Consider the following 258,266-nt stretch of genomic DNA (forward strand, 5'->3'; position numbering starts at 1 on the left):
ATTGGACATATATATACTACCAAACGTAAAATAGATAGCTAGTGGGAAGCAGCTACATAGCACAGGGAGATCAGCTCGGTGCTTTGTGACCACCTAGAGGGGTGGGATAGGGAGGGTGGGAGGGAGGGAGATGCAAAAGGGAAGAGATATGGGGATATATGTATATGTATAGCTGATTCACTTTGTTACAAAGCAGAAACTAACATACCATTGTAAAGCAATTATACTCCAATAAAGATGTTAAACAAATAAAAAATAATATATAGACTAGATACAAAATATATATATATATATATATTCTAAAGGTTTTAATGGGAAAAGTAGTCAACATGTAAGAACAAAGAATAATGTAAGCAGAGGGCTGGAAATTCTAAGAAAGAATCAAAAAAGGAATACTAGAGATCAAAACACTGTAACAGAAATAAAGAACGCCTTTGATGGACTCATTAATAGACTGGACATGGCTGAGGAAAGAATCTCTGAGCTTCAGGATATCTCAACAGAAACCTTAAAAACTAAGAAGCAAAGAGAAAAAAAAGAATGAAAAAGCAGAATAGAATAGCCAAGAACTGAGACAATTTCAAAAGGCATAACATATGAATAATGGAAATACCAGAAGGAGAAGAAAGAGAGAAAGAAGAATAAATATTTGAAGGAATAATGACTGAGAATTTCCCCAAATTTATGTCAGACTCCAAACCATAGATCCAGGAAGCTGAGAGAACATCGATCCGGATAAATGACAAAAAACAAAGAAAATCCTGCACCTAGGCATATTATATTCAAACATCAGAAAATCAAAGATAAAAGAACAAAATCCTGAAAGAAACCAGAGGAAAAAATCAGCTTACCTATAGAGAGACAAAGCCAAGAATTATATCTGACTTCTCAGAAACCATGCAAGCAAGAGTAAAGTATTTGAAGTGTCAAGAGAAAAAAACCCACCAACTTCGAATCATGTACCCTGAAAAATTATGTTTCAAAGGTGAAGGAGAAATAAAGACTTTCTCAGACAAAAATTGAGGGAATTTGTTGTGATTAGACCTGCCCTGCAACCATATGCCATTAGAAAATTGCAAATTGGGACTTCCCTGGTGGTGCAGTGGTTAAGAATCTGCCTGCCAACACAGGGGACACAGGTGCGATCCCTGGTCCGGGAAGAACCCACATGCTGCGGAGCAACTAAGCCCACGTGCCACAACTACTGAGCCTGTGCTCTAGAGCCCACAAGCCACAGCTACTGAACCCATGTGCCACAACTACTGAAGCCTGCACGCCTAGAGCCCGTGCTCCACAACAAGAGAAGCCACTGCAATGAGAAGCACGTGCACTGCAATGGAAAGTAGACCCTGCTCGCAGCAACTAGAAAAAGCCCGCATGCAGCAATGAAAACCCAACGCAGCCAAAAAAAAAAAAAAAATTGCAAATTAAAACAACAATGACACACCACTACACATCTCAGGATGGTAAAAATCTTGACCACTGACAACCCCAAATGCTGGCAAAGATGTGGAGCAGCAAGAACTCTCATTTATTGCTGGTGGGAATGTAAAGTGGTACAGGCACTTTGGAAGACAGTCTGGCAGTTTCTTATAAAACTAAACATATTCTTACCATGTGATCCAGCAGTCACACTCCTTGGTATTTACCCAATGGAGTTGAAAACTTACATCTGCACAAAAATGTGCACACAGATGTTTATAGCAGCTTTATTCATAACTGCCAAAACCTGGAAGCAACCAAGATGTCCTTCAGTAGGTGAATGGATAAATAAACTGTGGTCGATCCAGACAATGGAATACTACTCAGCACTAAAAAGAAATGAGCTATTAAGCCATGAAAAGACATGGAGGAAACTTAAATGCATATTACTAAGTGAAAGAAGCCAATCTGAAAAGGCTACGGTATGATGTGATTGCAACTATATGACATTCTGGAAGAGGCAGAGACGGTAAAAAGATCAGTGGTTTCCAGGGGTTAGGGAAGAGAGAGGGATGATTAGACTGAACACAAAAGAATGTTAGGGCAGTGAAGTCATTCCATATGATGCTACAATGGTGGATACATGTCCTTACAGATACATAAAACCCAGCAGGATATACGATTGTCCATTAGTACAAAAGTTTCCCGCAGCCCGTTTTCACTCAATCTTCACCCCCCTTCGCACCACAAGTCTGACATCTTCTGGAGCACTCAAGCTTTCTGGGTCCCTACTTGCCAGTGGCTCTGAGGAAGGCATTTAATCATCATACCACCAGGCACCTGGGAAATGGCAATCACTGTCTCCTACCCTGGAACTAGCTTTCTGAAGGCAGTAGTAACCATGCCATCCATGTTGCTGGTTGTCACCAAGAGGCCAGCCAAGTCAACCAGCGAATGGAATTTTCCACTTCCTCTAAAACCTTCCACAGAGCTGATTTTCACTTCTCGCTCGTGGCACCCAAGGTCGCAAGCTCATTTTATCCCATGGCTAATATCTGTGACAAAGCACGCCCTGATAAAGAGGGTGAAGATGCCCATAATTACCTTAGCAACGGAACATGCTGTGCATTTGAGTCATATAATCCCATCCCCATAGCAACACAGAATCACAGAATCATGATCCTTTGGAGCCCGGTGGCAATAGCGCTCACTAATCTAACCCCTTAGATTAAAACAGAAATGAAAACAAAAGCTTAAAAAAATGTCATTTACTGCTCAGATAGCCTTCATATCCTTGTACCCATCATTTGTTTATATCGTTTATAATGGAGTGTTGATACAAGTAGGATAAGCCTGGGAGTGTCCATTGTGGCTGCTGATTCTGAAGCTGATTTCAAATCTGAAGCTTTGTTCTACACGATTAGGAACAAAGGGGGGTTGTTTGATTGATGGAAGCAGAGTTGGCCAGAGACGAGTGTAGACATGTTGATACAAGCACCCTTCATTCATTTATCACTTATGTGTCTCCATAAGTGAGATTGTATCATCCGTCTACTCCTGAGGTTGGCACACAAGGAATGAACTTCTCTTTTATCACCTGGAGCTGCAGATTCTAACAGGAAAGTATTTTCTCTTCAGTCAAAACGCCTTCAGCTCCTGGCCTCACAGCAGCTCTCCTGGTCAGAGGGTAATTTAATATGACATGCAAAGATGGGAGTGACACCTCTTTCTGGTATATGCTCTACTTTTTTAAAAAAATTTATTTATTTACTTATTTATTATTTTTGGCTGCATTGGGTTTTGTCACTGCGCGCGGGCTTTTCTCTAGTTGCAGCAAGCAGGGGCTACTCTTTGTTGTGGTGCGCGGGCTTCACATCGCAGTGGCTTCTTTTGTTGTGGAGCACCGGCTCTAGAGCGCAGGCTCAGTAGTTGTGGCTCACGGGCTCTAGAGCACAGACTCAGTAGTTGTGGTGCACAGGCTTAGTTGCTCTGCGGTATGTGGAATCTTCCTGGACCAGGGCTTGAACCCATGTCTTCTGCATTGGCAGGCGGATTCTTAACCACTGTGCCACCAGGGAAGTCCTGCTCTACCTTCTGGATGCACCTTGGTATAATTCAGAACCAAGAACTCTTCAGCAGGGTGGTGTCTCCCCATCAAAGCATATGATCAGCTGAGATTTACAGAGCAAGCAAGGAACATTTGAGGTTGGCACTTAAAGAATTAATGGATTCCCTCCAGGTGGGCAGGCTAGTGCCAGGAGGGAGGGATAGGGTCTTTATCTGCTGCTGCATCACCAGTGGCTAGCCCAATTCCTGGCATACGTTAGACGTTGAAATATATATATATTTTAAAGTGGTGGGAGCAAGGTGATGGGTAGGTTTTCAATCTTCCCACTTCTAAAGAACCAAACAAAGCCAACAAGGATAATGAGGAAACAATCCACCAACTATACTCCATCAGATCCCCACAAACTTCCAGATTCACATAAAGGCGGACAAACTGCCTAAAACAACAGATGGACAGGACTTCCGGTTTCAGTCCAACATGTAAGGATCCTGGGAGTTGCCACTCCGTCCTAACAAGCAAAAAACTGAACAAACTGAAAAATCAGCAACTCTTCTTAGATCTGTCAAAGAAGTGAGGTCACAGGGCAAGCCACTGCCCCCTAAATTAGAAAGACAGTCGGGTGAATACAGAGAATCACAACTTACCAGAGCAGAAACCCACAAGCAGAAACCTCCAAGGGAGCCAGTTCCGGGACAGGAAAACTTGGACTGTAATTGATGAATTGCTGGAGGCTCCAGTGTGGATGAGTCTGAGAGTCAAAAACTCCAGGGACACCCCATCATGGGAGGGGGGGTCCCCACGCTTTTGTGAGTTTACCTCCAGGAGCCTGACCAGGTTCTCACAGTGAATATAGAAGAGCATGCTTCCTGCAGGGGGAGAGGAAAAGTAACCCTTTTAAAAGACACCAGACAGTTCCTTTCTTCTTAACAAGACCTGCTCTCAGGAGAAACTGCTTAACCAGAGCCTAACCGGCTGGGGTTTTATCAGGGTCTAAGTGACCTGGGGAAGGAGAAATACCAGCTCCAGCTGGCTCTAGCCTTCTACATGGAGGAAGGGAGATACCCAATTCCCTCTGTGTTCTAATCTCCTCTTCAGTCATATTGGACTGTGGCCCACCTGAATGACCTCATTTTAATTTAATTACTTCTTTAAAGACCCTATCTCCAAATACTGTCACATTCTGAGGTACTGAGGATTAAGATTTCAACATATGGATATTTGGGGAACACAGCTCTGCCTATAACATCACCCTACTAAGAATCTGACACTAAGTTTATTATTGGAGATGATGTACATTGTTCCTCCTTTTTAAAGGCTAATCAAGAACATTAGACACCTGTGTTAAATTCAAGCAAAAGCATGAAGGAAATCATGTCAGCACCTCTGAGGTGACTTGTTGGCTCTAAAGGTGAATAAGGTGATGGCAACTGTTCTTCAGAGTTTCCCATGGGCAGGTAGATCATTGGGAATCAAAGGAGTACAATTGTTCTCTTGAAAAGGGAGTTTGCTGTCCTGGTGGGCAAGCCCATCATGTGGGCTTCTTCCTGTCAAGGTACTTTGAGTACCAGCAAGAAGGCTTTTGTCCTTCAAGGTCCTTTATCCACTACATCTTCTACAATACCAACAGCAGATGAGCAGAAAAATTCCCAGGATTGCTATCAGGATGCCAAGCCCTGTGGCCCTTCTTTGATGAGACTGCGCCTCCATCTGCTGGTTAGCAGTATGTGTAAAGATTGCTTCTTTTGTTCTTAATCTTTTTTCCCCCTCATCTTGAGTCCCATGATACTCACAAGTTTAGATTTCTGATGGGTCATCTGTGATGGTTGGATCTCAAGTATGTGTGTGTGTGTGTGTGTATATATATATATATATATATATATATATATATATATATATATATATATATATTTGGCCTTGCCATGCAGCAGCATGTGGGATCTTAGTTCCCCGACCAGGGATCAAACCCGCGCCCACAGCTTTGGAAGCACAGAGTCTTAACCACTGGACCACCAGGGAAGTCCTCAGGTCAATATTGAAGCTCAGGTACCCTGGTGATGTTGGCTAATTAGGGGTCCTTGAGGATGCCCTGGCATTCTTCCAAGGTGGAGACTGAAAGGCAGCTGGCAACATCTCCACCGGAGGGGCCTACAGGACAAAACCCCACATAGTGGGGCCACTTCAACCAATCTGGGGACATGCTCTCCTGCTCTTTTGCTTTCTGGAGCCCAACCAGGAAGTCCGGATCAGATCTTATACAGGCACTTCTTTGAGTCTTTGAGTGGTTTACAGCTTCTTTATTGATGTTCTTTTTTACTATATTTGTTCAACAAGTATTTATGGAGTGCCTTCTACAGTCTAGGCATTGAGCGCTAGAGGAGGAGTGGTGAGCAAAAAAAAAAAAGAAAGAAAAGAAAGGACTTCCCTGGTGGTCCAGTGGTTAAGAATCCACCTTCCAATGCAGGGGACGTGGGTTCGATCCCTGGTGGGGGAACTAAGATCCCATATGCTGCGGGGCAGCTAAGCCCGTGCCGCAACTACTGAGCCTGCAACTACTGAGCTCATGCGCCTCAGCTAGAGAGCCCACATGCTGCAACTAAGACCCAAGCAGCCAAAAATAAATAAATAAATAAAATATTTTAAAAATAATAATAAAAGTTTAAAAAGAGAAAAAAAAAAAACAGACCCGGCCCCCCTGTCCTTATACAGTGACCACAGTAGAGAAGAAAACATTAATCAAATAATCACACTAATACATACATAACTACAAATTGTAAATGGGCTATGAAGGAATGTTTCAAAGGGGAAACTGATTTAGCCTTAATTGTCAGAAAAAGTTTTCATGAGAAAAATAACATTTGATATGATGACTGAATGATGACTAAGCAAAGAGTAGGTACTCAGTACATGTTTGTAGAATCTGATTCTTCCCCTAGAAGCTTCCTTTTCAAATCTGGATGTGGAAAGAGCTAGAGAAAGCAGAAAAAACGCAATGGGGGTGGGGTGTACAGTAGAAATTATCTAGAAATTGAAAAACCTCCTGAGTTTTTTGGATTTTTAAAAAAAATTATTTATTTATTATTATTTTTTTGGCTGCTTTGGGTCTTCGTTGCTGCATGCGGGCTTTCTCTAGTTGCTGCGAGCGGGGGCTACTCTTCGTTGCGGTAAGCGGGCTTCTCATTGTGGTGGCTTCTCTTGTTGCAGAGCATGGGCTCTAGGCGCACGGGCTCAGTAGTTGTGGTTCACAAACTCTACAGCGCAGGCTCAGTAGTCATGGCACACGGGCTTAGTTACTCCATGGCATGTGGGATCTTCCAGGACCAGGGCTCGAACCCGTGTCCCCTGCATTGGCAGGCGGATTCTTAACCACTGTGCCACCAGGGAAGTCTCCCTCCTGAGTTTTAGATCAGAATCTGAAATTAACAGTCTGTGTGACATTGGGCATGACACTCACCCTCTGTTTTCCACCTATTATAACACTTTGAGATTAGACTGGCTCAGGGTTTTCCAAAGCAGGTACATATACCACTGGTGCTAAGCAAAATTATTTTAATTGACACATGTTTGCATGTTAATAGTTACTTATTTTTAAATGAATATAAATAATATAAGGACCATAAAAAATCCATAATTTCAAAAACATTATCAATCAGGAGAAGATTCAAGTAAGTAGTGCTGAGCCTTCCACCTCCTATGTTGGTGAGTAACAAGAACCAGAGTCATCCTCCCACAGTAAAAAACTAGAAAACTGAACACATATATATATGAAACAGCAGTTTCCAGACATTGGACAGCATGAAGCACAGGACTGGATGCCTGAGAGATGGATAACAAAGGAAATGAACCCTATAACTACCCCAGCTTCTGCCCAGAAGCAATTTCCGGACCATAGGCACAAGGAGGGGAGACCTAATCAGAGCCCAGGACCCTTATTGAGTGCAGGAGATAAAGATCAGAACTCAAGGAAACTCAGTCAGCCAGAAATTGTAGGGCATGATTTTGGAAAGAGTAGAATTGACGTTCAAATTATATGTGGAAGTAAAAGCATAAAAGATGGGGGTGGGGGATGGAAGTATATGATTGTAAGGGTACAACATTATTAGAAGATGGGCTGTGATAAGGTAAGTATACATGTTATAAACCTTAATGAGATAATTAAAATATTAATACAGAGAGGAATAGCTGATAAGCCAACAGTAGAGATAAAATGGAAATCTCAAAATTACTCAGTTACATCCAAAAGAAGGCAGAAAAAGAGGGAAAGGGAACAAAGAATAAGAGGGTCTATTAGCAAGAATACAAGACAGTAGATTTAGAACCAATCATATAAATAATTATATTAAATCAAAATGGTTTAAACACTTGAATTAAAAGACAGAGATTGTGAGGTTGGATAAAAAGGCAAGACCCAACATATGCTGTCAACAAACCCAAAGTTTTAGTTGGAGATTTCAAGACTTCCCCTCTCCCTAACTGCAAGAACAAAGAGACAGAAACTCAGTAAGGATGCAGATTTTAATGCTGACCCTGTTGACATGACCAGAACACTCCACTGAAGAACAAAAGAATACACATTCTTTCCAAATGTACATGGATTCACTAAAATAGACCCTATCATTGGCCATATAACAAGTCTTGATAAATTTTCTCAAGTTGACAGCATACAGAATATGCTCTCTAGCCACAAAAAATTAAATTAGAAATCAATTAGAGAAAGATATCTAGAAAACTCCCCCAAATAGTAAATTTAAAACACAATTCTAAATAATCCATGAGTCAACAAAGAGATCACAAGAGAAGTAACAAAATATTTAAGTTGAATGGAAATTTTAAGAAATATATCAAAACTAAAAATTTCTGCTCTTCAAAAGAGCATCAAGAGAACAAAAAGTTAAGAGAGAACAAAGAGGTAAGAGATTTGAAAGAAAATATGCACAGTACTAAGGACTTACATCAAAAATGTAAAAAGAGGGCTTCCCTGGTGGCACAGTGGTTAAGAATCCATCTGCCAATGCAGGGGACACGGGTTCGAGCCCTGGTCCGGGATGATCCCACATGCCGCAGAGCAACTAAGCCCACGTGCCACAACTACTGAGCCTGCACTCTAGAGCCCATGAGCCACAACTACTGAGCCCGCGTGCTGCAACTGCTGAAGCCCGTGTTCCTAGAGCTCGTTCTCCACAACAAGAGAAGCCACCGCAATGAGAAGCCCACGCACCGCAACAAAGAGTAGCCCCCGCTCACTGCAACTAGAGAAAGCCCGCACACAGCAAAGAAGACCCAATGCAGCCAAAAATAAATAACTAAATAATAAATAAATAAAAATTTTTTTAAAATGTAAAAAGAACTCTTACAACTCAATTGTAAGAAGATGAACCACTCAACTTAAATAATGGGCAAAAAAATTGAACAAAAATTGAACAAAAGAAGATATAAAAAGGCTACCAGGCACAAGAGTAGATGCTGAACATAATTTGCCATCAGGGAAATGAAAATTAAAACCACACCAATATACCACTATACATCCATTACAATGGCTAAAATTCAAAAGGTTGTTGATGAGAAGGGGGAGCACCTGGTGAGACTCCCATTCATTGCCAGTGGGAAAGTAAAATGGTACAATTCCTTTGAAAAATAGTTTGACATTTAATACGTGACATAGCAATTCCACCCCTAGAGAAATGAAAACACATATCCACCCAAAAACGTGTACTTTAATGTTCATAGCAGCTTTATTCATCATAGCCCCAAACTGGAAACAACTCAGTGTCCATCAACTGGTGAGTGAATAAACAAATTATGATATATCCATGCAATGGAATACCATGTAGCAATAAGAAGGAATAAACCTTTAACACACATAAACAACATAGAGGAAACTGAAAAGCATATGCTGAGAAAGACTTGTACAATGAAAACTACAAAATGCTTCTGAAAGAAGATATAAATCAGTGGAAACATATTCCACGTTCATGGATTGGAAAAGGGTATTGTTAAGCTGTCAATACTACCCAAAGCAATCTACAAATTCAATGCAATCCCTATCAAAACCCCAATGATTTTTTATATATATTTATTATTTATTTTGGCTGTGCTGGGTCTTAGTTGTGGCACACGGGATCTTCGTTGCGGCATGTGGGCTCTTAGTTGCAGTGTGCGAACTCTTAGTTGTGGCAAGCATGTGGGATGGAGTTCCCTGACCAGGGATTGAACCCAGGTCGTGCATTGGGAGCGCAGGGTCTTACCCACTGGGCCACCAGGGAAGTCCCCCAATGATGTTTTTTACAGACAGAAAAAAGCCATCCTAAAATTCATATGGAATCTCAAAGGACCCCGAATAGCCAAAGTAATCTTGAGAAACAAAAACAAAGCTAGAAGGGTCATACTTCCTAATTTCAAAACTTACTACAAAGTTACAGGACTCAAAATAGTATGGTACTGGCATAAAGACAGACATGGAATAGAAAAAAAGAGTCCAGAAATAAACCCTCAAATACTTGGTCCAATGAATTTTGACAAGGACACCGAAACCATTTAATGAGGGAAAGGACAGTCTTTTTGACAAATGGTGCTGGGAAAAGTGGATATCCACATGCAAAAAATGAAGTTGGACCCTTATCTAACTCCATATACAAAAATGAACCTAAATGTAAGATCTAAAACTATAAAACTCTTAGAAGAAAACACAGCAAAATCTTTATGACACTGGAGTTTCCCTGGTGGCCCAGTGGTTAAGAATCTGCCTGCCAATGCAGGGGACATGGGTTTGAGCCCTGGTCCGGGAAGCTTCCATATGCTGAGGAGCATGGAGAGCCTGCTCTAGGAGATGTGCTCTAGAGCCCGCGAGCCACAACTACTGAGCCCGTGTGCCACAACTACTGAAGCCCACGCGCCTAGAGCCCGTGCTCCACAACAAGAGAAGCCACCGAAATGAGAAGCCTGCGCACCGCAGCGAAGAGTAGCCCCCACTCGCCACAACCAGAGAAAAGCCCACACGTGGCAATGAAGACCCAACACAGCCAAAAATAAAGTAAATACATTTATTAAAAAAAAAAACTACGATGAGATACCACCTCACTCCCATTAGGATGGGTAATGTTAAAAAAAAAAACAGTAAATAACAAGTATTGGCAAAGATGTAGAAAAACTGGAACACTTGTGCACAGTTGATGGGAATGTCAGATGGTGGAAAACAGTATGATGGTTCCTCAAAAATGAAAAATAGAATTACCGTATGATCCAGCAATTCCACTTCTGAGTAGTATGTACCCAAAAGAATTGAAAGCAGCATCTTGAAGAAATATTATATCTGTACACCCATGTTCGTAGCAGCATTATTCACAATAGCTAAAACATGGAAGTAACCTGTGTCCATTGACAGATGAATGGATAAACAAAACGTGATAATAGGGCTTCCCTGGTGGCGCAGAGGTTCAGAGTCTGCCTGCCAATGCAGGGGACATGGGTTCGAGCCCTGGTGTGGGAGGATCCCACATGCCGTGGAGCAGCTGGGCCCGTGTGCCACGGCTGCTGGGCCTGCGCTCTGGAACCTGTGAGCCATAAGTGCTGAAGCCCACGCGCCTAGAGCCCGCTCGCTGCAACTGGAGAGAGCCCGCGTGCAGCAACAAAGACCCAACGCAGCCAAAAATAAATAAAAATAAAATAAATTTATTAAAAAGAAAAAGTGATAATACACACAATGGAATATTATTCAGCCTTTAAAAGGAAGAAGATTCTGACACATGCTACAACATGGATAAAACTTGAGGACACCATGCTAAGTGAAATAAGTCAGTCACAAACAGACAAATACTGCATGATCACACATACATGAGGTACTTAGAGTAGTGAAAATCCTAGAGACAGAAGGTAGAATGGTGGTTGCCAGGGGCTGGGGGGAATGGGGAATTGGGAGTTATTGTTTAATGGGTATAGAATTTTGGTTTTACAAAATGAAGAGCTATAGAGATGGATGGTGATGGTGGTTGCACAACATTATGAATGTATTTAATACCACTGCAGTGTATACTTAAAAATGGTTAAGATGGTAAATTTTATTTTATATGTATTTTACCATAATAAAAATAACCAAGAAAATGAACATATGTTGAACTAAAGGAACCAGACACAAGAGTACATGCTTTATGATCTCATTTATCTGAAACTACAGAAAAAGCAATTCTAATCTAAAGTGACAGAAAGCAGATAAGTGGCTGCCTAGCTCCAGGGATGGGGGTGGTGGATTGACGGGGAAGGAGCACGGGGAATATTTTGGAGTGACGGAAATAATCTCTATCTTGATTATGGTGGTAGTTACATGGGCATATAAATCTGTCAAAACTCATGGAAATATACCCCTATACTGGGTGCATTGTGTTGAATACAAATTATACTGCAACAACATTGATTTTTTTTTTTAAGCAATGGGCCAGAATGGCAGGAAATTACTACTTCTGAAAGCAGACAGAGTTCAAGAATAATTTCCTCCATGGCCAGACTAGTACAGCCTCATCTCGATAAAGCTGATGGCAATACTTACAGCTCTCGGGAACAAAGTGATGACGCACAAATTATGAAAACACAGTCCTCTGCTATTATAAATGATTTTATAGGTCGCAGGCACATTAAACTAATTGTAACCAGAAAATGAAATCAAGGGAACAGTGCTGTGATGACTCACAGAGGTGTATGAATTATACAGCTCTCTGGAAGGTTCAGAGTAAGCTGGTGCGTGTTTCACACCTTCTGCCCTATTGCGTGGAAGTACAGCCAGTACGGTTGATAGGAATTTCCGTAGAAGGAATTTCCATGCTTCTTCCCAGGAAAAGAGCAAACCATCACTTGAAAATAATTTTGTCTGTAGTAGGTATCTTTTTCCCTTTCTGATTCTTGGTACTGGTTAACATTAAAAGCAAAAAAAAAGTTTTATTTTTAGTTTTTTAAGTTTTTTACTGTTCTCCATAGTGGCTGTATCAATTTACATTCCCACCAACAGTGCAAGAGGGTTCCTTTTACTCCACACCCTCTCCAGCATTTATTGTTTGTAGATTTTTGGATGATGGCCATTCTGACTGGCGTGAGGTGTTACCTCATTGTAGTTCTGATTTGCATTTCTGTAATAATTAGCAATGTTGAGCATCTTTTCATGTGCCTACTGGCCATCTGTATGAATGCATGTGTTTCTTTGAGTTACTCATAATGTCCTTAGTTTGGCTGCAATGCCATGCAGATTTACATGGCTGCTGTTTTTGTTGACTTTACATTACTTGGATTAACACCTTGAATTCAGAGTCAAACATTCCCTCTTCACTGACCAGCAACGGACCTTTAACTGCAGTAGGAAAAATAAAAGTAAGAAACAAAAACCATTTTGTGTGAAAGTTGGTGATAACTGGCCCTTAAGTTCAAAAAAATAGTTCTTTATACTTGCTGCCTTAAGATGCTGTCTGCCCAAAGCTCAAATTTTTCACTCCACAAAAATATAGGGCACAGGCCCACTGTCCAATCATGTTTGCTGAAAATACTGCAGCCCGAGTATAGACAAACTTTCCCTGAAGTTGCTAGAAATTGTCTTATTTCTGACGGTTTCAGGATCACCAGACATCTTTCAAACAGTGGGATAGTAAGCTGTGTAGTTCACAAAGACCTGAATGCCCACTGGGTAGTATGCCGGGGATGGCTGCGGTGCTCGTGGGTTCACAAGCACAGAGGGCTGATAAATGGCAGCTTCAGTAGGAGTAACTGCTGCAGGAACTGGAAATGTGTAGGAGGTAACTTACATGGTGATGGGGATAAGTCACTTCGATTTAAAGTGCCCCGCATTAACACAAAGCTCATCTCCTCAGCTGAACACTGAAAGACTTCATATCTGTTCTTTATGGGTTTTTATGACACTTTTAAAAAAAATTTTATTGAAGTATAGTTGATTTACAATGTTGTGCTAGTTTCTGTTCTACAGCAAAGTGATTCAGTTATATATATACATATGTTAATTCTTTTTTAGATTCTTTTCTCATATAGGTTATCACAGGATATTGGGTAGAGTTCCCTGTGCTTTACAGTAGGTCCTTGTTGGTTATCTATCTTATATATAGTAGTGTGGGTATGTTCAGCCCAAGCTCCTGATTTATCTCTTCCCCCCATGTTTCCCCTTTGGTAACCATAAGTTTGTTTTTGATATCAATAAGTCTGCTTTTGTGTTGTAAATAAGCTCATTTGTATTTTTTAAATTAGATTCCACATATGAGTGATACATGATATTTGTCTTTCTCTGTCTGACTTACTTCACTTAGTATGATAATCTCTAGGAACATGGCATCTATTTTATGGTTACTTTCTGCTTATGGAAAGTGAGACATTTTTAATTTATATAGTGAAATCAAGTTTCCTTTTTATTTATTTTTTATTGAAGTGTAGTTGACTTATAATGTTGTGTTAGTTTCTGGTGTACAGCAAAGTGATTCAGTTTTATCCGTCAGATTCTTTTCCATTATAGTTTATTATAAGATACTGAATATAGATCCCTGAGCTGCACAGTAGTTTGTATCTGCTAATCCCAAACTCCTAATTTACCCCTCCCCCTCCCCCTTTCCCCTTTGGTAACCATAAATTTGTTTTCTATATCTGTGAGTCTGTTTGCTTTTTAAATAAATGTATATTTAAAAAATTTATTATATTAAAGAATAGTTGATTTACAATGTTGTGTTGGGACTTCCCTGGCGGTCCAGTGGTTAAGACTCCACCCTTCCAATGCAGGGGGTGCTGGTTCGATCCCTGGCCAGGGAACTAAGATCCCACATACAGCGTGGCATCGCCAAAAAATAAAAATAAATTTAAAAAATACAATGTGTTAATTTCTACTGTACAGAAAAGTGATTCAGTTATATATATATGTATATTATTTTTCATACTCTTTTCCATTATGATTTATCACAGGATATTGAATATAGTTCCCTGTGCTATACAGTAGGACCTTGTTGTTTATCCATTCTATATATAATAGTTTGCATCACCTAATCCCAAACTCCCAATCCATCTTAAATATATTTTAACAAAAATGAATCAGTCTAAAGAACAATATTACTAATGAGCAAGTAGATTAGGCAAATATTGTGGTAGTACTGCTCAGATGTCTGAGATTTGGGAAAGGCTGTTCTCTTTTCAGCTCTGCTGCTTTGTGGTTCAATGAGAGGGCTGGTATGGGCTCATCTGTGGCATCTCAATAAGATGGAGCAGTATCATTAAATTAAAAAAAACAACAATGACAATTAACTGAATCTTTGGAAGCATGTGCCATCAAATGATACCACCCTCTTTCCTGCTATCTGCTGGCCAGCTGGTCATACCTTCTTATTCATTGACGATTTTAGGACCTGGCTTATTCCGTGATGATTTTAGGACCTGTCTTATTCTATGCTCTTCCCCTGCTATTTCTGACATCCTTTTAAATAATCTATCCACTCGCAGGCCTCTTAGATTCCTGATTCTTCCCCTTCAATGATCGAGACTTTCTCTCTACCTCAGTCACCCACTCTCATAGTCACACCCTAGGTTTCATCATTACCAACAACTGCACCATTTCCAAGACCTCACCTTCAAGCATCCCTCTCTTCGATACCCTCCTATGTCTCTAGCTTCTTTCTTTCCCCTGCATCTAAGCAAGTGGCTGGAGAAAGACCCACATCCTTGCTACATGGCCTCATTTTTTTTTAATGAATTTTGTTTATTCTTTATTTAAAAAAAATAAATTTATTTTTATTTTTGGCTGCGTTGGGTCTTTGTTGCTGCACGTGGGCTTTTCTCTAGTTGCAGTGAGCGGGGGCTACTCTTCGCTGTGGTGCGCGGGCTTCTCATTGGGTGGCTTCTCCTGTTGCGGAGCACGGGCTCTAGGTGCATGGGCTTCAGTAGTTGTGGCACTCGGGCTCAGTAGTTGTGGTTTGCAGGCTCTAGAGCGCAGGCTCAGTAGTTGTGGTGCACAGGCTTAGTTGCTCCGAGGCATGTGGGATCTTCCCGGACCAGGGCTCGAACCTGTGTCCCCTGCATTGGCAAGTGGATTCTTAACCACTGCACCACCAGGGAAGCCCTACATGGCCTCATTTTAAATTTATGATCCCAGAACTCCAGACCAGCAAGCCTCTGCATTCTGCTCGTCATTTCACTCTCCACTCTTTTTCCTTCACAAACCTCCAAGATCCTATCCGTGACCTCACTCTCAGCTAACGGTCTTCCTTCTGATTTCACTGAGGCTGAGTTCCATTGTATTGAGTCTCTGAGCAGCATTTGGCACTACCGATAACTCCCTTCTCCTCAGGACATTTTATTTCCTTGACCTTGGGATACCACACTCTTCTGGGTTTCCTCCTCCTTCACTGCCCTTTCCTTCTCAGCATCCTCCTCTAGATCCTAAATGCTCAAGTGACCCTGGCCTCCTTCAGCTGTCCTCTCTTCTCTATCTACAATCATTCCCTAGGTATAAGTATGGCCAGTCCTGAGGCTTTATATATTATATATGTCTTAGTGAATCCCAGTTTAAATCCCCAGCCTCAGGACTTCTCTGGTGGCCCAGGGTTAAGAATCCACCTGCCAATGCAGGGGACACAGGTTCGAGCCCTGGTCCGGGAAGATCCCACATGCCACAGAGCATCTAAGCCCGTGCGCCACAACTACTGAGCCTGTGCTCTAGAGCCTGTGAACCACAACTACTGAGCTTGCATGCTGCATCTACTGAAGTCCGCATGCCTAGAGCCCATGCTCCACAATAAGAGAAGCCACCCCAATGAGAAGCCTGCGCACTACAACAAAGAGTAGCCCCCACTCGCTGCAAATATAGAAAGCCCGCATGCAGCAATGAAGACCCAACAGAGCCAAAAATAAATAAATAAATAAATAAATTTATTAAAAAAAAAAACCCCCAGCCTCTGAGTTCTGTCTTTCTGAAGCTACACTCATAAATCTAAATTGCCTATTTTTTCCACATATTAATTTTTATTGAATTTGTTAATGTTACACAGTTTTTGTACTGCCAAACCATGCCTGAGAATTCAAAAAAAGAAATGGTACAACAGACAGCCTCGACTACAATCCTGCAGCCTGTGGAACAAAAACCACATTCACAGAAAGATAGACAAGATGAAAAGGCAGAGGGCTATGTACCAGATGAAGGAACAAGATAAAATCTCAGAAAAACAACTAAATGAAGTGGAGATAGGCAACCTTCCAGAAAAAGAATTCCGAATAATCATAGTGAAGATGATCCAGGACCTTGGAAAAAGAATGGAGGCAAAGATCGAGAAGATGCAAGAAATGTTTAACAAAGACCTAGAAGAATTAAAGAACAAACAAACAGAGATGAACAATACAAAAACTGAAATGAAAACTACACTAGAAGGAATCAATGGCAGAATAACTGAGGCAGAAGAACAGATAAGTGACCTGGAAGACAGAATGGTGGAATTCACTGCTGCGGAATAGAATAAAGAAAAAAGAATGAAAAGAAATGAAGACAGCCTAAGAGACCTCTGGGACAACATTAAACACAACAACATTCGCATTATAGGGGTCCCAGAAGGAGAAGAGAGAGAGAAAGGACCAGAGAAAATATTTGAAGAGATTATAGTCGAAAACTTCCCTAACATGGGAAAGGAAATAGCCACCCAAGTCCAGGAAGTGCAGCGAGTCCCACACAGGATAAACCTAAGGCGAAACACGCCGAGACACATAGTCATCAAATTGGCAAAAATTAAAGACAAAGAAAAATTATTGAAAGCAGCAAGGGAAAAACGACAAATAACATACAAGGGAACTCCCATAAGGTTAACAGCTGATTTCTCAGCAGAAACTCTACAAGCCAGAAGGGAGTGGCATGATATACTTAAAGGGATGAAAGGGAAGAACCTACAACCAAGATTACTCTACCTGGCAAGGATCTCATTCAGATTTGATGGAGAAATCAAAAGCTTTACAGACAAGCAAAAGCTAAGAGAATTCAGCACCACCAAACCAGCTCTACAACAAATGCTAAAGGAACTTCTCTAAGTGGGAAACACAAGAGAAGAAAAGGACCTACAAAAACAAACCCAAAACAGTTAAGAAAATGGTCATAGGAACATACATATCGATAATTACCTTAAACGTGAATGGATTAAATGCTCCAACCAAAAGACACAGGCTTGCTGAATGGATACAAAAACAAGACCCATATATATGCTGTCTACAAGAGACCCACTTCAGACCTAGGGACACATACAGACTGAAAGTGAGGGGATGGAAAAAGATATTCCATGCAAATGGAAATCAAAAGAAAGCTGGAGTAGCAATACTCATATCAGATAAAATAGACTTTAAAATAAAGAATGTTACAAGAGACAAGGAAGGACACTACATAACGATGAAGGGATCAAACCAAGAAGAAGATATAGCAATTATAAATATATATGTACCCAACATAGGAGCACCTCAATACATAAGGCAACTGCTAACAGCTATAAAAGAGGAAATCGACAGTAACACAATAATAGTGGGGGATTTTAACACCTCACTTACACCAATGGACAGATCATCCAAAACGAAAATAAATAAGGAAACAGAAGCTTTAAATGACACAATAGACCAGATAGATTTAATTGATATTTATAGGACATTCCATTCAAAAACAGCAGATTACACTTTCTTCTCAAGTGCGCATGGAATATTCTCCAGGATAGATCACATGTTGGGTCACAAATCAAGCCTTAGTAAATTTAAGAAAATTGAAATCATATCAAGTATCTTTTCTGACCACAACGCTATGAGATTAGAAATGAATTACAGGGAAAAGAACGTAAAAAACACAAACACATGGAGGCTAAACAATACGTTACTAAATAACCAAGAGTTCACTGAAGAAATCAAAGAGGAAATCAAAAAATACCTAGAGACAATGACAATGAAAACATGACGGTCCAAAACCTATGGGATGCAGCAAAAGCAGTTCTAAGAGGGAAGTTTATAGCTATACAAGCCTACCTCAAGAAACAAGAAAAATCTCAAATAAACAATCTAACCTTACACCTAAAGGAACTAGAGAAAGAAGAATAAACAAAACCCAAAGTTAGCAGAAGGAAAGAAATCAAAAAGATCAGAGCAGAAATAAATGAAATAGAAACAAAGAAAACAATAGCAAAGATCAATAAAACTAAAAGCTGGTTCTTTGAGAAAATAAACAAAATTGATACACCATTAGCCAGACTCATCAAGAAAAAGAGGGAGAGGACTCAAATCAATAAAATTAAAAATGAAAAAGGAGAAGTTACAACAGACACCGCAGAAATACAAAGCACCCTAAGAGACTACTACAAGCAACTCTATGCCAACAAAATGGACAACCTGGAAGAAATGGACAACTTCTTAGAAAGGTATAATCTTCCAAGACAGAACCAGGAAGAAATAGAAAATATGAACAGACCAATCACAAGTAATGAAATTGACACTGTGATTAAAAATCTTCCAACAAACAAAAGTCCAGGACCAGATGGCTTCACAGGTGAATTCTATCGAACACTTAGAGAAGAGCTAACACCCATCCTTCTCAAACTCTTCCAAAAAATTGCAGAGGAAGGAACACTCCCAAACTCATTCTATGAGGCCACCATCGCCCTGATACCAAAACCAGACAAAGATACTACAAAAAAAGAAAATTACAGACCAATATCACTGATGAATATAGATGCAAAAATCCTCAACAAAATACTAGCAAACAGAATCCAACAACACATTAAAAGGATCATGCACCATGATCAAGTGGGATTTATCCCAGGGATGCAAGGATTCTTCAATATACGCAAATCAATCAATGTGATACACCACATTAACAAACTGAAGAATAAAAACCATATGATCATCTCAATAGACGCAGAAAAAGCTTTTGACAAAATTCAACACCCATTCATGATAAAAACTCTCCAGAAAGTGGGCACAGAGGGAACCTACCTCAACATAATAAAGGCCATATACGACAAACCCACAGCAAACATCATTCTCAATGGTGAAAAACTGAAAGCATTTCCTGTAAGATCAGGAACAAGACAAGGATGTCCACTCTCACCACTATTATTCAACATAGTTTTGGAAGTCCTAGCCATGGCAATCAGAGAAGAAAAAGAAATTAAAGGAATACAAACTGGAAAAGAAGTAAAACTGTCACTGTTTGCAGATGACATGATACTATACATAGAGAATCCTAAAAATGCCACCAGAAAACTACTAGAGCTAATCAATGAATTTGGTAAAGTTGCAGGATACAAAATTAATGCACAGAAATCTCTTGCATTCCTATACGCTAATGATGAAAAATCTGAAAGAGAAATTAAGGAAACATTCCCATTTACCACTGCAAGAAAAAGGATAAAATACCTAGGAATAAACCTACCTAGGGAGACAAAAGACCTGTATGCAGAAAACTATAAGACACTGATGAAAGAAATTAAAGATGATACCAACAGATGGAGGGATATACCATGTTCTTGGATTGGAAGAATCAATGTTGTGAAAATGACTATACTACCGAAAGCAATCTACAGGTTCAATGCAATCCCTATCAAACTACCAATGGCATTTTTTACGGAACTAGAACGAAAAATCTTAAAATTTGTATGGAGACACAAAAGACCCCGAATAGCCAAAGCAGTCTTGAGAGAAAAAAATGGAGCAGGAGGAATCAGACTCCCTGACTTCAGACTATACTACAAAGCTACAGTAATCCAGACAATATGGTACTGGCACAAAAACAGAAACATAGATCAATGGAACAGGATAGAAAGCCCAGAGATAAACCCACACACCTATGGTCAACTAATCTATGACAAAGGAGGCAAGGATATACAATAGAGAAAAGACAGTCTCTTCAATAAGTGGTGCTGGGAAAACTGGACAGCTACATGTAAAAGAATGAAATTAGAACACTCCCTAACACCATACACAAAAATAAACTCAAAATGGATTCGAGACCTAAATGTAAGACTGGACACTATAAAACTCTTTGAGGAAAACATAGGAAGAACACTCTTTGACATAAACCACAGCAAGATCTTTTTTGACCCACCTCCTAGAGTAATGAAAATAAAAACAAAAATAAACAAATGGGACCTAATGAAACTTAAAAGCTTTTGCACAGCAAAGGAAACCATAAACAAGAGGAAAAGACAACCCTCAGAATGGGAGAAAATATTTGCAAACAAATCAACGGACAAAGGATTAATCTCCAAAATATATAAACAGCTCATGCGGCTCAATATTAAAGAAACAAACAACCCAATCCAAAAATGGGCAGAAGACCTAAATAGACATTTCTCCAAAGAAGACATACAGATGGCCAAGAAGCACATGAAAACCTGCTCAACATCACTAATTATTAGAGAAATGCAAATCAAAACTACCATGAGGTATCACCTCACACCAGTTAGAATGGGCATCATCAGAAAATCTACAAACAACAAATGCTGGAGAGGGTGTGGAGAAAAGGGAACCCTCTTGCACTGTTGGTGGGAATGTAAATTGATACAGCCACTATGGAGAACAGTATGGAGGTTCCTTAAAAAACTAAAAATAGAATTACCATATGATCCAGCAATCCCACCACCGGGCATATACCCAGAGAAATCCATAATTCAAAAAGACACATGCACCCCAGTGTTCCTTGCAGCACTATTTACAATAGCCCGCTCATGGAAGCAACCTAAATGCCCACCGACAGATGAATGGATAAAGAAGAAGTGGTACATATATACAATGGAATATTACTCAGCCATAAAAAGAAATGAAATTGAGTCATTTGTTGAGACGTGGATGGATCTAGAGACTGTCATACAGAGTGAAGTAAGTCAGAAAGAGAAAAACAAATATCGTATATTAACACATGTATGTGGAACCTAGAAAAATGGTGCAGATGAACAGGTTTGCAGGGCAGAAGTTGAAACACAGATGTAGAGAACAAACGTATGTACACCAAGGGGGGAAAGCCGCGGGGGGGTGGGGATGATGGTGTGCTGAATTGGGCGATTGAGATTGACATGTATACACTGATGTGTATAAAATTGATGACTAATTAGAACCTGCTGTATAAAAAAATAAATAAAATAAAATTCAAAAATTCAAAAAAAAAAGAAAAACTAATACTAAACTTTCTTTGGGTTATTTGTATGGAAATATGTTAATATAAATGTTTCAGACATTACATGAAATTCCTAAAAATCTTAAAATGTTCTGGTATAATGTTATAAGTCATAATTCTAGTTATTACTTTAAAATGTATATCTCAGAAATAACTAAATTTCCTTGTCAATTGCATTATTATGAACTTTCATCAAATCTTTAACTGTGGTCATTTTTAAGTCTTTTGTCACTTACAGACAGTTCTGGGTGTACTCTGATGCTTTTGCAAAAATGTTCCTATAAAAGGGTTTCATCTTCAAGGAATTCATGGAAAAGACTCTGACAAGTACAGGTTTCTGGTAACTGACTATACTGCTGAGCTGAATGAATAAGCATTTTCAGAACTCTAATGGAAAACTGATGAATTCACAAAAGTGCTAACAAAAGATCAAGATGAAAAAAAAATTAATTACATGGGACTGAGTGAACTGATGAGGATGATTATAATTTTTGTGACTTTCTGCTTGAATTAAAAAAAAACTGTGATGTAAATTTATGTAAAAAGAACTTAATGTAAAACAATGTCACTCTTCTCATATTTTCTCTTGTTTTGGAAAATATAGATATTTTCTGTTAAAAACGTGATTTATGCTGACATGTGATAGGTTGATTATTGTTATTATAAATGAATTAATAAATATTTTTAAGTTTCCAAAAAAAAAAAGCCTCATCCACCTATCATATAGCATATTAAAACTTGATTCAGGGCTTCCCTGGTGGCGCAGTGGTTGAGAATCTGCCTGCCAATGCAGGGGACACAGGTTCGAGCCCTGGTCTGGGAAGATCCCACATGCCACGGAGCAACTAGGCCCGTGAGCCGCAACTACTGAGCCTGCGCGTCTGGAGCCTGTGCTCCGCCAACAAGAGAGGCCGCGATAGTGAGAGGCCCGCGCACCATGATGAAGAGTGGCCCCCCCTTGCCGCAACTAGAGAAAGCCCTCGCACAGAAACGAAGACCCAACACAGCCATAAATAAATAAATAACTCCCATTTAAAAAAAAAAAAAAGAAAACTTGATTCAGAGACTTACCTGGTGGTGCGGTGGTTGAGACTCCGTGCTCCCAATGCAGGGGGCCTGGATTCATTCCCTGGTCAGGGAACTAGATCCCACATGCATGCAGCAAGTGAGAGTTCGCATGTCACAACTAAGACCCAGCGCAGCCAAATTAATTAATTAATTAAAAAAAACTTGATTCGTGTGTTTTGATAATTTCATAGTCTTTTAAAAAGTTATAACAAGGGTTGGAATTTTTAAATCTCCTGCAGGTCTTCAGATTTCTATGCCATTAAATTACAGTTCCACATATTCATCTTAGTTCATTCCTCAATAATATAACTCCCAACAAAATTACGCTGGGAAAAATGCATACTTTTCGGGGAAATGTGTGGCTCACGGTCCGAGAGATTATTTGTTAAAAGATTTTTGGTTCCCAAATGAAGTCTTCAGATTAACCAAGAATCCTTTGTTTCTCAGTCATCGAGAAACAAAGGATCTAACTGCATATTGATATGTCTACTTGAAGGTCTAGTTTGCAATGTAACATGTGCAAAACATGTTCACTTCTCCTCACTCTAACCAAAATCTATTCCTCCTGATTTTACCCATATTTGTGAATGGCACCACCATTCACCCAACTGCACAAGCCAAAAATCTTGTAGTTAGTTATCCTCAACTCCTTTCATTCTCTCTCACCCCACATCAATCCATCTGCAAATCTCTCTGTTTTACCTTTTAAAAAAATCCCTACTCCGACCATTTCTCATCACCTCCTCCCTGACTGTACTGGTCCAAGCCACGATCTCTTATCATTTAGAATCCTGCAATAACTTCCTAACTGGCTTTCCTGATTCTGGTCTCGGAAAACACAAGCAAATCAACTCACGTCCCTGTTCCCAGTTCTCCAGTAGCTTCCCATCACACTTAGAATAAAATCCAAATTCAATTTAAGACCTACGATTTGGCTCCCAACCAGCTTGCCAAGCCCATTCCCTACCACTCTCCGTCTCACTCACTGCACTGTCATGCAGCCACACAGCATAACGCTGTTTTTCTAACCATCTCAGGGCTTTTGGCCTTTCTATACCGTCTGCTTGAAGTGCTCTTCCGCCGGGTGGTAACCACGGCTCACTCCCTCACTTCATTTAGACCACACTATTATCCCCATCACTCTATCCCTTTCTCTGTTTTATTTTTCATCTCTGTGTGTGTGTGTGTGTGTGTGTTTGCAGAACACTTCCTGTCTAGGCCAGTATTTTAGTTGGTTAATTAGTTCACCAGTCATTGACTTCCCAATAAAACATAAGCTTCATGAGAACAGGGACAGTCTATACCGTTTTGGCTCCAATTCCTAGAACAGTGCCTAGCATACAGGAAGCCCTCCGAAAATGTGTTGCATGAATGACTTGCCAAAGGCAACGGATGCAAATAAATGCATATCCAGGAGATTTCCACGGCTGCCCGCTTCACGCTTCACGCCCTGGAGTTGAAAACTCCAGGGAGACAGCGACACCTCCTCACGGGGTTGAGAGGCTCTCTGTTTCTTTCCTCCTCCCGCCTAGTGGGGGAGTCAAGACTCAGCGGGCCGTGAGGCGGGATGGAGGAGCGGACAGGCGTCCCTCTCTATGGTGTTACTCCCCAGACCCCTCCTCCCTATCACCCGGCGTGCCTCTATGGTTCTTCCTGTCATTAGTCGGGAGGGGGCGCTGTGCGCAGGCGCGAGGTGACGCCGCGGAAGGGCCGGAAGGAGCGCAGCGGCGGCCTCGGCTGCGGCCACGAAGCTGTGGCGGCCGCTCCTGCTGATTAGAAGCTGCGGCGACAGAAGTCGCCAAGCCCGTCTCGAGAGCCGGCGAGTTGAGTGGCGAGTAAGTGTCGGCCGCGGGGCGCGCCAGCTACTCGGCAGGCTCTGTGAGGCTAGTGGCGTCTCCGCCCGGCGCCTCCATTGAGCCCGCGGGTGGGGGTGGGGATGGGGGCGGGGGCTCGTTTGTGAGGGGCGGCGGGGGGCGCTGGCCGGGCTCAGCCGCGGCCCCGACACGAGCGAGCCCGGGACCGCGCGGGGCGCCGCCTAGCGCCGAGCGGCCGGAGCAGCGGGGCTAGTGGCCGAGAGGGAGCGATAGAGGCGCGGGCGGTCGGCGGACCCTCAGCCGCTCCCGCCACTTCGGGAAGTTTCGCGGGCCGGTAGCGCCGAAAGACCGAGTTTCCTCGGCGGCGCCTCACGGGAGGCGGTGGCCGTGGAGCAGAGCGCGGCCGGGGGCGCGCGGGGGGCGACACGCCGTGAGTTTGCACTCCGACGCCCTGGTCAGGGCAGGGGGTGGCGGGGGGCTGACGGGCCGCGGTCCCAAACCCTCCCGACTCGGCTCTGGAGGGGCGTCTTCCCGAAAAGGCGGCCACTGCTGCCCGGCCCTCGTGAGGCCTCCCCGAGTGTGTCAGAACCCTGGGCAGCGCGGGGAACGCGAACCCGACAAATGTGCCCGGAGCGGCGAACGAGGCCGATCTTCCCGCGTGAGATGTGGCCCGAATACCGTGTGGGACGGTTGTCGAAAACTTCAGGCCGCTTCAGTCCCGTGACCAAGCTCACTGAGTGCCTGCAGGGTCCCGGTGATGTCCGCTGGGCAGGGTTCCGACATCAGCGAGCCGAGGGCTCTGTAAAGAACTCGGATGCGTCGTGATAAGCGCCTGGGTAGGGTTGTCCCAGGCTTTTTTATTTTTTTATTTTTATTTATTTACTTATTTTTGGCTGCGCAGGGGCTTTCTCTAGTCGCGGCGAGCGGGGGCTACTCTTTGTTGCGGTGCGCGGGCTTCTCATTGCGGTGGCTTCTCGTGTTGCGGAGCACGGGCTCCAGGTGCGCGGGCTCAGTAGTTGTGGCTCACAGGCTCTAGAGCACAGGCTCAGTAGTTGTGGCGCGCGGGCTTAGTTGCTCCGCGGCATGTGGGATCTTCCCGGACCAGGGCTCAAACCCGTGTCCCCTTGCATTGGCAGGTGGATTCTTAACCCCTGCGCCACCAGGGAAGTCCCTGTCCTAGGCTTTTTGATGCAAAGAGAAGATGACTTACCCTGCTGAGAGAGGGCTGGGCAGACTTTAGTATGCTGGCCTGCTGGAAGACGGCTAAGAAATGGCCTTGCTTCGTTGGTGTTTTGTAGAAGTAATTTATTGCGGCTGGGGGGTAGGGAGTGGTTGAATTTAAGGAAATATTTGGAGAGCCTGGGGCCAGATTTTGGACCTCCCTGTAAACTTAAATAAAGGCTTTAGATTTTTCTCCTGAAGGCAGGCCGCAGCTAATAAAAGAGAAGCCTTGCAGCCCCTTTGGAGAAGTCTAATAAAGGAAGTTGAGATGTGAGTCTGGGAGACAAAGTTTATGGAACAGGATAGATGAGAGAGCCTGTGTTTGCTAATTCTGATAGCTCCTGTTTAATGAAGGTTCACTATATTCTAGGCTATGGTTAAGATCTTTACAGACATCTGTCTTTAGCCAGGTACTGTTCTAAGGATTTTCCATATATTAACTCTTTGACTCCTCAGTGCTGTGGATTTTGTCATTATTCTTATTTTAAAGAGGAAGGAAGGGAGGTGCTGAAAAATAACTTACCTAGTTGCAAAGCTTGTAAGGGTCAGAGCTGGGACTTGAACCCAGTTTGGCTCCAGAGTTCATGCTCCTAATTATCCTGCTATATCTGTGAACTTCTTGTTTGTTCAAGAAGTTCTTCTGGAGTATTTACTTTTGCCAGGCTGTGTGCTATGTCCTGAGGCTATGGGAATGAACGTTTTTTAGCAGAGGAGATAGATATTAATCATAGCTTCCTAAATTGTAGATTATCATTGTGGTGAGTGATTTGAAGGAGTGAGAGGTGTGTGAACAAACACTGGGGTTAGTCCAGAAAGGTTTTTCTCTGAGGAGGTGACATTTAAGATGAGGAACTGAAGGATGAATACAGTTAATTTGGTCAAAGAGAGGCAGTGAAGAAGAGTAACCCAGCCAGAGAGAAGAGCCTGAAGTGGAAGGCAGAAGCATGGAATGTTGAAGGATCTAAACCATGGTCTCTGCAGATTAGTGAATAGGGGGAAGAGGTATGAGGTGGGGCTAGCTATGTCAGCAAGAGCCATATGAGGCAGTGTTTCACAGGCCATGGTAAGGATTTTGGTTCTAACATGATGAGATCTGTGGTTTTTAAAAAAAAAAAAAAACTCAATGCTATATGAAAATTTATCATAGAGTGTAAGCTGTAGACAGTATTGGGATAGAAGGGACAGGATATCACGAGTTCACAGGATATCACGAGTTCACAGTATCAACTGTAAAAATATCATTGAAAACATTGATTTCTCCCCTTTGTGGATGAGGATATGCTGGCTCATTCATCCCAGTTTCTTTTTCTTTATTTTTTTTTAACATCTTTATTGGAGTGTAGTTGCTTTACAGTGTTGTGTTAGTTTCTGCTGTATAACAAAGTGAATCAGCTGTATGTATACATATATCCCCATATCTCCTCCCTCTTTCGTCTCCCTCCCACCCTCCCTATCCCACCCCCCCTATCCCACCCCCTAGGTGGTCACAAAGCCCTGAGCTGATCTCCCCGTGCGATGCAGCTGCTTCCCACTAGCTATCTATTTTATGTTTGGTAGTGTATATATGTTCATGCCACTCTCTCACTTGGTCTCAGCTTACCCTTCCCCCTCCCCATGTCCTCAAGTCCATTCTCTATGTCTGTGTCTTTATTCCTGTCCTGCCCCTAGGTTCATCAGAACCTTTTTTTTTTTTTAGATTCCATATATATGTGTTAGCATATGGTATTTGTTTTTCTTTTTCTGACTTACTTCACTCTGTATGACAGACTCTAGATCCATCCACGTCATTACAAATAACTCAATTTCGTTTCGTTTTATGGCTAAGTAATATTCCATTGTATATATGTGCCATATCTCCTTTATCCGTTTATGTGTTGATGGACACTTAGGTTGCTTCCACATCCCAGTTTCTGAACCAATTTTCAGTTGACAGTTGAGGAAAAATCTCAATGTTATATATTAAACTCTGTAGCTTCCCCACTGAAAATTTTGAATAATTTTTGGTTTAAAACCTTTTGTATTGTAGAAAGATACTGATAGCAGGATTTTTAGAGCTCTTTTAAACTGCTTAAACTCCAGACTAATTGTTTGCATATTATCTGTAATTATGGATGCTATTTTGCCTTAGTTTTTTCATTTTGTTTATGTATTGAAATTAATATGCATTGCATTTTCTTATTCTGAACTCATCAGCTTCCTTGTTCTTTCTTAATAATATCACCATTCTCCAGTCACCTGATCTCAACATCGAGGTCAACTTTGACTACTTGTTTCCTCATGCCCTTCATGGCCAATTACATACAAAAATCCCATTGAATCTAACCTCTGTGGTCAGTATCTTGTATCTTTTTCTCCCTCTGCTTACTGTTACCTGTAGTTCAGACTTCACTGGCTCTTGCTTCCTGGGTTTCCTGCCACTAGATTACACATTGCAGCTAGGTTGATTTTCCTAAAGCACAACTCTTTGCATTGCTTCCCATTGGTCAGAAAATAAACTTAGAGCTCTGCTTCACTTACCTGTTAGCAAACCACCTCCAAGCCTGGTGAGTTAGTATAACGGTTTTATTTGTTGGCAGTTTTTTGAGTCAAGAAATTGGGAAGGGCTCACCTGGGCCTTTCCCCCCACCCCCCACATGCTGTCAGCCAAGGTGGCTGGGACTGGAGGATATACTTCCAAAATGGCTTCTTTATTCATACGCCTTGTCTGAGACTGCTGGAAGACTGGGTTCAGCTGCCCTTTCCCTCTTCATGTAGTGTCAGGGCTTTCCATGTGGCCTCTCTGTCAGGGTAGTCAGACTTCTTACATGGTGACTATGGGTTTCAAGAGCCCTAGATGGAAGTGCTGTTCTCTTAAAACTAAGCCTGGAACTGGCAGAGCATTAAGTTTAGCTTAAATATTGCTGTCTCCACTAAGCCTACCCTGACTACTTGCCCTCTCTCAACTGGAATAGTCTCTGTATTGCACTAATGGGTTTATACTTTGTAGTATACTTAATTGTGTGCATATTTTCTCTCACTGATGGAAGTTCTTTGAGGCAAGATCCATGTTGGATTTTCTTTGTGTTCCCCATGATGCATAACACAAGTTCTTTTATACCATGTGGTGAGCCTGCAATAAACATTTGCCAAACTCTTTTAATGTTATTTTAATTTTAAATGTTAATGTAAATAATACCAATTTAGTATATAAAAATATAAGGAAGCAAAAAATGTATACCTATTACTTAGAAATAACCATTATTAACTTTTCTGTGTTAATTTAATATTGATTACATATTAGTACAGGATTACAAAGAATGGCTAGCCAAATGTTAAGACGAGAAACGAGTATTTGAATTAAAAACAATAATCATTTATAGACACTTTAAAAAATATGCTAGGAAGAGGTTTTGTGGGTGCTGATATGACATGGGCATGTCAGCTTCTCTCAGCCTGTCCTGGCTCTTCTTTGCCCACCTTTCCCTAGAACATTCAAAGAGTTAACCCACTAAATTTGAAACATCCTTTATTACCCCCAAATCAGTGTTGCATAAGTGATGGGCATATTTTTGAAGATTACTCTGGAAAACAGGAACACCACAAAACCCCAGGATCATACAGTATTATATTAGGAGCATCTGGAAGGAAAAGTGGAGAAGTGACATGAATAGAAGAATTGAGAAGAGAAGAAAATGATTTGTTAGAGACAGAGCCAAGGACCCTGGTCACAAGGAAGCAAAGATGCAATTTCGGAAATAATAAAATTGTGTGAGAGAACCATGGGTGATTCCCATCTTTTCCCGACTTTGTTCTCCAAATTTTGTTCCTTTGTTCTCCAAATTTTCTATAATGGTGTAATACTTTATAACTGAAGAAAATCATGATAAACTTATTGTTGTCATATAAGCCATGTTCCTTGACTCTGGTTGTATATGGCTATGATGAAGAGCTCCAGTCTCTGGCAGAAGAGTATGTTTTTGGAGCCACTCATTCATTCAACAACTGTGAGACTCTGGAAGTACAGTTATGAGTAAGACATAGTCAAGGGCATATGGAGAAAACAAAATGCGAACTCCTTCTCATCATGTGTTGATTCATTCATACAAGGAAGTGAAGGGGATAAAAAAAAAAGATCATTAGGACAGTTGTGGGAGGTGGAAGAGAACATAGAAGAATGGTCATCCAATTTTCTTAAATTCTTATAGTATTACTACATAAGATTCTCCACTAGTAATGAAGTGATGAAATATCTCCTAATTTTAGGTTCTAATTTGGAAGCATTAATTGGTATATTTGACTATAGAGTATAATCATAAATGTGTAAATGATTATTTGTATAATTAAAAGCAAGAGGTAAGAACTGAAATATTCTTTTTTGGGTGGCATTTCCTATTTCTGAACTCCACTTTGGTGTCTGATCAATAAGCTAAAAGACATACATAGCTTCTGGCCACTTCCAAAGGGAAAACGAAGTTTCTTATAGAAGGAAGTAGAAGTTTTACTGTGAATAGTTGTAATACTAATGAAAAGTACCTTGGAAGAGGAGAATAAAGTTCTCTCTCCACCCCCCCCCCCGTTTGGTTGTATTATCAACATATTATTAATAAACACTGTGCATCTGCTGTTTCCATTTCACAGGTAATAATAATAGTCATAATGTGACACTTGCTATTTGTCAGTCATTATGCTAAACACTTTATATATGTTTAACTCAATTAATTTTAAAACAACTGTTTTAAACTGTCATTTTAAAACAAATGACAAAACAACTGTATTGTCATTTTACAAATAAAGGAATTAGGCTCAAGAGATTAAGCAGTTTATGCATAGTCACTGATTCACTAATTGGTGAAACCATGGTTCATACTTAGGCAGTCTGCTCTGAGCCCAGATGAGAGGACTGAATGTCAGGGAGTTAAATGACCTTTACAGAGAAGCTAGTCAGGAGTAGAAATTTCATCATCAGACTTCTTTTTTCACTGCAGCTTGGGGCCACTGTACTTGCCATTCATGAGGAATCTTGCTTTTAAAGCATCACTAGTAATCTGCTTAACTACAAGCTTGACAGTCTAACTAAATTAGATATAAAATAAATCACATTTTCCTTTGATTTCCAGTGTAAAATTGAAGGAACCTAGTTATGGTAAAAGAAGAAATAAGCTTGGTTATTGGAATTAAGTGTTCAAAATGCTTTTTTTTTTTAATTAATTAATTTTTGGCTGCGTTCGTTGGGTCTTCATTGCTGCGCGGGGGCTTTCTCTAGTTGCAGCGATCAGGGGCTTCTCTTGTTGCAGAGCATAGGCTCTAGGCGCCCAGGCTTCAGTAGTTGCGGCACGTGGGCTCAGTAGTTGTGGCTCACGGGTCCTAGAGCACAGGCTCAGTAGTTGTGGCGCACGGGCTTGGTTGCTCCGTGGCATGTGGGATCCTCCCGGACCAGGGCTCGAACCCATGTCCCCTGCATTGGCAGGCGGGTTCCTAACCACTGCGCCACCAGGGAAGTCCCAAAATGCTTTTTAAAAATTGTATTTGATGGGACTTCCCTGGTGGTCCAGTGGCTAAGTCTCCGTGCTCCCATTGCAGGGGGCCCAGGTTTGATCCCTGGTCAGGGAACTAGATCCTGCGTGCCGCAACTAAGACCCGGCACAGCCAATTAAATAAATAAACATTTTTTAAAAAAATTGTATTTGAAAGAAAAGTACTTGAATAGGTGCAGTTGAAATTTGATACCAGAGCTCTTTCCATTATACCGTGCTATTTATAAATATCAATAACATCATTATTGTTATTTCAAGTAAGATACTTAAACTTATGCTTGGATTTTTAATTTTTAAACATTGAGATACTTTTGTTCAGTTATACATACCAGAAAGTTATGTTGTAATACTTAAACATAGTTTTGATATAAAATTTTATAGTATCTTAATTTGGAAAAATGATGACATCATTTGATTATCTCTTTATAGACATCATATAATAAGCCAGGGTCTGGGGCCCACCTCCTCTGAAGTACATGATTTCTCACAGGAAGGCAAAGAAAATTGAGATTTTCTTAGGAAGAAAAACCTTGAGTGGGTAGGTTACAGATAGGATCTTGGAACTGAAAAGCCACTGTAGCAGTTATAATTGTCCCCCATTGGTTCTTACTTATTGATTTTCATTCTTGTGATGTCCGTCAGAGTAAAGCAAGAAAATGATTCCAAAATCAAACTACAGAAAGAAATAAAAGCAATAATCCTCTCCTCTTGACCCCCAAATACTGTTTCACAGAGGCAACCACTCTTTTTTCCCCTTAGGGTGACTTTTTTCCCTCTAAGTTTTCCATTGTTAAATACAACACACACACAAAGAAATTTCACCCCAAACAGCTAAGTTTAGGCCTATGCCTAAACTTTATCTAAATGGAGGCATTCAGTATATATTCTTTTATGTCTGAATTCCTTCACCCATCCATTATGGGTTTGTTTTGTTTTGTTTTGTTTTGTTTTGTTTTTAATTTTATTTATTTATTTATGGCTGTGTTGGGTCTTCGTTTCTGTGCGAGGGCTTTCTCCAGTTGCGGCGAGCGGGGGCCACTCTTCATCGCGGTGCGCGCAGGCCTCTCACTATCGCGGCCTCTCTTGTTGCGGAGCACAGGCTCCAGACGCGCAGGCTCAGCAATTGTGGCTCACGGGCCCAGCCGCTCCGCGGCACGTGGGATCCTCCCAGGCCAGGGCTCGAACCCGTGTCCCCTGCATTGGCAGGCAGATTCTCAACCACTGCGCCACCAGGGAAGCCCCTTGTTTTGTTTTTTAAAGGAACCATTTTGAGATATGTCAGAGCACACGGTTCTTTTTTTTTTTTTTTTTTTTTTTTTTTTAATTTTATTTATTTTTGGCTGTGTTGGGTCTTCGTTTCTGTGCGAGGGCTTTCTCTAGTTGCGGCAAGTGGGGGCCACTCTTCATCGCGGTGCGCGGGCCTCTCACTATCGTGGCCTCTCTTGTTGCGGAGCACAGGCTCCAGACGCGCAGGCTCAGTAGTTGTGGCTCACGGGCCTAGTTGCTCCGTGGCATGTGGGATCTTCCCAGACCAGGGCTCGAACCCGTCTCCCCTGCATTGGCAGGCGGATTCTCAACCACTGCGCCACCAGGGAAGCCCCCATTATGTTTTAAGATCCATTCATATTGTGTGTGACTGTAATGGCTTGATTCTTGATGCTGTGTATGTTTCAATTGTATGAGCATACTTCAGTGTATTTGTGCATTCCATCATTGATATGAGTCCTTTTCAGTTTTTGGCTGTTAGGAATAGTGCTGCTGTAAACATTCTTGTGCATAGACCTGGTGCGTATAAGCGTACATTTCTGTAGTACAGATTTTACAGTGAATTGTTGAGTCTTCCAGGATTTATATTTTCCACTATAAATGATAAAGTATCAAGGATTCTTTTTTGCACAGTTGTGGTACCAATTTCCTCTCCTACCAATAGTACTTGAAAGTCCCCATTGCTCCAAATCCTCAGCAACACTTGGTCATCAATTTTCAGGCTTCTAGCAATCCTTATGGGTATGCAGTATCTCATGGGAGTTTTTTGCCTTTTACAAAAAAAACAATATATAAAACATGTATGGCTTAATGAATTATTATAAGGTGATTATATGTACTACTTAGGTCAAGAAGTAGATCATCCCCAAGCCTCCTCTATGCATGCTGTCCTGAGCATAATTCATTCCTTCCCCCTGAAATTAACCATTAGTCTGATCATTTTCTTGTATTTCTTTATGGTGTTTTCACCTGAGTGCATCCCTATTAGGGTTCCTCTTCCATTCCTTTTCTTTTTCCTTATAATTTATCTGTTGTTGAACCTGAATCATTTGACCTGTTAGTTTCCCAGAGCCTAGATAGGTGTTTGTCAGGCTTAAAAAAAAAATCATTCCTCCCTGGAGAGCCTTTTGAGACATTTTTTTCTGATTCTCCCCCATTAAATACTAAAGAATAAGATTTTGTTGGGTGGAATTGAATTTGGGAGGATGACAAACCATTGTAATATATAAGATCTTTTTACCCCCTTGCAGAATTGCCCCCATTGAGAATACCTGATCTAGATGGCATAATTAACGGTGTAATTCAAAAATTTCGTTTTTCAGGTAGCCTCTATTCTAAAAATTAGGCTGTGTCCAGATCTGATTGTCTCTGTCAAGACAGTAGATAGTGTTCTTTCCTCAGCAGGCAGTTATGTCTTACTGTCTCTATGATGTTAGCAGTCAATGATATTCAATGTCTAGGTCCAGTAATTTTTTTTTTTTTTTCACTTGTGGGATCTTAGTTCCCCGACCAGGGATTGAACCTGGGCCACCGGAATGAAAGTGCCAAGTCCTAACCACTGGAATGCCAGGGAATTCCAAGGCCCAGTAAATTACTGAGGATTGTAAAATGGTGATATTTTAATTGAATTTTTAAATTAATACTAGAATAATTTTATAAAGAAATGATTTCCGCATCTACTATTTGGTTATCCAGTGATATAGTTTATATAGAAAAGGCAGGAAAATGCCTGATTCTTTGCCTTTGTTTTACCAGTTTTAAAGATAATGTATTGGTTGACTATCATCTTTTGAAAATGACCTTTTAAAAAAATTATGAACACTTTCATTTATACATTTTCCTAAGATGTTTGTACCATATCAATTATTATCTTTACTGAAGTTCAAAATGTTCCATCTTTTGCCAGTGGAAGCCTCTTCAGGAATTTATTCTGACAGGATTCAGTCTTTGATAAGTAGTCTTTGATAGCTTCCTTGATATGTGATATGACAAGATGTTCCATGTTCATTTTGTATGATTCCTGCCCCAGACTTGGAATTAGTAATTTGTCCCAAAAGCCTTCATCTCTTTCAATGAGAAATAGTATTTCAAATAATCTGGGCACTATGGATGTTCATTGCTACAAGCAGGTCTTGTTTGAAAACTTTTTTTTTTTTTTGGATGGAAGTAATATATTTTACAAGTTTATACTAATATTTATAATTCAAATTTAGGACTATAGTGGTTTTACTTAACTTACTTTATTGCTTCTATATTATAATTCCTTTTTTCCACACTAAGAATCTTGATTCTTAAGGACACAGGGATTGATAGAATTAGAATATGCTATAACTTTGTTTTAACACACCCAAAAGTGTCAAAATGAAAGTCTCAGAATGTCAGCACCCACATGATTAAACAACTTTAAAATCTTTCATATGCTTCTGTCTTCCATAATTTTTATAATTGTACTGTATCATTCAATCTTAGTTATAATTTAATCTTAGTACTGCAAGTAATTATGTATTTCATGTTTACCACTAGTCTTTGTGTCAGTGTCTCTCTAGTCATTTTGGTTGCCTGAAGCTTGCTTTTCTGTTGATTCCTCAGGAAAATCTTGTAGGAAGTTCTTGTACATTGTTAAGTTTGTGCACTTTTTCCTTAAAATACGTTTTGCTGGATATAAAATCTGTGGCTCACGTTTTTTTTTAAAGTATCTTAATCTGTTTTCAGGTGTCTTAAAGCATCACTGTAAAAATCTGTTAATAATCTTAATTTTTTCTGTTATAATTCTCAAGCCCAGATGCTAAAGGATTTTTTTCTTTCTTTCTTTAAAGTCCAGTAATTTTACTAGAATGTGTCTTGATGGTTGTCATTCTGGGTTGCTTTCCTTAGGTATGTACTGTGCTCTTTTGAAATGTAGCTTTAACATTTTTACTTTAGGAAAGTTTTTTTTTTTTCAGTCACAATTTTTTGTGTTTTCTTCCCTTTCAGTTTATTCAAGAGCTCCTTTATCTCTTCATTTTTCTATTTAAAATTTTCCTTTCACCTTTCAGTTCTCCTAAAGCAGTATGTGTTGTGTTTATTAACACTTGTGTTTCTTCTAATTTAGTCTGCATTCCTAAAACACTTTATTTAATTTCTTTTTCTTTCCTGAGATATCACTTCATTTCTGAGTTTTTCTAGTTCTGATTTATGTTGTTATTTTATGTCTTATATTATTTTCTTAGTGTCCCTTAGGTTGTTACATCTTTCTGGCATGTTGTTATTGTTTATAGGGATGTTTTGCTTCTTGTTTTTCTTACACCTTTGTATGAGATTTGACATCAGTTCTTTTCTTTGTTAATTTTTACTGAAATTAGCTTTTTTGGACTTTTTAAAAATTTTTTATTAGAGTATAGTTGATTTACAATGTTGTGTTAGTTTCAGGTGTACAGCATAGTGATTCAGTTATACATATACATGTATCCACTCTTTTAGATTCTTTTCCCGTATAGGCCATTACAGAGTGCTGAGTAGAGTTCCCTGTGCTATACAGTAGGTCTTTATTAGTTACCTATTTTATATATAGTAGTGTGTGTATGTCAATCCCTGTCTTCCAATTTATTCCTCCCCATGCCCCTTACACCCTGGTAACCATAGGTCTGTTTTCTACATCTGCAGCTCTGTTTCTGCTTTGTAGATAAGTTCATTTGTACCCTTTTTTAGATTCCACATATAAGCAATATCATATGATATTTGTTTTTCTCTGACTTCCCTCAAAAGACAGTCTCTGGGTCCATCCATGTTGCTGCAAATGGCATTATTTTGTTCTTTTTTATGGCTGAGTAATAGTCCTTTGTATATATGTACTACGTCTTCTTTATCCATTCCTCTGTTGACGGATGCTTTCTTGGACTTTCAGGAGATGTAGTTTAGGATAACTTCTTCTAACTTCACAGAGCTCCCTCTTCATACAGTGTTCAAAATATGGCAGCTTGCTTTTTAAGACTTCTTGATTCTGTTCTCTATGTTTATTTAGACCTAATTTCTCTTTCCTTTGTTTCTATCTTACTCAGTTTAACTGTTCCCAGCATTTTCTTCTCACAGGGCTGTGTCCTGCCAGGGAGCCCTGGTTGATGAGTTTCAAAACTTCATGGGTCCTAGACTGCTATATCTTTTTCAGATCTTACAGGGTCAGGGCCTCCTTGCACTTACCCACTATTGAATTGAGCAAAACTGCTTCGTAGTATTAGCTCCTTTCTCAGATTGGCCTGCGTGCTTTGCATTGAATTCCTGTCGGTTATTTGGGGTTATATATTGATACTCTTCTCAGGTTTGAATGGTACCCTGTGCTTTCTGAGGCACCAGTGATGCTTCAGAAATTGTGTGGCTCTTGGTGGTTTGTCCTCATGTGCTTGCACTTTGGAGTTTGTGGAGACTCCTTTGTTTTGTCTTGTTTTTTTTGTAAACTGGAATTCTTGTAACCATGGAATTTTTTTCTGTTTTTATTTGAAAATTTGGGGAGATTTAAAAGCTATGGTGCCACCATTACTGCCATCTTCCCAGAATTTATTTATTTATTTATTTATTTATTTAATTTATATTTGGCTGCTTTGGGTCTTTACTGCTGCGCACGGGCTTTCTCTAGTTGCAGCGAGTGGGGGCTACTCTTCATTGTGGTGCGCAGGCTTCTCATTGCGGTGGCTTCTCTTGTTGCGGAGCACGGGCTCTAGGCGCACGGGCTTCAATAGTTGTGGCTCACAGGCTCTAGAGTGCAGGCTTAGTAGTTGTGGTGCACGAGACTAGTTGCTCCGCGGCATGTGGGATCCTCCCGGACCAGGGCTTGAACCCGTGTCTCTCGCACTGGCAGGCGGATTCCTAACCACTGCACCACCAAGGAAGCCCCCATTTTTCTTTTAAGTTGTCTGATTCTTCTTTTTTTTTTTTTCTCTATTTTCAGTTAACATGTAGGAGTTCTTTATATTTTCTGGATAGGAGTCTTTGTTATATGTATTGCAAATTTCTTTTCCCAGTGGCTTGCCTTTTCACTCTTAATAATTTCTTTGGTGAACAAAAGTTTTTTGTCTTAATGTACAATACTTCAGTCTTTTCTTTGGTGGACAGCCCTTTTTATTTCCTGTTTAAGATATCTTTTCCAGCTCCGATTTGTGAAGGTATTTTCTTATGTTATCTTCCAGAAACTTTATTATTTCACCTTACCATTTAAATCAAGAGTTACCTAAAATTGTTTTCATCTGAGGCATGAAGAAGAGGTCTAGTTCTTTGATCTTTCCTATCTTCCCAAAATATCGTTTTCCAGTACAGTGTCATATAGTTTAAAAATCATGTTTTTCCACTGCTCTGCAGTGCTGCTTTTGTCATAAATCAGTCGTCCATATGTGAATGAATCTGTGGACTCTGTTCCATAGGTCTATTTTTCTCTTCTTTTGCCAATACCACATTGTCTTAATTACTGTAGCTTTATAATAATAAGACTTAATATCCAGTAGTATAAATTCTCCATGTTTTGTTTTTGTTTATGAATGCTTTACTTATTCTTGGCTCTTTACATTTTTCTGTAAGTTTTAGAATCATCTAGTACATATCCATTTTTAAAATCTGACTAAGGCTGTCTTAAACTTGTAGACCAATTTGGGGAGAATTGACATCTTTACAAACTGGAGTTTTCCAACCCACAAATGTGGTATGTCTCTCCATTTATTTACTCTTCTTTAATTTCTCTCAGTGGTGTTTCACAGTTTTCTGTGTAGAGGTCTTACACATTTTTCATGTGTTTATCCCTTGTTATTTGATTGTTTTTGATGCTACTCTTCTAAAATGTCTTTTTTTCTAATTGTTTCATACTAGTTCATTTTTTGTATATTGGCCTTGTATCTAGAGATTTTGTTATTCATTCATTCACTTATTCCAGTGGTATCTCTGTGTACAGTTACACATACAGATATACATAATTTTGTTCTCTTGTAATCTTCTAGTATCTTTATTGTTTTCTCTTTCATGTAATCTATCTGGAATTGATGTTGATGGGTGGTATAAGGAATGTATCAAGGCTCATTTTCTTCCCATATAGATATCCACTTGGCCCAGCAATGTTTATTGAAAAGGCCATTCTTCCCACTGCATTTCAGTAACACCTTTGTTTTTATGTGGGTGACCAGGTGTATGTGGCTCTGTTTCTGAACCCTCTGTTCTATTTTTGTGTCTTTGCATCAGTACCACAATCTTATCTGCAAATAATGCCACTTTTATTTCTTCCTTTCAACCTGATATTTTATTTCTTTTTATTGCCTGACTGCTTGCTACAGCCTCCAATACAGTGCTGACAAAAAAATGGTGAAAACTCTCCTCAGTTTCAGAGAGAAAGCTTTTCAGTGTTTCACTCTTCGGTGTGAGGATTGCTCTAGTGTTTTTGATATGGCTTTAATTAGATGAAGGAAATTCACTTCCAGTACCAATTTGCTGAGAGATTTTAGTCATGAATAGGTGTTAATTTTGAACACTTTTTTTTTTCAATTGCAGTGACTATGTAGTTTTCCTTTATTCTAGTAATGAACGTTGCATTGCTTTGGTTAGGATTTTTCATTTGTGTTCATGAGAGATTCTAGTCTTTCTAGTAATGTTCTCATCATCATTCAGTATAAAAATTGTGGTAGCCTCGTAAAATGATTTCAGAAATAATGTTTGCTCTTTTTCTGTTCTCTGAGTTTTTGTAATACTAGTTACATTTCTTCCTCAAATGTTTAGGAAACTTTACTGGGCTTGCTGTATTCTTTGTGGGAAGGTTATTAATTACTTATTCCATTTCTTTATTTGATAGAGATCTATTGAAATTTAATTTTTTTTTGTTCAGTTGTGGTAAATTGTGTCTCAAGGAGTTTATTTCAATTAAAATTTCAAATTAAGTGGTATAAAGTTATTCATGGTATTTTTTATATTGTGGAGTCAGTAGTGATGTCTTCTTTAATACTCCAGATGGTGGTAATTTGTGTTCTCTCCCTTTTTTCCTTAATCATTCTTGATAAAGGTTTATCAATCTTATTAATCTTTTTAGTTTTTTTGTATGTTATTAATGTTTTTAGAGAAACCTTTTTGCTTTGATTTTTCTCAGTTTTATGTTTATAATCTGTTTGAATTTCTGCTCTTATAAGTTTCTTCTGTCTACTTTTTCTGGGTTTAATTTACTGCTCTTTTTCTAACTTCTTGAGATCAAAGCTTAAATCAATGATTTTTGGGTTGTTTTTTCTTCTCTAAAGTATGCATTTGGACCTGTAAATTATCCTCTCAGCACTGCTTTAATTCCATCCCACAAATTTTAATGTGTTTTGTTTTTATTACCTTTCAGTTCAGTTAAAATAGTTTCTAATTTTCAATGTAATTTCTTTTTTAACCCATGGGTTGTTTAGGTTGCTTTATTTCTAATACTTAGTAATTTCCAATTTATTTTTCTTTTACTGATTGTTGTCATACAACACGTGCTGTATGATTTCAAGCCCAGCAAATTTGTTGAGGCTAGCTTTATGGCTCAGCATGTAGTCTGTTCAGTAAATGTTCCTGGTGCATTTGAAAATGTGTATTCTGCAGTAGTTAGGTGGAGTGATCTATAAATGTCAGTTAAGTCAGCTGTTTGATAGTGCTGTTCAAGTCTTCTGTCCAGCTGTAGGTGTGGATTTGTCTTGTTTCTTTAAGATCTGTCCATTTAAGCCATATATATTTTGAAACTGTGTTATTAAGTTCATACAGGTTTAATGTTGTTATATCTTCTGTGAGTTGACCTTCTTATCTGGATGAAATCTCCCTACTTGTCTGTAATAATACTTGTAATATCCATTTTGTCTGATATTAGTACACTCATGCAGTTTTTTGTGGGTTTTGTGAAGAGCAGGGGGATAAAATAGTTAAAAAGAGAATTTCAACAGAGAACTAGAATTTATTTTTAAAATTCAAATAGACTTTTTTATTGACATATAGTTGCTGTACAATATTATATGTTATAGGTGTACAATACAGTGATTTGCAATTTTAAAAGGTTATATTCCATTTATAGTTATTATGAAACATTGGCTATATTCCCCGTGTTGTACAATTGGTATATCCTTGTAGCTTATTTTATTTTTTATTTATTTATTTTTTTAATTTTATTTATTTATCCATTTATGGCTCTGTTGGGTCTTCGTTTCCGTGTGAGGGCTTTTTCTAGTTGCGGCAAGTGGGGACCACTCTTCATCGCGGTGCGCGGGCCTCTCACTATCGCAGCCTCTCTTGTTGCGGAGCACAGACTCCAGACGCGCAGGCTCAGCAATTGTGGCTCACGGGCCTAGTCGCTCCGCGGCATGTGGGATCTTCCCAGACCAGGGCTCGAACCTATGTCCCCTGCATTGGCAGGCAGATTCTCAACCACTGCGCCACCAGGGAAGCCCTGTAGCTTATTTTATACCTAATATTTTGTACCTTTATTTCTCCCTACCCCTATATTATTGCCCCTCCCCCCTTTCCTGTTACACTGCTTTGTTCTCTATATGTGTGAGACTCCTACTTTTTTGTTACATTCAATAGCTTGATGTATTTTTTAGATTCCACATATAAGTAATACTTTACAGTATTTGTTTTTCTCTGTCTTATTTCACTTAGCATAATGTCTTCCAAGTCCATTCGTGTTGCTGCAAATGGCAAAACTGTGTTCTTTTTTTTTTTTTTTTTAATTATTATTTATTTATTTATTTATTTATTTGGCTGTGTTGGGTCTTCGTTTCTGTGCGAGGGCTTTCTCTAGCTGCGGCAAGCGGGGGCCGCTCTTCATCGCGGTGCGCGGGCCTCTCACTATCGTGGCCTCTCTTGTTGCGGAGCACAGGCTCCAGACGTGCAGGCTCAGCAGTTGTGGCTCACGGGCCTAGTTGCTCTGCGGCATGTGGGATCCTCCCAGACCAGGGCTTGAACCCGTGTCCCCTGCATTAGCAGGCCGATTCTCAACCACTGCGCCACCAGGGAAGCCCTGTGTTCTTTTTTTTTTATGGCTGAGTAGTATTTCACTGTATAAATATACCACATCTTCTTTATCCATTCATCTTTTGATGGACACTTAAGTTGCTTCAATATTTTGGCAATTGTAAATAATGCTGCGATGAACATTGGGGTGCATGTATCTTTTCGAATCAGTGTTTTTGTTTTTTTCAGATAAATACCCAAGAGTGGAATTGCTAGGTCATATGGTAGTTCTATTTTTAGTTTTTTGAGAAACCTCCATGCTGTTTTCCATAGTGGCTGCTCCAGTTTATATTCCCACCAACAGTGTACAAGGGTTCCCTTTTCTCCCCATCCTCTCCAACATTTGTTGTGTTCTTTTTAATGATGACCATTCTGACAGATGTGAGTTGATATCTCTTTGTGGTTTTGATTTGTATTTCCCTGATGATTAGCGATGTTGAACATCTTTTCATGTGCTTGTTGGCCATCTGCATTTCCTCAGATGGACATTTTATAACTAAAAACTACAGTGTCTGAAATTAAGAACTTATTAGATGAGTTGTTTATGTTTGATGTTTGTTTTCTATTCTTTTACTTTAAATATTTCAGTTTTCTTGTACTTACAGTGTTTATCTTGTAAAACACTCTTAGTTGGGTTTTATTTATCCATTCTGATAATCTTTGCCTTTTAATTGCAGTAGTCTGTTTATGTAATATAATTTCTGATACAGTTGAATTATTTAAAGTTGTACAGCATAAAGACTTGACTGACATACACTGTGAAATGATTACCGCAATAAGTTTAGTTAATATCCATCCATATAGATACCAAAAGAAAAAAGAAAAAAATTTTTTCTTCCTATGATGAGAACTTTTAGGGTTTACCTTTTTAGCAACTTTCAAATGTACCAGACAGCAGTGTTAGCCTTAGTTCCCATGCTGTACATTACATCCCCAGTACTTGTTTATCTTATACCTGGAAGTTTTACCTTTTGACCACCTTCATCCAATTCCCCCACCTCTTGTAAACACAAATCTGATCTCTTTTTCTGAGGTTTTTTTTAATAGTTTTGGGTTTTTTGTTTGTTTTTAGATTCCACATGTAAGTGAGATCATACAGAATTTGTCTTTCTCTATCAGACTTATTTCACCTAGTATGATGCTCTCAGGGTCAATCCATGTTGTCTCAGATGTCAGGATTTCCTTCTTTTTTGTAGTTGAATAGTATTCCATTTTCTTTACCCATTCATCTGTCAGTGGACACTTAGGTTGCTTTCATGTTTTGGCTATTATAAATAGTGATGCAGTGAACATGGCAGTGCAGATATCTTCAAAGTATCGAGATATTTCGTTTCCTTCAGATATATACCCAGAAGTGGAATTGCTGGATCATGTCGTAGTTCTATTTTAAAATTTTTGAGGCACCTCCATATTGTTTTCCTTAGTGGCTGTTCCAACTTATAATCCCACCAACAGTGTACAAAGGTTCCCTTTTTCCACATCCTGCTAGCATTGTTATCGCTCATAACAATGAATTTTTGAATGAATGATAGCCATTCTGACAGGCAGAGGTGATTTTGATTTGCATTTCCCCCATGTTTAGTGCTGTTAAGCACCTTTTAATATACCTGTTGGCCATTTGAATATCTTATTTGGGAAAATGTCTATTTAGGTCCTTTGCCCATTTTTTAAAATTGGATTATTTGGGTTTTTTGCCATTGATCTCTGTGAGTTCTTTATATATTCTGGGTTTTAGCACCGTATTAGGGGTTATGATTTGCAGATATTTTCACCTATTCCATAGGTTGCTGTAATTGAGTTTTTAATTTTCCTTTTTTTTATATATATATAAATTTATTTATTTATTTATGGCTGCTTTGGGTCTTCATTGCTGTATGAGGGCTTTCTCTAGTTGTGGTGAGTGGGGCTACTCTTCATTGCAGTGCACAGGCCTCTCGCTGCGGTGGCCTCTCTCGTTGTGGAGCACAGGCTATAGGCACACGGTCTTCAGTAGTTGCGCACGTGGGCTTAGTTGCTGCCCGGCATGTGGGATGTTCCCGGACCAGGGCTCGAACCTGAGTCCCCTGCATTGGCAGGCAGGTTCTTAACCACTGCGCCACCAGGGAAGCCCTGATTTTACTTCTTGAAAAATGTTTTTTAGTTCCTTATTTTGTTTAATTTTTCCGGTTTAATTTTACTTTTTTAAAATATACGTCCCATCTGTTCTTTGATCCTTTGCTGATGTTTTGTATGTTCTTTTGCAGTAATAGTTTTTTTTATTTCCATTTTTTCTCTTCTGTTAGGTTTTTATTTATTTGTTTATTTATTTTATATAAGCTGCTATAGATACACGTCTTTATTTTACTTTATTTTATTTTTTTGACTGCACGAGGTCTTCATTGTTGTGTGTGGGCTTTCTCTAGTTGTGGCAAGCAGGGGCTACTCTTCATTGCAGTGCGCGTGCTTCTCATTGTGGTGGCTTCTCTTGTTGCGAAGCACAGGCTCTAGGTGCGTGGGCTTCAGTGGTTGCAGCACGCAGCCTCAATAGCTGTGGCTCGCGGGCTCTAGAGCACAGGCTCAGTAGTTGTGGTGCACAGGCTTAGTTGCGCCATGGCATGTGGGATCTTCCCAGACCAGGGCTCGAACCAATGCTCCCCTGCATTGGCAGGCAGATTCTTAATAACCACTGTGCCACCAGGGAAGTCCCATCCTGTTAGCTTTTTAGTTATTCTTTTTTCTTTTTATTTATTTATTTTTTATTATTTTGTTGTTGTTGTGCTGGGTCTTGGTTGCAGCAGGTGGGCTCCTTAGTTGCAGCTCGCCGGCTCCTTAGTTGCCGCTTGCCTGCTCTTTAGTTGCGGCACACGAGCTCCTTAGTTGTGGCACACAAACTCTTAGTCGCCGCATGCATGTGGGATCTAGTTCCCTGGCCAGGGATCGAACCTGGGCCCCCTGCATTGGGAGTGCGGAGTCTTAACCAGTGTGCCACCGGGGAAGTCCCCTTATTTTTCTTTTTCTTCCTTTTTAATTTATTTTATTTATTTATTTTTTGGCTCATTGGGTCTTCATTGCTGCGCACGGGTTTTCTCTTGTTGTGGCAAGCAGGGAGCTTCTCTTGTTGCGGAGCGTGGTCTCTAGGCACGCAGGCTTCAGTAATTGTGGCACGCGGGCCCTAGAGCACAGGCTCAGTTGTTGTGGCACACGGGCTTAGTTGCTCCACAGCATGTGAGATCTTCCCAGACCAGGACTTGAAGCCACGTCCCCTGCATTGGCAGGCAGATTCTTAACCACTGTGCCACCAGGGAAGCCCCTATTTTTCTTTTTAGTGGTGTTTTCACGATAAGCTTAGAATGCTACCTTGACCAGGTATGTGGGAAGAGTTTTGATATTCCCTTATTCTTAATTTTCTTTTTTTTTCTTTTTCAGACTCTTTGGAACAGGTAGTCACCATGTTTAGATATTAGCAAGCACATAGGTGTATGTCTGCATTGGAAAATGGCAGAGGGAAACAACAATGAAGAGGTAATTCACTTGAACAACTTCCACTGCCACCGGGGACGAGGTAAGTGTTCTCACTTTCTCTCTTTCATCATTGCTTTTTCCCTTAGTGTTACAGTTATATTGTCTTTGAAATGAATCTGTTCTGCACCATGCAAAACCCAGAGACGTTTCGTTTTTAGATCTCAGGACATCAGGTTTAAACGGACTCGTCAGACTAGAATTTTGTGTCAAATGGTGATTCCTGCTGGCATGAATGAAGTTTAAGAATCTTCTATCACAAGTAGATTAGATCTTAAGGGGTAGGAGTATGGGAACTGTGGTAGTTCCTCAGTTTTTGAAGGAATGGTGACTGCAGAGGAGTGCTCCTCCAGACCTATACATTCTGAAAGTACTGAATCTGCTGCTAAGCACTTCTGGTCCCTCATACAATACTTAATTTCGTTTTTGCCAGAAGATTCTGGTTTAGCCTTACAAGGAATTTTAGGACGTGTATTCTTTGACTTTACAGTTTAAAATTGGGGGAAATTCATTGATTCATAAAGGGAAGGGAGCCTACATTTCTCTAAGATTCTTAAATGCACATGAAATTTCTTATCAGATCGTAATTCACAGTTATATCTAGACTAAAAGGAAAAACGTTATGCTGATGAGTAGGAAAAGATCATAAGTATAAATTCCATGGAAAAAGTTATACCATTTCTTGTGTGTTTTCCCGTTGATAATATTTTGTGCTTATGAAGAAGTTTTTTTTTTTTTTCCAGCAGAAGGTAAATTATATATATATGGCTTTCAGATCATTTAAAATTGAGCAAATTTTATTAAGGAAATAAATTGAGAAAAACAAATTTGTTTAAGCTACGCAAATTATGAAAACAAAAGAAATACTGAATTTTTTAGGATTTTATTAATGTGTATTCTAACTTGGTAGTGACTGTAGCCATAATTTATTGTGATTTAGGAAGTTTTAAATCCTACCTGTAATTTGTACGTATGATCATTTCCAAATTTTCTGAACATGTATATCAAATTAATATTGTGATTGTTTTTTTAACTGGGTCTTAAATATACTTCAACAAAGTTTCTTAAAGAGCAACTAATTTCTTCTGGGAAATCATCGGCTTTAGAGGTATATTTTTCTGTTGGACACGTTTTGTGTATTTTGCACCCATCGTGAGGAATTTTGTCGTGAGGAATGTGTGAGGAACTATACACATTTTAAGTGTATAGTTAAGTGAGTTTTGAAAAATGAATATACCCATATAACCACCACCTCAATCATGATGTAGAACATATCCAGAAAGATTCCTATATGCCCCTTTGCAGGTAGTCCTCACCCCACTCCTGAACTAAGGAAACCACTGATTTGCTTTTTGTCACTATACAGTTTCATATAAATGGAATCATACAGTATTTACTGTTTGTCCTGAATTTTTCTGCACAGCATAATTTTTTGATTCATCCATGTTGTTGCATGTATCAGTAATTCAATCCCTTTTAATTACTGAATAGTATTCACCTAGAATTCTATACCCAGTGAAGATAGCCTTAAAAATAAAGGTAAAATAGGGCTTCCCTGGTGGCGCAGTGGTTGAGAATCTGCCTGCCAATGCAGGGGACACGGGTTCGAGCCCTGGTCTGGGAAGATCCCACATGCCGCGGAGCGACTAGGCCCGTGAGCCACAATTGCTGAGCCTGTGCATCTGGAGCCTGTGCTCCACAACAAGAGAGACCGCGATAGTGAGAGGCCTCCGCACCGCGATGAAGAGTGGCCCCCACTTGCCGCAACTAGAGAAAGCCCTTGCACAGAAACGAAGACCCAACACAGCCATAAATAAATAAATAAATAAATAAATAAATAAAATTTTAAAAGTAAATAAATAAAGGTAAAATTAAAAAAGATTAAAAGTGCAACAATAAAAAAAGGATACATTATACAAGTAGTAGTCCTCAAAACAGAGCTGTTAAGTCTGTATATTATCAGATAAAGTAGACAATCCAGCCAGAAGTGTTAATAAAGATAAAGAATTCTGGGAAAGATAGAGTCTGGGAAGATAGAACAATTCTAATCTCTATAGAGTAGTAATATGGTATCAAAATATACAAAGAAAAAATTGACAGAACTAAAAGGGGAGTTGGACAAATCTACAATCAAAATGGGAGATTTTAACATGTTTCTTTCTATAACTGAGAGAGACCAAGCACACAGAAACATTTGTATGAATATGGAACACTGGAAGAACACGATCAACAAACTTGACATAATAAACATATATGATGGGATTGCCACTGTACTCGGGACAGATCCCGGCGGCTGAAACCCTGTCTGCCCTCCAGGCCGCACACCAGGTGTTGCTGTCTCTAAGCTGAATCTGGTCCCCTTTTTTGAGCAAAGAGCCCTGGGATGTGAAGAAAAGGAGACAACAGTCATACACCCAGAGTGTGAGTACAGAGAGACCTTCAAGATGGCAGAGGAGTGAGACGTGGAGATCGTCTTCCTCCCCACAAATACATCAAAACTACATCTACATGTGCAACAACTTCTACAGAACACCTACTGAACGCTGGCAGAACACCTCAGACTTCCCAAGAGGCAAGAAACTCCCCACGTACCTGGGTAGGACAAAAGAAAAAAGGAAAAACAGACAAAAGAATAGGGACGGGACCTGCACCACTGGGAGGGAGCTGTGAAGGAGGAAAAGTTTTCTCACACTAGGAAGCCCCTTCACTGGTGGAGACGGGGCGTTGTGGGGGGGGGGGTGGAAGCTTCAGAGCCACAGAGGAGAGCACAGCAACAGGGGTGCAGAGGGCAAAGTGGAGAGATTCCGCACAGAGGATGGGTGCCGACCAGCACTCACCAGCCTGAGAGGCTTGTCTGCACACCCGCTGGGGTGGGCGGGGGCTGGGAGCTGAGGCTCAGGCTCCGGACGTCAGATCCCAGGGAGAGGACTGGGGTCAACTGCATGAACACAGCCTGAAGGGGGCTAGTGTGCCACAGCTAGCTGGGAGGGAGTCCGGGAAAAAGTCTGGACCTGCCTAAGAGGCGAGAGACCATTGTTTCGGGGTGCGCAAGGAGAGGGGATTCAGATCACCGCCTAAATGAGCTCCAGAGACAGGCGCGCGCTGTGGCTATCAGCGCAGACCCCAGAGACGGGCATGAGACACTAAGGCTGCTGTTACAGACACCAAGAAGCCTGTGTACAAGCACAGGTCACAGTCCACACCTCCCCTCCCGGGAGACTGTGCAGCCCGCCACTACCAGGGTCCCGTGATCCAGGGACAACTTGCCCGGGAGAACACACGGCACACCTCAGGCTGTTGAAACGTCACACCAGCCTCTGCCACCGCAGGCTCACCCCACATTCTGTACCCCTCCCTCCCCCCGGCCTGAGTGAGCCAGAGCCCCCGAAGCAGCTGCTACTTTAACCCTGTCCCGTCTGAGCGAAGAACAGACACCCTCAGGTGACCTACACGCAGAGGCAGGCCCAAATCCAAAGCTGAACCCCAGGAGCTGTGCGAACAAAGAAAAGAAAGGGAAATCTCTCCCAGCAGCCTCAGGAGCAGCGGATTATATTGCCACACTCAACTTGATGTACCCTGCATCTGTGGAATGCCTGAATAGACACCCTTATCCCAAAATTGAGGCGGTGGACTTTGGGAGTAACAATACATATATTTTACTCCTTTTTCTCTTTTTGTAAGTTTGTATGTGTATGCTTCTTTGTGTGATTTTGTCTGTATAGCTTTGCTTTTACCAACTGTCTTAGGGTTCTATCTTTTTTTTTTTTTTTAACTTTTAATTTTTTAATTTTTAATAATTATTTTTTATTTTAATAGTTATTTTATTTTATTTATTTTTTCTTTCTTTCTTTTTTTCTCCCTTTTCTTCTGAGCCATGTGGCTCACAGGGTCTTGGTGCTCTGGCTGGGTGTCAGGCCTGTGTCTCTGAGGTGGGAGAGCCAAGTTCAGGACGTTGGTCCACCAGAGACCTCCTGGCTCCATGTAATACTAAACAGCAAAAGCTCTCCCAGAAATCTCCATCTCAATGCCAAGACCCAGCTCCACTCAACGACCAGCAAGCTACAGTGCTGGACGCCCTATGCCAAACAACTAGCAAGACAGGAACACAACCCCACCCATTAACAGAGAGGCTGCCTAAAATCATAATAAGGTCACAGACACCCCAAAACACACCATCGGATGCGGTCCTGCCCACCAGAAAGACAAGATCTAGCCTCTTTCTCCAGAACACAGGCACCAGTCCCCTCCACCAGGAAGCCTACACAACCCACCGAACCAACCTTAGCCACTGGGAGCAGACACCAAAAACAGCGAGAACTACAAACCTGCAGCCTGCGAAAAGGAGACCCCAAACACAGTAAGTTAAGCAAAATGAGAAGAGAGAGAAACACACAGCAGATGAAAGAGCAAGGTAAAAACCCACCAGACCAAACAAATGAAGAGGAAATAGGCAGTCTACCTGAAAAAGAATTCAGAATAATGAGAGTGAAGATGATCCAAAATCTTGGAAAAAGAATGGAGAAAATACAAGAAACATTTAACAAGGACCTAGAAGAACTAAAGAGCAAACAAACAATGATGAACAACACAATAAATGAAATTAAAAATTCTCTAGAAGGAGTCAGTAGCAAAATAACTGAGGCAGAAGGACGAATAAGTGACCTGGAAGATAAAATAGTGGAAATAACTACTGCAGAGCAGAATAAAGAAAAAAGAATGAAAAGAACTGAGGACAGTCTCAGAGACCTCTGGGACAACATTAAACACACCAGCATTTGAATTATAGGGGTCCCAGAAAAGAGAAAAAGAAAGGGACTGAGAAAATATTTGTAGAGATTATAGTTGAAAACTTCCCTAATATGGGAAAGGAAAGAGTTAATCACATTCAGGAAGTGCAGAGAGTCCCATACAAGATAAATCCAAGGAGAAACACTCCAAGACACATATTAATCAAACTATAAAAAATTAAGTACAAAGAAAAAGTATTAAAAGCAGCAACGGAAAAACAACAAATAATATACAAGGGAATCCCTTGTATGTTAACAGCTGATCCCCTTGTCAGGTTAACAGCTGATCTTTCAGCAGAAACTCTGCAAGCCAGAAGGGAGTGGCAGGACATATTTAAAGTGATGAAAGGGAAAAACCTACAACCAAGATTACCCAGCAAGGATCTCATTCAGATTCGATGGAGAAATTAAAACCTTTACGGACAAGCAAAAGCTAAGAGAATTCAGCACCACCAAACCAGCTGTACAATAAATGTTAAAGGAACTTCTCTAGGCAGGAAACACAAGAGAAGGAAAAGACCTACAATAACAAACCCAGAACAATCAAGGAAATGGTAATAAGAACATACATATCGATAATTACCTTAAATGTAAATGGATTAAATGCTCCAACCAAAAGACATAGACTGGCTGAATGGATACAAAAACAAGACCCGTATATATGCTGTCTACAAGAGACCCACTTCAGACCTAGGGACACATACAGACTGAAAGTGAGGGGATGGAAAAAGATATTCCATGCAAATGGAAATCAAAAGAAAGCTGGAGTAGCAGTTCTCATATCAGACAAAATAGACTTTAAAGACTATTACAAGAGACAGAGAAGGACACTACATAATGATCAAGGGATCAAACCAAGAAGGAAGATATAACAATTGTAGATATCTATGCACCCAACATAGGAGCACCTCAATACATAAGGCAAATGCTAACAGCCATAAAAGGGGAAATAGACAGTAACACAATCATAGTAGGGGACTTGAACACCCCACTTTCACTAATGGACAGATTATCCAAAATGAAAATAAATAAGGAACAAGCTTTAAATGACACATTAAACAAGATGGACTTAATTGATATTAATAGGACATTCCATCCAAAAACAACAGAATACACTTTCTTCTCAAGTGTTTATGGAACATTCTCCAGGATAGATCATATCTTGGGTCACAAATCAAGCCTTGGTAAATTTAAGAAAATTGATTTCATATCAAGTATCTTTTCCGATCACAATGCTATGAGACTAGATATCAATTACAGGAAAAAATCTGCAAAAAATACAAATACATGGAGGCTAAACAGTACACTACTTAATAACCAAGAGATCACTGAAGAAATCAAAGAAGAAATCAGAAAATACCTAGAAAGAAATGGCAATGAGAACACGATGACCCAAAACCTATGGGATGCAGCAAAAGCAGTTCTAAGAGGGAAGCTTATAGCAATACAGTCCTACCTCAAGAAACAAGAAACATCTCAAATAAACAACCTAACCTTACACCTAAAGCAATTAGAGAAAGAAGAAGAAAAAAACCCCAAAGTTAGCAGAAGGAAAGAAATCATAAAGATCAGATCAGAAATAAATGAAAAAGAAATGAAGGAAACGATAGCAAAGATCAATAAAACTAAAATCTGGTTCTTTGAGAAGATAAACAAAATTGATAAACCATTAGCCAGACTCATCAAGCAAAAAAGGGAGAAGACTCAAAATCAATAGCGTTAGAAATGAAAAAGGAGAAGTAACAACTGACACTGCAGAAATACAAAGGATCATGAGAGATTACTACAAGCAGCTATATGCCAATAAAATGGACAAACTGGAAGAACTGGACAAATTCTTAGAAGAGCACAACCTTCTGAGACTGAACCAGGAAGAGATAGAAAATATAAACAGACTAATCACAATCACTGAAATTGAGACTGTGATTAAAAATCTTCCAAAAAACAAAAGCCCAGGACCAGATGGCTTCACAGGCGAATTCTATCAAACATTTAGAGAAGAGCTAACACCTATCCTTCTCAAACTCTTCCAAAATATAGCAGAGGGAGGAACACTCCCAAACTCATTCTAAGAGGCCACCATCACCCTGATACCAAAACCAGACAAAGGTGTCACAAAGAAAGAAAACTACAGGCCAATATCACTGATGAACATAGATGCAAAAATCCTCAACAAAATACTAGCAAACAATCCAACAACACATTAAAAGGATCATACACCATGGTCAAGTGGGGTTTATCCCAGGAATGCAAGGATTGTTCAATATATGTAAATCAATCAATGTGATACACCATATTAACAAATTGAAGGATAAAAACCATACGATCATCTCAATAGATGCAGAAAAAGCTTTCGACAAAATTCAACACCCATTTATGATAAAAACCCTCCAGAAAGTAAGCATAGAGGGAACTTACCTCAACATAATAAAGGCCATATATGACAGTCCCACAGCCAACCTTGTTCTCAGTGGTGAAAAACTGAAACCATTTCCACTAAGATCAGGAACAAAACAAGGTTACCCACTCTCACCACTGTTATTCAACATAGTTTTGGAAGTTTTAGCCACAGCAATCAAAGAAGAAAAAGAAATAAAAGGAATCCAAATCGGAAAAGAAGAAGTAAAGCTGTCACTGTTTGCAGATGACATGATACTATACATAGAGAATCCTAAAGATGCTACCAGAAAACTACTAGAGCTAATCAATGAATTTGGTAAAGTAGCAGGATACAAAATTAATGCACAGAAATTTCTTGCATTCCTATACACTAATGATGAAAAATCTGAAAGAGAAATTAAGGAAACACTCCCATTTACCATTGCAACCAAAAGAATAAAATACCTAGGAATAAACCTACCTAAGGAGACAAAAGACCTGTATGCAGAAAACTATAAGACACTGATGAAAGAAATTAAAGATGCTACAAACACATGGAGAGATATACCATGTTCTTGGATTGGAAGAAACAACATTGTGAAAATGACTATACTACCCAAAGCAATATACAGATTCAATGCAATCTCTATCAAACTACCAGTGGCATTTTTCACAGAACTAGAACAAAAAATCTTAAAATTTGTATAGAAACACAAAAGACCCCAAATAGCCAAAGCAATCTTGAGAAAGAAAAACAGAGCTGGAGGTATCAGGCTCCCTGACTTCAGACTATACTACAAAGCTGCAGTAATCAAGACAGTATGGTACTGGCACAAAAACAGAAATACAGATCAATGGAACAGGATAGAAAGCCCAGAGATAAACCCACACACATATGGTCACCTTATTTTTGATAAAGGAGGCAAGAATATACAGTGGAACAAAGACAGCCTCTTCAATAAGTGGTGCTGGGAAAACTGGACAGCTACATGTAAAAGAATGAAATTAGAACACTCCCTAACACCATGCACAAAAATAAACTCAAAATGGATTAAAGACCTAAATGTAAGGCCAGACACTATAAAGCTCTTAGAGGAAAACATAGGCAGAACACTCTATGACATAAATCACAGCAAGATCCTTTTTGACCCACCTCTTAGAGAAATGGAAATAAAAACACAAATAAACAAATGGGACCTAATGAAACTTAAAAGCTTTTGCACAGCAAAGGAAACCATAAACAAGACGAAAAGACAACCCTCAGAATGGGAGAAAATATTTGCAAATGAAGCAACTAACAAAGGATTAATCTCCAAAATTTACAAGCGGCTCACGCAGCTCAATATCAAAAAAACAAACAACCCAATCCAAAAATAGGCAGAAGACCTAAATAGACATTTCTCCAAAGAAGATATACAGATAGCCAACAAACACATGAGAGAATGCTCAACATCACTAATCATCAGAGAAATGCAAATCAAAACTACAATGAGGTGTCACTTCACACCAGTCAGAATGGCCATCCTCAAAAAATCCACAAACAATAAATGCTGGAGAGGGTGTGGAGAAGAGGGAACCCTCTTGCACTGTTGGTGGGAATGTAAAATGATACAGCCACTATGGAGAACAGTATGGAGGTTCCTTAAAAAACTAAAAAGAGAGCTACCATACGACCCAGCAATCCCACTACTGGGCATATACCCTGAGAAAACCATAATTCAAAAAGAGTCATGTACCACAATATTCATTGCAGCTCTATTTACAATAGCCAGGACATGGAAGCAACTTAAGTGTCCATTGACAGATGAATGGATAAAGATGTGGCAAATATATACAATGTAATATTACTCAGCCATAAAAAGAAATGAAATTGAGTTATTTGTAGTGAGGTGGATGGACCTAGAGTCTGTCATACAGAGTGAAGTAAGTCAGAAAGAGAAAAACAAATACCGTATGCTAACACATATATATGCAATCTAAAAAAAAAAAATGGTTATGAAGAACCTAGGGGCAGGACAGGAATAAAGATGCAGATGTAGAGAATGGACTTGAGGACATGGGGAGGGGGAAGGGTAAGCTGGGACGAAGTGAGAGAGTGGCATGGACTAATATATACTACCAAATGTAAAATAGATAGCTAGTGGGAAGCAGCCGCATAGCACAGGGAGATCAGCTTGGTGCTTTGTGACCACCTAGAAGGGTGGGATGGGGAGGGTGGGAGGGAGGAGAGATGGGGATATATGTATATGTATAGCTGATTCACTTTGTTATAGGGCAGAAACTAACACACCATTGTAAAGCAATTATACTCCAATAAAGATGTTTTAAATAAATAAATAAGCAAACAAGCATATATTGAATGTTGCACCCAATGTGTTTACCAAAATTGACATTTTGAGCCACAAAACAAGTTTCAAGTTCCTGCACTGCTGGTGGGAGTGTAAATCGGCACAGACAATTTGGAAAGTTAGTTGGCATTGTCCACTAAAATTGAACATACGTTTTCCCTGTGGCTCAGCACTTCTCTTAGAATGTACCCAACTGAAATGAGTCTATCAAGATACATATTCAAGAAGGTTCATAACAGCATTATCGAAAACAGGCAAGACTGGAACCAACCCAAATGTCTGTCAACAGAAGAATAAGTAACTTATGATATATTCATATAGTAAATTACATACAGCAAAGAAAACTACATACTGTAACATGCAACAACACGGATATATCTCAGACATGTTATTTGCAAGGAAGCCAGAATCGAAAGAATGTATTTTCAGGAACTAATGTGAGTAGTTTAGGCTACTAATGTGCAAGAAATGTATTTACGAACCTTTGTGATGGTCATACGGGTATGGGCCTTTTGTGTTAATTCATAGCCTTTGCTCTGTTATACTTTAAAATTTTAAAGTATATTTTTAAAAGCTAATGTGTTTATATGTGGTATATTGGGGAGTATCTTGTCAACCGTTGGGCTTCACTGTAAGGTGATATGTTTAAAACCAGCTTTTTCGCTGGGTGCCCCACGGTTGTTGTCTGTGTCTTTTTCTTGGGCCAGTTCTTCCAGAGAGGAATCTACAGTGTCTTGAATGTGGAATCTAAGACTGTTTGCCAGCATTCAGGGAGCCAAGCGGCAGAAGGCAGCCAGGGTCTTACTCATTATGGCTGTTCCAGTGACACCCCTTTCCTCTCTTGGCCTGGTGTCTAGTGACTCTCTGCCTCAGTGGCTCTTCAGAATGGACCTCCACAGTGTGGGTCTTCTGGAATGGCTGAGTGAGAAGCTTGGCAAATCTTCTCCCCAAAATCAATGGTAAAATTAGACAGAATTGTCTAAAATAACCATTTAAAGACTGGAAATGACCAAAGGCATACAGTAATTGAGAACAGTTATTCAGGGAAATCTACGATTCTGCAACATGAATTATGCCACCTCTGATTGGCCGCCCCTGCTGCAGGCTGTGGGTTTGAGCCTTATCCACTCTTCTAGAGCTCTTGCCATGTGTAAATCTGCTGTTTTCCAGAATTTTGTTTAAATCTCTTGCTGGCTATTATCTCCTTTTCTCTTCTTTGTGTACTTACGAGGTTATACTTTTTAAAAGTTCCTTTACTATCATTTTAGTAGGGTTTCAGCAGGTGATGGTGATAATCACTTGGATTCATTATGCAAGTTTAAGAGAAATCCTCTATAATGTACTTCCGCAGGCCCTCAGTTCAGTTGGTTGTTTCTGTGTAGGTAGCATTGGACTTAAAATCAGGCAACTTCACTGTGTGTCAAGTACTATAATAAACAAGCATTTTAGGTAATACAGCTATTTGAAGTAGGCAGTGTTGTTAGCCTTTCTTTAATGTTGAGGAAGTGGATGCCTAAAGAAGTAAATAATGGCATCGTATAGCTAGTATGTGGTAGAGCTGAGACTGGAATCCAGGCAGTCTGACCTTAGATCCCATGGATGTACCTGTTTTAAACTACTATCTTGGCATTACCACAGCCCTGTTACAGGAATGAAATGAGATAATTGGTTTTATATTGATTTTCAAATTGTTAGGTAACATAAAAATACATGAGGCATTAACCTTGAGAAAAATATTAGAGTTTTAATGGAGGAATTATTAATTTGTGTTATCCAGTAATTCATATCAAACGTGCTTTGTCTTCAAATGAATAAAAGGACTTGGAGACCTTTAACAGAATTATTACATCTATCAATAGATGGTTAGTTTAACTGTAGTTATATTTAAAAGGAAACAGGAAAGTTAAAGTGCTTATTGTCATAGATGATAAATGGGTGTTTGACTAAAACACTGAAATATGTTTGCGTAAGTGATACTTAAGGTTTGTGTCTAAGGTGAGCAAATTTTAATATTTTAAATATTAAGTGAAAATTTTACTGTTTCTGAGTGAAAGTTTTTTCAGACCTATCAGTTTGAATAAAGCAGTGTTTTGTATTCCTTTGGAAGAATAGAGGTGAGATGGGAGGCCATGATTTCACTTTTAAGAAATGAGCAGTCAAGATTTTATCAACAGATTCCTCCAGTCTATTATAAGAAAAAGTTGATAATCTTGAGCACAATAATTGTCAGGTTTTCTCTGGTGATTCCCAAAATGAATTATTGGCAAAGATCAGCATGGAAAAATGGCTCATTTTAATGCTTGGGTGCATGTGCTGCTTGAGGAGATAAGTTAACACTCCAATAGCTGTAAACTTGGCTTTAGGCTTGACCCTTTTCATGCTAAAGTTGAATTAAAGAACAATGTGATTATGCCCACCTCCTCCTAACAGTGTTCTCTGCCTACTTTTAGACTGGATCAGTCTCAGAGATGGACCCATCACCATATCTGACTCCTCTGATGAGGAAGGGGTTCCAATGCTGGTCACCCCAGCTCCTCAGCAGCATGATGAAGAGGACCTGGATGATGATGTCATCCTGGCGGAAGTGAGTTTTCTAAAATTTACCGTGATGAGGCATATTGCAAGTTAATAATCTGATTCTTCAGCCACTCAGTAGTGGGTAGGGGCCTTGTAGAACAGCTGAGAGCACCTCTTGTGCTACACTTGTAGCACTACTTGTTTGCACTTGTTCTACATTTCTGAGAACAGCCTCTTTTATACCCTGCCTGATGTCCCCTTAGCTTAGACGTCAGAAACCATATGTTTTGGTCTATTTCTGAACTTAACTTCTGCACTATTGCTTTGACTCTTTATGTACTAGTCCACAGTGTTGTAATTACTATGTCCTTATAATGTATCTTAATATCAGGTAGTGCCCATCTCCCCTTATTACTCTACATTTTTCAGACTCATCCAGGATATTTTGTGCTTATATTTTAATGCAAATTTTAAGATCAGCTTTTCTAATTTCAAAAGATAGGTAGATAGTTTGTTTAATTTAAAACATATTTTATTGTTATAGAACAATTTTTATAATATTGACCCTTTCTAACTAAGAACAAGTTTTGTCTTTCAGTCTAACCTTCTTTTATATTCCTCAGCCAGAGCATTTTGAATTTTTCTTACTATAGATCTTAAACTTTTTTTTTTAAACATCTTTATTGAAGTATAATTGCTTCACAATGGTGTGTTAGTTTCTGCTTTATAACAAAGTGAATCAGCTACACATATACACACGTTCCCATATCTCCTCCCTCCCGCATCTCCCTCCCTCCCACCCTCCCCATCCCACCCCCCCAGGCGGTCACAAAGCACCGAGCTGATCTCCCTGTGCTATGTGGCTGCTTCCCACTAGCTATCTATTTTACATTTGGTAGTGTATATATGTCCATGACACTCTCTTACCCTGTCACATCTCACCCCACCCCCTCCCCATATCCTCAAGTCCATTCTCTAGTAGGTCTGTGTCTTTATTCCCGTCTTGCCACTAGGTTCTTCATGGCTTTTTTTTTTTTTTTCCCTTAGATTCCGTATATATGTGTTAGCATACTGTATTTGTTTTTCTCTTTCTGACTTACTTCACTCTATATGACAGACTCTAACTCCATCCACCTCATTACAAATACCTCCATTTCATTTCTTTTTATGGCTGAGTAATATTCCATTGTATATATGTGCCACATCTTCTTTATCCATTCATCCGATGATGGACAGTTAGGTTGCTTCCATGTCCTGGCTATTGTAAATAGAGCTGCAATGAACATTTTGGTACATGACTCTTTTTGAATTATGGTTTTCTCAGGGTATATGCCCAGTAGTGGGATTGCTGGGTCGTATGGTAGTTCTATTTTTAGTTTTTTAAGGAACCTCCATACTGTTCTCCATAGTGGCTGTATCAATGTACGTTCCCAGCAACAGTGCAGGAGGAGGGTTCCCTTTTCTCCACACCCTCTCCAGCATTTATTGTTTGTAGATTTTTTGATGATGGCCATTCTGACCGGTGTGAGATGATACCTCATTGTAGTTTTGATTTGCATTTCTCTAATGATTAATGATGTTGAGCATTCTTTCATGTGTCTGTTGGCCATCTGTATATCTTCTTTGGAGAAATGTCTATTTAGGTCTTCTGCCCATTTTTGGATTGGGTTGTTTGTTTTTTTGTTATTGAGCTGCATGAGCTGCTTGTAAATCTTGAAGATTAATCCTTTGTCGGTTGCTTCATTTGCAAATATTTTCTCCCATTCTGAGGGTTGTCTTTTCGTCTTGTTTATGGTTTCCTTTGCTGTGCAAAAGCTTTTAAGTTTCATTAGGTCCCATTTGTTTATTTGTGTTTTTATTTCCATTTCTCTAGGAGGTGGGTCAAAAAGAATCTTGCTGTGATGTATGTCATAGAGTGTTCTGCCTATGTTTTCCTCTAAGAGTTTGATAGTGTCTGGCTTTACACTTAGGTCTTTAATCCATTTTGAGTTTATTTTTGTGTATGGTGTCAGGGAGTGTTCTAATTTCATACTTTTACACGTAGCTGTCCAATTTTCCCAGCACCACTCATTGAAGAGGCTGTCTTTTCTCCACTGTATATGCTTGCCTCCTTTATCAAAGATAAGGTGACCATATGTACGTGGGTTTACCTCTGGGCTTTCTATCCTGTTCCATTGATCTATATTTCTGTTTTTGTGCCAGTACCAAACTGTCTTGATTACTGTAGCTTTGTAATATAGTCTGAAGTCAGGGAGGCTGATTCCTCCAGCTCCATTTTTCGTTCTCAAGATTGCTTTGGCTATTCGGGGTCTTTTGTGTCTCCATACAAATTGTGAAATTTTTTGTTCTAGTTCTGTGAAAAATGCCAGTGGTAGTTTGATAGGGATTGCATTGAATCTGTAGATTGCTTTGGATAGTAGAGTCATTTTCACAATGTTGATTCTTCCAATCCAAGAACATGGTATATCTTTCCATCTATTTGTATCATCTTTAATTTCTTTCATCAGTGTCCTATAATTTTTCTGCATACAGGTCTTTTGTCTCCTTAGGTAGGTTTATTCCTAGGTATTTTGTTCTTTTTGTTGCAATGGTAAATGGGAGTGTTTTCTTAATTTCACTTTCAGATTTTTCATCATTAGTATATAGGAATGCAGGAGATTTCTGTGCATTAATTTTGTATCCTGCAACTTTACCAAATTCATTGATTAGCTCTAGTAGTTTTCTGGTAGCAGTTTTAGGATTCTCTATGTATAGTATCATGTCATCTGCAAACAGTGACAGCTTTACTTCTTCTTTTCTGATTTGGATTCCTTTTATTTCTTTTTCTTCTCTGATTGCTGTGGCTAAAACTTCCAAAACTATGTTGAATAATAGTGGTGACAGTGGGCAACCTTGTCTTGTTCCTGATCTTAGTGGAAATGGTTTCAGTTTTTCACCATTGAGGACAATGTTGGCTGTGGGTTTGTCATACATGGCCTTTATTATGTTGAGGAAAGTTCCCTCTATGCCTACTTTCTGCAGGGCTTTTATCATAAATGGGTGTTGAATTTTGTCGAAAGCTTTCTCTGCATCTATTGATATGATCATATGGTTTTTCTCCTTCAATTTGTTAATATGATGTATCACGTTGATTGATTTGCATATATTGAAGAATCCTTGCATTCCTGGAATAAACCCCACTTGATCATGGTGTATGATCCTTTTAATGTGCTGTTGGATTCTGTTTGCTAGTATTTTGTTGAGGATTTTTGCATCTATGTTCATCAGTGATATTGGCCTGTAGTTTTCTTTCTTTGTGACATCTTTGTCTGGTTTTGGTATCAGGATGATGGTGGCCTCGTAGAATGAGTTGGGGAGTGTTCCTCCCTCTGCAATATTTTGGAAGAGTTTGAGAAGGATAGGTGTTAGCTCTTCTCTAAATGTTTGATAGAATTCGCCTGTGAAGCCATCTGGTCCTGGGCTTTTGTTTGTTGGAAGATTTTTAATCACAGTTTCAATTTCAGTGCTTGTGATTGGTCTGTTTATATTTTCTATTTCTTCCTGGTTCAGTCTCGGCAGGTTGTGCATTTCTAAGAATCTGTCCATTTCTTCCAGGTTGTCCATTTTATTGGCATAGAGTTGCTTGTAGTAATCTCTCATGATCGTTTGTATTTCTGCAGTGTCAGTGGTTACTTCTCCTTTTTCATTTCTAATTCTATTGATTTGAGTCTTCTCCCTTTTTCTCTTGATGAGTCTGGCTAATGGTTTATCAATTTTGTTTATCTTCTCGAAGAACCAGCTTTTAGTTTCATTGAGTTTTGCTATTGTTTCCTTCATTTCTTTTTCATTTATTTCTGATCTGATCTTTGATTTCTTTCCTTCTGCTAGCTTTGGGGTTTTTTTGCTCTTCTTTCTCTAATTGCTTTAGGTGCAAGGTTAGGTTGTTTATTCGAGATGTTTCCTGTTTCTTGATGTAGGCTTGTATTGCTATAAACTTCCCTCTTAGCACTGCTTTTGCTGCATCCCATAGGTTTTGGGTCGTCGTGTCTCCATTGTCATTTGTTTCTAGGTATTTTTTGATTTCCCCTTTGATTTCTTCAGTGATCACTTCGTTATTAAGTAGTGTATTGTGTAGCCTCCATGTGTTTGTATTTTTTACAGATCTTTTCCTGTAATTGATATCTAGTCTCATAGCGTTGTGGTCGGAAAAGATACTTGATACGATTTCAATTTTCTTAAATTTACCAAGGCTTGATTTGTGACCCAAGATATGATCTATCCTGGAGAATGTTCCATGAGCACTTGAGAAAAATGTGTATTCTGTTGTTTTTGGGTGGAATGTCCTATAAATATCAATTAAGTCCATCTTGTTTAATGTATCATTTAAAGCTTGTGTTTCTTTATTTATTTTCATTTTGGATGATCTGTCCATTGGTGAAAGTGGGGTGTTAAGGTCCCCTACTGTGATTGTGTTGCTGTCGATTTCCCCTCTTATGGCTGTTAGTATTTGCCTTATGTATTGAGGTGCTCCTATGTTGGGTGCATAAATATTTACAATTGTTATATCTTCCTCTTGGATGGATCCCTTGATCATTATATAGTGTCCTTCTTTGTCTCTTGTAATAGTCTTTATTTTAAAGTCTATTTTGTCTGATATGAGAATTGCTACTCCAGCTTTCTTCTGATTTCCATTTGCATGGAATATCTTTTTCCATCCCCTCACTTTCAGTCTGTAAGTGTCTCTAGGTCTGAAGTGGGTCTCTTGTAGACAGCATATATATGGGTCTTGTTTTTGTATCCATTCAGCCAGTCTGTGTCTTTTGGTGGGAGCATTTAATCCATTTACATTTAAGGTAATTATCGATATGTATGTTCCTATTCCCATTTTCTTAAATATTTTGGGTTTGTTATTGTAGGTGTTTTCCTTCTCTTGTGTTTCTTGCCTAGAGAAGTTTCTTTAGCATTTGTTGTAAAGCTGGTTTGGTGGTGCTGAACTCTCTCAGCTTTTGCTTGTCTCTAAAGGTTTTAATTTCTCCATCAAATCTGAATGAGATCCTTGCTGGGTAGAGTAATCTTGGTTGTAGGTTTTTCTCCTTCATCACTTTAAGTATATCCTGCCACTCCCTTCTGGCTTGCAGAGTTTCTGCTGAAAGATCAGCTGTTAACCTTATGGGGATTCCCTTGTGTGTTATTTGTTGTTTTTCCCTTGCTGCTTTTAATATGTTTTCTTTATATTTAATTTTTGATAGTTTGATTAATATGTGTCTTGGCGTGTTTCTCCTTGGATTTCTCCTGTATGGGACTCTCTGTGCTTCCAGGACTTGACTATTTCCTTTCCCATATTAGGGAAGTTTTCAACTATAATCTCTTCAAATATTTTCTCAGTCCCTTTCTTTTTCGCTTCTTCTTCTGGGACCCCTATAATTCGAATGTTGGTGCGTTTAATGTTGTCCCAGAGGTCTCTGAGACTGTCCTCAGTTCTTTTCAGTCTTTTTTCTTTATTCTGTTCCGCAGCAGTGAATTCCACCATTCTGTCTTCCAGGTCACTTATCCGTTCTTCTGCCTCAGTTATTCTGCTATTGATCCCGTCTAGAGTATTTTTAATTTCATTTATTGTGTTTTTCATCATTGCTTGGTTCCTCTTTAGTTCTTCTACATCCTTGTTAAATGTTTCTTGCATTTTGTCTATTCTATTTCCAAGATTTTGGATCATCTTTACTATCATTATTCTGAATTCTTTTTCAGGTAGACTGCCTAGTTCCTCTTCATTTGTTAGGTCTGGTGTGTTTTGACCCTGCTCCTTCACCTGCTGTGTGGTTTTTTGTCTTCTCATTTTGCTTATCTTACTGTGTTTGGGGTCTCCTTTTCACAGGCTGCAGGTTCGTAGTTCCCGTTGTTTTTGGTATCTGTCCCCAGTGGCTAAGGTTCGTTCAGTGGGTTGTGTAGGCTTCCCGGTGGAGGGGACTAGTGCCTGTGTTCTGGTGGATGAGGTTGGATCTTGTCTTTCTGGTGGGCACGTCCACGTCTGGTGGTGTGTTTTGGGGTGTCTGTGGCCTTATTATGTTTTTAGGCAGCCTCTCTGCTAATGGATGGGGCTGTGTTCCTGTCTTGCTAGTTGTTTGGCATAGGGTGTCCAGCACTGTAGCTTGCTGGTCGTTGAGTGAAGCTGGGTCTTGATGTTGAGATGGAGATCTCTGAGAGATTTTCGCCATTTGGTATTACGTGGAGCTGGGAGGTCTCTTGTGGACCAGTGTCCTGAAGTTGGCTCTCCCACCTCAGAGGCACAGCCCTGATGCCTGGCTGGAGCACCAAGAGCCTTTCATCCACACGGCTCAGACAGCACTTTGTTGTCAACTTTGTCTCCCTTCACTTCCAACTTTACTGTCTTCTTCAATGCAATCTTTATCTTTCTGCCAATAACGTCCTTTATGCTATCAACTCCCTGGGCACCTCAGAGCTCTCCTCAGTCATGGTGGCCTTCTAGGTGCGGGGGTGCTGCAGGTCCAAGTCTGATTTACAGCTCCCCACCCTACCCTGAACCCCTCAATTTCTTAGAGGCAGATGCAGCTTGCAAATGGGAATAGGCAAGAAAGCGTGGGCGGAGATAGAATTTTGCTGCGCCCCCCACCCCACCCAAAAAAAAAAAAAAAAGAGTTGCAAATCCGAGGTGGGTTTGCGGCTGCTGCTACTTGATGCCTCCTTGCAGTTGCTGGCGGCGGAACGGAGACCCGGCAAGATTTGGAGCGGGCGCGGGGCAGCTGGGGCTCGCGGCTAGCGGCTCCCGGCGGCGCTGCTTCGGCTGCTGGCAGCTCCTGCCCGGTTCGATCTTAAACATTTTTAAGTTTGTTCCTGGTTACTTTATCTTTTCTCTTGCTTTTGTAAATGGCATCTTTTCTTCTGTGTACCTTTTTAACCTTTGTTTTTTTTAATTTAAAAGTCTGTTGGTTTTTATATTAATTTCATAATCAGTCAGCTTGTTTTTATTGTCTGTAGTCATTTTTCAGTTGACCCAAGGAATGGTATCTGGTCCATCTGTAAATAATGATACTTACAGTTTCTTCCTTTCCAGTTTTTATACTTGTCTAATTATATTGTGATAATTCCTCAAAATTTTTAAGTAATAGCGGTAATAGAAATAAGAAAAATAGCCACTAACATAAATGGGAATACTTTTAATATTTCTTCTTAAGTGTGATGGTGACTTTTTGCTTGAGATACCATTTTTTAATTATGTTAAGGAAGTAGCTATCTACTTTATTTCAAGTTTTTATTAATGAGTAAATGTAGAATTCTATCAAATTCAATCTCAGCATCTGTGGAGATTATGTGATTTTTAAAAAATCTGTTAATGTGGTAAATTATTTTGTCTCTGGACAGACTTTGCTTGGTAATGGTATTACAATATGATGGTAATGTGCTGTTAGATTCTATTTGCTAAGATTTTATTTAGGGTTTTCTCCATAGATCTCACGAGTGAGATTGGCCCGTAGGGGTGTGTGTGTGCCTGGGCTGTCCTTGACAAATTTTTTATAAACATTATTCTGACTTCATGAAGAGTCTAGAAGTTTTCTTTCTTTTTCTGTGCTCTGATAAAATATTTTAAATAATGTTGGAGTTACCTGTTCTTTAAAGATTTGGTAGAACTTACTCTAAAGGCATCTGGGCTATTTCTTTTCATGGAGGACGGTTCTTTGAAACTGTTTCAACTTCTTTGGTGATCGACATGTCTAGATTTCTGTTGCTTTCAGTATCTGTTTTGGTCCCTGATATTTTTCTAGAAAGTCATTTATTTCTTCAGCGTTTTTTAATGTATTTAATAGAGTTAAACAAAATAGCCTGTTCTTTCTACTTACTCTGAACCTATGGTTCCTCCATTTTCCTTTTCTATTTTAGTGTAGTTGTGTTTTTTTAGCCTTTTTTCTTGATTTGATGAGCTAACCATTATCTTCCCTCCTCCCTTCTTCTCTTCCACCCAGTCCTAAGAACTACTAACCACTTCTGACTATAGATTTGCCTATTCTAGACATTTTATATGAACAGAATCATATACTATTTGGTCCTTTGTGACCAACTTCTTTCATTTATCATAACGTTTTCAAGGTCATCTGTGATGTAGGATGAATCGGTACTTCACTCCTTTCTATTGCTGAATAATATTCCATTGTGTGGATATACCACATCTTGTTTAGCCTTTCATCAATTGATGGACATTTGAGTTGCTTCCACTTTTTTGTGATTATGAATAATGAATAATGCTGCTATGAACATTCATGTAGAAGTTTTTCTGTGGACGTATGTTTTCGTTTCTCTTGAGTATTGTCTTAGTCCATTTGGGCTGCTATAACAAAATACCACAGACTGGGTAGCTTACAACAGAAATTTATTGCTCACACTTCTGCAGGCTGGGAAGTTCAAGATCAAGACTCCAGCATGATCGTGTAAAGGTCCTCTTCCTGGTTCATAGCTGACACTTTCTCACTGTGTCCTCACATGGTGGAAGGAGCTAGGAATCTCCCTGGAGCCTCTTCTATAAAGGCACTAATCCCATTCATGAGGGTTCTACCCTCATGACTTAGCACCTCCCAAAGACTCCCCCTACTGCTGCCATTACCTTTGGTGATTAGGATTTCAACATATGAATTTGGAGGCAGAGGGAGTATAGACCATAGCAGGTATATACCTAGGAATGGAATTGCTGGATCACAAGGTAACTCTGTATTTTACTCTCCCAGACTGTTTTCCATAGTAGTAGCACCATTTTACATTCTTACCAGCAGTGTGAGTGTTCCAACTTCTCCATATTCTCACCAATAATTGCTGTCTATCTTTTTTATTATAGCCAACTTCATGGTTGTGAAGCAGTATCTCATTATGATTTTGATTTGCATTTCCCGATGGCTAATGATGTTGGCCTCTTTTCATGTGCTTACTGGCCATTTGTATATCTTTGGAGAAATGTCTATGCAGATCCTTTGCTGGTTTGTTTTTTTTGTTTTGTTTTTCTTTTTTAATTTTATTTTTTGTTGCATTGGGTCTTCGTTGCTGTGCTCTGGCTTTCTCTACTTGCATCGTGCGGGGGCTACTCTTCGTTGCCGTGCGCGGGATTCTCATTGTGGTGGCTTCTCTTGTTGCGGAGCATGGGCTCTAGGCGTGCGGGCTTCAGTAGTTGTGGCACGTGGGCTCAGTAGTTGTGGCTCGCAGGCTTTAGAACGCAGGTTCAGTAGTTGTGACACATGGGCTTAGTTATTCTGTGGCATATGGGATTTTCCTGGACCAGAGCTCGAACCCCTGTCCCCTGCATTGGCTGGCGGATTCTTAAACACTGTGCCACCAGGGAAGTCCCCCTTTGCTCATTTTTAAAGTGTGTTGTCTTATTATTGAATCTTTATATATTCTGAATACTGTACCTTATCAGATGTCTTGATTTGTGGATACTTTTTCTAGTTTTGTGAATTGTCTTTTTACTTTTTTGATAGTATCCTTTAAGCCCAAAAGTTTTAAACTTTGAAGTTCAGTTTATCTTTTTCCTTTGTCACTTGTTTTGGTATCATGTCTAATACTACATATGACCTATTTTAACCTTTTTTTTTTTTGGCCACACCGTGTGGCCTGCGGGATCTTAGTTCCCCGACTAGGGATCGAACCCGCGACTCCTACAGTGGAAGTGCGAAGTCCTAACCACTAGACCGCCAGGGAAGTCCCCCCATATGGTCTATTTTAAAGGCTAGTTCAGGCTTCCTCACATCATAGAGGCCTCAGCACTAATGTTTATTAGTGTTTTAAACTTTTTCTGAGGATTGTAAGGACTTTAAAACACTTTAACTCTATTTGTTCACCTCCCAACTTAAATACTGGGTTTTTTAATATATTTTAATTCTGTATACATTTTTTTTAATTTATTTTATTTATTTATTTTTGGCTGCATTGGGTCTTCATTGCTGTGCGCTGGCTTTCTCTAATTGCGGAGAGCGGGAGCTCCTTTTCGTTGCGGTGCGCGGGCTTCTCATTGCAGTGGCTTCTCTTGTTGCGGAGCACGGGCTCTAGAGTGCAGGCTCAGTAGTTGTGGCACACAGGCTCAGTAGTTGTGGCTCACGGGCTCTAGAGCGCAGGCTCAGAAGTTGTGGCGCACGGGCTTAGTTGCTCTGTGGCATGTGGGATCTTCCCGGACCAGGGCTCGAACCCGTGTCCCCTGCATTGGCAGGTGGATTCTTAACCACTGTGCCACCAGGGAAGCCCCTGTATACATTGTTTTAAACAATCAGTAATCACTTTACCTTCTCTAGATACTTATCTTTTTATGTTGGTCTTCATTCCTTTCTGCATCTCTGGCCTTAAAACAGAGATTATTTTTACTCTACCTAAAGAACACTCTTTAGGATTTTCTTTATAGTAAGTCTGATATTTTCATTGAGTATAGAATTCAATGTGGCAGTTATTTTCTTTTAACACAAGGAAGATACTATTCCAGTATTTTTTGCTTCCATTTTTCTTTTTCTTTGATTTATTTATTTAATTGAAATATAGTTGATTTACAATGTTGTGTTAATTACTGCTATACAGCAAAGTGATTCAGTTATACATATATATATTTTTTATATTCTTTTCCATTATGGTTTATCATAGGATATTGATATAGTTCTCTGTGCTATTCAGTGGGACCTTGTTGTTTATCCATCTGGCTTCCATTTTTCTGTTGAAAAGTCAGTCAGTCTTATTTTTTCCTTTTGAAAGCAGTGTGTGCTGCTGCTTTAAATTTTTATCTTTGTATTTGATTTCTGCAGTCTTCCTATTGCTGTATCTAGGTCTCTGTTTGGATTTTTTTTAAATTATCCAGCTTAGATCTTCAGAAATGAAATCAAGCTGCTGTTCTGCTTGAATTTTGTATTTTATCTTCAGATATTGCTTCTTATCTCTCTCTTTTTCTAGAACTTTAGTTACATAGTTGGGTAAAACCTTTTCACTGTATTATATGTCTCCTATTCTCTTATCTAATTTTCAATCATTTTGTGTCTCTATGCATTATTCTGGCTATTTTCTTCTGACCTGTCTTTCCGTTCACTAATTTTTCTTTTCAACTGTGTTTATTTAAAATGCTGTGCACTGATCCATTGATTCCTGATCTCAGTTACTGTATTTTTACATTCTGGAATTTCCATTTGATACTTTATTTTTTTTCTTTCTTTGTAACAGTTTCTAGTTCTCTGGTGAAACTTTCAATCTAGTCTTTTATTTCCTTAAACATGCTAAGCATGTTATTTTAGAATCCATGTCTGATAGCTTCACTATTTGAAATCACTGTAGATTTGTTTCTGTTGTCTATTACTTCTCTTGGTTTTGGTTTTCTATTATGTTGCATCAACTTCTTATATGCCTGGTTATTTTTTGTTGAGTAGTAGTATCACTATATATGAAAATTTTGAGGTTCTAGGTGATGTTATCTTTCTTCAAAGAAGGCCTATATTTGTTTCTCAAAGAAGGTTTGGGAGACCAGGAAACTCAGATCCAGAGATTTAAACTACTGAAACTAGGATTCAGCTTCTGGGAGGTCGAGCATATTTCCAGTTTACCCTAACTTCAGTGGTGTACCCTTCAAGGAATGACCCTAGAGCTTGAGATTTACCAGAACTCCTCCCCATGGTGAGTTCTGAATTCCGATTTTGTGCACTTAGCTCCTCAAAAAAGATACCAAAGGTTTTGTTCAATCTTCTCATTCTTCATCCAGGTCTGGGATTGGCAAATGCATCTGTAGAAGAAAAGTAGCTTATTTTGTTGGATTTCTTCCTCCTGGGTCCTGAGGCCTTCAAGTAGATGTTTTGGTTTTGCTTTGATATTTTGACCAGGGTTTCTGCTTTTACTCAGTAGAAGGGTTGATCTGAATGATCTAGCATGCCATTACTAGAATCAGAAATCCACTTTGGTGTCTTTGTCCATGTGCTTTATGAATCACAGTGGTCTAGTAACTCTTGATTGTATACAGGCATGTCTCTTTTTACTGTGCTTTGCAGATATTGCTGTTTTTTTTTTTTTTTTTAACAAATTGCAGGTTTGTAGCAACCTTGCATTGAGCAAGTCTTTTGGCACCATTTTTCCAATAGCATTTTAAAAAATTAAATATGTACATTTTTTTTTAACCATAATGCCATTGCACACTTAATAGACTATGGTATAGTGTAAACATAACTTTTCTATGCACTGGGAGACCAAAAACTTCATGAGACTTGCTTTATTGGGATACTCGCTTTATTGCAGTGGTCTGGAACCAAACCTGCAGTATCTCTGAGGTATGCCTGTAGTTGATTATATAGTTGGGTTTTGCCTAGTGGTTCTATTTAAAGAGACTTTTAAATTAAATAGGTGAATTGATCTAATTTATATTTATTAATGTGACCATTATACTTTGTTTTTATTAGTTCTCTCATAGTGTTTAATATGCTTTATATTTTTATTGCTTTTAAAAATGATCTTTCACTATATTCCCTGCATTTTTGAGGTTTTATTTTATTTATATTGGGGGCATGTGTCCTTGCTGATAATTTGAAAGGTTTTTATCCTTAGGTTTTTTTGTTTGTTTTTAGTTCTTCTAGTACTTTTATACTTTCAACTGCTGTCCTTATATATGTCCTTATATGTTGATTTATTAGCTTTAAGTGTATCTTTTGACCCTCAGCTTCTCCATTTCCCCTCCCAACATTTGATGGTTACCTTATTTCTACAAAACCATGATTTAGAACATTTATATTGAATAGCTAATTGTTTCATTACTTCTTTGTGTTCTTGCTTCTCTCTTTTCTCATTTCATTCACTGTGTAGTACTGATTTTATCATATGTGTTGCTCATCTACCACTTCTTTTTTCAATAGTTAGGTATCTTAATATAGTTTCTGTACTGGTTGTTTTTTATCACTACTCAACTTTGAATGCATTTGAAGTTTTCCTGGACCAGCTCTTTGCAGGCATTTATGTTGGGGAAAGGTGCAGGCACTATTCTTGGCTAGCAGGAATTCTTCCTATGACAGAGGACATTGGGGTGGCGGTGGGTGGGGGAGGTGTGCTTACATGCACGTATGCTTCTTTCTTTCTTACTGCCTGGCAGATACTGCCAGTTTCAGAGCAGCCCAGTTCAAAGTTCTCTCCCTCCTGCCTCACTGACAGCCTACCTCCAGCAGAGACGTGTGTCTTCATTCAGTCTAACCTCCTCAGAACATCCTTGCTGCCAAATGGAGTGGAGGTTCCCATTCTTCCAAGCAAGGAGTTGATTTTGCCCGCCAGGCCACACCACCTACTTTGGAAAACTCAGCCTTTCTGAAGCTTTCTCTGCCTTTCCTAAAATCTGGTTAGACTTTCCTCACTACATTTACCAGCTCCTTCTCATATATATTGTGATTTGCGATCACAGATGTCTGCTGGTTTTATCAAAGATTTTCAGTTCTGTGTCTCATTCTCCTCTCTGGATTGGGGTGATTTCAGAGAAGAGAAGGATCAGAGACATCTTTATTCTGCTACCTTAAAATTGGGCATTCCACTTTTTAAATTTATAAATAACATATGATTGTGTTCTCTATAGAAATTGAAACAATACAGATAAAACTGAAGTCTGTCTTCACCAGCCCCTTCTGCCCCAGAGGTTTCCCAGAGGAACTGTTGTCACTAGTTTGGCATGTGTCCTTCCAGATCTTTTTCTTTGAATTCATATGTATTCGCGTGTGCGTGTGTGTGTGTGTGTATGCTTTTAGAAATGGTATGTCTATGTCTGTGTTTTGATTTTTTTAAAGAATAGAATCAGTCTGTGTATGAATTGTTTTGTAACTTTTCTTCATGTAATAACGTTTATTGGTGACGTTTCCATTTCATTACATATAGAGCTACCTCTTGGAGGGGTGGAGAGTTGGAGAGTATTTTGTAGAGCAGATAAATAATAGTTTACTTAACTATTCACTTAGGAACAAACTTCACAGTGTCTCCAGTGTTTTTCTTTTTATGTTGCAAGCAGTGTGGCAGTGAATATGCCTCCTTTGGATACGTAAGGGTTTATAGAATAGATATTGAAAAACAATATTGGCAAATCATAAGAATATACATTTTAAAAAAAATAAGTAATACCAAATTGCTTTCCTAAATTCACAAGCAACGAATGATAGTATGAGAGTTTTCCCACATGTGTACCAATGCTAACTAAAAAGTTATCTAACTAAAAATTGTTTGCCAGTCTTGGGAGGGGGTACCTTGTTTTAATTTGCATTTTGCTGAATTACTAATGAGATTTAGCTGCTTTTCGTGTGTCTGTTGAACATTTCTCATTCCTCTACTGTGTTGTCATTCTTTCATTATTTTCTCTACTATGCAGTTATTTTTGTTTTACTGGTCTCATGTGAAATTATAATTCAAACTATAAGTCATGCGTCAATCAATGAATGGCTGCTCTGATTCTTACAGTTACTATAGTGTGACCAAATTTCAGTGTTAAGATAAATGTGAAGAATAGGTCTCATGGGGGAGGGTGCTTTTGTTTTTGTTTCTTTCCTGTCCTACCTCAGAAGCTCAATATAAGTACATAGGGAGGTATAGACACAGGAAAAAAATTGAATTATTATTAAAATTTCATTTTTTCTTAGACAAATAAACCTCAGACATCACGACCCAATCTCATCAAACCAGCTGCCCAGTGGCAAGATCTCAAAAGATGGGGAGAAGAAAGGCCTAAAAAGTCTAGAGCAGCCTTTGAATCAGATAAGAACGGCTTTTTTTCTGTGTGTAACAGCTCATTGTTTGGTTCTGGGGCACAGGATAATTCTGAGGATAACTACGGTGAATTTCTAGATCTTGGGCCTCCTGGAGTTTCTGAATTCATTAAGCCAAGTGGACAAACAGAAAGAGAACCCAAGCCTGGACCAAGTCATAACCAAGCAACAAATGACATTGTCAACCACAGAGCAGAGCAGAAAATCATTATCCTGAAAGAAGGTAGCCTTCTTTTTCCAGAAAGTGATCCTTTGGACACTCAGAACCAGTCATCTGAAGACTCAGAGACAGAGCTTTTATCAAACCTCGGAGAATCAGCTGATATCCTAGATGACCAGGCCATCGAAGAAGACTGCTGGTTAGACCATCCTTACTTCCAGTCTCTGAACCAACAGCCCCGTGAGATAACAAACCAGGTTGTGCCTCAGGAGCGGCAGCCTGAAGTAGAACTGGGCCCACTGTTGTATCAACATGAACCCTCAGGGTCAGCTTTTCCAAGACCGGCTTTTCCAAGAGCAGAACCCCAGCAGGATGGGATTCCAGGCCCTTCTTCTCCTCAGCCTGCCCATCCTCTGGGAGAGCTTGAAGACCAACAGTTAGCAATAGATGATGAAGAGCCAGGTCCGGCCTTTCCACTGCAAGGATCTCAGGAGCCCAATTTGGAAAACCTTTGGGGGCAAGAAGCTCCTGACGTAGACCAAGAACTCATTGCACTATTAGTGAAAGAAACAGTAAGTTTTATTTTGATATGTAAATAATTATACACACTAAGTATACTGAATTTCCTTTTATTGCAAAAGTATTATTTGTGTGTGTGGACTTCATTTTCTGAATTTCCTAGATTTGTAGACTAGAAGGAGAGAAACTGAAGATTTGAAAATTGAATCAGGATTCCTGAATGTATGCTTAAACCCTCAGCAAGCCCTCTGGGATTCTAGCTGCAGATCATGGTTGCCCTTATGCTGTCATATGAGCAGTCCCCGCAGTTTTTAAAAAGGAATTGAGTTAACTCCAACTTCAAACCCTTAAAGCAGGTTTATAAGATTACCTAGAGCTACACTGTCCAATACAGTAGCTTCATTTGGCTGTTTAAATTTAAATGTCTTACAATTAAATAAAATTTAAATTTCATTTCTGGTGGCACCAGTCATATTTTAAGTGCTCAATAGCCACATGGGGCTGAACAGCTACCGTGTTGGAAAGCACAGAATAGAACATTTCCATCTTTGTACCAAGTTCTGTTAGATAGCACTGACCTAGAAAGTCATGCAGGGCTCTGTGGGCTGCTGTTTGCCTTGGAACAGTCTTTTAACCCTTCTTCCCCCAGGTTTTTTCATCTGGTCTACTAGATTGTGTGCTTCTTGAGGGTATACACTAGAAAGTGTTTTATTCGTCTTTAGACTTCCTTTGCTTGGGCGGAGATGTTCAATATTTATTGAAAGACTATAGAATAGATATGCAGAATGGGGGCAGAGGACCAGGTGATCTCTACGTACCTTTCTAAATTCCATATTCTATGTAGACAGATAAATCTGGGCACCTTGTGTGAAGGTTTAAGCCAGACACAAAACTGCTTTACAGTCCTTTTCTAGTCTTTAGTCATTTTATGTACTTTTTGCCATCTGGTTTTTATTGCAATTTGAAACCATTCCAGGGAATGAAATATAAATAATGTTTTTTATTCCCTTCTAGGAAGTAAGATTTCCAGATGTAGCACATGGGTATATTGAGGAAATAATTCATTTGAAAAATTACTTTGATTTGAATGTGTAAGTATACCACCATGCGTTTTTTCTTTCTTTTTTTTTTATTGTGGTAAAATATACATAAAACATTTTAACCATTTGTAAGTGTACAGTTCAGTGGCATTAAGTATATTTACATCTTTGCACAACCATCACCACCATCCATCTCCAGAACTTTTTCATCTTCTCGAACTGAACCTGTCCCCACTCCCTCTCCCGAGCGTGTGCCAACCACTGTTTTACTTTCTGTCTCTATGAATTTGGCTCCTCTAGAGACCTCATGTAAGTGGAATCACACGATATTTGTCCTTTTGTGGCTGGCTTACTTCAGTTAGCATTATGTCTTTTTGAATCATCCTATTAGAAGAGTTCTAATTTTAGTCGTATACAGACTGTTTTCTGGATCTTGTGTAGAATCATGCATGGTTACAGAATTAAAATGTTTAGTTAATTCTTAGCATTGATACTACCCATGTTTTGGTCAGGATGTTAAAGACATATTCTTCCCTATATTTGTAACGAAGTATTCTGTAGCCCCTCTGCCCATTTGGAGAAAGGTATGGAAGTGTTTTTTTTAGTTTTCATTATAAAGATGATAAATATGTTTTTTAAAAAATAAAAGTGTCCCAAAGAATACAAAATGAAAAATAAGTCTCTTTCCTCTTATACTCTTTCACCTCCTTCTAGTATGCAGAGGTGGAACAGTTGTAAATTTGTAAAGAGCAATAGGTATTGAACTTGATCAGATTTTTTGCTAATTAATACAGATTATTGTAATTAAAGGTGGATACTAAACCTCTGTCCTCAAAGATTATATTCTGTACTGCAGAACTCAGCAAGGGTGCGAGTGGGAGCTGGCTGCCTTGACCAAGAGGGAAGGGCCCTCTTTCTGAGGTCAGCAGCCCAGAGGAGGTACTTTTTTCTAATTCATACGAAGGCACTGTTGGTGCCATTGGCAGCCCTATCTCTCCCCCTCCGTCCAGAGGCAGGCACTGTTACCAGTTTTTTAAACCAAGATGGAATCAAGGTTTCAAATGTATTTGTTTATCTTTTTAGCTTTTTAATTTAGAACAGTCTGCCACTTACTTTTTTTTTTAATGTTACTGATTTTTTCCCCCTGTAATTTTTTTTTTAAGTTTTTTATTTATTATTTATTTATTATTTTTATTTTTGGCTGTGTTGGGTCTTCGTTTCTGTGTGAGGGCTTTCTCCAGTTGCGGCGAGTGGGGGCCACTCTTCATCGCGGTGTGCGGGCCTCTCACCATCGCGGCCTCTCTTGTTGCAGAGCAGAGGCTCCAGACGCTCAGGCTCAGCAGTTGTGGCTCATGGGCCCAGTCGCTCCGCGGCATGCAGGATCCTCCCAGACCAGGGCTCGAACCCTTGTCCCCTGCACTGGCAGGCAGATTCTCAACCACTGCGCCACCAGGGAAGCCCTCCCCCTGTAATTTTTGAACATAAAAAGTTGAAAGACTATAAAGTGAACACCCTGTATCCACCACCTAGATTATTATCTGACATTCTGCTGTAAGGAAGATTTTGCCTTTTTTTTCTTGTGTTCTTTTTTTTTTTTTTTTTTTTTTTTGGCTGAGTTGGGTCTTCGTTGCTGCGCGCGGGCTTTCTCTGGTTGATGTGAGCAAGGGCTACTCTTCGTTGCGGTGCGCGGGCTTCTCATTGCGGTGGCTTCTCTTATTACAGAGCACAAGTTCTAGGTGTGTGGGCTTCAGTAGTTGAGGCTCGTGGGCTCTAGAGAGCAGCCTCAGTAGTTGTGGCGCACGGGTTTAGTTGCTCCGCAGCATGTGGGATCTTCCCGGACCAGGGCTCAAACCCGTGTCCCCTGCATTGGCAGGCGGATTCTTAACCATTGAGCCACCAGGGAAGCCCTGTGCTCTTTTTTAAATCTCTGTAGACATAAAGGTTTTGTATAAGTGGTGCTTTATAATCAGTTATAATTTTTTTCTTTTTGAAACTGAATTATCCTAAATTTGACCAGTAGGAGCCTCTTAAGATGCACCTGTGTCTTTTTAGCATGACTCCATTAGTCTTTGAGCACATCCTGGCTTTCTAATAGGCCAAGTTACCCCAGGCTTACCTTCAACTTCTCTGCCCAAAACCTGGAATCTGTCATTTCCCCCAAGAAACCCAGGTTTCTTAGAATGAGGATTTTTTTTGTTATTTATAAACTAACATCTTGGGGCTAAACTTGCTCATCATACCTACTAGCCTGTCATTACTTCTAGGACCTTTTCAAGGGACAAACCAAGAAAATAAGTTTTTTTTAAATCATGAATTTATATTCAAAATTTCCCATTCAAATTTAACATTAAAATTTTTTTCTCCATCTTTCTGAATTTTACATTTATGTGTTGTTTTTTCTTCCACTAAAAACTTAATTTCTAATAACATTAATATATTTATCTTCTTTATCCTAAAATATACATAAAATAATGTTAACATTATAGTACCGATGTTACTAGTACTAATACCTCTACTGAGTGAAGTAAACAATGTTTTGTAGTTATTTTTGCACTTATGTATATTTCACTAAGGCAATACAGTTAGAATATAGACTGTACTGGGCTGTAGATTGATGATGTTGGTCAGGTCTGGAAATTTTGTAGCCACAATCTCATTAAATAATTCTTTTGCCCTGTTCTCTTTTTCCCCTCTTCTGTAACACTTTTCTTCTAACCCCTGTCCATGATGGCTCTTAACACCATCTCTTTGTTTCTGAGATGCACGCCACATGATTTTTCAGATCTAACCTCCAGCTCACCAATTGTCTTTTCAGTGGGGTATAATCTGCTAGTAAGTCCATCCGTTATGTTTTTAATTTCAGTTTCTATATGTTTTTCATTTCTAGTATTTTTATTCTTTCATTCTTCAGGCCATTCTTCTAGTGTTTTATTTTTTGTTTGTATTTTTAATCATTTTAGGTCTTTAAACACAATAAACATAACTTCTTTGTGTTCTGGGTGTGATCATTCTGACACATGAAGTTCTTGTGAATCTCATTCTGTTGTTTCTCCTGGCCTCATGGTGTCCTGTTTCCTTGCGTTATTTTGTAGATTTTGACTGTGAGCGCATTACTTGAGGTCTTGATAGAAACGGTTCCTTCAGGGAGGATTTGCTTTAACTTGTCATGTGCCTCAGGGCAATGTCAGTCTAATACTACTTTAGGTTGTTGTCTGGAAGTTTTATCTTACCTGGGTAGTAAGACTTTAGTCCTGGATGAGGACTGGGTAATCTTCACAGATTCTCAGGGGGAGTTTTGTTTTCCCATCCATCCACTCAGCATCCAGTGTTAAGGCATGCTTTTCCATGTGGTCTCTGAGCTTTGTCTCTTATCCTGTATGCCCTGTGAAAACTAAGGGCTCATGTTTATTAGGATCAACAAATGCCCTCAGAAAAACTAGCTTCTGTGTTTAGCTTATTTCTTAGGGGTGTCAGTTTCACTTAGGTTTGGACTCCTGAAAACTCCTTACTAACTTAAACATATTGGTGTACTTTAAAAGTTTTATTTTAATATTTCATTCAGCAGTTTTCAATTGGAGACTGCCTGTGTACTTAATTGGTAACTTAATCTTCCATACTCCTGGAAGGGGAAGCCATTTTGTTATTTTACACGCCATTCATTCTTCTCAAGCCTTTCCTCCATATTCTGGATTGTGTATAACTTAATTTTTTTAATTTTTGGACTATAATACACATACAGAAAAATGCACAAAATAAAGATGCACAGCTTAATAATTTATCACAAATCAAACATTCATGTAACCACCACCCAGAAATCTTCAAAAAATAGAGCATTGCTGCCATCTTTGAATGCTGTATGAAGATTTCATGTAGTCTGTATTCTCTCATGACTGGCTTCTTTCAACATTATGTTTGTGAGATTCTTTCGTGCTGTGTATAACTATAGTTCATGCATTTTTGTTGCTAAGTAGTATTCCACTTGTATGAAAATGCTGTAATTAAATTTTTCCCTCTACTTTTGATGGACATTTGGGTTGTTGTCACTTTTTGGCTGTCGCAAATAATGCAGCTGTGAGCATACTTGTACATGCCTCCCAAGCCCCTAGTCTTAACCAGACTTGGCCTTCTTTACCACCCTGTTGGCTAGTGATACCTTCAAGTAGAAATTTTTTAATTTTATTTTTAAATTTTGGTCTTGTTTCTCATCTTTGGGAGTATTGGTCTGCCATTACTAGAAGTGAAGGTGCTGTTTTATTCTAAGCTTTTAAAATATTTTCTTTTTGAGTTTGTAAACAACATGATGACAACTGCATTATTTTTAATTAATAAACTTTAATTTTAGAACAATTTTAAATTCATAGCAAAATTGAGCAGAAATAACTACATTTTTACAATGAAAAAGATTTCCTAGACTTCCACTCAACTAAAAAACAACTGATTGATTGATTGATTGATTTTTGGCTGTGTTGGGTCTTCGTTGCTGCGCGCGGGCTTTCTCTAGTTGTGGTGAGTCGGGGCTGCTCTTCCTTGCGGTGTGCGGGCTTCTCATTGTGGTGGCTTCTCTGGTTGTGGAGCACGGGCTCTAGGTGCGCGGGCTTCAGTAGTTGTGGCACACAGGCTCAGTAGTTGTAGCTCGAGGGCTCTAGAGCGCAGGCTCAGTAGTTGTGGCACACGAGCTTAGTTGCTCTGCAGCATGTGGGATCTTCCCAGACCAGGTCTCAAACTCGTGTCCCTGCATTGGCAGGCGGCTTCTTAACCACTGCGCCACCAGGGAAGTCCAAACTGATTTTTTTTTAACGTACCTTTTTAGTTCTTGGAATGAAAACATAATTTTTTTTGGAGGGTAAATACAATTTTGGATATCTTTTTTATGAAATAATGTTAAGTAAAAAAATATTTTCCATTTTTTATGGTGTTATTAGTTATTACTTTTAATAAAAATTATTCTATTGAATTTTCCCCTTTGTTAAATATTTTTGCTGTTCGTAGTTTCACTAGTGTTCCGATAAACATTATTCTGCGTTATTCCATGTAGTACTTTTCCTTTTTTTTGTTATACACTGTATGCTGAAACCCTAAAAGTTAAGATTTGGGATCAGGGATTATAAACAGATTCATGATCCTTGAAACATATTTCCAAATAGCTTTCCAGGGAATTCCCTGGCAGTCCAGTGGTTAGGCCTCTGCACTTTCACTGCGGAGGGCCTGGGTTCAATCCCTGGTTGGGGAACTAAGATCTCACAAGCCAAGTAGCGCAGCAAAAACAAACAAACTAACAAATAGCTTTACTGTGGAGTTGTGCCAGTTTATGTTGCTGTTAGAGATGTATATGAATTGGTTTAATCATTCCTCAACAATATTAAGTAGTGGTCTTATTTTAACTAGGCATAAAGTAATTAGTATTTTAGTTGCATTTCTTTGATAATTAGCTGTGTACCATTTTTCATATATTTGTTTACTAATTGTATTTCCCTCCTATGTGAATTGTTTACTCCTTCTCTTGTCTCATTGAATTCCTTTTTTTGTTAATATTTTCCTGATTATGAAGCATAATGTTTGTTCATCTTAGAAACTATAAATGATAAAGTATATACCTAGCACATTTAGTAACAGAATACTGATTTGAATAGGAAATACCAAGTAGTATTTTGAATAACTTATAGTAAATATTAAAGTAATCCTTTAGAAATTTAGTATACTATAATGCTTCCCTCTCATTCTACGGATGAATATATTATTTTTTAAATATCTGCAAAATTAGTCTTCTATGTAATATCGGTAAAGTGTGATCAAATTGACAGATTCTGTGACAGTTCTGTTCTCCTACCTCCTGAGTCTCATACATGTCCTTTTTTCTAGGGGCTTACTGACTGTGCTTTTCGCATCACTTAAAAGCAAATATTCATCCTTAAACATAAATTCTTGTGAATTCCAAAGGAAAGGGAATGTTCAGTAACTGTATTGAATCTTTTGAAACTTACAGTATGATTTTCCTGACACTGCTTTCCTTTCGTCCCTGGGCTGTTGAGACTAAGTTGTTAATTCTCACAACTAAGTTGAATGTTGTTAATGTAGGGCCGAAAGGAGGCCCAAAGCAGAGTTGAGCAAGCTGGTATTTTGTGGGGCTGACTCTCAGTCACTTTGTGTGCAGTCTTTAAGTCACCTTTAGATGTAACCAGCTGGTCATTTTAGCAGGAGGGGCCTGTTCACCAGAGAACCTGCTGTGATGGTAACCTACTCTTTGACGCTTTAACTAAGACTTTTCACTCACATGTGATGCAACTTAAATTGGATCGAGGCAGCAACAACTATTAAAGAATAAAAGCTTGGAATATTAGCCTGGCCTGTTTAGTGGGAGTGCTTTCTCGAAACCCTTTAGCTTGTCAGGTCAGATCAAGCATGAAATAATACCAATAGGTGGGCAGATTTGAGTTCTGACAGGCGTCCCCCTGCGTTTGCCCCAGGCTGTAAATATTAATTTATTTGGTTGTAGCTTATATCTGTAGAAGGGAAACTTTGTTCTTAATTATCTGTGCCACTGAATGTCATTTAATTCCAGGAAAGTTGTGTTGGTGAGGGTAGAGAAGATATTAAAATGGAAATGAATTTTGACAGTTCAAAGTGAGAGCCTCTGATATCTGCCATGTGGAATTCCACATCTTGCAGCATTTCAATATGTGAAGTTTTTAATAGTGTTGAAAATATAAAATGAATTGCTAAGAGAAGAACCTCTAAAATGCGGGGGTGGGGGGTGATTCAGAAATTATACCTACTATTCTATAGCATGCACTTTAGAAAGTGCATAAAAATGGAACATTTTAAAGGATGAGATTTTAAAAACTAGAAACAGAAGTTTTACTACTTTCTTCCAACACCCTAGCAGGTCATCTTCCATGCATCCCACTTAGGAGACCTCTGGCTTCACTCATGCATGGCTCTTCTATTAAAGAAGATTCTTTATATTTGACCTTTTTATCTTTCCCCAAATTCCTGGTTTTGGGGCAGTCTGTTGGCCTGTGGTAGCCACACTTATCAGAATGTTACAAACAGGTAAGATTGGAATGGAGGAGCTGTTCCACATCTGGTTTGTAGTACGTCCAGTTGTGCATGTTAAAGGGGTTGTTTGGAACTTCATGCCTTTCTCCACGAATACTGGGTTCTTAACAGTGACTAATTCTCAGGTTAGCCTTCAGATATCTGTATAACCTGTGGTGCTCATCAGTTTGTACTGGAACAGAGTCACCATCAATGACAATGCTTTTAATGGGAAATGTGCTCAGAATTCTTGACTAGGGGTGTCTCCCCTTGCTACTACTGTAATATGGGAAAGGGGTTTTTCCCTCTCTGGGCCTCTGGCATTGTGTTCCAGAGACTGGGCGTGGTGATAGGAAGAGGAGAGCTTAACGATAAGAAGCATGGGACTCCTGGAAGTGATGATGAAGAAAAAGGTGTTGAGGTGTGCTGACCGGTCCTGGAGTAGGAGGAAGAGGGGGCTTTGCAGTCGGGCTTTGTATTCCGGCCAGTGCTGAGGGTCCTGAGGGGGACTGCAAAAGAAGCATGCCTCCCTAGTTTTTAGTCCCCAAACACTGGCCCTTGGTGAGAAGAGGAGCTGGAGGTGAGCACTTTTTCTCTGTCTTCTTCCTGCTAGACCTGTCTTAATTAGAGGCTGCCCTCCTCACACTGGACAGGAGAGACCTGGGGAGAAGGGAGTTGAGTGAGAATCATGGTGGGGCACCTTCGAGGCAGTGGAGTCATCTTCAGAATCTGCAGGAGCAAGGGAAGGAAGGTAGAGGAGAGGGGAAGCCCCGGTTGCCCTGTGACTGGGAAGCTTTCTTGCTACTGAAGTGGCTCGTGCTGCATACCGCCAGGCTGTACTTGTTTCTGTGGAATCATCCCAGGAGTACAGTTCGTTGCCTTCTTTGGTTGTTATAGGGTGAAGGGCCTTGTTAGTTAACATTTGTAAATCTGGGTGGTGATACATCTCTCATGTTATCTTATTCTCTATATCCTTACTTTTGAAGGATTTCATAGTAGTGATAAAAAGACAAAGTTGTGAGTTTGGTATGAAGAGAGTCTGTTCTTAAGCAAACATGGTCTGTTCCTCCAGCCTTACAGTAAACTGAGCATCCCTCAGATTGTCATGGGGATTTATTACCGTAGGGTTAAAAAAAGTATTAATGAATTAGTAGAAGGTCTTTTATGTTCCATTTATATTTATTAACTCTTAGAAAACTATTTTTAATTTTGAATGTAAATACAAACTTTTCCCTATACAGTTCAACCAGTAAGAATGTCAGTGACTTCATTATATTGATACCCAACTAATAGAAAAACTTCAGAGTTTATATTTATCAGTATGTATATTACTTTTTAAATTAGCAAGTAAAAATAGAGATTCAGTGTAACTGTCTTTTGTCTATTTATTTGTTTTGTTTTTCTGATCTGCAAACATTTTAATTCCCTGATAGGTCAATTATAATGTGTGTCTAGAAACTTTATTTTCACACATTACGTTTGAATCAATGGGCAGGTGTGGGATTTGGAAGCAGTATGAAAATAACATCATTTATTTTTGCAGACTTTGTAATTTTCTTCTGGAAAATCCAGATTATCCAAAGAGAGAAGATAGAGTCCTTATCAATCCCAATAGCAGCCTGCTTGCCAGCCAAGATGAGATAAAGGCAAGTTGTGCTCTTGTTTTGCAGTGTCTACTTGGAAATGCTCTGCCCTTTTCATCATTTTTAAGGGAATAAACTGCTTTGTCAAGACATATTTTTTTAAGACTCTCCAGGAAAAGAGGATTTCAGAATATACATTTTAGTGGGGTTTCTCCATCTGAGTCACTTTGAATTCTGTATTTGACTTCTTTCATTGTAACTCTGTCTTTCCTTCTCCACAAAGAATTAAACAAATCTTCCATATCTTTAATCCTACAAAGGAAGTTCCTAAGATAAACAAGAATTGGACCGGACTATTTGTATCATTTTAGGGTTTTTTTTAACATTTTATTATGAAATTTTCAAACATACAGTAAAGTCAAAAGACTTTTCCATTGATTTCCTATATACCCACCAGCAGGACTATTAAAAGTTAACATTTTACTATGTCCATTTTGTCATATGTCCATCCCCGTGTCCATCAGCTCATTCCTGTCATATTTGATTTCATTATAATGCACTTCAAAGTAAATTGCAAAAACATCAATAAACTGCCCCGTAAATACTTTAGCATGCAGATTATTGCCTAAAGTTTAATGTCTGTTTACAGTTTTTCTTTTTGTATAAGATTTATATACAGTACATACACCTGTGTAACCAAATCCTATATCAAGATATAAACAGTTTGGTTTTTAAAAATCTTAATCATTGTCTTCATTTGTGATCCAGACTAGCACTTAGTGTGTTAAGCGGTTGAAGGAAAGTCTAGTTCAGAACTGCTTCACTGGGATCTGTTGTACCATCCTTCTACTTACCACAAATTCTTTTTGACTCTTTCTTTTATGTATGGGTATTACTCATTTTATTGCTCTTTACTTTATTGTGCTTTTCAGATGTTACAATTTTTTTTACAAATTGAAGGTTTGTGGCAATCCTGCCTTGAGCAAATCTGTCGGTGCCATTTTTTCAACAGCATTTGTTCACCTCGTGTCTCTATGTCACATTTTGGTAATTCTCACAATATTTCTGACTTTATTATTATATTTGTCATGGTGATCTGTGATCAGTGACCTTTGATGTTACTGTTGCAAAAAGATTGACTTGCTGAAAGCTCAGATGATGGTTAACATTTTTTAGCAATAAATTATTAATGCAGCATGTACCTTTTTTTTGTACATATGCTGTTGCACACTTACTAGACTACAGTGTGGTGTAAACATAACTTTAACTTTTTTTGCATTGGGAAACCAAAAAATTTGTGTGACTCGTTTTATTGTGATACTAACTTTATTGCAGTGGTCTGGAACCAAACCCACAGTTTCCCTGAAGTATGCCTGTATTTTGTAGCTGGAAAAAAATTCATTTTTCTAAACATTTTGTGAAAAGAAAATGGCTAAAAAATTGGGTTCAAATCCCCAGCTATACTTTTTCATAGTTCCAACTAGTAAAACTAGTCTTCAGACTCCAGGCAGCCTGTTTAACCTCTGTGAACTATCATTTCTTCATCTCTATTCAGGGTTGGTATCCTCCTTTAGAGTAATTATGAGTACAAGTCAGATTATTCTATTCTGTAGTAAATAATTCTTCAAATGATTTCCCCCTCATAGGAAGTGCACCGTCTGGCCTCTAATGTTGTGCCTCTCTCTCGTTCCAGTTGCCTAAAATAGACTTTTTTGACTATTCTAAATTGGCTCCTCTTGACCAGCGCTGCTTCATCCAAGCTGCTGACCTCCTGATGGCCGACTTCAAAATGCTCAGCAGTCAGGACATCAAGTGGGCCCTGCATGAGCTCAAAGGACACTATGCAATCACCCGAAAGGTGCTCTACTTAGTCTTCCTGGTGGGGTCACACCTCTTGACTGCTACTTCCCGTGATAACAGAATGAAGAGTTCAGCTTGTGGAAATTGGGATGGTTTATGATGGTAAAGAGCTAAGGAGTTTGTCAGGGTGAAGATAAACAGACAAAGGTATTTGCTGATCAGGAAGAACTGAATGAAAAGAAATACATGTTAGAAGCAGGGAAGTTCTGGTTTGACCATAAAGACATGGAGGGTAATGAATTTTCTCATGGAATGCGGATGACTAGAGTGTAAAAGATGCACTTCAGTGCTACTCCTCCCTCATTTGCTTTCTGACTTGGAGCTGGCCACCACAGTCCTCCCCCAGATGGCTCAGTTAGCAGTTACATGTAGAGTCTGTAAAAGGCCCAGGAACCCAGCTCTGCCCAGGAAGTGGTGGTTTGCCTCAGAAGAGAGTGGGCAGCTACTGAAAGCTCTCAAGGTTTTGTTTTTTGACTCTGGGCCCTAAATAAGATTCCATGTGAGGGCCTCTGTTGCAGGGCTTGGAAGGGTGCTGGTCACCAGTGGGTAGCAGACATGCTTCATTTAGTGAAGTCCATTGTACAGTGCCCATTTCATGGCAGTCAGCCAGGATGGAAGAGTGAGCACCAACAGGTCCTTGACTCGTTCCTCTTCTTTCTCCTGCCTTTAAATCCATTTCTCCTGCTGAAGTTCTGGTGATTCTCAGCAGACAGTGTGCTTTTCTTTCCAGAAGACAAGCAAATGTGGAGTTAACTTTAATGGTTAAAACACCCACTGGGTCTTAACCTGAAAGAAGGTGAACATCGGTGAATTTGCTGAGTGTAGGCCCCTTCCACCTTTAGATTGATAACATCTAGGCAGCTGTCAACAAACTCCTAATTGTAGGTTCATTTTAGGTAAAATTACTCTGAAGGCAACACAGGGATAGTGCCTTCTGTTTCTGAGTCTCATTCCCCATGCTAAAGAGGGAATGTCTGTACTGTCATTGAAAAATGAATGAGCTTACCCCCCCAAAATAATGACTTTGAGAAAGAATGGGCTCTTTCATCTTTAGGCCCTGCCTGGCGTCTTTACTGACGCTTTGGTGCCTCACACCTTTTCCGAGCTCCCAGGGAGCCTAGATGAGAAGGAAGAGGGCAGCAGCAGGAGACAGCCCCTGTGGTCTGGGTGTGGGCTGGTCCTCATCGGTAACGTCCCTGCCGCCATCCTGAGATCAGTAAGAGTAACTGTACTCGCACATGCTTCTCCCCACTGAAGGCCTACTAGTTATGTGGGTGGGAGGTTGTAGGGCTTTGTGGCTCAGTTCTTGTTCATACCTTCCTTATCCTTTTCCTCGTTTTTCTGGCCCTTTATATTTTTATGGTGTCTGCTTGTTTTGGTGGGTAATTTAAAAATTTGCAGGATTTTGAAAAGAAGTGGGTTGGACTGTTTGAATGAATGTAAGGTGTTTAAGGAGAAATAATGTTTGACAGAAGCTAAAATCTGATGTGCTCAATCAGAAAGTCTCCCTGCTGTGTGGACATGGTGCACAAGACTTCTGCCTTGTAGGAAGTTACACTCAACGTGGACAGGGATGTAGAAAACACACCCGGAGATGCCTCCTAGTTTCAGCAATAGCATGTCTTCCCTGCGCCACTCCCCAAACATGGTGATAGCTTTGGGAAGGTATGCTGACTGAAGACAGAGTCAATTCTCCATGGATTTCTCTTTTTTTTCACTTTTTACTATAAACATCAAACACATATAGAAGTAAAGATGGTGTTGTAACAAGCCCCTGCTTACTGTCACTCAGCTTCAGCAATTATCAGCTTCAGCAATTACCAGCTCCTGGCCAGTCTTGTTGTATTGTATTTCCACCCCTACCCACTTCTCCCTCCCAGACTGTTGTGAAGTAAATTCCAAGCTTCATTTCATTTTTTTCATCCATAGGTATTTCAGTATTTATCTTTAAAAGATAGATACAAAGACAAAATAATTTTTAAAACACAACCAAAATACCATTATCGCAGCTTAAAAATTAACGTCATCAGATACCCAGTCAGCATTCAGATTTCTCTGAATATGTCAGAAATCTTTAGCTTGTTTGGTCATAGAGTTCCAAGTAAAATCTGTTTATTGCAGTTGATTGATAAGTTCTTAAATCTCTTTTTAAAAATCTGTAAGCTCTCTCTCTCTCTTCCCCCTTTATTTTTCCTTACTGCCTATTTGTTGGGAAAAACTGGGTTGTTTTATCTTACAGGTTTTCACAGTCTAGATTTTGCTGACTGCACCCCTGCATTGTAATTAAATGATTCCTCTGTCCCCTCAGTTTTGTATAAATTGATGGTTACATCTAGAATCTTGATCAAACTTAGGTTTGGTTTTTTTTCTCTCTCTCTTGAATTTTAATTCTACTTCTGCCACTTGTTGGTGTGTGACTTTGAGCAAGTGTCTTAAACTTGCAGAACTTCAGTTTTCTGTTAGTGAATAGTGGATGTCTTAGATGGGTAATGTGAGAATTAGATGAGATAATATATAGCAGGCCTATAACACAGTGCCTCACATATATCAAGTTTCAGTAACAGGTTCCCATCCCTTCACACTTCTCTCTGTGTGCTACAGAATAATTTTCAAACCTTTTTACTTAACAGTTACTCAGTGCTATCTTCAGAGTTGGTCCTTAGTGTAGTACAAGAGCACAAGAGCCTTGTGTGGTTCGGCCTCCTTAGGTTTGCAGCGCTGAATTCATGCTGGAGAGGCCTGTGACCAGCAGGGCCCACTCTGGTTTGTTCCCAGCCTGTGGTATGGAGGCCCAGAGTGCAGGAAGACTCTACCCGCATGTGTATGCACTTGTGGATATTTTAGCTCCACTCTTTTTATGGGTGTATCCTGTGGGTAAGCTTCTTGGAGACCCCAGTGCAGCTGCAGTAATGTTTCTTCTGGTTGTAAAGTTCTGTAGGGACAGAAATGCTATCAGCACTAAGTGTTTTCAATGAATAACTTCTTAACTGGAGAGAACTGGTCATCCTTAAAATTCACAACGGGAACTACTTCTTAAAATGAATGTTTATTTTTATCAAACTAATTAATTTCCATAGTTTAAAAAATCAGGGACTTCCCTGGCTGTCCAGGTTTTTGACTCTGGGTAAATCTTTCCACACCCAACAACTTGAAAGTTGTTCTTACTCTAGTTTTGCTTTTTGTCAAACCTGTCAATTCTCTTTTTTTTTTTTTTTTTTTTTTTAACCAGAGCCCTCCCCTCCTTCCTCTTCCAGTCTGTTCTTTTTTTTTCTTTTTTTCAATTAAAGTGTACTTGCTGTACAATATTACATAAGTTACAGGTGTACAGTATAGTGATTCACAATTTTTAAAGGTTATACTCCATTTATATTTATTATAAAATACTGGCTATATTCCCTGTGTTGTACAATATATCCTTTTTAGTTTATTTTATACCTAATAGTTTGTACTTCTTAATTCCCCATCCCTATATTTCTCTTCTCCCCTTCCCTCTCCCCACTGGTAACCACTAGCTCTCTGTATATGTGAGTCTGTTTCTTTTTTGTTATATTCACTAGTTGTATTTTTTAGATTCTACGTGTAAGTGATATCATGCACTATTTGTCTTTCTCTGTCTGACTTATCTCACTTAGCATAATGCCCTCTAAGCCCATCCATGTTGTTGCATATGGCAACATTTCATTCTTTTTTATGGCTGAGTAGTATTCCATTGTATATATATTCCACACCTTCTTTATCCATTCATCTGCTGGTAGACTCCAGTCTGTTCGGATTGTTCTTCACGCCTGCTGCATAGCTTTTATCTTGGGAATTCCCTTTGCCTTTTGACAAAGATTAATTTTCTGTATTCTAGATCCTGACAACTTTCTGTGTCTTCCTTTACACACTCATGCTTGACTGATGGTTCCACTGGATTGAAAATTATTTCCCCTCCTAATTCTCAATAATTCTGCCCCAGATGTGACTACTTCTTTCTTTCAGGCAGTTTGTTGAATGCCTGCCATAGGTCACACATTGGTAATGTCACAGTGAATATACAGGTTCCCTTCCTTCATGGAGCTTAATGCTAGTGGACAGGGCCATCTTTTTTAACCCCCCTTGACTTCTGTTCTCTGAGGTGGTCGTTCTCAGGGTCTTGACTACCCAGGCTTCCTAGATTTCTCCCTCTGTGTACTAGAATGGTCATCTCTGTCTCCATGCAGGTAACATATCCCTATCTCTGAACCTGACCTTTCCACCAGGCTCCACAGAGGAGTCTCTGTCTACTTCTCAGCTTTTGCATCATCACATGATGATTGTCTTGTTTTTAGGTCATCCCTTAAAAGAAGTTTGGCTGTTGTCAGAGATGTCCCAAAAATCTTACCAGACTGTATCCTTGATTCTCAAAACGAATACTTTGAGTGGGTATTTGATTTGTGAGTGTGAGCAGCCTGGAGGGAAAAGTGCCAGAAACAACAAAAGGAAAATTTTTTAAATTATTTCTTCATTATCTGTTCTGTGTTCTTCCTGGTAGGTTTTTGGGGTACTTACTTCATGGTAGTTACTGACTAGACCCTGAGGACACTGATGTGCGTAGAATACAAATTAGCTTCTTTCCAAAGAGTTTTCAGTCTGTTTGAGGAGATTAAAGTTTAAAAAAAGGCTAAAGCAATGTGATGAGTATTATAAAAGAGAGTGAATAAAGGTGCATGAGGGCACTAGGAAAGAAATGAAGATGTCATTTGAACAGGGTCTTAAAGATGCTTTCACTAGAGGACTAATATGTGAAAGGCTAAAAGGTAAGAAAAAGTAACTGTGATGCCTTTTGGTTGTGTAGGTGTAAATTATAACTAGCAGGTCTCGAAAGGAAGGAATTCTGATTCTCTAATTTTATTTGTCTACTGGACCTTTAGTCAGTAGGTTAAGTAGGGAGTTACTTGGTGGTCTAGTGGTTAGGACTCAGCGCTTTCACTGCCGTGGCCCAGGCTCGGTCCCTGGTCGGGGAACTGAGATCCCACAAGCTGAGAGGCGCGACCAGAAAAAACAAAAAAAGATAAGTAATGAATGTTAATATAACTATTAAGGTAAGATTTTGGAGGTGCCTTTAATTTTTACGCAACATTTTGTTTTAAGGTACAGCTTCCTGACAGGTATGAGTTTGTGTTCATTTATATGGATTTTTTTTTTCCTGCTAACTAGAAACAGTATTTAAATGGGACCAAGGTAATGACCTCAGTTCTTCCAGTCAGGAGCCTCTATGTTTTTTGTTTGTTTGTTTGTTTAATATTTATTTATTTGGCTGCACCAGGTCTTAGTTGTGGCATGTGGGATCTTTTAGTTGCGGCATGCGGGATCTAGTTCCCTGACCAAGGATTGAACCCGGGCCCCCTGCATTGGAAGCATGGAGTCTTAACCACCGGACTGCCAGGGAAGTCCCAGAAGCCTCTGTGTTTGATGACAGTGTAGTGTGGTTGAAAACCCAGTAGACTACCTACCAGTTATGAGCTCTGAGTTCACATTCCAGTAATCAGTTGCTGATAAATGACATCTGCCGTTTAATTACCTCATTTTTAAAATGCAAATCATAATAACTTATCCTGCCTCCTTTCCTGGGTTTTTGCACATAGCCCTGGTTCAAGGGTGGGGTTTTACCTGTAGATAAAACTTGGTATAGATTAGTAGTTTTGCAGCTGAGTACAAACATGTGACTTTAAGATTGGTGCCTAAGGATTTGTGGGGAACGCCTTGGGTAGTGGGACAGAAAGAAGAAACAGAAAGCAAGGAAGGAGGCACTGCAGCTGTAGAGGACGTTGATCCGGGATATAGAGAGGTAGCAAGATGAATCTTGCTGTTGGCCAGCTCTTGATGGGGTTTCACTGAAATCTGAGGGCAAGGTGATGTCAAAGAGAGGAGCTTTAGTTCCGAGACTGGCCTGACTTCCTATACTAGCTTTAATTAAGGTTTGACTGGGGGCAAGTTCCTTTCTCTTAAGCCTTGCTTCCCTCTACTATAAAATAAATAATACCTCCCTCAGAGGATTGTTGTGAGAATTAAATAAGTAAGGACTTGAAAGGGCCACATGTAGTGCTTAGCTTATAGGAGGCGCGCACAACGAATGGTAATTCCCTTCTGATTCCCAAACTTAGGAGCTTTGAAAAGGAAGGGAGGTAGGAGGTAGATTAAGATGCAAGGGTGATCCTTAGAAATCATGAATTCTGTCTGGGAAATGCTGAACTGCCAGCATGCTGGGTGGGGCCTGTGAGACATCCAAGTAAAAGCAATTCATTGGTTGGCTGGATGGACAGAAAAGGTGGGAAATATGAACTGGAGAAGGGATTTTGAGAGTCGTCAGCATATGGAAGGTGACCGTACCAGCCTGGATGAGGTGTACCTAGAGATACTGTCGGGTGAGAAGAGAGCCAAGGCTGCCTTGAGGACTCCCAACATGGAAAAACTAGGTAGAGCAGCAGGCAGCAAGGGAGGAGGAAGTCAGGAGAGTGGAGCAGGCAGCATTGTTAGTGCTGCTGCGAGATCCAGTGAGATGAGGAGTTAGCCCCGTGTTAGGAAGATTAGCAAGTGGAAAGGTGGGGTAGAGGCCAGATTAGAGGGAGTTGGCCACTTGTGGGAGGCGAGGTGATGGAATGATACACAGATGGCTCTTTTGATAAGTTTGGCTACAAAGAAGAGGAAGAAGAAAAGGGCTGGTAGCTGGAAGAGGAAGGAGGTCAGGGAATGGAAGGTTTTCTTTTTTTTTAAGATGGCAGAGACTTGAGCACCTTTAAATGCCTATTGGAAAGATCTAAAAAGGGGGAGATACTCCAATAAAGATGTTAAAAAATAAAAAAATAATAAAATAAAATAAAAAATAAAAAGGGGGAGAAGCTAAAGGAATGAAAGAAAAGGGATTATCACTGGCATAAGAATTTTGCACTCCAGTGTTCAGTACAAAGTGGGGATGTGGGTGAAAGCAACGAGAATGTGGGGGAAGTGGAGGAGGGAGTGTTGACCAGGGAAACACCATGTAAGATGCTGCCTGTAAAATATAACTTGTACCCATTTGTTATGTGATTTAACCTGTGCTTATTTAAGGACAGCTTCAGTAGTTTCTATTTTCTTGTGTACCTTTATCAGTAAGCATTTTGGTTCTACCATTATAGCAGTTGTTGAAAGGGAAAATGAAAATAAAGAAATGCTACCTGTTTATTTTGCTGCTGCCTTTTCTGGTAAGCCATGTAGGGAAAATGGCTGAAACTGTGAGTCACAACGAGATTTGGGGATTGCCGATGTTTCATGTACTTTTTTTGTCCCATTTACAGCGGTAACCTTTCCCTTTCTCAATTTTTAGGCCTTTTCTGATGCCATTAAAAAATGGCAGGAGCTGTCGCCAGAAACCAGTGGAAAAAGAAAAAAGAGAAAAGAAATGAATCAGTATTCGTACATAGATTTCAAATTTGAACAAGGTAATGGCCAGATGGGAGTGTTGCTGACGGTGTTTGCAGAGCAGTCTGCTCCCGCACAGCCCGGAAGGGGGGTCGTGGTGTGGCTGCTTGGAGATGCCCTGTTACCGCAGTCTGAGGAGTGTCACTGACGTGACTGCTTTTGTTTTGCTTTTTTTTTTTTAATTTATTTATCTATTTATATTTATTTATTTATTGGCTGCGTTGCGTCTTCGTTGCTGTGCGCGGGCTTTCTCTAGTTGTGGTGAGCAGGGGCTCCTCTTCGTTGTGGTGCGTGGGCTTCTCATTGCAGTGGCTTCTCTTGTTGGGGAGCATGGGCTCTAGGAGCCTGGGCTTCAATAGTTGCAGCACGTGGGCTCAGTAGTTGTGGCTCGCAGGCTTGAGCACAGGCTGAGTAGTTGTGGTGCGCGGGCTTAGTTGCTCCGCGGCATGTGGGATCTTCCTGGACCAGGGCTCGAACCTGTGTCCCCTACGTTGGCAGCTAGATTCTTAACCACTGTGCCACCAGGGAAGTCCGACATGACTGCTTTGATGGCACATCGGTGTTTTTAGAAAGTGGCTGCGTTTGTCATCTTTCTGTTTAGGATACACCATGACAGGAAAATTGTGTGTAGTGTTAGATTCACATGTGGAAAAGTGTTTGGGGACATTCTTCAACTTGGGGGGAAAAGAGGTCTTGAAGGTTTGACAAGAATTAACCTTATCACTACATAGTAAAAGCTAGACCAGTGATTGATTGCTTACTGCAGAGGAGTCACTTACACACCTGAGAGAGTGGCTTCTACACAGAAAAAAACCAAACAGCTTTTAGACTGCCACTTAAGCTGTTTATTTAAAATTCTGTTATTCATATTGATGAAGTAACTGCTGAAAGCTCTTTCAAAGAGGTTACTTCAGGTCTAACTCCCCACCCCCCGCCAAGGTAAACTTGCTGAATTTTGCAACAAATTTGATCTTAGTTGCTTGTGTCTAAGAAAAGAGTCCACTTCAACTTTTCCTGTAGATTATGTCATAAATGAGAATATTTCCCTTTTCTTTTCTCCTATGTGTCTTTCCGTTACATCTGTAATTAATTTCATGACTTGACTTCAGGTGTGACTAAATGAAAAATCCATGAGATAGTTATAGAGTTGGAAAGTATTGAATTTTTGAACTCTTCGGGGTCTAAAAGAAAACGTCCTAGGCTCTGACTTATAAGGTCGCCAAGCTACTCTGTGAAGCACTGCTCTCCTGACATGACATTCTCACAGGTTTGTGGCAGAATGAAAGTGGGGACAGTGTATAGGTAGTTTTTCATTCAGCTGAATTTATCCACAGTTTAGACTAGGCATCCCTAATACATAGTCATTCAGTATTTGTTTCTGACTTTCAGTGGGAGAGAAAAGAAAGTATCACTTCACAAGATGATCTACTCCCTTGTTGGTCAGCTATGTCTGTTAGAAAGTTCTTCCTTTATATCAAGGCAAAAATGTACCTTCCTGGGACTTCCCTGGTGGCACAGTGGTTAAGAAGCGTCTGCCAATGCAGGGGACACGGGTTTTGATCCCTGGTCCAGGAAGATCCTGCATGCCACGGAGCTACTAAACTGGTGCGTCACAACTACTGAGCCTGCGCTCTAGAGCCCATGAGCCACAACTGCTGAGCCCACGTGCCACAACTGCTGAAGCCCGCATACCTAGAGTCGGTGCTCCGCAACAAGAGAAGCCACCGCAATGAGAAGTCCACGCACCGCAACAAAGAGTAGCCCCCACTCACTGCAGCTAGAGAAAGCCGGCACGCAGCAACGAAGACCCAACACAGCCATAAATAAATAATTAATTAATTTAAAAAGTAAAGTTGCTCTGAAAAAATTTAAATACTTAGATATGAATTTAATACATGTACAGGACTTAGGATGAAAACTACAAAACACTGAAGAAAGAAATCAAAGAAAATATAAATAAATGGAGAAACGTACTATGTTCATGGATTGGAAGACTCAGTGAAGATGTAAATCCTCCCCAAATTGGTACCATGCTTAATGTAATTTCTGTCAAAACCCCAGCAAGATTTTTTTGTAGATACAGGCAAGGTATCCTAAAATTATCCTAAAATTTATACGGAAAGGCAGGGTACTAGAATAGCTAAAATGATTTCTTTTTTTTAATAAATTTATTTATCAGTAGTTTTGGCTTGAGGGCTCTAGAGCACAGGCCCAGTAGTGTGGCACACGGGTTATTTGCTCCGCAGCATGTGGGATCTTCCCGGACCAGGGCTCGAACCCATGTCCCCTGCATTGGCAGGCAGATTCTTAACCACTCCGCCACCAGGGAAGTCCCAGTGATTTTTAAAAAGAAGAATAAAGTGGGAGAAATCAGTCTACTGGATTTCAAGACTTACTACATAGCTACAGTGATTAAGACCAGGTGGTCTTGGGACTTCCCTGGTGGTCCAGTGGTTAAAAATCCACCTTCCAGTGCAGGGAACACGGGTTCAATCCCTGCTCGGGGAACTAAGATCCCACATGCCACAGGGCAGCTAAGTACGAGCGCTGTAACGAAAGATCCTGCATGCCGCAACGAAGATCCCATGTGCTGCAACTAAGACCCAACGCAGCCAAAAAATAAAATTAAATAAATAAATAAAATAAATACTCTTTAAAAAGAAAACCAGGTGGGCTTGGCAGAAATATAGACAGATAGATGGAACAGAATAGAGAACCAAAAACTGGTTTTCTAAATAATCACTGAAAAAAAATATTAATTTTTAAAAACTAGTGAGAGTGAACAAGAGAAAAGAGAGGAAAAATAAAACGTATCAGTGTATAGTAAATATTGATAAAATCAAAAGAGATTATCAAAAAGGTTTTTTGAGTAAATAGAAAATCTGGATGGAATAGACAGTTTTCTAGAAAATGTACATTACCAAATCAACCAAAGAAATACGAAACCTAAATCAGACCAACTGCAAGATTTGACATTTGTCATTTTGTTAGCTTTTATTCTAAGTGTTATTTATTGTAAATCTAGGTACTGCTCTTTTCTGTCTTTGAAATTTTCAAAATAAAAAAAAATTTTTAAATATACATGTAACACATGTGCATCTACCAGAATGGCTGAAATTAAAAACTGATGTCATCAGGTGTTGAGGACAATGTGGAGTGATTGAAACTCACATACATTGCTGGTGGGGGGAGAATGTAAATTGGAACAGACACTTTGGAAAACTGGCACTGTTTTCTAAGCTGATCCAGCAATTCTACTCCTTCACGTATACTCAGCTGAGTTGCAAGCATATGTATAGGATCCCTGGTCATAATAACCCAAAACTGTAAACCTGCCTGTCCTCAGTAGTGAATGCACAATAAATTGTGGTATATTCACACAGTGCAGTACTGACAGGCTAGGAGAGACCTTCCAGTTGGATTATAATAAGCAGGAGCGAGGGAGGGGTGGAGAGGAAGAAAGTCGGGAAGTGCGTGGAATGTTAGGGAATGGTAAGGAGCCCAGTTTTCCCAAAGAGAATATGTTATGGGAAAGTCACTAAACGTCCTCTGTAGGACCAGGCCGCAGAGGACTGGGATGGCTGCCTGGATTCCTGGCAGAACAGTCGTGTGCGTGATTCTGCATCGTCGTTTATCTTCTAGGTGACAAAACAATAGAGAAGAGGATGTTCTTTCTGGAAAATAAGCGGCGACATTGTAGGTCTTATGACCGGCGTGCTCTCCTTCCAGCTGTGCAGCAAGAGCAGGAGTTCTATGAGCAGAAAATCAAAGAGATGGCAGAGGTAGGAAGATGTGCTTGGAATGTGTTTCTGGGATTCTGGTTTGCTGTTAGGGTGTAGTATAAAACTGTCTTATAAGATTTGCCTTTTCTTTCAAGTGATTCATTTGAATAAACTGTAAAACTTAAAAGGAAAACAAAACTAGATTTTGTAATGATACTGACTGAAGTTCACAGTTTCATAAATCTGATTTATGTTAGAGAATTTTAATTGGAGCTTAGTGAACACATCTGTTTCACCTCCTTCACCCTCTAATGGTGGAAATTAGAGGAAATGGAGGAAAGAACAGAGAGAGATTCCATTTAGCTCTTTAATTCTTCCAAATATACTATCAAGTGTGCAAGTCAACTGGAATATACATATATTGTTATTTAATACAAACAGACCTCGCAGATATTGCGGGTTCAGTTCCAGACCACCGCAATAAAGTGAATATTGCAGTAAAGCTAGTCATACGAATTTTTTGGTTTCCCAGTGCATAGAAAAGTTATGTTTACACTACACTGTAGTCTAGTAAGTGTGCAATAGCATTATGTCTAAAAAAAACAATGTACATGCCTTAATTAAGAAATACTTTTATTGCTAACAAATGCTAACCATCATCTGTGCTTTCAGCGAGTCATAGTCTTTTTGCTGGTGAGGGGTCTTGCCTCAGTGTTGTTGGTGGCTGCTGACTGATCAGAGTGGTGCCTGCTGAAGGCTGGGGTGGCTGTCCAGATTTCTTAAATGTGACAATAATGAAGTTTGCTGAATCAATCGATTCTTGCTTTCATGAATGATTTCTCTGTAGCATGCAGTGCTGTTTGATAGCATTTTACCCACAGTAGAACTTCTTTCAAAATTGGAGTCAGTCCCCTCAAATCCTGCTGCTGCTGCCTTATCAACCAAGTTTATGTGATTTTCTAAATCCTTTGTTGTCATTTCAACAATCTTCATAGTATCTTCACCAGTAGTTTCCATCTCAAGAAACCACTTTCTTTGCTTATCAATAAAAAACAACTCCTTGCCCATTAAGGCTTTATTATGAGATTGCAGCAATTCAGTTCTAATTCTAGGTCTCTTGCTGTTTCTGCCACATCTGCAATTAATTTCTCCATTGAAGTCATCCACACGTATTGGGATCAGCTTCTTCCAAATTCCTGTTAGTGTTGATATTTTGACATCTTCCCGTAAATTATGAATGTTCCTCTTTGCATGTAGAATGGTGAATCCTTTCTAGAAGTTTTCAGTTGACTTTGCCCCAGATCCATCAGAGGAATCACTATGGCAGCTATAAGCCTTACAAAATGTACTTCTTAAATAATAAGTCTTGAAAGTCAAAAATTACTCCTTGATCCATGGGCTGCAGAACGAATGTTTTGTTAGCAGGCATGAAAACATTAATCTCGTTCATCTCCGTTAGAGCTCTTAGGTGACCAGCAGCATTTCAGTGAGCAGTAAAGGAATATTTTGAAAGGAATCTTTTTCTGAGCAGTAGTTCTCAACAACGAGCTTAAAATATTCAGTAAACCATGTTATAAACAGATATGCTGTTGTCCAGGCTTTGTTATTCCATTTATAGAGCACAGGCAGAGTAGATTTAGCCTAATCCTTCAGGGCCCTAGGATTTTTGGAATGGTAAAAGGAGCACTGGCTTCAGCTTCAAGTCATCAGGTGCATTAACCCCTAACAAGAGAGTCAGCCTGTCCTTTGAAGCCAGGCATTGACTTCTCCTCTCTAGCAGTGAAAGTCCTAGATGGCATCTTCTTTCAATATAAGGCTGTTTTGTCTACATTTGAAAATGTGTTGTTTAGTGTGGCCACCTTTCATTAATTATCTTAGCTAGATCTTCTGGAAAACTTGCTGCAGCTTCTATGTCAGCATCTGCTGCTTCACCTTGCACTTTTATATTATGGAAATGGCTTCTTTCCTTAAACCTCAGGAATCAACCTCGGCTAACTTCAGACTTCTGCAGTTTCCTCACCTTTCTCAGCCTTCATAGAATTGAAGAGAGTTAGGGCCTTGCTTTGGATTAGGCTTTGGCTTAAGGAAATACTGTGGCTGGTTTGATCTTCTGTCCAGACCACTGAATCTTTCTCCATATCAGCAGCAAGGCTGTTTCACTTTCTTATCATTGTGTGTTCATTGGAGTAGCACTTTTAATTTCCTTCAAAAATTTTTCCTTTGCATTCACAACTTGGCCAACTGTTTGGTGCAAGAGGCCTAGCTTTTGGCCTGTCTCGACTTTTGACATGTCTTCCTCACTAAGCTTAAATTGTTTCTAGCTTTTGACTTAAAGTGAGGTGGGCCACTCTTCCTTTCATTTGAATGCTTAGAGGCCATTGTAGGGTTATTAATTAGCCTAATTTCAGTATTGTTGTGTCTCAAGGAATAGGGAGGCGGGAGAAGAGGGAGAAGGGTGGGGAATGGCCAGTCAGTGGAACAGTCCGAACACACATGACATTTATCAATTAAGTTCATTGTCTTATATGGGTGCAGTTCATGGCACCCCAAAACAATTGCAGTGGTAACATCAAAGATCACTGATCACCATAACAAATACAGTAATAATAATAATGAAAAAGTTTGAAATATTGTGAGAATTGCCAAAATGTGACCAGAGACGTGAAGTAAGCAAATGCTGTTGGAAAAATGGCACTGACAGACTTGCTTGATGCAGGGTTGCCACAAACCTTCAGTTTGTTTCAAAAAAAAAAAAAAAGGCACTATCTGCAAAGTGCAGTAAAATGAAGTGTGCCTATATGTGTTTTCTAGACCAGCAACTCTCAAATTTGCCCCATGGGCCCCTGGGTTTCCCAAGACTCTTTAGGATGTCTGTGACGTCAGATCTCTTATCATGATAAGACGATATTTACCTTTTTCACATTGTTGAATTTGTACTGAGGAACAAAAGTAATGGTGCCTTAGCATGAATCAAGCCAGTGGCACCAAACTCTACTGGAAATCATTACTTTCTTCACCACCATGCACTCACATTTAAAAAAACAACAAAAAAAGCCCATGTCGTCTAAAAATGTATTTGATGCTTTGATGAAGCAGTAGAAATTATTACTTTATGAAATTTTAACCCTTGAAAACATCTTTTCAATACTCTGTATGACAAAATGGGAAGTACAGTTGTCCCTCCGTATCCATAGGGGGTTGGTTCCAGGACCCCCACCACAGATAACAAAATCTATAGATGCTCAAGTCCTTTGTATAAAATGGCATAGTATTTGCATATAACCTACACACATCCTCCCGGATACTTTAAATCATCTCCAGATTACTTACAACACTTAATACAATGTAAATGCTCTGTAAATAATTGGCAGCACACTGTAAATTCAAGTTTTTCTTTTTGGAACTTTCTAGAATTTTTTTTCCCCCAGATATTTTTGATTTGAGGTTGTTGAATCTGTGGATGCAGAACCTGCATATATGGAGGGCCGAATGTATGCTTTAAGTGCTTTTGCTGCATACTGACTGTGATGGTTTTCTCAAGGAGAAACATTTGTGACATCGAATTGCAAGCTGCTGAATTAGGCCCTTCTCCCTACCCCCCCCCAAAAAAAAACCCACCATTTTTACTTGAAAAAATGACTGACAGAAAAACTATGATTATTCAAAATTAGGTATTTAGCAGGAATTTTCTCAAAAATGAATGAAGTGATTATTTATGTCCAATGATAAAATTCTGGATCTCAAACAAAAATTGGAATTTTGGAGAATTGTCATCTTGATCCATCCGTCATAGAGTTACCTGTGACTGTATCTGTTACATTAAAATCTGTTAGTGTAGCTTGCAGTTCGAATAGATCTTTCACCCATGCATGATTTTATCATAAACACCGATTCACTGAGTTATGTAGACCTTCCAGATGTTGTCACATTTCACAGTATAGTATCAAAACACCACATTTGCTAATATCACTGCCAGTCTCATCAGAGAAGTGTTGAAGTATTGGCAAGATGGTTGTGGTCATCTTTTTGATGTCCAAATTGTCCCTTCTTTGGCTAGTGGCGTCACCTTCAAGTTAGTTCCGCTGTCCTGGACCTAGTCGTCTTTGACAGTATCCTTGTTTTCTGGCATACCTGGTGACCCAGGTTCAACTTCTGCTTTTCCTAACCTGGACCTGGAATCACCAACTTTTCCAAGGTGTCATATTTTCTTTTAGTGGAAATTCATACTGAGGTTTTTTTTTTTACTTCTTTCATTTTATGTAAGCATTTCTTTTCTCCTATGCTGAAAATCTTGGCTCTTAATTACATTACCATAATGGCTTATTTCCTTTATCCTATGTTGTATACTTAGTAGATCCCAAATAACAACCCAGTATTATTACCAATAATATTGCTAAATACAGTCTAGGATTTATTTATAACTTAGATTAGGAATTTGAAATTAAAATATTATAAAGTTACTTGAAATAAGTGTGGTTATGCCATTAACTTGGTAAGCAAAGAAGTTTATTTGTTTCTGTTTAAGTTTTAAGGAATTGGTTTTTAATTTCTTTTTCATTTAATTCTGTTGTTCAGTTATGTAAAGTATTTTTAAAGTCAAAACTATAAAACAACATTCAGAGAGATCTAGCCTCTGTCCTGTCTGTCCTCCCCATGTCCTCTAACTCCCTCTATACATAACCATTACTAATAGTTTTTGGTTTGTCTTATTTTATGTAAAAGCATATATGTATATATATATTTATTTTTTTAAACCTTTCTTATTAAAAGGTACACACTGTTCTACCCTTGCCTTTTTCACTTAACTGTGCTTCTTGGCGATGACTCCACGGCAATCCATGGAGATTTTTCTCTTTCCTTTTTAAAACTGCCTAGTGTCCCATTGTCTGCAGTACCAGAGTTGATTCAGTTATTCCCCTATTGAGGGACATTCAGGGTTGTTTCCAGTTTTTTGCTATTATAAATAGTGCCATGATAAATAACTTTGTGCATACATCATTTCATATTTCTGCCCCAGGGTAACTTTGGAATAGATTCCTACAAGTGCAATTGATGAATTGGAGTGTAAATACTTACGTAACTGTTATATGGTGCCAAATTCCCTTCCATAGTGGTGGTACTGTTTTGCATTCCCACCAGTAATGTACAAGAGTGCCTGTTTCCCGCTAACCTCACCAACAAAGTATGTTGTCAAGCTTGGTTTTTACCCATTCAGTTTTTTTTTTGTTTGCTTATGCTATTCTGTACTCTTCATAAGTGTTTTATGTCAGTCTTTTATTCCTTCTATATTTTGAGTCAGATTTAAGGAAGTTTTCCCCATATATTCTAGTACTTATATGGTTTCCTTTTTCATGTGTAGTGTTCTGATGCATTGTAAATTTACTCTCAGGGAACTTTTTAAACTACTAAACTATGTAACTGAAGAGATGACTATTAGTAATAGGGTTTTTTTATGTTTATGAAAGTAAGTGCTTAATGGTTTGTGGCATCTTGACTAAATTTGCATCTGCGTGTATGGTTTTTTGTTCCTCAGCATGAAGACTTTTTGCTTGCCCTGCAGATGAATGAAGAACAGTATCAAAAGGTAGTTAAAATCTCACCAATCAATTTATTCTGGGTATTTTCATTAGCTGTTTTCTCTTCTCACATTTCCTGAGCATTTTGATGACATATTGGTTCCTGTATAACCTTTGCTGTTGATCTGCTGAGTCTGAGCTTCAGCTAAGTTACAGTCAGGTATTTAAACCATTATAGTCACTCTTGCTTCCAAATTGGATCAGATTTGGAGGGAAGATAATATTGTTAGAGTCGTGCCTCTTAAAAAACATTGCCTGGAATCCATTGGATAGACTCTTAGAGCAAACTTTAGAATTCACGTATCACTTACAGAGTTAGAAGGAAGAGATGTGTCTAACCTCAGGACCAGATGGCTTTTGTATGATGTCAGCCATCCTCATGTAGTGGCCTTTTCTATCATGGTAGAAATGGACTAGTGACTGGATCAATCACTGCCCTTAATAAAAAGTGTAAGTTTCCTGGTACTCGCAGTACTTGAGATGCTGCTTTATATAGCTTCAGTAGTCACTTAAGATAAAGCTTGGGCTGAGTCGTGACCCCATCGCACTCTTGTCTTATGATAAGGAGCAAAATCCAACTTTTTTTTTTTTTTTTTTTTAATTTATTTTTGACTGCGTTGGGTCTTCATTGCTGCGCACAGGCTTTCTCTACTTGCAGTGAGCAGGGGCTACTCTTCATTGTGGTGCATGGGCTTCTCATCATGGTGACTTCTCTTGTTGCAAAGCACAGGCTCTAGGCGTGCGGGCTTCAGTAGTTGTGGTGCACGGGCTCAGTAGTTGTGGCTCACAGGCTCAGAGCGCAGGCTCAGTAGTTGTGGTGCACGAGCTTAGTTGCTCCGTGGCATGTGGGATCTTCCTGGACCAGGGCTCGAACCCGTGTCCTCTGCACTAGCAGGCGGATTCTTTTTTTTTTTTTTTTTTTTTAATTAATTAATTAATTAATTTATGGCTGTGTTGGGTCTTCGTTTCTGTGCGAGGGCTTTCTCTAGTTGCGGCAAGCGGGGGCCACTCTTCATCGCGGTGCGCGGACCTCTCAAACCGTTGCGGCCTCTTCCGTTGCGGAGCACAGGCTCCAGACGTGCAGGCTCAGCAATTGTGGCTCACGGGCCTAGTCGCTCCGTGGCATGTGGGATCCTCCCAGACCAGGGCTCGAACCCGTGTCCCCTGCATTGGCAGGCCGACTCTCAACCACTGCGCCACCAGGGAAGCCCAAGCAGGCGGATTCTTAACCACTGCGCCACCAGGGAAGCCCGAAACTTTTTAAATAATATCCCTCATGCCACTTGTCCCTGACTGTTATGTTAACATCTGATTATAGATGTTACTGTTCTGCTGGTACCATGGAATTCATGAATATGATAACTTTATACAAAGGATGATACCAAAAAATACCCAAAAAAAACCATGAAAATCTCACTGTCTTTAGCTACGTATTAATATTTGTACTAGCATCGTAAGCTAGATGTATACAGCGAAAACAGCTCACGATTGTTTTATGGCTTCTACAGATTGCTTTTCACCTCAGAATGTGTTCGGGGGTGGGGGAATATGAAACATGGCTGCCCCCCTACTTGAGTGTAGGGAATTTCATGTGCGCTTCTGGTGGCTTGCAGGATGGCCAGTTGATTGAGTGCCGCTGCTGCTACGGGGAATTTCCATTTGAGGAACTGACGCAGTGTGCAGATGCTCACTTGTTCTGCAAAGAGTGTCTCATCAGATATGCCCAAGAGGCAGTCTTTGGATCTGGAAAGGTAAGAACCGTACAGTGTGTCCATACATCGGAAATACAGAGTTTGAGGACACCACATTTATAGACAAGTGTAAATACCTCATGGAAGTGCCTTTTCTGAGGTGATGTGGAGCTCTGCTAAGACATGCTAATGTGTGTGATTCCTAGACAGCCTTTGATTTGTGTGATTATGTTGATTTGAAGCACAGCAGATTTCTTTTCAGGGAATGGTTTAATTCTTCCATGCTCTCATACCCAGCTCACTGGAGCACCGGCTTCTTCAGTCATCTTCTGTTTGAAATTAAAATGAAGGATGAACTCAAAAAGAGAATCTTGCAGGCTGTTTGAATATATGAGGCTGCAAATTAGTATTTTTTTAACAAAATTTTTAAAACATTTTATATAGTTGTATTAAAGTGAATAATATTTTATACAAGATTTTATTTCTCTGTCCAAAGTCAGTTTCTCTTGACACCAACATACAATATGGAAAGGAGTTTTGTTTTGTCTTAATGAACACTTAAAAACCAAAATTGCTTTTCATAAATGCCTCACCAATAATCAAACCACTTGACATCAGTTATTCTAAAATCAGTTGTAATTTAGTCAAGGACTGAGTAGCAGGGTTTTTTTTTTTTTATTATTTTGTGTAATGTCTTTCTTTTCCAACTAGAATGTAAGCTCCATGAGTTTATTCTGTTTCCTGTTGTGTTTTTTTGTTTGTTTTTGTTTTTGTTTTTTTTTATTTTATGGCTGTGTTGGGTCTTCGTTTCTGTGAGAGAGCTTTCTCTAGTTGGGGCAAGCGGGGGCCACTCTTCATCGCGGTGCGTGGGCCTCTCACTATCGCAGCCTTTCTTGTTGCGGAGCACAGGCTCCAGACGCGCAGGCTCAGTAATTGTGGCTCAGGGGCCCAGTTGCTCCGCGGCATGTGGGATCTTCCCAGACCAGGGCTCGAACCTGTGTCCCCTGCATTGGCAGGCAAATTCTCAACCGCTGCGCCACCAGGGAAGCCCAGCAGGGGTTTTTTTGTTTTTTGTTTATAAATGTATTTATTTATTTATTTTTGGCTGCGTCGGGTCTTCGTTGCTGCGGCGGGCTTTCTCTAGTTGCAGCGAGTGGGGGCTACTCTTCGTTGCAGTGCGTGGGCTTCTCATTGTGGTGGCTTCTCTTGTTACAGAGCATGGGCTGTAGGCGTGCAGGCTTCAGTAGTTGTGGCACGCGGGCTCAGTAGTTGTGGCTCGCGGGCTCTAGTGCGCTGGCTCAGTAGTTGTGGCGCACGAGCTTAGTTCCACGGCATGTGGGATCTTCCCAGACCAGGGCTCAAACCTGTGTCCCCTGCATTGGCAGGTGGATTCTTAACCACTGCGCCACCAGGGAAGTCCCCTAAAGAGCAGTTATTGAGCAGAGTGGTTGTGATTAGCAGAATATAGGCATAGTTTAAAGATATTGCAAGTTCGGTTCCAGGCCACTGCAGTAAAACAAATTATCACAATAAAATGAGTCACACAACTTTTTGATTTCCCAGTGCATAGAAAAGTTATGTTTACACTATACTGTAGCCTATTAAGTGTGCAATAGCATTTTGTCGATCCCCTCCCCTCCTACCACTCATCTCTGCCTTTCAAGAAGTTCGGAACTCCAGCTTTTCCACAGACTGTAGAGGGAATCAACTTGCTTATCATGAGTATCTGCTTTTCAGACACTGAGCTGTGACTTTCCTCCTCTAATCTGCTAAGCGATTTATCCTTCCTCATCTACTTCCCATCTTCATATATTGTAGTTTAGGCTGATAGACGTCCTCTGGTAGAATCAAAGATGGACTTCGTGTTTTTGTTTCATGGTTTTCTTGTTTTGAGTGTGGTTTCTCAGAGAAGAGGGGACAGAAGAGGGGACCTTTACCATCTCAGAGTCTGTGTTCCAAACCACGATTTATTTGCTTCCCATTGAAAGATGCATTTAACCACTGAGGTTTTCTTGTGTTTCTGAAAACTTGGTTAAATTTTTTTTTTCCCTTTGCCTCCTGACCGTATCATTCTAGTCAGAGCTCAGCTGCATGGAAGGCAGCTGCACATGTTCATTCCCAACCAGTGAACTGGAGAAGGTGCTTCCCCAGACCATCCTGTATAAATACTATGAGCGAAAGGCAGAAGAAGAAGTTGCTGCAGCCTACGCTGATGAGCTTGTCAGGTGAGTCCTCAGAGTCAGAGTGTCACCTGTCAACTCATTCCTTGTTAGGAAGACTGCCTGGGCCCTTTCATTGGTGATGAAAATTCTGTAACAGAGCTCTAGCTCCAGGTTTTCTGGCATTTCTTGCTTTTAAATAAGAGAATAATTGTATTGATAGAAAAATTTGCAGTTCATATTTTTACCTACATTCCTTGGCACCTCTTAATCACCTGGCTTATAGGTACAGTCCTTGTGCGTTGGGTTAGAGGAAAGATGACATGTGTAAGGAGTTCTCAGAAAGGTATGTTAAATATTGAGTGGTTTGCACTGAGGCAGGACCCAGAATGGCACCTGCATTTCCTGGTGAGAGCCCGCACAAAGCAGAGCCTCAGTCCATGTTTTAATGAAAAGTTAAGGAGCAAAAGGAGGTGTGGCTGTCCAGCTGAAAACTCCATCTTAGTATGAATAATCACATGGAACAAATCAGGCTTTAATATTCCTTCTGCTGTTTTGATTCTAGGTGCCCCTCCTGCAGCTTTCCTGCTCTGTTGGACAGTGATGTGAAGAGGTTCAGTTGTCCCAATCCTCGCTGCCGAAAGGTAGGGAGGCAAATATTTTTTCTAGATTCATAGTTGAACTATGGTATTATGGACTGCCTTTGTGGCACAGATACGTGCTGGTTATCTGCATGCTGACCCATGAGGAGGATTTGAGTGCTCTCCTTTTCATGAAAGCAAGTGAAGATTGGTTCTTTGTGAATGGCAGTTGACTTCCTTGCAGAGATGGGGGCCACTACGGAATTTTAATCACATAGCTCTGGATCCCTGTTTTATGCCATCTTCCTAAAGGGCAGATACTGCAGTGTAAAATGTGAAGGGTTCTGTGTTTCTTCCACTGTGCCAGTATTTTTCTTGCTTGCTCTTTCACCACCCTCTTGTGCTCAAATACTTCTTTTCTGTGTGCGCACATGAGCGTGCACACACTTCCTGCCACTTGCAAAGTCCAAGTGGTGTTTCTTTGATTAAAGAATTGGGCATCATGGTGGCATCTCTGTCACATGCGGTAGATGATTCACTCAGCTGTTCACATAAGGACTGATTGTGTCAGGTGAGACCAAAGCTGTCTAGTCGCCTTGCTGCTGAAAATCTTTCTTCCCTTTAGACTCCTGTTCCGTGAACTAAGAATGTCTTGATATTGGTCAACCATTTATAAGCCACTTAAGAGTTTTTAAGGAATATAATATTGGCATCCACATAGACACAAGTGTGTTTTAAGCTGTTTTCCTAAAATAGAATGATCAGAGTTGAATATTATAATATCTCCGCCTTTTGGGGAGTGAAGAAATGAAAGTAGATATTGGAAAAGGAAGAAGAAACTACACTGATAGACTAAAACCTTACTCATTTTGTTTTCAACATTAACATTTCTGTGTAAAATCTGGATATTTTCTTACAATTGATGTATCCATTAGTAATTTGTCCCCGCCCCAGGCTGTTGCTATAACAAATGTTTCAGTAGTCTCTGGAATCTTGGAGCTAAGAAAGCAGACTCACTGACTGTCCTGTGTGCTTCCAGTGTGTTCAGCTCTAGAATGCCTGGGAAGGCAGTGCCTGAACTAAGATACAGAGAGCAAGGGAGGTAGCCAAGGGAAGAAAAGGGTGGGAGTAAAGTGAAAGTGAAGGTGTGGAATGTTGTAGGTCCAAGGAGCAGTAGTATCCTGGACACTCACTGGTACTGGGAGTGTGAAGAGAAAGGCTTACGAGCTGGGAGGGGCCAGGGCCATGCAGGCCTTCAACACCATTCTGAGGCAGGAGGATAGGGGAGTGAAAAGGCAGGGAGGTCTGTTTGGCTGTTGAGTAATCAAGGTGAGAGATGCACATCACTGTCACCCCCCTCTGGAGTCTCCAGGAATTGCTAGTTTGAGCTAGGAATTATATTTCCTGGTAAGATTCCAAATTAGACCTTGCCAATGAAAGTGCTCATATATGATTTGGAATGCCAGAGACAGTTATGTCTCAGGGTAGTACTTATGAGTCTAAAACAGCATCCCGTGAGTATTTTGAGAATATCCAGCCTGGGATATCAGTAAAAGCCTCCTAGAGGCTCTTAAGATGTTAGGCAGAAAACCCAGATATTCTGCTTCCTCTCTGTGGGAGGAATATACTCGCCCTGCTGAACTTGGAGGGGGCTGTGTAGCTTCTTTTGGCCAGTGAAATGTGAGTATGGGTGAGAGGTCACTTGCAAAAAAAGTGGTAAAATAAATGCTTAGGGGTGATGTCAGCAAGGTGGTGGAATAGGTAGCCCCAAATTCTCCTTCCCCCACAGAAACACTGATTCAACAATACATGGACCAGTTTCCTTTGTGAGAAATCTAGAAACCAGTTACGAGGCTCCTGCACTCCATACAGGGCAGTTAGCTGCATTGAGGCCTGTAGGAAAATTAGTGGAGCTCACTCCCCAGAGCCCGTCCCCCAGCACACGTAGCACTCATGGGAGGAAACACCTAACTCCTCTCTTCTCCTTGGGGAGGCAAAGAGCAGACTAGAACATACATCTAACATTCAGACTTCTCAGAGGGCTTACCCAAGGGGCAGGCTTATGTCTTTCCTAAATCTGAGCACCGACAGGAGGGAGCACCAGGTTTCAGATCATCAAGAACAAAGGCAGTGGTTTGGACTAGCATACGCTCACTCATCTTTGCCCCTTTCCTTGGCTTAGTGTGGAAAGAGCAAGAGAAAACCCCCAATTCCCAGCTTCTGGTTAGGGAGGGGAAGAGTTGGAGTGTGCGTCCAGTGTCCCAGCTTTTTGGGGTACTGCCCAAGGGGCTGGTTTCTGTCTCACTTGACTCAGCACTGACAGGACCCTGCATACTCTAGATGCCTGGAAGCTTCTGAGGAAAAAAGAGCTGAGAGACTTGCTGCTGCTACAAAGGACCCACAGTATAGCCGACAGAGGCCATTACGTCCCTGTGGCTTTTCCCTCAAGGAGAAAGGAAGAGTGGGACATATACCCAATGTTCTAGCTTTTGGGGGGAGGGTGGAGCTCTTCAAGGGACTGGTTTCTCTCTTGCCCAACTCAGAGCATTGGTGAGACCCACCATACTCTAGATGCTTGAGGTCTACTGAGAACAAAAAAGCTGGGCATCTTACAGCCCCTCCAGAGAACATGCAGTACTGTAGACGGACACCAGAGGGAGCAAGAGATTACAAGCTCCTGGAAAAAAAAAAGGCAGCAAAACCTCTCTGAATTGGGAATTTACACACATAGGTCCAGAGAAGGTGCAGCCACAGAAGAGGTTTGAGAGTCCTCCATAATTTATAGCCCAACTGATTGGTAAAGGTTTTTCCCTGTACAGGGCCAGTCTAAAGACTGGGAGAGTTGGCTGTTTTTCAAATGTATAGATCCTGACAAAGTAACAAGGCACAAGAAGAACCATGGTCTAGGAACAAAATAAGGAACAAAATAAATATTCAGAAACTATCCCTAAAGAAATGGAGGTATGTGAATTACTTGACAAAGAATCCAAATAATCATCATGAAGATGCTCAATTAGGATGGACCCAGACATTTTATAATCAAATGGTCAAAAGTCAGAGACAAAGAGAATTTTTTAAACAGCAAGGGAAAAGCAACTTGTCATGTACAGTGAGTCTCCCATAAGATTCTCAGAGGAGGGCTTCCCTGGTGGCGCAGTGGTTAAGAACCTGCCTGCCAATGCAGGGGACATGTGTTCGAGCCCTGATCCGGGAAGATCCCACATGCCGTGGAGCAACTAAGCCCGTGCGCCACAACTACTGAGTCTGCGCTCTAGAGCCTGCAAGCCACAACTGCTGAAGCCCGCGTGCCTAGAGCCCATGCTCCGCAACAAGAGAAGCCCACGTACTGCAACAAAGAGTAACCCCCGCTCGCCGCAACTAGAGAAAGCCCGCGCGCAGACCCAATGCAACCAAAAATAAATAAATAAAATAAATAAATTTATTTTTTAAAAAAAGATTCTCAGAGCATATCTCAGCAGAAACCTTACAGGACAGAAGAGAGTAAGATGATATGTTCATAGTGCTAAAAAAGTAAAAGAAAAAACCCTGCCCGTCAAGACTACTGTATCTGGCAGAACTGAGGGAGGAATTAAGACATTCGCAGATAAACAAAAGCTTAGGGGGTTCATCACCACTAGACCTGCCCTACAAGAAATGCTAAAGGAAGTCATTTGAGTTGAAATGAAAGGATGCTAGATAGAAACACAAAAGCACATGAAAGTATAAAGCTCACTGGTAAAGGTGGGTATGTAGACAAACAGAATACTGTAACGTGTGTGTATATAATCACTTTTAACTCTGGTATAGAACTTAAAATTATGGAAAATATATAAAATATGTTTATGGATACACAATATAAAAAGACATAATTTGTAACATCAACAACATGAAATGGAAGGGAGGTAAGAGAGTAGAGTTTTTGTATGTGATCACAGTTGTTATCAGCTGAAAATAGATTGTTATAGATATACACAAAGAAAGGAGTCAAAGCGTGTCACTACGAGAAATTCAACGAAACACAGAGGAAGACAGCAAAAGAGGAAAAGAGACCAAAAAGCTACAAGACAGAGAACAACAAAATTACAGTAGTAAGTTCTTCCCTGTCATTAATTACTTTAAATGTAAATGGATTAAAATTTCCAACCAAAGGACACAGAGTGACTGAGTGGATTTTTTTTTATTTTTTATTTTTTTAATTTATTTATTTTTGGCTGCATTGGGTCTTCGTTGCTGCGTGCTGGCTTTCTCTAGTTGTGACGAGCGGGGGCTGCTCTTCGTTGTGGTGCGCGGGCTTCTCATTGAGGTGGCTTCTCTTGTTGTGGAGCACGGGCTCTAGGCACACGGGCTTCAGTAGGTGTGGCACATGAGCTTAGTTGCTCCGCGGCATGTGGGATCTTCCCGGACCAGGGCTCGAACCTGTGTCACCTGCACTGGCAGGCAGATTCCTAACCACTGCGCCACCAGGGAAGCCTTGGATTTTTTTTTTTTTTTCTTTTAATCCAACTATATACTGTCTACAAAAGACTCACTTGAAATTTAATGGCGGACTTCCCTGGTGGTTCAGTGGTTGAGGGTACGCCTGCCAGTGCAGGTGACGTGGGTTCGATCCCTCGTCCGGGAAGACCCCACATGCCGCAGAGCAGCTGGGCCTGTGCGCCATGGCTGCTGAGCTTGCGCTCTGGAACCCACAAGCCACGGCTCCTGAGCCCACGCGCCACAGCTGCTGGGGCCCACTCGCCTGGACCCCATACTCCACAGCGGAGAGGCCACCGTGGTGAGAGGCACGTGCACCGTGGTGGGGAGAGGCCCCTGCTTACGCAGCTGGGGAGGGCCCACCCGTGAGCAAGGACCCAACACAGCCAAAAAATAATTAATTAATTAATTGAATTGTATTTTAAAAAAGAAATTTAATGGCACACATTGGCAACAAAAGGATGGAAAAAGGTATTTCATGCAAATGATAACCAAAAGAGAGCCAGGGTGGCCATTCTTATGTCATACAAAATAGTCTGTAAGTCAGAACTGTCATAAGAGAGAAGGACATTATATAACGGTGAAAGGATCAATTAACCAGGAAGATATAACAGGGATAAATGTATATGCATCCATTGTCATAGCACCCAAACATATGAAACCATCACTGACATATCTGAAGGGAGAAATAGGCAATTCAGTAATAGTTGTAGATTTCACTACTCCATTTTCAATCATAGAACAAGCAGACAAAGAATCAGTAAAGAAACAAAGGACTTGAGCAACACTGTAAACCAAATGGACCTAACAGACATACAAAACATTCCCCCCAACAGGAGCAGAATATACATTCTTCTCAAGTATACATTTTATAAGGCCAGCATTACCCTGCTACCAATGCCAGACAGAGATACCACAAGAGAACTACAGGCCAACGTTCGTGACAAATGTAGATGCAAAACTCCTAAACAAAATACTAGCAAACCAAATTCAACAGCCCATTAAAAGGATTATACACCATGACCAAATGGGATTTATCCCTGGAATGAAGGATGGTTCTACAAAAATCAATCAGTGTGATAGACCACATTAATGGAAGGATAATTATATCATCTCAGTTGATGAAGAAAAATCATTTGACAAAATTTGACACCCTTTCATAATAAAAAACACTCAACAAACTAGGAGTAGAAGGAAATTACCTCAACATAATAAAGGCCATGTATGAAAAGCCTACAGCCATTGGTGAAAAACTAGAACTTCTCCACTAAGATCAGGAAAAAGGCAAGGATCACTTTTGCCACTTCTGTTCAACATTAGTACTGGAAGTCCTAGCTGGAGCAATAAGCGAGAAAAAGAAATAAAAGGCATTCAAATCGTGAAAGGGACTTGCCTGGTGAAGCAGTGGTTAAGAATCCTCCTGCCATTGTAGGGGTCACGGGTTCGCTCCCTGGTCCGGGAAGATCCCACATTATCGCGGAGCAACTAAGCCCGTGTGCCACAACTGCTGAGCCTGCGCTCTAGAGCCCGCGAGCCAGAACTACTGAAGCCCGCACTCCTAGAGCCTGTGCTCCGCAACAGGAGAAGCCACTGCAATGAGAAGCCCACGCACTGCAACGAAGAGTATTCTCTGCTCGCCGCAACTAGGAAAAGCCCGTGCGCAACAATGAAGACCCAACGCAGCCAAAAATAAATAAATTAAATAAATTTTTTTTTTTTTAAACCTGTTAGAACTAACAAATTCAGCAAGGTTGCAGGATACAAAATCAACATACAGAAATCAGTTGAGTTTTTTATATGTTAACAGCAAACAATGCAAAAAGGAAATTAAGAAAACAGTTCCATTTATAATAGAATCAAAAAGAATAAAGTACTTAGGAATAAACTTAACCAAGGAGGTGAAAGACTTAGGCACTGAAAACCGCAAAACACTGTTGAAGGAAATTAAAGGAGATACAAATAAGTGGAAAGACATCCATGTGCGTGGATTGGTTATTAAAATGTCATACTATCCAAAGCCATCTACAGATTCAGTACATTCACTATGAAAATCCCAATGGCATTTTTTACAGAAACAGAAAAAACAATCCTAAAATTCATATGGAACCCCAGTAGCCAAAACAATCTCGAGAAAGAAGAACAAAGCTGGAGGCCTCACACTTCCACACTTCAAAGCATGTTACAAAGCCACAGTGGTCCAAACAGTATGTTACTGGCATAAAGACAGGCATAGAGACCAGTGGAACAGAATAGAGAGCCCAGAAATAAATCCATGCATATATAGTCAAGGGTGCCAGGACTACACAATAGGATAGTCTCTTCAACAAATGTTGCTGGGAAAACTGGATAACCACATGTAAAAAAAATGAAATTAGCCATTATCTTATACCATGTACAAAAATCAACTCAAAATGGATTAAAGACTTAAACAAATGACCTGAAACTTATAAAATTCCTAAAAGAAAACATAGGGGGAAAGTTTCCTAACATTAGTCTTGGCAGTAATTTCCTGAATCTGACACTAAAAGCACAGACAACAAAAACAAAAATAGACAAATAGGAATGCATCAAACTAAAAAGCTTCTGGGCAACAAAGGAAACAATCAACAGAGTTAAAAGGCAGCCTTTGGAATGGGAGAAAGTATTTGCAACCTATTTATCTGATAAGGCATTAATATCCATAATATATAAGGAATTTCTACAACTCAGTAACAAACAACAACAACACAAAAAACAAATATGGGCAAAGGTCCTGACTAGGCATTTCTGTGAAGAAGACATACAAATGGCTAACAGGTATATGAAAAGGTGCTATACTATATAACTAATCATCAGGGAAATGCAAATCAAAACCACAGTGAGGTATCACCTCATGTCTATTAGGGTGGCCAGTATCAAAAAAAAAAGCAAAAAATAACAAGTGTCAGCAAGGATATGGAGAAATTGAAACCATTACAGGATGTTGGTGGGAACGTAAAATGGTACAGCTGGTATGGAAAATGGTATGAAGTGTCCTCAAAAAATTAAAAATAAAACTACTATACAATCTAGCAATCCCACTTCTGGATTTTTATCCAAAGGAATTGAAGACAGGATCTTGAAGAAATATTTGTGCTACCATGTTCATTGCATTATTATTTATAATCAAGATATGGAAACAGCCTAAATATCCAGTAGATAAAGAAAATATGGTCCATCCATATAATGGAATATTATTCAGTATTTAAAAAGAAGGAGATTCTACGACGTGGATGAACCTTGAGGACATTATACTAAGTGAGATAAGCCAGTCACAAAAAGACGAATACAGTATGATTCCACTGACAAGGCATATGTAAAGTAGTCAGAGTCATAGAAGCGGAAAGTAGAATTGTGGTTGCCAGGGGAGGGGACCTGGGGAGTTGCTGTGCAATGGGTATAGAATTTCAGTCACACAGGATGCAGAAGTTCCAGAGCTCTGCTGCGCAGCAGTGCACCCATAGGTAACAGTACTGAACTGTACACTTAAAATGCGTTAATAGGGCAGATTTCGTGTTATGTGTTTCTTACCACAATTTTAAAAAGAGAGGATATGGTTCACTGTGTCTTTTCCTTCTGCCAAGATAGACATGTAGAAATAAGTTTGTTTTGAGCTACTGAAATTTGAGTTTGTTCCAACAGCATAACCGAGCACATTCTGACTGGTACAGATCATGAGAACCACAACTGACAATAGGGGTGGAGAAAAGGAAAGATAGTAGGGAGATAGGATTAGAAAGAGATATTTGACTGTGGGGTGGGGAGAAGCCCAGATGACTCACTTTTCTGGTTTGAGCCACTAAGTGGGTGATGATGCTATTCACACAAAATTGGAAATAGAATAGAAAAAGGTTCCAGGAGAGAAGATCAACTCTGTTTTGCACATGTTGAGTTTTGAGGGTGGAGGGATTCAGTAAGCGTACTTTTCCCCAGTGCCTGGCACATATCAGGTGCTCGGTAATTATTTGGGACATGACTAGGGTCAGGAACACAGGAGAGATATGGGCTGCAGAAAGATTTTGGAGTCAGGAATAAGACGCATTGAAAGGCGGGAGTCCTGGGGGAAGGCAGAGGGCAGAATGCAGGGAGCTCAGGGGGGCTGGGGTGAGGCCCTCTAGGAGTTAGGTCACAGGAGTTAGAGAATGCTGGCACCTAAGGTCGCTGGTAGCATTTGCATTAGAGTCTCATCAAATTTATAGGTGAGTTTATAAGGAAAGTATTACCTTTAAAATGTTGAGTACTGCTATCAAAGTTCAAAATAAGTCTTTCCAGTGATTCACATTTTTTTATGTCCCTTAGTAGTGTTTACAGTGAAGAGAATGCATCATAAAGTGTTATCGATCACAGTGTGCTTCAGAACCTGACCCTCACTTGCGGACAGTAGCATTCGTGTTCTAGACTTGCTTTCTACCATTAGGGTAAGATCTGCAGTGTTTGGACCACTGTGAGAAATAAAGGGAAAACTGTCTCATGGGACCTGAGGCAGTGACAGCTGGTTAACGGTTACTGAGAAGTTCCCAGCTGTCCTTTGAAAAGAAGGGAGAACTGAAAAGTAAAACGTTTGATCCTTATTAGGAGCTATGGAAAGATTCGCCACAAGGTGGCACTAACACTCTATGAAGAAAGGTTTTCTCTTGGGCATTTCAAAAGCATGTGTGTCAGCAAACACTGTCCTGTAAGCAGAATTGACAGAATTCTTTTAGGTTTAGTACCAAAGCAAACCACTCTTTGCATTCAGAATTTAACATCAAAGAGTCATTGTTGTTAGGACATATGCTTTTACCTTTTTCACTTGTACACATTCTCCTTACGACGTTCTTTCTCTTCAGCTACGTGGCTAAACCAACTGTTAATCCTTGAGGATTCCTCATCTTCAAGAAATGAGCCACAAGCTAATTTGGGCCCTTGTGAGACTAAGGGCTTCTGCTTCCTTATTGCAGTGTCACTGCCAGTAATCTAAACTCCAGTTAGATTTCCGGGAACTTGTCACTCTGAGATGAGGCATTTATATTAATGCATTATCTGGAGACGGGCTTGAATGCCTGGAATCATTCCCCTGAAATCCTTGAAGAGTTAGTAAGACACTGTATCTTCGATGAAATGGGGGGAGAGTCTTTGTTACATTGATATGATGAAATGCCTTTGTCAAGGCCCTCGGCGTCCTGTGTGCTCTCAGATAAAGGATTCATCAGTTTGTTTTCAATGTGCCACTTTTAGGAGTGGATTGGATGGGTTTGGTGTGGGACTGCAGGGTGTTAGATTAAAAAGAGATTTGAAAGTGATACTTCTGGAATATTTTTTAGGGTCAGAAGTTTCCCTGTTGGGTCTCTTTCTAACTGTCCAGAACCATAAATTTGCTCCATAAACTCAGAGATATGTAAGTAGAGCTTTCCCGAAAGGTAACCAGGACCACAAGGTGGAGCTTTAAGAATACTCACGAAGCACGTGCTATTAGGGAAACCATCGGGTGGTAAGACTTTAATCAGAGTAACTGTGAAGAATGCCTAGTTTGGTGTCTTTTAGTGGAGAATGTGAAGTGACTGTGTAACCACTCATCTTTTCCCAGTGTCACTTATATTTGTTTTTATGTATCTTTCCCACCTGCTAGCTTTCTTCTCTACTCATCTTTTTTCACGCTTCCCAGGCACCATCCTATCCTTGGTAGCATTCAGTGTTATTGACTCTGCAGTAGTAAAATATAACCAAAATTCACATCTGCAGTGAACCAGTTTGTTGCTAAAAAACAGGCATCTGCAGCCACCTAAAGTAGCTCAATGGCTGTGTGAAGAGAATGTAAATGAGCCTGGACCAGCTGTCAGTGCCAGGGCAGCTCCAGCTGTGACAGTGGATGGTTGGCACTTATTAGCAGCACTATAATTTGAGGCCCAGCCAGTCAGCTGACTCGTGTGCTGAGCACAGGCCTTTACATTTATCTAGATATGAATGAAGCTTGAGCCTCTTGTTTTCTTATCAGGGAGGATCTTTATTCCGGAAGTAACATTGAGAAGAACCAAATGTCTGGGTAACAAAGGATTTTTAAGTCCCCAAATGAGGGCTCCTTTACTGGCGTGGAAGTCCATGCTGCATAATGCAAGTCCAGAAAAGAAGTGGGGTGGTGTGGGAATTCCTTCTCAGGCATTCAGCTGCCCCTGCTTCTCTCAAGGTGAGTCACTTCCTTCCGAGCCCGAGGGCTCTGGCTGAACAGCTTAAGACCTCAGGCTGCAGTGGCGTGCAGGTGTGTCAGGAAGGGTGCCTTGCAGGGCCCTAGGCTCCTGTAGGTCCCCATAGCCACCCTATGAAGTGGACACTGAGGTAAAATGGTGGAGCTGAGAACCCAAAGGGGGGCCTCCCTACCTCCCCCAAACAGTCCAGAGTGGATCCCAAAGGCCATCTCTGTGAGCCGTCCTCCCAACAAGCACTGAGTAGAGCTGGCACTGTAGCAGCGAGGTTTCAGGATTTAACTGTTTTTGTCTTAATATTTTTTTTCCACTTTTTAAAATTCCCCATAGTAAACAGCATAGTGAGTCTGTTCATCATAGGCTTCTCAATCCTTGAAAGATTTTGGTTGATAACTAAACACACTTCCTTACTTGACATCTTAACACATCAAACACTGTGTTTGAGAAGCTAGGTCTTCCAGTTAGGGGTGTGTGTTTGTGTGTTTCCAAGAAGAATAAAAGCAACGAAAGGCAATTATTGCTTACCTCTTCCCACCCTGCCTTCCCTAATAAAAGTCAAATAAATACCATCTTTGCTGTTGTTTGCAGTCGTTACTTAAAAGGGAGATAGATATCCACCCAAAATAGGGACAGGTAAAAATATGCATGCATTAAACTGAAATGCCAGTATGAATAAAACATTTATTTTTGCTTCCCCTCAACTGTACAGAAATAGTTTTTATTTTTGTACAGGCATACCTCATTTTATTGCACTTCACAGACACTGCATCTTTTTTTTTTTTTTTATACAAATGGAAGGTTTATGTCTACCCTGCATTGAGCAAGTCTGTTGTTGCTGTTTTTCCAACAGCATTTGCTCACTTTGTGTCTCTGTGGCACATTTTGGTAATTCTTGCAATGTTTCAAACTGTTTCATTATTATTATATTTGTTATGGTGATCAGTGATCTTTGACGTTACTATTGCAAAAAGATTATGACTCGCTGAAGGCTCAGGTGATGGTTAGCGTTCTTCACCAATAAAGTAGTTTTTAATTAAGGTATATACATTTTGTAGACATAATGCCATTGTACACTTAATAGTACATTGTACAGTATAGTGTCAGCATAACTTTTATATGCACTGAGAAATCAAAAAATTCATGTGACTCCCTTTACAGCATATTTGCTTTTGCCATGATCTGGAACTGAACCCATGATATCTCCAAGCTTAGGGGACTGGTAAGTGGGCACAAGCAGTGCCGCTATGCCTGCTTCCTCTTGGGGGCTGGCACAGCCCCTCAGATTTCTCCCCTTGAAACTCTCAGAGGTTGACTGCTAACTTTTCAGCAGATGGTGGAGTGCATTTCAGAGCCAAGGTGGTCCAGACACAGCTGTCAGTATGGACTTGGGGCCTGAGGGCAGAGCAGCAGCCTGGGCCTCGGGTTTTTGCCGACTTCCCTCACCCTCAGGAAATGGGCATTGCTCTGTCTTGCCCCCAGAGAACATTCTGATGCTTCTTAATGAAGCTGCTTTAAAGGGTTAAAATGTTGTCACCTTCTAGGAGACAAATCACAGAACTTCCTGTTCTCTGTAGAATGAAGAGGCTTTGCCTTTCTCCTGTGTCAGCATTGCTTGGGACAAGTACTTTTTTTGCTGGGCTTTATTAGTAAGTTCTCTGTTTTGAGAGTTCTTTTTGAATACAGTTACATGAGAAATATTCATGGATGCACTGCTCTGGGTCCAGCCCTGTGCTGGGTGCCATGAGGCTGTAAATATCAAAGAAATCCATACTGTTGCTTATGATGCAGCTAAGGAGACAGTCTGGCATAGTGGATAAGACCGGGATTTTGTTGTTAAACCTGCTCATGCTTTAATTCCAGCTCTTCCTCTTCTTGGCTTTGTGACCTAGGGTAAAAACGTCATCTCCCTGAGCCATATTTTCTTTATCTATAAAAGGAGAACAATTACACCTATGTCGTGGAGCTTTTGTGAAAAGTAAATGGCTTGTCAGTTTTATCTCAGTAAATCTACACCAGGGGGGTTGGAGGGGGGCGTTAAATGCCATGATGTAGCTGAAGTGCTTACCCCACTGCCCAACACTTCCTCAGTCAGCAAACAGCTGCTGTCCGTACAAGGAAGGCAGAGACTGATACTGACAGTGTGTACAGGTGCGGTGCAGGCTCAGGTGAGGACAGGAATTCCTAGAAAGGAGGAACCTCTCCCAGGTTTGTAAAATCTTTTACCACAAGAGCACAGAGTTCCCCTAAAGTGGGCAGATGTGACGTCCCATCAGAGGACCAAAAGAGGACTCCTCACTTATCTTAATTTTTCAAATCATGTACTGAAAAAATTTCATTTCTTATTAGCATGCCACAATGGAAAGGGGATAGATTTTTGAAGCTAAATGTTTTGCTGACCAGTATGTTCTGTCAGAAATAACCACTCTCAGTTCAGCCCACAGTGGTCAAGTTGAGAGAGAGCCCCGTTCTGCCCTGGGGAGAGCTGTGTCTTAAAGCAAGCTGCTCGTGGGTTTGCTCTCCATGTCTCAGTTGCTTGGTCTGCACCACTGCTGTGTCCCCTCCTTTCAGGTTCCTCCTTGATTTTTTTTTTTTAACCCCTATCCAGAAGGATTGGCATCTCAGGGAATGATATTCAAAGAGATGAGTGTAGGAAGGACCTAGAAACAAAACTGATAGTACATTTTGCTGGAGGACTCAGAATTAGTCACAAAGGGAATATTTTTAAAAATCTTTGGTTCGTCTCCATGATTCGTTGGTAATTGTCTTCCTAGCAGGGTGCTGACCTTGGAGTCTTGACCATCACCCACACGTGCAGTGCAGCAGGCAGCCCTGGAGGTTGGGGCTGCTCGCTTTTTGCTGTCCTCTTAGCAAAGGGACACACCTCCTTGTCTGTCTTTTGTTGTTTTGGTCTCTACTAAAATATACTGTCTGTGGTGCTTAAAGAAAAAGATTCTGTGGATTAACAGGTTTGTATGGGCACTTTATTAAAATAGGAACTCTCACCCTTTTTCATGGTTTTTATGGCCACCATTAGCCATTGCTTATCAGACTCATAGCAGCCTAACCCTGTTCACAAACCGTACGGGGATCAGAAGCTTTTTTTTTTTTTTTTTTAATTGAACCATCTTTTCCCCTTTATTTATTTATTTATTTATTTATTTATTTATTTATTTATTTATTTATTTTCTTTTTATGACTGTGTTGGGTCTTCGTTTCTGTGCGAGGGCTTTCTTTAGTTGCAGCAAGTGGGGGGCCACTCTTCATTGCGGTGCGCGGGCCTCTCACTATCGCGGCCTCTCTTGTTGCGGAGCACAGGCTCCAGACGCACAGGCTCAGTAGTTGTGGCTCACGGGCCTAGTTGCTCCGCGGCATGTGGGATCTTCCCAGACCAGGGCTCGAACGCGTGTCCCCTGCATTAGCAGGCAGATTCTCAACCACTGCGCCACCAGGGAAGCCCGGATCAGAAGCTTTGAGTGCCTCTCTTTCTGGAAACCACATATTACTTGTTGAGTGCCTTTAGACATTTTGCTAAAATAATGCATTTTTCTGTGCCTGTGGCCTCATCAAAGGAGAGATGCATTTTGATTCAAAATCTTTAGAAATCTCACATTAAAAATCCCTCAAGACTTGATAATCTACAGAATATCTTTTTATAGAGTCATTTGCCTCCTTTTTGTCTTTCACTAATTGTGTTACTAGGTGTCAGCATCTTAATTTGTTTTAGCGATCCTCATCGTGATGTCCTTGAGGAAGGAGTGTTGTGTTGTGTGTGCGTGCATGTGTGTGTGTGTGTGTGTGTGTGTGGTGCATGTATGTTGGAGAGCAAAGCAGTAGTGTCCCCTCTTTGCATTCTCAGCACAGAGCACTGCAGGGCTTCCAGCCTTCCAGGTAGAAGAAAAATTGTTGCTATGGTAATAGCACAAGCACGAAAACACCCTGTATCCCCCTGGGTGTCTGTGTCAGGGAGGAGGAATGCAGGCAAGGGAAGCGGTAGCAGAGAGGAATGTTCAGGCAAAATCAGAGTGAAGCCTAGGCTAAAGCTGCCGCTGGATGGAATTTCTTGTGTTTACTGTTGAATTCAAGGTCATTTTCCGATTGCTGTGTGGTAGCTGAGAAATGTAAATGGTCTTTTACTCCTCAGTGTCCTCCCTGACTTGGAGACAAACAGAGAATGAGAAGGGCCTCTGTCATCTCTGTAGTTCCCAGAGGCCACATGGCCTTCTCCCAGGCCACGGTTAGAAACGAGTGTCTGTGTCTGTGGCCAGTGTACCGCTCCAAGTGGGACCGACCACCCAGACCCACAGCACCCACTGCCCTTCGTCTCCAGTATAACAGGTGAAGGAGTCAGCCTTGCCGTCTCATTTGAAGCCAAATGGCAGCTTTTGTGCTCTGCGTCTGCATTACATGCTAATGTCCCCTGAGAAGATGCACTCGGAATCACCTTGGTAACTCAGAGCAGTGCTGAGAAACCAAGTGCAGTCCGCTGAGGTTGGCTTGAGGAGCACGACCAAAAGCTAGTGTGCTGCTCTGCCAGAAAGTCAGAGCCAATCTAGTCAGGGTTCCTTGAGGTGGGAGTTTAGCATCATAGTTACACCCGGCGGAAGTCACAGTACCTGCCAGCAGCGCTCTTGCCGGCTTTTAGGGGCTTTCTACTCCTTGTCCACTCAAAGTCACGCAGCTAGCAGGTGACAACATCAGGGTGACAACCCTGAATCAAATCCAAGGTTTTCTTACTTATCATTATTTGTGTGTTTTTAGGTGTGATTTTGGTATGATCGTTGGTTTTTTAAGGGTCCTTGTCTTTTGGAGATACAAACTGAAATGCTTACAAATGAAATGATGTGTAGTCTGGGATTTGCTTCGAAATTATACTGGAAGAGGGAGGATGGGAGAGCAGATAGGGTTTAGAGAAGCCAGCATTGGCTCTGAGCTGATAATTATTAAACATGAGTGATGGGTACATGGGGTTTATTATATTACCTACTTTTGCATATATTTAAATTTTTTCATAATAAGTTAATTTACAAAACAGAAGTCTAGATGTGTTTGACTTTTCTATGTCTATGCTCTGACCTACTTTGCTTTACTACTTTGAGGGCACCTCACTCTTGGAAACTGGCAAGACCCTTCACTCAAATATTCTTTTTCATGGTGTAGTCACTTTTTTAAGAGATGAGGAAAATTTGTAACATAACAGGAAAATGTCAGCAGCTATTTGTGAGAAGATTAAAGGGCTAGTCATCCTGGAGAAGGGAAGGCTGCATGTGTGTAGTTTCTCTGTGGGTACAAGATTCTTCCATACAGGTGGTGGTGACCTGATGTTTTCCAGCTTCCCTGAGAAAACAGACTTCAACTGCCCGTCAGGAATCCAAGATGGATCACTAGACTATAATGTAACCAGTGAAACAGGTTCCAGGAGCCTGGGGCCCTGCGCAGAGGCTCACGTACAGCCCTCGACAGATTCTCCTTCCTCTAGGAAGACTGGCAACGTGCGGTCTAGCCCCGAGGCCGGGAGGGAGACCAGATGACCTTTTGAGTGTCCTTCCAGTCCAGAGTCTCTGATTTCTAGAATACTGAGGGCTTTCAAACTGGCATTGGCATTTGGTTTTCAAAGAGAAGTAGACTAAGAGAATTTCTCAGATCAAATCCCTAAAGCCTCATAAAAGCACTTTTCAGTTTTATTTCCCATCAGAAGCATATATATGGAAAGCATTTTAAGTTTCAAAAGCTCCCTAGAAGCTGATCCAGATTCTAGCCCAAAGAGAGTGAAACAGATCGCAATTTTTTTCTTCTCTTGTCTTTGACAGCGGCTTGTCCTTTTGCCTTCCTCTCCCCTCTTCTGTCACATTTTGCTGCTAAAAATCTCTGTTGCTCCCTGTCCTGTGACCACAGCCCTCTTTCCTCCGAGGCCCTCTTGCCTCCCTTAAAGCCCTTCTTTTCTCCCCCTAGGCCAGCGCCCGCTCTGACCTGACTTTATCTCTCCTGGCTTGGATCTTTTCTCCAGGCGGCACCCTTGGCCCTAAACCCTTCGTTCCATGGCTCTGCCTGCCGTGCAGGTCCTTCCCTCTCTAGAGCTCTGGACTCAGTCCTGCCTAAAAACCTTTGTCCAGCCATCATGCAGAAGCAGCCAACGAGGGTCTTGCCCCTTATCCTCCCTGATGTTACTTCCTTCTTCTCTGAACACGTTTGTGAGCTGCTCCCTCAGCCTAGACTTGTGCCAAGACAGGCGGGACATCACTGCTTGGTCGGAATCTTGGTCATTCAGATACTTACTGAGCGCTGCCGTGCCTGAAGAAATGCAAAAGGGGCAGCCACAGCCCTAACCTAAGGTCTCGGTTGGCCTCGACAGGAGGCCAACTCCTGTGAAGACAGTTCAGTAGTGAGAAGGTGATGGTGACTGCTCTAGGGAGTCAGAAGAGCGCTCAGGAAATACTCCCTGAAAGAGCAGGGTCTTGGCCTGACTGGGACCTCACGGGTGGAGACGGGCGACTGGTACCCTGACACGAGCAAAACTGCATGAGTGGTCAGCCAGTAGACAAGTGTGACAGAGCAGGAGAAAATGGCGCTAGGAAGATAAACAGAGCCCAGATTGAAGAGGGCTTTGCAAAGCAGAGTAAGGACAGTGGATCTAATTCTGGACACTCCAGGGAGCTATTTGCAGGCCTGATGTTGGGACAATGTGATCAAAGTGCAAGGAGGGTGGACCTTGTAGAGCCATGAAAGAGGAGTGGGAGTTGGGGAGAGATGAGATACAGAATGTTAGGGGAGCTGGGAAGTCTTGTCAGTTTAGTTACCGTAACGGATCTGGTGCCGCAAGACCTAGGATCACACAGTGCTCCCGTGGTCCTCGGTTAACAAACCCTCCGGTCCCAAAGCCCATTTATGTAGTGCCTCAAGTACTTGCTGTGATTTTTTTCCTTCTCCAGAAGGCCTTGATGGGGTTGGATTGGCCTGAAGAAACACAGTCTTCTGAGGGCTGATTGGGGGCTGCAGCGGAGGGGCGGCAGCCATCAGGAGCAATGGTGGAGGTGCCAGCCCAGGGCCAGTGGTGGACACAGCCTGGGCACGGGTGTCCAGGAGGCTCCTTCCTCCTGCAGGGCTGTCCCGGAGCACAGCCCCTGTGGGTATAGGGAGTGTTGTGTGGAGGGAGCCCAAAAACGAGACATTGGACACATCCTTTAGTAGCTGCTGCTTTGGTACAGTTCCGTACCAGCATGTTTGTTTTTTTTAGTCCTTGGGTGCTTTTTAAACATGGAAAAAACCACGTAACCATCAGAGTTTTTTCCCCACACATTTTAAAAGGCTTGTTTTCCAGCCGAAAGCTTGTTGGATTAAGTTTAATTTCTCACTCAGATGGCTTAATTTCCCTAACTCTGATGTGCATACAGAGATTTGCTAAATTTTCCTTTTAACAACATGCTTTCCCAGCTGCTGGGAGGCCTGCTTTTTTTTCTGTGGGCCTCCTGACAGAAGTGCAAACCGTTTAAGGCCTTGTGGTACCAACTGCTGTTTATTACCACAGGGACTTGGATATTGCTGTGTTTTCCCAGGAGTTGCATTTATCTGGGGTTTGTGGCTACTCTCCTGTCCCTCTGAGCCATATGGGAGGCAGGGACCAAGGTTGCGCTGGGCTGCAGTAAAAGCCACAACCCCTCCTTCAGAGTGAGGTCACCTCCCTGCCCAGCTCCAGTCCTACATCCTCATTACGCAAGGAAGTGAAGTCTGTTCCTCGGATGCGATCTGATTGGAACCATGTTTTCTGGGACACCTCTGCTTAAATCTTTCAGCAGAACACAAACAGCCTTTTTATGGCTTGTTTTGTAAAAGGTACATTTTCACAAGAATGAGGCTTGATACCGTTCATAAATAAACACATCCCTTTACCGCCCAGGCGAAGGAAGAATGCATCGGGGAGCAGTTTAGCTGGGCTTTTGCTTTTCCCTCTCTGAATGCCTGGCGTGCACTGTCCATCCAAGGGTGGCTGAGGGGAGAACACTCTCTTGCTGCCAAAACCACAACAAATGACAACTTTCCGTTCTGTCATCTCTCTCCGCTCCACTGCTGGGCAGGCAATTCATTTTTCTACCATAAAAGGGCAACAAAGCTTGTGTAGAGCCGTGGTGCCTTCTGCACTGCAGTAAGAAAGCAGAAGACAGGCTGGGGAGAGGGACGCGTCGCAGTAGGTACAGCAGCACGTTGGCCGAGCCCACGTCGCTGCTTTGGCCAGGCCGCCGAGCGGCAGCCTCAGTTGGGGAAAGCAGGGCAAGGAAGGCCCCCCATCTGCCTGGGCACCGTCGACAGCTCACGCTCGTCTAGTGGGACACAAGTGTGTAGTTCAGACCCTGTTAGGGGGAGCTGCACTGAGCCTGCCCAGGTGGTTCTATGTTACTGGCATTTGGTTCTCTCCATTTGTAATTGTAGGCGCTGGATTTATAAAGGGAGTAGAGGGGACTCGTACAGCCCATACATCTTCACTGTGCAGACGAAGAAAGGGGTTAAGTGCCAGGTTCACGCAGCTTGAGGAAACTATCACACTTTCGTCTTTTGGTTATACATGAACTTCGGGTTCAGGGATAGCTCTCTAACCTGTGTATGTCCTCAGTGGTCCATTAGTGTACAGTTTGACTCAGTTAAAGGTGAGTCACAGAAGTCTTGACTAATAGAAATACAGTTCTTAATTGATGGGTTCAACCAGGGTTTCAAAAAATAGCTGTTCTTTATAGTGTTACCTGTAAAATTCATGGGTCCTTTAGGTGATTGTAAATAAATGTGCAAAGTCAATAAAGGAATAGGTAGAAAGCAAACACTTAGCAATTTTGACAACACATAGAGCACTTTGGAGCTAGGGGCTGCGCATTTCCTGCCGCATGCAGCCTGGCAAAGGAACCAGGATACCAACTCAACACAAATTGAGCTACAGCACAGAAAACGCTGTTTCAACAGGAGCCCCACGCCAGTCCGTGGCCACCCGTGCAGATTGCTGCTCTGGGCCTCTGCCTTCTCTGTGGGGAGCGGCTGCTGCGCTGGAGAGAGCAGGTTCTCAGGTTGAGCCAAGAACAGTGCCCACATCTTTTTGCCTGGCTCCCTTGAAGATTTTCCTATAAAGAAGAACTGGGATTTGCTTTGTCATTTAAACTTACCTTAGCTCTAACTGCATGTCTGATTTCTAAGCGAATACGGGAACTGAACTGAGCACATTCCTAAGGGAATAAAAATCATGTCCAAGAATCTTGCTGATCTGGAAATTTGGGAGGAAAGCAAGGATTTTCAAGGTTAAATTTTATTACCCAGATAGTGCTGGTGGTCAGAGTAGATTCTGAGCTCATTGGCTCAGAATCAAAAGTTAACTCAGAAGTCATTCCTGAAAAAGAATATCACTGCGTAGAGATGGCAGAAACAAGCTCAGTGTGAATGATTGATTCAGTATCGCATACCTCAACCTTGTTGGAAAGTGTAAGACTAGTTTAAAATGTTATCCTTGCGGCAGATAAAGCAGTTGAGTAGTCAGTCTTCAAATAGAAATTTATACAATTCTATTTTAGTATGACCTTTCTAAGTTCTTTTTTTCTCAGTACTGTAAAACTGAATATCTTATTAATCTATCAGAGAGCTAATTGGTATGTTTTTCCTTGGTACTTCGCAAGATCTTCACTGCCCTTGGAGTAAACAGAAAAATGCCCCAAAGAATTCATCTCCACTGCGCACCTCCCACATTCTTCCCTTGTAGAAACCTTGGAAGCCCTGGGTTTTTTTGTCAGAAGCAGGAAATGAATTTCGTCTTCAAGAACAATTACTAATTCTTATTAAGTGTAATTTTTATAAGGCTAATTTCTCAAGCAAATAGCATTTCTTTCTTGCATTGAGTCTCTCCTTCCCCATCCATCACTGTGTATGCATGCCTGGGCGTCCTGGCCACGTGGTGACCAGCTTAGAGACATCAGCCTGCTTGCTTCCTAATTTGGTCAGAGTATGCTTCAGGCAGCCTTGCCTAACTTAGAAAAACACAAACACAGGGAGTAGCTTTGATACAGCACAGGGGAATTTCCTTTTATCAAAAGACCTACAGTTTGCCTCTTACTTCCTCTAAAAAAAGGAAGTAACGCTTTGGGAGGCTGTGGCTTGCCCTGCAGTTCCCTCCTTACGCCTGCTTCTTCATGCCAGCTTCTTCCAGCTAGTTCCTGCTCTTTCCTCCTCATCCTTCTTAGTGCCTCTCAACGTTTACAGTTTAATTTTATTCTTAAGGATACCCATTTTCCACTTGAATGTTCAACAGGGAACAGATTACATATGGACATTCATACACTGGCATACACCAGGGGTTGGCAAACTTTTTTTGTAAAGGGCAAGATAGTAAATAAATATTTTAGGCTTTTTTGGACCATATAAGTCTGTCAGAGCTGCTCAGCTTTGCCTTTGTAGCTTGCAAGCAACCGTAGACAATATGTGAACAAATGAACGTGGCTGTGATCCAGTTAAGATTATATTTACAAAAAGAGGCAACAGACCAGATTTGACTTGTGAACCAGTACACCATAGCATTAAAGAGAATGACGTGGGTCCAGTTGTGCCAATCTGGAGCTATCACCAAGATGTATTAAGTAAAAAAATAAAATAAAATAAAAACAAGGTGTAGAACAGTGGGTATTGTATGCTTATATCTGGGTCTCACATGGGAGGAGGAGGAGATGGGTGCCAACATGTGAATAAAATCTGTGTGGAAGGATAAATAAGAAATTGGTTACAGGGCATTGCTTTGGGGGAGGCTTACTCTGAGGGCAGGGTGGGAGAGGGGGAGTACTGTGCCTGTACTACTTTTCCAACTAAAAGATAACTGCACCCGTTCTCATCAACCCAGTCATCTCTGAACTTTTAAAACAAAAGGATTTTATTTTATTTGTTTTTAGGGAACTTGAATGATAGACATGTGATTTTTAAAACATGCTTGTATATTTTCAAACCCATAGACCTTTCTCCTGGATCCCTGTGAGGGCTGACTTTGCCACCCTCAAAAGGAGTGCTTTGCCTCAGGTTGTAGGTGACGTGATGCAATTTTGTGGCCAGTGGAAAGAGCTGGAACTCTGGCAGCTCTGCCTTTCTTCTCGCTGGCCTTTCTGCAGGAGCCCCATCTCTAGCACACAGGACCGTATGCTGCCAGTGAGAAAACCTTGGCGCAGAAGTCAGAGCCCCATGGGAATAGATACAGCTTTCAGTAACTATGATTCAAGGCTGATTCCAACTGCTTCCTTTTCCCACAGAGACTTATTTCTGACTAACAAGTAAGGATGGGTTCTGATTCACCCAAGCATTGCTATCACCAGCTTTTAAAATGTCTGGTTTTGGTTGTGAAACCAGCAGAGAAAGTTGTTACTTTCCTAGTATGTAAAGCAGTTCACTTTTGGTAGGTGAGGGACAAGTGAAAGGTTGTGTCTGCTTAGAAGGTAATGTAGCTATAAACAGCTCAGGAGTCACAAATGGCTGTCCACCTTGCTTCAGGGCCCCCTCCCCCATCTCCTAAGCAAATGTTTTTCAGATAGCCATGCTAATCCTCTCCCATGCCTAATTTGCAGGCTTGTTTGCTGTCATTTGGTTCTAATACAAAGATCTGTGTAGGAATGTTGGATATCGTACCTTTTGAAATCCCCCCTTGGAAACACGGTGGGATGGAGATTTGCAGAGATGGGGAAGCAGTTGCAACAACATCGTCTTCTGTCTCTTGCACTGAAGGAGTACCTGGCTGCCAGACCAGGACCTGTTCTGCATCACTTGTCTTGACTTTCCTGTAAAAGCTTAAGTGGGAAGGTACCAGTTTTGCTGAACAAGCAGGCATTGCCTTTTATAAGAGAAGTCATTTAAAACACCAGAAAGGTGTTTGAAAGATGCTGGCATAGTTTCCTCTGACCTCAATTTCATACACTGGTAACTCTTCAGTGCCTGAGACTTAGCACTGACACCCTCCCCACCAGGTGGCCAGAGGCATGTGTCCACTCCAGAGGAGAGGAGAAACTATACTCAGCTTGATGAAGGACACTGAGAAGTGCTTCACTGTACATACTGCCCCTAAAGGGAAGCTGGACGTTTTAAAAAATAAATTTAAAACTAACTCCAAAAAAAAAAAAAAAAAAACTAACTCCGCATCACCTCTCTCCCCCACACCCTCCCTGCTTCTCTCTCTCTCTCTCTCTCACTCTCTCTCTCTCACACACACACCATACACACGCACCACACACACACACACGCTTTCCTCTTCTGCCAACACCGCCTGCCTCCCCCCAGCTCTCCCCATTACTGCTTTTAACCTTGAAACCTCTGTTGCACATTTATGCATTCATCCTGTTCCTGCCCTTGCATTATTAATGGGCCTGGAGCAATCCAGCCAGAACACTGACATTACTAATTACTGCTTATAACCGAGAAGTAAGGAGTAGGGAGTAAAGTGGGTCACAAGACAGTGTCATAACAATAAAATACTGCTGTCAGGCAAAATTGCTTGGTGTCTGTGCTGTTTGTTGAGGGTAGAGGTGGATCTTCACCATAAGCTGACCCAGCACAGACCCTGTTGGTGGGAGGGGAGGTGCTCTTCACATCACATCGGTCACCCCCGTCTCACTGTCTGTGCACAGGGTTAGAGAAGAGGGTGAGTTTCTCTCGGAACTTTGAAACATCCAAAACTCTTATGGCAGAACAACCCCTTTGAAAGCGAGCTCTTTGTGCGCTGGCGGTATGAGCCGGACAGGACTGTGTTAAAGTGGCAGGAGAGGCGTTGCAGGGAGACTGCGGGGAACCGGCTTCCGCCCTCGCTTGGCCATGTGCTGAGTGCTGGCATCAGCCCTTCACCTCCAGGTCTGAGTCTGCCTACCTGAGTTAAGTCTCCCTCCAGCCCCCAGATCCCAGCTTTGCACGAATGTGACACGTCGGTGGTGTTGGGAGAAGTGAGCTTGGCAGAACGAGCACGTGCACTTACCTAAGGTACAAAAGACTGGGCGGCAGAGCGTTGCCAGAGGGCAGGGCCAGCAGCCCCCCTTCTTCCCTGTGGAACAGAGCCCTGCTTATGCGAGGGCGTGTTTGGTTGACGGCCCCTGTGAGCTGGTGTAGTGGTTTCTGTGAGAGGTGAGGACAGCACCACCTCCCGTTGTTGCTTCAGGGAGAGGAGAATTTCATGCCGCTGGAGCCGCCTTTAATGTCACCTGGGGAACCTTAGCAAACTGATCCCTAATCAAAAGCCTGCCCAGCTTCTGAGGAACACTGACCATGTCTTCTAGAGTAAGAGGAAGTAGAAAGGGACTTAAAAGGTATGAGTAAACTGTAAGACAGTTGAACTCTGCAAACGTGGGTTACCTGCCCCCTCACGTATCATTTTCTTGAACGCTTCATTTCTAAATTATTTTACTCAAATGTGCTATCATGCAATTACAACCCTGAGTCCAGGAGAAAAGGAAAACTACTTTGAAATAATGTTTTTTAATTGTTGAAAAGCAGGAAAAACCATTTTGAGAGGACACAAAGCTTATATTTTTCTTGGAAAGAAAACAGCTTCACAAAAGTGAGGAGTTATTAATCGTTTGACGGTAGAACTGAAAGGATGTGGGCTTCTATGTTCCCTGATTCATGATGTGCCTCTCTTTTCTTTTTCTTTTTTAATACTAAAAATATGGCCAGAATTGAGAGAATGTAGGGAGAATGAGTCATGGCTCTCAAAACTGAAAGTAAATCCTGTCGCTTTTCCCACATCTCACACACCAGCAAGATGCTGAAGCAGGCCGCATGGGAGGGCAGGCACTCCTTCCAGTTCCACGCCCCCGGCTCTCCCAGTGGCATGAGTGGCCCTGGTGGTGGTGCTACATCCCAGGCACTTACTTTGTCTTAAGGTCTTGACATGAGGGATGGAGCCACGGCAGATCCACTTAAGGAAGAAAGGTTGTTTCCTTAATCCAATTCTTTGAATGTTTTCATTTGTTTGTTTTTCTGTTCTCTCACTCCGTCAACATTTGAATTCAGAATCTCTTAAATTTTTACTTTAAAAAGCAGTGATCTGGGAATTCCCTGGCCATCCAGTGGTTAGGACTCAGCACTTTCACTGCCGGGGCCTGGGTTCAATTCCTGGTCAGGGAACTAAGATCCTGCAAGCCGCACAGCGCAGCAAAAAAAAAAAAAGATGATTAAAAAACAGCTGTCTGCATAGTAATGTTGACTGTCATCTTCATTTAGGAGCCTGAGTCATACTTTATCAAAAGTAACCCTTTCTGGCTTCCCTGGTGGCGCAGTGGTTAAGAATCCGCCTGCCAATGCAGGGGACACGGGTTCAAGCCCTGGTCTGGGAAGATCCCACATGCCGTGGAGCAACTAAGCCCGTGCACCACAAGTACTGAGCCTGCGCTCTAGAGCCTGCGAGCCACAACTACTGAAACCCATGCACCGCAACTACTGAAGCCCGCATGCCTAGAGCCTGTGCCCCGCAGCAAGAGAAATCACTGCAATGAGAAGCCCGCGCACCACAGCGAAGAGTAGCCCTGCTCGCCGCAACTAGAGAAAGCCCGTGCGCAGCAACGAAGACCCAAGGCAACCAAAAATAAAATAAATAAAAATAAATAAATTTTTTAAAAAAACAACTCTTTTTTTTTTTTTGTTTTGTTTTGTTTTGTTTTAATCCATTTATGGACCCTTAGGCCCATGGATATCTTTTTTTTTTAATATTTATTTATTTATTTTTAGCTGTGTTGGGTCTTCGTTTCTGTGCGAGGGCTTTCTCTAGTTGCGGCGAGCGGGGGCCACCCTTCATTGCGGTGCACGGGCCTCTCACTATCGCGGCCTCTCTTGTTGCGGAGCACAGGCTCCAAATGCACAGGCTCAGTAGTTGTGGCTCACGGGCCCAGTTGCTCCATGGCATGTGGGATCTTCCCAGACCAGGGCTCGAACCCGTGTCCCCTGCATTGGCAGGCAGATTCTCAACCACTGCGCCACCAGGGAAGCCCAACAACTCTTTTGTTGATCAGAATGTAAGATAGATAAATTGAGAATTGGCCCACTGCTAGAGTCACCAGAAAAATTTTTCATAACCCGTGCCAAAATATATACATATATAAGAAAGACCTATAAGTACTGATCGGGAAATCTCTCCAAGAAGTGCACTGTCAAGTGCAAAAAGCAAGGTAAAATGGGTGCAGTGTGAGCTTTTTTTCTGGAATGAAACACAGGCTTTCACTCATTATGCCTTTTTGTATTTCTCAGCATGTACATGTGTCTTTTTTTCTTTGACCGGTGTCCACAGAGATTTAAAAAACAAAAACTACCCCAGCATAGAATTCTGAGCTTCAGCTGACCACTTTTTCCCCTGACGTTCAGTCTGTTTGGAATGAACGAGTCGGTAGCTCCTCCTTCTCTTTCTTCATAGTTTCTGAGTATGTGAATGTGTCATATTAAGTAGTTTTCACCCTACTTCATTTACCGTCTGCTTATACTTTTCATAGCTTTTTACTCTACTTTTTCTCTCAATATAAAAATAATTGAAAGAGGATAATCATTGCCAGAATTATCTCGGTTTTACACAATTCTGTGCTTTTAACAGCAAAATGAAAGCCTGGTGTCCTCACTGGCCAGCTGTAGGAATCCAGGACTGGAGGCAGGAATGTCTTCTGTTAAGAATACTCTCGTGACTCTTCCAGGAAAGCTTGGCAGAGCTTCAGACAATGTAGACAGTAAAGTTCCATTTTCTTCAATTGAACTGAAGTGCTCCCTCCGTCTGTTAGACCTAGAGCTGTGTCAGAAGTAAGTGAAATTCACTAGGCAAAAACTTCTGACATTAAATGTTTTGGGGACTTCCCTGCGGTCCGGTGATTAAGACTCCACGCTCCCAATGCAGGGGGCACGGGTTCGATCCCTGGTCGGGGAACTAAGATATCCCGCATGCCACCGGTGCGGCCAAAAATAAAATAAAGTAAATAAATTAAATAAAATAAATGTTTTAAGTTTTCTCAGGGAACAGAATCAATACACAGAACACAAAGACTTTGTTCATTGAACAAAGATCTGTTCTCTGATATTTATTTACTGCTCTAGTCATCTCTTTAGTTTCATTTCCAACAGCCAGGACCTTTTATCAAACATAAGTAAAATTGTCAGAACAGCTGTTTTTTCCTGCTAGAAAACAGGGGAAAGAGTATGATAGGAAGTTAATTGTAGTGTGAGTTTGAGAATCCTGGGCATAACATACGTAAACTAGGCAAGTCCTTCAATTTCTTAGTAACATGGTTTCCTCATATGTGAAATGGATATTATGACATTCTCTCTGGGCTATCTGAGGATTGAAGGAAGGGATATTAGTAAAATTCTGAGACAGCACCTGTAATCTTTAAGTCCTTGAAAATGTGGGTAGGTCCATTTATCTTCTCCCTCCCCTCGGACTTGGGAAATAAACAAAAGACGAGGTTTTTACTCTTCTTGATTCCTCCTCATTTGAGGCATTTGGTTTCTCTACTTCAGTCTTCTCTGAAATGATACTGCTGGATCACTTGGGTTCCTCCTCTGGAATGAGATCTACTTAGAATCTTTCAAGGGGCAGAGGAGCTTCACACACACTTTTGGACCTAGAAGAAACTTTAAAATGTCATTTAGATCCACTGGTGTCAGCGTGACAATCCTTCCACAATATCTTTGTCCAAAAATTAGATACGAGTATACTCTTTCTTTGGTTTCTGAAAACTCTCCCTCTTCCCTTAATTTCGAGGTTTTGATTTGGAACCTGGTATTCCTGACAGATATATTCAGTTGACCATGGTAATGAATCCAGTTGGAATAATCAGGGCTTCTGCTTTTGTCTTTTAAGATCTTCTGTAGGTAAAATTCCTTTACCACAGATATCCCTGTCTTTGAAAACTTTGTTGATAAGTTTTCCAAACTCAGCCATCTTAGCTCAGGCTGCTATAACAAATTACCATCGACTGGGTGGCTTAAACAACCAACATTACTTCTCACAGTTCTGGAGGCTGGGAAGTCTAAGATCAAGGTGCCGGCAGATTGAGTTCTGGTGAGGGCCCTCTTCCTGGTTTGCAGATGGACATCTTCCCTATATATCATCACATGACAAAGAGCAGAAGGAACAGGTTCTCCTGTCTCTGCTTACAATGAATCCCATTCATGAACACTCCACCCTCGTGGCCTTCAAAGGCCCTGCCTCCTAATACCATCACATTGGGGGTTAGGATTTCAATGTATGAGTTATCCAAGGACACAAACATTCAGTCCATAACTCCAACTCACAGTGTTTTTTAAGAAATAATTGATAACTGCAGTTCCAACAGAACCAAGCAATTTAGACAAATCATGGGAGCCTTTTGTAGATGATTTGGTCTACATGGTGACAGCCTTTCCTGGAGGCACCAATGGTTCTGACCAGTAGCATTTAATCAGAGAACTGATAACATTCAGACTGTAAACTGCTTACTGTGTGACTGTCAGCAAGTCATTTACTCTGACTCTCTTCATCAGAAAGATGGACGTGTAATTCCTATTCCACCTCCTCTCAGGGTGGTTGTGAGAAGCAAATGAGGTTCTGTGAGGTGAGAGCACTTTGACAAAGAGTCAAGAGCTGTTCAGAGATCATGTGGCAGCAGTAGTGTTCTTGAGATTTTTGAGAAGTACACACTTTTTTAGAAGTGGAAGATTGGATACCTTCCCTTCAAGACACACAGTATGTTGGGGTGACCAGTCTCTTTCATGGTTGATTTTCAAAGAGAAGGTTAACCCTGGAAGATTGACACGAACAAGGAAATAAAGTAGAAGATCCCAGGAGAGCAGAAGCAAAGAACTTTTCCAAGATGCGTTCGAGGGCTGCCCCCTCAGGATCCAGAGGGGCAAGGATCAGGGAGAGTTAAAAAACTAAGTGGAGATTATCATTGGATAACTTATGTGGAGCCTTAAAAGTGAAGATGTTTATCAAGGCACATTTTTCTAAAGCTCAGTATGGACTGAGATTGTATCTGCATTCTTTCTGCCATTTTTTTACAGTGTGTGCTTCACTAAATTTTTTACATAGTTTTCTACAAGATTAGTACTTAGAATGCATTATAATGCTATGAATGTAAAGAATTCACATTTGAAAATGTTTTGCTTTTGTCCAAGCCTTCTTAACATACGTATTTAATTACAAGGCATGAGGATTAATGGGGCTTTGCACATTTAAAGCTCTTTTCCTGAGATTAATTTGATTTAATTACTCCTGAGATAGATGTTTGCAGCCTTGGTGACTTGCCATTTGGATGCAACTGTGAGAGAAGAGTGGCTAAACCATGACTTCTGTCAGGTTCAGCTTTTGGCTATTTATTTCCCTCCCACTGCATACCCTTCCCTCTCATTTTCAGCTCGTCACTTTGTCCTTTTGGTTTTGGGTGGAAAGAGGAAAGGTAATAGAATTCGCCTCTGTGGAGTTCATCTTGTAGCTGGCTGTATTTTCAAAGTAGTAATGTTTAGTGTACATTCCTTAGTGTTCAGTAAAATACAGTAACAGAACAGTTTATGCGGCCCTGCTCTCCCAGACTTAAAAAAGTCCTCCCTTGCACCCTGGGTCCTTCAACCTTGGTGGCCTATGGGGAGGGGAGGAGTAGGCCCAGGCCCACAAAAGAGCCCAGACCCCAGACAGGGGCCAGTGGGAGTCCCCCTCTCGTAACATTAGTCGCATCTAGTTCTGAAGGCGGAGGAGGTCAGGGAGCCTGTGGGGCACAGACGAGGGGTGGCTGTTCAAGTTCACTGTATTCCTTTTCAGCTCAGGCCACCTCCGCCAGGGGAGCCACCCCGTGTCCACACATTTGCAGTGGGTGACAATCAGGGTGCTTCCCTGGTTCCTGCAGCCCGAGCCCAGTGAACGAAGGCCCGCCCCTCTTTCTGCTGTGGTCTTGCTCCCTGTAGGAAGCAGAGTGTGGCATGAGCAGCCAGTGGCACGGCTGGAGGGGAGACAGAGGTCTGGCCAGCAGAAGCTGGCTTCGCCCGGCGTGGGGCTCCCCTCAGCAGTCCCCGGCAGCCTCGTCCACACGCGCCTCAGCAGGAACGGGTGCGGGGCCTGTGGGTGGGGGGCAGTGCAGACGGCCCCAGCAGGAGCCCACTTTTCCTTCTTAGGGGAGCTAGGCAAGGTGTTTCATTGACTTCTTTAAAATTATTTATTTATTTATTTATTTATGGCTGTGTTGGGTCTTCGCTTCTGTGCGAGGGCTTTCTCTAGTTGCGGCAAGGGGGGGCCACTCTTCATCGCGGTGCGTGGGCCTCTCACTATCGCGGCCTCTCTTGTCGCGGAGCACAGGCTCCAGACGCGCAGGCTCAGTAGTTGTGGCGCACGGGCTTAGTTGCTCCGCGGCATGTGGGATCTTCCCAGACCAGGGCTCGAACCCGTGTCCCCTGCATTGGCAGTCAGATTCTCAACCACTGCGCCACCAGGGAAGCCCTCATTGACTTCTTTAGCCACCTCAAAAAAAAAAAATGAGGCACACCATTTGATTTGCTAAAGGAGGGAACCGTGCAAAAGTAAAAGCTTCGTTTTTCCTTCCTATTTGTGAGGTGCCTTTTGGACAGATGCTGCTTGGGAGCCCATTGGAATAGCTGTTAAGAAATCAATAGAGCCCCCTTTCTCCCCCTCTGCTCCACAGGCGGGGCACAGGCACCCGGGCCTGAGGGCAACTGGGGACGCTACACGACTACTCGGGGTGATCTTCGCTGCCACTGACATAAGCCAAGCTGGAATTTCCAGAAACCCCAGGGAGCATTGTACAACAGGAGTGGTGGCTGGTGCTTCCTGCACAAGCAGGTCAGGGATAACAAAGTCTGGCAGTAGTTTCAACCTCAGGATTTTTTTTTTTTTTTTAGTTTATTTGGTTGCGCTGGGACTTGGTTGCGGCAGGTGGGCTCCTTAGTTGCAGTTCAAGGGCTCCTTTGTTGCTCCACGTGATCTCCTTAGTTCCTTCATGCAAACTCCCAGCTGTAGCATGCACATGGGATCCAGTTCCCCGACCAGGAATCGAACCCGGGCGCCCCCGCATTGGGAACGCAGAGTCTTAACCACTGTGCCACCAGGGAAGTCCCTCAGGATTTTTTTTTTTAATGCAGACTCCCATTTAGAAAGCCCAGCTAATGGAAACACATGTTTGGCCATCACAAATCAGAGCCAAACACTGGCCAGGCTGAACTGCTTCTCTGCCCACTTGTTCTTCACACATCACTGTCTACTTTTATCTAGGTCTTAACTCAGCCATGGCAGCCTTCTCACCATATGTCACTTGTCATATCATAGTGTTGCAATTTTTTTTTAAATTTATTTATTTATCTTTGGCTGCATTGGGTCTTCGTTGCTGTACGCGGGCTTACTCTAGTTGTGGTGAGTGGAGAGCTGCCCTTCGTTGTGGTGTGCGGGCTTCTCGTTGCGGTGGCTTCTCTTGTTGTGGAGCACAGGCTCTAGGCGCGCGGGCTTCAGTAGTTGTGGCACGCGGGCTCAGTAGTTGTGGCTCACGGGCTCTAGAGCGCAGGCTCAGTAGTTGTGGCACACAGGCTTAGTTGCTCCGCGGCATGTGGGATCTTCCCAGACTAGGGCTCAAACCCATGTCCCCTGCATTGGCAGGCGGATTCTTAACCGCTGCGCCACCAGGGAAGCCCTGCAATTTTTCTTTAAACAAAAACTACCCCTGTCCCCATCCGGAATTAAGTTAGAAAATCCTGTCTCTCACTTGTCTCTGTGGTAATGGCCAGAGTAATTAGGCTATGAACTCTGCTCGGCTAATCATGAGCTTTGTACAGATTCTATCCCAAGACACTAATACGATTGCCACCCGCTTCCCCCAATAATAACTGTATCGCTCATTGATTATCTACTGCTGTGCTAAGCACTCTGAAAACTCTTACTAGTCCTCAGAGTAACCCTGAAAGGCGTCATCATCATCCCCAGTTTACCAGATGGGGACACTGAGGCTCAGGGGTTAAGTGCACACCTGCAAATGGCAGAGCCAGGACTGAGGCTCGAACGTCTGTTTAGAAAGTTCTAGTGAAGCAGTTAAGATCACAGTGCCTGAGTGCCTGTGACCTTGGAGTCTTCACAGGGAGAGTGGGGATAATGTGGTACCTGCTCAGGGTGTGATGAGGAGTGTGGCAGCACCACCAGGCTCTCTTGTTGCTACGTAAGAACAGCAGCTGTCGGTTATTGAGCACTCACATTTCTCATTTATGTTTACAGAAATCCTGCCAGGTACTTGTTTTCCCCGTTTTTGTTTTGTTTTTGTTTCCCCGTTTTTTGTTCCCCGTTTTCTGCGGAAGCAGAGAGGCCAGGACTTTCTCAGGGTCACACAGATTCCTCTGATCCTCTGCTCTGCCATGTGGAGCTGCACCTTTAGCTTGCGGGCTGGCATTTACTTTTTGCCGTATGACTGTAGTCATTCCATATGTACACTGCTGTGCCTTGCTTTTTTACTTAACATGATGTAAGCACTGTTTGCCTTCTCTAACCATGTGTAAACATGTGCCATGGGTGGCTGCCATTCCATCAGTCAGATGTGCTTCAGCTTATTCACATGCACCCCTGAATTGGAAATGCAGGAGGCTTTCCGCTTTTGTTGCTGCAAACAATGCAGTGCATGGCCCTGTATGTAAAGCCTTCTCTTTTTTAGAATTATTCATGAGGATAGATCTCTAGAGTAGGACACTTGGGCCCAAGAGAATCAATTTTCTTAAGACTCTTAAGACATAGTTCCAGATTTCTTTCCAGGATTGTATATGGCTATCTTTCCTCCAGTACATGCTGCTTATTTTAAAAGGAAAAATGTCGTCTGTTCTTCAGCACAGAGACTGGCTGCCCCAGGCTGAACGGTGACACATGCCGCCTGGCTGCCCTTCAGAGAGGCACTGACACCTTTGAAGGGCTGCTTTGTGAAGTAGCCTCTGAGGTGATTCCGCAGGATTTCAAGACAAAACAGGAATTTTCGGAGTCCAGATTTGAGCAAAAGCAAGTATAGGCCAGCACATCGGTACAGGGTTTGTCCTGGCAGCGTGACACCCACTCTGGTCTCAGTTGTCCTTCTCTGAGTGGACAGTTGTGCTTGCATTTTAGTGCAGGCGTTTCTTGATCGTCCCTGCCGTGAGGAGAGAAGCTGCTGGGGTAAAGAAACAGCATGAGAAGAACCAAAACGAACCGATGGGGGCTTCCCTGGTGGCACAGTGGTTAAGAATCCACCTGCCGATGCAGGGGACACAGGTTCAAGCCCTGGTCCGGGAAGATCCCACATGCCACGGAGCAACTAAGCCTGCAAGCGACTACTGAGCCCGCGTGCCACAACTACTGAAGCCTAGAGCCCCTGCTCCGCAACAAGAGAAGCCACTACAATGAGAAGCCCGTGCACTGCGAAGAAGAGTAGCCCCCACTCGCCGCAATTAGAGAAAGCCCGCGCGCAGCAACGAAGACCCAACGCAGCCATAAATAAATAAATACATGCATGCATACATACATACATACATACAAACAAACAACGGCGTGCCTGTGAAGCCGTCATTGTGAGAGTGGGCACACGTGTTCCGTCATGGTTGCTGTTGGCTCAGGGAGTTTGTCACCTTTGGTCACCTTTGTAGCATCCTTTTTTTTAAAATTTATTTATTTATTTATTTTTCGTTTAGATTCTGGTTCTTCCACAACTACAGGGTCCAGGCTAGCAGTGATTCTGGATTTAGGCTTCTGGAAACACGAGAGTGGGTGGGTTTGAGGTAGAGCTGAGAGGACTGGCTGGTGGGATGAGTGTGGGGGGGTGAAGAAAAAGGAGGAATCCAGGGTTTTTGCTTGCGCAGCTAGTGGGTGGTGGTGTCCCTTAGTGATACAGAGGAGACTAAAAACAGCTTTGTGGGGAGGTGAGGGGATCAAACTTTGTGTTTCAGACGTGTCTGTGATGCCTTTTAGACCTCCAAGTGGAAATGTTGAAGAGCCAGTCGGATATGCAGGCCGACCACTTAGGGAAGCCGTCAGAGCCAGAGTAGAGCCAGCCGGGCACCACCGAGCCTGCCTGCGTGGGAGAGCCTCAGAGCCTGGCGATCCTGCCTGCGCGGTAGACCCTCAGAGCCTGGCCTGTCAGCTGGGGAGGCAGTGGGTGAGAGGGGACTACTGGTTTTGCCTGGGAGAGTTGAGGAAACATTATAGAAGTGACTTTAGGATTGGACCTGGAAGGCTGCTGGGTAGCTAGGGCAGAGGAGTGGGGAGAGGCCTCCCAGAAGGGGACACAGCATATTTAAGGTGTGTTTCTGAGGGAGGGGTGGGGTGGTGGCTGGTGATGAGCCATTTGGTGAAGGGACAGTCCTTGTGGGAAGAGTGTGGGCGTCTTCTTGTTAGCAATAGCAGGTCCATCCAGGGTGGGAAAGGGGATGATATGATCAAGTAAAGGTTTTCAGAAGATTTTTCTGGCAGCAGTTTGAAAAAAGGACTGAAAGTGAGAAGAGATTGAAGGCAGGGAGGGCAGTCGGAAGACAGCGTAAGGATGCAGCTCAGCGACACACAGGCAGTGCGGTGCAGTTAGCGCTGCTGCTTTCTTCCTTAGAGAGACGGCGGAGCCAGCGTGCTCCCTGCCCTGGGGCTCTGGCAGCTCAGCGGAAAGGTGGGTGTGAGTGGGCCAACATGCTGTGTGGACAGTGGGGGTTCTGGCTTTATTGACCCAAGTGTGTTGGGAGGGCTGGCTCTTTATCAGTGTGATGGTCTAGCTGCTCAGGTTCTATCTCACCAAGGGCAATTCTAAAGACACTTCTGTTCCTGTTTCTGTAAGACCAGTTGTTTAAAATGCACACACTCACACTAATACTCTCATTCTCCTGGTGGCTTTTTTTCCTTTTCTTTTTTTTTAAATTGTATCCTGCAACCGCACATTCCACTGGCAGATTCCACAACAGGAATGTTCTTTCACTTGCTTGATTTCAGTGGTTTGATTTTGTGGTCTGTTGCCATAGCGCCTGGAGCTAAGGCCTTATCAAATAACTGCACATCTGGTGAAGACTTCAACTCCCAGGAACAGGAGGCAAGGAGAACTGTCAAGGGGCTCTCCGGTCAGCTCTCCCAATACTGGGAGGCCTCGCCCAAGTTCTGGCTTCCTAACAGTCTGTTCCACCAAATACATCTCTTTAGTGTATCCATAAATACACCATTTGTTTATATAGTATTTTCTCTGTGCTGCACCGTTCTGGGGCTAAAGAATTTGCCCAGAGTCACTAGACGGTGGCAAAGCAGGCTGTTAGTCCAGCTCTCTTCACTGGGGCTGGCTGGAACAGCACTGCCACTGCCTGCATGCAAATCCCAGCCCCTCCACCACCTAGTCATGTGGCCTTACACAGCCCACTTCACCCTCTGTCTCAGTTTCCCCTACTGTGAAAATAGGAGAATAGCCCCCTCCTAAGAGATTGGCTATAAGGATTGAATGACTTAATGTAAGTAAGATGTTTAGTCCATGGGCACTCAGTGAATGTTAGCTGTTATTATTATTCATCCCACTGTGTATCTCATTTCTCCTACTCTTAGATTTGGCAACTTTACTCAGTCTTTTCAATATTCTATACTTGTGGCTCCCATAAATTTCCCTGTTGCTCTTCCCAGGGTTGTTCCAATCCCTGTGTGGTCAGGGTTATTGGAAAGTAACTGGAAGCCAACCGTACTGCCCACGTTGTTTCCAGGTGCTCATCCTCCGCTCACCTGCGGCATCCTCAGTTTCCTCAGCAGTGTCTGCGGACCTGGGTTTCGGTTCTTTAATGCGCTCGTTGCTCTGTCTGTTCTCTCGATTTCCCTTTGCCTTTTAAGTGAGAGAAACCAGCTCTCACTTGGTAACCTGCTGTCCAAAAATAGGCTCTGCCACCTTCTGTATGAGGGGGCCCCTCCGACTCATCTTATTGCTCTAGACCCCATGGGGCAGGGTTTTCCTGCAGCTATGCTTGGCAGGCAGGAGGCCTGGAGGCCCAGGCTGTGATGATAGCGATGGCAGAGCAGCAGCTAAAACGTCTATTAGTCTACTGCTGGGTGCCGCCACCCTGTGGGTACTAGAAGTGCAGCGTCTCATTCAGTCCTGTAACTCTGTTATCTCTCCTTCATAGACAAGGAAACTAAAGCTGGGAGATGAGCTACTAGCCCACGGTCACCATTCAGTGAGTGGCCGAGGCAGACCACCCAGATCTGCCCAGAGCCAGTCTCCTGACCACCAGGTTGTGTGGGGAGCCCAAGTTGCCTTAATCTGTCTGAATCTCACTTTGCTCATCTGTAGAATGAGATTAACTGTACATACTTGGTGAGGCTGCGATGCTGGTCAGAGGATATCTTGGGCAGATCTTGACCATGTTAGTTCCCGTCCTGAGACTGGGCACAAGGCTTAATGTTCTGTAGATCCTGTTTATTAAATGTGGATAAAAATATTTACGTTGGGGCTTCCCTGGTGGCGCAGTGGTTAAGAATCTGCCTGCCACTGCAGGGGACACGGGTTCAAGCCCTGGTCTGGGAAGATCCCACATGCCGCGGAGCAACTAGGCCCGTGAGCCACAACTACTGAGCCTGCGCGTCTGGAGCCTGTGCTCCGCAACGAGAGGCTGCGATAGTGAGAGGCCTGCGCACCGCGATGAAGAGTGGCCCCCGCTTGCCGCAACTAGAGAAAGCCCTTGCACAGAAACGAAGACCCAACACAGCCAAAAATAAATAAAGTGAAATTCTTTAAAAAAAAAAAATTTACGTTGCATGAGCTCAGATGACGTAAAGCTGCATTGCGTATTTCTCTGCATGTGGGTGTTTTCAGTAAATTGAAAGCCTTGTAGATGACAGTGAGATGGGAAGGTTTCTGAGGACCATTTTCTTACTGGTCTAGTGAGGAACTGACAGTTACAGCATGCAGTCAGCAGAGGGCCCCAGAGCCTCACAAATAAGCGCAGATTCTGGCCCTCTCAGGGAGGCCATGGCCAGCCTTCTTTGGCTTCAGTGGGCGTGCAGTCAGGCAAGCCCAAACTGGAGTGCCCATCTCTGAACTTGGGAGAAAGCTCCACCACCTTTGATATCAAGATAGGGGCTAGGTGGAAGATAGAAATCACAGTTAATTACAGAAGTACAGTTGCAAAATCTGGTGGCCTGGTAGTTGGGAATATGTGTAGTCTTGCTTTGAGGGTGGGGCAGAGGATTGTGTGGTATGCCATTGTATGTAAAAGAGGAACCCATTGGCTCTGCAGGAACCGGGAGGTGAACAAGAAACTATTTATCTAACTCCTTCACACCCCAGTATCCCCTTGCTCTGGTTTTTATTGGGTTCTGCTTCAGTAACCCGAATGGCCTCTGCATGTATAATCCCCTCCCTGGGCAGACTCTTTCCTGGGAAGTCCTGTGCAAGGCTTCCAGGATTGTGGACAGCAAATGCAGAGTGAAGTAATGACAGACACACCCGGAAGAGGATTAAGCTGTTTGGCTCTTAAGCCTCAGTATTAGCAATTGAATGGCCAGATTCCAGACTGGTTATTAGTAATTTCTTTCTAATCTGAGGATCCTGATTGTAGGTGAAGTGACAAGCGCTTGGAACGATGCCTTTATAAGTACTTGTTGTTGTTAGAGTCTACCAAAAACGGTATATGGACCTTTGTTTTTATTTTATTTTTTTTTATGGTTTTTTTTGGCCAAGCCACACGGCATGCGAGATCTTAGTTCCCTGACCAGGGATCGAACCCGGGGCCTTTGGCAGTGAGAGTGAGGAGTCCTAACCACTGGGCCATCAGGGAATTCCCTGTATATGGGCCTTTAAATTGTGGCCTGGATCTTATATTTCATTCCCTTTTTTCCCCATGGATGTCCCTTTTTTTCTCCTTTATAGTGGAAAGCTTAGAAAAATGGCAAGAAAGCCAAAAGAATGCAGTTATATCACTAGCAGTAAAATTTATCTCATGCTCACCTTTAGTGAACGTAGGAGGCATTCATTGCCTGTGCTGCACATACAGTAAGAGCACATAGTGTTCAGAGGGCAGGGGAATCCTTGGTGACTCCTTGATTGACGCGTGGAAATGCGTGTTCAGCAGTCTCTACGTAATATGTGTTTGCCCTGAAGTGAACACCTTGACAGTTTAGAAATAATGCTAATACAAAATAAAATCATTTTCAGCTTCCCACGCCTTATAAGTTACATCAGAGTACCCTGAAACTGTTGGGTGGGCAGGCCCCACTCGTGTGTGTGTGTGTGTGTGTGTGTGTGTGTGTGTGTGTGTTTTATACCAGTATTTTACTTAAACTGGGCCACTAGTTAGGTTTTCTTAGGAAGGTCATAGAACAGAACAGAATCTGGTTTGTTTTGGTTTGCTTTTGTTTGGCTTTGTCTTTAAGAAACAGTAACCCCTACCCACTGGAAACATGGACCTTGGATGAGAGTATTTCCGGCATTCACTGGTCCCATTTTGCAGCACCCCAGCTGGATGCACACCTGGTCATAGGCCCAAGGTCAGCCTTGAAATAACAGCAGGGGACAATGGCTGGAGGGGAAGTACTTTGAACCTGAGGCCCAAGGAAGGCCAGTGGCCTTTCTGTCTGTCATGGTTCTCTTATTGTACTGTTTGTGAGTCCTTTATTTCTTTACCAGTTGTTAGGCCTGAAGTGCCATTCTTCTGCAAGAATAAGGACTTAGATTAGACTGGCTTTTTCCAGCACAAGCCTACTCTTTCTAATTGTGCACCTGTCCCCCTTTTGTGCCCTCTCAGGGTGTCTGGGGTGCTGTTTGTGTTCCAAGAGTGCCATTGAAGCTGTGGTAGCCATGCAGACAGGCAGACAAGACCGAAGCAGTAGGTCTGGAGCAGACTGCACCGCTTTGTTCCATGCAGAAATGCCATGTGGACAGAGGCTGCAAGGAAGCAGCTCACTGGCTCTGCTGCAAGTGCTGCTGGGAGATTTCCCCAGCAGCGGTTCTGACAGGGCTTACCTCGTTTCAGAGTTGTACTCATTTTTTGCACCTGCTGTCAACACTTTTACTGTCAGCTTCGTTTTGTGTTAAAATTTGCATAAATTTTTAAGGTATGAAGCTGGGGAAAAAGGAATTTCTTTCAGATAGAGGTGGTGCTATGAGCTTCATGATCTGTGTGGTCCTGCCTCTCTCCTCCATCCACGGAGATACAGCCCAGAAAAGTCACTTCCCTTGCAGGAGCCTTAGATTCTTGTCTGACTCACTTGCCTCAGTGCAGGGGGTTAGGGATTGACAAGATGATGGGTGTGAAGCACCCAGTACAGTAAGTAGTATATAGCAGGTATTTAATAAACGATGCCATATCTAAGTCTTCGAGAGTTGATACTTCTTCTTTCCATGCTATTATTTTAAAATCAAATTTTAACCTTTCAATTAAATTGCGGGAGTTCTGCTCTGTTACGTATGAAGCTAACATATTCAAACATTAACCGTTTTACATCCACATTGCTTTAAAGGCTCCCTTCTTTGTGCTCCTACAAGTGGGTGTCAGCATTTCTTTGAACAGTCTTCCCAAGGATTCCTTGACTGGCAGATTTTTCTCATAGCCTGTGATGACTTAGGGTTGTTTGGGTTTTTTTGTCTAAATCTAGCCATATGGAAGAATTTCTTCAGAATCTCTTATCTCCCCATTTCACCTGGTCGGACTTTCACTCTGGACTGTAGCTGTGGCCTCCTGCACTCCGTCTCCTGACTCTCTTTTCCTCCCTCCAGTCTGCCCTATAATGTTGTCAGCCTTGCTGTTCCTTCACATCACCCAATTAGAACCTGCAGTGGCTTCTAGAGCCCAGGCCTTTGACACTCTTTCAAAAGAAGGAAATCTGGCCACTTCCTCCTGATTTCTCGCAGACCAGACCAGGTCCTCCACGTGCCTGCCTCTGCTCGTACACGTGCCTTCACCTGGACCATTCTCTTTACCTCTTGTCCTGCAGTCTCCACAGAGCCCTCTCCAGTCCACAGTGCTCTGTGGATCCTTTCCACAGTAATTAAATAGATAAATAGGCAGGTAAGTAGATGGGTAGGTAGGTAGGTAGGCAGGCAGTGGCCCTGTTTTATACTTCGGGGCTCCACAGAAGAATCTCAGTAACCACTGACTATTTAACCTGCTTTCCCCTCTCAGGTAGGGCTGGTGCCAGATGCAGTACTGCCCACAGGTGGGGTTTGGTGTTGGAGAGAATACATCTGTCTCAGCATCAGATTGTTCAGTAAACTGGTCTCAGGGAGTCCAGTTGGTGCAGAGCGGATACCCACACTGTGCATGCGTGTCCCCGTCCCACCATGAGAGTGGGTAGAGAGGCTGATAGATACCACCCCATGTCTCTTGTAAAGACAGAACAAACCTATAAATTGCAGCTTCTTAGGCTAAGGCTTAGGAAATCTCAGCACTCCTGTAGATTTTCTGACCAAGGGATCCCCAGAGGTCAAACGATAGAATCCAGAGAGAGAACCTCAAGCACAAAGTGCCTCAGCTTCTCACCTTCCATCCTAGACCTCCAACTCTCCCCACTCTCTGCAGCTCCCTTCTCCTCCACTTTCCCACCTCTCCTTGCAACCTGTCACCAAGTTCTCTCCAAGTCTCTCCTCTACCCTGCGCTGCTCGCCCAGATCTCAACAGCCTCCTCACAAGGCTTCCACTTCCAGTTTCATGCTCCATACCTGCACTGGAGTGATCTTCCTACAGAACAAACTTGGCCGTGTTGTCTCCTGTTTAAGACCCTCCATAGCCCCCATGGCTCTTAGAATGCACTTTAGGAGGCCTTACACATCTGGCCCGGGATCTAGTTGGCCTCACCAGACTCCTCTCCTGCACATCTTCCTTTTCCCAGCATCATGTTCCAGCCCCACACGACTTGAGTTTCCTCACTAGACCAGCTCTCTCACATCTCTGCTCTTTGTACTTGTTACACCCTCCACCCTCTCCTGGGTGACTCTTCCTGAACCTTTGAACCTCAGCCAGACCCTCTCCTTTGTGCAGCCTTCCCAGGCCCCACCCCTTCCCTGACACCTAGAACACCATGTGACCCTTCTTCTCTCTGGTCCCACTCTACACTAGCCAATACCTGAACAGAAACACTGTAGGATCCACCTCTTAGCCGGCACCTACTCAGGACCTGGCATAAGCATTTGTTTGGATGAACAAGTGAGTTAGTCATGAGGAGTAGACACCACCACTCCCTGATGATCTCTGCTTTATGAGAAGACAGCTCTTTTCAAAGAGGCCTTTTCCGAGCAGCAGTAACCATGAACTCTTGTACTTGTCTTGGGGGGGTGTGGGGGCCTGGGGAGAAAGATGGAGAGGGAACAGTCTCTTGATGGTTAAGGAAAACCACATATACCTTTGTAAAAAGGGTGGGGGCAGGATGGAGACAGCGGGACCAGCTGGTGAGTGGCAGCAGTTCAGTAGCTGGATGAACAAACAAGCCTAAACCTAGAGCCAAGGTTGTGAACGTTTCCTTGGTGCTAGTGTGCATCCCCCAGCTGTGCCCGGTCCTAAATCTGGTCTGTAAAGTGCAGAAAACCCTACTCCCAGCGCACGCGCGCGCTTGCACACACACACACCCCTGATGCAGCTCATAGCCATTTTCATTTAGTCCTCACCAACATTATAAACTATTTTTTTAGTTAGCTACCAATATATGAAATCAGATTTTATGTAAAATTTCAGATTTCTGGCTTCTCTTAAATTTAAAGCTTAGGCAAACTGAATCTCACTTTTGATTGGCAGCTATTGGTCACCACGATTGGTTGTTATTTTCTGGCAGCTTGCATTACCTGCCACCCATATGGGCGTTTTGAGTTTGCAGTTCGTGATCTGCTGTAATCTCCTCCTGAAAGTCAGAGACAGAGTCTTGTTCATGGTTTTATTTCCACTTCCTAATACAGTGTCTAACTTGCTTGATAAATATTTGTTGAAATAGATTTAATCACACTTTAGTATCATAACTATTTGTTGTCGTGTACTGGCAAGAGAATGCAGGGAGATGGATGCAAATTTAATTCAACATGTATTTTGTGAATTCTGGAAACCTCTTTTTATTCCCAGAAGATATATTGAGTCCGATTCCTGTTGAAATTGGTCAGTAGCATAAACTATCTCTTCATGCTCTAAGCACCACATTGTGTTGAGGGGGGTGGTATATTCTGAGGATTACCATTAATAAAGGTAGAAGTAACTGGTATAACTACAGGATTATTGGGAATTCCCTGGTCCAGTGGTTGGGACTTGGCGCTTTCACTGCAGGGGCCTGGGTTCAATCCCTGGTCAGGGAACTGAGAATCCGGCAAGCCACGCAGCACAGCCAAAAAAAAATTATTATTATTCCCCCAAAGTCAACATGTACTTAGAGGCCCCACTTCCAGGAAGCCACGTGTTCATCTGAATGGAAAATAGATCAGTGGCACTCTCGGTTTTTGGGGACTTAGTCACAGTCTCCACAGCCTGTTCCTGTCTGTCCCCCAAAAATCATGACTTAGAGTCTCAGCATGAATGAAGAAGGTCAAAGGGCAGCAGTGTGTGCACAGAGAGTCAGGACCTCTCTGGATCCACCACCATCTAGTGTCTGATCACCACTGAAGACCACCCTATTAATTTGCTAGAGCCGCCATAACAGAATACCACAGATTGGCAGCTTAAACAACAGACATTTACTTTCTCACAGTTCTGGAGGCTGGAAGTCCAAGATCAAGGTGTTGGCAAGTTTGATTTCTTCTTAGGCCTCTCTCCTTGGCTTGCAGATGGCCACCTCCTCACTGTGTCCTCACAGGGCCTTTCCACTGTGAACGCAAATCTCTGGTGTCTCTCTATGTGTCCAAATACCCTTCCTCTATAAGGACACCAGTCAGGTTGGCTTAGGGTCTACCCTAAGAGCCTCATTTCAACCTAATGACCCCTTTAAAGGCCCTGTTTCTAAACAGATTCACATTCTGAGCTACTGGGGGTTAGGACTTCAACATCTGAATTTAGGAGGGAGCACAATTCAGTCCATAATGGCCGCCAAAAAAAACCAGTGTCTTTTGTAGCCTGCTTCAGGTGAGAAAGCCACATAAATCAGGAATGGTTATAATTGAGCTTACAACTGAGCCAGAGACAAATCTATTAGAGCTTTAGCAGATGTGTCCCCATGTATTTCCAGGTTGTCCAGCCTTTATCCAGGTACATAGGGCAATTGCTGCTGAGCCCAAGTGGAGCAGAGCTTGGGGCACCTGACAAAAGGCAAATGGCTTCTGGTGAAGTTTTGTCCTATTGTCCATCTGTTGTTCTGAGTTGTTGCTATAAGGAAGGAATTAAGAATGAAAAACAAAGATACTGGCAACACCAGAGCAGGCTTCCACTCTGGCAGCTCTCTGCAGAGCCAGGTGTTCACAAAATCACTGTAGGCCCTTCTAGGGGAGGGGGCATGGAAGGGGGGCGTGAGTGACATGGTTCCTATTGAGTAGACCTTCAGCTCTACCTTCCTGGGCTGGGCTTATCTTGCCTTCAAGGAAGGCTGTGGACAGGCTCCTTACATGGCCAAACACTACAAGTTCCCCCTCGGTACACCATATAACTGGAACTGAGAATTGGGGCCACGGATAAAGGCTGAAAGACAGCTTAAAAAAGATGAGAGGGAAGTCACATTTGCAACATACTGTGTTACGAGACCCATTTACAACACCTTAGTTGCACTTTTGCTTCCAAAGGTCACCTTTGGGTTTTTGAACGTGAAGAAAACTAATGAAAAAGTGGTTAAGCATTAGTGGGTGGTGGTTAAGCATGCTTTGGGGTCAAATGGTGAGGATGCACCATTGATTAGTTTCTCTCTGATCAAACACTTTCTGATAGTGTTTGAGATAGTGGTATACTAAGGTTTGTTTTATACTTGAGTGACTAACTGTACTGAAAATTTAAGTCCAAGAATAAGCAAACAAGAAAATAAAAGACCATTTGTCTTCATCAGCAATCAGCTCAGCACTCCCGCCTGGTTCTGAATGTCTCTTCTTGGCAGCTTCCTCGACGTGGCATCAGGCAAGCCCTGCCTCCCCGCATAGCTGGGTCCTTCCCTGCATCAGCAAGCAGCCTTTACGGGCAGGCGAGTATGTGCTCAGTGCAGATGGTTTATATACAGTCTTGAAGACCCTGTGCCGGCATTGTTTGTTTGCAAGGTGCTTTCCAAAATGCATTGTTCACCATCTCGTTTTCAACAACAATATTTGGCAAATTTGATAATAAATTTTAGACCTTGATTTACAAGCATAAAGAATTGTAGATTTCACTATTGCCCCCTCCTGTCACCTCACTCTCTCATACCTCTTTGTCCCCTACTGTTAAATATGTTGATGGCCTTTCCCTTGAAGCAAGATGGAGGGATGATTTCATGAGCATTGAGTGAACTCTGCCAGTCCCCTTAGCCATGCTGAAAAGAATGGAGAATGAGTATAGTCAACTTACTTAAAAATTGCCAGTAGTGAAAACTGATCTGCTAAAGAACCCATATTTACCTGATTTTCTTCTTGTCTGAATAGAGGTATCAAAAAGATCAGCAAAACCAAGACCTGTGTAAGAAGAGGCCAGGGCTTCTCAAACTTTACTGTGTATTAGAGTCACTCAGTGATCTTGTCAAAATGCAAATCTGCTTAGTAAGTCTAGAGTGGAGCCTGATATTCTGCATCTCTAACAAGCTCCCAGGGAAAGACAGTGCTGCTCATCCTTTGAGGAGCAAGTAACTAGGTAACCATCCTCTGAATGTTCTCTGATGTTCTTTATACTGTTATGTCCCACAGAACTAAAAATCGTTGATTAAACTGCTCGTATTCCTAAGGGAAAGGACTGGTTTTCAGTTGGATAAAGAGTGACTTCCCTGGTGGTCCAGTGGGTAAGACTCCGCACTCCCAATGCAGGGGACCCGGGTTTGATCCCTCGTCGGAGAACTAGATCCTGCACGTGTGCCACAACTAAGAGTCTGCATGCCGCAACTAAAAGATCCCATGTGCCGCAACTAAGACCCGGCACAGCCTGCATAAAGAAAGAAAGGGAGGGAGGGAGGGAAGGAAAAAAGGAAGGAAAAAAAATTGGATAAAGAGCCATGTGGGCATGTGAGTTCAGTAGGGGTGTAAGGATGATAGTATCTGAAGACATCAGATGGATAGCGTACTAACCAAATACATAGTGTTTTACTGTTTCCTATAACAAAAATATATGAAAACTTACAGCATAACTGGAGTTGCCAAAGCATGTGAAGTGGGAGCATGGAGGGAGTGAGGCATTAGGAGGGTGACAGCACGAAGCGTTTCTGTATCGAGACAGGTCTCTGTGTTCATGTTTCTGTGCCTTTCAAGTTGGGATTCTTCCACTTGCATTTTTTATCATGCCCTTGTATCAAGTTGACATTTTTTCCTCCCTTTTCTGACCCTTCTATTCAGTCATATTGCTTGAGCCCAAGAGTGTCTTTTTGTCACACTTAAGGAGCAAGGAGGGAAAGATTGAAAGCTCACCATTGCTGTTTACTCTGAGGAGGGGGTTTGTTTGTTTGTTTGTTTGTTAATGAGAATATGAAAAACTACTAGCTAGGCAGCTGCTCCCTCCCTGCAAGCCTGCTTGTGAAGCGGGTGTAACTCTACCTCCAGCTAAGTTCGAGGAGAGAACGTTCCTTCCAACACCAAAGGAAAGGGACTGTCATTGGCAACACATCAGCAATCCATGTCACTCTTGGTTTTCTTAACCTGCTTCATAAGAATTAAACAGCCCTGATTGTACCTCCCACTGATAGCAGAACAGAAGGAGGGAATGTGAAAGTACCAGTAAAGATCAGAAGTGACTGCACCCTTTCAATTTTTTACCATTGTTTGCTCTTTCCTTTCTGGGAAGACAGTGAGGATTCTGTCTCCTTGAGATGTACAGAATTTGGGAGAATTCTGGGTTCTTTGGAGGAAAATCATTCTAAAAACCTTTGCGAGTATGTGATCCCCTTGATTGCCATCCCTTTTCCAGGAGCTGACCGTGTGCCTGTGGGCAGATGAGATGTTTATAAATGGCCGTCCACTCCCCGGACAGTGAGGAAGGAAGGCCCTGAACTCTGAAGAAAAGAGCTTTGTGGTCAGGCGTAACCCAGGCAGAGCATTGCCAGGGTCCACGGTGGAAGGATTAGGCCCTCTGTTCAAAGCATTGCCAATATGTGAAGCATAAAGAGAGCACATAGTTTGATCATTTCAAGCACTGCTGACAATACCCGGCAGTCTGCTTGGCCCCCGGTGGGCACTTAGTCGATATTTTAAGTGGATGATATCAGCATAGAATCTGCCCTGCAAACCTTATGAGCAAAAGAAAAAGAAAAGACAGACATACCCACACTGCACTGTGTGCAAATGTAGAAAACAAGCCGTGAGGAACATCAGGCTGTTGCTGGTGCTCTCTCTAATTGCTGGGGAGTTAGAAACACAAATGGCAGGGGGTGAGAGGAGCAGCAGAGAAGCTGAGTCCCTGCTAGTGAGGTCAGCATTCAAAAGGAGAGCCTCTCAAGAATATACAATGGAGAAAAGACAACCTCTTCAATAAGTGGTGCTGGGAAAAATGGATAGATACATGTAAAAGAATGAAATTAGAACACACCCTAACACCATACACAAAAATAAACTCAATGGATTAAAGACCTAAATGTAAGGCCAGACACTATAAAACTGTTAGAGGAGGCTTCCCTGGTGGCGCAGTGGTTGAGAATCCGCCTGCCAATGCAGGGGACATGGGTTCGAGCCCTGGTCCGGGAAGATCCCACATGCCGCGGAGCAACTAAGCCCGTGTGCCACAACTACTGAGCCTGTGCTCTGAAGCCCGCGAGCCACAACTACTGAAGCCCGCATGCCTAGAGCCCATGCTCCACGAGAAGAGAAGCCACCACACCACAACGAAGAGTAGCCCCCGCTCGCCACACAGTTAGAGAAAGCCCGTGCACAGCAACAAAGACCCAACACAGCCAAATAAATAAATAAATAAAATTAATTTTTAAAAAAAAAACAAAAACTGTTAGAGGAAAACATAGGCAGAACGCTCTATGACATTAACCACAGCAAGATTCTTTTTGACGCACCTCCTAGAGTAAGGGAAGTAAAAACAAAAATAAACAAATGGGACCTAATGAAACTTAAAAGCCTTTGCACAGCAAAGGAAATCATAAACAAGACGAAAAGACAACCCTCAGAATGGGAGAAAATATTTGCAAATGAAGCAACTGACAAAGGATTAATCTCCAAGATTTACAAGCAGCTCATGCAGCTCAGTATCACAAAAGCAAATAACCCAATCCAGAAATGGGCGGAAGACCTAAATAGGCATTTCTCCAGAGAAGACATACAGATGGCCAACAAATACATGAAAAGATGCTCAACATCACTAATCATTAGAGAAATGCAAATCGAAACCACAATGAGGTATCACCTCACACTGGTCAGAATGGCCATCATCAAAAAATCTAGAAACAATAAATGCTGGAGAAGGCGTGGAGAAAAGGGAGCCCTCCTGCACTGTTGGTGGGAATGTAAATTGATACAGCCACTATGGAGAACAGTATGGAGGTTCTTTAAAAAACTAAAAATAGAACTGCCATATGACATAGCAGTCCCACTACTGGGCATATACCCTGAGAAAACCATAATTCAAAAAGAGACATGTACCGCAATGTTCATTGCAGCTCTATTTACAATAGCCAGGACATGGAAGCAACCTACTGTCCATCGACAGATGAATGGACAAAGAAGATGTGGCACATATATACAATGGACTATTACTCAGCCATAAAAAGGAACGAAATTGAGTTATTTGTAGTGAGGTGGATGGACCTAGAATCTGTCATGCAGGGTGAAGTAAGTCAGAAAGAGAAAAACAAATACCGTATGCTAATGCATATATATGGAATTTTTAAAAGCGGTACTGATGAACCTAGTGGCACGGCAGGAATAAAGATGCAGACATACAGAATGGACTTGAGGGCACTGGGATGAAGTGAGTAACACTGACATATATACACTACCAAATGTAAAGTGGATGGCTAGTGGGAAGCTGCTGAATGGAACAGGGAGATCAACTTGATGCTTTGTGATGACCTAGAGGGGTGGGATAGGGAGGGTGGGAGAGAGGCTAAAGAGGGAAGGGATATGGGGATATATGTATATGTACAGCTGATTCACTTTGTTGTACAGCAGAAACTAACACAACGTTGTAAAGCATTTATACTCCAATAAAGACGTGAAAAAAAAAAAAAAGGAGAGCCTCTGCGTGTCAGGCACCCTACCAGAGGTGACACCTCTTCTCATTTAATGCTTATACTACTACAGGGAGATCTGAAAGTGGTGACTCTTTGAGAAGAGACTGCCCATAGCAGCAAATACTTCCTCTTATTCTCCAAGCCTTCTGCTACATTGTGTTGTCTTTATTCCTTTCATTGGGTTGGGTCAGCAGTTGGGGAGGGCATGTGAGCTTTAAAAATAAAAGTGGAAGGAAATCCAATGGGATTTACCAATTACCAGCACAGAAGTGTACCTGAAACCACATCCCGGAAACCAGTACTTTTTTTTTTTTAAGGGAGTTTCTGAAAACTAACTTCCTGTATGTCATTTTTTTCTCCAATCTGTCCACCCAGCATGGTGAGCCATAAAATCCTTCCAACAGAGCAAGTCTGTGTGTCTGTCTCAGGGAAGAGGAAGAAAAAGGAAACTAGAGATATTGCGTTGTCCTGAGGGGTCCAAAAAAGAGTGAGTGCGGGCCACGTTCAAGGGAACAGGACAGCAGACTCCGCAAGGGAAAGGCTCACATGTGACCTCTACTTCCTTATGAAAGTCCATTTCTGAAAGGGGAAATGAACGTCATTGGAGAAAGAGTGGGATTGAGGGGTCAACAGGGAGGCGAGCGAGAAGACAGAAAAATGCAGACAAGTAGGGCCTGTCACAGGAGTGCGGGGAAAAGGCAGCCACTGAAGGGAAATAATGAGAAGAATTGTTTTCCTCCCTGTCCTGCTTTAATGCTCTCATTGGCTATTTCCTACCACAACCCCTACCGCTCCTTCAGGAACCTGTTCTCCTCTCAAGTTTTCTAGAAATCATTACCAGTTTCGGTATCAGAAATGGTCATATGAACTGTAACTACCGGTTGTAACAACTCTGCAGAGGATCTGTTCTTGCTCTGTGTGCGCTCTGAGGCCTGAACACCTTGCCTTAAGCCCAGCTAAGGTGGAAAGATGGTATTGGTACACTCCAACTGGATATCCACCTAGGAGTTCCTGTTTCTGTAAATTAAAGCTGAAGTTTGTAGTTCAGGAAGTTGCTACCAACTTGTGATCTTATGTTACATGAATGATGCAATTCTAACCCATCAATAATTAACAAAATTTCAGCCAAGAATTATCTGAGTGTTATCTAGTGGCTGAATGGGCTCAAAGTTGAGCCAATTCTTGGTTCCAGGAAGCCTGACACTAGCAGGGCTTTGGATTCCTATCACTGTAGGACTACAAAATGCCAGAAATTCTGTAGTGAACTGTGAAAGACATCCCCAGAGAGAAATGCAAGTAGGATGTGCCTCCATACTCAGGCAGAGAGAGAGGGGTGTGATGTTATTAAGTAGCCCAAAAGAGAGATTGCCAGTCCCTAAGGCGTAGCAATTTTACCCGCTCTCTTTCATTTGTCATCTTTCCGTCTTAGAAACCTAATCTAGTACCTTGATGACCCCCCACCGCTCAGACGCTTCCTGTCTCTTCCTCTCTGCCCTGCATGCCACCCCTGGAGCACCCTGGGGCTCTGACCTGTGCCCCTTTGCGTTTGTCCCCACTCGCCCTGGGTGACCTCATCCAAGCTGTCTTAAATGCCTTCTGCGTGCCAGAGCCTCATACATCTGGACTCCAGCCCCACCCCTCCCTGAGCTCCTAGCCTAACAAGTTCAAACCACACAGCCAAACAGTTCCCCAAATCCACCACATAAAATCTAAATCTGTCATGTTTTCTTCAAAAATAACTCCCTTCTCCTTGAGTCCTGGGGAGAAAACAAACATGATTACAATAATGTCCCCATTTTCTAGTTCATCAAATGAGGGAATACAGATAAATCCAGGCTCCACTTGATTAATCCCATTATTAAACATGGCATTTGCTATTACAGTTCCAGATACTATGTCTCTGTGATATCTTCCTTTTCAAGTCTTGTTCTCTTGACAAGGGTTTCATAAAAGTACACTGACAGCATGTCATAAACCATGAATCCTAAAAAATTAAGATGAGTCTGATGAGACCTGGGCACCAGATCGAAAAAGGCAGTAACATACGTGGTCTCCAACTGCACTAACCTCATGGGTTGCATTTCGTGAGAAAGCCCATTAATGAGAACTGACTGAATATGTCCTCGTCAGAGAGGCTTGTCGTCTAGTAAAACGAGAAGACATGGCACCTGTCTCCTCCACCCTAGTATCTAAAGACTGTTGTTGGTCTGCATGGCGCTCTGCATAGGCTGGAAGCTCCACCCTCAGGGAAACTGAACACAGAGTCAGGGGATTGACCTAGTACCCCCACAGCCCCCTCGGACTTGTCTGCTGAGGCAGAGAGTACCACTCCCCGTACAGTGTTGACCCAGCAGGCGAAGATAATCTGGCTGGGAAAGGGCTGTAAGGTCAAGCCAGGGCAGATTTTGTAGTCATTGCCATTTTTGAGAAGAATTTTCCACAGCTGCCTTTTTTCATCTTCCGCACTGAAATAGTGGCAGGAGCTAATCAGAAAAGCCTTTGAAGCATCCAAAATAGTTAACATCACAGTCCGTGATGCTCTGTCCTCCAAGGTGAGCCTAGAGATTTGCCCTCAGATCAGTCTATTTTTATTTGAGATCCAGTTCTAGAACACTTAGTTATCTAGTTTTCAGCTCCTTAACAATAGATGGGGAGAAAGAAGGAGCATGTTGGGCAGTCATAGAAACAGCAGCAAAAAAGGGCCGCCTGAAAGCAAGGAAAAACTGTCTATCCGAAACAAACATGAGGACTCCAAAGGCCCAGCAGCCCGGGGACATTCTGGGTAGGGACAGACTTGGTAGACTCCTTATGGCTCAGAGTGGCTGGCATACACCGAGACCATAACTGTGAGTCACCAAGAAAAGATTGAATTGTGTCCTCTTCACTCTAAGAATTTTATCCCAAGTGAAAAGTCCTGGTGTCTGTAAAGCGGTCCAAGAAATACAGAACCACATGTACCCTAGGATCACAGATTCTACAGGGTCCTCTTACACTTATCAGGACCCATCTTTCTGAGTATGTGCTATTCTTATTATTTTGATTTTTTATTCAAGGTTTTTTCTACTGTATTCTAAAACTCAGTCATATTTAGACCAAGTCAATGAAATAAATCCCCAGACCTAACCAAAATAAAAGTATTAGTGAAAGATACACCCCAGAATACACCCACACCCAGTGCTTACACCCTGATCATCGTGCTTTGCTTTTTGATTTGCAAGTATGGAGATTAATCCAGTCCTTCTACAGCTGTTTTTAAATCCTAGGGAGGGTGGGGGCAGTAATAGCAGTTTGAGCCCAGGGTGTATGAATGGTGTGTTTTAGTCTTGGGGTGAGGACTGGAACCCCAAGTCCACAAATCTGAATCAGTCACACTCTCCACCTACAGGCGCACCATCAGAACCAGCTGCAGAAGACCCCTCTTGTTTTACTGGGTTTTCTCCATCTCCAATCCCTACTCCTATCTCCTCCCCCTTAGACACCCATTTTAAATACTCAGTATATGTCCTTGGATATGTGTGTATCTTGAGAAAATAGAGTTCTATGCCTGTATGATTTTCATTTACATAAATGATACGTGCTGTAAATCTCATTCTGTTCTTTTTTTCATACTGTTTCTGAGGTCTTTTCTGCATTGCTTTTTGTGAATGTTTCTCCTTGCCTGCATAGCATCTTGTTATCCATTCTCCTGTGTACCGTAGCACCTCTCTGCCATCCTAGACCCCTGAATGCATCCTTCTGGGCCTGGGGAAGCAACCCTAGGTGGAGGTGGCCAGGCAGTTGACACTCTCCAGCTGTACTCAGCGGTTCCCTTTGACACACAGCCTCACGAGCACCTCACGTGGATTGACTTTTTGATTGTTGCCAGTCTGCTTAGTATAAAGTGTTTTCATACACATTTTTCTGGTAACTATTTTTTAATTTTTTTTATGGAAGTATAGTTGATTTATAATGTTTCAGGTGTATAACAAAGTGATTCAGTTGTGTGTGTGTGTATTCTTCTTCAGATTCTTTTCCATTATATGTTATTATAAGATATTGAATATAGTTTCCTGTGCTATACAGTAGGTCCTTATTGTTTATCTGTTTTATGTATAGTAGTGTGTGTCTGTTAATCCCAAATTCCAAATTTATCCCTCCTACCTCCTTCCCCCTTTGGTAACCATAAGTTTGTTTTCTATGTCTGTGAGTCTATTTGTGTTTGGTAAATAAGTTCATCTGTATCATTTTTTTTAGATTCCACGTAAAAGCAACATCATATAATATTTGTCTTTCTCTGTCTGACTTAACTTCACTTAGTGTGACAATCTCTAGGTCCATCCGTGTTGCTGCAAATGGCATTATTTCATTCTTTTTTATGGCTGAGTAGTATTCCATTGTATATATACACCACATCTTCTTTATCCATTCATCTGTCAGTGAACATTTAGGTTGCTTCTATGTCTTGGCTATTGTAAATAGTGCTGCTGTGAACATTGGGATGCGGGTATCCTTTCAAATAAGAGTTTTTGTCTTTTCTGGATATATGCCCAGGAGTAGCATTGGTGGATCATATGGAAACTCTATTTTTAGTTTTTTAAGAAACCTCCATCCTGTTCTACTTAGTGACTGCACCAATTTACCATCCCACCAACAGTGTAGGAGGGTTTCCTTTTCTCTACACCCTCTCCAAAGTTTATTTATAGACTTTTTGATGATGGTCATTCTGACTGGTGTGAGGTGGTACCTCATGGTAGTTTTGATCTGCATTTCTCTAATAATTGGCGACGTTGAGCATCTTTTCATGTGTCTGTTGGCCATTTGTCTTTGGTAACTTTTGAAGTTGCACATCTCCCCTCTCATATCTTTAACCCATTTTTCTATCAGATTTCTTTTTTTTTTTTTTTTTTTTGCTTCCCTATTTTTGCCAGTTCCCTGTACATTCTAGATATTAATCTTGTTTCAGTTTTAAGTGTTTCAGATATCTTCTCCTAGTCAGTCACACATCTGTTAACCCTGATCTATGGTGTCCTCCTTAGGATAAAACTACTCAGTTCAGTTGTTTCGCCTTTGTAGTGGGTGCTTTGGGGAATTGTTTAAGAAATCCTTTCCTAACTAAAGAACACACAGATATTTGCCTACATTTTCTTTTATTAGCTTTAACATTTGAGAAAGTTTCTAGTAATGCCTTCCCTGTCCCAGAGAGCCTTACTGACCTGTGCAGCACAACTGTTAGTCCGGACCTCTTTGGGGATGTTTTCTCATCTTATTATGACTATATTCACCTCTTGGGCTCTTCTGCTAGGGCATAAACCCATCTGTGGGGGCGGGAAGGGGTGGAGGTACAGGCTCGGCGAGCAGCCAGGCTGCCTCCTGCGGAAACAGGCCACCGTGAGTGGCCTACAGGGTCTCCCTCTTTGGAAACCTTTGCTCATAAGGTGGAAAGCCTAGGTCAGAGACCTCCGTGAGCTGTCCTATCCAACGTCCACCAAGGGGTATTGTGAACCCTAAGTCCTGACGCTGGGTGCAGGTACCACTGACAGCTGTACAGAATGCCCCCTGAAACTGCACTCCACCTTAGAATCAGCACTTCCACTGAACTACCTGTGATTGACGTCTCTGCTTCCTCCTTCCTCCTGTGCTCAGACCTCATCGCTCCTCCTCTACCTGGGCAGCCTATTGGAACCCCAGCTGCATAAATCTCCCAGCCTGTTGCCGGACCTGCCACGGGGGAGGACTGCTAACTAAGGTGGTCTCCACTCCTTCTCAGAGGCCTGTGTGGCGGGGCCTGGTTTCTCTACTTTTCTGGCTCTCAGTGCATCATCAGACCAGGCTAAAATACACAGGGACAGTATGTTCAAAAGACCTTTTTTTCTAATTTTGTCAAAGAAGAAAAAAACAACAAAAGTGTGCATGCTGTGTACTCAGGAATGCCCAGGAAACTGGGCAGCCTATTAGGTGAGGGACATTAATTACCATTTATTTACCGTTGAAGAGTAGTCATGACTGTCCTAGAGGAAAGCCACCTAGGCCAGACCTCGTAAGGAGGCAGTGCTGGGATCTGGGCAAGGTTTCTCAAAGCATAATCGGTAAGCCAGCTGTAGCAGTGTCCCAAGAAGCTGCTCCATGTGCAGGTTCCTGGGTCCGCCCAGCACCACAGCGTTAGAATCTGCATCTTTTATTGGCAACCCCAGTGATTTTTGTGCACACAGAAAGTGAGTGCCAGGGTCAAGGGTTTTGTCTGACACTACTGACCCAGAAGCTGAATTTTACACTGGCCCAAGCCAAATCCACACAAGATTAAAAGAGAAACCAGAATGCAACTAGAGTCCCAGATGTAACTGCCACATAGACACTTAGGTTGGCCTTCTAGCACATGCTTTCTGTCCCCAAAGGCACATCTAAGAGGGAGCGCAAGGCAGGGGGCAGGTCCAGTCATCTCGTGGCCACTTGTCACGGCTGCAGGATGGTGGCTGTGACAAGGCCAGAGATACCTGAGGCGGCTGGTGCAGTTACCTCTCCTTTAGAGCATGTGGGGTCAGGCTGACAAATCCTTCATTTCTTCTCTTTCTAACCTCAGGTGACTCAGGTGATATCCTTCTGTTTCTCAGGTTGTGAGAGCTGTTCATTAGGCTGTAGCACTCTTCTCCTTGGCCGTGCCTCTCCTGTTTGCATTGTAGACTTGCTCCCTGAGCCCTTCTGCCACTTGTCTGTCTCCCACAAGAAATACGTAGCATTTCCCGGTTTAACACTGAGGCAGAGGGTCACTTCTCTCCAAGTTCTGGATTGTGAGTGGCCTTTATTGTCTGTCTGCCCCTCAACACCCCTGCCCAGCTAGCTAACACCATGAAAATATAGATGAGGTCTCGAAGCATATTGTGGGAGGTACATCTTTTGGTTTTCCTGAAATCTGGAGCCTCCCTTCCAGGGCATGTTGACAGTGGAGTGAGAGCAGGGAAGAGCTGGCTTTGCCGGCTCTTCCTTCCAGGCCAGGATTCCCAGAAGCTCCAGGAAGCCCAGGAGTAGCCCTTTTTTTTTTTTTTTTTTTTTTTTAATTAATTAATTTATATTTGGCTGCGTTGGGTCTTCATTGCTGCACATGGGCTTTCTCTAGTTGCGGCTAGTGGGGGCTACTCTTCATTGCAGTGCCCAGGCTTCTCATTGCAGTGGCTTCTCTTGTTGCGGAGCACGGGCTCTAGGCACACGGGCTTCAGTAGTTGTGGCATGCGGGCTCAGTAGTTGTGGCTCACGGGCTCTAGAGCACAGGCTCAGTAGTTGTGGCACACGGGCTTAGTTGCTCCGCGGCATGTGGGATCTTCCCGGACCAGGGCTCAAACCTTTGCCCCCAGCATTGTCAGGCGGGTTCTTAACCACTGTGCCACCAGGGAAGTCCCCCAGGAGTAGCCCTTGGAGTGAGCAGTGGGCTTGTTTCTGCCCAAGTTCTAACAATGTTTATTTTTGACAGTCAAAGTGACCTATTATTAGATCCGCCACTTCATAATACATTGCTTTGCTCCTGAGCCCTCCTGAAGGCTGCTGTTCTACCTGATTCTCATGCATTGTTCCTCACTAAAAGCATTACCTCTAGGGTAAACTGGAGACGGGTCCATTTTTCAATTCCTCACAGCTGGTCCCTGGAAGAAAGAGCCTCTCTGATCCTTTAAAGAAACTTTTTGGTTCTTGAATGAATGAATGAATCCTAAGTTGATGGTTTTCAGACTGTTTTAACTGTGACCTATAGTAGGAATATATTTTACCATAAAACCAACACATACATAAACACATATATGTATAACCAAAACAATAGTTTTACAAAAAACAAATGCCTGACATGTGGAATGCACTCTAGTATCTTCTTGTCTGTTCTAGTTTCTTTTTTTTTTTTTGATCATAATCTACTGAAATGATTTCATAACCCACCAATGGTTTGTAGTGTTTAAAAATCATAGCTGTAAGTAGCTGGTTCCACAGACTTGCACTGTGTTGAGCGTCCGCTGTGAGCAAACCCCTTTGGACAGGGCTTAGTCACAACCTCTGCCCTCTCGCCCTTTCAAGGCTGTGAGCGCAGCACAAGGCAGGAGAGGCCCAGGGCCCAGGTGGAGGTGTGGCTCAGAGACCTGAGAACTCGCCAGGAAAGGGGAGCCAGCAGATGGGGGTTCTTTGGGACTTAACTCACTCAAGTCCTTGTAGAGGGAATCCTCTTTAACCTGTTTACTCTGGGTACAAGCCAAAGTCCTTATCATTACCTCCCAGGCCCCAGACACCCTGCCCTCCTTACAGCTTACTGGCCTTTCCACCTCCCTTCTTGCTGTTTCCATGGCCTGTAATTCTTTCCCCCAAACATCACAAAGCTTACTTGCTTTCCTAAGTCTTTGCTTAAATACACCTTCTCAGAGAGGCCTTCCCCAACCACCCACTTTAAAATAATGAACAATTTCCCTTTCTGCAACCCAACGCTAACATTCTTCCTCCCTGTGTTTTTCTCCTAAGCACCTATAATCTTATCTCACTGTGTATTTTACTTATTTGACATATAGTGTGACCTTCCCTCCACCCCAGTAAATTCTGGGAAGGTAGGGGATTTGTATTTGTCCATTTTATTCCCCAGTGCCCAGAGCAGTAATCAGATTATATTAATGTCCACCTCCTGGCATTGCCCTGGGTGTTGCTTATATTGTCCCAATGGTTCTGTTAAGCGGACATTCTAGAGAACATTATCAGTATTTGAACTTACATTTATTTCAGGAAACATTTACCTCACACTTTTTATCTTAGAAGTTCTGGTCCCCATAGTATAATAAAAAGCAGGCAGCTGTGGCCCTGATGTAATGGGCTTTTCCCAGTCAGTATTTCTCAAGCATTACCCTTTTCCCAGGCAGCGTAAATCTCTTAAGTCTCCGTACCTTTATAGCTTTCTATCCCTAGGGGGCAGCATTAGCACAGAAACCAAGTTTATAAACCACCTATTCTGATTTGTCACCTAATCCTGGTGGATCCAAAGGAAGGGAGTGCTTGACTTCTTTCTATTCTGCAGGAGTAAGATTTGGAGATTTCTTTTTCAAAATGTGCTTCTGTGCATAGAAATGGTAGGGTGCGCATCCAGTGCACACATTTTTTTAAATCTCCATAGTTTAGTGTGTGTGTGTGACCATCAAAAAATAAGAACAGTATGGAATCTTCCCCAAAGAAGCCCATTCCGCAGTAATGTTGCCCAGAGCTGTTGCCTGGTCACACCCAGATTTGAATTTCTACATTCAGAAATCAAAACGTTCTTCTGCCTCAGAGTGATTATTTACTTTGAAGGAAAGAGAGAAATCTCCTGCAAGGAGAGCTTGGCTTCTTGTAGAGGCGTGATGTAATCCAATAATTACAAGACATCATTTAAAGAATTAATGTTCAAATTTTGTTTGTCCTTTAAGAAAAGTGGGCCCAGGCATCATATACCCAGAGAAAACCATAATTCAAAAAGACACATGCACCCCAGTGTTCATTGCAGCACTACTTACAATAGCCAGGTCATGGAAGCAACCTAAATGCCCATCGACAGACGAATGGATAAAGAAGATGTGGTACATATATACGATGGAATATTACTCAGCAATAAAAAGGAACGAAATTGGGTCATTTGTAGAGACGTGGATGGATCTAGAGACTGTCATACAGAGTGAAGTAAGTCAGAAAGAGAAAAACAAATATTGTTTATTAACACATATATGTGGAACCTAGAAAAATGGTACAGATGAAGCAGTTTGCAGGGCAGAAACTGAGACACAGATGTAGAGAACAAACATATGGACACCAAGGGGGGAAAGTGACGGGAGTGGTGGTGTGATGAATTGGGAGATTGAGATTGACATATATACACTAATATGTATAAAAGGGATGACTAATAAGAACCTGCTGTGTTAAAAATAAATAAAATAAAATTCAAAAAAAAATAGTGATTAAAAAAACAGAAAAGTGGGCCCAGGCAGACTGGACTTGTCTTATTGGGGTGAGGGGTGGGCAGGAGGAACCTGTGATCTGACCTCAGGTGGTAACTGACCTTCCAGAGCCCCTGGGTGGGAGAAGGAAAGAGCCAGGCTGACTGTGATTTTTTTTTAATTTATAAATTTATTTATAAATTTATTTATTTATTTATTTATTTATTTATTTATGGCTGCGTTGGGTCTTCGTTGCTGCACACAGGCTTTCTCTAGTTGCAGCGAGCGGGGGCTACTCTTCGTTGTGGTGCATGGACTTCTCACTGCGGTGGCTTCTCGTTGTGGAGCACAGGCTTCAGTAGTTGTGGCACACAGGCTCAATAGGTGTGGCTCGTGGGCTCTAGAGTGTGGGCTCAGTAATTGTGGTGCATGGGCTTAGTTGCTCCGCCGCATGGGGGATCTTCCCAGACCAGGGCTCGAGCCCGTGTCCCCTGCATTGGCAGGCGGATTCTTAACCACTGTGCCACCAGGGAAGTCTTGACCGTGATTTTTGAGTCTTAATCCCTCTAAAATAGAGGCTCTCACAAGCAATATAGTTGGTGAACCTCCTTTCATTGGAAATGAAGAGAGATCAGTTTCCACATATTGGAGCTATAGGAGAAAATCAACAAAGAATGTCTTATTTGAAATATATGCGGTGCTTTCTCAAGCACCATCTGCAGGCATTTGGCCATTAGCTTCTTGTTAATAACTGATCTGTAAGTTTTATGCATTAGGTTGGGGAAGGGGATTAGGGAGCAAAGAAAGGAACCACAGCTGGTTGTGTGATTCTCTGAGCTGCCCTGATGTTCAGCGCTTCCTAGCCCGTCTTCTCCCTGCATGTTGATTGGAAACCTCTAGAGTGCCCAGGGTGAAGTCTGAAACTGGCCCCCAAACCCAAAAGGCAAAGAGAGACTGAAGAAAGAGGCCACCCACTCCAGATTGAGCTTTTTGAAGAGTCACCAGAGCATGATATTGTGGCTGGTCACCAATTTGAAGGAAATTCTGTGATTCTTTGGATTTGCATGTCAACTCTTTCAGGAACAGGGTCAGGACTCCGAACCGCAGCCTTCATGTTTTCCGAACTTGCCCAGCCGTGTGGATGAAAGGCTCTTCGTGCTCCAGCCAGGCATCAGGGCTGTGCCTCTGAGGTGGGAGAGCCAACTTCAGAACACTGGTCCACAAGAGACCTTCCAGCTCCACGTAATACCAAACGGCGAAAATCTCTCAGAGATCTCCATCTCAACATCAAGACCCAGCTTCATTCAACGACCAGCAAGCTACAGTGCTGGACACCCTATGCCAAACAACTAGCAAGACAGGAACACAGCCCCATCCATTAGCAGAGAGGCTGCCTAAAATCATAATAAGGCCACAGACACCCCAAAACACACCACCAGACGTGGACGTGCCCACCAGAAAGACAAGATCCAACCTCATCCACCAGAACACAGGCACTAGTCCCTTCCACCAGGAAGCCTACACAACCCACTGAACGAACCTTAGCCACTGGGGACAGATACCAAAAACAACGGGAACTACGAACCTGCAGCCTGTGAAAAGGAGACCCCAAACACAGTAAGATAAGCAAAATGAGAAGACAAAAAACCACACAGCAGGTGAAGGAGCAGGGTCAAAACACACCAGACCTAACAAATGAAGAGGAACTAGGCAGTCTACCTGAAAAAGGATTCAGAATAATGATAGTAAAGATGATCCAAAATCTTGGAAATAGAATAGACGAAATGCAAGAAACATTTAACAAGGATGTAGAAGAACTAAAGAGGAACCAAGCAATGATGAAAAACACAATAAATGAAATTAAAAATACTCTAGACGGGATCAATAGCAGAATAACTGAGGCAGAAGAACGGATAAGTGACCTGGAAGACAGAATGGTGGAATTCACTGCTGCGGAACAGAATAAAGAAAAAAGACTGAAAAGAACTGAGGACAGTCTCAGAGACCTCTGGAACAACATTAAACGCACCAACATTCGAATTATAGGGGTCCCAGAAGAAGAAGCGAAAAAGAAAGGGACTGAGAAAATATTTGAAGAGATTATAGTTGAAAACGTCCCTAATATGGGAAAGGAAATAGTTAATCAAGTCCTGGAAGCACAGAGAGTCCCATACAGGAGAAATCCAAGGAGAAACACGCCAAGACACATATTAATCAAACTATCAAAAATTAAATATAAAGAAAACATATTAAAAGCAGCAAGGGAAAAACAACAAATAACACACAAGGGAATCCCCATAAGGTTAACAGCTGATCTTTCAGCAGAAACTCTGCAAGCCAGAAGGGAGTGGCAGGATATACTTAAAGTGATGAAGGAGAAAAACCTACAACCAAGATTACTCTACCCAGCAAGGATCTCATTCAGATTTGATGGAGAAATTAAAACCTTTAGAGACAAGCAAAAGCTGAGAGAGTTCAGCACCACCAAACCAGCTTTACAGCAAATGCTAAAGGAACTTCTCTAGGCAAGAAACACAAGAGAAGGAAAACACCTACAATAACAAACCCAAAATATTTAAGAAAATGGGAATAGGAACATACATATCGATAATTACCTTAAATGTAAATGGATTAAATGCTCCCACCAAAAGACACAGACTGGCTGAATGGATACAAAAACAAGACCCATATATATGCTGTCTACAAGAGACCCACTTCAGACCTAGAGACACATACAGACTGAAAGTGAGGGGATGGAAAAAGATATTCCATGCAAATGGAAATCAGAAGAAAGCTGGAGTAGCAATTCTCATATCAGACAAAATAGACTTTAAAATAAAAACTATTACAAGAGACAAAGAAGGACACTATATAATGATCAAGGGATCGATCCAGGAGGGAGGTATAACAATTGTAAATATTTATGCACCCAACATAGGAGCACCTCAATACATAAGGCAAATACTAACAGCCATAAGAGGGGAAATCGACAGTAACACAATCATAGTAGGGGACTTTAACACCCCACTTTCACCAATGGACAGATCATCCAAAATGAAAATAAATAAGGAAACACAAGCTTTAAATGATACATTAAACAAGATGGACTTAATTGATATTTACAGGACATTCCACCCAAAAACAACAGAATACACATTTTTCTCAAGTGCTCATGGAACATTCTCCAGGATAGATCATATCTTGGGTCACAAATCAAGCCTTGGTAAATTTAAGAAAATTGAAATCGTATCAAGTATCTTTTCCGACCACAGCGCTATGAGACTAGATATCAATTACAGGAAAAGATCTGTAAAAAATACAAACACATGGAGGCTACACAATACACTACTTAATAACGAAGTGATCACTGAAGAAATCAAAGGGGAAATCAAAAAATACCTAGAAACAAATGACAATGGAGACACGACGACCCAAAACCTATGGGATGCAGCAAAAGCAGTGCTAAGAGGGAAGTTTATAGCAATACAAGCCTACATCAAGAAACAGGAAACATCTCGAATAAACAACCTAACCTTGCACCTAAAGCAATTAGAGAAAGAAGAGCAAAAAAACCCCAAAGCTAGCAGAAGGAAAGAAGTCATAAAGATCAGATCAGAAATAAATGAAAAAGAAATGAAGGAAACAATAGCAAAAATCAGTGAAACTAAAAGCTGGTTCTTTGAGAAGATAAACAAAATTGATAAACCATTAGCCAGACTCATCAAGAGAAAAAGGGAGAAGACTCAAATCAATAGAATTAGAAATGAAAAAGGAGAAGTAACCACTGACACTGCAGAAATACAAACGATCATGAGAGATTACTACAAGCAACTCTATGCCAATAAAATGGACAACCTGGAAGAAATGGACAGATTCTTAGAAATGCACAACCTGCCGAGACTGAACCAGGAAGAAATAGAAAATATAAACAGACCAATCACAAGCACTGAAATTGAAACTGTGGTTAAAAATCTTCCAACAAACAAAAGCCCAGGACCAGATGGCTTCACAGGCGAATTCTATCAAACATTTAGAGAAGAGCTAACACCTATCCTTCTCAAACTCTTCCAAAATATTGCAGAGGGAGGAACACTCCCCAACTCATTCTACGAGGCCACCATCATCCTGATACCAAAACCAGACAAAGATGTCACAAAGAAAGAAAACTACAGGCCAATATCACTGATGAACATAGATGCAAAAATCCTCAACAAAATACTAGCAAACAGAATCCAACAGCACATTAAAAGGATCATACACCATGATCAAGTGGGGTTTATTCCAGGAATGCAAGGATTCTTCAATATACACAAATCAATCAACGTGATACACCATATTAACAAATTGAAGGAGAAAAACCATATGATCATCTCAATAGATGCAGAGAAAGCTTTCGACAAAATTCAACACCCATTTATGATAAAAGCCCTGCAGAAAGTAGGCATAGAGGGAACTTTCCTCAACATAATAAAGGCCATGTATGACAAACCCACAGCCAACATTGTCCTCAATGGTGAAAAACTGAAACCATTTCCACTAAGATCAGGAACAAGACAAGGTTGCCCACTCTCACCACTATTATTCAACATAGTTTTGGAAGTGTTAGCCACAGCAATCAGAGAAGAAAAAGAAATAAAAGGAATCCAAATCGGAAAAGAAGAAGTAAAGCTGTCACTGTTTGCAGATGACATGATACTATACATAGAGAATCCTAAAGATGCTACCAGTAAACTCCTAGAGCTAATCAATGAATTTGGTAAAGTAGCAGAATACAAAATTAATGCACAGAAATCTCTTGCATTCCTATATACTAATGATGAAAAATCTGAAAGTGAAATTAAGAAAACACTCCCGTTTACCATTGCAACAAAAAGAATAAAATATCTAGGAATAAACCTACCTAAGGAGACAAAAGACCTTATGCAGAAAATTATAGGACACTGATGAAAGAAATTAAAGATGATACAAATAGATGGAGAGATATACCATGTTCTTGGATTGAAAGAATCAACATTGTGAAAATGACTCTACTACCCAAAGCAATCTACAGACTCAATGCAATCCCTATCAAACTACCACTGGCATTTTTCACAGAACTAGAACAAAAAATTTCACAATTTGTATGGAGACACAAAAGACCCCGAATAGCCAAAGCAATCTTGAGAACGAAAAATGGAGCTGGAGGAATCAGGCTCCCTGATTTCAGACTATAATTACAAAGCTACAGTAATCAAGACAGTTTGGTACTGGCACAAAAACAGAAATATAGATCAATGGAACAGGATAGAAAGCCCAGGGATAAACCCACGCACATATGGTCACCTTATCTTTGATAAAGGAGGCAAGCATATACAGTGGAGAAAAGACAGCCTCTTCAATAAGTGGTGCTGGGAAAATTGGACAGATACATGTAAAATTATGAAATTAGAACACTCCCTGACACCATACACAAAAATAAACTCAAAATGGATTAAAGACCTAAATGTAAGGCCAGACACTATCAAACTCTTAGAGGAAAACATAGGCAGAACACTCTATGACATAAATCACAGCAAGATCCTTTTTGACCCAGCCCCTAGAGAAATGGAAATAAAAACACAAATAAACAAATGGGACCTAATGAAACTTAAAAGCTTTTGCACAGCAAAGGAAACCATAAACAAGACGAAAAGACAACCCTCAGAATGGGAGAAAATATTTGCAAATGAAGCAACTGACAAAGGATTAATCTCCAAGATTTACAAGCAGCTCATGCAGCTCAATAACAAAAAAAACAAACAACCCAATCCAAAAATGGGCAGAAGACCTAAATAGACATTTCTCCAAAGAAGATATACAGATGGCCAACAGACACATGAAAGAATGCTCAACATCATTAATCATTAGAGAAATGCAAATCAAAACTACAATGAGGTATCATCTCACACCAGTCAGAATGGCCATCATCAAAAAATCTAGAAACAATAAATGCTGGAGAGGGTGTGGAGAAAAGGGAACCCTCTTGCACTGTTGGTGGGAATGTAAATTGATACAGCCACTATGGAGAACAGTATGGAGGTTCCTTTAAAAACTAAAAATAGAACTACCATATGACCCAGCAATCCCACTACTGGGCATATACCCTGAGAAAACCATAATTCAAAAAGAGTCATGTACCAAAATGTTCATTGCAGCTCTATTTACAATAGCCAGGACATGGAAGCAACCTAAGTGTCCATCATCGGATGAATGGATAAAGAAGATGTGGCACATATATACAATGGAATATTACTCAGCCATAAAAAGAAATGAAATGGAGGTATTTGTAATGAGGTGGATGGAGTTAGAGTCTGTCATACAGAGTGAAGTAAGTCAGAAAGAGAAAAACAATTACAGTATGCTAACACATATATATGGAATCTAAGGAAAAAGAAGTCATGAAGAACCTAGTGGTAAGACGAGAATAAAGACACAGACCTACTAGAGAATGGACTTGAGGATATGGGGAGGGGGAGGGGTGAGAGAGTGTCATGGACATATATACACTACCAAATGTAAAATAGATAGCTAGTGGGAAGCAGCCGCATAGCACAGGGAGATCAGCTCGTGCTTTGTGACCACCTAGAGGGGTGGGATAGGGAGGGTGGGAGGGAGGGAGATGCAAGAGGGAAGAGAGATGGGAACATATGTATATGTATAACTGATTCACTTTGAAAATTAGAAAAAAAAAAAAGAAAGAAAGAAAGGAACCACAGTAGAAAAGACGTAGCCCGTATCTTTTTTTTTTTTTTTTTAATTTTTATTTATTTATTTATTTATTTATGGCTGTGTTGGGTCTTTGTTTCTGCGTGAGGGCTTTCTCTAGTTGTGGCAAGTGGGGGCCACTCTTCATCGCGGTGCACAGGCCTCTCACTATCGCGGCCTCTCTTGTTGCGGAGCACAGGCTCCAGATGCGCAGGCTCAGTAGTTGTGGCTCACGGGCCCAGCCGCTCCGCGGCATGTGGGATCCTCCCAGACCAGGGCTCGAACCCGTGTCCCCTGCATTGCCAGGCAGATTCTCAACCACTGCGCCACCAGGGAAGCCCCTAGCCCGTATCTTTAAGGCATAAACTCTATAGAATTAACTTGAAATTGTCTTACATATAACTTGATTTTCTCATAAAATCATCATTATATTTTGTATAACTATAAAGAAAAAGATATGATAGGGAGGAACTAATGTTCTTTTGGGAAAAGGATCAGTTTACTAAGAGGTTTCATGCCTTTTTCCCATGTAAAATGCAGTAGTCCCAGGAGTAGGGGTGGGGTTGTATTTGTAACTCTGTATGGAGAGGAATGTGCTTTGTCTTGCCAGCCTTCATCTCTCTGTAATTTTTCATACCTTCAGCCCCTTGATTGTGTCAGACCTAGTGTAAGGCCCTAGAAATCCAAAGATAGCTGAGACACAGTGTAGAACATTGTAAGCTCCTTTCAGTCAGGAATTTTGCTGGCTTACTCACCAGTGTATCCCCATGTGGCACATAACAGGCACTCAAAGGATAACGTTTTTTGAATAGATGAATTGAACCCTCCATTCCAAGTCTGTCTGTAGTGATCAGCAGGGCATAGTCTGTGCCTGCAAGGAGTGCTTGGCTCCTTGGAGATGTGATGTAACCAGATAATTACAAGACACTATTAAAAGTGCTACTGTAATAGAGTTGGAGCCAAGAGCTCCAAGAGTCCAGAGAAAGAGTGCCAACTTTTGCCCGTGTCATTTGGGTTTTCCAGAGCCCCCGGTACTTGAAATGAGAGCTGATGAGTAGGTGTTCCCAGCAGAGAAAGGACACCTAGGCAGAGTTTTGCGAGGTTGAGGGTGTTGAGTGTGTGGCACTGGCAGGAGGCCAACTGTGCTGGCCTTGGGTGCTGGCTCGGGGCAGACGTGGGACCTGGGACGGCTGTTTCTCTGAGCTTCTCTCCTTCTCTGCTGGCTCACTCCACCATCCCCCATCCTGCTCCCGCTCCTCTACCGGATACCCTTCAGGTTTGAGCTGAAACGCCACCTCTGCACAAGGCTGTCCTTCACACCTCTTTGCCCCTCACCTTGCTTTGGTTCCCCTGGGTGCTCCTTGTCTTCCTACAGACTCGACATTTATCTATTTGGCGATCCACCCACTCCAACACTCCCAGAATGTAGACTCTAGGAGGGCAGGGACTTCATTTGTTCACTGCTCGTTTGCTGAGAACAGCGCCTGGTCCTCATGGCAGCGCTCAGGAGGTATTTGTTGAAGGGGGCAAGGGAGGGAAAGTGAAAGTGTCCCTACTGCCTTCAGTGCAGAAGTTGTCTGCACTGAACCCCAGTGTTGGTGATGGTAATCATCTCAGGCATTGTCACTAGCAAGTCTTCATGTATCATAATCCTGGCCACCTTTGGGGAAGTGAGTGGCCAGTATTTACAAGTAAAGTTCCAGGGGCTGGTTGAGGGAAGGACCAGGTAACTGATACTTGGTTCTGGTGTGGAATACTCACGTTTGTACATCTAATGGGAATCTAAAAACACACTTCCGTCAGTGCCCCGCCAGACATGCAACTGGCTGAAAGCGGCAGGAACAGCTACTTCCTCACATGTGTCCGGTCCGAGATTACTTTGTGATTAGCAGGTTCCTATCGTTATCATTAAGAAAAGGTGTCCTCGTGTTTAATCCTAGTCAGTGCTGCCTCTTAACGGGTCATTCCCAGCTCTCCAGGAAACGCGGGGAAGCAGGCATCCTGCACAGCTGCAGCTCGGTGTCCCACCTGTGCCACCCTGACGCTTGGTTCTGCGTGACCTCACTGACCTTTCGTCTGTGCTCTCCTTACACAAGATGCCCATTGTAACCTCAGGGCTTCCAGTAAACAATGTGCCCTCAGGTTTCCAGTAAACAATGACCTGTTCTTGCTCACAGACACCGTGCTGGCAAGCAGTGAGAATAGAGTGGGAAGTGTAAATGGATTTGAGCAGACTTGAGTCCATAGCTCTGTGACCTTAAACAAGTTAATTTGCCTCTCTGAGCCTTCCTTTCTCATTTACTTAAAAAAAAAAAGGGGGGGGAGGGGGTGATAATGGCCAGTACTTCCCTTGTAGAATTGCTGTGAAGACTAAGTGAAATGTGTATGTAAAACAGCCTGTACCAGAAGGTGTATAGGTCTGAAACCTTGAGCCAGGGTCTCGGGTGAGATGTCTGAGTTCAAGACTCTTGTTAAAGATGTTCCGTACCATATAGATGACATTTCAATGAGAAACTCATCTAAACAGCCACAACTGAAAAAACAATCTCCTTTTTAAAATAATAATGAAGTCCCTTTCCGAAATCGTGTAGGAAAAGTGGTCCTCTTATTCCTAACAAGAAAGGATAGGTGTGTTGCCGTTTGCTGGTCACAGGTGAGCCTCACCTCTGCCAGGCTCAGCATTGGCACAGCTTGGTTCAGGAGGGAGGTTGTGGCCTTATTTGTGGAGGGCTGTGGAGGAAGTCTGGCCAAGAACTGAATCCAGACTCTAGGGCTTGTTCCCCTAAAAGTTATTTACCAGGCCCTGGTTCAGTGAGGGGGTCACTGCAAGGTCCTACAACCTAGCAAGCCATCAGCCGCCAGAGTGATCTTTTGAAAATGTGAATTAGATCATTGCACTTCCCACCCATTTAGCCTGGCTTTCCAAACACCTCCCTCCAGCCTCAGCGGCCGCACCAGGATTGACCACTGTCTACTCTCAGCTCTCCCCCTTGGGCTCCAGCCAATACCAACTCCCTCTGTGCTCCTTGAATGAGACAGGCCCTCACCTGTGCCAAAGCCTTCACACATCCTCTCCCCTCTGCCTGGAACACCCTTCCCCCGTATCTGGCTAACTCTGCTCATCCCTCAGGGCTCAGCTTCAACATCACATCCTCAAAAAGGCTTTCCTGATCCCTGGGCTAATTTAACTCTGCTCTTTTACAGCACCCAGTGCTTCTCCTCTGAGTGTTCCTGTCACAGTTGTAGCTGTATATCCTGTTTGTCTAATATCTGTTTTCTTCAGCAGAACATAAGCTCCAAGAAGTTAGACGCCGAGTCTAACTTGCTTAATGCTGTATCCCCAGCATCTCATACAGCCCTCAACCAATGATAAAAATTCAGCCAATATTGAGAGTGAATAAATAAGCTCGTTTAAAATTAAACTTATGTTCTCATCTCTGCCCCCCACCCTCACTCAGATCTGCTGCTCCTTCTTCATCACTTGATCCAAGTCCATGTTTTCCCCAGCCCAGTCCCACAGACTCTTCAGTTGCTGCTTAACTGTCTTCCTGCCTCTAGTCTCAGCCTCTTCAGTCCATCAAAGCATTTGGAAACACAAGCCCAGGCAGGTTGCTGCCATGTCTGGATCCCTTCCGTGACTTTCTGATATCTAGGGTAGTAGATGGCACAACTTTGTGATTGCTCTCTGTATTGGAAAAAAATGTGTACAGCAGAATTCCCCCCAAAGTTTGTATTTATTTATTTATAAATTATGTGTCTGTACTACTGTTGTAACATACATTGCAAAATATACATAAACACAGAAAATTGTAAAGGGTAGGATGAAATAAATACTTTTAAATAATTTTATTTAAAAAACAAAACAATTTTATTTAATGATATGAAAACCTTTTGTGTTCATTAAAATATTAACACTTTGAATATGTTTCATTGTTGAAATGTTTGATTGAGAGTCTGGTTCTACTTTTTTTTTTGGCCATGCCGTGCGGCTTGTGGGAACTTAGTTCCCGGACCAGGGATTAAACCCACGCCCTCAGCAGTGAAAGCACAGAGTCCTGACCACTGGACCACCCGCCAGAGAATTCCCTGGTTCTACATTTTACATACTTTAATGGCTGTTGTAGCTGGGAAAGGCACTTCACTGAGAGATGTCAGTCCAGATGGGAGGAGTACTTCATTGGTTGCCTGGATGTTCTCGTCACTCATGATACTGTTGTTTTTTTATTTTTGTTTGTTTGTTTTGGCTGCATCTGGTCTTCGTTGCAGCATGAGGGATCTTCGTTGAGGTGTGCGTGCTCTTCGTTGCGGCGCGCAGGCTTCTCTCTAGTTGAGGCGCACAAGCTCAGCAGTTGTGTCGCGCGGGCTTAGTTGCCCCGCGGCATCTGGGATCTCAGTTTGCTGACCAGGGATCGAACCTGCATCCCCTGCATTGTAAGGCGGATTCTTTACCACTGGATCACCAGGGAAGTCCCCACAGATACTGGTTTTATTCAGTCCCATGAAGACACCAGCTCCTCAGAGAATCCTTGTCTGACTTAGCCCCACCCCCTTTGCTGTCTCTTGTGTGCTCGTGTGTGCGCGTGCGCACGTACATGTGTACACTATTATACTTACCTCCACTGTGCTCTACTTGGTTTGCTCACATATCTGACTTCCTCGGCATCCTTGCCGTAGAGAAAATAGAAATCCTCGAATTCCCTTAGTGAAAGGAAGGAAAGCCCACTGATTCTGCCTGAGCTTTGACTTTGCCAAGCTTTCTGGATTCCCAAGGGTTCCAGCATCCATCTCATTGTCTGTTTTCCTGTCTTAAAATCGAACTCTTTCTGGATTTGGCTAGCATCCGTATGTCATTTGGGTCTTGAGGTGGGGAGAACCAGTGACTTTGACGACTGGAAGACACATGTGGCCTGAATGCCCAAAGCCCTGTGGCTTCTAGAGTGTGCTAAGCATTTGTGAATGGTCAGGTGCCCGGGCCTCATCTTTTACTTAAGAGGTGTGAGGATTTACAGCCCCACCATTTTTTGAGTACCTGAGATGGCAAAGCAGAGAGCTGGAATTTCAGAGATTCGATATGAATTGGCCACAGCCCCATGCCCCATATCTTAGGCCAGCAGACTTCTCTCTCCTGGAGAGTGAGTCTAGAAGTTTCACTGGAGGAACCATTCAGAAATAAGTGAGCAGTTTCTACTGTGCTCCGCTTCTGAGACAAGGCTGGAAGTCAAGCAGGAAAGATGCAGGGTGCACAGGGAACCAAGCAACTTCAGGGCAGGCCTGGAGGGATGGCGAGCAAGGAGTGCAGAGTCTGGTGACTTGGACCCTTGGTCTCATCTCTCGGGTTCTTTGCCAGCAGCAGGAAGCCCTGCTATGTGTAGATGATGACCTGGGACACTGTCTGCTAGTCTCTGAGGAAGCTGTTTCTTTGAAGAAATGTCGGCTCCCTGACAGGGTCATCTGAAACCAAACTTGATCTTCTGCCTTACCCAGTAAACATTAATTAAGCAGCAGAAAATGGATGAAGAGAAGCTATCGAGTACTTTCTTTATAGTGCAAAGTTAAGACCTTAATGAATAGTCAAAACACCTTGATGCATCTTGGGCGCTAAAGGGCAACATAAAACTTAACCAGAAATCTCTCTGATGTCATGAGGAGCGCGGACGGGTAGCTGCTGAGTGAAGCAGTGTGTGCACGCCTTCCTCATCAGGAAGCAGGGGGCTGCCTTCTCTGTTGTATGTGGGGCGACGATGAAGTCATCTGTTTCCTCCTGATCTGAAAACGCACACAGGCGATGGGAAGCCTCTCCAATTAGATTTGACAGCCAGGATATGCATGTCCTTCGTGTTTTGAAGTTATTTGTCAACGTTGTACTGCCTTCCAAAATGGTCCTTGGGACTTTCATTAACCTTACTTTGAAGAATTGATTATCTTCGTGTTAGAAACGTTGAAGAACATTTCTTCTGCCTGATATTGTTTAAGCATTTGTTGCATTTAGGAACAAAGCCTAGCTGTACTTGAGAGGAGAGAATTACAGCTTAGTAAACTATACGCTGTGTTTAGAAGAGAGGGTACATTGTAAAGAAACAACACACAGAAAGGTCCAAATGTAAAATTCACCCAGCCTGCTGTTTGCTTGCCTTCTTTTAATTGTGGGTTTCAATGTCTAACTAGCTAGTCTCTTCAAAAGACATTTCATTTTTATTCTCTGGGACCCCTCAGCCCTTCAATGAGAAGTACATGCCTGAAAAACCACACACGGACCTACAGGAGAGCCGCTGTGACATTGGAAGTAAGCAGTGGCTTCGTGGTGACCCCTTACAGCTGACTCAGCTTGGCCAGGTCCTCTTGCTGTCATGGACCTGTGCCTCACCTAGAAAATGGGTTCTCCCCTTACGAAGAAGGTCCCATGAATTAATAACTGGATCACCAGGAATGCTGGAAAGCACTCTCTAAATGCCATGCATTGTTTCCAAGATGTTATTCCTGGTGGGTGGCCAGGTTAGTATTGTTTTGAAGGTTAGGATATAGATACCAGCTCATCTATTCTCCAGCTGTTGTTTATCCTCCAGTTTCCCAGAATAGTCAGGCACAAGGTCTTTAAAAAATGGGTTTTAAAAAAAAATTGGGTTTTGTGCTGCTTTACGTTTGGGTGTGTAGTAATGAAGTCAGTACTGATTTAGCTTCTGTTTACTGACAGAGATGTAGGTAGTGGACCAGAGAGCATCATATCCCTTGGAAGCAACAGCATTTAGTAGAGAGTCTCTGATCAGCTCATCTCTAACCCCACCCCACCTCATGCCATTGATTGAAGCCTTTTTATGAGAGTTATTCAGGTTCTCAGTTCCTGAAGCAGTCCATTTTATTTCTCTTTCTCTTTTAAAATTTTATATTTTAATTAGGTAGTACAAGATACAAAAGATACAAAGAGCTTACAGTAAGAAGTCTCACCCCACTTTCCATCCACTCGGGACAATCAGTACTACCAATTTCTTGGGTATCCTTTCAGGTTGACTTTATACATCACTATGTTCTCCCACCACCACCTTTTTTGATGTAGAAGTGGTAGCATCTTTACTATGTATTACTACTCTGCACCTTGTTAGAGTCAGCTTAGCAGTATATGTTAGAGAAAGTTCAGTAGTAAGCGGAGAATACAGAGGTAGGAGATGTTTCTAGAATTGACGTGAAGATATAATCTAGCACATCTCCTGGCGAGCTCTACCCCAGGTACTTCCAGATGCTAAACATGTACCCCCAACTCCCTGCCTGACATCTCCACTGGGTATCCCACAGGTCCTCCTGTGTCATTACTGCCAAGATCAAAACTCGGGATCTTAACACCTGCCCTCCCTCCTCCCAAGCCAGGCTTTTCCACTGTTCCCAAGCTCCATCCATGTCGCTGTTATCTTGGGTTGCACAAGCCAGAAGCCAAGGCATCAGGGTGATACCTCCCTCTCCTCATTCCCAGAGCCAGGCCGTCACCAAGCCAGCCAGTTTTACTTCCTAAATTTCTCTTAAATCAGTCAACTTCCCTTCATGTCCTTACCTACCTGACCGGGGCCTCCATAGTCTCTCTCCTGAATGACTTTAATAGCTTCCTAGTGTCTTACACTTCCACTCCTTCCTCCCTCTACTCTGTTCTCCACGCAGAATCATCTTTTAAAATCACAAACCTGCTCATGTTACTTCCATGCTTGACACCTTTTGACGCCTCCCTACCACCCTTAGGATAAAGGTCAAACTGATAATCACATCCTACAAAGCCTCACATGGACTGGCTCCAATGGGCCTCACCAGGCCTATTTTCACTGCCTGCAGTCCAGCTACAGGAACCAAACTCGGCCAGTTTCATCTGCCGGAGTCTTTCTCTTACTGTTCCTCTGTCTGGAATGCTATTCTCCTTTTGCTTTCTTTGACTCATCTTTCTGATCTCAGGCTCCACTTCCTCAAGCCTTCACTGTCACCCCAGGTCAAACAAAGCTGACAACACCGTTTCTTCCTTCATTGTACTTATTAGGGTTGTGATTTCTATTTATGGAAATTAAATTTAATTAATGTTTCTTTAAATTCCTGTTATTGATGTGAGATGGTTTCTGGCACATGTGAAAATATTTTATAAACTGTGAAGAGTCCTAGAATAAAAAGTAGTAATTCTTTTGAATTTATGTTTATAAATGAAGTTAAGCTATGGAGGATGATATCCATGTTTATGAGTGAGGGATGACTGAGGGAATGTCTCCCTTAAGGACCCCTAGTGATCCTAATCTAGACTGTTCTTCACTTCAATTCAACACAAGTGGTCTATGCCAGACCAACACTGGAACACTGGGCAGAACCAGACCTCAAGCAGCTCACAGTATTTTATTTTTAAAAAACCAAGATCACATAAATTTATCTTCTGTAGTTTTTTCAGGTGACTCCTGGCATTTTAGAAAACCTTACAAACCTTGGGTGCTGGGAGCAACACTTTCTTTTCATCCAAGGAGAGAAAAATTTCCCCATGCTTTCTTATAATGATTGTTACATCTTCTATTGAGAGATGTCCTTAGAAATATCCCTGCTGAAAGGGAGAGAGATCCTCTGAAAGAATTCAAGCCAAGTGAAGCTTGTTTCGCATTCCCCCCCAATTGTTAAACAGAAACATATATGGTGTCTACTCACGAAGAGCTGTCTTTGTGTCTCTCCTTTATCCCCAGGAAACCTGTAGGAAGTGTCAGGGACTCTGGAAAGAGCACAACGGTCTCACTTGTGAAGAACTGGCTGAAAAAGATGACATCAAGTACCGAACATCTATGTGAGTAACATGATTCAGGGGGGCTTATTGACTGATTTGCAACTCCCCCATTAACCTGCCTTTTGGGCAGAGGAGGCAGTGAATATTGTGGGAAAAACAAGCTCTCAAGCTACCCCAGGCTAGTGATCTCAAGGAAGGGACCTAACCCCTGAGCCTCTGTTTCCTCATCTCTGCAGCCTCTTAGAACTATTTCTTGGGTCAAATGTAACATAGTAAATGCCTGGCACATATGAATTCAGTAACTTTCGGTTCCTCTTCTCTTTACTATTTAAATACAATGGGTTATTACACATTTTAATTAACTTATTTTATTTTTGGCTGCGTTGAGTCTTCATTGCCGCGCGCAGGCTTTTCTCTAGTTGCAGCAAGCGGGGGCTACTCTTCGTTGCGGTGCACGGGCTTCTCATTGCAGTGGCTTCTGTTACCGAGCACGGGCTCTAGGCGCACAGGCTCTAGGCACGCGGGCTTCAGTAGTTGTGGCTTGTGGGCTTCAGTAGTTGTGGCTCACGGGCTCTAGAGCACAGGTTCAGTAGTTGTGGCGCACGGGCTTAGTTGCTCCGCGGCATGTAGGATCCTCCTGGGCCAGGGATTGCACACGTGTCCCCTGCATTGGCAGGCGGATTCTCATCCACTGCGCCACCAGGGGAGTCCCTTATTACACATTTTAATTAAATCACATTGCACTACTGTTGCTTATCTGTTTTCTATAGGAGACTGATGGCCTGAGACATTAAGTAGAATTACAACCTCCAGAATGCAAAATAATGCAGTCAGTAAGAAGAACATTACTGTATAGCACTCCGTAAGTGTTTGGGCACTTTACAGATATTAAATACATTGATTTATATAATACAGAAGTCTATTTCTCTCTCATATAATAGTCCAGCCCTGCCTAGCAGGTGGGGCAGATCTTTCCCATGAGGTCATTCAAAGACCTAGGTTTCTTGACCTCATTGCTTCACTAAGGCGGTGTTCTTATCTGCATAATTGTGACTAGGTTGCAGCCACAGTTGCACTCCAGCCCATAGAAAAGGAGAGAGACAGAGACAAATTGCCAGGCAGGCAGCTTTTAAGTTTTAAGTGAAGCAGAAGTTATATATATTATTTCTGCTCATACCCTGTTGGTCTACACTGAGTCATATGGCCACAACCTGGCTCCAAGGCAGATACCATATATAGTCTCTAGCTGGCCAGTTTTTTGTCCAGCTTAAATTTGAAGGGTAAGGAGTGGGTTTTGTGACCAAGAAAATAAAGTGGGGGGCTTCCCTGGTGGCACGGTGGTTGAGAATCTGCCTGCCAGTGCAGGGGACACGGGTTCGAGCCCTGGTCTGCGAAGATCCCACATGCCGCGGAGCGACTAGGCCCGTGAGCCACAGCTACTGAGCCTGCGCATCTGGAGCCTGTGCTCCGCAACAAGAGAGGCCGCGATAGTGAGAGGCCCGCGCACCGCGATGAAGAGTGGCCCCCGCTCGCCGCAACTAGAGAGAGCCCTCACACAGAAACTAAGACCCAACACAGCCAAAAATAAATAAATAAATTTTTTTAAAAAATAAAGTGGGAAATGGCTATTTGGGGCAGTTAACAGTCTCCAAGTCTCCACCACAGATAGGCACTATTATCCTCATTTTACAGATGACACAACTGACACACAGAGAGCCCAAGTAAACATGGTCACACAGGTAGTAATTGGCGTAGCAGGAATTTGAACCTAGGCAAATGGCTCCCTGACTTTGCTCTTTGTCACAGGTTTGGTAGGCAGAATAATGTTCCCCAAAGATGTCCTATGTCCTAATCTCTGGAACCTGTAAACCTTTGGATATATTTCCTTACATGGCAGTAGGGACTTTCCAAATGTGATTCAGGTTATGGAACTTGAAATAGGGAAGATTATCCTGAATTATCCAGGTAAATCCAGTCTAATCACATGACTCCTTAAAAGCAGAGTGAGCTTTTCTCTGGTCAGACAAAGATGGAATGATGGACAAAGAGTCAGAGAGACACGAGAAGAATTTTACTTCCTGTTGCTGGCTTTGAAGATAGAGGAAGAAGGCCATGAGCCAAGGAATGTGAGAGTTTCCAGAAGCAGAGAATAACCTTCTGTTTATAGCTACCAAGAAAATGGGGACTTCAAGTCCTACAACCTCAAAGAACTGAATCCTCTGACAGCCCAGATGAGCAGCAAACAGATTGTCTCCTAGAACCTCCAGTAGGTAACACAGCCCACCAGCACCTTGATTTTAGTCTGGTGAGATCCATGCTGGACTTCGGACCTACAAAACTATAAAATAATAAATTTGTGTTACATTTAGCTAATATGTTTGTGGTAATTTGTTACAGCTGCAATAGAAAATAAATTTTGGAACCAGAAGTGGAATGCTGCTGTAACAGATACCTTAAAATGTAGAAATGGGTTTGGAATTGGGCAATGGGTAGAAACTGGAAGAATTTTGAGAAGCATGATAGAAAAATACATAGATTGCCTTGAACAGACCATGAGTAGAAATACAGATATTAGAAACCACCATTGAGGGCTCAGAAGTAAGTGAGGACCATTATGGGCAAAGCCTAAATTACCTTAGAGAACACTTAAATCACCACGAACAGACTGTTAGTAGAAATATGGACACGAAAAGCAGTGCTGGTGAGGACTCAGAAGGAAATGGAGAACATGTTATTGAAAACTGGAGGAAAGGGAATCCTTGTTATATAATGGCAGAAAGCTTAGCTGACTTGTGTCCAGCAGTTATGAAGAAAGTAGAACTTGAAATAAAAATTTAAAAAAAAAAAAAAAAAAAAAAAGGGCTTCCCTGGTGGCGCAGTGGTTGAGAATCTGCCTGCCAATGCAGGGCACATGGGTTCGAGCCCTGGTCTGGGAAGATCCCACATGCCACGGAGCAACTAGGCCCGTGAGCCACAATTACTGAGCCTGCGCGTCTGGAGCCTGTGCTCCGCAACAGGAGAGGCCGCGATAATGGGAGGCCTGCGCACCGCGATGAAGAGTGGCCCCCATTTGCCGCAACTGGAGAAAGCCCTCGCGCAGAAACGAAGACCCAACACAGCCATAAATAAATAAATAAATAAAAATTTAAAAAAAAAGAAAGTAGAACTTGTAAATGGTGAAACGACATTTAACTGAAGTTTCCAAGCACAGTTTTTTTTTTTTTTTTTTTTGGCTGTGCTGGGTCTTAGTATTGGCACGCAGGATCTTTATTTGCGGCATGCGGACTCTTAGTTGAGGCATGCATGCGGGATCTAGTTCCCCAACCAGGCATTGAACCCAGGCCCCCTGCATTGGGAGCACGGAGTCTTACCACTGGACCACCAGGGAAGTCCCCCAAGCACAGTATTGAAGACTAGAAAATGCAAGTGGAAAGAGATAGACTGAGAGGAGAGCTGTTAACAAAAAGGAACAGGCGGGGCTTCCCTGGTGGCGCAGTGGTCAAGAATCCACCTGCCAGTGCAGGAGGCATGGGTTCGAGCCCTGGTCCAGGAAGACCCCACATGCCGTGGAGCAACTAAGCCCATGCGCCACAACTACTGAGCCTGCACTCTAGAGCCCACGAGCCACAACTGCTGAGCCTGCGTGCTGCAACTACTGAAGCCCGCAAGCCTGGAGCCCGTGCTCTGCAACAAGAGAAGCCACCGCAATAGGAAGCCCACGCATTGCAACGAAGAGTAGCCCCTGCTCGCCGCAACTAGAGAAAGCCTGCGCACAGCAACAAAGACCCAACGCAGCCAAAAATAATAAGTAATAAATAAATAAACAGATTTTTTTTTTTTAAAGGAACAGGCTTGATTGTTTCTGAAATTCTCATACTCTCCAGATGATAAAAGACCCTAAAATTAAGAGATTGACTGTCAGGAAAAGCATGCTCTAGAGAAAAAAACCAAGGCTGCATTGAGAATGTCAGAGTGTTCAGTTACACAAAGGCTCTTTGAAGAGCCTGAGAGAGTGACTCACAGATCCCCTCAGTGTAACCAGGGAGCCTCTAGGAAACTCGGGTATTATCCCTCAGCCATCTAAGCAGAAGCCAGAAGTAGAGATGGGATTATCAAGGAAATATCTGTGAATGAGCTTCATGTCTTTTTTTTTTTTTTTTTAATAAATTTATTTATTTATTTATTATTGGCTGCTTTGGGTCTTCGTTGCTGTGCACGGGCTTTCTCTAGTTGCAGAGAGCAGGGGCAACTCTTCGTTTCAGTGCGCGGGCTTCTTACTGCATTGGCTTCTCTTGTTGTGGAGCACGGGCTCTAGACACGAGGGCCTCGGTAGTTGTGGCTTGTGGGCTCTAGAGTGCAGGCTCAGTAGTTGTGGCGCATGGGCTTAGTTGCACCACAGCATGTGGGATCTTCCCAGACCAGGGATCGAACCTGTGTCCCTTGCATTGACAGGCGGATTCTTAACCACTGTGCCACCACGGAAACCCCTGAGCTTCATGTCTTAATGGAATGAATCCCTGTGACATACATGGGAGACCCACAAGGTTCTTGAGAATTTTATATCAGTAGAAACACTGCCAGGTTGGACTGAAAGAGACAGTACAAAATGAAAGAAGTCTGTCAGACCCCCAAAATTCTATAAGCGGCAAACAGGCTGATTAAAAACTACTCAGCTGCAAACATATGCTACCTTTCTTGAAAAAGGAAAGATTATTCCTCTTCAAGCCATGAGCAGAGCTGTGAGCCGCAGAGGATTGTTCTCAGAGCTGAAATATAAGGGAGTTTGCCCAGCTGGATTTCTAAATTTATTAGGAATGGTGACTCCTTTTTTCCTTCCATTTTCTCCCCCTTTGAACCAGAATATCTGTAAATGCTGTCCTAGGCCTGTCGCATCATTGTATTTTAGGAGCAGATAATTTGTTTCTTTAGTTTCCCAGGCCCACAAATGGAGAGGAAGTGTGTCCCATAGTGGATCATACCCAGAGTCTCATCTATACCTAATTTAGATGTTGAAATTTGAGTTGATGTTATACTGGATGAGATCTTTGGGGTCCTTGGGATGAGGTGACTGTAGTTTGCATGTGGGATGGATATCAATCTTTGGAAGCCAGAGGGCAGACTATGTTAGAGAAGAGAAAATGGCCTCCAAAGATAATCCATGTCCTAATCCCCAGAACCTGTGGTTTGTTTTGTTTTGTTTTTAATCTCACATGGCAAAGGGCTTTGCAGGTGTGATTAAGGTTACAGTAAACAAAAGAAAACTAATACAGCCACATACATAGTAATCACAAATACCACGCCAACTAGAAAAATGTGGTATTGCTTCCTCACATCCAGACTTACCCCTGTCAGCCAGCCTTTATATTTTAGAGTAACCACCACCCTGACCAGTGGCATGGCCTTGAGTGATGAACATGTCAAAAAATGTTCTTTTTTCAAAGTCATCATCTTGTCTGGCAGTATTCTAGCAGTTGTGCTATTGCCTAAAACACTTTAAACTTCTCATTTGGAATTGTCTTTCAGCCAGTTTACGAGCCAGCTCCCCCAAAATCTGTTCTTGTTATTGTGGACATGTCATATCTAGTTTGAGTTGGGAGGAACAGATGATTTCTGTTGTTGCTGTTTGAGCCTTTGTTTTGCCTCGAAGAAGGATGTCTTATTCATGAAGACAGTACAGATTTATTGAGTGCTCACCCTGGATAGCTGTACTTAAGAACCTTAGGCAAATTTTTTAATCTTTCTGTGCCTAAATTTCCTTATCTGTAAAGTATAGAGTATAATCATACCTACTTGTAGGGTTGTTATGAAGATTAAAATACCCAGAATGGTTCTTGCCACGTGATAAGTCTATAATAAGTATTAGCTCTTTGTTGTTGTTGTTTTCTTTTTTAAGCAGGAAGCCCTGATTTATAAATGTGACAAAGCACATAAACAGACAACTTCTTGCATTCAGGGCCTGCTCAGGCCTGGTCATATGTACTCTACTTGCAGTTGGTGATGGAGTATTGCCCAGCTCTATAAACTGGTTCTTGATCAGGCATTTAGACTACTCCAAGACTCGGTCACAGACCCAGAGATGTTTCTCAGAAGGAGAAGACTTGGTTACTTTTTTTTTTTTTTGGCCATGCTGTACAGATTTCAGGATCTTAGTTCCCCAACCAGGGATCGAACCCAGGCCCCCACAGTGAAAGTGCCACATCCTAACCTTTGGACCACCAGGGAATTCCCAGAGTTGGTTACTTTTTGAAGCACAGCCCCCTTTCTGACTCTCCTGTCAGTTCCTGCTACCAGCTCTGTTCAGCATGTTGGTCTGCCATAGACACTGGGAACAACACTGGGTCCGATAGCAGCTGTAAGGCTTCTCTTGGTTTAGGCCCTACTTAAACCTGGCCTTTTGTATCAGCAGTAAATGGATCAGAACCATGTATCCAGATGTGATATATGTTAATTCCAAAATCCAGAAAGGCCTCCCAAATGTCTGACTTCTTTCTTTGTGGTAGGGGATACAAGATGACAGCAATGTGTGCGTAGTTTTGGAAGGAATAGCCTGATATGTACACACGTGACCTCCAGACCACCAGAGATTCATAGAGATTAGAGATCTCTGTGTTTTCAAGAGATCTATCTCCCACCTTCTGGCATACATACACCATATTAATGTATCGTAAAGTACCTGCTACTTCCTGTTCACTAGGTTCTATTTGCATGTCATTAGAATAGTGGTCCAGTGGATTGTCTGTTGGTTGACAGATGATCAAGGTCCTTGCCAACTGCTTCTGGTGTTCTCGGCTTATTGGTCAGAAAATAAAAGCATTTTCCAGATCATTGGCTGCATACCAGTTGCCAGAGGTTATGTTTATTTGCTCTGGTAAGAAATGACATCTGGAACAGCAGCTGCAATTAGAGTCAGGACCTGATTAGGCTTATAGTAATGCAGTGTTCTCCAAGACCCATTCCTCTGTACAGTCCAGACAGAGAAGTAAAAGGAGATTTATTGAGAATCAGCACCCCTGCATCTTTGAAGTCTTTGATGGTGGTGCCACTCTCAAAGATGCTCACAGGAATCTGGTATCACTTTTTGTAGGCAGAGGGTGCTCCAGGGGCTTCCACTTCTTTTCCCCACCATATAGCTCTAAAGCCATGGACCAGAGAGCCAAGGAATCCCCAGTTGCCAGCTGTCAGTAGTAAGAAACAACAGGGTACACACAGGGAATCATAAGCAGTTTACTGCTAAATCATAAGATACAGCATAATAAGTGGTATAAGATGGGGCAGGTATTCCAGCAAAACTTGTACAGGAATGTTCGTTAGAAGCACTGTTTGCAATAGCCAAACGGAGGAAACAACCCAAATGTCCACCAACTGATGAATGGTAAACAGAGTGTAGTATATCCATAGAGTGGAATATTATTCAGCCATGGAAAAGGAATGAAGATATTTGGCTACACTGTGGATGAGCCATCAAAACATGCTAAGTGAAAGAAACCAGTTTCAAAAGGCCACATCTTGTATGATTCCATTTATATAAAGTATTCATAGGCATATGGATCTTTGCCTATGTACAGAATAGACAAAACCGTTAAAGACAGAAAGCAGATGAGCAGTTGCAGGGGAAATGGGATTGGGGAGAGTGAGTGCTTAATAGGTACAGAGTTTCCTTTGGGGATGAAGATGTTCTGGAACTAGGTAATGATGATGGATGCACAACATTGGGAATATACTAAATGTCCCTGAATTGTACACTTTAAAATAGATAAAATGGTAAATTTTATGTGCACATTATCACCAAAAAAATGCATACACATGCTCACAGAGAAAAGCCATTTAAGATTTTGAATAGTGTATGCTACAAGAAATAAGGACAGCTCCCAAAAGGAGTTTCCAACATAATTAAATAGTGGTGAGAACAAATAATCATGGAATCGTAGGATCTTGATTGGTTATGTAGAGGAGGGCAGTGAGCCTTCCTGTTTGAACACAAGGTCAGTCCACACAGCTGCAGCCCAGGCTTCTCTTCCTTTCCTGCAAACGATCACATCCTGTAGAGCTGTTTGCTTCCTGCCTAGTTTAGAATCTACTTGCCAAATCATCCTCCTCCCAAAAAAATCAACTATGATTTCTCCCCAGTCCCATTTTGCACTTTCACGTTACTGGATAGGTGGTCACCACATCCCATAATAGCAGTCCTTTTATGGTACAGGGCCATTCTGGCCCTATCTAGTTCTGTTCTTTTGCAAAAACAAAGGACTTGAATAGATATCCTGCAGTGTTGAGTAGCTATTTGAACATTATAACCATGCTGAGTTGTATGTGTTCTTCATATTCCTCCATCCATTTAGAAGTGCCTTTTCTCCCCCACCACACCCAGTATTATTTCACATTGGCGACTGACAGCTTGGTGGAACAGAGCAAGCAAATGCACCCTCTTCCTGGAAAGGACTGTGTAACCTTGGTTCTCTTTAGCCACTCCTCTCCCACACTACAGCCTAAGCAGCTGCCCAGGGAAGCGGTGAGCCAGCCCCAGGCAGAGTGCAATGGCTTAAAGCCACACCTCAGTCTCCAGGGTGCGTGTGCACTGAAAGTTTGTGCCATAGAAAATGGCAATTGTGTTTTGGTTACAGCTTTTCAGATTGGAAACTTTTCATCAGAACCTTGTGAGTCTTGTTTGTTTGTTCTTTTAATAGTAATTTTGGGGACTTCCCTGGTGGTCCAGGGGTAAAGAATCAGCCTTCCAGTGCAGGGGACGCGAGTTCAATCCCTGGTCGGGGAACTAAGATCCCACATGCTGCGGGGCAACTAAGCCCGCACGCCACAACTATTGAGCTCACACGCCTCAATGAGAGAGCCCGCGTGCCATAAACTGCAGAGCCCACGCGCTCTGGAGCCCACACACCCTGGAACCCACACGCCACAACTAGAGAGAAAACCTGCACGCCACAACTAGAGAGGACCCTGAGCACTGCAACGAAGAGACCACGCACCGTAATGAAAGATCCTGCACGCCTCAACAAAGATCCCATATGCCTCAACTAAGACCCAATGCAGCCGAAAAAGGGGGGGGGGGGGTAAATAAATAAAATAATAAAAAATAAAAGACAAGAACTTTATTTTTAAATAATAATAATTTTGAATATTTATTTATTTATTTATTTTGGCTGCACCAGGTCTCAGTTGTGGCACATGGGATCTTCGTTGTGGCACGTTTAGTTGCGGCATGCAGGATCTTTAGTTGTGGCATGTGGGCTTCTTAGTTGCAGCATGAAGACTCTTAGTTGTGGCATGCAGACTCTTAGTTGCGGCATGCAAACTCTTAGTTGTGGCATGCATAGGGGATCTAGTTACCCAACCAGGGATTGAACCTGGGCCCCCTGCATTGGGAGCATGGAGTCTTACCCACTGGACCACCAGGGAAGTCCCAGAACCTGTGAGTCTTAACATGGAACATTGAGAACTGTCTTCACAGTTGCTGAAATCATGAACATGTGTACAGTGTTGACAATAATAAATTTGCTTTTTTAAAACTTTGTCTCCTTGACCTTGTTTCCTGTTCAGCAAAACTTAGAACTCATTTGTTCTTCTGTAACTTGAACTGGGTTTAAATTCTTTTCAAGCCAAAGTTCTGCCTCCCTTCATTTTGGGCCATTCAAAACTTAGACCTAAATGAAATTAATAGCAGCCAATTTCCTAATGTATTTTTCTATTTTTAAACACATGATCTGGCTTCTGAGGAGCATTCTACAACAGTCTTCTAAATATCAATAATTAAAACCACTTGCCTGGACTTCCCTGGTGTCGCAGTGGTTAAGAATCCGCCTGCCAATGCAGGGGATACAGGTTCGAGCCCTGGTTCGGGAAGATCCCACATGCCATGGAGCAGCTAAGCCTGTGCGCCACAACTACTAAGTCTGCACTCTAGAGCCCGTGAGCCACAACTACTGAGCCCACATGCCACAACTACTGAAGCCCGTGTGCCTGGAGCCCATGCTCCACGACACGAGAAGCCCACACACTGCAACTGGAGAAAGACCGTGCGCAGCAACAAAGACCTGATGCAGCCAAAAATAAATAAATAAGTGTATTTTTTTAATATCTTTTATTATTTATTTATTTTGACTGTGTTGGTTTTTCTTTTTTTTTTTTCTTTTTTTTTTTCTTTTTTTTTTTTTTTCTGTGTTGGTTTTTCGTTGCCGTGGGCAGGCTTTCTCTAGTTACGGCGAGCGGGGGTTGCTCTTCATTGCGGTGCGCAGGCTTCTCATTGCAGTGGCTTCCCTCGTTGCAGAGCACGGGCTCTAGGCGTGAGGGCTTCAGTAGTTGTGGCTCGCAGGCTCTAGAGCACAGGCTCATTAGTTGTGGTGCACGGGCTTAGTTGCTCTGCGGCATGTGGGATCTTCCCAGACCAGGGCTCGAACCCTTGTCCCCTGCGTTGGCAGGCGGATTCTTAACCACTGTGCCACCAGGGAAGTCCTAAATGTATATTTTAAAAAAAAAAAAAACACTTGCCTGACCACAGGCTCATCTGGCTACTCTTACTTATTAGCAGAAAAACTGGGAGCAGTGGAAGGAAGAAGGCTGCATTCTCACAGCTTTAGGAGGGAGAGTGCAGATCAGAACTCATCCCCACACTATTACGTTCTTCACGTTGAAGCAATTACCTGGTTGCACACTGTGTTTGTACTCAGAGAGGAGAGAAGTTCTTGAGCAATAGGATGAGTCCTTCAAGGCTATCCATGCTTAGGGTCATTCATGCTCTTCTTGGTCTCAGCAGGAATACCTTTTGACTCCTTCCCATCAAGATGATGCTTCTTCATGCCAGCTGGGTACAAGGATCATAGCCTCTGCCTTATACTTTAAGGAACTCAACACAGCAGAGGAAGACAGACACATAAGCAATTATAGGCAAAGGTGGCAAGTGTTATTTCAGAGTTATTAACAGCACCATTAGAAGTAACTAATTCAGCAGTGCCAGCTGTTGAAAACAAGCCAAGACCTGTCATCTTGACTCTAGATATCAGTAAAAGTGCTTCTGGAAACAAGTTGGCTCCCTATAAGCTTCCCATTGGCCAGGATTGAGTCATATGTGTGCCCATCCCCTAGCTGCAAGGGAGTCTGGGAAGGTAGTATTCCAACATGCCAGTTTGTCATAGGAGTGAGCTCTGCCAACAGGAAGAAGTCATAGGGTGGCTGTTGGATCGCTCCCAGCTGTGTCTACCCCAGCCCTATGTCAAGTATGTATTTAAAAGTCTAAGGTGTGTATGTAACTAAGGTTTACCGGCTCTCCATTATCCAGCTTTGTGTATATAAAAAACATTGATTAGGAAGACACTGAGTTTTTTCTCTCCATTTTAAGCCTATAGGGACTCCTATAACAAATAGAATAATCATTTTCTAAATGCTGGGTGCCAGGCACTTGCCCCAGGGTACTCTGTATCTTATCTGTAATCCTCAAAACACTATGAGATGTTAAAATAAATAAATAAATAAATAAATAAAACACTATGAGAAAGTTGGGTTCTCCCAATTTAAAAATGAGGAAACTGCGTCTCGAGGCAGTTTAATTTACCCAAGGTCATACAACTGAAAAACTGAAGCCAGTTCTGAGATTCCAAAACATAGTCTCCTTTTTCTTTTTTTTTTTCTTTTTTTTTTGGACTGAGTTGGGTCTTCGTTGCTGTGCGAGGGCTCTCTCTAGTTTTGGCGATTGGGGGCCACCCTTCATTGCAGTGCGTGGGCCTCTCATCGCAGTGGCCTTTCTCGTTACGGAGCATGGGCTGCAGGCACGCGAGCTTCAGTAGTTGCAGTGTGCAGGCTCAGTAGGTGTGGCTCACGGGCTGTAGAGTACAGGCTCAGTTGTTGTTGCGCACGGGCCTAGCTGCTCCGCAGCATGTGGGATCTTCCCAGACCAGGGCTCAAACTCGTGTCCCCTGTATTGGCAGGCGGATTCCCAGCCACTGCACCGCCAGAGAAGCCCAGAACATAGGCTCTTTTCACCCTTCGAATGTCACCAAAAGAGCCAAGCAATCATTATCTGTGGAAAGAAAGAAAGACTTTAAGGGCCATAATATTTTTCTTTCTTTTTCATTTTCCGTGCTATCTCCAATCCTGTTTTCTTTTTTTTAGTGAAGAAAAGATGACTGCAGCCCGCATTAGGAAATGCCATAAGTGTGGGACCGGCCTCATCAAATCAGAAGGCTGCAACCGCATGTCTTGCCGCTGCGGTGCCCAAATGTGCTACCTCTGTCGAGTATCTATTAATGGATATGACCACTTCTGCCAGCATCCTCGCTCCCCAGGAGCCCCTTGCCAGGAGTGTTCAAGATGCTCCCTCTGGACCGACCCCACTGTAAGTGAATGCATGGCTACATGTTGCTTTGTAGGGAAAAAGTATCTATAACGTAATATGACGAAAAGAGATTTTATACACACATAACACATTTTGAATCCTAAAAAGATAGGGAACTGCGTAGATAACCACACACAAAAATTGAGAAAGTAGCTAAAAAGCTACTCCTCAGAAAGCAGCATTCCGCAACAGTTTATGAGCAAATTCTTTTAATCCTTTAGGGAATAAAATTTTTCTATGCCATTTGAAATACTTCCGAGGATAGAAAAGTACGGAATATTTTACATATATTTGTATAAAGCCAGCATAATGCTGATACCAAAACCTCTCAGAGGTAACCCTGAAAAAGAAATCTACAGATTTATCTCACTTATGAATATAGGTTTAAAATTCTCTAAATAAAATAACAACAAATAGAAACCATGACCAAGTGAGATTGTTCCAGATGTGCAAGGATGGTTCAGTATTAAGAACTCTATTAATATAATTTACCATATGATATCTTTAGATGATAAAGACAAATACACTGATGAGGATGCTTATAATTTTTGTGACTTTCTGTTGGAATAAAAAAAAAAAAATCCCACAAGGACTCAGAGGCAAAAAATATACAAATCAATTTTCACTGCAAAGGAAAGGAGCTGTTACAGTGGAGGATTACTGGACTGAATGTCAATATTATGCCATAATATGAGGGTGTTTCATGTTTGGTAATTGCAGTCATTGTTGCTTTTGTTGTGGTCATCCATGTACAATGCTTGGTATCAGTTTATTTATCTCTTGTAAAAATAAAATACAGTGTTTGTGGGGGGGGAAAAAAAAAAAGACAAATACAGTCAGCCCTCTGTATCTGCAGGTTCTACATCTGTGGATTCAACCAACCATGTATTGAAAATATTCAGGGAAAAAAATTTCCAGAAAGTTCCAAAAAGCAAAACTTGAATTTGCCACACACCAGCAACTATTTATATAGCATTTCCATTGTATTAGGTATTATAAGTAATCTAGAGATTATTTAAAGTATACGGGAGGATGTGCATAGGTTATATGCAAATACTACACCATTTTATATAAGGGACTTGAGCAACACTGGTTTTGGTGTCCGTGGGGGTCCTGGAACCAATGCCCTGTGGATATCTAGGGATGACTGTATCCATTCTTGATTTAAGCTTTAACAGTAGTATTAGAAGGATACTTAATATGTTTTATAAGCCCCATATTTCAAAACAGTCATTAGCATGTGTTTAATAGTGAAATACATAGAAGCATTCCCCAAAAGTCATATATAAGACTGTCACCATTATTTGTGCTAGTCAATGCAGTTAGCTGAGAGAATAAGATGAAAAATATAGATATTGGAGAAGATAATCACTAATGCTTATTGGACACCCACTGTGTGTCCAATAAAAAGTTCTAAGCACTTTTATATGTAAAGAAGAAAAGCAGGACTTCCCTGGTGGTGCAGTGGTTAAGAATCCGCCTGCCAGTGCAGGAGACACAGGTTCTATCCCTGGTCTGGGAAGATCCCACATGCCATGGAGCAACTAAGCCCATGTGCCACAGCTACTGAGCCTGCACTCTAGAGCCCGTGAGCCGCAGCTGCTGAGCCCACACGCTGCAACTGCTGAAGCCCACGCACCTAGAGCCCATGCTCCGCAACAAGAAAAGCCACCGCAATGAGAAGCCCGCACACTGCAACGAAGAGTAGCCCCCGCTCACCACAGCTAGAGAAAGCCTGCGCGCAGCAACGAAGACCTAGCACAGCCCCCAAAAAAAAAGAAAAAAAAAAAGGCAAACCTACTGTTTTAAACCTGAGAAAAGACAAAATAATCAACTGAAAAGGCATCGGAAGCAGTGAAAGATGGCTAGATACAAAATAAATATACAGAATGCCATTCACGGTAGCTATATAAATCGTGAAATACCCAGGAAATTAATTTTAACAAGAAGTATGAAGAAAACTATAAAACCGTATTGAAGGACATGAAGAGACTTGAACATGTGGAGAAATATGCTTTGTTCTTTTTTTTTATGTATATAATAACGATAAATTTCATTTATTTATTTATTTATTTATTGGCTCTGTTGAGTCTTCATTGCTGCGCGCAAGCTATCTCTAGATGCAGCGAGCCGGGGCTACTCTTCGTTGCGGTACACAGGCTTCTCATTGCGGTGGCTTCTCTTGTTGCGGAGCGCGGGCTCAGTAGTTGTGGGTTGCAGGCTCTAGAGCACAGGCTCAGTAGTTGTGGTGCACGGGCTTAGTTGCTTCGCGGCATGTGGGATCTTCCGGACCAGGGCCCAAACCCGTGTCCCCTGCGTTGGCAGACAGATTCTTAACCACTGCGCCACCAGGGAAGTCCCAATAATTTTTAAGTTTGATAGTATTACTATTAGTCAGTTGTAAATTGCTCTGTAAGGATGGCAATGTAGTATGTGAGAAGACTTGTTCTACCAAAAAACGATTGAACATAACAGTGGATAGATACCCTGCCAACTTGGAGCTAGCAAGGAAGCTGCACCATAGCCCGCAGAGGCCTGGGGATAGCCATTGACAAGTCAGCTTTCACTGGGGCAAGTGAGGATGACCTGGATAGTGGAGAAGCACCTTGTCCCTCAAAGGGGAGACTTGGTATTACAGAGAGATTACTTATGTCCAAAGTAATCTACAAGTTTACTGCAATTCCCGTTTAAATTCAGTCGGATTTATTTTTTTTCCTTGAAAAATTACCTGTAATTTTGAAAGTGAGACTAATTTTTACTGTGAAGCTGCACAAATCAAAATCACGTAGTCTAATGCAAGAATAGACAGATAGATCAAGGGGACAAGATAGAGACCAGGAACAGTCCCATAAGAATTTAATGTGTGACAAAAATTTCATTCAAATCCCTGGAGAAATGATAGATTCATCCATTCTTTCGTTTGTAACTATTCAGTGTTGCCAGGACTAGTTTTCTGGAGTTTACAGTCTATTAAGTTTAAAACAGAGATCCTTCCTGAGGTTGGTACTGTGTAGGAACAGTAGGAACGATGCAGTGGAGAATGACGGGAGCCGGAGGGGGGAGTCATCTCGGCAGGCCTCTCTGAGAGGCAGCGTTTACAGCGAAACCTGCATGCAGAGGAGGAGCAAGGCAGCCAAAGAAATAAAACAGATCTGGCCTCTTCGTGGAACAGAAAGAAGGCTGGTGTGGCCTGCAGGTGGTGAACGAGGGGAGGAAGGTGAGGGAGGTGGGCACAGAAGCAGGCCGTGGGTCTCACTGAGTGTGCTGGGAGCTGTTGCAGGCCCGGAGTACACGAGTGACTTGGCCTAAGCCCCCATAGTTTGTTGCCAGATGGGACTGTGCTCAGAGTTACCATGGCTTCAGATTTTCCAGAGAGGTTGGAAATCTGTATTTTAATGTGAAATCTTCCAATTTTTAAAGATTGACCATTAATCCAAATCTAAAACACTGTTCTAGCTAGAACTTTATAAGTCAAAGATAAAAGTCTTTATCCCTCATATAGAACACTTCCAATATGCCTGATAAGAAAAGGTGTCAGGGTAACAGGCTGGCCCCTGTTGAAAGCCACAGCAGGCCAGGCTGGTGGCCTAATCCTAATCCTCAGAACTCCCCCCAGTTTTGTAAAGCACTGAGTCCTCTGTGAAAACCCGGTATCTGCATGTCAGGAGCAGTCTCCTCCTGGGTGGAAGACTGGGCTGAGGGACCCAGGAATTGCTCTTATTCCACAGCTCCGTGACCCAGTAAGACCCTTAGCAAGCCTGCCCTCCTATCACTGAGGAAATAATTGAAAGAAAGGGGCGACTTTGGAATAAACAGTCATCCTGTTGCTGGTTGAGTGGAGGGAGGTGTGGCCCACAGTGGGAAGTGCTCTCCAAGGTAACCCACACTGCATTTTGTGACAAAACTTCCCAGGCCCTGGCAGTTCCACTGACTCGGTTCCTCAGTCCCATCCAGCCAGCAAACTGGGGGCCTGCGCATCTCTAGGAACTTGGTGAAGAAATAGGGTCTGTTTCTTCAGCGGCGCTCCTAAGAAGCATTCCTCAGGCTGCTTTCCTCTCTAGAAGCAGAGAGCAGCGTGGGAGTTACCACGTGCAGCAGGGTGTGCGGCAGGCAGTCTGGCTTCTTCGCAGCCCCGTTTTCCTTTCTGCTCTCTCTCGTTCTTCTCCTGCCACCTCCCTTTTCTTCCCACACATGGAATTGATTATAAACGTTTCTCGTGTTCTGTTACCTTGTTTGGGTGCCATAGCATACGACTGCCCCTCGTTTTCATGTTGAATTGTCATCTTCTACCCTGAGAAAGGTTCTGTGTTTGCTCAAAATAAAGTTCGAAAGGAAGGTCAGGCAAATACAAATCCCTCCGATTTCCTCTGGTAGCCACAGCCAGAGATTTTGTTCCATTTGTCCCGTTCCCATCAAAACCGGGATCAGCCCCGTTTCCTTGATTCTCACCAGGAGACCGATTGAATTCCAACCCAGCATCTGTTGGGGCTTCTGGGAACACAAAGCCATTCAGAAGTTAAGGGAAACAAAGCATGCCCTGTCATCCAGCCTTTTCTCTGGCTTAATTAACCGGCAAGGCCAGGAAGAATCTCTCATTTGTCCATGAGGGAGTTATCCCTTCGTGGTTTGGAGAGAAGTTGAGTTTTCATCCTTAATGACTAGAGATTGCTTGGGAACTGAACTAACTGCATATTAGAAAACTGTCAGTTATCTGTTAGTTGTCAGAAATAAGCTCAAAACATTCAACCAAGAGTCTTGTAAAAACAAGATGTCTTTTTAAGAAGGAAAAAAGAAAAACAGAAGCAAACCAGTCACAACAAACCACAGTTTTCTAGCTTAGGGGTCAGAATGCACAGCCAAATCACAACACATAAATGAACAAACATTATTTTGCAATGGGGAAATGGTTACCCCGGGACTTTACTGGACCCATATGTGCTGACTTTTTTCTTGTCTGTGAGTGGTAACTTAAGGGGGTTAACAAGTTACATCTTACTGTTAGAAGCCATGTTCAGAGCAATCATCTGGCAGTCCGGATTCTAGAAGTGGGGCAAAATTCATAAGAGCATTTTCACTTTAATACAAAACAAAGTCGGTATTTATCTTGGGTTTTGGCTACCAGAAACTGCACAGAATTGTTTTCTACAACTTCTTTGTTTTTTAAATACAAGAATTTGAAGCATGTTCAGTGCAAATAAAACCCTAGGGCTTTAACAGCCAGTTTACAATTTGGCACCATTATAAGTCTAGCCATTTGGTTAAGAGAATTATTTATTTTTCTCAAGGCTGCAGTGGATTGAACCTGACATTAATATGTGTTAATATATTTAATTCTTTGACAGTCCTCTAAGGCCAGTGTATCATCCCAGTTTTACAAATGAAGAAACTTGCAGAAGATTGTGGTCAGTAAAAGGTGGCATGAGGAATTCCCTGGTGGTCCAATGGTTAGAGCTCCGCGCTTTCACTGCTGAGGGCGCAGGTTCAATCCCTGGTCTGGGAACTAAGATCCTGCATGCCAAATTAAAAAAAAAAAACGTGGCATGTGTTGATCTCAGGTCTTCTGTTCTCTCAGCATCTTAAACAAAGCTGCTTTCTGCTTTCTCCCCTTAGTTGGCTCCAGCACCACCCAGCCTGGACCAGTGTCTGTCTTCCTGATGGGTCAGGGGCACGGAGGGTGCTGGGCACCTTTGAGACCCTTGTTTGAGTGGCCTGGGAAAGGCAGAGGAAATAAAAGTATTTCAGACAGGGTTGAGGAGGAAAAGGTGGAGATCATTTTAGGGAGTATCTTCAGAAAGATACTCCAGAGTTTAGCTCAGTAACTAATTTTCAGTTTCAGTTTTTTTTCCTTAACTTTTAAAATTTACCTTCTGTGAAGAAGATGGTAAAGTGAACACCCATGTTGCCCCATCACTTAACTTCCACAGTTGGCCTTAGCATTTTATTTCAAGTCACTGTTTTAAACACCATTGTTTCTGTTACAACATGGAGGCGGGACCACTTTCACATTCTGCAGATGAAGAAAACAAGATTCAGGTCACTTGGTAAAACCAGGCTGCAAATCCAGGTCTTCAGCCAGCTGTTAGCTCCTTCCACTCCCCAAGTCTCCACTCTCTGGAGCAAGAGGTCGCAAGTACGGGAGCTTGCTGATAGCTGCCTGCAGGGTCCCTGCACCCAGTGAATCAAGCAGACCTCCGTAAAGGGATTGGCCCTCGCTGGACCCTTCCCCATTGAGCAAGCTGCAGATGGTAGAAAGGGGCCTTGACAGTGTCCCCAGTCAGGTTTAGATGTCACTAGAGGATTGTACCAAGGAGGGCCACAGTGTGGCTCAGTCCGGTAAACATGGCATGTTGGCATGTGTCATGTTCAGCAGATGCCAGCAGGCCCCCAGGCTGAGTGCTTGACCCTGACAGGAGTCACAACATGGCCACACCCCATGCTGCCTCCAGGTCCCTGGGGGGAGCTCTAGACAGAAAGGTGTTTGCGTTCCAGGCCTCTGTGACCCGAGGAGATAGTTGCAGAAGCCAGCAGAGAGCCGTCCAGTCTTTGCTCCTCCCCAGCACATTATCCGGACCTCCTCCGCACCCCCTCCCCGGCCATTCCAGACCCCAGCTGCACAGCATGTGCCACTCCGGGCCGTGCTGCACCCTCCTCCCCCCAGTTTCCTGTTGCAGGGGGACAGCTGGCGCTGAGGGGTTAGGGTCTGGTGTTGCTCGGCGATCTGCAGCCAATCTGGGAATAATTTGAAACTAAATCCTCAGCTCTTTGGAAGCCTTTTATGAAATCATTGCAAGTTTATTAACAACAGCTGTGGCCATACATGACCTGGATCCCAGCCCCAGCCCCACCCCCAAAATTGCAGGAGGGAAGCAGCAGTTGACTTGCAATTCTCAGTCACCTTTTTACAGGGAGGAAAAGTTAAATGAAGAAGAAAAGTCACCACCCTCCCTTCATGATCACCAGAGGCTGGCAGCAGGCAAGCAGGCGGCCAGCTCTGGTGTCCAGAAATGTTGAAGAAAACGGGCTCAAAAGGATGTTTAAAAGCCTCTCAAGAACAAGCCGTGTGCTAAGTACTCAAACATTTATTTTAGGAACCTTCAGCCTGTGGCTGGCGATTGTTGTCAATATCTGATTGGTGGAAACCTTCTCTGTTTCCCTTTAACCACTTGCAGTTTCTCATCCTTCTTTTTCTTCCGTCCAGACCCTGCTCCATGGGCAGAGCTGTGGGGCTTCATTGTTGAGGGACATGTTTTAAGGAGTTGGGGTTTGGGGTTGTTTTTCTTCATTAAAACTTCTCTGGTTATTCTCCCTCACTTCCTGCCGGCAGCTGGCGTGCTGAGTCGGTGTTTCGGAGAGGCCGGGCCCCTGCCATCCCCCTCATGCTCTTGCCGTGCCTCACTCCCTACCCACCTCCATGTGAAGCAAGCGTGTCAGAGTCTTCTGTGTTAGGCCAGCATTTCTGTATCTTGCTGAGCTCAGAGGAATTCAGGGAAAGGAAATAAAATCCTCTCACTGTTGGGATGCAACCCCTCGTTTCTTTATATAAAGCATTCTTCCAGATCTGCTGGGCGGCGAGACTCCGTGTCACTCTCTGCTGTGGTCCTTTGTCCTCAGCACTGGATTTGGGGCGCACTGGCCCACTGTGGGGGCTGCACGTGTTCCCATCCCAGTTCTCATTACATTCAGTGGTGGTCTGTGGGTTCCCCTCCCAGAGTGGCCGTGCATAGTGATGGAAAGTGCTGTGGGGTTCACTTCTACTCTAGCCTGCGTTTCCTTATGCTCAGTCTGAGACTTGCTTATATGCATATTCTGTGGATCTGTTTAAAGGTTTTCACCAAGATGAGGAGGGGCCAGAAAGAGGGCAGAAAAGGCCTACTGGGTCCATCTTAAACCCCAAGCCAAAGGCCAAGGAGAGGAATGCTGGGGTGGGCATGTTGCCCTTGGTGGACATTCACTAGGGCCTGTGAATTTATTTATTTTTGGCTGCGTTGGGTCTTCGTTGCTGCCCATGGGGCTTTCTCTAGTTGTGGCGAACGGGGGCTACTCTTCGTTGCAATGCACGGGCTTCTCATTGCGGTGGCTTCTCTTTTTGCGGAGCACGGGTTCTAGGTGTGCGGGCTTCAGTAGTTGTGGCTCGCGGGCTCTAGAGCACAGGCTCAGTAGTTGTGGTGCACGGGCTTAGTTGCTTCGTAGCATGTGGGATCTTCCCAGACCAGGGCTCAAACCCGTGTCCCCTGCATTGGCAGGCGGAGTCTTAACCACTGCGCCACTAGGGAAGTCCCAGGAATTACCTTTTTATTTGTGTTTTGTTAAACTCTTTTCCCCAAGATTGCTTTAATGTGTGTGAGAATCAAAACCCTGGCTTTTTGTGGAAGAAGGAGAAAATTCCATGGGACTCCAAGGTATACAAGTAACTTGGTGACCCTCATGAGAAAACATGTCAACGAGGCAAGGACATCTGGAGATGGCCTGGAACAGTGCCCAGGTCAGGAGCGATAGGCGACTCAGTTACCATGAGCCAGTTAAGTCCTGTGGCCTCAGTGATGGAGCCTGGCCTGCACCTTAGGTTTCTGGTTTCTCCCCGAGCTCCCAGCTCCCACTCTGGGTGAGAAGGTTCTGCTGGCTTTGTCTCAAAGGCCAAGTGCTGGGGAGGCCAGTCAGAGACCTGATGTTTCAAGTGGTGGCACATGTACTTCTGGGTGAGCTGACCCCAGGAAAATGGGAATTTTTCAGGGAAGTGTCCCCTTCTCTGCTGTACTGGCTGTTCATCTCCTTGAGTAGAGGTGTTTTATTTTGCCCTGTTCCCTTCTTTTATTCAGTGGAGAAAGGAGATTTCAGAGTTCTGCACATCCCAAAGAGAAGGAACTCTTAATATTTCAAAGAGAGCAAGATACACTCTAGAACAAAGCAGGGCCTAAAAATAGTCACCTCTGACAATTCTCAGGGCAGGCAGAGTACTCTGGGCCCCTCCAGTCATACTGTTCCAGAAGCTTCTATTCAGAAACTAGTGGTTTAAGTGCTTGAGAGCTCAGGCTTTGAGAAGGCCTGGATTCAAACCTTACTATGTGTGGGACTTCCCTGGCAGTCCAGTGGTTAAGACTCCGTGCTTCCAATGCAGGGGGCGTGGGTTCGATCCCTGATCAGAAAAAATATTTTTAAAAAACCTCAGTTTCCTCATTTGTAATATGGGTATTAATTAATAGTACCTAACTCCTGGAGTTGTTATGAAATCTATGTGAGGTGCTTAGAATAGGAGCTGGCACACAGTAAGCCATTATTACTACCACTGTGCTTGGCACTTTATAAAAAGTGAGATCATTTGCTTCTCACAGTAAACCTGCTTTGGAAATGATTAGGCTCCAGGTTAAGTCGTGTTGGGTAGAGGGGTCCCCAAGCCAAGGTCTGTGGAACCCCAAAGCTGGAGTTCTTCCCATCACACCAGCTGCCTGCCTGTTAGGAAGCCAGTGCTGCTTTAAGATAAAATTCACTGCGGTGGGGGCCGCTCCAGCATGCCTGGATTTCCTGTAAGTGACTCAGGCCCTGCAGGGGGGCTGGAGGACAGTTAATTCTGTGATCCAGCCCACACACCCCTGGCCCTCTCATCATCTTTTTTCCTCCTGTTGTTCCCTGTTTCCAGCAGGTTAGGTGTGTCCTAGATTTGCAGAATGGCAAGACTTTTTCCCAAGTGTCCTTATTCACCATGAATGATGACACTTGGGATGCCTAGAATGTTTCCCAAGGGAACTCACCTCTAGAAAAGCCTTAATATCCCCATGTATCACTTACCCAACCCAAGAAGTGTTCTGATGAGGGACCAGTCCTCATGTTTCATCTCAAGATCAACCTTAAACCTACCTTCACTCTTTTTTTTTTAACATTATTAACTTTTTAAATTGTGGTAAAGTAAAATTTGCCAGTTTTAAAGTGTACAATTCAGTCTGCCTTCACTTTTTTTTAATTTTTTTAAAATTTTATTTATTTTTATTTTTTATTTATTTATTTTTGGCTGCATTGGGTCTTCATTGCTGTGCGCAGGCTTTCTCTAGTTGCGGTGAGCAGGGGCTACTCTTCGTTATGGTGTGCAGGCTTCTCATTGTGGTGGCTTCTCTTGTTGCAGAGCACGGGCTCTAGGTGCTCAAGCTTCAGTAGTTGTAGCACGCAGGCTCAGTAGTTGTGGCGCAGGGGCTTAGTTGCTCCGTGGCATGTGGGATCTTCCCGGACCAGGGCTCGAGCCCGTGTCCCCTGCACTGGCAGGCGAATTCTCAACCACTGCACCACCAGGGAAGCCCATGCCTTCACTCTTGACTTGAGGAATTTTAAATACTCAAGGGAAACTGCTTATGGAAGGAAATTCTACCCCAGATGAAGAAAAAAATCTTCCCCCTTAGAGTCTAACATATTTGGCTGAAAATGTAATTTTTATCTTTAAAAAAATATATTAAAATGTGTTTTAGTTCTTAGTTTCGAAATATAGTGTCCTGTGATTCCAACCAGTTGGAGAAAGTTGAAATCTGAAACGCTTAACCCATATTCTAGGTGTAACTAACAATTCGCTCATTCTTTATGGTAACAATCACTGCTCAAAATAGTTGAGTGCTGACATTTTCTTGTGAAATACAGACTGTATTTAGACTGTAAGAGCACTGCCTAAACAGGGAAAGCTAGAGCTTAAGGACAAATAGTCCTGAGTCCACTTAACAAATCAGGAGAGTGATCAGAGCAAAGGAAGGAAGGGAAGAGCCTCCAGGTGGCTCTCTTCAAAAGGTGAAGAACTCAAGGCTCTAAGGCTTCTCCCGCCCCCCAACCCCGGAAGAGCTCTCAGTGACGGCCTGGGAGTTTCTGCCAGCTGGTGGACCTGGCTGCTCTGTCCTCCAGAGAGCCGGCAGATCTGTATCAGGACGCTCAACTCACACTTGCCTGTGCAAGTGCCTCAGACCCACCTAAGGGAATTCTTACATTGCATTTATTCAGGGGCGAACTTTTACCAGGAGCATTCGGATTTATCACAGGAAACTTAGTATTGATAAAAATCGGTCAGATGCCCTGTTAATCCATACCCTTAACAGTGCTATAAGAGACCTGGAATCTTCTACTCAGAAAGTATCCCTCATTCTTCATTTATCCTGACAGAAATGTCACAAGACAGTCTTGAGGGGAAAGAGGGGGTGGGGGTCAGGGGTTAGTCTTTAATGCTGTGAAATTGCTCTTTAAGCCCATGTAGAATTCCAAAGTGGAATGCCAGCTGGAATTGTGATCACAGCACAAAAATAGAAGCTCCATGAGGGAAGGGACCAGGTCTGCCTTATTCTTAGCTGTACATCCAGTTCAGTGCCTGATGCATACTGGACACGCAATACATATTCTTGAATGAAAGCATACATACACCCTCCACGTTTTCAAATCAAACGACGGGGACAGGGAACCTGCAAAGTAGTTTTCTGTGGATTTTCTCCAGGAAAGGTATTTGAGTGACACTGCCTAGTCCACCGCCAACTAACCATAACTTTGAACAACTTACCTGATCTGGGACCTTACTTTCTGTGGTAGAAGGAAGTTAGAATGGCTGGTTTCTAAGGTGCCTTCCTGTGCCATCAGAGGCCTTAGGTGTCCCTCTGGGTACTGATGGGCGTGACCACATTTAGGTGATGTGATAGAAGAGGGATGAGATAGTGGGGGTGGGGTGAGGGTGATGGTGATGTAGTACTAATAGTTATAATTAATAAATGACCAGAGGCAGGAAACCTCACTCATACCGTAAAGAAGCCACTGAGAGAAATGTTAGGGCATCTCCCAATCTTTACCACTTTTTCTTGAAACTTTTCATCTTTCTGAAATCTTTATTCCTGCCATTTTTCACAACTTTCCTGTCTTTAATAAGGAGTACTTGCTTTGTGCTGGGTCCTTTACACAGTTGAGCTCATGCGGTCCTTACAACAGCCCATTTTACAGGTGAGATACCCAGACTCAGATGTTCAGGAATTTGCCCACGTCACTCAGTGAGCGGTGCAGAGCAGCAACTCTCCTACTTTCCATTTTTCTAGATTACTCTTTTTTTTTTTTTTTTTTAATCTTTTTTCCTAGACTTGCCACTGGCACCAAAATGAAGATGTTTGCCAGCTCCTAATCTAGATAGTGGTAGAATTTATCTTGACATTCACATGGAGAACTTCAGACTGCCTCCACCAAAGCCTGCTGCATTACTGGAGCCCTTAGTGTTGATTGGCTTAGTGATTACTGTGTAGAGTAGTAAGTTTCCTCATTTGGAGTGTTCACAAAGAGGCTGGATGACCATGTCTTAGGGTTTTTTTGTTTTGTTTTGTCTTTTTTTTTTTTTTTTTTAAAGATTTATTGATTGATTGATTGATTGATTGCTATGTTGGGTCTTCGTTTCTGTGCTAGGGCTTTCCGTAGTTGCGGCAAGCGGGGCCACGCTTCATCGCGGTGCGCGGGCCTCTCACTGTCGCGGCCTCTCTCGTTGCGGAACACAGGCTCCAGACGCACAGGCTCAGTAGTTGTGGCTCACGGGCCTAGTTGCTCCGCGGCATGTAGGATCTTCCCAGACCAGGGCGCGAACCCGTGTCCCCTGCATTAGCAGGCAGATTCTCAACCACTGCACCACCAGGGAAGCCCTGTCTTAGGGTTTTTATAGAGTAGGTGTCCAGTACACACTGAGTGAGCGACACTCATGACTCTAGAATCATGGAGGGGCCATAACTGTCTGTGAAATCACAAGTTACCATCTTGGTTATGACATTAGTAACTGCCCATTGCATGCAGACTGCCCATTGCCCAGCTCCACGCTGAGGCTTCTGTGCTCTCCCCTGGTCCAAGGTTTTCCAGGTGTTCTTTCCAGCTCATGCGCTCCCTTCTGTGGCCCTCCATTCACGTCCCAGAAGTTCCATGGGTGACGTCAGCCAGTCAAGAGCATCCAATCAGCATGAAAAATCCAGAGTTAATCACTGACAGTATTCCAACCCAGACCACACTGGCCGTGTGGAGAGGTCTTGCCTGATGCGTCATCTGGGGCAACACACGTGTCTAGCAGGCTTCTGGAAGTCCTGAAACTTGGCTCATGCTTCCCTGCCCCACATTGGGCACCACTGCCCTTCTCCTTACTTCTTCCCAGCTTGACTGCCCTTAACTCCTGGAGAAACTACTGCAAGACCCCAGGAAACAGAACGTGCCTGCCTGTCTCTCGGTTTGATCAGTGCACTTGCCACGCTCAGGTTGTGGCTGCAGTGTCTACTCTGCTCTTTGTCGAGCCCCAGCTCGTGACGGGTAGACTTAAGTCCCATGCCCTCCGTGGCCGTGCTGGTCCAGCAGCAGCCCTGCCGCTGGCAGCAAAGACATGCACCGTATTGGTGGTGGTTTCAATCCAGCGAGTGTCCTTTCAGTCCCCAGCCATTTTGCAGGGCCTCTGAGGAGTGGGTTGAACCCCCAGCACATTACACAGAACAGGCATGGTTCAGGTTGTCTGTCCCGGGCCAGCAGCCCAGTTCACGGTGCCTGGGGCAGGTGGAGATGGGGGAACTGTATGTGGCACACACCCCAGAGTTTCCCTGGTGAAGCCCACACATCTGCCTGTACCCAGAGCGCCTCTTTGGCTCCTGTCCCCAGGCTGGGATAATCCAAGTCTGAATTGCCCATTAGCGAAGCAGGCCTACCAAGCCTGAGTTTGGGAAGGGGAGATGGTGAGATCTGCAGGGGAGTTGTTCTTAAACTGCTGTGCCCTTCCTTGTGGCCCAGGCCACTGTTCTGCTGGCGGCATGCTGCTCCTTCTACAGCCCACCACTGTCTAGGAGCTAAAGGCCAGCTTCAGGGCTCAGCAGGCCTGCATAGTCTTTTGTCCAGCTCAGTTCGGGGAGCCGGCAAGACTTGCGGGCTCTACAGAGACGGCTTCTGTGCTCAAGAGTTTGTAGACTCAAGATCTGAAACTCCTCAGGCCCTGCCCACTCCAGACTCACCCCCATCCCAAACCCTTGGGTTATCAGTCTGCCCGCTCCGAGCTGTGGGAAGTTCTTACCTTACAGCTGAGTGAACAGAGCAGGCTCTCTTAGCCCAGCCCCCAGACAGCCACGTGCAGTGCACAGACCCGCTCCTTGTTCCCAGCCTTTCAGATGGGCTTCCTCATGGGAACACCGTCTAATGATAAAGGAAGAAGATTCCCAGGGAACTGGGAATGGGTGGTATGCAAGCCCACGACCTCGCTGGTCAGCAGCAGGTTTCTGGCTTAGCCCCATTGCTGATTGGCAGCAAGCCGGCGTCCCGGGAGGGCCTCAGCGCTGCATGGAGCTGGCTGAGAGCAAGCCAGCCAGCTTGATCTTCTTTCCTTTCTCCTAGGAAGATGATGAGAAGCTAATTGAGGAAATCCAGAAGGAGGCCGAAGAGGAACAGAAAAGAAAGAATGGAGGCAAGTGCTCCCCTAGACAGGCCCTGTGCTCACTCACTCCATGTGCACAGGGGAGGAGGGGACCCCGCTGCTGGCTTGCATCGGGATCCTGGCATTCCACCCAGCCAGGGACCACCAGGGAGTGCTGTCCCTCAGGTGGCCGCTGATAGACCCCACCCATATATCCAGCTCCCTCTGGGAAAGGCCCTGAAAGCATAGAGACAGTTTCAGCAGCTCCTTGATGGCCAGGAGGTCCCAAGGGGTGAGTTTGAGCTTAGGAAGCAAATAGAAGCCAAAGCAGACTTAAAAAGACAGTAGGCCTCTGTGAGGTTACAGAGGAATGAAATGGAGTTTCTGTAAGTGGCCATCCACGGCCTGCCTCTAAAGGAAATTCTCTCACAGAAGCTCCACCTGTTCTGAGCTGGATCCGTCTTCCCCCTTCCAAGGTGATCCTTGTGGAGTGTGACACTCGGTGGGAAGTATGGTTTTGTCCTCGTTGATGGCTGGTGAGGGGGCTGTTGCACCCATGTGTGCATGCTACGTTTGGGGCTTTAATCGGCCTTATTCTGGCCTGGCCACCCCTCCTGTGTCCACAGGGAAGAATGACGCTGAAAGTTGGAGGCTCCTGGTCTGGCCTCATGCTCCAGGCTGTCAGCCTACAGCTCAGGGCCCCTGGGACCAGGATCAGGATATGCGGTTCTGGTTCCAGGCCAGATCCGAGCACAGTGGGATTTAACTGTTTTCTCTACTAAATCCCGTCTTCTTTTCAGAGAATACCTTCAAACGCATTGGACCCCCCTTGGAGAAGCCTCCAGAGAAAGTCCAGAGGATCGAAGCCCTGCCGAGGCCCGTCCCACAGAACCTGCACCAGCCACAGATCCCCCCCTACGCCTTTGTGCACCCAGCCTTCCCCCTGCCTCCCGTCCGGCCCATGTTCAACAACTTCCCCCTCAACATGGGCCCCATCCCAGCGCCCTATGTGCCCCCTCTGCCCAATGTACGAGTCAACTACGACTTCGCCCCCGTCCACGTGCCGCTGGAGCACAACCTGCCTATGCACTTTGGCCCCCAGCCGCGGCATCGCTTCTGACACCCAGGCCCCCCCTCTCCCGGGAGCCCGGCCAAGCATCCCGTGCGGGCTGGAGGCTGGATAGATGCTCCTTCGCCCCCAAGGCTGATGGCTGTGCGCGTGCCTGCTAAGTAGGGATGGCGGACTTGCCTGTTGAATAGATAGGCTGGATTTCTTCCTGGGAAGGGCCACTGCTCCTTGAAAGGTGATCAGCAGGCTGGTACCCTCCGGGTGCCCGTAACAGGATTGGGCCAGAGATAAGGGACAGCAAAACCCTCTTCCTGAAGAGTTCTGCCGTCCTAGCAGCCAACGTGGTGGCCCTGGGCCACAAGGTAGCCCGTCTCTGTCACTCACGTCCCTGCAGAAATAGATGAAGGGAAATGTTTGCCTCCATCCCCTCCCCCTGGCAGACAACAGAAGTCTCTCAGTTAAAAACCACGTAAGCCTTCCTTACCATAGCAGTGTGATCCATAACAAAGTGAAGTAACAAGTAGTGCAGCTTCGAGAGAGCTGAGAGCTCGGGACCATGTCGTGGAGGCCTGGTTCTTCTACCCACCTCGTTCTGAAGCCCACCTAGAGTGAGGTGCACCCCACTGCCCTGAGCCGGTTGGTCTAACTGAGCCGGTTGGTCTAAGTGGCAGAGCGATGTCCACAGACCTGGGAGCGCCGCTCAGGTTGGGGAGGCTGTGGACCGTGTCCAAGTGCAGAACCCCAGGCCTCCACCGCAGTGATTGTTCCAGGGTCTCGCCCTCCCTCTTGGTCCTCTCGGATGAGACCACAGAGAGCCATCTCATGCAGTGGGATGTTTGTAGTTTATCTAAAGAAACATTTGCTGTTTACTCACTTTGAACTTTTCCAGTTTTCTGTGGCCTACTAGAGTTTCTCTCCCTCAGTCTCTGGAAAGTCAAAGAAATCTGTTGCCCCGTGCCTGGCAGTTGATGAGGGTGGGATGGTCCTGAAATTTTTGCCAACCACAAGATCCTTTTGAAGTGGCTGTGACAGAGGCCTGGTGGCTTTCCCAGGGAGCCGTGTTTGCCACCACCCAGGTAATGAACAGATTCTCCCCTAAGGTATGGTGGCGCTGGCTTTCCCCAGCAGGTAGATGACCCAGGTTGCGCTCGGCAGCTACCCTTTCCTGAGGTCAGGTGAGTCCGGCTGTGGGTTTGCTTGGGAGTCCCCGCCATGTTCCCAGTTGCCTTTTGCTGTCCAGCCCCAGCCAGGTGTTTGAGCCTCGCCCCAGCCACCTGCTCTGCAGTTCTTCGTGCTCCAGCCCGTGTGCAGCGCAGAGGCCTCAGTGGGGAGTGAACGTGCCTGGCGTCCTGTGTTGGCCTCCGTTCCTCTTGCTGAAGCTCTGATGGCTGTGGGGTTCCCAGAAGTTCACACACACAGACCTCAGAGAGGAGGGGACACACCTGGGACCAGGCATCACCGTCTGGTCACCCGTTGCCATCTGCCTCTCAGATGTTTTTCAGAGATTAAAATGGAGAGGTGATGTGCCAGGTTGCCTGTTATTGCTGTCTTTCCTCTGGGTTTGGGGTTTGCGGATAGGTGGCCCCAGGGCTTGGGGTGGGGGGCGCCTGAAGAGAGGCTACGCTGAGTCTCTGCTGCCAGGAGCCCTTCCCCACCGGGCTTCCGGCCCCTGCCCTTGGGGCACAGCAACAGCATTTCTTCAAGTACCTTTAAAGCATGTTCCCCGTGCTTCCCCAAGGGAGGGTCTCTGAGGGCTGTGAACTGCCAGCAGATGTCCCACTGGATGGGGAGGGTGACCCCAGGTGCTGTCAACCTGCCCCACCGGTGACAGCGCTCACCCCAGCCCCCCAGAACCTTCTGGGTCTCTGACCCGATTCATCATCCAACGAAGGAACCAGCTTCCACCTCTTCCCTGCAGCCCAGGGTATGTGGCTCCACGGAGGTCCTGGGGCAGCGGCAAGGACAGACTTTGGGCTGGTGTCGCATGCCCTTGACACTGTGGTCCAGCAGCTGCCCTAGGACCTGGCACGCGAAGGTCCAAAGGTTGCCGCACAGGAGGGAGACCAGAGTAACTCCCCCAAGGCCACACTGAAGACTTGTCTTTTGAGATGAGTTCTGGCTGTTCTCAGCCACACGGGGCAGCTAGGAGCCACTCCTGCCTTTCTGAGCCGAGGGCGCCTGATTTCTATCGTTCCTCCTCGAGCCGGGCTGTGGAGTGGCTCGCAGCTCTGCAGGTGTAGCGCAGCCACTTTTGCCTCAAGTTCTGACCCAAGCGTGAGCCCCTCATGTCTGCAAAATGACCCTGTAGGTGCCTCGTGTCTTGGAGAAGCAGTCTGTACTAGTGATGGGGTTGGGGAGAGAGGGCGCCGTAACCATCAGACAAACCAGTCAGTGGCTGCAAGATGCAAATGACAGGACACCCCCGAGATCAGCCCGTGTCTGGGGGACAGAGCAGTCCCGGAGGCAGCCTGGCGCCTTCCCCTCTGGGCTGCCTTGCTTGCTCCCTGGAGCGAGAGACCGCCCAGCAGCAGTCCCCTTCTTGCCTTAAAACTGGAGAGAGGAGTCTAGTATTTGCACTTGGCAAAAGATTTTAAAACTTAAAAAAATGTGCATGACCTGTCACTTTGTATAAAAATAGCAAAAACGATTAGTTTATTAAATTCTGTTCTTTACCTTCTGGTAGTAAAGATACACAAAATTATTGTTTACCAATAAAGATGTTAAAAAATAATAATAAATCGTTTAAACTACTGTGTGTAAAAAGCCTGTACCATATGTAACTTGGTTTTTTGTAAATAAATGTTTGTGCAGACTGCTCTCTGGTTTCGTTTCTCCACACGGCCTGATCAGGCAGGCCCCACAACCCCACAAAGGTACAGGGGCTGCTCAGACTGAAAGCCAGCGGATTCCAGGGGAGTGGTAACACCTCACTTAACACTGCTCACCCAGAGCGGAGGTCGGGAGGCTGCTGGAGAGCTGCAGGATCTGATCCCAAAGGAGCCCCGAGGGGCTGGGCCTGCTCAGGAGGAAGATCAGGTGATCCATTACGCTAACCCTGCCTGGGTGGCTGCCCAGGTCGGGTTGGGCACAAAGGGGTTTTTTTATTTGTTTTTCAGTACAGAATCCCCTTCAAGAAAGTATGGTCAGCCCCTCTTCCAGGCCCCTGCAGCAAGCCACTGACTCGGCCCTGGAGATGGATGCAAAAGGGAAAAGCCTCATTCAGACAGGAGGCCAGTCCTGAGAACACGGAGCCCCTAGGCAGAGAAGCTGCAGGTACACCCCCTTCCACACACTTCCTGCCACCTGCCAGGCCTGGAGGGTACCCTGGGCACGGGTGGATCACAGCACGCTCGGGCTCAAACTGCCACCTGCCAGGCCTGGAGGGTACCCTGAGCACGGCGGACCACAGCGCACTCGGGGTCAGATGTTGAGAAAACACGCTATCCTCTTCTCCACTTGCAACTTTGTACTGAGTGACATCTTTTTTTTTTTTTAATTGCACGTCTGAAAAAGGTGTACTGAAGTAAACCCAAGACAAAAGTTACCTGCATTCCCAGCTTCTAAATCGGTGTATTTTTAAATATACCCATGCCATCTAGTTCTTGTTCCTGTACATGTTCCATATTTACGTATTTGCAGCAATATCATAGACTATTCTACAGTTTCCATCAGTAGATAAGTAATGTTTTTTTCCCGCAATCTGCTACCATCTTTTTTTCCCATCCTCCATTCAAGTAACCACAGTCACATTCCTCCCTCTTTACCCCACTCGCCGTCCAGCACATTTCCACATGCACCTGCTTATCAGGGCTCTGGGCCTTTGTTGTTACAAAAGTGGTTTCGTACTTTTGGCTGAAACTCACTTTTTTCTCTTTGCAATCATGGAGTGCCCTCCAGGTCTGTGGGTCAATATACCTCTAATTTGTGCCTTTTATGCCTTCCATGATATTTCTTTGTATATATTTGCCACAAGTGTTCCAACCATTGCCCCATTAAAGAAAATTTGGATACTTGCGATGTCTTGCCACCACACACAACACCTCAGTGAACATTCCCTTTGATGTTGCAACAGAAATTTCCAGCAGTGGAGTTGTGAATCAAAGGATGGGGTGTGTGTGTATTTTTTTTTTTTTTTGAAGTATAGTTGATTTACAATATTGTGTTAGTTTCAGGTGTACAGCAAAATGATCTGGTTATACATATATATATCTAGATTTTTTTAAATTTTTTCCATTATACTTTTTTTACAAGCTATTGAACATAGTTCCCTGTGCTATACAGTAAATCCTTCTTGTTTATCTATTTTATATATGGTTGCATGCATCTGTTAATCCCATACTCCCAATTTATCCCCCACCGCCTTCCCCTTTGGTAACCATAAGTTTGTTTTCTGTGTCTGTGAGTCTGTTTCTGTTTCGTAAATAAGTTCATTTGTACTATTTTTTAGATTCCACATATAAGTGATATCATATGATTGTCTTTGTCTGACTTACTTCACTTAGTATGATAATCTCTAGGTCCATCCATGTTATTGCAAGTGGCATTATTTCATTCTTTTTTATGGCTGAGTAGTATCCATTGTATATATGTGCCACATCTTCCTTATCCATTCATCTGTCAATGGACGCTCAGGTTGCTTCCATGTCTTGGCTATTGTAAATTATGCTGCTAAGAATGTTGGGGTGCATGTATCTTTTCGAATTAGAGTTTTTGCCTTTTCTAGATCTAACACCAGGACTGGGATTGCTGGATCATATGGTAACTCTATTTTAAGTTTTTTAAGGAACCTCCATACTGTTTTCCATAGTAGCTGCACCAATTTACATTCCTGCCAACAGTGTAGGAGGGTTCCCTTTGCTCCAGGTATATTTCAGTAGCTTTGCCAGATTCTTCTCCTGTGAAGCTGTGTCAACCCACCACAGGTGAGAGCCTTTGGCTGTGCTCTCGCCCCTCATTGGCACATCTTTGTGACCATGGTCCACCCCGCTGTCCTAAGACATGCCCTCTGTAATTGGACCTCATGGAGGCATCACTTGTATTTTCACCTCTTTCTTTAGGTAAAACTGCTTTTAGGTTTTATGCTTTTAGCATTTGTCATTGTAATGTCCAAACTTTTATTTTTTCCATCCTTAAAAAAGTGCCTTTTTTTAATAAATATATTTGCCAATTGTAAATGTTTTTAAATGGAAAAAAAAATTGAAAACACAGAAAAGTATAAAGAAAAAGAAGTGCTTTGTTACCCAGAGGTAACTACTAATAATATTTTGATGTGTTTCCTTCCAGTGTATTTTTTTTTCTGTGATATATACGGTGTATTTCACAAAACCAGTAAGCCAGATGTGCGGATTTTCAGTCTATCTTGAGCAGTAACAAGGTATGTATGAGCAAGTGCTTCTGAAACATGATTTTTAATTAGCTCCTTGTTTTATAACCTCTTGCTGCAGGCTCTGTTAGCATTCTCTTTGGGCTTATTAAAATCTCTTTCCTGAAGGCTGGTGCACAGCCAACCCTCCCCAGCCTGCTGGCCCTTTGTTCCCATGACCCCTGGTGGGAAATGGTCTCATCTAAATCCCCATCTGTGTCATCCCTCTTAGGATTATGTTGGAGAACCAGTTCCTCTCCCTTCATCAGCACATTTTTGGCAAGGACTGATCCTTTTGGCAGAACTGATCACTGGCTTGGGTTGGCTTTGCCTTAGAAGGTGCCAGTTAAAACCCTCGCGGCATTTGTTGAGACGTGGATGGATCTAGAGACTGTCATACAGAGTGAAGTAAGTCAGAAAGAGAAAAACAAATATCGTATATTAACGCATATATGTGGAACCTAGAAAAATGGTACAGATGAACTGGTTTGCAGGGCAGAAATTAAGACACAGATGTAGAGAACAAACGTATGGACGCCAAGGGGGTAAAGCGGCGGGGTGGGGGCGTGGAGGTGGTGGTGTGATGAATTGGGCGATTGGGATTGACATGTGTACACTGATGTGTATAAAATTGATGACTAATAAGAACCTGCTGTATAAAAAATAAAACCCTCGCGGCACTGAGACCATGCCCCACGCCCTGAACACAGTGGCCACCTGTGCACGCGCCACTAAATGGTACAGGCTTGGGCTGGGCCTCAGGAAGGCGCCACTCAACTGGGTGGTCTTGGGCTGTCAGGCTTCCCAGCAGTGGTGACGAAAAACATGCCACTAAAACAGCAGACCGCGGGAACCGAAGCGGCAGCAGGAGCTTCCCGTCGGCTGGGGAGGTGGGCTGGGGAGGCGGCGGAGAGGAGGCGCCTCCAGCCAAGAGGGTGCGGAAAGAGCCCAACCTGGCTCCTCCTCTGCATCGCCTGGGGCTTGTCAATAGGTTCCTGGGCCCGTGATTCCGGGGGTTCCTGGGAATCTGCATTTTCAATCATCTCATCAGTGTTGGGCCTGCAGAGAGCCTCCGGAGCAGTTCCGGCGGCAGCACATCTGGGAGGAAGGAGGAGAGAGTCCAAAGGGACCTGGCGCCTGGGGACGGGCTGAGAGACAGCAGGACCCCCGGCGGCGCTCAGAGCCTGTTCTGCGCTGGCGGAGCCGCGGGCCGGGGCACGTGGAGGCCTGCGGAGGCGCTCCTGCAGACGCGTCCGGAAGGCCTGGGGCTGCCGAGCAGGCCAGGCCGGGGCCCTCAGGGGCTCGCTTAGAGAGCGGGCGGGCGGAGGGGCGGCCTGGAAGCGGGAGGAAACCCACGGGGTGCGGCGACAGGGGGAGGAGCCTCCTGCCCCGCCGAGCCCTCTCTCCGGCCCTCTGGTTACTGAGCGTCGGGTAGCAGACCCGGTGCTGTCCCTCCTCCCCTCCCCTTCAAGCCCCCACCAGGGCCCAAGCGAGCTCCTCCCGCCCCGGAGCCAGCGGCCCCCTCCCCCGCCGCTGCTCCACCAGTTCCAACCCGCCCCGAGCAAGAGAGCGCAATGGCTAGAAACCGCCGCGGGCAGCTTTGAGCCCTGCTGCGGTTTGGCTGAGACTGCAGCCCCGAGTTGGCCTCCCAGGGCCCCTCGCCCCGCGCGGCCCGAGCTTCCCCCCAGCACGACGGGCGCGGGCTGTCAAGGGCTCCCCGGGGCCAGCGCACACAAACCACCTCGCGCAGCGCCCAGCGTGCCCCAAACCAAGCCCTGCGGCCCCCTGTGCGCGGCTCGCCTCTCACAGCTGGAAGAGGCGTCTGGGGGGGACTGTGGCCACAGCCTTCTTAAGTGGCTCTGTCCCGCCTTTCTCTGTTGGCCCCAAGTCTGGTCCTCTCTGTCTCTCTCTTTGTCTCTCTCTCCCCCCCCCCCCTTTACTCATTTCTATCGTGTTAAAGGCCACTTACCAAAAATACACGATATAAAAACAAAGAAAAACCAAATTGGAACAAAAGCGAAGCTATGATAATAAAATGAACACAGCCCAGAGTTAGGGCTCTGAATGCACCTCCACCAGGCGTCTTTGCCCAGTCTTCAAAGGCAGCTGCACCTCACATGCTGAAACGCGTGACTTATAAGGGTCAATGTCTCTATAAGTTGGAGACATGCCCATAGCTCAAGGGAAGGGCACTCTGCAGGCAGAGGCACATCTCTGCGACCTGCTGGAGGCCCGGCTGCCCCTGTCCCAGGCACCCTGGGGGCCAAGCCTGCTCACAGCCTCAGACCTCGGGGAAGCTGACACCTCCCCCACAGACATAGCCTTTCTCTCCCTTCTGATGGGGAGTAAGGCCAAAAAGGAAGCCTAGAGCGACCTTGAAGCTGGGCGTTCCTACCCAGCTCTGCCATTTCCTGCCTCTGAGACACAGCCCAGTCCCCTGACCTCTATCCTCATGAGGCACTGACCATCTTTGATTCATTCCCTACCTTTGGAATATTTTCCACGGTGCCTGCCTCCCTGAAATCCCAGGAGCACCATTCTGCCCAGCTCAACATCTCCAGCACCAGTTCAGGGTCTGGGATGCTCAGGCAATAACTGTTGGAAGAAGAAATCTGTGAAATGAGGATAAAAAGACCCACCTCAGAAGGGAGATGTAGGGCATCAAATGAGATAGTGTATGTGAAGATGCAGTCTGACCCACAGAAGCCACACAAATGTTACCTTCATTGTTTTTAGAATCAGAAAATGTGGGTGAGTGTTCCTTCCACTACTGGTGTGGTGGGCAAGTCACCTGCCAGCCGGAGCATCAATTCCCCCATCTGTAAAGTGGAGGGGTTGGCTGGGTAGTCTGAAAAGCCCTCCCCACTCTAATGGGCTGGGATTTTACAGGTGTCCTGATGGTGCAGATATCAAGAGCTGGTGTTGTAAATCTACAGAGATGTTTCCCTAGAATGTGTTTAATACAATGATAATTTAGCGTTATTCATAAATAGCCAAAAAGTGGAAACAATCCAAATGTCCGTCATCTGATGAATGGATAAACAAAATGGGGTCTATCCATACAATGGGATATTATTTGGCCATAAAGGAAAGAAGTCCTGAGACCTCCAACAATGTGGATGAATCTAGACAACGTTACGCTAAGTGAAGGAAGCCAAACACAAAAGGCTGCAGATTGTGTGATTCCATTTATATGAATCAGCAAACCTATATAGACAAAAAGAAGATTAGTGGTTGCTTAGGGTTGGAGGGGGCCATGGAGGGATAGGGGATGACAGCTAAAGAGTGCGTGCCAAAAAAAAAAGACTGCGTGCCCCCTGCATTTGGAGCGAGGAGTCTTAACCACTGGACCGCCAGGAAAGTCCCTACAGTCTTTCATTTTGAGGTGATGAATTTATGGTATGTGAATTATCACACAATAAAGCTGTTATTTAAAAAAAAGAAGGAGAAGGAGAAGAAAAAGGAAGGAGGGGGAGGGAGGGGAGAAATACCACTTCTGGCCGTGTGGAGTAACAAGGATGACTGGATTTACCCTTCCCCCTTAAATAACTAAAAAATCAGACAAAATATATGAAACAATAGTCTTCAGACAGTGGACAACAGGAGCAAAGTCAGTGACCCCTGAGACAAGAGAAACAAGTGAAGTGAACTCTACAATTTCCAGGCCTCCTTTCTGGAGACTTGTCCAGGCTGCAGCACAGGAACAGGAAACCCTGGCGGAGACCAGCGGACTCCCAGAGTTGAGGAGAGTTGAGAATTTGGTGAGACCGAGAATCCACAGAGCAAAAGAGCAGAAAAGAGGGGAGAGCTGCTCTAGGGATCTGCAGAGGGGCCTCCTCTGTCTTCAGCTGACAACTGACGAGTTAATGCATGTGAGGACCTGGTGCCAGGCCAGGAAATAACCAGCAGAAAGAAGCAGACTAAACGACCCACAAAGGCCACACAGCACTGGGAATAGTTCATGTTCCCCACAGCAGAGCAAAGAATCTCAGTGCATGGATCAGGGCTAGAATTCTCAGAAAGATGTCGCCGCCATAGTGGGCATGAAAGGCTGAAGGACTGCTTTGGCCCCAAACTTAAAAGCAAGCCTCCAAATGATCAAGCTGTTCCAAGTACTTTAACTTCATCCCAGAGCAAAAACATATGAAGCTAACAGACATTAAAAGAAACACAAAAAAAGAAAAGAAATCCGGACTTCCCTGGTGGTCCAGCGGTTAAGAATCCGCCTTCCAACGCAGGGGATGCAGGTTCGACCCCTGGTCAGGGAACTAAGATCCCACATGCCACAGGGCCACTAAGGCCACGTCACAACTAGAGAGCCTGCATGCCACAACTAGGTAGCCCACATGCCACAACTAGAGAGAAGCCTAACTGCCACAACTAAGACCCGACACAGCCAAAAATTAATTAATTAATTAATTAAAATATTTTTTAAAAGAGAGAAAAGAAATCCAGCATACAACAACATGAAAATCTAAATATCTGTCATCTGATCAAAAATTACAAGGCATGCAATGAAGCAGGAAAATACAATCCATATTAAGGATGGAAGAAAATCACTAGAAACAAGAAGATACAGTTAGTAGACAAGGACATTAAAACAGCTATCATAGGGGCTTCTCTGGTGGCGCAGTGGTTGGGAGTCCGCCTGCCAATGCAGGGGACACGGGTTCGAGCCCTGGTCTGGGAAGATCCCACATGCCACGGAGCAACTAGGCCCGTGAGCCACAACTACTGAGCCTGTGCGTCTGGAGCCTGGAGCCTGTGCTCCGCAACAAGAGAGGCCACGACAGTGAGAGGCCTGTGCACTGCAATGAAGAGTGGCCCCCGCTCGCCGCAACTAGAGAAAGCCCTCGCACAGAAACGAAGACCCAACACAGCCAAAAAATAAATTAATTAATTAAAAAAAAAAAAAAACAGCTATTATAAATAGATGTAAATTGATTCCCTCAAGAAGGCAAAAGAAAACATGAGCATGATAAAAAAAAAAAAAAAGGGTAGGGGGAAACCCACCCAAATTAAACTTCTAAAGATGAAACTATACAATGTTTTATATTTAAAAAAAAAATACCGTGGGTGGAATTAATAACAGATTAGATGCTACAGGGGAAAAAAGAAAAAAAAATAGGTTACTGAACTTGAAGACAGCAATAGAAACTATCCAAAACAAAGAAACACAAAAAAAAAAAGAGTGAAAAAAATAAACAGAAGGGGAAGGGAGCCAGACAGGGCACAGCCTACACCCTCAAAGAGGACAGCCTTTGTGGGGAGGACCTTGGCCCAGGTGAGTGAGGGGACTGGCTGACCATCAGACACCTTGGAGGCCCCTTGAGCACGTCTGGAGCTGGAGCTGCAGGGACCCAGGGCCTCCTTGGTTACCAGCTCTTTTTCTTTTCTTTTTTTTTATAAATTTATTTATTTTATTTTTATTTTTGACTGTGTTGGGTCTTTGTTGCTGCACATGGGCTTTCTCTAGTTGCAGCAAGCGGGAGTTACTCTTAGTTGTGGTGCACTGCCTTCTTATTCAGTGACTTCTCTTGTTGCAGGGCACTGGCTCTAGGCGTGCAGGCTTCAGTAGTTGTGGCACACGGGCTTGGTAGTTGTGGCTCACGGGCTGTAGATAGCAGGCTCAGTAGTTGTGGCGCACGGGCTTAGTTGCTCTGTGGCATGTGGGATCTTCCCGGACCAAGGCTCGAACCCGTGTCCCCTGCATTGGCAGGCGGATTCTTAACCACTGCACCACCAGGGAAGTCCCGGTTACCAGCTCTTTGATGAGACTTTATCTGGAACCCTGAGAGATGTACGAGGCTTTTATTTACACCCCTGAAATCTGCCAGTGGTGCTTTGGGAAAGGAGGAAGCCCAGCAGGCAGGAGCCCCCTGGGCCAGATGCCCTGTGTTCCCGGTTAGCAGACTAACCCGAGCGCAGTGCTGATGGCACACAGTAGGACCCGGGTTCTCACCTCTCAGCTTGGCAAGAAGCTTCAAGAGCGATTCCATCCACGTTGGGAAAAGTGTAAAGAAACACCCACAGCTGGGCAGGGGCCGGGGGGAAGGTCTTTAGGGGAGGCCATCAGACTACATCTATCAAAATGTCAAGTGACCCAAGAATTTTAATCCTTCCAGGAATTTACCCCAGAGATTTGTAAAAAGGCTCCTACCCACCGTTGTTCCATTCAGCCGTGTTTGTGCCAGTCATGACAGATGAGAAAGGATATGAATGTCCATGAGCAGGGGACGAGGTAGATAAGACAGGATGTCACAGGGCTGAGCGTGAGAAGACAGAATGAGATCTGTCTGGGCAGATAAGGAAAACTGGCATGTGTTAGGTGACAAGTGAAGGGACGGAGCAGTGGACACATATGATGCTGCATGTGTCAAAAAATAAAATAAGGGGCTTCCCTGGTGGCGCAGTGGTTGAGAGTCTGCCTGCTAATGCAGGGGACACGGGTTTGGGCCCTGGTCTGGGAGGATCCCACATGCCGCGGAGCAACTAGGCCCGTGAGCCACAACTGCTGAGCCTGCGCGTCTGGAGCCTGTACTCCACAACAAGAGAGGCCACGATAGTGAGAGGCCCGCGCACCGCGATGAGGAGTGGCCCCCACTTGCTGCAACTAGAGAAAGCCCTCACAGAAACGAGGACCCAACACAGCCATAAATAAATAAATAAATAAATAAATAAATAAATAAATAAAAATAAATAAATAAAGGACATGATAGTATTTAAAAATAAATAAATAAACAAAATAAAATAAAACCCTCGTGCACCATTGGTGGGAATGTAAAATGGTGCAGCCACTATGGAAAACATTATGGCAGTTCCTCAAAACCTTAAAATTAGAATGGCCACATGAACCAGCAATTCCACTTCTGGGTCTATGCCCAAAAGAAATGAAAGCAGGGGGACTTCCCTGGTAGTCCAGTGGTTAAGAATCCACACTTCCTCTGCAGGGGGCATAGGTTCGATCCCTGGTCGGGGAACTAAGATCCCATATGCCATGCCGTGCAGCCAAAAAGAAAAAAAAAGAATTGAAAGCAGGGTCTTGTACACCTATGTTCATAGCAGCATTATTCACAATAGTCAATAGATGGAAGCAACCAAAATGTCCACTGACAGATGTGGCATATCAATACAATGGAATAGTATTCAGCCTTAAAAAGGAAGGAAATTCTGGCACATGCTACAGCATGGATGAACTTTGAGGCCATTATGCTGAGTGAAATAAGCCAGTCACAAAAGGAAAAAGACTGTATGATTCCACTTGGATGAGGTCCCTACAGTATCACATTCATAGAGACAGACAGTATAAGGGTGGGTGCCAGGGTCTGGGGAAGGGGACAGAGTATCAGTTTTACAAGATGACGAGTTCTGGAGATGACGGTGGCAATTTGATGATGGCACAACAATGTGGATATTCCTAACACCACTGAACCATTAGAAATGGTTAAGATGGTAGCTTTTGTGCTAGTGTATTTTACCACAATTAAAAGTTATTTAATTAATTAATTGGAATAAAATAAATACAACAGGGGTCATGATAATAAGTGTATGACAACATAGGCCGTAGCAGCCATGTCGGTGCCCCTCACACATCCCCTCGGCTCCCCCTCTGCAGCAGAGGTGCTGCCTTCGAGCCCCGGCGCCACCCTCTGCCCCCCGCCCAGCAGCCCCCCAGCTGCAGGCACGCATCCGTCCTGTCCACACAGGGGAAGTCCAGAGGACAGCTCGGCGTTCTGGAAAGCAGCCCACCATGATGGAGAGGTTTGGTGGTGACAGGCCTGCGTCCCTGCTCGTCAGGGAAGGCTCTGCAGTGCGTTGTCCTGATCTCCTGACCCACCCAGAGGGGTTCAGGGCCCGGTGCCCACGGTGCTGCCCTGCCGCTGCCTTCCTTCTCCCCTCCTCTCCCTGTCCTCGGGTCACCTCCGAAGTAGCCACTTGGCCTGAACGCTTGTATCCATCTGTTTCTGGGAGAACTGATGACTTGGAGTGCCTGTGTGCCTGTACATACTTGTCATGTTTGTTGATTTTTTTTTTTTTTTTTTTTTTTTGGCCGTGCTCTGCGGCATGTGGGATCTTCCCCGACCAGGGATTAAACCCGCGTCCCCTGCAGTGGAAGCGTGGAGTCTTAACCACTGGACCTCCAGGGAAGTCCTGTTATGTTTGTTGATTTTTTTATTGAAGCATAATTGACTTACAATGTTATGTTGGTTTCAGGTGTACAACATAGTGTACATTAGATTATACGTATACATAGTATGCATTACACTAATGTACTACATACGTTACAAAATGATCACCGCAAGTCTAGTTACCATCTGTCACCATACAAAGTTATTACAATATTATTGACTATATTCCCTATGCTGTACATTTCATTCTGGTGATACTTATTTTGTAACTGGAAGTTTGTACCTCTAAGTCCCCTGCACCTATTTCACTCGTCCCCCCAATCCTTCCCTTCTGGCAACCACCTGTTTGTTCCCTGTGTCTGAGTCTGTTTGTTTTGTTATGTTTGCTCATTTGTTTTTTTTTTTAGATTCCATATATAAGTGAAATCATATGGTATTTGTCTTTGACTTATTTCACTTAGCATAATACCCTCTAGGCCCAGCCACATTGTCGCAAATGGCAAGATTTCATTCTTTTTTATGGCCGAGCAGTATTCCATTGTGTGTGTGTATCACATCTTCTTTATCCATTTTTATCCATTCATCTATTGATGGGCACTTACGTTGTCTTTATATCTTGACTATTATAAATAATGCCGCTATGAACATTGAGGTACATGTATCTTTTCAAATTAGTGGGTTTTTTAAAAATAAATTTATTTATTTATTTTTGGTTGCGTTGGGTCTTCGTTGCTGCACGCGGGCTTTCTCTAGTTGTGGCGAGCGGGGGCTACTCTTCGGTGTGGTGTGCTGGCCTCTCATTGCGGTGGCCTCTCTTGGTGCGGAGCACGGGCTCTAGGCGTGCGAGCTTCAGTAGTTGTGGCACGTGGGCTCAGTAGCTGTGGCTCACGGGCCCAGTTGTTCCGCGGCATGTGGGAATCTTCCCGGACCAGGGCTCGAACCCGTGACCCCTGCACTGGCAGGCTGATTCCCAACCACTGCACCATCAGGGAAGCCCCTCGAATTAGTGTTTTTTTGGGTAAATACCCAGGAGTGGGATTGCTGGATCATATGGTAGTTCTATTTTTAGTTTTTTGAGGCCCCTGCATACTGTTTTCCATAGTGGCTGCACCAATTTACATTCTCACCAACCGTGCACAAGGCTTCCCTTTTCTCTAAAATTTCTCTCCAACACTTGCTATTTGTTGTCATTTGGAGAACAGCCATTCTGACAGGTGTGAGGTGGTATCTCATTTTGACTTTGATTTGCATTTCCACCTGTTAAGTTTTTATATAAAAATTCCAGTTGCACCATGAACTGGGTGTGTGACCTTGAGCAAGTTACTTAACCTCTCTGTGCCTCAATTTCTGCACCAATAAGTGGAATAACAACACTACCTACCACGCGGGGCCGTTATAAGGTCTGTATTAATTTCCTGGGGCCACCGTTACAAAGTATCACAGGCTGGGCGGCTTAAACAAAAACATATATTAGCTCACAGTTCTGGAAGCCAGAAGTCTGAGATCAAGGTATCAGCAGAGTTGATGTCTCCTGGGCCTCTCTCCTTGGCTTGCAGACAGCTGTTTTCTCCCTCTGTCCTCACATGGTCATCCCTCTGTGCCTGTCTGTGTTCTAATCCCCTCTCCTCTTTTTTTTTTTTTTTTGACTGCGTTGGGTCTTCGTTGCTACGCGCAGACTTTTCTCTCGTTGCGGCCAGTGGGTGCTACTTTTCCTTGCGGTGCGCAGTCTTCTCATTGCTGTGGCTTCTCTTGTTGTGGAGCACAGGCACAGGCTCAGTAGTTGCGGCACACTGGCTCTAGAGTGCAGGCTCTGTAGTTGCGGCGCACAGGCTTAGATGCTCCGCGGCATGTATGATCTTCCCAGACCAGGGCTCGAACCCGTGTCCCCTGCATTGGCAGGCGGATTCTTAACCCCTGCGCCACCAGGGAAGTCCCTAATCCCCTCCTCTTATAAGGATACCAGTCATATTGGAGTAGGGCCCACCCCAATGACCTCATTTAATTTTAATCACCTCTTTAAATACCCGATCTCCACAAACAATCACATTCTGAGGTACTGGGAGTTAGGACCTCATCATATGAATATGAATTTGGTGGGGACACAATTCAGCCCATCATAAGGACTAAATGAGGTAATAAAGGGCTTTGTACCTGGCACATAGTAAGGGCTATATTCCTTAAATAAAAAATAAGATTTTCTGGAAGAGTATAAGTAACTTCAGTGTTACCTCTGGGGGGAAGGACTGGGGCTGGGGCACCCTTTGACTTTATACTCTAGGTATTTATTCTCGTCTTTTTTAAAAATTATTTATTTATTTATTTGGCTGCGCCGGGTCTTAGTTGCTGCACACGGGATCTTTAGTTGTGGCATGCAGGATCTAGTTCCCTGACCAGGGATCCAACCCGGCCCCTGCATTGGGAGTAAGGAGTCTTAACTGCTGGACCACCAGGGAAGTCCCTATTCTCTTCTTTCTTTTCTTTAATAAATTTATTTATTTTATTTATTTATTTTTGGCTGCATTTGGTCTTCTTTGCTGTGCTCCGGCTTTCTCTAGTTGCAGTGAGCGTGGACTACTCTTCGTTGCGGTGCGCGGGCTTCCCATTGTGGTGGCTTCTTCTGTTGCGGAGCACAGGCTCTAGGCGCGAGGGCTTCAGTAGTTGTGGCACGTGGGCTCAGTAGTTGTGGCTCGCAGGCTCTAAAGTGCAGGCTCAGTAGTTGTGGCACACGGGCTTAGTTGCTCTGCGGCATGTGGGATCTTCCTGGACCAGGGCTTGAACCCGTGTCCCCTGCATTGGCAGGCGGATTCTTAACCACTGTACCACCAGGGAAGTCCCTCTCTTAATTCTTAAAGTAACAATAATGATGGTAATAGTAAACCTTTCAGAGCAGCTTGCCCAGTTAGTTCCAGGTTCGTGGAAGGTGGGTTTCCCCTCCCCTTCTGGGGGTCAGGCCTGGATTGGGGGGAGGGGACGGGGAGAGGAGAGCAATTTCTCTTCCCCCCATCTCCTCACGGAGAACCAGCCTCCTCCTGGTTAAGCTCAGGGGCCCCACTAAAGGGCTGGGGCTTCAGGCCAAATGCTCAGCTCCGCCCCACCCTTCCTAGGCCTGAGCCCCTTCTCCAGGCCTCCTTCTGCCTGGGGAGACCCCATCTGTTCCCTTCTCCTTTCGCTGCCCCAGAGGTCTCAGAGCCCCTCCCCCATCAGACAGTCTTGCGGCCCAGGGGACCAGCTGTCCATCACTCAAATGAGGGAAACTGAGGCCAGAGGGTCCCCAGGAAGTCCAGAGTGGCGGGGGTCCCTTTGTAGCCTCACCTACCTTACACTTCAGTGTGAGATATGAGCCCCAAGTTCACTGGAGGTCACCTCTCATCCTTCCCAATTCTGGCAGAGGCCCTGGAGGAAGCAGGGCCCAGCCAGGTCTGGGGTATCCTCCACTGAGGTCTCCCCAGAAATGAACAGGGGAGGAGCCTGAGCTGGGGAGGGCAGGGGGCTTGAAGTGTCCTGTGGAGACGCACCTGGCAAGTTCAGAGGCTTCCCCCCACCAGGGGGGCCCGCCTGTGTCCTCCTGGGGCTGGAGCCCCCAGCAGGGCTTGGGGTCCCACCCCAAGACAGACCTAAAGGACCAACCTGTGGAGATCCCAGTTTAGTCTGGCCAGGCTACATCCTGGGGACCGCAGCTGCCCCCAGCTGCCCGGCCTCCGGCAGTCCTGCCCCTAGCAGGGAAAGACCCACGGAAGGGAAGAAGGGTTGCCTCTCCTTCCTTTTTTCTTCCTTACAAGTTTAATCGAATGTTTTTCCTTCTGACATGATCTTTTAGGCTCACAATTAACCCCAGCGAGTAACTCGGAGCACTGGCTGCAGCTGCCCAGACTCACTGGGCATTTCTCTAGGCCTTGCTGTCCGCATCTGAGCAATGGGAGGCTGGACTCTTGCTGGCCCTCCATGGCAGGCTTAGGGGGAACCCAGCCTCAGAACTGTGGGGCCCACTGGCCCCTGACCCAGCTGGAGGTGAGAGGAGCTGCCAGTCAGGGTCTGGGAAAACTGAGGGGAACGGAGTCCCCAGGCACAGTGGTTGGAAGCCTGGGGGCTGAGTCAATGCAGGCTGGTGAGCAAACCGTAAGCTCTTTGTTCCTGTGGGCTGGTCCGTGTGCCTGTGCCTGCGTCCACGTATGTCTCTATGTGCACGTGTGTTGTGTGTGCACTGGGCTCCTGTACATGCCTGCATGTGTTCCTGTGTGCACTCACCCATGCATGTACACAAGCCCGTGTGCGTGTGTGCAGGGTCACGCAATGACCCTTGTGAACTGGGAATCGCTGAGGAAGAACTGCATCCTTTGCTCTGGAATCTGAGCCCTGGGGGCCCCAGAGCCAATTCTGACGGGGGGCACCTTTCGACCAGGACATGGGGAGTCCCGGTGCGTGCGCAGGAGTGAATCTGGGGGTCCCCACGGTGCTCCATTTGCGCCCACGGGAGTGTCTGCCGCCTTCCGGTAATGCCTGTCGCCTCCACGTGGGCCTGGAGACAATGGCCTCACTCAAATCCACTCTTCATCCGGGACCCAACCAGGCGCCGCCCCAAGGTTCCTCCCACATGACTTTTGCTTGTGCGGTTCCCTTGCCCTGGTTGCCCTTCCTGTCCCTAGTATTGGGTTAGGTTCCCCTCCTCCCTAGGTGTGATCACTTCCCCCACCAGCCTTTGCGCCTCATTCGCGGGGTTTTTTGGCGGGGGGAGGGGGGTAACAAACAGCCCCTGTAACGCGCAGCCACTTGCTCTGCGCCCATTTTTGCAGAACGCGTGGAATTCAGAATCAGTGCCTGGGCCTGGCTGGGAGGATGCGGGGAGGGGTGCCTGGCATCATTCCAGGACAGGTCATTCCTGCTCCCGGGCAGGCCCCCACCCCGGGCACCGCAGGGAACCACCTCGCTCAACCTCGCTCAACTGCCCAACTGGGGACCCCTCCCTGAGCCCCTTCCAGTGCATCCCCATCCCTACAGTCTGGAGGAGCTTGGCTCCGGAGAACTCATCTGTTCCCTTCCACGTCACTGAGACTTTTCTGGCTTCCAGCCTGGCTTTAACAGTGGTGGAGGGTTGGCCGCCAGGACCCCGCTGAGAGCCCAACGTCCCTTCGTAGCCGCCATCTGTGCTTGTCAATCTCGAGGCTCCCGCCCCCAGGGACCACCAATCAGAGCGCAGGCATCCCAGTTTCGTCATCAGCAGCCAATCAGCGCTTCTGCTGACAGCTCAGGCCCCTCTGGTCCCGCTGGTCCCGCTGCCCCTGCAAGACGGCCACACGCCCAAGTCCATCTTCAATCACCGCCTACTTATTGGACGCCCATGGGGGGCCCCGTTCCACCCTCAAAGCTGTGCCTTGCTACTCAACCTCAGTCTCCTCCCCTGTAAGATGGGAACAGCTATGCTCTGGGTACCGTGATACTGCACAGAAGGGCCCAACCCAGCGCCTGCCTCTCCGGAGTCCCTGCAGGGCTGGCCACCTGGAGGTCTGCCAGGGGCCACGACCGCAGGGTGGGCTCAGGACCCAGGTCCCCCCTCGAGGTTGGAAACTTCCTCAGCTTCTTATCTGCCAAATAGAGAAGTGCCTCCCTTCCTCCCCAAGCTGGGCCTAGGGGTCCTGTTCTGATGAAGGCACCCACCCTGGACTCCAAGCTTAGCTCATCCAGCTGACTTTTCCCAGGGCCTGTGCCCACCTCTACCCGGGCCTGTCCTCCGAGGGCTCCCAGACAGCACATCCAGGTCCCAAGGGGCCCAAGCCTGCTGTGTTGGGGTATGGATGGATGCACACAAGGCCCGTTGCAGTATGGAAAAGGGGCACCCAGGCCCCGTACCTCCAAGCTCTAGTCAAGGCATACCTGCCAAGGCAGGAGGAAGTTCGCTCTGCCGGTTTGTGTGGGCCTGACCTCTAACTCCGAAACCTGCAGCAGGAGGGTTCCCAGGCCCACCACTCCCACCTGCCTTCATCCCCAACACACACACACACACACAACCTCAGGGGTGCAGACTTGCGTTAACTTTATTTTGCTCTTTCCAGTCTGAAGCTACTATCATGGGCATTTAGAGTTATACAAATGACACTTACAAAAAATAAAAGACCAAGACACCCAGAGTGAGATGCATGGTGGATGCTGACCAGAGGGGAAGGGGAGTGGCAGGGGCGGGGCTACGAGCCAGGGACCAGGGGCTTCCACGGGGCTCCCGGCTGAGGGCAACGCCCAGCTTCATCCCGCCGAGACCCGGGAGTCCAGTCAGAAGAGGAGCACCGATCATACCAGGGGCCCTGGCTGAGGCGGTGAAGGGCCCAGCACCACCAGGTGGGGACACAGGCCTGGGGCCCAGGCACATGGGAGGGAGGGGGCTGGTGAGAGCCCCCTGGGAAGGTGGAGGCAGGTTCTGGATTCGGGGAGGCGCCCCGCCTACCCCACCACTAGTGGGCAGAGGGCACTGAGGCCTGGAGATGCCGTATCAAGACCACCCCCCCCCACCAAGACCCCCTGAAGACCACTCATGGCTACAACCAGGCTTGCCTGGGGCTCCTCCAGCAATAACATTTCACTGAAAAAAGAAAGTTACTGATTTGGTCATTTTCTGCTTCCAGTCAGGCCAGAGTCAAAGAAAAGAGATAGGAGCAGGACCCCCGGACCACAGCAGGATGTGTGTGCAGTGGCCAGGCCCGGGCGGCCATCAAACCAGGCCTGCTCCACTCACAGGGGCCTGGAGCCAGCCCCGTCCTGTCCACCAGCTGTCCTCCCGACCACGCAGGGACGGCGCCCCAGGGGGGCCACTAACAGGCCTGGGGCAAGAGCTTGGCTCCTGGGAAATGGGGGAGGGGGAGGTTCAGGAGGGGACAGGAGATTCCAGTTACACACCCCGCCGCTCCCAGGAGCTCGGGAAGGCCTCCCAGCCCCCCACTCCTCCTCGGCCTCTTCGGGGAAATAAGGCTCAGAGTTGTCTGAGGTCAGAAGAAAGAAGTTCCAGCCTCGCCCAGGGCAGAGAAGAGAGGGCAGAGGGATGTGAAATCCCTCCAAGGACCAGGTCACAGCCTCTGACCTGCCCAGGGGAGGCCACATGGGACAACAGGTGAGGGCACCGTTTGCTCTGGGTTTCCAGTTTGAAAGGCAAGGGGCTCGCCACCCACAGCAGAGCCCACCTGGAGAAGAGAGTTAGCAGGGCGGGTTGGGCAGGGTGGGGAGGGGGATGCCGGCGGCGGGGCCCTAGTACTCCCACAGCGTGGTGGGGTCGATGGTGTCAGCGCAGGCCTTCAGGACCCCCGCGTGGTCCCCCTTCAGGTAGTGCCCGCCCACCTTGATGGCCACCTTGTTGTAGTCACAGAACTCGAAGAAGAAGTCCACAGGGCTGTCGCTGCTGCTGGTGACGGAGGAGTCGTTGCCCACCATCCAGTACTTGCCTGTGGAGTCTGGAGCAGGGGCAAGGGGAGGCCCCGTCAGGCCCTGCCTGGGCTCTGCTCCCCACCCTCCAATCACGGCTTCCAGAATGGGGGTGGGGTCTGTTACATCCACCCAAGCCTCCGGCCCATGCTGGACTGGAGTCCCTTCCCCCGCCTCCCACCAGAATTTTGGTCCCATAACTCATGTGTGACCCCTCCCCTGCCCAGCCTTTCCAGAATCCCATCTCCCTCTCTAGCTCTATCTGGGGTGGGCCGGACATCTCCCTCCTGTACAGACAAGAGGGGAAGGGGCTACCCCCCAACCTAGAGCCTCTGGTGGCCAGATGGGGCCTGGCCCAAGCCACATCACAGGGTGGCCAAGCCGAACCCCAAAGCCAGGCTCAAGTGGGGCAGGGGTTTGCTCTCTGTGTCCAACACTGGCCCCCTGAGCCCAGGGGGCCCCACCCGGCACTGCCCACAGGAGAACCTGCCTTTGATGTTGTAGGCGCCGTCTCTGAACTCCAGCTGGAAGACATCGTAGTTGGAGCGGTTGGCGTCCAGGGTGCCCGTGACCTTGCGGCAGCCAATGAAGCCGTGCTCCCCACGGAACACGATGATGGGGCGGTTGATCAGCTTCATGAGGAAGAGCTCCGAGTCCCCTGTCCCAGGAGGTGGAAAAGAAGTGAGCCTCATGGGGTTGGGGGTGCGACACCCAGGGTGTGGCTCAGAGAGGGAGAGCGGGAGTCTGGGGTCACACAGCACTCCAGCCCTAGGGTGAGGCAGGGTGGTGCCAGTTTGGGAGGATGCCCAGCACAGGGCAGGCTTCGGGTGGGGCTCGTAAGTGACCACGGCATACAGTTAGACCCTCCAGGGAACAAGGGCTTGAGGTAAGCCCCCAGGTGGCTACCTGCTGTCTCCACCGAGGCAGCCAGCTGGCCGTTCTTCTTGGCCGTCACAAACTTGCCATTGGACGCGCGCAGTATGATCCTCCGATCACGCCACTCAATGTCAAAGTAGCAGCTGGCATCCCTGGGGGTGGCGGGACAGGGTCAGGCGAGGCCGCCCCACAGGAAGGCCAGCCTGGGCGAGCGCGGGCAGTGACAGGCGGGCAGTGGGGCACTCACTTGGTGGAGGCAGTGGACTGCACACCCCCGGTGGCCGTCAGCGTCCAGTACTTGCCCGAGTGGGTGCGGAAGGCGCACTTTTTGGTTTCGCGGTCGATCTCCAGCTGGAAAGTCTCTTGGTCGGTCTCTTCGTCCTGATTGGCCGACAGGTCCATACCTGCGGGGAGAGCCTCCAGCTAGTACAGGGACCCCCACGCCCCCCCCCCAGTGCTGGCTGACCCTCAGCCCTGCCACACACACCAGCACAGCGGGGGGGCTGCTGAGACCCCACAGTGCGGCTCAGACCCCTCGGCCTTCACATCAGAGGGCGGAACCCAGGATCCCAGGCAGGACAAGTCAAGGGCCAAGGCCAGCTAGGTCCATTTACACATCACGTTCTCTGATTACAGAAGTAATACCTTCCAACAAACCAAATGCAAAAAGATATTGTAGAACCAACTGGGAGACTCTCAACATGGTCCAGGATTAGAGAGCATGGATTAATTATTGTTAATCATGTTGTCATTAGGTAAGAAAATGGCCTTGTTTTTTAGGGATACACGCAAACATTTTGAGATGAAGTGCCCTGATGTCAGGGATTTGCATTAAGTACAACCAGAAGCAATGAATAAAGGGACAAGGAGCTAGTGTGGCAGAATATCGCAGCTGGGGGAATCAGTATATGGTAGTTCATGATATCCTTCCTGCTTCTGTATACGTGTAAAAGTCAAGAGAGTCATAGCACACGTTCCCTTCAGGGAATTTAGAAAACTCATAAAAGCGAATTCACACACACCCCCATGCCCACCACACCCCCAGAATGCCCCTGTGAACGGCAGGTGACCACACACTCCTAGCCTTTTCCCCGTGCACTCACATACGCATTTTCTTGACCTTCAAGTGCACGCATGCTACAGACCTCGATTTGCAAATGATCTGCCTAACACCTTTACACGTTTCCATGTCCCTAAATCGTCTGTGAAGGGGGCGGCTTCGGCGTTTTGCTCCCACAAGCTGCAGCCATGTCGTTTTGCACGTCCGTATGGACTCCTCCAGGTAAAACCTGAAGTGGGATCTTTGGTCCCAACAAGTTCACATCCCCAAGCACCATGGATCCTAAGAGCCTCCGCAGCAGGGTGAGTTGGGCCTTGAGGCCTTTATGAAGCCGGGATCAGTGGCGGGCGGCAGGTGTCCTTTTAGATGAGATGAGGCTGGCGGGTGGCAGAGGCTGGCGTGTGGCAGAGCCTGGGGTCTGAGCACCCCCAGGCCCTCCCCCAGGACCCATTCTTAGTTCTCCAGCCACCACCCAGAGGGCCTGAAAGGTGTCAGCCCCATGCTAACCAGGTCTCGTGTCCCATGTCAGCGCCACCCCATCACAAAGGAGAATGAGGCAGAGAGGTGGTGCCCTTGCCCAAGGTCACCCAGAGAGAAAGCTAGGGGTCCAGGGCTCTCAGGAGGAGAGATGGGCAAACTCAGGCCTCCTGCCATGCCCTCTCCCCCAACCCTCCCTCCCCTCTGTGGACTGGTGGATGGGACCTCCACGGGTCACTCTGAAGCAGACCCTCACAACGCCTGGGCTTGACCCTCCAGGCCCCCTGGGTCCCCTCAGCCACAGTGTCAGGGATCTGCTGACTACTGAGGAGCCGGGGGTAGAGGTGAGCTCGATCCACCATCACGCCCCAGTGAAGCACGGGGCGAGGATCAGCAGGGGCTGGGCCTTCTGGGTGCCCGAGCCACCCCGAGGACGACCATCCTAAGGCCACACCCAGGAGCACAATGGGGGGCAGGGGTCCATCCTTGCTCAGACCTCGCCCAGCCGACCTGCCCCACCCCACTGCTGCAGAGCTGCCAGCCCCAGCCTGCCCAGCCACATGGCACTACCTACCCAACACGTGGCAGGCCGGCTGATGGGAAGGAAAGAACTGACGAGGAGAAGCCCCACCGGGCACACCTCAGCAGCAGAAAAGACAGAGAGGGGCTCCCAGAAAGAGGGGCAAAGCGGGCAGGGAAGGGCCCCAAATGGCAGTCAGATCTCTAGCACTGACCAGCCTACCTGACATAACAGAGCCTTGCCAGTGAACAAGGCGCTGGCCAGCCTGCCCGAGGACAAACACAGCAAGTGCAGGGGCTCCTTTTCAATGAGACTTTGGTTCCTGAGAGCTTAGCCAGCCCTGCGCTCCTGCGGACCATCCGGCTTGACTCGGCTTGACTCCTCCCGGCAATTCCACAGAGTTATTTCGAGGAACAAAGGGAGGCTATGCAAAGGGAGGCGGGTACCTCCCCAGGGCCACACGACCACCACCACCTGCTCAGCCACTCAGACCCCCTCCCGCCTGGGTGGGTCCAGTCCTGGAACTGGTTTGATAAACAGGCGTAGGCCAGCCCGCAAGGTACGCAAAGCCAGGGCCAGGCGCCCTTGAGTGCCTCCCCCGCCCAGCCTCAGTTTCCCTCTCTGCCTGTCAAAAGGGCCCGGTCTGAGATGGAAAGGATTTAGCAGCCCATTGCCAAGTAGACACCAGGTCTTCCGCCCGCAATAGGAAGGGGTGGGGAGAGTATCCCCTCCCCATTCCAGTGGGGTCCCTCCTGGCTCCAAGGCCCTGCCCAGATGGGAAAGGCCCCACTTGGCCTTGGAGTCTCTAATTAGAGCTGGGTTACTATGGGAACAGGGTTTTCTTCGGGATTTTTCTTTTCATCAACAGCAGCACAGAAAACCTGAGTCACAGGCCCACAGGAGCCCTGAGGAGGCAGGAGATGCGGGGGCTCAATGTCCCCCCAACCCGCTCCAGAGAGCACAACTGAGACACCGGGCCCCCGCATGTCCCCCCTCCATCGTGGCTCTCCCCACCTCCAGCCTCTGAGCCATCCTGTACAGTGGCTTGGAGGGGGCACCCCCTCCCTGCCAACACACCCCATGGTCCCCATCCCCCTCAGCCTTAGCAGTCCGCATATTCCCCTGGCTTGTTCAAATCAGGCACTCGCCACCACCCCCATTCAGTTTAAGGGAGGGGGCCCAGAAGCATCTGTGGCCTCACCTCACCTCCCCTCTTCCCAGTCAGCTCTTGCCACTACCTGACCACTTTAAATCCCTACTTCGTCCTTACACAAGCTGTTCCCTGGGCCTGAAATGCTCTGCCTCATCAGGAGAACTCTTACACATCCTGCAAAGCCCAGCCTGACCAGCCCTTTCTCAGCCAGCCAGCCTCACCTTCGAGCGGCTGGGATTGGGCACTTCCTGAGCATGGAGTCCCCAGGGCACAGCTGGCCAGATGCAAAGAGGCTGTGAGACCAGGTGGGAAATGGGGTGAGGCTCTGCCCAGGGTCTGGCTGGAGCCCAGGGCAGGTGAGGCTCCGAAGTAGCATGAGTACTGCTCACTCAGTGGCCCTGCCATCCTCCATCCCCGCCCAAGCCATGTCCTCACCGTGTGGTCACAGCCACAGCACTTCCCAGGACCTGGGATAGACATGTGCCATCTGCCTTGTCACATCAGCTCTTGGGACCCCCACTCCCTGTGGCCGACCCTGCCTCTAATGTAGGCTGTGACGGCCTCCTCCCAGAAATACAGCCTGGCCGAAAAGAATGTGCCCAGGGCAGCCCTGGGCGAGCCCTTTACAAATGGGGAAACTGAGGCCAGAGAGCAGGCCGCAGCTTCAGCAGGGAGCACCCCACCCCCACCAGGCCCGGCCTGTGCAGGCCTACGGGGATGATTCACTTCCCCCAGCCCGCTAAACCCAGGATGCTCCTCCTTCCTGGCTGGCGTTTCCCAACATGTGTCGGAAGCACAGCTGAAGCCTCCTTGCCACGCAGGCCTGTCCAAAATGGCCTCTGCAGACACAGCCCCCAAGCCCATGCCGGCTCCAAGTCCTCTGGTCATCCTCCGCCCCACAAAGAAGACCCGAGGTCAGCCAACATCAGAACGAGATGAGGACCCCAAAATCTGAGGCCCATGTAGCTCTAGTCTTTGCTCCCAAAGCTCCCTTCCCTTTAAACGCACAGATGAGCCAGCAGCTCTCCTGGTGCAATTTCTGGCTCCTCCTGCCCCATCAGCTTGAATCACACCATGACACCACCAGCGAGCTTTACTAGAAAGGTGAGGGCACCTGCCCAGGCTCACCAGTGCCTGCCAAAAACACCCCCAGGATCTCTCTGCTCCTTTCTGGCACCAAGGGCTAGGGCCAGGGCCACCCGTTCCTGCCACACCTTCCCCAGGGCAGGTGCCGGATGCAGCCCAGCAAGCACGGAGCATGCCTGCGTTGATGAGCACCCAACCGAAGTCCTGTGGCCCTGCTGGCTGTTCCAGTCCCACCCGCCAACCTCACAACCACACTGGGCTTTCTGCTCCTTCCTGCCTCGGGGCCTTTGCACAAGCTGTGCCCTGTACCTGCAACACTGTTCCACACACCTGATACATGCTACCTTCTATTCATCCTCAGGTCAGGTCAAGTGTCCTCCTCAGAAAGGGACCTCCCCCATCTAATCTGGGACCCTCATGTACTTCCTGGACCCCCAGACCTTTGCTTGACACCTCTGGGATGTTGCTCATGTCCCAACGAGAACATTGGGCCCAGCAGGGAAGGATCCAGGAGATGCGCGTGTGCTCACCACTCAGGCCTCAGCATGTCTCACTTGGTAGGGGCTCAGTGTTTGCTGAATAGGTGGAGAGTCCTGCCCCACCTCGTACTGTGTGAGACTGGAAAGGGGAGGGCCTCTGCCCCAGAGGCCGGGAGGCATCAGGGGCTCCAGATAAGAGCTCATTCTGGAGTCAAACCCAGTTCTTCATGCTGCTTACTTGCTGTGTGATCTTGGGCACATGGCTTCTCCTCTCTGGGCCTAAACCTGCCCATTTGTAGGATGGAAGAAATACCGCCCGCTTCAATTAGCACACTCGGGTACGAAACTGCCACGGGGCTGCAACCTCCTTGGCAGAGCCGAGTCAGGAGGGTGGCCGTCAGGAGGAAGGGGGGGTGGCGGGGCAATGACTCGGCTCCCATCCAGCTATCTCCAGAGGCTGGGGTCCAACTTCCCAGCTGGGGGAGCCAGACACCCACAGGTTCCCCCAAAGGAGGGGCGAGGGCGCCAGAAGGAAGAGAAGCCGCCTAGGGGGAGAATCTAAGAAGGGAAAGAGGAGGGTTCACTTCTGGCGCGCAGGCCGGTAGGAAATGGCCAGGCCAGCGGGAGGCCCCGGGAGAGGACGCATCGAGTTGCAACCAGTTGTTCCAGGCGGGAGTCTTGGGGGTGGGTTCAACCGAGGGTAGGGGGGCTTCCCGAGGGTGCCGGGCTGGGGTCTCCGGGCTCAGGCTGAGACCGCTCTCTGTCTCCCGCAGAGCAGAGGGTACCGGCCAGGAGACGCGCGGCGGGCGCAGGGCGGGGTGCCTGGCGGGCTGCCATCCGCGCCACGCCGTCCCGGGGCCGGGGCGCGAGCAGGGAGGCCGCCTTCTGGGGCGGCTTCGGACGGGGCACTGGGCCTGGGGGCGGCGCGGGGGATCCTCAGCAGGGGGGGACCCGCAGAAAGTCGATTCCCTCCCCCGCCCGGCCGCATCTGGTTTTCCCATCTGCAGAGACGGAGCAGGACAAAGGGGGCGAGGGAGGGCCCTGTCGACGAGCCCGTCCCCCTGCTCACAAAGGCCGCGGCCTCGAGCGCGGGGCGGACGCGGGAGGAGGGGCTGGGGGGGGAAGGGCAGACACTCTGGGCGCCCCCTTTCCAGCAGAGGCCAACCCCTCCCAGCAGCCAGCGGAGGTGGAGAAAGGCCCGGAGGGAGGGAGGTGGAAGCGCAGCCTGCGAAGATCAAAGGCTACTTCCATCCCGCCCGCGAAAGGCGGCCTTCAGGGAGCGGGGGCGCGCCCCGTGCCTGTTGCGACCCCTCGCCTCCGCCAAGGAGCCAAAGGCCCACTGACGGGGGGAGGGGCACGAGGAAACAGGCGAGGGGCGTCCCCTCCCCAAGGGCTAGGCCCGCGGATGCGAGGGAGGGATCTGCGCGCGTAGGGAGGACCCAGATCAGGCCGAGGGTTCGGAGGGTGGCACAAGGGGCGGCGTCTAAGCGCGGCCTAGGAGCCCCAATCTCAAGGCGGAGTGGGGGTTATGCAGCGGCACCCAAGGATGGGCAAAGCCCCACCCCTCGCCCCTTCCCGGGGATCGCAGCGCAGGTCCCGCGGCGGGGTGGGGTGGCCCGCGCGCCCAGCGGGGGCGCACCGGGCGTCGCTCGGGATTGCAGCGGCGCCGCGGGCGAGAAAGGGCGGGAGGCTGCGGGGACTGGGGTGGGGTTCGCTTTGTGCATGGCCCAGAGAGGCGGGGGACAGCGTCCCCACTCACCCTGGCGCGTGGACACGTTCCTCTCGTTGGCTGCCTGCAGCACGACCTGGGCGCAGCTCTGCTCCAGGGCGAAGAGCTCGTCCTTGCCCACCTTGGTGGCCTTGCCCGCCTTGAGCGTGCCGCTGGGCCCCGACGGCGCCAGGTAGCGGCCTTCGCAGTCGCGGAAGGCCACCTTGCCGGAGCGGAACTCGAGCGTGTAGCCGGTGGCGGGCTCGGGGTGCGCCACTAGGCGCCCGTCGTGGCGCAGGAAGCGGTGGTCGGCCGTCTGCAAGCTGTAGCGCTGGTCCTGGAAGGCCAGCGTGATGAGCGAGTCGACGCCCCAGGGCACGTCGCGGTCCACTGCGATCTCGTCGGCCGGCCGCGCGCTCAGGTGCGCGTAGCGCTTGCGGGCCAGGCTGTAGATGGTGACCTGGGGGTGCATGGCGATGTGCACGCTCCACTTCTCGGCCGGCGACACGGTCTGAGCGAAGCACGACAGGCGGTCCTCGGTGCCGCCAAAGTAGCGCCGGTGCGCCTCGGACTGCAGCGACCAGCGGCCGTCGTCGTGCGCCACGATGAGAAAGCGGCAGTCGGCACTGGGCACCTCGTGTTCGCAGGTCACGTTGCCATCCTTGTCCGCCGCCAGGTAGCGGCCCAGGTGGCTGCGCAGGCACACGGCTGCGCTGCCCGCCTCGTCGGGCGGCTGTTCCAGCGTCCAGATCTGCTTCTTCTTCAGGCTGCTGGCCGACGCATTCACCTTGAACCCGAACGTCTCGGCCGTCAGGTACTTGTTGCTGCAGTTAATGAGACCGAACTGGATCTGCAGGGCTTCGGCCGTGCCGTTGGCGGTCATGGTGGCGGCGGGCGGGAGGCCGGCGCGGCCCGGGAGGTTGGTGGCGGGTCCCCGCGGCGGCGCCCTGCTCCTTTGTTCAGCTGCCGCGGCCGTGCGCTCACCCTCAGCAACGCTTTACAAAGCCGGCGCGTCGAGCCCGAGCCCTTTTATAGGCGGGGTGACGTCAGCGTCGCGAGGTCCCGCCCCCGCCCCGCCCCGGGGCTCGCCGAGGAGGGGGCACCGGGGCCCAGGGAGCGAACTGAGTCGCGCAGGGGCCCGGAGGGGCGTGGGTGGGGGCTGGGCTCGCCGCCTTCCCTGCTCGGCCGGCCTCTGCAGTGCCCCCTCTTCGGGCCGCCGCCCCCTCCCCGCCAATGCCAAGGCCTCGCCCTCGCAGCGCCGCAGCCTGAGGACTCACCCAGAGCACGGGACCCCTCGGAGGCCCCGCACCCCAAGCCCAGCCGGGAGGAAGGCCGAGCCAGGTTTGAGGTTGTGGTAGAGACCGCAAGACCACAGAGCACATCAGTACTAGGCGGAGCGGCCCGGGGGCTCCTCAGAGGAGGTGGCTTTAGAGCAGGGCCTTGAAGGAACTGAGAGGGGACCCTCCAAGGGCCTGTGGGCGGAAGAGTGGGGGGCAGGCCAGGAGCTGGGGAGGGGCCTGCGGACCCCAACTCACCCAACCCAGGCCTTGCAGCCTCCAGAGCGGGGGCTGCGGTTCCCCGAGGCTTCCCTCCCAGGACACTGCCCTGAAAGCCACCCGGACCCTTCCCTGTGGCCCAGGCACCCAGCCGGGCTGGCCCAAATAGGTCTCCGTGGTAGTGGCCGAGACAAGTGGCAGTGTGTCCACTCTGAGGATGCAGAAGCGACAGGGTTCTGGTGAGGTTCACCAGGCATAGAGTGAGCAGTGTGCCCTTTTACCGAGCAGGTCAGAGACGTGCTACGGCTCAGGCAGTACAGGCCCGAGGGGCGGAACCCAGGTCTCCAGCCCCAGGGGCCAGCGTGCCTCCCACTTGATACCCACCTCCAGGTCCCCACTGCATTGGACGCAGAGCCTGGCACACAGGAAGGGGCGACACTGGCTACAGCCCTCCTCCTTTAGGACCTCAGCTCTCCATCCTCCTCCGTCAACGTGGATATTCCCTACAGATGCCCACCCCCACCCCTGTAGAGGAACACTTCCCTTTTCTGAGCATCTCCAAAGGCCAAGACTTTTGCTGGGACATTCCCCACATGCCAAGCAGGCCCCTGGAATGCCAGCATGACCACAGGCTGCCCACAAGGTCTCGAGGCCAAAGGCAGAGGGCACTGAACTAGCTCCTGGGCTGGTTGGTCTGTGCCTGTGGCTCCCCCAAGGCAACCTCCTCCAGGGATTTTTATCTTTCAGGATAATTTCGTGTTACTTTCCCATCATTTGGGTCAAATGGGTTTACTGGCAGGTCCTTGAGCCCCAGGCAGGCACTGCCCACAGCATCCCCTCCCACAAAGCTCACCTCTGGAGAGATGAGAAATCAAGTGTCTCTTTTTGAGGTCATCTAATAGGCTTGAAACCCAGGGTCTTGCTGGCTGTGTGACTGTAGGCAAGTCACTTGACCTCTCTGAGCCTGTTTCACCTTTTGTAGAAGAAATACAAATCCCCCATCTCAGGGTTGTCTGAGAGTCCCCGAGGGCATGGAGCTCAGCAGACACTGAGGGTGGTCCCTGGCCACCCTCAGAACCTGTTCCAGTCCCCAGGAAGCCCTAGTAAGGGAGACCCCAACCCTCTGGCCAACTAATAAGGCTCAGAGGAGAGGGAGCTGAATAACTGAAGGTTAGGGGTGGGGTCCATGCTGACAGCAGGACTGGAGTCTGCTGAGACGTGCCTGCTGGGATGGCAGCTGGGTGGCACCTCCCTCCTGGCTCTGCAGCTCCCCATTCTGACCCGACTCCCGCTCCTACAACTTTGCAGCCTGGAGGCCAGGAAGGGGGCTGGGGTTGGGGGCTCCTGCCTCTCAGTCAAGCCAGGAGTGGGAGCAGGTCCAGGCCTTCCCGGGTGATGCTTTTGACAGATAGAAAGACTGGCGAGCCCAGCTGGGTATGGTGGCAGCCTGGGTTCCTGCATCGGGCTTCCTGGGCTCAAATGCACATCCCTGGTTCGTGATTTTCCCATCTCTAAAAAGGGCATAATGATAGCACCTGCCCCAGGAGAGAAGCTGAGAGGACAGAAGGAGCTGTGAACGGGACTGAGGGGGCTCCCGGGACATGGCACTCGGTTTTCAAACCAGGAAGGTCTTGGGCAGACGGAGACAAGTTGGTGACTCCACACATCAGGCACCTAGAAAATAGTGCCTGGCACGTGGTCAGTGCTCATAAATGCCAGCTGGTCCTGGGAACTGTCCTGGGGGCGGGCCAGACTCCCTCCAGCCCCCAGGGTCACCAGCAATCCCCAGGACCCTAGTCCCGTAGTCAGAGCGATGGTGAAGTACAAAGCTTTAGGATCAGTCGGCCAGGACCGCGAGCCTTGGGCCGATTTGCTGAATAAATTAAAATCAAATGGAGCAGTGTGGGGGAGGGCACATAGAAAGGGGATCTTGGATTTCCCTACAGGCGAGGGCAGTCCAGGTCGAGTGAACAACATAGAGCCTGAAATGTTGGGGAAAATCAGGTTAGTCCTGGGAGTGGGGGCAAGGGGCGGTGTAGGGGTGAGTATATGAAGAACTGAGGTTCGTTTCAATAGGTGTGGAGCTAAATTAGTATATTTAATTTTTTTCTGAACAAACAATATATTCACACAGTTCAAATCTCCCAAACCCTAAAAAGGCTTTTGTCCTCCCCCTCCCCCCATTCCCACCCACTACCTCCATAACTGCTGTTAGTCTGTTTTCCTTTCCTTGAACGTCAAAGACAAGCAAACCTGCATCTGTATTCTTGTAAATCTCTACATCTTTAAACAGTATTTTCAATCCTGCTTTCGTACTTGCATCTGAACCCAGTTTCTGCTTCAGTACGTGAGTGCCTTCCTTGTTCTCTTTCACAGCTGTGTAATAATCCACTGGATGAATGTGCCATTTATTTAACTGCTGCCATATGGATGGACATTTGGGTTGTTGCTATTGACGCCCTGCTTTGGCCAGAACCTCCACCCAAGAGTGATGCCCTCAACCACAGACCAACATGTTTTCATGTTTCTCTTTACCCAGCAGGCACCATGTAAAAAATTAAGGCTGTCCAGTCTTGGCTTGAATGTCTCTGGTGATGGGGAGCTCACTCTGTCCTCTGTCCAAAGCCAATATGGGTGATACGTATTTGCCTTGTTCTAGCTTGGGAGGAGATTGGGGGGTGAGGGAGTCCTGGCCCACAGCAGCTGCTGGGAAAGAGGGGTCTCCTGTGTACAGGGAAAACTACGAGATGGCCGAGTCTCATGACCATAGATCTTTGGATAAGGGCAGAGGGAAGCATCTCAGCTTTTTTTTAAATTATTATTATGATTAATTATTGCTGAAAAGCCAATATAGGAACAAAATCTTAGGTCAGTTTAGCAAAAGAGCATTTTCAAAACTCCTTCCCCGCTCTGCACCCATGTTCCCGCCTCTTCCCTTCCCCGAGTCTCAGTTACACTGGGCACTTCTGTGTCCAGTGCAGTCACACGGTCCTGTCTGCAGGCTCCACCTTGGGTCCCTCTGGGGAAGGACAGGAACACGGACGCTGTGTCCCTGGGCCCCACGGGAACCCAGGCGCCACCTGAGCTGCCCGGAACAAGGGCATGGCACGGGGAGAACGGAGGTGCTTGGCTGGGGCCAGGCCTGAGCCGCTCCCAGGCTGGCCGCCGGGCGCCCTCCTGCCTGGTCTGGGCAGGAAAATGAGGCCACCAGGAAGGGCTGCTCAGCTAGCCCTGAACCCAGTTCCCCGAGTGAGGATTCTGAGCCACAAAGACTCAGACTCCTCCCCTGTCCAGCAGGCTTGGAGAACTCCCTGTGCCCACCCACCACTGATGGGCAGGGGCTTCCTGAAATGACATCCTGGGGTGCATCCCAGCACAAAAGCCAAGGAGCAGAAGCTGGAATCAGGAGGCCTTGACTTGGCCCCCGGCTCTGACACATACTTGCCACGGGACCTTCGATAGGTTACTCCACCCTCAGTTTCCTCACCTGTCAAATGGAAGTAATAATACATGCAGAGTTCCTCGTGGACAGCACAGAGGTAGGTATAATAATGGTACAGTGTTTGTAAAAGCAACAAACGAATGTCTTTACCTGTCAGAAACACTCCCTAAAGGAACCTCCCTGGCGGTCCAATGGTCAGGACTCGGCACTTTCACTGCTGAGGGCCCGGGTTTGATCCCTGGTCAGGGAACTAAGATCCTTCAGGCCATGAAAAAACGCTCCCTATGAAATGACATGATGCCTGGGTTTTGCCTTAAACTATTCCAGACAGGGTGGTGGGTAGGTGGGGTTGCCTTCCGTGAGTCTCTCTATTTTTATTTTTTGGTCACACCTCGTGGCCCTGACCAGGGATCAAACCCGGGCCCTTGGCAGTGAAAGTGCAAAGTCCTAACCACGGAACCGCCAGGGGATTCCCAAGTCTCTCTACTTTAATAAATGTTTGGACATTTCCATAATAAAAAGTTTTGGACGAGCACACTAAGAATAAAAATAAAAAATAAAATATCCCAGTCCTCCCTTCCCCCCCAAAAAAAGAGTGGTGGTGGGGAATAGATAGGATGTAATGATTGTGCCAGCAGTGACGGCACGAGAAGACACAACATACTGTGTTTTTTATGTCTGCCTGAACGTGTTCATAACAATAATGAACCCTGACGTTCTGACCCTGTATCTTCGCCTGTGCCTTAGTCCTGTCCTGTGTGTGCTGTTGCGTTGTGTTTGGACCTCATCCTGCCAGCCCTCTCTGTACCTTTATTCAGAAATGTATTATGTAGGTAGAGATGGAGAGGTGATAGGTAGATGATAGATAGGTAGGAGATATTGATAGATATTTAGATAGAGAAGTGCATAGCTTTATTTCTGAGGGTTTTATTAATTTCGCTTTTTTTTTTTTTTTTTTTTTTTTTTTTTTGCTCTGCATCTTAACTTACATCCCTTGATGACTTGTTCCAGTGAACGCCCCCCACCCCCTCCATCCCCAGGGCTGTTTCCACCCCATTCTCTCTGGCATGTGGAAGGTCATCAGATTCCTACCAGGCTGTCATGTTGACCTGACGCTTCAGGCTTGATCCCAGGGGCAGATGCCTGCCTGGACTAGCTAGGCCCTGACCTGTGCCTGTCCCGGAGCTGAGCCCTCTCACCTGGGCTGGGGCAAAGCTGCGCTGCCCAGGGTCTCCGGCACCTCTGGGCTCCCCATGGCTTCTCCTCGAGGAAATCTTCCCAAGCCCCACTTCTCCCAGCCGCCGAGACCCGGGCCCCAGCTCCCACCACTCCTGGGGTCGCTGGTGCTGGGCTCCGGTCGGGAGGCGGGCATTAAACCACTCACAATCCCAGGCGCTGCAGGCACTGTGCCGAGGGCTTTATCTGCTTTAACTTTCCGGCAACCGGGTGTCATCCCCACTTCACGAATGAGAATGAGGAGAAGCAGCCTGAGCAGCGAAGAAAACCGAACAGAAAGGAGATTGGTGCCTGCCGGGGACTGGGGCCCGGGGAACGGGGAGTGACTGCCTAATGGGGACGGAGTTCCTTTGCGGGGTGGGGGGACGACAGTGTTTCGGAACTAAGTAGAGGGACTTCCCCGGCGGTCCGGTGGTTAAGACTCCACGCTTCCAGTGCACGGAGCGAGGGTTCGATCCCTGGTCGGGGAACTAAGATCCGACATGCTGCGCAGCACAGCCAAAAAATTTTAAAAATTAAAAAAAAAAGAACTAAGTAGAGGTGGTGATTGCACAACATTGTGAATGTATATACTAAATGCCACAGAACTGTGTGCTTTAAAACTGTATGTTATGTGAACTTTATCTCAACTTTAAAAAAATCAATCAATCTTGGGGAAAAAAAGAACATAAGCAAATCACGCAGCTAGGAGTGACAAAATCAAGCCTTACACTGTCTCCCATTGTCCCCCGCCCCGCCCCCAGCACCTCCCACTCCTTCCTGGGGCTCCCCCTTCACCCCAGCTTTGCAGTCTCACACCCTCTCTTTGCCCGCCAGGATCTCGATGCTAGAAACCTCCTGTCACACCTGACCAGGGCTGCCGGCTTTCAGGGCATGGGCCCTGCACTTGGTCTTGACTGTTGTCCAGGGACCAGGGTTTGAGGCCCCTCGAAGCTTCAGTTCCTCGTTTGCAAAAGGACAGGATGTGACATCCTGGGAGTTTCCCGCCAGCATCACTTAGAGCCATAAACAGGGGGCTCCCTGTCTTCTCTGAGCCTCACTTTTCCTTCTCTCAAAAGGAGGTAAGTGTGTCCCAGGCGTGTGTAAGGAGCCAGAAGGGCCATCCACGTTGCAGATGCACAGATGTCGACGGCCCAGCCCCCATAGATGACCGGCCTCAGGGCCCAGAGCCTGTGAATGGTGTCTTTGTTGTTCTGCCCCTGTGGCCCCTCGAGGCAGCCTGGTACGGCCTGCATCCCTGCATCCCTGCGTCCCTCGCACCCCTCACTAGTGCCCTAAGTGGGAGGTACCGATGGACAGCTGTGCCTTCCAGGGCCACGGGCCACACCCCAGCACTGTCGGGTCAGAGCCAAGGAGGGCAGGACCAGCTGTCACCCCATCACCCCGTCTCCAGAGACATCTCTGCCAATCTGGGTTCAGGGCCTCCAGGTTACAAGTAGGGAAACTGTGGCCTGGACAGAACAGCGAGGCTCTGGTCCAGCTTTTAGGGGGGACATGCAGTTCTCAGGGACCCACTCTGTGGCTCTTCTCAGATTTGCCAAGAGATCTGTGACACCCCCTCCTGCCCCTAAAGTGTAACCCTTCTAAGTCAGGAAGCAAACCTGTGGGTGCCCACAGCGTGGCCCACGTAGTGAGCTGTCCTGGGCAGTGGGGGAGACCCCAGAGTTAACCGTGAGGTCCAGGAGGGCCCCCAGGAGGAAGTGATGGCCACGCTGGGTGAATAGAAATTCAGCAGGGCAGAGCCAGGCTGGCTGGAGCAAAGGTACAGAGGCTGACCTGCCCCATGTCTGTTACCGAAAACGTGTCCCTACAAAGCATTTCTATTTCTGTCATCCTGGACCATGAAGCCCCGAGGGGAAGGCCTGGATTGGCCTCAGCGGGCAGCTCAGAGGCCGCACCTGGCCATCCACCTGACAGTATGGCCGGTGCTGGACCAGCTCTGAGGCCCGAGTGTGTTTTGTAAAGTGAGGCTGTGGCGGCAGTTGCTTGGCAAGTGCCTGGCTAATTAAGAGGGCATTAGCACCCTGGGCAGAAGCCCTCTCCTGCCAAGACGTCCTTGCCAGGAGCAGGGCCGATTCCTGGCCATGGAGAGGCCTCTGGCCATGCCAGGCCTCAGCTAATCCCCACCTGGCCGCCTCCCCGCTCCTACTCCTGAGAGCCTGCGCCCGACCTTTGGGGCTCCCCCCCCGCCCCTCCACCAGTGCCCGTGAAACCTCCACAGGACAGGCCAGGCTCTGGCCTCAGGCCTCAGGCCCCGTCTGTCCAATGGTGTGTTCATCCATCCTCCCCGAGCCTGCACGGAACCCTTGCTACGTAACGCCCGCAAGTCCAGGGGCGTCACGGTCACCTGCGAGGAACACGGTGCCCGCTCTTCCCCCACCCAGCGGGCTCTGAGCGCTATTCTGATTGACTTCTTTTTTTAATTAATTTATTTATTTGTTTTTATTTTTGGCTGCGTTGGGTCTTTGCTGCTGTGCGCGGGCTTTCTCTAGTTGTGGCGAGCGGGGGCTACTCTTTGTTGCGGTGTGCGGGCTTCTCATTGCAGTGGTTTCTCTTGCTGCAGAGCACGGGCTCTAGGAGCACGGGCTTCAGTAGTTGTGGCACGCGGGCTCAGTAGTTGTGGCACGCGGGCTTAGTTGCTCCGCGGCATGTGGGATCTTCCCGGACCAGGGCTCGAACTCGTCTCCCCTGCATTGGCAGGCGGATTCTTAACCACTGCGCCACCAGGGAAGCCCTCTGATTGACTTTGATGCCTGGGCGGGGGGGGGGGGGAAAGAGTGCCGAGCGCCTCCACAGGGACGGCAGCCTCGCCCGCCTCCTGCATTAGCCCCAACTCATCCACTGGGGCTGCCAGGCGGCCTCCTCCGCGGCAAAGCTGGCGCTGCCTGCCCCGCAGCTTAAAGCTCTCTCACGGCTCCCCAGTGCCCAGAGCCCTTGGTGGTCCAGCCTCCGTCCATCTCTCCTGCCTCGCTCTCCTCCCCTCCCTGTTCTCCACCTGCAAACCCCTGCTCATGCAAAAGACCCGCCTCAAACATCCCCCATCTCCTCTGGGGAGGCCCCCAGCGTGTGGGGGGGGAAACTCTGGCCCTGTTCCCGCAGGTCCGGGCGTCCCAGGGGTCAAGGCAGGCATCTTTGTGCAGTGATGGAAGCGTTCTGGAACCTGCTCTGTCCGATACGGGAGCCTCAGGTCACGCCTGTGGCTGCGGAGCATTTGGAATGTGTCTTGTGTGACTGAGGAACTTTTCATTTTGCTTCACTGTGCTTCGTTTACGTGTAAGAAGCGCAGGTCTGGGCGCTTCCGCAGCCCGCGCCACCCCGCCCCGCCCTGGGAGGCTAGAGCAGAGTTTGGAGCTCGGAGGGCTATCCCATGAGTTGACAGATGTGACAACAAGCGTCCAGTGCCTCGGCCAGTTGTTGGTGACTTGCATCTTTTGCCCTCCCCCGCACCGGCGGCCAGGGCTGTGTCTCCCCACCCCCGACTCCAGTGCCACAGCTGCAGCACCCATGTCAGGCCCTGCACAAACCCCTGACACATGCACCCCTGAGGCCCACCCAGCAGCCAGGCAGCCCCAAGCAAGACAGAGGGACCCAGAGGCAGGAGGGGTGGTGCGGCCTGGACACCAGACCCTCCCTCACCTTCCCTGCTGCCCAGGCCTTTCTTGGCTCAATCCTCCGCGGCGCGGGGAGCCTCCCAGACTCCAGACCCCAACAGTTCCACAAGTGGGCGCGTGGCCTCCAACCAGCACTCTGGCTGCTTCCCCGAAAGAGCCTGGGGTGGAGTCTGCATGGCATTTCGGGAGCGCCCGCTGTCTGGGGAATTCCAAATGCTCATACGGGGAAGGGGAACCTTTCACTACATGCCTGGCTCAGGGGTCCTGCCAGCCCCTCTCTACCCCACCCGATGCATATCCAGCCCCTCCATGAAGCCCACCTGCTCTCCTCAACCTGGGGTCTTCTCCGAGGGCCTCCGTGTACAGCTGGGGTAGGGGGAGAGCCAGCTCAAGCCCTCTTAGACAAGCCCTGTGCCCCAGCTTGGGGGCTGTGTCAGCCTGGAGGAAAAGAGGCTTTTATTCTTGCCAAAAGCCATAGCCTCCAGCCAGGGCACTTTTTAGCCACCCAGACGAGCACCTCTTTCTAATTCACACAAAGGCTCTATGCAGGCCAGCAGGATTCTGTCCTCACCCATCTTTCCCTAGGCCATTCGTGGATCCCTTTGGAAACACTGTCTTTCAGTCATGAAATCTTCACGGCAAAAAAACCACAAACAACCAACCAAAAAAACTGGGAGTTCCCTGGTGGCCTAGTGGTTAGGTTCCGGGCTTTCACTACCATGGCCCAGGTTCAGTCCCTGGTTGAGGAACTGAGATCCTGCAAGCCTTGCAGGGTGGCCAAAAAAAAAAAAAAAAAAAAGAAACTTGACTCAACTGGATAAATATCAATAACAAGTCCAGTAGTTATGGCAAGAAATAAGAAGCCCTGAAGAGGGGAGTTTCCTGGGTTGGGTAATTCTGATAATAGCTGGGAAAGGACCCTGGAACTTCCCCTACTCCTCTCTCTACCATCCTTAATGAGTCAGCTTTACTCTCAGGCTGAGCCCCTCAGAGTCACAAAATGGCTACCAGGGTTCCAGACATCACATCTCCCCAGCATCATCTAAACTAGGCTTTTGACAAACCCCTTCTCAGTATCATGTTTTTAAATGCATAAGACAGAATACGTAGCATTACAAAGGAAGCCAATTACATTGAAATTGTCAACCTATTGTTTACTTGTGATGTGCTAATTTGGGCTTTCTTTTAATACATTAAATAATACCTAGTGGTGGATTTAAGAACTACCATTACTTGAGTCCAAACGACATTCTGAAATTTCTGCAATAGAGGTACTATGTTCTGAAAAACCTCGGTGACAGTGTTGGTGGCAAAGCTACAAGCCCGTCTGGGGTTTGCTGTTCACAATCCTAAAGGAGGGAAATGCTGAACTCAGTGACGATCAGGATGTGATTGTTTTCTTATCCGAGTTCAGAGACTCCAGACTCCCTAACTCCAGCAGCTCTCTGTGGAAGGCTGTTTTTATAAATAGAAGAAACCTTTCCCAGAGCCCTCCTGCAGACCTTCCCTCACTTCTCTTAGCCAAGCTGACAACGTGCTTCTCCCCAAATCCACGCCCCATAGAATGACTATATGGTCCAGCAATTTGACTTCTGGGTATAAGCCCCCGAAGAACTGAAAGTAGGGACCTGAACAGGTATTTGCACACCCATGTTCACAACACTGTTTATTCACAGTAGCCAAAAAGTGGAAGGAACCCAAGTGACCATTGACAGCATTTTTTTTTTTTTTTTTTTTTTTTTTGGCCATGCTGAGTGGCTTGTGGGATCTTAGTTCCCTGACCAGGGATCGAACCCGTGCCCCCAGCAGTGGAAGCGTGGAGTCTTAACCAGTGGACCACCAGGGAAGTCCCATTGACAGCTGAGTAGATAAATGAAATGTGGTCCATCCATGCAATGAAATGTCATTTAGCCTTAAAAAGGAATGAAGTTCTGACACCTGCTACAACGGGGATGGACCTTGAGGACAGTATGCTCAGTGAAATGAGCCAGACACAAAAGGACAAATACTGTAGGATTCTGCTTATATGAGGTCCCTGGAGGAGCCACGCTCAGAGAGGCAGAAGGTGGAATGGTGGTGGCCGGGGGGTTGAGGGAGGGGAAAAAATAAAGAGAGCTTACTGCTGCCTAACCTTGTGACTTTCTCTGACGCCACAGTAAGGAAGATGGCAAAGTTCTGGAACAGGACCGACACGCAGATGAATGGAATAGAAGATTGAGCCCAATTGACTTATCCAGTCATTTGATTTTCACCAAAGGTGCCAAAGAAATAGAGGTCGGCACACGGACGGGGCAACGGTCTCCGAGCAGGGCTGTGGGCAGCTGCAGCTACCGGGGTGCAGGCCCTTGCTCATCCTCTAGCTTCCTTTCTCTCTTGAGCCTCAGTGTTGTCCTCTGTGAAATGGGTACCATACTGCCCACCTCAGAGGGCTGTGGGGAAATGTCCTGAAAAAGATATGTGTCCCCGGGAGCCTGCAGGGGAGGAGGAGTTCAGGGACCACCTGGGGTTTGGTCTGGGGTGCACGGGGGGAGACAGGGTGGTAGAGAGGCCGAGGCCTGCAGGTCTTGCTCAGGGTTTATTCTGAGAGTCCTGGGGACCCATGGAAGGTTGGAGTGGGAGTGTGGCGTGCTCCTGGTGACACCTGGGGAAGACAGCTGGGAGGAGGTGCCGCGTGCAGGAGGGTGTCAGCATGATGGGGAGCGGGGGGCCTCGGAGCCCCACATCCAGAGGGTCACGAGGACCAAGCAGGGCCCGGAGGATGTGCTCAGAAAGCAGTTTCTGTTCTGGGGGGAAGAACTTGGACACCGTCTGAGGGACTGGAAGGGGGCAGCATGAGCAGGACCAGACAGGCCCCTGGGGGACGGTCACAGCCTGCTCAGATCAAGGCCTCCTCCAGCCCCAGCCTCTCCACACTGGCCGGGACCCCACGGTTCCTTCTGCCTCCCCCCTGCCGTCCCCAGACTCCCACTGCCCTCTAGCCGCCACCCCATGAGGCCGGTGACCAGCAGGAAGGCAGCGGAGGGGAAGACAGGGGTGCGGAGGCTGGGAAGTGCCCTCAGGGTGCACGTCCCTCCCAGCAGCTCTGGCCGGGCCCTGGCAGGCATCATGCAGTGGCCAGAGGGCTGCAGTGTCCCTTGCCTTGTCTCTGGCCTAGTTACGGATTTTTTCATAAAACCTGTGCAAGGCAAAACCCTAACAGGAATGCCTTAGAAGCCAGTGTCTCCAGGCACCCCAGGGTCTGCGCACAGTGGTGGTGGAGCTGATGGTGAGTGTCACTGAGGAGCCAGGCTCAGAGCACCTCTGGGGGCAGAGGGACGGAGGCCCCTCCCTACCACCCGCCGTGCCCCCCAGCCCTGGGTAGGAGGGTCTCCGTCCACTCTCAGCAGCGTCTCTTCAAGGAGAAGGACAGTGGGGCTCAGAGAGGTGCAGTGACTTGCTCAGGGATGCCCAGCTAGTCCGGGAGGGGTCCCGAACCTGTGCTCTGTGAGGAGACCTCACTCGCTTGCCCCCAGTGCCTCAGTTTCCCCTCTGTTCCCGGATGAGTGCTGCTCCAAGGGCCCCCCACAGTCTCCGTGGATGGGTTTCCTGGGGCTGCCATAACAAGTTACCATACACTAGTTGGCTTAAAACAACAGGAATTTATTTTCTCACAGCTCTGGAGTCCACAAGGCAGAAGTCAAGGTGTCGGCAGGGCCGTGCTCCCTCCAGAGGCTCCAGGGGAGGCTCCTTCCTGCCTCTTCCGGGCTCTGGTGGCCCCGGGTGTTCCTTGGCTTGTGGCCAAATCACCCCATCTCCTCCTCTGCCTTCACAAGACCTCCTTCCTGGCGTCTCTCTGGGTCCCAATCTCCCTCTCCTTTCTCTTATAAAGACACCAGCCAATGGATGGAGGGGCCGCCCCCAACCCAGGCTCTCATCCGAGATCCCTAAATAATGACACCTGCCAAGATCCTATTTCCTATGCTAAGGTCACATTCTGAGGTTCCAAGGCGAAATGAATTTGGGGGGGTGGGGTCACAGTTCCACCCAGTCCAGTTCAGCTGTGGGCCTCGCTCAGGTGCCCCTTTCCCTCTGCAGCCCCCGGGAGCCCCGCCACTTGTGGGCTGCTCCAAGGCAAGGACCCGGCTGTCGTGGTGGCCACAGCATCTTTGTGCTCCGTCCAGAGTCTGGCTTGTTAAATTCCCCATGAGGGTGCAGCAGCTCCACCACCACGATGACCCACAGACGGGAAGGAGCACTTGCTGGGTGACTCCTTTTAGGAAGTTAAAGAACAGTCAAAGCTAGTCGGGGAGGTGCTGGCCAGGTGGGGCTCCAGGGGGCTTCTAGGAGCTGGAAATGTTCGGTATCAGCCACAGATGTAACTTTAAATGTTCCAGCAGCCTCATTAACATGGTAAAAATAAACCAGTGAAACCAATTTTAATAATATATCTTATTTAACCCATGAGTATGCCCCAAATATGATCATTTCAATATGTAATCAATATAAAAGTTACTGAGAAATTTTTAGGTTCTCCTTTCCCTCCAAACTAAGCCAACTGGCCCACCTCCACTGCGCCAAGCCCCACCTGGCCCACTCCCACCACAGGCCCATCCTGGGCTCCACAGGCTGACATCCTGGCTGGACACGTCTCAACAGACGCAGACTTGTACTCAAGGTAGGTGCACTTTGCATTTGAAGAAAGAGAGAGAGAGAAATAGAGGCGGGGTGGGGGGGGGTTGGAGGGAGGGAGGAAGGAAGAAGTTGTCCTTGAGTGACTGAGTCCCGGAGTCAGGACGGGGGCCCTGGTGAACCGACCGGGCACAGCCTTCGGTCCTCCCTTCCACGAAGGTGCAGAGTAATGGGGACCAGAGGCCCTGGAGGCTGTGGGGGGCCATCCTTGGGGAAGCCCCCTTCCTCCAGGCAGCGGCCGGAGGCTGTGATTCCACTGGGCCCCCACCCAGCCCCTTATCTCCCTCAGCTGGCAGCCCATTGTCTTGGAAGGAAGGGAAGGGCAGAGGAAAGGCCCGGAGGCCCCTGCCCTGCCCCACCCTCCCCCAGGCTCGCCCACTCCACCCCCCTCACTCCACCCCGTTCCAGCTTCCCCACCTGTCTCTGACCCGGACCGGCCCCTGGAAGCCCCAGACCCCCTCCCAGGACAGCACGAGGATGAGTGGGGAGGACCCTGCATCACGTTAAACTGAAAGGAATTACGTTCCTTAAAAACTGCATGCTTGGCATGTTTTCAAGATAAAGGGAGAAACAGAGAAGATCTCTTCCTTCCTCTCCCCTTTGCCCCTTCTTTCATTTCCCTTCTGGAACAGCTGAGTCCTAAAGCCACTGGCTGGGGCAGAGCAAGGTGGGCTTCCAGGTACAGGGTGGAGAGGGCTCCCATGGGGGGTGTGCAGGAGTGGGGTGGCCGGCTTGGGGACATGAAGCCAGGTGGCAGAGGGTGGTGTCTGTACCCTGCATTGACCCTGGAGGTGGCAGGAGGGTTTGGATTCTTATGTTCAGGAGAAAGAATGGAGAGGCCCCAGCGACGAGCCAGGGAAGTGGAGAGAGCAGGAGGGGGCTTCCTCCAGGAGGGCAGGGCCACTCACTGGCTGAGGACAAGGGGACAGCCCTGACCCCTCACCTGGAGATATACCACACACCTCAAGCTTGAATCCAGGGGTCCTGGCCAGTGTTCCCACCACCCGCCCACCCTCTCCCAAAACTTCAGAAGTGCCATCAGCTTTGAAACAGTTTAAGGTGTTTCTGGGAAGTGTGAGGTCCTCAAGCCCACCCACACCCCTTGCTGGTCCTTGCTGGGCACTGGGAGGCTCCATCCCCGTCCCCCGCTTCACACCGCCCCTGCCCAGGCATGGCCCGAATGTCCCCCCACACCCACCCTTCCCGGGGCAGCCTGGACACTCACCCCAGCTTGCCCTCGTGGCTCCAGCCATCCCATAACCGGAGATGCACAGGCCCGTCAGCTCCTCCCCACCAGAAACCTTGAGCCTGAGGCAGCCACCTTCCAGGACCCCCCCGCTGAGTTTCTGTGGACTTTGGCCCCTCACTCTTCACAGTGCTGCATGTCTACCCCTACTGTGTGCCTGGCACTGGCAGGGTCTCATCTAATCCTCACAGCTGTTATCAACCCATTTTACAGATAAGGAAAGTTTCAAGGAGGCAAAACTTGCCTGGAAGGTGGAGGTGGGAACAAAGCCTATACACGCTCTCTAGACACCACTGCCAAGTTTTCTTGCTAAAATCCCCTCCTCCAGACAAGAAACCTTAAAATTAAATATGTGATCTGCATTTATGGCTTGCATTATGTATCTGTCGGATAGTGCTGTTGTTTGGGATCAAGCACATCACTGATAAAGACAATTCTGAACAAAGAATCTTGACTACATTAAAATGGCTCACGTTCTGACCATACAAAGTAAATAAATAAAATAAAATAAAATCCCCTCCCTCAGCCTCAGCTGTCTGGCACACCCTTCTGTCACCCTGAAGACCCTTCCCTGACTTAGCTGCTGAGTCTCAGGTGTGCAGGTAGGAAGGTGGGGAGGAGGCACGGATGATCACACCTTCCACAGCCCTCTCCCCCCTCCTCCCGCACCTCATTGTTTTTTTCCGGCTACTCCTGAGTGCGGTGTGACTTGGCCCAGGCTAGCTACCCTCTGTGAGCCTCAGTTTTCTCATCTGTAACAGCTTCATAATCAAGTAACTCGAAATCGGTGAGTCCACCCACCCCCACCCCAGCACGAAGGGCAGGGAGGGGAAACAGCGGAGTGACAGAGAGACGGGGCCTAGAGGGTAAGTTCCTAGGTGGGAATGGAGCCGGGGGGCGGGGCGCGAGGTCTGGGTAGGGGGACCCGGGTTTTCCCAAAGCGGAACCCCCCAAGGCCTGAGTCAGCGCATCTGGGGCTCACAACAACCTCGACCGCAGTTACTATTACAACCCCCAGGCTGTGACTCAGCTGGGCCGCCTCGGTCGGGGCGAGAACGGGGCTTGCAGCGTTGGGACCCCGCCCCCGCCCCCGCCCCCGCCCCCGCCCCCGCCCCGCCAAATTCCTTGCGGTCTGCGGTGGAGGTGGGCTGAGCGGGCCCCTTTCTTTGTGCGGGCGGGAGGGCGCGGTCTAGCGGAGATGGGCCAATCCGGGGAGGCCCCAGCTCTGAGAAGCCAGTGGCGGGGCTGTGGCCGGGACGTGGGCGGGGCCTGTAGGAGAGTGGGCGGGGCTTCTGCTACCTGCTGTAGTTGAGGTTCCTTTGGGGTCCTGCAGAGGCCGTCGGGTGCCCCAGGGGAGAAGGAGGGTCTAGGGGAGAGGGGTGCCACGGGGGGAAGGGGCCTGGGATCCAGCAGTGGGATCAGGGCGAGCAGTGGCCCCGCCTGCGATGGGGAAGCCCCTAACTCTGGGCGCGGCTAGGAAGGGGGCGCCCCCGGGTCCGCGAGGCCCTGCAGAGCCACGCCCGGACCGCCCCAGCGGATCCCGCGCCCTCCGGGTCCCTCCTCCCTTTGCAACTCCTGCTACCCGATTACTTCCCGCACCGGCCGAGTCCCGGGACGGCCCTTCCCGTCCCCTTCCGCGAGCAGCCTCCCCTCCCCCCCTGGTTTCCTGCTGGCGGAGGCGGCAGTTAGAGCAGTAGGAGGTTTGGGGAGCTTGGAGGCTTCTGGTAGGGCCTGAGTGGCTTCGTTCTGGGCGTGGTTTCCGGAGTCCCGGGGTTGAAGCCCCCTCACCAAGGTCCTCCAGCTGCACCCTCACCCAGAGCCCCTTCCACCCTCCACACGTGAGCTACTGCACCCGCTGCCAGCCAGACAGGCCCCAAGCCTGGATGATTACACCAGCCGCAACCCGCCTAAGGGATTTCCTTGTCAATCTCCTCTTTCCCCTCCATTGTTCTTCCCTGGGCTCCTTCCCCACATCCATCCCTCCCCTTCTTTTTAGGGACAGTCCAGGTTTTCATTCCACTCTCTGCTCTTCCTCACAACTCCTGAGCCTTGGGCCAACCCCTACTCCTCCCCATCCGGGTCACCTCCCCATCCAGGTCATCATTGCTCCAGGGATGGGCCTGTGACTTAAACTGCCCAATCTGGAGAGACCCCAGGGCATGCTTGGCACCCTGGCCCAGAGCACTGCTGTTCTACTCCAAGTCACTATGGCCTATGGATGTGCCACCTGGACCTGCAGCAAGCATTTGGCCACCCTGTACACAGAGCTGACCCATGGAGAAGACAATGCTTAGAGAGAGAGAAATTGAGCCAGAGCCCTGATCATACCATACCTGACATCCCACTACCTCTAGACAGCTACAGAAGCCAATATTTGTTGTTCTAGACAAGATACATTGGTATTTTCCATTTCTTGCAACCTGAAGACCTAGAAATGAAGCCCAGAGAAGGACTGCATTATGTGTAAGGAGCCCACCTAAGGATTATCTAATTCTCTAGGAAACTTCTGTTTGCCTTGCTATTTACTTTTCTTTTTCTTAAGATTTATTTATTATTCATTTATTTATTTTTGGCTGCATCAGGTCTTAGTTGTGGCACGTGGGCTTCTCTCTAGTTGTGGCCTGTGGGTTTTCTCTAGTTGTGGTGGACAAGCTCCAAGGTGTGTGGGCTCTGTAGTTGTGGTGCGCGGGTTCCAGAGCGCTTGGGCTCTGTAGTTTGCGGCAGGCAGGCTCTAGTTGAGATGTGTGAGCTCAGTAGTTGTGGTGCACGGGCTTAGTTAGTTCCCTGACCAGGGATCGAAACTGGCATCCCCTGCATTGTAAGGCGGGTTCTTTACCACTGGACCACCAGGGAAGTCCCCCTTGCTATTTACTTTCTTTTTTTTTTTTAATATATAAATTTATTTATTTTATTTATTTATTTTTGGCTGCATTGAGTCTGTTGCTGCGCGCGGGCTTTCTCTAGTTGTGGCGAGCGGGGGCTACTCTTCATTGCGGCACGCGGGCTTCTCACTGCGGTGGCTTCTCTTGTTGCAGAGCACGGGCTCTAGGTACATGGGCTTCAGTAGTTGCGGCACGCAGGCTCAGGAGTTGTGGCTCGCAGGCTCTAGAGCGCAGGTTCAGTAGTTGTGGCAGGAGGGCTTCAGTAGTTGTGGCGTGCAGACTCAGTAGTTGTGGCTTGTGGGCTCTAGAACACAGGCTCAGTAGTTGTGGTGCACGGGCTTAGCTGCTCCGCAGCTCGTGGGATCTTCCAGGACCAGGGATCGAATCGGTGTCCCTTGCATTGGCAGGCGGATTCTTAACCACTGCGCCACCAGGGAAGTCTGTACTTTTTTATTTACATATAAATTTTATTTATTTATTTATTTATTTTTGGCTGTGTTGGGTCTTCATTGCGCACGGGCTTTCTCTAGTTGCGGCGAGCAGGAGCTACTCTTCGTTGCGGTTTGCGGGCCTCTCATCGCGGTGGCTTCTCTTGTTGCGGAGCGTGAGCTCTAGGTGCGCGGAAAGCCCTGAGCCTTTATTTAAAAGTAAACAGCAAGGGCTTCCTTGGTGGCGCAGTGGTTAAGAATCTGCCTGCCAATGCAGGGGGCACAGGTTCGAGCCCTGGTCCGGGAAGATCCCACATGCCGCAGAGCAACTAAGCCCATGTGCCACAACTACTGAGCCTGCGCTCTAGTGCCCACGAGCCACAACTACTGAGCCCATGTGCCACAACTACTGAAGCCTCCGCATCTAGAGCCCACGCTCTGCAACAAGAGAAGCCACTGCAATGAGAAGCCCGCGCACCACAACGAAAAGTAGCCCCCACTCGCCGCAACTAGAGAAAGCCCACGCGCAGCAACAAAGACCCAATGCAGCCAAAAATATAAATAAATAAATAAATAAAAATAAAAAATAAATAAATAAGGGCTCAAACTTGAAGTTACAGGTTAACTTGTGGATTTGTGTCTGAGATGAAAGATAACACCAAAGGTTAACTCTTGGTTGCCCCAAAGGACATGAGTCAGGTTTTGGCAGTTTTTGAAATCGAATTTAGGAATCTTATCCTAGCATTTTTTAATGGACTATATAAACCCCAGTTCCACAAATGCTCTTTGTGTGAATTTTACCACCTTACTGTTCCCTCATTAATTAATGAGTTGAACTAAATCTCTCACAAATGTTCATGTTCTAATTATGTGAGAGTCATGATCTTAGCTTTTCAAAAATCATGCTTTGACACCTGCCTCCCAGCACAGGGCCTTTCTATCTCCCAACCTTGATCAAGTCTGGGCGGGGTGGGAGGTCAAGGCCTGGTTCTCCCCCAGTGCTCACCCCCCACCACTGCTCCCAGGCCAGAGTCACTGCCCGGCCCACCTTAGCACCTGTGCCGAGACCTCCTTATTTATGCCTTTCTGACCTAAGAAGCTTGGAGGGTGCCACTAGTCCAGTGCCCCACGTATGCCGTTCCTGATCTCCATCTGCCAGGGAATGTCCAGCTGCCACTGGCATGCAGGTTCAAGCTGAGGCCCCAGATTTTGTCTCAAGGGCCCTGGGGAGCTTTGGATGATGTTAGGTTGGAAGCAGACAGGCAGGCCTACTGTGTCCCCAGGCTAGGCACAGCCCACAGTGACCTCTCAGTATCTGTCCATGCCAGAGTGAAATGCCAGTGGAACAAGGACACCATGCTGATGGATCACCTCCTTCAATGTCCCTGAAGCCACCCTGAGACAAACTGTGGCCAGTCCCAAGCTGGACGAGGCTAGGACATCACCCACCCCATCTACTCCACTTGCCAAATTCCACCCTCTTACCCGAGAAATGAACTTGTTTTGTTCTGTACATGTTGGAACCAGTCCCACCTTCCAGCCTAGAATTCCCTCTCCCCTCCGCTCCACATTCTACTCACTTTTCAAGGCCCTATTTAAATCTCCCTGCTCTGATAAGCACCCCAGCCACTTCTCACCTGTCACCGTGCCAGGACAGAGACCTCTGGCCCTGCTCTGGACCCCCAACTCAGAAAGATGAGGCGAGTTCAGTCATAACTTGACCACATAAATACATATATGTATTGACTCTTAATTTTGCATTTTTTGAATGCAGTACTTTTGGCTGGGGGCGGGGGTGTCCAAAGGGCTTCTCAGTGGATCTGGGGTGGCTTACTGAGCAGGCCCTTCTCAAGGACAAGTCCAGCCCCTCCCAGCTTGGCTTGGCAGGCGCGTCTCCAGCGCCACCTGGAGGCCGCCAGGCGCCCCGCAGCCCGATCGGGCGGTAGAAAGGGCAGTGGTGTCCCTGTGGGCTGCCGGATCCTGGGCGGGTTCCTCCCTTCTCCGGCCCCGAGGAGGGAACAGGCCGTGTATTTTGTCTTGGCAGTGGGGGACGTCTTCCTTAAGGAGGGCAAGTTGGAGCTGGGCCATGCAGTACACTTATTAATTCGCCTTCTCAGTCCAGCCACCCCGGGGTACAAGGCCAGAGCAAGCTCTTGCCCTGAATTAGGTGGACCGCGCGCAGCTTACTCCAGCAAGCCTCATTCTTGGGGTTGTTGCACCCGTTTTATGCATTGGAAAACTGAGGCTCATTCTTAGAATATTTGCGCCACAGCCCCAGTCCAGTGCTCAGACCTTCTTAACTCAAGCCTGCCCTGGCTCCCCCTCGGAAATGCCCAGTCTGCCACGAGCGACTTTAAGCTTGAATGCCTGCTGATTGAACGATTCCCTTTATTTAGAGGAAGAAGTTAGTCCCAGAGAGGCCCTGATCCGGCTGACTCACTCAGGAGTCCGGACTGGGCCAACTTTGCTCCCCAGAACCCGGCCGAAGGCCTGGGCCACCCCCGGGGGCTGAAAAGAGAGCCAGCCTCCACCGCACCCCAGTTCCTTCCAGTCTGCCCCACCCCCACCCAAGTCCGGGCTCAAGGATGGAGGTTCCAGGAGGATGGGAGAAGTCCCCGCCCCCCGCCAGCTTTCCCGCTCCCTCCCTCTCTCCCTGAATCCTCCGGCCGTACGCCCACCGCCGCCCCGCTTTCCTCCGCTCCCGCTGGTGCTTGCCGGAGCCAACAAGGGTAGGGGGCAGAATTCCAGGGTGGGTGTGCCCCGCCGTCAGCCAGAGCTTGGGGGTGGGGCCTCTACGCGGGCAACGCCCCCTCCCCAGACTATTTGGAGCATCCCTCCCGCCCACACCCAGCTCCCAGGAATTCCGCTGAGTCACTTCCGAGGCTGCAGCTGCAATCACGGTGAAAACAATAAGCGTCATTCAATTCTCTAGGCAGCGGCCCAGCGCTCACCTGGGAGACTCGGCCACTAGCCTGTTTAAACGCCTCTACGTGGCCAACGAGGCCAACCCCACCTCATCTCCTGCCGTTCTCCCCCCAGTCCAAGTGGCCACGCAGCCTCCCGCCTCAGGGCCTTTGCACTGTCTGTGCCCTCAGCCTGGCACACACTTCCCCAGGGCATCTGTAGCCTGTGCATCCTCCCCATGGTCACCGCCAAGGCCTCTGCTCCCGTGGGGATGTGTCAGGGAAGAGTGAGGGAGCATCTACGAGCCTGACCCGCAGATGTTCGGGTGGGCATTTGTATTGGAAAAAATGTGCAGGTGCAAACTGTAAACCGGGAGCGCCACGCGCTGCGTGGTGCAAGTGGACAGGTGTGTGTGTTCGTCTGACCGTGTGAGAGGCTGCCCTGGGCAACGTGGGGACGGGTGCGCCGAGCTTGCATTCCGCGAACCCCCCGCCATCCCGCATGTCGGTCTCGGAGCTATTGTCTCCCAGCTCCAAGCCCACCCTTCTCAGCGAGGCTCCGGCTGAGGGCTGTAAACTACGATTCCCAGAATCCCTGGCCGACCCGGAATTCCTGCTGGTCTCGGCCAATAGGAGGCGCCGGGGCTCTTAACAGTTCGGGCGCTGTGGGTGGACCCATGTGGATGCGTTTAGCATCTGAAGATACTTAGGGCGACCCTTCTCAGAATCATGCTTTTTTTTTTTTAATTTAAAAAAATATTTATTTATTTGCCTGCATGGGGTCTTCTTTGCGGCATGCGGGATGGAACCTGGGCCCCCTGCATTGGTAGCGCGGAGTCTTAACCACTGGACCACCAGGGAAGTCCCAGAATCATGCTTTTAAGAAAAGAAAATTTAAGACTTTCAGTTGTGTGTATTGCATCCTGTATTTTTTTAAATTCTTATTTATTGATTGATTGATTTTTGGCTGCATTGGGTCTTCGTTGCTGTGCGTGGGCTTTCTCCAGTTGAGGCGAGCGGGGGCCACTCCTCATTGCGGTGCGGGGGCTCCTCACTGCTGTGGCCTCTCCTGTTGCGGAGCACAGGCTCCAGGTGCGCAGGCTTCAGTAGTTGCAACACGTAATTGTGGCTCACGGGCTCGGTATTTGTGGCACACAGGCTCAGTCGCTCCACGGCACGTGGGATTTTCCCGGACCAGGGATCAAACCCATGTCCCCTGCATTGGCAGGCGGACTCCCAACCACTGTGCCACCAGGGAAGTCCCTACATCCTGTATTTTTTAAGCTGTGGTAAAATATACATAAAATTTGCCTTCTTAGCCCATTTTAACTGTACAGTTTAGTTAAGACATTAACACTATTGTGAAACAGCTCTTGAGAACTTCTTCATTTTGCAAACCTGAAACTCTATACCCAATAAATTCCCCTTTTCACCCTGCCCCCAGACCCTGGTAAACACCCTTCTACTTTCGCTTTCTGTTTGACTATGTTAGCTGTTTCATGTCAGTGGAATCATACAGTATTTGTCTTTTTGTGGCTGTTCTATTCACACTTAGCATAATGTCCTCAAGGTTCATCCACCTTGTACCATGTGTCAGAATTTCCTTCCCTCTAAAAGGCAAAATCATATTCCATTGTATATATGTACCCGTTTTGTTTATGCATTCATCCATCCACAGACAATGAGAATCATGCCTTTAAGTGCATAAAATAAAATGCATAGAATTACAAAGGAATTACGAAAGGAAACTATCAATCGCAGTTGTCAACAAGTTGAAAGCACAAATGTGTGATACAGTAACTGATAAAAGTACTTCTTTATTAATGCATTAAATAACATATCTCAAGCCTAGAAACTCGAGACTGTGGGGACTCCAGTGGGATTGCTGTCCACCAGACCTGGAGTTTTCCAATTTTATAGCTCAAGTGATACGTTAGTATGTGGCCCATCTACTTCATTCCTAAGAACACCACGATCCATTAGCCTCCATCAGAAATTCCTGCAGGCCAGAACTTTCTGGAAATAGCTCCATCTCTGTGTAATTTGCTCACCTTGTCTCTAGCGCT

General features: G+C 44.9%; 2 protein-coding genes across 9 annotated transcripts; one reads left to right on the forward strand and one right to left on the reverse strand.

Moving 5' to 3' along the window:
- The first annotated feature begins 24,366 nt into the window (after positions 1 to 24,366).
- Positions 24,367 to 208,852, forward strand: RNF216 (ring finger protein 216). 8 transcript variants are annotated; one of them, XM_082360924.1, is made up of 17 exons: positions 24,367 to 24,535; positions 44,884 to 45,019; positions 56,941 to 57,074; positions 71,599 to 72,456; positions 73,418 to 73,494; positions 82,022 to 82,124; positions 83,755 to 83,919; positions 91,246 to 91,360; positions 94,983 to 95,122; positions 100,596 to 100,646; positions 102,252 to 102,389; positions 104,406 to 104,554; positions 105,054 to 105,132; positions 178,235 to 178,332; positions 190,390 to 190,612; positions 204,950 to 205,019; positions 205,769 to 208,852. In XM_082360924.1, exons 2-17 carry the CDS (start codon positions 44,953 to 44,955, stop codon positions 206,086 to 206,088), a joined length of 2,787 nt encoding a protein of 928 aa, XP_082217050.1. In that variant the 5' UTR covers positions 24,367 to 24,535; positions 44,884 to 44,952; the 3' UTR covers positions 206,089 to 208,852. The 8 variants fall into 8 exon arrangements, with proteins under 8 accessions (XP_082217050.1, XP_082217052.1, XP_082217051.1 ...); XM_082360926.1 differs by having other exon boundaries at positions 71,770 to 72,456; XM_082360925.1 differs by lacking the exon at positions 102,252 to 102,389.
- Positions 208,853 to 225,534: 16,682 nt separating this feature from the next.
- FSCN1 (fascin actin-bundling protein 1) lies at positions 225,535 to 235,302 on the reverse strand. Its single transcript, XM_082360956.1, has 5 exons — positions 234,340 to 235,302; positions 228,053 to 228,209; positions 227,836 to 227,957; positions 227,420 to 227,587; positions 225,535 to 226,958 (listed from the first exon to the last, which is right to left on the reverse strand). The coding sequence occupies exons 1-5, from the start codon at positions 235,169 to 235,171 to the stop codon at positions 226,756 to 226,758; spliced, it is 1,482 nt and encodes a 493-aa protein (XP_082217082.1). The 5' UTR covers positions 235,172 to 235,302; the 3' UTR covers positions 225,535 to 226,755.
- Between the last annotated feature and the right edge of the window lie 22,964 nt (positions 235,303 to 258,266).

This window comes from Balaenoptera borealis, assembly GCF_965194805.1.
Source record: "Balaenoptera borealis genome assembly, chromosome: 16".
In the NCBI taxonomy this organism is placed as follows: Eukaryota; Metazoa; Chordata; class Mammalia; order Artiodactyla; family Balaenopteridae; genus Balaenoptera; species Balaenoptera borealis.

Coding starts and splice junctions, on each gene's coding strand:
- RNF216 (XM_082360924.1), top strand. CDS start 44,953: ATGGCAGAGGGAAACAACAATGAAGAGGTAATTCACTTGAACAACTTC. Junction 83,920..91,245: donor ACTATGCAATCACCCGAAAG/GTGCTCTACTTA, acceptor CTCAATTTTTAG/GCCTTTTCTGATGCCATTAA. Junction 95,123..100,595: donor AAATCAAAGAGATGGCAGAG/GTAGGAAGATGT, acceptor TTTGTTCCTCAG/CATGAAGACTTTTTGCTTGC.
- FSCN1 (XM_082360956.1), bottom strand. CDS start 235,171: ATGACCGCCAACGGCACGGCCGAAGCCCTGCAGATCCAGTTCGGTCTC. Junction 227,958..228,052: donor CAGTCCACTGCCTCCACCAA/GTGAGTGCCCCA, acceptor CGCCACCCCCAG/GGATGCCAGCTGCTACTTTG. Junction 227,588..227,835: donor TGCCTCGGTGGAGACAGCAG/GTAGCCACCTGG, acceptor CTCCTGGGACAG/GGGACTCGGAGCTCTTCCTC.